This window comes from Berghia stephanieae, chromosome 1 (assembly GCF_034508935.2).
Source record: "Berghia stephanieae isolate SIO BIC M18660-M18661 chromosome 1, UCSD_Bste_1.3, whole genome shotgun sequence".
Classification (NCBI taxonomy): Eukaryota; Metazoa; Mollusca; class Gastropoda; order Nudibranchia; family Aeolidiidae; genus Berghia; species Berghia stephanieae.
The window spans coordinates 74156102-74441101 of NC_088360.1; the positions used below are offsets into that span (position 1 = coordinate 74156102).

At 34.6% G+C, this 285000-nt stretch overlaps 9 protein-coding genes and 2 long non-coding RNA genes across 17 annotated transcripts in view; 6 read left to right on the forward strand and 5 right to left on the reverse strand.

Moving 5' to 3' along the window:
• LOC144956688 (neuroglian-like) overlaps window positions 1-1012 on the forward strand; it is a 70121-nt gene extending 69109 nt beyond the window's left edge. For all 3 annotated transcript variants that reach the window (XM_078887348.1, XM_078887357.1, XM_078887364.1), the window contains one exon: window positions 1-1012. This exon is cut by the window's left edge and continues 137 nt beyond it. In XM_078887348.1, coding sequence (XP_078743474.1) covers window positions 1-76 — 76 coding nt within the window. In that variant the 3' untranslated portion in view covers window positions 77-1012.
• An 8511-nt stretch (window positions 1013-9523) lies between these two features.
• On the forward strand, window positions 9524-81488 carry LOC144956704 (ubiquitin carboxyl-terminal hydrolase 34-like). Of its 2 annotated transcripts, none has more exons than XM_078887386.1 (80): window positions 9524-9718; window positions 12801-12891; window positions 13282-13681; window positions 14461-14511; window positions 15012-15161; window positions 15542-15802; window positions 17589-17647; window positions 18243-18321; window positions 20126-20218; window positions 21659-21784; window positions 22093-22201; window positions 23646-23734; window positions 24424-24703; window positions 24946-25565; window positions 26939-27141; window positions 27873-28090; window positions 28972-29093; window positions 29620-29747; window positions 30013-30102; window positions 30694-30789; window positions 31540-31622; window positions 32343-32497; window positions 32891-33001; window positions 33407-33592; window positions 34065-34268; window positions 38296-38547; window positions 38948-39136; window positions 39598-39726; window positions 40300-40413; window positions 40533-40604; window positions 41287-41373; window positions 41781-41930; window positions 42635-42711; window positions 43402-43445; window positions 44434-44558; window positions 45050-45205; window positions 45558-45656; window positions 46517-46693; window positions 47126-47309; window positions 47977-48140; window positions 48456-48521; window positions 48817-48963; window positions 49394-49450; window positions 49675-49752; window positions 50288-50382; window positions 50999-51168; window positions 51760-51898; window positions 53484-53562; window positions 54172-54225; window positions 54940-55038; window positions 55431-55495; window positions 55943-56072; window positions 56503-56568; window positions 57054-57205; window positions 58183-58261; window positions 58634-58816; window positions 59246-59425; window positions 60367-60471; window positions 60810-60851; window positions 61047-61151; window positions 61429-61576; window positions 62732-62826; window positions 63353-63385; window positions 63703-63751; window positions 64340-64449; window positions 64994-65077; window positions 66246-66352; window positions 66937-67114; window positions 67553-67710; window positions 69060-69138; window positions 69490-69613; window positions 70352-70462; window positions 71533-71637; window positions 72740-72858; window positions 73750-73873; window positions 74233-74315; window positions 74763-74906; window positions 75692-75829; window positions 77229-77583; window positions 77964-81488. In XM_078887386.1, the coding sequence occupies exons 1-80, from the start codon at window positions 9676-9678 to the stop codon at window positions 78689-78691; spliced, it is 11229 nt and encodes a 3742-aa protein (XP_078743512.1). In that variant the 5' UTR covers window positions 9524-9675; the 3' UTR covers window positions 78692-81488. The 2 variants fall into 2 exon arrangements, with proteins under 2 accessions (XP_078743512.1, XP_078743502.1); XM_078887376.1 differs by having other exon boundaries at window positions 9544-9718; window positions 24406-24703.
• Window positions 81489-81638: 150 nt separating this feature from the next.
• On the reverse strand, window positions 81639-95094 carry LOC144956715 (allatostatin-A receptor-like). Its single transcript, XM_078887393.1, has 4 exons — window positions 94913-95094; window positions 94087-94634; window positions 83910-84078; window positions 81639-83043 (listed from the first exon to the last, which is right to left on the reverse strand). The coding sequence occupies exons 2-4, from the start codon at window positions 94422-94424 to the stop codon at window positions 82396-82398; spliced, it is 1155 nt and encodes a 384-aa protein (XP_078743519.1). The 5' UTR covers window positions 94425-94634; window positions 94913-95094; the 3' UTR covers window positions 81639-82395.
• An 11138-nt stretch (window positions 95095-106232) lies between these two features.
• Window positions 106233-137303, reverse strand: LOC144956724 (ATP-binding cassette sub-family C member 10-like). Its single transcript, XM_078887404.1, has 18 exons — window positions 135653-137303; window positions 134654-134812; window positions 133574-133801; window positions 131321-131483; window positions 127865-128073; window positions 126109-126360; window positions 119730-119828; window positions 118990-119179; window positions 118022-118255; window positions 117177-117279; window positions 116063-116249; window positions 114421-114636; window positions 113831-113958; window positions 112931-113100; window positions 111515-111675; window positions 110131-110384; window positions 108725-108968; window positions 106233-108169 (listed from the first exon to the last, which is right to left on the reverse strand). The coding sequence occupies exons 1-18, from the start codon at window positions 137126-137128 to the stop codon at window positions 107924-107926; spliced, it is 4719 nt and encodes a 1572-aa protein (XP_078743530.1). The 5' UTR covers window positions 137129-137303; the 3' UTR covers window positions 106233-107923.
• A 262-nt stretch (window positions 137304-137565) lies between these two features.
• On the forward strand, window positions 137566-163781 carry LOC144956734 (activator of 90 kDa heat shock protein ATPase homolog 1-like). Of its 2 annotated transcripts, none has more exons than XM_078887415.1 (9): window positions 137566-137771; window positions 149039-149118; window positions 151010-151120; window positions 154894-154979; window positions 159050-159170; window positions 160418-160494; window positions 161152-161289; window positions 161717-161818; window positions 163230-163781. In XM_078887415.1, exons 1-9 carry the CDS (start codon window positions 137692-137694, stop codon window positions 163452-163454), a joined length of 1020 nt encoding a protein of 339 aa, XP_078743541.1. In that variant the 5' UTR covers window positions 137566-137691; the 3' UTR covers window positions 163455-163781. The 2 variants fall into 2 exon arrangements, with proteins under 2 accessions (XP_078743541.1, XP_078743548.1); XM_078887422.1 differs by lacking the exon at window positions 137566-137771 and adding an exon at window positions 148172-148310.
• Window positions 163782-181876: 18095 nt separating this feature from the next.
• LOC144956748 (3'(2'),5'-bisphosphate nucleotidase 1-like) lies at window positions 181877-199092 on the reverse strand. Its single transcript, XM_078887434.1, has 9 exons — window positions 198941-199092; window positions 193238-193339; window positions 191488-191598; window positions 191266-191314; window positions 190603-190746; window positions 189741-189886; window positions 188540-188792; window positions 182982-184574; window positions 181877-181961 (listed from the first exon to the last, which is right to left on the reverse strand). Exons 1-8 carry the CDS (start codon window positions 199064-199066, stop codon window positions 184492-184494), a joined length of 1014 nt encoding a protein of 337 aa, XP_078743560.1. The 5' UTR covers window positions 199067-199092; the 3' UTR covers window positions 181877-181961; window positions 182982-184491.
• A 6034-nt stretch (window positions 199093-205126) lies between these two features.
• On the forward strand, window positions 205127-239306 carry LOC144956754 (N-terminal kinase-like protein). The gene is made up of 19 exons (XM_078887445.1): window positions 205127-205391; window positions 207195-207335; window positions 207924-208043; window positions 209973-210196; window positions 211391-211481; window positions 211756-211911; window positions 212263-212421; window positions 218800-218907; window positions 219490-219603; window positions 222365-222457; window positions 224183-224245; window positions 225360-225548; window positions 226836-226911; window positions 228114-228251; window positions 229036-229220; window positions 236067-236180; window positions 236314-236442; window positions 236704-236896; window positions 238492-239306. The coding sequence occupies exons 1-19, from the start codon at window positions 205278-205280 to the stop codon at window positions 238650-238652; spliced, it is 2568 nt and encodes an 855-aa protein (XP_078743571.1). The 5' UTR covers window positions 205127-205277; the 3' UTR covers window positions 238653-239306.
• LOC144956758 (uncharacterized) lies at window positions 213253-215395 on the forward strand. Its single transcript, XM_078887460.1, has 3 exons — window positions 213253-213365; window positions 214079-214227; window positions 214571-215395. Exons 1-3 carry the CDS (start codon window positions 213344-213346, stop codon window positions 215330-215332), a joined length of 933 nt encoding a protein of 310 aa, XP_078743586.1. The 5' UTR covers window positions 213253-213343; the 3' UTR covers window positions 215333-215395.
• Window positions 239307-264988: 25682 nt separating the features above from the next.
• On the reverse strand, window positions 264989-269624 carry LOC144956766 (uncharacterized). The gene is made up of 3 exons (XM_078887473.1): window positions 269314-269624; window positions 268083-268212; window positions 264989-267343 (listed from the first exon to the last, which is right to left on the reverse strand). The coding sequence occupies exons 1-3, from the start codon at window positions 269434-269436 to the stop codon at window positions 267240-267242; spliced, it is 357 nt and encodes a 118-aa protein (XP_078743599.1). The 5' UTR covers window positions 269437-269624; the 3' UTR covers window positions 264989-267239.
• A 51-nt stretch (window positions 269625-269675) lies between these two features.
• LOC144956776 (uncharacterized) lies at window positions 269676-275654 on the forward strand. Of its 3 annotated transcripts, none has more exons than XR_013642015.1 (3): window positions 269676-269970; window positions 272304-272499; window positions 274555-275654. It is a non-coding gene; the product is annotated as an uncharacterized LOC144956776 (long non-coding RNA). The 3 variants fall into 3 exon arrangements; XR_013642016.1 differs by lacking the exon at window positions 269676-269970 and adding an exon at window positions 270088-270169; XR_013642017.1 differs by lacking the exon at window positions 269676-269970 and adding an exon at window positions 270227-270378.
• Window positions 273124-278741, reverse strand: LOC144956782 (uncharacterized). Its single transcript, XR_013642018.1, has 3 exons — window positions 278473-278741; window positions 277519-277623; window positions 273124-274656 (listed from the first exon to the last, which is right to left on the reverse strand). It is a non-coding gene; the product is annotated as an uncharacterized LOC144956782 (long non-coding RNA).
• Window positions 278742-285000: the final 6259 nt, after the last annotated feature.

The following is a 285000-nucleotide window of genomic DNA, read 5'->3' on the forward strand; positions in this document are numbered from 1 at the left end:
GAGTCTCGACGATGGAGGAAGGCAACAAAGACAAGCTGGAATTACTGAACCCCCAGGAAGTTCTACATTTGTTTGAAATGGGAATGTTTTGATTTTTAAATATAAATATAAAGGGAAAGGAAGCAACTCAAAATAACAAACAAGCAAACAAAATTATCAAGTTGAAGCAACCTCTAATGTTATCATCAACGACAACCCGTCCGTTTGTTTACACAATGTTTTTAAAATTCAGTTCAGAATTTGAGAGAAACTGGAATATTTCATAGATTTCAGTTTTATATAGAATTGACCCAGGGTTAGGCATACAGTGAAAAACCTATAGAAAAACAATAATTTTAGGAATGGCTTGGAAATGTTACAACAGTGTGAACATTTCGTTTGCATGAGCAATGGAAATAAACAAACAGATAAGATTAATGAAAGAAAGAGGTCACGCTTCCTTTTATTTTGCTTGGTTGCCATTTTATTTTCCATTGTTTCTTTTTTTATAGCGGTGATGAAAGATTCTGTGCCTGGAACGTTAAATTTCTTTGTATTGTTTCATTTCGAAATCTTTCCAATGTTACAGTTTTTGCTATTTTTACGTGTTCAATGTAAATAATATATTCAGTTCCGTTTTCATAATTATCTAAAAGGAATTATAAAAAGAGCATATGACGGATGAGAGTGGTGCGCTTAATGAAACTCCAATTTACATTTTATATTATATCCATTGATTTATGTAACTCATAACTTGTAAAGACTTAACCCCATGACGTCTATGTGGTGAGTGTGTGATTGATGTAAACTTTTTTTAGGTCAACTTTTGTCACTGTCCTGAGATGCATGAATGTAAGGTTAGTAAGGTGTCTTTCAGTCTTTATGAAATACGTATTACCTGTTTAAAATGATTTATACATTTTTTATTTTCCCAACTCATCTCATTTTCTATGTAAACATCATATTTTTTTTTCTTACTGACAAATGAAAATGATACAATATTATGTTTCATTTATTAAACGATTACCAAGAAGCTCGTCGTCTGTTTATTTGTTTCACGTTCTCGCATTAATCGTTTGGTTCTTTTAAAATCAATTTTATTATTATTTTGTTTGTTTTTTGTTGTTGTTTTTTTATATCAACATAAATGGGCGTGGTTTTCACATTGGTGGAAAGTATATAACATGGTGATTGGAATAGACATACAATAGATGTAATGATAATGTTGTAAGGGATGTCATATTTCAGTGATAAATTAACTATTTAGATATCTCAATTAATTTTTGTTATAGACTTTATTCCACCGACTTCATTCAATGTGTTGGTTAAGGAAAAGCAAATTAAAAGAATTAAAATTAAGAGGATGTTTGTGTTTGAATGTGTGTGTGTGTGTGTGTGTGTGTGTGTGTGTGTGTGTGTGTGTTGGGGGGGGGGGTAAATGGGGTTCCTTTCACTCGAAAAGTAAAGAAGATAAAGACATTTGGAAAGGGGATTATCCTTCCCCCAAGGATTGATTAAAAAGGGGGCAGAGATTTCAAAACACCATCCCCCTGAAAAAAAAAAAGAAAAAATTTATAGGGAGGTTGTTGGTGAAGGTTTTGGAGGTAATACTTAGAATCGAAAGCACATTTTACCGCTAATTATGTCTTGGTATTGTTTAAAGGACTGATCATCTTTTTTTTCCTTTCAAATATTGAAAATAATGTGGTCCTGTTCAAATGGGCTTTCATAATAATTTGGCTTTCTTTATGTTGCTATTATGAAACATCTGACTGACGATTCATCTGTAAACTGGTGGTACTCGGCGTTTCCTTCCGAAAGATCGAGGACACACATGAGACGCATGGTTGATCCGGAAAATAACCAGAACGTGAGTACAGCACAAGTCCCGGGAGCAATGACATTGGTTTGTCCACACTGTGGAGCCTTTCAATGGAAAGTGGAAAACATAGCATTAAGATAATCATGCTCATCTCACGTGTATCAATCTCCATATGTGATCTATCGTCTCAAAACGGTATTATGTCGCGTTGATGTAGATGCTCTAAATTGATTTAAGGGACAAAAATGTGAAACGTTGGTTGTTTATTAACGCTTTAATAAAGATAATAATAATAATAATAATAATAATAATAATAATAATAATAATAATAATAATAATAATAACAATAATATTAATAATAATAATAATAATAATAATACAATAATATTAATAATATAATAATAATAATAATAATAATAATAATAATAATAATAATAATAATAATAATAATAATAATAATAATAATAATGATAATAATAATATAATAACATAACATAACATATTGAATAGGGCGAAATAGGATAAAATCTCTTGAATGCCCTTAATATTAAATTGATTGAACGATTACAATAATGATAAACGTGGTAAATATAGTCTAACAACTTAAATGTACTCATGTATGTGTGATGTACAAACATATATCTTTAACCTGGACATGCAATGCACACATACACAAACACACACACATGCACACACATATACTCATACATCCATACAAATAGAAGATAACCATAATAAGGTAACAACGCATGATATTTACATACACGATTGAAAGGCATGTCAACAGCAGTGCAAACAAGCATCATTCGTCATATATAAATCTCTCATCATATAATTCCCTGTCTACTAACACCTTGAAATAATTCATAGATTTTGCATGCTTTGTTTCAAATTTCAAATTGTTCCATTTCTGGACAATACGAATACCGAACCAGTTTTGTCTTATGTTTGTTTTGCATCTATTGACAAAAATCTTAAACTTGTCCCCTCTAGTAAAAGTAATATTAGAATATGAAAACAAATCAGAAAAGTATATCCCATCCATACCATGTAACCTGGATTAAATCCCCCCGAATTCTTCTACATTTCAAACTTGGTAAGTCAAGAAATTCTAACCTTTCCTTATAAGATAAATACTGTATGGCATAAATCTTTTTGGTAGCTCTCCTCTCTACACTTTCAATACTAATAGATTGTCTTTTATATAATGGGCTCCAGATGCAATTTCCGTATTTTAGAATTGATCGAACGGGCGATTTATACAAATACAAAATTATGGTTTAATCAAGTATTATAAAGGTTCTATATATTATTCCCATCATACTGTTTGCACGGCTTATACAATTATCAATATGTACATCAAAATTCAAAAATGAATAAAAAATAACTCCCACATCTTTTTCATATAAAGTACAACGGAAAGTAGATTTGACATAAAAGTATCCGTAAAATAATTATGACATGGATTACTTTTTCCAATATGTAATACTTTACATTTCGAAACATTAAAATCCAAAAGCCATGTTGTAGACCATTTGAAAAGTGAATATATATAATTTTAATAACAATACTAATAATAATAATAATAATAATAATAATAATAATAATAATAATAATATAATAATAATAATAATAATAATAATAATAATAATAATAATAATAATAATTATTAATAATAATAATAATAATAATAATAATAATAATAATAATAATGATGATGATGATAATAATAATAATAATAATAATAATAATAATAATAATAATAATAATAATAATAATAATAATAATGATAAGGAAGAGGAGAAGAAAGAGAAGGAAGAGGAGGAGGAGGAGGAGGAGGAGGGGGAGGAGAAGGAGGAGGAGGAGGAAGAGGAGGAGGAGATCTGTGTCTGTCTCCCAAGGAAAGAGGAAGCGGGGCTGCTCCAATGAGACATGGAGACATACCATTGAGAGGGAACTAAAGCAGAGAGGAATGCCTCCCAAAGTGACAGCAAGAATGCAACTGACATGACCAGGTGAAGATACCACCAAAGAGAACACACGATACAATTGTCACTTCATTTTGTTTATTTGTTTTCGACACTTTGCAATATATCATATTTTGCTGTCGAAGGGTTTGCACCGAAATGCCAACTGTCTGTACCGTTTCAATCCGAGACCGTTCCATTGCTTTTCTGAAATCTGAAACAGGGAAATGGGTGACCCAAATGTTTCACAAGCGACATTAAACTTTAAAGATTGAACTAATTAAGTATCTCCAACATGCAAACCAAAACCAAAGGTTCACATTTTCACAGACAGTAAAAGCATGAGTCATGTCAACAAGGGAAATAATGCAGTAAATAACTAAAACATTTAATTTAATAGAACATAGTAACATTGCATCTAGCAAGAGACCCATGCATCTAGCCTACTTTAAAAAATAAAAATAAATAAAAATTAAAATTAAAAAAAAAAAAAAAAATTATGATAATACAAGGACACCTATACCTATGGTACAGGTGTCTTTGTAATAATAATAATAATAATAATGATAATAATAATAATAATAATAATAATAATAATAATAATAATAATAATAATAATAATAATAAATAATAATAATAATAATAATATAATAATAATATAATAATAATAATAATAATAATAATAATAATAATAATAATAATAATAATATAATAATATATAATAAATAATAATAATAATATATAATAATAATAATAATATAATAATAATATAATAATAATAATAATAATAATATAATAATAATAATAATAATAATAATAATAATAAATAATAATAATAATAATAATAATAAATAAATAATAATAATAATAATAATAATAATATAATAATAATAATAATAATAATAATAATAATAATAATAATAATAATAATAATAATAATTAATTAATTAATTAATAATAATAGCAAAAAAAAAGGTGAATAGTAGGGGGAAAACAACGACAAATAAAGACAACAACAAAAAAGAATCAAATAAATAAATAAATAAACTAAAACAATAGAGAGTAGCGCTATCAGCTACCCCCCCCCCCCCCCCCCTCTTAGCATATATAAATATCAAGGAGGGCTTTAGAGAATATAGCTGTCCTTGACAAATACATAAACACCCACAATAAAATTAGAAGAAATGATTGAATCAATAAAGAAAATAAAAAATGGTAAGGCTGCAGGAATAGATGGAATATACCCCGATATGATCACCCACTTTGGACCAAAGGCAATTAATTGGCTGGCAAATGCCATGACAGACATCTTGGAAAAGGGAACATGCCCACAAACATGGAAGCATGCAAAAGTAATTGCTATTCTAAAACCAGGCAAACCACCCACTGAACCATCCAGTTACAGACCAATATCCCTCCTATGTTGCTTATACAAACTCTTAGAAAGAATCATACTGGAACGAATCACCCCATACATTGACCTACATATACCGCCCCAACAGGCAGGCCTCCGACACAAAGAGGAACGACAGAACAGGTCCTCGCCTTGACCTCCTGCATTGAGTCAGGCTTTGAACAAAAAAAGAAGACAGGTGCAGTCCTGGTTGACCTATCAGCTGCTTATGACACCGTTTGGACCTGTGGGTTAATGTTAAAGCTGGCAAAAATGATTCCTTGCAGAAAGATTCTGAAGCTGCTATCAACCATGATTGGCACAAGACAATTCCATGTTATGCTGGGGGGAGACAAAAGCAAAACAAGAAAGATAAAAAATGGAGTCCCACAAGGCTCAGTATTAGCACCAACACTTTTTAACGTATATATCAGCGACATGCCAAGCAGTCAATCACTAAAACTTGGCTATGCGGATGACTGGGCGTTGGCCTACCAATCAAACAACTGGAAAGAAATTGCACAACTAAAAAATTTTTTTTGACAAATGGTATCTCAGAATGAATACCTCCAAATCAGTATCTACCACATTTCATCTCAACAACAGAGAAATCAACATCATAACTGGAAATGCCAGACTGCCCTCAGACCACAACCCAAAATACCTAGGTGTCACGTGACAATTAAACTACCGCAAACATCTTGAAGAACTCCGCCATTGCCGGTCCCAAGCCCGGATGAGAAAGGAGGAGGGTTAGGCGTAGGGCCAGCAACTCCACCGTGGAGAACACAAGCCGCTACAGAAACGTCGACGAAAGAAAACCCAATTACTACTGTTCTGGTAGAGGAAGGGTCTTTGCGACACATGACGCTTTGCAGTGAAAGCCGAGAGGAAGCTACAAGGCCGACTTTCCTTCTTTCGACCAGAACCATCAACGTCGGAACATGGAATGTGAGGACCATGTATGAGACGGGAAAAACCAACCAAGTAGCAGCAGAAATGAAAAGCTACAACCTCACACTGCTTGGAATCAGTGAGACCATTTGGACCCAGTCAGGGCAGAAGAAACTGATCACAGGAGAGCTCTTACTGTATTCCGGGCACGAAGAAGAGAACGCTCCACACACAGAAGGTGTGGCACTCATGCTGTCAAAATCTGCACAGCAGGCCCTGTTAGGATGGGAAGCACACGGACCGCGAATTATCGGAGCTTCCTTCAGAACAAAAGTGAAGAAGATCACAATGAATATAATACAGTGTTATGCACCAACAAATGAACATGACGAAGAGATAAAAGACAGGTTTTACAACAGATTGCAGAATGTCCTGGCCAAGTATCCAGAGAAAGATGTGAACATTCTCATGGGTGACATAAACGCAAAGATAGGGACAGATAATACAGGGTTCGAGGAAGTGATGGGAAAACATGGACTGGGAGTAATGAACGAGAATGGGGAGAAATTTGCAGACTTCTGTGCTATGAATAACCTGATCATTGGAGGTAGCACTTTCCCCCACAGAAGAATACATAAGGCTACATGGGTATCACCCGACCTTGTTACCGAAAACCAAATTGACCACATCTGCATAGCTAAGAAATTCAGAAGGTCCCTAATGGATGTACGAGTGAAAAGAGGAGCAGACGTTGCATCGGACCACCACCTGGTTGTAGCAAGGCTGAAATTAAAACTGAGGAGAAATTGGACGGAAGCAACGAAAAGAGAGAAGTACAATGTCAATTTGTTGAAAGATCCAGATACCTGAGGAAAATTCAGCCCGACTCTCACCAATATGTATAAAGTATTAAAGCTGATACAAACCTTGACATCAACTGTAGACACCCGACTAAAGAGGAGATCAGGAACGCTATCAAACTATTGAAGAATGGCAAGGCAGCTGGGCCAGACAACATTCCCGCAGAAGCTTTAAAGACGGACTTAAAAACGACCACAGAAATGCTTTATCCTCTCTTCAAGAAGATCTGGGAGGAGGAAGAAGTACCAAGAGAGTGGAAGGAAGGGTACCTCGTCAAACTGCCTAAGAAAGGCGACCTCAGCCATTGCAACAACTACCGAGGAATAACGCTTCTGTCAGTGCCAGGAAAAGTCTTTAATAGAATAATCTTGGAGAGAATTAAAAGTGCTGTTGACCCCCTCCTTCGCGACCAACAGGCTGGCTTCCGCAGGAATAGATCATGTGTCGACCAAATTGCAACCCTACGCATCATAATTGAGCAATCCTTGGAGTGGAATTCCCCGTTGTACATCAACTTCGTTGATTATGAAAAAGCGTTTGACAGCGTGGACCGAGAAACCTTATGGAAAATACTCCGCCACTATGGGGTTCCAACAAAAATAGTCAGCCTGATCCAAAGTTCCTACGAGGGAGTGACCTGTCGAGTAATCCATGGGGGACAACTGACAGATAGCTTCAATGTGAACACTGGAGTCAGACAGGGATGTCTTCTGTCACCCTTTCTCTTCCTTTTGGCGATTGACTGGACAATGAGGTCAGCAGTGGCAGGTAGGAGAAATGGGATTCAGTGGACATTGTTCGACCAGCTCGACGATTTGGACTTGGCCTTGCTGTCCCACAATCACCAACAAATGCAGGACAAGACAACAGAGATAACAGCAAAGACATCACAAATCGGACTCAGGGCCCATGAGGGTAAAACAAAGGTCCTCAAAATAAACACAAATAGTAAAGAACCAATCAAACTGCATGAGAGCGAACTGGATGAGGTTGACCACTTCACGTATTTAGGCAGCATATTAGATAAACAGGGTGGCACAGATGCAGACGTAAAGGCAAGAATTGGCAAGGCGAGGGTAGCATACTTGCAGCTTAAAAACATCTGGAGCTCCAAGGTGGTGTCAACCCGAACCAAAATAAGACTCTTCAATTCAAATGTCAAGTCAGTCCTTTTGTATGGAGCGGAGACCTGGAGGACCACGAAGACCACCACCGGAAAAGTACAGACCTTCATCAATAGCTGCCTCAGAAGGATCCTCAAGATTCACTGGCCAGACAGGATCAACAACGCAGACCTGTGGCAGAGAACATCTCAAATGCCAGCAGAAGACGAAATCAGACGCCGCCGATGGAGATGGATTGGGCACACCCTGAGGAAGCCAACCAATAACACCGCTAGGCAGGCGCTGAGATGGAACCCCCAGGGAAAACGGAAGAGAGGGCGGCCTAGAAACACCTGGCGGCGAGACCTGGAGGCGGACATGAAGAGGATGGGACACACTTGGGGAGAGTTGGAGAAGATGGCCCAGGACAGAGGAAGATGGAGGACTGTTGTCGACGGCCTATGCTCCACTAGGAGTGACGGGCATAAGTAAGTAAGTAAACATCTTGAAGGAAACGCAAACAAGATCTCAAAAAGAAACTGTATCCTGAGGAAACTGGCAAGTACTAATTGGGGAGCCTCACAACAAGTACTTAGAACATCTGCTTTGGCACTTTGCTATAGCGTGGGAGAATACTGCGCTCCAGTCTGGATGAGGAGCCCACATGCCAAACTGATTGATGTCAAGCTAAGAGAATCAATGAGGATCATAACAGGATGCCTCAAGTCAACCACAACCCAATGGCTGCCAACACTATGTGGCATAGCACCGCCTGATATCAGAAGACAAGAATTAAACCAAAGAATGCCTGCCAAATTTGAGGAGGTCACTGACAGGGTCCCATTGAAGGAGGTCCTAGAAGAAACCCCAACAACGTCAAGACTGAAATCAAGGAAACCTTTTAAAACTTCAAGACAACATTTCAACGTGAAAGAGGAATGGATGTCGATGTGGAATCAAGACAGCCCCAGGGGAGGCGACATCATACCCGACCCAACAGAAAGAACACCTGGCTTTCTCTGCAATAGCAGAAAATGCTGGGTCACCTCCAACCGCATTTTGACAGGACATGACAGAACCGCAGCTAACATGCATAGATGGAATCTGAGAGAATCAAATGCATGCCGTCATTGCCAAGGAGGCCCTGAGACAATGGACCACATCGTCATCCACTGCCCAGTGACAAGCCTATCAGGAGGCTACGAGACAGCCTATAAGGCAGGAAAAGAATTTGAAGAATGGATTAAAAGATTCAAAATAGAGGTGTAGCCATTCGATACTACTACCCACACACACTCGCACACGGGCGCACGCACACACACACACACACGGACCCCCCCCCCCCCCCACACACACACACACGCACGAAGCAAGCACACTTTATCCGTGGCCTTCGTGACTATAACGAAGGTCACGCTTTATCACATTTACGGACCAAAAAGGAATTATCTAATGATACTATTTATTTTGTACAGAAACATTATATCAAGTCGTTGTTTCCTGTGCGCAAGCGCAATGGGCCTTATTTTAGTTGGGGCAAATAAAAAGCGAAGGAAAATAAACCATAAAGGATTTTGTTATGTTTTTGTTTTTGCAAAAATAACAAATAAAAATGTAAATCTATACAGTTAAGGATCATAGCAACAAGAGCTCAATATGTGTGACCAGTGCAGCGAAATACTAATTCTAATTAGTAATCGTAAGTAAATGAGAGCAAAGAACTAAAACAATGTAATGTTTTGAATTGAAATCAAAATCAAACAACGCCATCAACAATGATCAGTGCCGGGTACTTTGGATTGCGATCTTACAGTTTTCTTGATATGTTTTACTTTCTATGAATTTATCATGGGCTCATTTAATTTCTTGTTTTCTCTTTGAATTAGAGTGATGTGTGTTTTATTTCGTGCTACACAATCATAAGCGACAATTTTAGTCAACGATGACTGATTTGAATTACTGTTGCCTTTCACTTTCACGACCGTCGATAAAACAAAAGGGACCGGAATCGTGTATATAAAATAAACACAAATAACACAATATTAGACCGTTAAAAGATTAGATCCTACCTTTAAAAATAATTTAAATTTAGAGATACATTTGCTTCTCCAAAAAGAAAAAAAAATACATTCCACTTCCACTTCCAAGTCCAAATTCCAACTCCAACTTCACATTACATTCACTAGACTGACTAGACATTTTCAATATTTCAATCATTCATAAAAAAATGAATTTCAAAATCAAAAGTCAAAAGTAATGTTTGAAATTATATTTATATTTTTATACAAAAAGACCTCAGCAGAGGAATTTAAATGAAAATTAATGTCTTTTACTTTTAGGACACACTTTCTTTTTGTAATGCATGATGTAATCTGATCTAAGTAACTAATAGATACTAATACTAATACCCTAATTTTGAATGAAAAGGTCATGGCGAGTTCAAGTGTTGATTGCCATTTATATGGTTGGATAGTATTTTGTCATAAAATAATAATCTGTTAAAAACTTAAACATGATTATCTTATGAAATCCTAATGCGATGGCTAAAATTTATCCCGAAAATTGGAAGCAACTGTCGCTGTGACTATCATTTATGTCTCATTTTACTTTTAATCTCTGTCCACCTCAATGTAAAAGTAAAACTAAAACTAAAACTACCTTTTTCAACCAAAACAAACCAAAGTTTGTAAATAATGATAGAACCTGGAGTTTGAAACTGTCGTCTCTTATTAACTGAATTCATGTAAATCATTCACACAACAATCATTCTTCCCGAGAGGATGGATGATTGTCAGTAGTTATCGAAACTTTTAAGCAGATGTCAAAATGTCGAAATGCTTCATTTGACATCATTGAAGTCATTTAGAGTGTTAGAATTGCTCAATTTCAGAATTGAGCACGTAGCATGTCAACAAGACATGGCAGAAGAGAGCTAAATCAACAAGCAAAGAGGCAGTAATATTGCAATAAAGTTGTGAAGAATCAAAAACTTGCAAAGAAAGTTGAAACATATGAGTTTTTTCAAAAAGATTTCTCTGTAAATCTTCCGACAATTGTCAGATTTTCGACTGTACAACTTTGCTCGATAAAGTCTGTCAAGTGTCGACATAAAAAAAATATTAAAAAAGAAGACAGAAAGAAAAAAGTCTGCCTTGTCAAAAGACAAATCAAACATAAGAGAAAAACAAAGGAGTTTTTATTTCTGTGCCTTGAAAAATGGAGTCAAATACAAAGCAGACCAGTCAGTTAGCTATTAATGCTGCTTGTGAAGCTAAATTACGAATAATATCTGCCAGTTGGATATAACATACCAACTATGTATACCCTTGATCGTTAATAGTCTGACTGTTAGAATTTAGTGAGAACTACTTATAAGAATGGCTGGCTAAAAACAATAACAATGAGCTGAGTGACATCAATTTTGTTCCTTCTATAATTTCATATTTTCATTTATCGCCGCTTGCACATCCACAGGACGTGGCCCCTCTCCCAAGTATTCAGTGCCGATGCTGCATGCGTGTAATGTAGATTGCCGATTTCTCGCTGACAGTTTCTTCTTTCTCTTCCTCTTCTTCTTCTTCTTCTTGGAAGAATGAATCGACAAAACAAAAGAATCAGCCTAAAAATTAACACAAACAGGAATGAAGATAAGCAGCTTCTCGTGTCAAGCGCTACACATCCTTAAAACAGTAGGAATTGTTCTCTTCCTTTCATTTTACAACTAACTCAGACCTGGGACCAGCAATGTGTGTACTCTCTCAAATAATTGGGATTTTCTTTTTGTAGCATAAAAGAAGGACTTGCTGTTTTATTATAAATGAGATGGGGAAAAATGACGTGATTTGACTAGTCAGTTGATGTGTCATATCTGTGTTGTGTTTGTTAATCTGTATTTTTGTCCTGTTGGTATATTTTCACGTGTTCAAAAAGTTTTTTCATCAGCCATTTACAGGCCTGTCTTTAAATTGAAGGCACAATCACATCTAAGAGGCCTAAATTAAGAGGTGTCGTTTAAAGATGCATCTGTTTTATCCAAAAATACATTCCAAACTATGCAATTGCTGATGAATTGCAAAATTTATGGTGGAAATTATTTTAGCAGGTGTTAGGTGTCACATTGTTTGCAAAAAATATTCACACTGATTGCACCACCGATGATTAAAATACATTTTCAGACGATTTACAGCCTGACTGCTTTATAGTTTTGAATCTTCATCATCAGCTAGCAGCAGTCATCTCCAGTGGAGAAGGGACCCACTAATTTATTGTATATTTTGTGCGAGAATGATATTAATGTTTATGAGAGTACAAAAATACAAAATAAATAAAATAGAAATAAATAAAAAAAGATTTTAAAATTGTTACAATTTGGTTTCAAACTCCAGTCCACCCAGGCCAGAGTCAAACAGCTTAACCAGGAGTCATATTTAATCATATTTGTTATTACTGACATTTTGGAGTTTGGGGTCTGAAAGAAGGGAAAAGTTGATATTGGTATTTAAGGAAGGAAAGAGAAAATAAATCTGACAAAGAAAAAGTCATAGGAGTGAAAGAGCAGTTGGCTTTAATCACCTCAGCAACTGCTTTAAAAGAAAATTGGCCAAGGAAAAGGAGGTTCAGATTGCCTTAATTTCTAAGCAAATTGAGGAAAAAGAGACTTCTTTGAATATTTTCAAAGAACTGAAAGTAGTTATGTTAGATATTGTGTATAGATGTGCATAGTGTATATATAAGGTTAAATATGTGCTTGTGTAGGTTTTTTTTGTGCTTTTAAATTACAGATCACAATCGCCATGTAACTGGAGGCTCTTCCCAGCTCACCAGACATGAAGTGGAAACTTTTATCAAGTATGCAGGTGCTTCAAATAACAAGTAAGCATACACAGGGTGTGTTGTCAGATAATATTCAGTGCAACAGTTTCTCACCACTAGTATATTAGATAATTTTTCTCTTTTCAATGCTCCCTTTTCATTCTGCCCCAATTGAGGTTTTCTCTAGAATGTTATCGAAGTAAATATTAAGTTACATCCCAAAACATTTGTGTCAAACAATGAGATTAGCCCTAAAAACCTTACAAAAAAGAAAGTAGAGCAGAAAAACAAATGAACTTACCGCAAAAAAGAAAAATAGAAGACAAAAAGTAACGTTTATTAGTATTTTGATAGGCATAGGACATGATCTTTTTAAAAACGTGTCAATGTTAATGATTTGATAACTGTATGCTATCTATAAACAAAATCCAATTTTGTTCCGACTTGTAGGAAGTGCCTGTGTGTATATAAAGACTTCAAGAATTTTGACAAAGTGACCAACCTTGTTCAAGTTATATTGAGCATGGGGATGGAGCTGATGCAGTGTCTCCCTGACATTTTACCAGCAAAGCTCAAAGCAAAAGCAGAGGAGGAAGCTAAATCAGGTAGAAGTTTGTCCATATCGTCCACAGATGAAGATGGACACAGGCGGAATAGTGAGTCAGCAGTAGAGGATAATGAAAAACAGGAGGAGAGTATTGACGACACTATACCCATCGACATCGACAGTATCTGGTATGATTGGAGCATTGAGGACTTGCGGCGACTTATCGATTTTTTACATCAAATATTCCAGTCAAACTTTTTGGTTTACTTTGCTTATAAGATGATGATTGCCCATAACATGGAGGTAAGATGACTTACTAATGTTTAACCGTCATCTTTTATTTCTTCTCCTATTTCGTTTTTCTTTTTCTTCTTCTTTTTTTTTTTTTTCTTCTTCTTCTTCTTCTTCTTCTTCTTCTTCTTCTTCTTCTTCTTCTTCTTCTTCTTCTTCTTCTTCTTCTTCTTCTTCTTCTTCTTCTGTCTTCTTCTCCTTCTCCTTCTTCTTCGTCTTTGTATACTTTCAAACCAGCTGGCTCAGTCTATTAATATCTCTGTATGTCAAAAAAATGTAAATTTTTTATGCTTTTCTGATTGTAAAAGTTTGTTGTGCATTATTATAAAAAGTCTGAACATATCCAAACACCCCAGCCAAGCATATTTGTGAACACTGTTTCAATTATATTCGATTTCATTTTTGTAAAAAGATGATCTCCACATGAATCGGAAAATGTGCTGGTTGGACTGGTCTACCTTATGCTTCAATACACCTCTTTCTCAAAGCTTAGGAAATAAAATAGTATTGGAAAACTGATGAGTCATATCCAGAATGCACAATTGATTAACCCTGCCTCTGAGGTATTTTTAAATTAGCCAAATAAGCTGAGGATTGAGTGTCGCTGCTAACTGTTGATGTCAATCGTATTTGTATTGCGCAGAATTTAGAGCAACACACCAGTACCAGTGTTTTATTACTCTAAGTTGAGGTTGTCACAGTCTAGACATATTCACAATTTTGACAAATAAGAAGTCTGATGTTTAATATTTATTTTTATGTATATTTTCTTTTATTTTTATTTGTGACAGGATCTTTCCTCTGCTGAGACCACAGCTTTACACAGCTATTGTGAAATAAACGTAAGTTATATGTGTTTGAAATATGTTCAATAATAACCGGCTACGACCATGCTTATTTTCAACCATCAAAATTTACTAGAGTACCTGTTATATTTGATAAGTCATTTTTTAGGGTGTTTTTTTTTTGGTAGAAGATCTTGATACTCCAAGCATTGAATCTTAATGAGTTTTGCACTTCTTTTCCAGTTCATATTTTATGCATGTTGTCATGTGATCATGGGTGAAAGTTCGCCGGAAAAATCCGGCATGGCCGGATTTATATTTTTGAAAAAGAGGTCTCGCCGTTTGTTTTTTTTTGTCTGGCCGGAATTCAAAAATGAAAAAAAACGGCATTTATATAATTAACCGCACTTCTGTTTTTTCCTCTTATTGGTAGTTGCAGGATTTTTTTTTCTGAGCACCTGCCTTTGCAGGATTAATATCATTGAGTAACTTTCACCCATGCATGTGATTTATATATCAGCTTTGTGATGTGATATTCTTGTGACTTTTATTTTCAGGATATTGACTCACCAGTGTTGCTGCTTCGCAATATCTGCTTCTTTATTGATAGCAATGGCATTGGGGCTATGAATCAGTGCTTTCAGAAGGCAAACAGTAAAAATCTCCCATTGACGTTTGTACATTCTCTCATCACCATTTTGACACATGTAAGTATTTATTTTCTAAAATTTTAGGGTCTTGTTTTTCACTTGATTTTAAGGCATCCAAGGGACTCTGCTCCTCCACCCTGTCAATGCTTCAGCATCCTCTTTGTTCCATCCTTCAGTGCTGGGAATTCAGACGGCCAAACTTTCAGGGGCAGATATTTTTTGCAGTGCACCCATGCCCAAACAACCCCGTCACTCCTCCCTCTTCCTTCCCCCTTCTCCCCCACTCCTTCCCCTCTCTATGCTTTTCACCCCATTTTAAAAAAAAACGTTTAAAGACTTTACTGTTTGCCCAGCATATTCTGAAATTTGAGGTTTTATCCGTAAAATTTGAAATTGAGGTTATTATCACTATTAATCTATTGTAAAAAAATTAACAGATGAGACGATGGATCAACACACCAACTGTGATGTCCTGCATTTTAAAACTTCGCCTTCCCATTATAAGATACATGTGCACCTTGTCTGAGTCTGATATGAGAATGGCTGCAGCACATAACACAATGGATTTCATGTGGTCAGCTATTAAAGAGCCACTAGACACCCAGATGACTTTCGACAAAGATGCGATGGCTTTGGTATACAAATGTTTCACAAGTACAACCTTGACCATTAGGCTTGGGAGCATACATCAGATCAGTGTAAGTATTTGGAATCAGTGTTTTAATATTTGAATGTCCCCTTATTGGGGATTTAGTTCTTGTATCTGGATATGACTCAAGATTTCCAATTTTATCTCTTAATTTTTAAGACAAATTAGTGGAAATATTTGTCTCTGTAATTTCTACCATTTGCTGATTTTGCCATTGCACATGCATCAAATATCAGGGTGTCCAGGCAAGTTAGATAAGTTGGTTTTAGGTCAGATAATGGATCTTTAAGTCGGATAAATGACAATTTGGTCGGCAGTTGCAAATATCAGGTTCTGTATTAGAGCAAATATCAGGTTCTATATCAGGCCTATAAGCCTGAAGTTTAATTAAGACAATTAATTTGCAACATGTTCTCCTGGTTAGGAGCAATGCACTTAGGAGAGGCTTAAAATTTAGAAGTAAGGAACTGGATGTTCTTGCTTTGGAAAGCAAGGGAAGAAAAGGAACGATAGTAGAAACTTGCTCTGCCATTGTGTATATAAATAGAATCTAAAAACTGATTGTGTAAATAGAATAGAATATTATAGTGTGTTTATGTGTGTAGTGTAGCGAAGGTAGGCCCAATATATTTCTTGATATGAGTAAACAAAATTTTGTCAAATAAATGCTAAGCTACTTGGCATAGTCAGTCTCGAGCCATGATGTCCTGAATTGTCCTTCCTTGAAATTCCTTTAAATGGTAAGATTGATAGCATTATAAATAAATGTCTTGAAATTTACTCTTCGCGTTATTTTTAATGTCTGATTGCAAAAAATTATGGTAGGATTTTTTAATATCCCTGATACCTGGACACCCTGAATATGGTTTTTAATGTATTGATTGTTTTTTTTTTGTTTGTTTTTAGGTGCTTTCGACACTGTTTAAGTCATTTAAGCGCCCGTTTCTGTCTTTTATCAATTTTTATCGGCCTTGAGGGGCCATAGCTGCTCAAAACGTGTACTGTTGTAATAAAATCTTTATAAAATCATAATAGTTACATGTTTGTTATGTAAAAATATGGCGGGTGGTTGGATGGGAGCATCACCCTTGGATCATATACCTATGATGTTCGCATGGGTGTACGATCCGATAGTGATGTCGTTTCTTCTTCTCTTTACTAGCTATCCTGCTTTTTGGTTTGTGATTGTATTTTTGACAGGGGATATTTTTTTTTCTGTAAATCTTCTGCCTGTTTGTTCTTGGTTATTTATAATTTAGCTTATGATATCTTTAGGTTATGATTTTGATTTACATTTGTACTATTTTTGTTAGATTGCTTGTTTTTTTGTTTCAGCGGTCTCTCATATAACCTCAATTGTGTTGGAAGAGACCTAAAGCAACAAACAAACAAAACAAACAAACAAACAAACAAAACATGTAAAAATATCTATTTACAATTTCTGCAGGAGTTCACATTCCTGTAATGTATTGATTGAAAAGCACCTAAAACAATATTCTCATGCTGTTTTGTTTTGTTTTTTTGTTTTTTTTTCATCCTCGGAAAATTTCTTTTTGATTATCCTCGTAAAAATTCAGTTGTAATAGATTTTTATCAAAAGAGGATTTCCCTTTTACCCTACAAGTTCAAGGATAGGGAATTGAGTAGTTCTCTTTTTAAAAAGAAAATTTGTATAATAATAATAATTTTTGATTGTTTCCACAATTTTTTTGTTTTGTTTTGGTTTATACTATGTTTTGCTTTAATAGGCAGACTGCTGTTCTGCTATTTATATAGATATTGCCTCTAAGTTTTAATATCTTTTACTTTCTTTTCTATATCTTTAAACATTACAGTTGATGATCAGTGCATACAATGATAACCTAAACAATGAAGCCATGGAAGATGTCGAAAGGTATGCAGTTGTTGGCTGTTTGCATTGAATATGTTGGATAGATTTATTGTCTCTTTTTACTACCCTTTTAACAATACCAACCAAAACAACAGCATGAGAGAACGTCTGCTTGAATTAAAGATTTAGTGGAAAACAAAAACAAAAAATTAGAAGAGCTCAATGGCAATGACGTAGGATTACAGTACAACAATAAGATACAATTTATCACCACTCTCACTTAGATACTTCAAAGTCATTCTAGAATCCGTCAGATAATTCATGAATTTGTAACACATTTAGTGATATAAATTTTAAATAACTAACAAAAATATAATGAACTTATATATTGCATTATAACAAAAAAAATATATACTTCTGCATTTTCTTATTTTGTAACTACACTTTTTTTATTTTATCTTGTAAACTTTTAAAATTGAGAGTTTCATACTCTCTTTCGAAAAATTTTAAAATAAGAATGAACCAATGATTTTTAGTCACTGCAACCGACTTGTAACTAAGAAAAAACATTCTGGTATTATTTTGTTGAACTTTAAAGTCATATGTTAGTCCTTTAGTTTATATGAAATTTCAAGATTTATGGTTTTATTATTTTCAGATTTGGAGAGCAAATGGCAATGTGGCTTTTGGAGAATAGAATAGTTGAACAGATTTTTGGACCAAATTTACACATAGAGGTAATAATTTACCATTATTATTTTCTTTACACCTTACTGACTTTTCCATTTCTAATATTTTTGCCTTTTTAAAAATCTCATTGGTACTATCCCCATCTTCCTTTACATCCTTTCAAATTCATTTAGATTATTATTGTCATTTCACTACTACTACAACCACCAGCATCACATCATCACTACCACTACTACTACAACCACCACCACCACATCATCACTACCACTAATACTACTACAACCACTACCACATCATCATCATCACTACCATTTGTACTACAACCACCATCACATGATCATCACTAGCACCACTACCACATCATCATCACTACCACCATTTGTACTACAACCACCATCACCACCACAACATCACTACAACCACTACCAAATCATTATCATTACGACCACAACTACTACAGCCACTATACCAGCACCACATCATCATCACTACAACTACTACTTCAACCACCACCACCACCATATCATCACTACCACTACTACTACAACCACCGCCACCACATTATCATCACTACCACTACTACTTCAACCACCACCACCACCACCATATCATCATCACTACTACTACTACTACTACTACTACTACTACTACTACTACTACTACTACTACTACTACTACATCAACAACCACTATCACATCTTCATCATCATTACCACTATTACTACAACCACCAACACCACATCATCCTCACTACCACCAGTACTACAATTTCTACCATAAGGTTTTGGTGCTTTACTTCATTTGAAATGAGGAAACTTTGGGATTATACAGAGCTGCCAACCTACTGCAAAAAATGCGGAATTGTACGCATTTTCAGCGATTGTACGCTTGTACGCATTTCCCCCAAGATTGTACCCATTTTCAGTGTACAGAGTCACTTCAGTTTTCTTTAGTTGTAATTCATATTATTATTAGCCTATTGAGAAACCTTGGTGACAAGGTGGATGTTCATATATTTTTTGACAAATTATGATCTTCATGTTGGGAGTAGAATTCTGAAAGGATTGGATTATAGTCTTGGGAGCATCATTGTTGCTGCAGTTTAGCTTGTGCGGTGTGACTTTATGTTAGTATACCTTCCTCTTACTTTCACAATGGTTAGTTTCCATCGATTTCAGGATTGTACCCATTTTTATGAAATCTCCTCCATTTTGAGGTCCTATTGTACACATTCTCATCAGATGGGGTTGGCAGCTCTGGATTATATTTGGCAATGTCTTTATGTATCATAATATAATTCTAATCAGTTATCTATTTAGAACTATACGATATGTAAAGACAATGCCAAATACCATTCCAATTCCTTTTTCTTTTATGCGGAAATTCCTCTTTCGGCATTGAAATTCCTACGAGTGGTGTCTGAAACTCCTGTGGGTCAAATTTAAAGTTGGCATCTCTGCATTTGCCTCATTCATCCAATAGCAACGTTTCTCAGAAAATAGATGGCATGAAATCAGATACCTAGTTATTCCCTTTTATGTTATGCTTTTCTCCTTACTGCATTTTCAGGCTTCAAATGAAACAAAGTCCAGTTTCAAAAAGAAATAAAAAATTATCACTATTTTGTATGAGTTAAATTTTTTTTGCAAATTGTTTAAAAATTAACAGGTTCTATACAATTTTATCTGACAGCAAAGTATTGGTTCATTGGTCAGATGAAACTTACGCTCTTGGAGCATATTTGGCTTGGTTTTTATTGTTTTCTTTTCAAGTGTAATGTAATTAGGAGCTAGTTAAGCATTATAGGATGATCAAAATTAATTTAACATTTTTTAATTTTTACAAATTCAGATCATCAAACAAAGTCAAATCATTTTGAATTTCCTTGGATCTGAAGGTCGCATTACCAACCAGCATTTAGACTGTATATGGGTTGCCGCACAGGTGAGGTTTTTTAAAAACTATGAGTAGACCTGCCAACTCTCCTGATTTTATCAGGAGATTCCTTATCTCATTCTTAATTTCACTATTTGTCAACTATCCTCCAAATATTAATTGCATTTTATTATTCCGGTTATACCTTCATCGTCATTTTCATCAAACATTGTCATCAGTATCGTTTTTTAAGTTGATTTTTGCCCATAATACTATTATCTTTGGATTGTGAAATTTTCACTGTCATGTCAATATTTAGGCGTGATTTTTACCAAATCCGGAAACATTTGTGTGCTCCTTTTTAATTGTTCTTTATAACAGTGATAATAAACCAACATCTCTAGTTTTGCATGCAAATATTTGCATGTCCACTCTTTGGTGAATCACTATCATTCAAAAACTGATTGTTATCACATATAATTTTTTCAATTTCACTCATTCATCCATTCTCTTTCCTCTCTCTTCATCTCTCTCTCTCTCTCCTCTCTCTTCATCTCTCTCTCTCTCTCTCTCTCTCTCTCTCTCTCCTCTCTCTCTCTCTCTCTCTCTCTCTCTCTCTCCTCTCTCTCTCTCTCTCTCTCTCTCTCTCTCTCTCTCTCTCTCTCTCTCTCTCTCTCTCTCTCTCTCTCTCTCTCTCTCTCTCTCTCTCTCTCTCTCTCTCTCTCTCTCTCTCTCTCTCTCTCTCTCTCTCTCTCTCTCTCTCTCTCTCTCTCTCTCTCTCTCTCTCTCTCTCTCTCTCTCTCTCTCTCTCTCTCTCTCTCTCTCTCTCTCTCTCTCTCTCTCTCTCTCTCTCTCTCTCTCTCTCTCTCTCTCTCTCTCTCTCTCTCTCTCTCTCTCTCTCTCTCTCTCTCTCTCTCTCTCTCTCTCTCCCTCTCTCTCTCTCTCTCTCTCTCTCTCTCTCTCTCTCTCTCCTCTCTCTCTCTCTCTCTCTCCTCTCCTCTCTCTCTCTCTCTCTTCTCTCCCTCTCTTCTCTCTCTCTCTTCCTCTCCTCTCCTCCTCTCCTCTCTCTCTCCTCTCCTCTCTCTCTCTCCTCTCTCTCTCTCTCTCTCTCTCTCTCTCTCTCTCTCTCTCTCTCTCTCTCTCTCTCTCTCTCTCTCTCTCTCTCTCTCTCTCTCTCTCTCTCTCTCTCTCTCTCTCTCTCTCTCTCTCTCTCTCTCTCTCTCTCTCTCTGCACAAGCCCTATTCTCTGGTAAATCATTCCCCTTGTCAATCTGTTTTATTTGTCTTACTCATTTCTCTGAGAAGCAATCACTCATTATTATGATCATGGTTAATCACCTGCTTACTATATTGGTAAGTTAAAAAAAAAAAAATCAGTTCTGTAAGTCAACTTTTATTGTTATTTTTTTAAAATAGGGTGCTTAAATGATTTTAAAGTATCATGAGTGCTGTAAAAGCCCTAAAACCTGAACAAATATGCAATATATTAATATTTATTTTTAATTACAGCTGAAGCATTGTGGAAAACAAGTTTATGAAGTTCTGTTACCTCTGATCAAGTCTGTTGAGCCTGAGCAAAATCGTCATCTCCGCCATCTTATTGAAAAATTAGATCCTGCCAATTACAATGAATCGGTTTGTCAAATTTAATTTTCATTCTCATCATACATTTATGCAAAAGTTTAGATATTTTGATGATTTATATTGGCCGACACTTCCCTCTTGATTTGCATTTACTTGAGTAGTCTTTTGTGTTGCAAGAACCTTTAATTTCTCTAAGTTAAAGAAACAAATCAATGATATTATATTAAGTCATTTGGTCCTGTCTCATAATCAGTGGTACACGTGCTGATTAAAGTTGAGAAATTGAAATTAGTCATTTGTAATATATTTATTATTAGATTTATCTCATGATATTTATTCCTTCTTTTATTGCTTTTCAGGTGCTATATTTGTCATCAATTTTGACTCGAAACCAGTGGCAAGCATTTCAGGCAGAAGAGAATTACCGTAGGAAAATGGCCAGTACAGCAATAGTCACAGGGCCTAGGAGTGAGTACAAAGAAAGAAGTGTTGTTGATGTATTGTATTAAAATATTATACAGTTGAAGCTGATAATTGAATCCCTTTAATTGGAATGAGCTGTCTATCACAGAATTTTTTTCCACGTGATTCTCTCTCTCTCTCTCTCTCTCTCTCTCTCTCTCTCTCTCTCTCTCTCTCTCTCTCTCTCTCTCTCTCTGTGGCATATCACTTGGACGTAGCCTCCCACACAGTCCTTCGGAAGAAGTCTCTGTTTTGTGCCCATCTGCCACATTCCGTCACGCCGTTGTTGAGCCATTCCTGTATATCTTGTTGCCATCTTCTTTGTGGTCTTCCTCTGCCTCTTTTGCCCTCCGCCATGCCCTCCAGTACATATCTCTCTCGTGTGTCGTGTCTTTTCAGGTGGTTAATTTGAATGCATCTTTGTTAATTGGAATAGGTTTCAGAGCTTTTTTTTTTTTAATTTTTTTTTTTTTTTTTGGCCTATTAATAATAATTTACCCAAGATGATAAATGTCTTATTTAAGAGGGAAGTTATTAATGGCAATTAGTACGGGTGATGGATGAGGGAAACTGATACTTATGAGACAAATGTTCAAAGGCTGATTTTAAGTTTACTCTATTTTGTTTTTGTTTTTTAGACTGTTTTGCAATTTATTAAAGATTCATGAGTCTTAATTTATAAGCTGGATAACCCATAGATGACAAAGAAGTGGTGGCCTGATTTATACAGTCGGGACATTAATATATCTGGCCTTTTGGCCAAAGTTTGTAATTAATTGCTGTAGTGGGTATGAAAGGATGGTTCATTGAAATTTACAAAAGGTAAAGGTGTATCTAATGGATGTACACAAGCAGTAGTAATATATTACTAAATATTATGTAACTATGTTATGATGTTATTTTTGCTTTCACTTTGGGTTTGACTGATGGACTGATATATTACCCTGATTTTTATCAAAGTAGCATTATCATCACCGATTACTACATTACTACAATGTTACAAGAGTTACTATATGTGTCTAATCGTGATAGATTGTTCCAATATTGAGGGCCGTAATTGGTTTATTGAAACACTACTTAATTGGAACAATTTCCACATAATGGCACATTCCAAAGAAAAGGTTTTGACTGTATTGTAATTTTACTTCAAGACATCTTATAAAAAGGAAGCTTAAATATTTTAAATTTATTGTGGTTTCAAGACCGGCATCATTTTGGATGTATAGATGTAACATAGGGATCTGGCATATGGATATGAAGCCAGGTTAACCAAGTTCAAATAGAGAGATGTCAGGATCGGTCTTGCAGATATTCAGATATTCTCTATCAAATGGGCATATTTTCCTTTTGAAACATTTGCTGTCAGTTCATAATGAGAAAATACAGTCAACTTTTCAGATTATCATATGCTGTAATCTCATTGCCTCGCCATTTCTCTCTCCTTTTTTAGGAGCCGTAAAAACTACAGTAGACCAGATCAGCACAAGTGACAGTGAATCAGATGACAGCGGTGTTCCTCCACCATCAAAGATGCAAAGGGTAATTTTTTTTATCATCCTTTCTCTTTTTTTTTTTTTTTTTTTTTTAAATTCTTTTTTTTTTGGTCTCTGTATCAATTGACAGACACAGCCAAATTTGGTCTCAGTTTGAGTAAAGTAATTTTTTAGCTATTAATCATTCTTTGAACTAGTGAAGTAAAGAAAGTGAGAGCAGCAGTTCTTCGAGCTGCTTTTCAGACATGTCTGCAAAACTTCTTGTGAACAATATTCATTGTCAGTTAAGTCATTGGAAACAACAAAGGCATATTCTTTAGATCATTGCATTGTTGGAAAAAAAAAATAAAAATTGTTTTCAAAACAGTGTTCTTTATGTGAAATTACATGTAACAGATGATACTTGATGTTGGCATGTTGAGTTGAGCAGCATAACTCTCCGTAGTACCAGAATATAGTTCTTGATTTTGAAAATTTCTGGTTAGTTCATTACTTTCATTTGAATTTAAACAGTCAAAGGGTCATCTCATTTGCTACCTGGTAATCAGTTTTGCTATTTGTTTTCCTGTCAGTCCTTCAACTTGAAGATCAAGAAGGAACTATTTGCATTGTTTGTTCTACCGCTCTTTCATGGATTTTGATGCTTGCTCAACTTTTCATGCTGGTATGAAGATATTTAAATAGGAATGGAAACTTATTCAGTTGATTAATTTGTAGTATTTTGCTATGTTGCAGCACAACTCTGATTTGACAGTAGGTTCCATAGGAGAGGATATATCTGCAACATTGGGAATGGAGGAGGAGCCTTGCTGTGCTGGCACGTCAGAAATGGTTCCTCAACATGGCCCCCACTTAAACCAAAACCATCACCATCACCATCATCTGCATCATCAACATCGTCACCACCATCATCACCATCACCACCTGTCTCACCACCAGCATCATATGCCACATGGACAACAGCCACGTGTCACTGTGCACCACTCAGGAATGGCTTCAGATAGCTCTGCTGAGGGTAAGAGTCTAAATTTTAAATTGAGAGTACTGTGAATATTAAATTTTGCTTTGTTGTTTTTAAAAAATTTTAATATTGATGGTTCTCTATTATTCATATCATTGGCAATTTTTCGAAATTTTGACATATATTTGATATATATTTTTTGTTGGGATTCTTTTTGTAATACATTTGCTTTGTATGACTGTAAAAATCATTTAATTTTGTTGCTGTCATATCTTTTTTCTCTTGAAATCATTTAGGTCATTCAGATTTGAGCTATGAGGATGAAGAAGATGAAGACAATTCCAGATTCCGTGCTTTAGTCCAAAGAGTCATGGGCAAAAATGCTCCTTTACAAAATGCTGAAGGCCATATAGACAATTGTGGGGAGTCGAGTGAAGATGAGGGAGGTGCTGATGTTGTTGTTAATAGTGAAGGTATTCCTGTACCAAGGAGGATGATCAAAAGAGGAAAGAGGACTCCAGAAGGCTTTGACAAAAAGATTGAGGTTGTAAATGCAGTGGAGAAAGCAGTATTGCAGGAACTCCCAACTGATGAGGATGATGATGAAGAAGAGGATGATGATGAGGAAGAAGATGAGGAGGATGAAGATGATGATGAAGAGGAAGTGAGTTCTGATAATGAGGAAAGCGAAGCTGTAAAGCATCATCGCCGAAGCCATTGCAGAAAACAAAAAGAGTTGGAATTACTTGAAGCAGAAAAACTATTGAAAGGAAAAGGTATTGCTGGGTCTGAATTTTTGGTTGAAGATTCAGGAGACCAACATTCCTTGGCTGAGCTCCATGAAGATGATGACGAAGATGAAGAAGAAGATGAAGATGAAGAAGATGACGAGGAAATCAAAGAGGCATTGGAAGATGTAAGTGTAATGCTACCATAAAAGAAAAGATGGAATTTCAAAATTTATTTTTGTTGTTGCCTGATTGATTTTATGAAATAGAATTGAGTGGGTGAAACATTTTTCTTTAAATTTGACCACAATATTAAATTCTTGAGTAGCCATAGGCATGATTACCATTTCTATAATTATTTTAGCAGATCATGCAATATCTATCACAACTTTTTTTTGAATAGCTCTTTTGAGACTTCAATGATTTTTACTTCATACCTTATATGTTCACCCTCCCCAATTTTGTGTACAGGTTGTAAATTAAAATGTTATGTCAATTTTAAGGATATTGATGTAAATTAATGAGTGAATGAATGAATAGATAAGTACTGGTAAGTAATAAAGTAAATAAGTGATCAAATAAAGGCATTATTATTAAAAGCAAGCTAGTGGGGAAGTTAAAATATAATTTTGCGCAATGAAATTATCAATATAAATTAAAAACTTAATTTTAAAGTGCAGTTCAATACATGTCAGTGACAAAGGGTCTGAATTGAATTTTTATCTGTTCCAATGATATTTTGACGTTTCATCCTATCCATTGTTTGACTATACTCCATGAGATTCCCTTATCCACCTTTAAAATGAAAGAACGCAGCAGGTGGTATTGCAAGGCAGGATGATTTATGGATCATGGGGGTATAAATCTTGAGCAATGCGTGCACAATGCATGAATTGGAATTGATGTCCATCTTGTCTGCATTATACAATAATTATTCTTGTTTTTATGTTATTGGAATTTTTAATTTCTGATTTCAATCTTGATGCAATTTTCATAATGAATAAAGGGGTAAAATAAGACAGTGAATTACGACAGACTACATCACTCATTCAATTAAATTCGAAATCAGCTGGGGCATTATGATCAATTCAAACAAAAAGAATGAATATAATGACCTCTCAACTAAAAGAGCCTACTCAATCAATCTGCGCAAATTTGATGAAACTCTGGAGGAGGAGAATTCAAGGAAATTTCCATTAGTTAACATGCTCCGTTTACATCTAGAATTTGACAGCTCCCCTTTTCGATCCTTTATTTGGTCATTAGATTTTATGATTGGAAAATGACTAGAACTGTTAAAAAAAATTTAAAATAGCATTTTCAGTTTTTTAATGTCACTTTTCAGATGTATTGGTCGTTTTTTAAATTCAGCCAAATTAATCCTTTATACCATACAGTCATGTGCCATCAAATATGATATTTTGGGGACTAACTTTTATATATTTTGTTAAAAGCTGAAGAGAAATCAATGAAAACATTTATACAATACAATCTATTGTGTTATATATTGTTTTTTTTTTTATAATTCAAACTTATTTTATTTGATTATGTTCTTCTAAAGGTATCACATGAGGAGGAAAAGGATGCTAAACATGTGGATGGTATGAGTGAAGAAGAGTGGCAGGAGTTACATCAGGGCCATGTGGTTACCCCTGGAGCAATTAGAAGTGGACATGGCCATCACCATCATCTGCTGTTAGGTGAAGAGGAGATTGAGAAGGAACTTTTGCCCACGTTTTTGGCTACAAGGGAATTCAAACCAGGGTAATTTATTTACAAAATATATAAATAGACTTAAAATAATAGAAATTATGAAATAGTGTTGGGATTAAACATTGAATATAAATTTATTTATATAATGATTTGTGATCACATTAAAAAGTTTACTCATATTTGATCAAGGATCAGTTGATGTGATTGATTTATTATTTTTTTTTTTTTGAGGGGGGGGGGGGGGGGTATGGATTCGTAATTTTGCTTCATTTTGACTGCTTCTATAGTTATTTAAATTTAAATGCAACTTATTATACTTATTGATTCATGGGAAATATACTTATTTGGTGTTATTTGTCATCATACCTTGTTATAATGTGTGAAAACTTAAAGAATCTATATTTATAAGATCCTTGTACTATTACATAAAGTATTACTTTTATGTATCACAAGTAAATTGTAAAGCTGAGAAAGGATTTATGAAATTGAATCTATCTTATTAACTCACTCAACCCTAACACCAACCATATCCGTAGGTTACCTGGGTTACTTTTACCCCATGCTTATTTATTATATTTTTCTGAGACAAATTGTAAACATAGTGCCAAAAGTTAATGTTTTTAGTTTTTGCATGTTAATGATAGTTGAATAAAGCTATTTATGTACATGCTCATTTTTAATACATTTTTTCCGATTTTGAAAAGTATCAAAACTCTCTAGGATTGAGTGAGTTAATATACATCTTCATAGACTCATCCCATGATATCTTGGCTCTATTTCAGAACATATGGGCTTAGTATATTGAGTCCAGATGATGATGAGGGAAGCTGTCACAGCTCGCGAATTAGCAACAAATCAGAGAAAAACATGGCTGATTTTGATGGGGAGGAAGGGTTGAGTGAAGAGGAATTGGCACAAATCAATGCCCATGTCAGATTCAACATTCACCAGCCGACTGGTCATGGTCATATGTCTTCTCTTTACCATAACCATGGGAGGGGTAAGATGATTCTATTAAACATTCATAATTTCATTATTTCTTCTTTAACTCTTCTCCCCACCAGAGGAAAAAAAATGCAAAAAAGTCCCAAAATTTATTCAATTGTTAAAAATTATCTCTCACATCTGTTATTTTCTCCTTGAAAGCAGTTTCTCCCTGCACTAGACTTTTTCTTTGCCCCATTTATTTTGTGTTTGGGTATTTAAAAGAAATACAGTACACCTTCATATGTATTTCATATATTTAAATTTCCTCCCTTCGTCCCAATTGTGAAAAATGATCTCTCACATCTGTTATTTTCACCTTGAAAACTGTCTCTTCTTGCTCTAGATTTTTTCTTTTGCCCCATTTAGTTTGTTTTTTTTGTATTTAAAAGAAATACAGTACACCGTCATATGTGTTTCATATATTTAAATGTCCTCCTCTCCTTTCCCCTTTTCTTCCTTGACTTCATCTACTCTCCTAACTCCCTTTTGAAAAATCATCAGATGGATTTCATTCTTATCGTCCATACTCTTTGATAATAACAATTCCTTTCTTTACCTTATTTAGTCATGTATGTTATTTCAAATGAATAGTTTTTATCATACATTGGCTTATGTTAGCTCCGTAGGAGCTTTATTTTCACTTATCATGCACCACTTTGTTTTGATAGCTGATTTTTATTTTTTTATTGGAAATTGGGGGGGGGGGGGGGGTTATATTTTAGTTATATTGATATGTTACAGGGGATTAATTGCAATTGCAATTAGATGCAATTGATTGATGAATACAGAAAATAAAATTATGTTGTGAGAATTAGATTTATTGTAGGCCTGTGCCTATCAGTAGGATTTCAAAGTGGTATGCTCTTTAGTTTCTTCCATTTTTTACATCCTAAGGTACATATAATGATCGTCGTCCAAAACAAGGTCCGAAAAGCCCAGCTTATGATTTTCACTTGGATAATGTTTGCAAACCAGGACACACATTACTCTGGGATCTTGTTCAAGACAATATGGCGGTAAATATAACTTTTGTTTTTGTTAGATTTAAATATATATCATTGATTTATAATGTGCACAATCTAATTACTTAACTTTCTTTCTGCACTTGCAGTAAAGCACCTCTTTTATTCCAGTCTCTTAGTATAGAGTCATTGATTCATTTATTTGTTTTGTTTCCAATCCAGTTATGACAATGGCTCCATCAATAATTGATATTGTTAAAAACGTGTTTATCTTTAATTTAATTCTTTTGGATTGATATTTTTACATCTAAATTATATTTATTTATAAGTAGTTAATTTTTACCGCATTAATCAATTCACTCAATTCTCAATTTTTATAATAGCATTATTGGGAATTCAAAAATTCACTGTTGTTCATATTTGACAAATTGTTGCTTGACATAACTTCTTACATCATTGTTAACATGTTTTCAGTTGAATTTACCCTAAGATTTGAAGTGCAGGGAAAGAGTGAAAGTAAAAAATTTCTTTGAAAAATATTTGATTACAATGACTCATTATTTTGATTTATATTTTCCAGCGACTTCTACCAGAAGGAATTGCAAGTGAGGCCGAAAAAGCTTTGACAACTTTATTATGCTGTTCAAATGACAGACAGATCAGGACCAAGTTTATCGAGGCCATCATTGAAAACCTTGGTGAAAATAGGTAAGGAAAAAATGGCTTAGGAGATTCCCTTCCCCCCTTTATTCATTTTATGTCAAATCTCATAAAAGTTTTTTATTCTTCCTTCTTTCTTCCCTCATTTGTAATGACTTTGCAGATACTGGCTGTTAGGGCTGTGATGAATAAGTGAATGAATCCCCAGTCAACCGAATACTAGCAGCGATATAGTAGGAGTTAGCAACTTGCATCCCGGATCAAAAGTATTCAAGAATTTGTTGCCAATAATATTTATTATTTTTGTTTTCAGATCTGTTGTTGTGTCCCTTAGATTGTTGACAAAGATATTCAGCTCTTTCAATAATATTCGTCCTGTTGGAGGCTCATACAAAGCAGTGCAGTAAGTTATAAAATATACCTGCAGATTCTATTTACAATTGATTTACTAAGGAAGTCCATATTTATCCATTTTTTGAAAGGTGTTTAGTTAGACTGTTACAAATAACTTCAGAAAACAGCATTTATACTCATGCAGTGAGTTATTATTACCTTCCTTTTCATTATCCCATGAGAAACTTTCTGGCAATTCAGATAAAAACACGATCATTTAGGATGGGCTTTGACAAACAACTTGTTGCATTGAGCATAATATAATGAAAGTGAATTTCCGACAAAGAACAATGGGAACTCATCTCCAATGCTATTTGTATGACGGCAGTTGTCAATGAATGAATGTTCTAACAAGTGAACAATCTGTTTTATATGCTTTAACAATCTGAAATGTAAGGTGAATTGCTTTTACACTTTTGGCAACAATATAAAAAATTATTTTTTTAAAATCATCTGTCAAGACGAATACTTAATGGTTGTATTTATATCTTAATAAAATATAATTGACAGGATTATCAAATCACATTCCTTTAATCCAATCTTTAACAATATATTTTTTTTCTTATTGATATTGGATTGTTATTGCTTTGACGTATTTCAGATGGGCAGAAAGAAGTTTAAACATGATGAGTCATTTTTTCAATAATCTTGAGCATTTCACAAGTCATTCCAAAGACAAAAGCAACTGGAGCTCCCAGTAAGTCCTACCACACATGGTGTTAAAGAGTATTGATTCGTTTTTTGATGTTGTTTTTTTTATTAATTTTTTTTTTCTTGCTATCCTTAATTTCAGCTTAATGATTGACTAGTATATTTTCTTTTATCTTTTTAAGTCCATATAATTATGCCTGTTAAAACTTTGGTCTAAGTCATATAATTATGAAATGAACTATGGTGAGATCAGGAGTGAGAAAATAAGTGATGTTAACTTGTTTAATTTCATTATATATAATGCTTTTGACCATACCATTGCCAAAAGATGAAGCAATACAGTTTTCCATCTCAAAATAGCATGTGCATTTTGGTCCAACTTCAGGCAAGGATAGGTTTTTATGCGTTCCACCTCAGATAATCTTTTGTGTCGCCATACGTTACGAATTTTCAAGTCTATTTTTCAACTTTGTTACATGATATATTTTCAAAAAAGAAACGCTTATAACTTGGAATGCGATTGACTTAACTAAACAAAGCAGAAAGCTACCCATTTGTCATATATACATACCTTACCATCTTTCACGGCTCATTTCGTGATATTCCAATTTGTTTGTAATCAATGAGACATGGAAAAAAATCTTAGCCAAGATAATATAATGACTTCAAATCTACTCTATACATGGGTTTCATGAAAATTAAGGCTACTGTCCCTTAAAAGAAAGAAAATATTTTTTGTTAGTATTTGCCATTTACTGTGACTTTTTCCCATATTTTTTTATCATTGAAAATACAGCCATACATACAAGGAGGAAGTCTCAGCCCGCTTGGTTTTCTTGAGTTGTGTGTTTTCATCACAGTATTCTCCAGATTCCTTTTGTAAGTCTTAATTTTGATACATCATTTCTCCAATAAATAACAAAGTGGCCAAGTTGCTAGTTGTTGTCGACAAGGAGTCTTCAAATCCATCAGATACATGGAACTTTGTTCCAGTTTCTGGGGCATTAACTAAGACTAGACACTAACATTTGCTTTCTACCTTTTGGATAGGATGATGTTCTATTGTAAATTACTTTATCTAATGTAAAAGTCTCGGTCATGCAGAGGGGCCAGATATAAAAAAAAACACAAAAACAAACCAACTACACAAATTTGAAACCTTTTCTGTTTATTGAGCTACGGAACTCAGAGTCATTGTCATACCAGACATTTAATTATTGATATGTTTCTTTACTTAATATATAAGAATGATTGATAATTTGATATTTTTTCATTTTAAAATTCAGCTCATGCTCTCGAAAATAAAGACATCATATAGCTTACTTAATCTCTAAGCTCTCTTGGAAAAGATATAAATAGTTCTTCCTCTTTTAGTGTAATAGTATTATTCTCTTTTTTTCTAATATTCTTCACTGGTCCTGAAATGCTAAGAGTCTTTTATAAAAAAGATGAAGGCCACAACATGTGAAGAATTCAAAACGATATTGACCGGTGGCTTTTTAAAAAAATTTAATTTTTGAATTTCTTGCAATTGAACAATCTGTATGAACTAGTATTTTTCTCTGAGTTTCTAATGGTGTCGATCTCATTATTTGGTAGGCTTAACTCAAGCACAGACAGACAAACTGTGGTCGTGCTTGGCAACCAACCCAGAGAGTTGTGAAGACTGCCTTAGCTGGTTCTATGACCAAGCCAGGGGGAAAGAGAACCATGCCTTAGATTTCGATACATTCAGACACATCTTTATCAACAAGGTGGGGCTATACTCTGATTAAAACGTTTTTTGCTGTCAGTTATTTTTTAAATGAAATTTCATTTCTTTTGTGAATAGCTACAAGAAAAAATACCTTTTGTGTCTATATTTACATTAAGATTAGAAAGATATTTTTCTGAATTATTTTTATGTCTTTCTATTTATGTTCTAAAAACCAATGTCATTGTAAAAAAAAAACAACAAATAAATTATAGAAAGCTGATTTTCATTTCTGTTGAAACTAAGTTAAGACAAAAGGTCTGGAACTTTAAAATATATCATATCATGTATTATTTGCCTAAGCAACCAGTTACTTACAAGATCTTGGAATATTTTCTTAACATCAACACAAGTAATATCGGTATACATTTTAAATTTTATGTAATTATTACAGATGCCACTGCTCAAAGCAGAGACAATGCCCATGATTGGATTGAATCTGTACCAGCAGTTGTCTAATATCACAAGTATGGTCAATTGTCAGTCATCTCTTCCAGCGGAGCAGGTAAGAATTTCAACAACAACAACAACAACAAAAACATGTGATGGAGTATTAACAGCCTTAGTTCTTTTTAAAGATATTTTTCAATGCTTCCTCATTGCATTTGAGAAACTTAAAATTTATTAAGTGAGAGACTATATTGAAAGTGTACTTAGCTTGATATTTTTGAAAATCTCTTTTTAAAGATCTGTGTGTGACTGTTGTGGTGATCTTGTAGTCGAATGAATGAACTTGTGTGATACCAAAAAAAAACACGAAACTATTGTGTATTGAGCGCTATTTGTGGATACTGGCGCTATATCAAATAATAATTATAATTATAATAATAATTTAAAAGAGAACGCAAGACTAAAGAAAGACAACTATTAATTTTGATGATGTTTAATTGATCCACATATTATTCTTAAGGAGACTGGGATGGATCAGTTGTGGGAGATAGCATTGAAAGCCAACAACAAGTCTGTGTCTGCTGAGGCCATCCACATTCTCAACAACTACTACATTAACTATGGATCTGGCACATTAGACAAGGAGGAAGAGTTTGTCAAGAGGTGCATGGAGAGTCTGATGAAGACGCTCAATGCTGTTAAAGAGGTTCGTTTTTCCATTATGTTTTTAAAGGGGCGTCAATGTAGCTATTGTTAGTAAGGTAGAAGTAAAGAGTAGAATTTAGTTTGCTCCTGTTCATTAATGGACACTTCATCATTTTGAACAAATCATAGACAAAAGCTCTTACCTTGATTCAGTTATTCAGTTGTGAAGAGAAGGAAATTTTCAAATGTAAAAAAGGTTTCAGATAACTCCAGCAACTCAACTCGAATCCAAACAGATCTAGTTCAATTGTGCTTGAATGCATTGTGCTATATTTTGTTCATTTTAGAGATCATATCTCTCAACTTCAAATACTTAACATTATGAAAGCCATATATTCTGTAGTCTGACAACATTTTGTAGTCTTTCTTGTGTATTGATCTCTCTCTCTCTCCCAATAATTGTAAGAAGTCTCATTCTCTTTTGAAACAAGACATATTCTTTGAACGACTCTCTTTCCAAACTTTTTTTTCAGGATCCAGTCTCCAAGCTCCCAGTCATCCAGAGAGGTCTGGTACTTTGCAAGCATCATTTGGATGCCTTCCGTCAACGCTATGCCTACCACCTTCATTCATGGGACTTGAACCCCACCATTGATGTAGGTATAGCCAGCCATCAACACACACCCTGCCCTCACATCATTACCATATATCTACAAACCACAGATCTTTCAGACAAGGTATTTATGATATTGTTATTAACTAACTATCCTGTCCTACCCTTATATTTTTTGATGAAGCTTGGTTAGCTTTTTTTTCACTTCCTGATGAGAGTGAATAATCGAAACAATATTGTAGAAGTTGATCATAATTATACTTGAAATATTTTATAGATAGCTCCTTTTATCAAAAAGTTGAGCACTATTTTCATAGTTTTTGTTTTTATGATTTATATGTGTATATATGAAGAACAATATGGATTCCAACCTGACAGAGGGACAAGGAACGCAATATACCTCCTCCGTGTTTTAAGTGAAAGAGCTATACAGGTTCAGACCCCACTGTACCTCTGTTTTGTCGACTACAAAAAAGCTTTTGATAGAGTACGCCACGAAGAAATACTAAAACAACTGCACTCCATTGGCGCTGATGAGAAAGACCTCAGACTCATGCAAACATTATACTACACCCAGCAGGCATCTATCAAAATCGGAAACTCTACAGGAAATTCCATTCCTATTAAGAAAGGAGTCCGTCAAGGGTGTGTTGCCTCACCAGATCTGTTTAATCTATACCAAGAAACAATCATGAGGGGCATAACTAATATGGAGGGAATAAAAGTAGGAGGTCACAACATAAATAATATAAGATACGCAGACGATACGGTACTCATTGCAACATCAGAAATCCAACTTCAAAAGATTGTTGACAAAGTGGTAGTAGATAGTGAAGCCAAGGGAATGGAAGTGAATATCACCAAAACGGAATGCATGGTAATACAGAAAAACTCAGAAAACAACAACACCTGCAATATAACGATTCACGTCGAGCAACTTACCAACGTAGAAAGTTTTACACACCCACGAATTATGTGCCTGAGCGAGCCTTTACTCACGGTTTAGGTCAGGTTGACCTCAGGGTCAAGCGGTCAATCCTGCAGGTAAAGCTGCATACAATGCATTACGTTCCAAAAACATATAAATTGAGTAACGGCATTTCCTGTTTTCAGTCTACTGCTACTCCTCTTTTAAATTCACAACATATTTTTCAAAGCTCGGATATAACTGCATTTTTCTCGTTTGATATTTGTGTCTGGGTTTCATTATTCTGCTGTGATTAGTTCTTTAGTTATTTACATCTGAAAAACTCAATGAATAAAATCAATTACAGGAGCTATTTATTTTTTAAAAAAATTAATATAAAACTTTTGACACTACCAATTTTTAAAAAAGTTGTATCGGCGCATCTAACATTCTCTGGGCTTTTTAATGATTAAAACCGTTTAATGGACTTGTCTTTAAATCTTTTATAATATTTTTTTTTCTTGCAATGCACATACAGGAAAACGGATCACACTTTAGAGACCCACATGAAATCTTTAAATGAACTTTGTAGTGTATGTGGCTATACAGCACTCACTCAAAAAGAAAAAAACCGTAACCGCTAAAGATTACTGTGTAATGATTTCAAATGTGAAATACTTTTGTTATTTGATATTGATATTGGAAAAGACTTAGAAACAAACATTCAAAAGTGATATGTTACAAATGTGTAAAAAGAATCAAAAAGATGAAAGTATATAAAGGAGAAGAGTTTTTAATAAACTCCCGGACTATTGTAAAAAACAGTCAGCATTTGTGGACAGATTTTGTCCCCAGTGACATTACAATGTGCAATGTGTACAAAACATTTACAAACATACGAGTCGGCTGCATTAAAGACAGGCAGTCAAGTGACATTCAAACCTTAGACACAACGCAAGACACACATTCATCACACTCCACAGAAATCACAGTAGACAATGTTATAATGACAACCAGTCTTCTTCAAGTTTCCCTTGACTTACAGTCTCATGTACCAGAAAAGAAGATAAGATTAGAAAAGAACGACAGAAAATGACCAACTAAATTATCAGGAAACAATACAGGACAGTTTACAACGTATAAGACAGGTAGAGACACCTAAACAATTTGAAATTATAATGTGACTTTTGACTGAAAGAAAAGTGACATAATAGAGCAGGAGTTTGGATTCCCTCCCTCTCCTGAGAATCATGTTTTTCCCCCATTTTAGTCTCTCTCTCTCTCTCTCTCTCTCTCTCTCTCTCTCTCTCTCTCTCTCTCTCTCTCTCTCTCTCTCTCTTTATTTATATCTCTAATCTCTATCTCTCTCTCTCTCTGTCTATCTATCTATCTATTTTATTTATCTCTATCTCTTTCTCTCTCTCTCCTCTCTCTCTCTCTCTCTCTCTCTCTCTCTTCTCTCTCTCTCTCTCTCTCTCTCTCTCTCCCCCCCCACCCCCACCTCCCTCTCCTACGTCTTGACACACATACGCTCACGCCGACAGACAGTATTGCAATAAATACACATACACACATAAAGTCAGATAGATAATACACATAATTTACGCTTTGTACAAATAAATGTTTAAAACCATCCCGGAATTTGGAATTATCTATGTTTTCTGTTATTCAAACTGTGAGAAAAGATTGTCTTCATTGTGTACTTCGGCGACTTATACGAAACAATTACGGTATCCCAAATATAAACGGCTATTACTATGAATTGATTGACAAGTCCATTTAGAGATGACATAAGTAAATTCTCTTAATGTTTGTCTTTAAGTTGAACCAAGTTTTATTGCATTTGAGTGTGTCGTTTTTTTTTGCAATTTGGGGGTAAAGTTAAAAGTAAGTTAATTATTTCTCAAAATATGAGTAATTTATAATTAACAATAACTTCCTTTCAACTAACATATGAGAATCGAATTTATATCATAATACTCAGTATTTTCTAAATATTTTCTTTCTGTAAATTTCTTTGCGTTCATGATCATATTAAACTTGGGATAGCAGGTTTACAAAGTAAACAAACACGCGTAATGACTGGGAGTAACAATCATTCAACAGGTAATTGTTATCATGACCCCGAGGTCACGCCCCCACGAAGGCGAAGGGGGCTGACTGGGTGGTAAGGCATGCGGTCAGGTTGAGTTCACTGAACAACTAAAGGCACGGCTTTTCGTTTCCGTGTTTAAATACCTAGGTTCAATAGTGACAACAGATGGAAGATGTAACCGAGACATACGAGCAAGAATAACTCAAGCCAAACAGGCCTTCATGGACCTCTGAAACATTTTGAAAAACAAACAGATGTCGTTCGGGATTAGATTCCGAGTCTTGAAGTGCTACGTGTGGCCAATCTTGTTATACGGATGGAAAGCTGGACTACAAATGCAGAAACACAAAAGAACATTGAAGCTTTTGAAATGTGGTGTTTGAGAAGGATGCAGAGAATATCGTATACTGCACACAAAACGAACGAAGAAGTGCTAAAACAAACATACCAACAAAGGAAACTAATGCCCTTTATAGCGGATCGACAACTATCCTTTTTCGGACACATAGTAAGGAAAGATAAGAATGAATACCTGGCAAGTTGTGGAAAAATACCTGGTAAACGCGCCCGGGGGAGACAAAGAAAAACACTCATAGACCAACTGAAGGGCTTCACCAACCTAACAATCCAAGAGCTGTTTGAAAAAGCAAGAGACAGGGAGGAATGGAGAGAGATAATTCATGCAGTATCCGAAGCCTGGACCAGGCATGGAACCTAGAAGAAGAAGATATATATTATATATATATATATATATAATATATAATATATATATATATATATATATTTATTATTCTTTGTTTTTTTGCTTTTCATTATATTCTAAAACTGTTTTGTGTTTTATAAGTACTAGTTTAGTAATAATATTAACTTGTCCATGGTATAGTTATCATGAATTACTGCTAGCTTTCTAGACAGGTCCCAAATGAGAATACTAAGGAAGAGAATTAGGCTAAGTTGAAACCTATGCTTTAAATATGAAATCAACAGAATGAATAAGAAAATAGTAGGTATTAATCAATAGAAGCAAGTGCTAGTTTGATTGATGATAAAAGAATTTTCAGACGTTAAAAGGGTTCTATTTTGAAGCAAAAAGTTTTTAAATTTTCATAGTAACATGTCTTTTGTTTTCTCATTTCTTTCTTCTTTCAGACTCAGATTGAAATGCACCCTTCTAATTTGCTATCTGAACTGCGGGCTGAGGTTGCTCATTGGTGGGAACAGATCCATAGCAAACAACTTGCCAAGCAGGTACCTGCCACTAGCGTCGGCCCTGGTATGATGTCACCTTTGTTGGGCTCCATGCTCGGTGATGGACCCCTCCGAATCATCAGCTCAGGACAGGAATTGTCCATAGATAATGATGAGAGATGTCTTGGAGATCTGCACATGAGTGATGGACAGGTTTGTCAGCTTGAGACGTTTATTGTAATTTATTTCAGTTGATGTCTTTTATCCTGTGATTGTACTTTTCATGATATAAATTTGTAAAAGGCTTTCACACATTATATGTCTAATAATTGACTGAATATCGTTAAAATAGACAATGACATTGTTTTAAACGCTATCCAAGAACACTAGAGTGGATTTTTGTCTGCTCAATAGTTGATTACAGGTAGTTTTAAGATGAAAAATACAACATAAAAAACTCTGAGAAATATATTTGGTGACAGGATTATAGGGGATTTATAAATGATCAAAAGTAGTTTGATAGCCGAACCTCTTGGAGAAAAATAATTCTACTTTAAGTATGTTTTTTTAATAATTAATTTTACTGATTTAAATGAATCTTTCTTCTTTGCAGCACATATTTGTTTCAATGGGAGGCAATCGTCAGCAAAGAAAGAGTGATGGCTCCATTCCTTCCTCATGTCTGCCTGTGCCAGATTGTAAAAAATTGCCTATGAAATTGATGATTGAGGAGCCTCATTTTGATAATCTGTTCAAACTGCTTGAGGAATTGAGTGATCTGGGATTTCATGTCAACAATGTGGTGATTATCTATTCATAATTGCTTCAATTCTTAGATTATTTTTTTTTGGTAAATGCTTCCTGTTGACATTTTTAATCGGTATAACCAAAAATGTTGGTTCAAGAATATTGAGACAGTCTTGTCATAAATGTTCATATTTCATAAAGATGTCATTATTTTTCATATAACTCAATAGAAAGATAATATTCTCAAGAATTTGAAGAGAGAAAAAAGATCAGAATGTTATGGAAATGGCTTTCTTTTCCTAACAATTGATTCCAATTAATGCTTTAATTGTATTGCTTCAGAAACAACAATAACAGCATCACTATTACAATTGAAATTAGATTTTTTAAAAACACTCAAAAAATAAACGGACGTGTGCATAAAAATCAACATCTGCAAAACAAAATTTTAAAATCAACTACGCCAACATTTAAAGTTTTTGAGACAATGTGTTTTGGTGTCCGCTGCTTTTTTAGGAAAAAGATCGAAAAGCCAGTCTACAAGCTGAGGCACGGCGACTGTCCCGTGATGTTTGGGAATTACTTATGATGCTTCCTACAAGTGAAAGCCTTTTGAATGGCCTCTCCAAGATCTCCACTCAACAGGTAAAGAATATTATAATTTATGGAGATCAAACATGACCATCGTAAATAAACAACAGTGGTTGATCACTCTCTTACCTCAAAGTAATTATATCTTGAGTTAAGCTGCTCAATCATTTGAAAAATAGTAAGAGAACAACAAAAAAAAGAAATGAATTGAATGAGTAAGTTAGGATTTTTTCACTACTTAGGTTTTTAAAAGATCCATCTGACAAGTTCCCTATGGACTTACATGAAATTGTTTTGATGAGCAGTTTCCTGCTTACAATTAAGTGATTTATATTCATGAGTGGCTTGGCAAGTTTCTTATGATTTATTAGTATATACCACAGGCAATGAAGACCCATTATTCTCCACCTAAAAAATAAAGAGTAAAAAAAATTCTGTTTGTGGAAGTCTGTTGATTGTTGATGAACTCCTGTTACGTGACTAAGTCAGGGATAGAATGGTGAATGATAAAGGAAGAACAATATGTCTGTAAGAGTAACTTTGTTTCCAAGAATTGAATTAAAATAGATTATTTTGTCATTTTTACCCATTCCTTTTTTTAATGCTTATAATATTTATTTTTCTCAGATTTCATCTGAAGAGTGGAGTCAACTGTTACCACCCAACAGTCCCCATCGCTTGTATTACTCTCTTCAGACTGTGGAATTTTTAGCCAATGGCACTAAACACCTGAAAGAAGTGGTATGTTATGTTGTTTTTATATTAGGAAAGACAATATATTGTTGATAAAAATTTTTTTTACACTGAACTGAAATTGGTGCCTGTTGAAAAAGTATTTTGATTATTTATTATCATTTCAGGTGTGTGTCGGAGGTGGGGATGCCACTCATAGTATGAAATCTGGGTCTGCCAAAACCAATTGGTGTAATCAGGTAAGTCTATAAGCAAAAAATCTGAAAAGATGTTTAAAGCCGGTTGATTTATTAGGATGATTTTTACTTGCATTTTCTTTGGGTTTTTTTCTGGTTCTGCATCACACATATCTCCATTATCTTGCACTTGTAACTGCTTCTCAAATATGTTTTTTAATACTATTTTATGTTTGTGCCAAAGGGATTATTTTCTTTTGTAATCTGCATTTGTTTTTGGACATTGGAATAGCAGTGTCCAAAAATGAAAACAAACATCGAATTTAATCACTTCCTCAATACCCTTCCTTGTAAATCATCTCTCTGTTTTTATTTTCTTATAGTTTTTAGTTTTTGATACATTGTATATAAACATTTGAGTGTATCCTTCATAGCAGGATCCTTTCTTTGTGCCTGGATTGGACTTTTATGTGGTATTAAAATAGCACATTGATGTAATTGTCATCCTCTGTTCCCTTTTTTTAATTGGTCTCCTTTGTCTGACCTTTTCTTTGGTGCTTTTAACTTTTGGTCTACAATTTTCCTCCAATCATCTTCCTTTTTATTAGTGCTGAAATGACCTACAAGTGTCGCTAGTACCATAAAACACCTAACAACACAAACAAATACCTTGCTTTTGATGTGATGCATCGCATTGTAAAAGATTAATTAATGGATGACGGTAATGGAAACATTTTTTTTACAGTTCATTTCAAAAGGAGGCTTGAACCACTTGATGAACATCTTCATGAATGGCTCTCTTCAATCAAAGGAAGAAAACATCTGGAGTCAGGTGATTTATAAGCAGATGATTTCAAAATTAATTCATGATATTTTAAGGCTTGAAAGAGAATATATAAAAAAGCTTTCATATATTTAGCTGCATGGAGTTATGAGAGATAATTTTAAAAATTATTTCCTTTATTTTTTTTCTCTCTTTTTAAAAGAAAAAAAAAAAAGTAATTATTATATTTTTTTAATATGGATTTTTAAAGATATTTATGTGCACCCTATCGATCAATAATCCTTTATTTTTCACAGTAAATTTTTGTCAATTTATAAAATAACAAAGTAGGGGCAAACTTCGACTGCTTGCTGATAATTTAAAAAATGGTGGAATTTTAAATCTGACGTTTTAAAAGTATTATTTATTATGATACAAAGGTACTTAAATTTTACTTTTTTTTTTCATATTTTCAGTGGAATCAGGAGTGCTTGGGATACTTACTTCGTCTGATATCCCAGTTCTCTGTAGATGAGTCAGGGGGTGCAGATGGTGAAGATAGCCCTAAGAAGAAACAGACAAGCAAGAAGTCTGGTGGCAGTTTTACCATCTCCACTATATCTCAGGTAAATTAATGTTCGTGCAAAAATGTCATACAACTGTAACGTAACAGAACAATCCCAATGGATAAATTAGATTTTGATAAGTTCCCTTTATTCATCCCCAAAGGGAAAATTTTCTTTAGAATAATCTTCAAAGAAAGATGAATAACCCAGATGTCACCCCCAGTGATGCAAAGTGAGCTGGGGCAAAGTGACTTGCTCAAGGCCACATAGCGCCACAGGGGATTGGACTTGTTACCTTCTGGGTATCAAGCAAAGACCATACCAATTTGCCTTGCTGTCACTTAACTACATCGATGTCTCTGAAATTTAATTTATTACATTTCTTGACAATTTTCACTGTGTTTTAAGTTAGTGAAATTTCAAACTATGATATTGTTCAAATTAGGGAAATAGATGGGGTGGTACGAACAGGTTGTTCAACAAGATCTGAAAGTTGTAAATAAGTTGTAAATTTGACGCATTAATGGTAGGTAACTTGTAGATTTACATCTATGGTTGACCATATTTAATATCAACATGGACAACCTCAACCATTCCCCCTCCCTCCTCCTTCTTTAGCATCTGCAACCCACTTACATCTGCATATGTCGACTTTACAATTACCATCACCATAAGAACAAATTAAGTGGATATTGCTCTATATAAAAGCTCACGTTTCTTTATATGTTTATTTATCTTATATCATCTTTTTTTTTATTTCTCAGTCCATATTGGAAAATCTGGATGTGCCTTCTATTATAAAAATCCTCATGCAGATCCTGTATGATGCTGCCATGCCCATGTAAGCAATTCATTTCTATTGTTTTACTATTCTACTCTCCATCAATGTTGTGTCTATTTCATAGGTTTATCTCCCATGATATTCAAGAGATTTGTGGCTGATAGATTTACATTTGCTTTTTGCACAAGAACAGTATATTTAACCCCCCCCCCCCCCCCCCCCCCCAAAAAAAAAAAAAAAATCAATGTTTGAGCAAACCTTGAACTCTGTGCTGAAGTAATGATCTTTGAGATATTTTGCATTTAGATATCAGTAAAATTTCATTTACCTTTTATCAAATTGAGCCTATTCAATTGCATTATAATAAGCATACTGTTATATTTAATATTTTCATTTCTGTGACTTCATTTGGCGAATCTCTTAAATTGTTTAAATGGTTCGTAATAAATTACCACTTTGTCAATGGGAAACAGAAATTTCACTATTTTCTCAAAATCTTCTTGTTTATATGTCTGAGATGATGATAATAATTCAAAAGAATTTTGTCAGAATTACCTCTGTCAAATGGTGTAATGAGAATTTACCAATTTGAAATGCTTTTGTTGTAAACATTTATATTATCAAATGATGTTGTGAGTCTCTTTTCTTTCTTTCTTTTTTTTTTTTTTAACTGGGAAAGTAAATTAAGATCTGATAATTAATATTCTTTGCTTTATATAAAAAATTACAATCAAATTGATGTAATTTCAGGGATTCCAATCAGCTATACTGTGGGACTTGGGGTAGGCGAGAAGGTAAGCTCTTTATCCATTTAAGTTTCTTACTTTTTTATTGTTTCCAATAATTCAAAATTGTGGAAAGCAAATTATTTGGGTGACCAATGTAAACAAATAGATTTTTAAAGACTTTTAAAATTACTCTCTGTCTCTCTCTTCTTCTTCTTTATCTCTCTCTCTCTCTCTCTCTCTCTCTCTTTCTCTCTTCTCTCTATCTCTCTCTCTCTCTCTCACTCTCTCTCTCTCTCTCTCTCTCTCTCTCTCTCTCTCTCTCTCTCTCTCTCTCTCTCTCTCTCTCTCTCTCTCTTTCTCTCTCTCTCTCCCTCAAAACAACTATATTGCAAAATATATTTTACATTTGTTTATTACAGATGTAATTTGAGTTGTCTTTGGTTTGATCATTTTTGAAAATGAATTTTGAAAAATGGCAATTTGACCATTGTTTTAAAAATTCACCACTATGGTAAATAAACATGGGAAGTCTTACCCTCACTTAACTAACACAAAATGTCTAATAAATGCTTTGGACACATTCAATATTAGTATTAGAACTCAAATTGATACTGCTTATTGTTTGTCTATAGAAGATCAAAACAAGGCTGTTAGCTGTATGAAATATTCTATATCAAATGATTGAATCTGTAAAAAACTACTATGGTTTCCATGAAATAAAATCACAATGACGAAACTGACGATTCACATCTGATTTTCTTAATTTCTTTTCCCTGATTGAACCCAATAATTTTCTACTAGAGACAGACAGATCAAACAGAAAACTATTTACCAATAAACAAAAATCCCCCAAAAATTCAGGAATCCTTGACTGGAAATCAAACCTCTGACACTCTTGATCACATCTGACGCAGCCCCATCCTGTAAAATTTAAAACCATGCCGCTGGCTATAATGAATTGTTCCTTACTATAATCTAGTACAGTCAGTTCCTATAATTTGTGAGACATTCCGTACAATGAAGTAACTTGTAATATATTCTTTGTTTTCCCCAGTTGTCCAATATGCTATGTCTTTCATGGTTTCCTTAGCTTTCTCCTCTGAGAAAGTATTAGAGTACCTCTGTAATGCTGACAACTTCACTGCCTGGCTCAAACGATTAACACTTGAGGCCCCTGAGGTAATTAAATTCTCAGATTCTCGTATTTTTATTTAAACCATGAGAAGCGTGAATCTCAAAAAGGGGTACTATGTTGTCCTTTTAAAAGAATTATGAAATTTTGGTCATTTTTACAAATTACATTTTTAGAATTTTCTCTGCGTTAATTGGATGAATAGTAACGTCCAGTTTTTCTATTGAATTATTTAAGGTCGAAACTTCTTTAAGGTGAAATTGAAAACTAGTTTAAAAAAAAAAAAATGGTTACTTTTATAATAATGTATATAGAACGTATTTGTAGAATGACTCATATACAATATATATATATTTTAAATTTTTTTTGAGGTATTAATTACACTTATGTCAAAGTGGTGATTTGAGGATATATCTCTTATTTTAATGTCATTTTAATAAATATTTTTGATGGCTCTGTACTTTTTCACAGGTTCTTGTGAAACATAACACATTTTTATTTGTATAATTGATTTTGATTTAATTTTAATTTTTAAAAGGCCCATGTGCGTAAGCAAGCATGCTTAGGACTACATCGGTTGTGTCTGGGGAAATCCAAGCAAAAGAAAGGAACAGCATTTCTTGTTCCTGTCTTAACACAACTTCTGACTTTCTTGTCTGACAAAGAGCTGTTTAAACCAAAAAAGCAGCACGAGGTAAGCAACATCTAGCACTGTCACACATGATAAAGAGTCATAAAGAATATACTCCTAATGAAATCAAAACAAAACAAACTTGTTTATTGGTGAGTCAGCTAAAAACTGTAATTTTCAATATTGAAATTAAAAGGAATACAAAACTCAATGTTAATTGAAAGAGACTGCAATTGTAGAATCCTAGCATTTTACTTTGTAATATCTATCACCATTAATAATTATTATATTATTGTGATACTGTGTTATTTACTTGAAAATGAAAAAAGAAATTCATTTGATCATAAATAATTAGGGAATTCAACACTCAAAATTCTTGAAATGTTGGATATCAACCTTATTTTTCTATTTATAGATGGAAATGAAAAGGGAAGAGAAGGAAATCTATGGTGCCAGTTGTCAGGACTATTTCATGTTCATCAGAATGTGTTTGGATGAACTCAACTCGGATCAGGTAGATATGAATCATTGTTTTTAAGATTGAAAAGATTTTAATTGAAAGAATTGCAAATTGGTTAAGAATAAGGTATGGCTCAGATTTGCCGAATATGCCAATAACAACCTTCAGTTGTCCTTCAGGTAGTCCTTCACAGCCATTAGGCCCATGTAATTGGAGTTTTATCTCATTTTCTACACATGAAACAGACAATATAACAATTAGTTGCTATCCTTTTGATAGGATGCTAGTCTTTCGTAAAGCACTTCCACCAGATCTTAAGAGACCCAACTACCCTAGCTAAATGAACAGGGGGTCAGAAAAAAATATCTACACCCGGGATGATCTCGACTTCCTCTTCGTGTGAAGCAAGTGATCTACCAACTGAGCTATCAGAACCCTCCATCATGTGCATCTGTTCTTGCTGGTGGGATGAGTTTGATGGTCTAATCAATTTGGAAGAAGTGATTGCAAGTTGGTTGTTGTGAATTTTGTGTACAGTTCTGACCTTGTCCGCTTTTTCTGCGTACTCTTAATGATTACAGGCCAAGATTTCTTAATAGGCCATAGACGCTTTTTCCAAGTAATAACTTGTGCAAGAAGGGCTAGAAATCTTGTATGTTAAGTTAATGCAAGTTTTATCTTTAAATTCAGATTTTCTGTCGCCTATGATTGATATCGGAATATTTAGCCACATGGGAATTTTTTTTCACAAATTAATTGACAACTATTTTATTGAGAACATTTGGATTTCTGATTTTGTCCTCCTCCTCTTTTCTTTACTTTATCTTCTTTTCTCTTCATTCTTCCTTTTTATTTAAAAAAAAAAATAGCTTTAGAAAGTCATATATGAATAAATAAAAAAAATCTCCCAACAGGCCAAAAATATCAACATGGATTCACTCCTGCGGCAAGTCACAGAAGACATACAAAATCGTCCTTACTATGAGACATACAAAGGCTTTGAGGAAGATGAAGGTTTACTTGGCTTACTGAATGTGGCGTCATCTATTTACAAACACAGTCCCGATTTTGCAGCAACAGATGCAAATGTGGTGAGTATGATTTGGAGTAAGCGAGATGTATTTGGTGAAAGTGACAAAACAATATTATTTTTTTTCTTATTTATTTTAAATCAGTACAGTTCTTTTGGGATTTAGAGTCTTATTTATCAAAGTGATGGTGTTTTTATTATCAACCTCATCAGATAATTATCTTCATTTTCGGTGTTGTTCTCATCTTCCTCCTATTCATCATCAACATCATCATCATTATCCTATCCTTATCAGTATCAATTTTATTGTCATCTTCATCCCATATATTGGAAATAGTTAACTTTTTAAATTGTTTTTATTAATTAAAAATTTTTTGGTAGTAGATTTGTAATATTTGATATGTCGTTTTAAGCAAAAAGTCAGCTTTTTTAATGTGATATATTTTTCATTGTCGAATTAATGTGATTCTTTTTACATTTCCTCTCTCATCAGATATTCTTAAACAATATGTTTGACTTCCTGTTTCTGGTACCCGACCCTCATTCTCCTCATTATCCGAAATGTAAGAGCTTGAAAACCCGACAGGCTGCCTATGATCTTATTGCTGAGATGTGCAGAGGGAACATGAGGATATACACTATTGCCATAGACACTTTCATGAAGCAGAACACAAGAGGTATAAAGCATATTTATTCATGGTCTTTTTACTGTTTGATAGGGCCCTCCTGTGTGGTCTAGAGGAATGACTTGCTTTTTGATCGGAAGGTCCCAGGTTCGAGCCTCGTTCGGTGCATAGTTGAGTCCTTGGAAACAGCTCTTTACTCATATTCTCTCACCGTACTCAGGTGTAAATGAGTACCTGGTCGTTAACAGCATTGTCTATCCAAAAAAATTATAATATCTCCTAAAAGGCGTCATGTCATGTAAAACATGTTCAGTGTTGCTATTAGGTAGAGACCCCTTGTAAAGCATTTTGTGCGCGTTAAGTGGATATTGCACGATACATAAGCTCAAGTTTATGCTATGGTTGGCATGAATTTATTTGTTGAGGAAAACTATGATGCAAGAACTCTTCAACATTATTTTTAAAATTGTACCTGTAACTTTATTGAAAAAGTAACTTCATATGTGAGTGATTATGTCCGTACTCTGTTTAAAGGGTAAATAACAAAGATAGATAGAGACCTATAATAGTTATTCCACAAAACACTGGGTATCAAGGTGGGAAATATTATTAAACATACTCTAATATTCCATTAATGATAAATTGTGACTTAATATTTCATTACATTCTTGTATTATCATGACTTATACCCTCCATATTATTTTTTTTTTTTACCCAGAGGCCCATTCTCCATACCCATGGGACTATTGGCCCCAAGAAGATGGCAGGGCTAAGTGTGGCTATGTAGGCCTCACCAATCTGGGGGCCACTTGCTACATGGCCACGGCTGTGCAGCATCTCTTCATGATACCAAAGCTGAGGCAATCTATCTTGAGTTTTCAGGTGATGAAGCCATATTTATATCCTATCGCACTACATGAATTCACTATTAATCAAAATCAAGCTTTCTGCAGTTGTTTTAAATTATATTCATTTGTCATGGAAAGGAAAAGCCAAATTTATTTGATATACCTACTTCTTCATAATCAAAACAATCCTAACTTCAATGGTGGGAAACAGTGATAAGTGGGAGGCTCTAATATGCAGATTCTTTCATTGTGTTTACAAATTCTTTTGGTTTCCTGTGCTAAACCATTTTCAGAGAGGGTTGTTGATTTTATTGTTGTTTTCTTTACACATTTTCATTATATTTCACAGGTTGACGAAGGCCGCCCTCATGCTCCAATGATGATGGAATTGCAAAGAATGTTTGCCTATCTACAGGTAATTGGCACATTTTTTAAAATATTTTTTTTTAATGTAATAGAGGAGTAACATCAATGGGATATTTTTTTTTCTGCTATGCAGAATTTTAAAGCTTTCGTCATGGATTTTCGAAAATACCATACATTTCCTAAAAACAAAAACATGGTGGTATTTTCAGTCATAAATTAATTAATTTGTTGAACTATAAAATATTGTTTACCTTATTTTCATCACACTGAAACAAGGCTCTATAATTTTTCAATTGAATTCATCTTTCTTTCTGATAACTTTCCCCTTTATCTCTCAATAACAGGAAAGTGAAAGACGAGCGTACAACCCAAAGAGTTTCTGTAAAACTTACACAATGGACAGGTGTCCCCTCAACACAGGGGAACAAAAAGATATGCAAGAGTTCTTTACAGATATCATTACTAAACTGGAAGAAACATCCTCAGAAATGGTATTCTTGATCTTCTTTTATTTTATTAGCTTTTTAAAATAGTGTATTTCTATTCTTTAGCAGAATTATTAATACATTTAATAATTACAAAATAAACGTTACTATTCATGTTCATTTAATCAGTATCTATACATTCTTTTTGAGATCATTGGACAAATTTTAGGATTTCTTATTCCATATTAGGATATTTTTTGGATTATTTTTCACAGAGATAGATTTAAACATTTAAAAATCACATTTTTACCTTGCAGTTCAGATTTTGGGGAGGAAATATAGAGATTTTTTGTTTATTGTTTGTGGCAGGTCTATGCTTTTATAACCAACTCTTAGAAATTATTGCAGTTTTTATTTTAAATTATTTTGTCATTTCAAAATAGCCTTGAAAGAGAGCAGTATTTTATGCAATTTGCATTTATAATTTTAATTTCAGAAAACTGTTATCAAAGAAATGTTTGGAGGAGAGACAACAAACAATGTGGTTTCCTTGGTCAGTATATTGCCACATCATTTTTATTCCTGAATTTGATTTTTCTATGAACTTATAAAAATTATCTTTCACTCTCGCTTTTCTTGTTTTGAAATTGTTTAAGATATTTGCTTGATTATTTGTAGTTATAGTTGTAACAAGTCACTTTTTTTTATTCTTTATTTCATATATTTAAAATAATTGGAGATGACAATTATTTTTTCTCTCTTTCCTCTCATTCCCAGGACTGTAATCATGTGAGCCGCACATTTGAAGAGTTCTACACGATAAGATGTGGAGTAGCCCACATGAAGGATCTCTATGTTAGTAGATTTGTGAATTAAAAAAAAAACCCAGACATAAATCCCCTTATTAAAAAAAAAAAAAAGAATAAAAATCAAGACCCAAAATGATAATCTATGCATTGTAATTATAGTCTCCTTCCGATCAGAGCTTGGCTCTGAAGTTTGCAATTGTATTTACCCCTAAAAAAAAGTCTACCTTTTAGGTTGAAGTTAACCAAAATAAGATTTTCTTTCTTTTTTTTTTTCTTTCTCTTTCTATCTTTGTGTCTTTCTGCCTTTCTTCTTTCTTTATGTCTTTATTTCTTTCTTTCTTTCTTTCTTTTTCTTTTCTATATTTCTCTCTTTCTTTCTCACTTTCTTGTCTTCTCTTTCTACTTTTTCCCTTCGTTGTACTTATTTTTTAATTAATTTATTTTTGTTTTATTTGTCATAATCCTGAAAATTTACTTGAACATGAATTGACAACCTCTATCTCATTGACTGAGAACTTCAACTTAAAACTCATTAATTTAATTTATGTTTCTAACCCATTTATATCCAATTTGAATATCAGGAATCTCTTGACGAAGTTACAGTAAAGGATATGTTGGAAGGAGACAATATGTATACATGTTCACAGTGTCACAAAAAGGTCCGGGCAGAGAAAAGGTAAGAATGTGAAAAACACAAAGACACCTCTAAGAGTTTTGTCATGTTATATTTTTATTATATTAGCAAGCACACATTTTGAAAAATTAATAAATTAATGTCCTATTTCAATACAGGATGAGAATCAATGTCGTTATGAAATGTGTTTATATTCCGTTATGAAAAGATAATTCTTTAACCCTAAGTTCGTCCATTTCCTGCCATTGTGGATCTAGAATTTTCTGATAAATTTGCTGTTTTAAAAGATTAATAAATGAAAATAAAATTAAAGAATAAGAATATACTGAAGTAAGTTCTAATACCACTTATTTTGGGTAACTGAACTGATTGATGTGCATTATTTGTGATTGATATGCATTATTTAAGGAATGCAAAAACAAAACAAAAACAACATCCAACCAGCAAAATAAGAAAAGTGGGGGGTAGGGGGGAAATAATGAAATAAACAATTTTAGATGAACAGAACAGTTCCCTGAAGTTCTATTGATATACCTTCCGAATGTTAATGGATGATTAAACAGAACAGTGCCCTGAAGTTCTATTGATATACCTTCCTAATGTTGATGGATGATTTTTACTCATAAGGAATTGATAAGATCCTATTGAATTTCCCCAGAACATGTTTTCGCAAACTTCCTCAAATCCTGTGTTTTAATACACTGAGGTACTCTTTCAACATGATCACAATGATGAAAGAGAAGGTCAACACTCATTTCTCTTTTCCGGATTCCCTTGATATGTCTCGATATATGGAGCAGAACCTTATTGGGAAAGATAAGATCAAAGGTTAGTTTACACTTTAATATTATGTTTCTTTTTAAAATGTTTATTTGTTCTTGCTTTGAATCTCTCTCTCTCTCTCTCTCTCTCTCTGTTCTCTGTCTCTCTCCCCCTGTTCTCTGTCTCTCTCTCTCTCTTCTCTGTCTCTCTGTCTCTCTCTCCCTGTTCTCTGTCTCTCTCTCTCTTCTCTGTCTCTCTCTCTCTCTGTGTTCTCTCTCTCTCTGTTCTCTGTCTCTCTCTCTCTCTCTCTCTCTCTCTCTCTCTCTCCCTGTTCTCTGTCTCTCTCTCCCTGTTCTCTGTCTCTCTCTCTCTCTTCTCTGTCTCTCTGTCTCTCTTCTCTGTCTCTGTCTCTCTCTCTCTCTCTCTCTCTCTCTCTCTCTCTCTCTCTCTTTCTCTCTCTCTTTCTCTCTCTATGTGTGTGTGTGTGTGTGTCTACTCTCCACACCGTACTCCTGAAAATCCTGTTGATAATGGAAATAAAATTATTTTTCTTCTCATCTTAGTTCTTTCTTTTTTTTTTTTAAATGAATTTTTACTCTTGATTTATTATTTACTCACAACACTACCTTACAGATCTTATCTCATTTTATCTCATAGATGTAGAAGGTGAGAGTCATGAAGACTCAGAGAATGAACAAGCCTATGAATACAGACTGATTGGAGTGACAGTTCATGTTGGTAGTGCTGAGGGAGGCCATTACTACAATCTCATCAAGGACACATGCACCAATAAGTGGTCAGTTCCGATGGTTTACTTGTTTATTGACACTTGGATATGAAATCTCGTATATGACTAGGAGGTAGTGAGGAAGGATAAAGGCCAGTATGTGTGGTGAAGAATTCATTAAAGACAAGTTTTGTCATATATATTTTGTAAAAGGTGCATGATATTGAGGGACTTAGATGTTCTGCCATCGCCACTGTACTGTTCACATCGTTGTTGCTGGGTGTGGTCTTCTGACTTTTTATGGTAGGCAGGAGATCACTTACTGAGTCTTCTACCCCCCATTGATCTGTTTTAAGAGTTACTTTGAATGAGATTACTTGGTTTGTCTTGGCAGTGTAGTATTAGTTTTGGGAGGTGATATTTTTTTCATCATATTTCATCTTCTCATTAATTCATCTAAGTACTGTTATGTACAGATAGTTATATTTTTGTTTCGAACATATATTGATCTTGTAAACATTTAAGTGTATTCCTCTTAGTGGGATCCCATGCTGGTGTCTGGATGAGACTTTTATGTGATCTCAATCTAGGTACATTGATGGTATGCTCTTGGAATCTACATCTGTTCCCCAATTGAACCAATTCCCCTCTTGTCTAACTTTTACTTGGGTATTTTGATTTTAATTCTAGATTTTTTTGATTATCCCTTTTAACTGGCACTGATATGTCCTAAATGTGCTGCAAGCACCATAAAATACTCTAAAACTAAAACATTGTCGTTGCTTGTTCCCTAGGATACTGAAATCAATTGACCTTTTTTTTTAGTTTAGTGAATGAAAATCTGTTTAGAAGATAGCATAAGAATTGTTGGGTTCTGAATATCCATTACTTTTAAAAAGACTATTGTGGTATCAATCATGGTTTCATTAGTATTTACCTTAAAGTGTAATCCAGCCTAGTTTAATTCATTTTAGTTATGTTTGGTGTCAGTGTGTAGAAGGTGAAGGCAATAGTGTCAAGTTGTGGGTGGTTTGACTTGTGATTACGAGGCTTTCAGATGTATTTTGAATGGTGTCGTGTCATAAAGAAAAGTTAATTTAGCATTGTTTCATGTTTAGGCTATGCCAAACGAATTGTTGTTTTATTTTTTGGTAACATTCGACACAAATAGACATCATTGTTGAATTATTTTAACTAGATGTGTTCATGAGTTTTTCTGGGATGAATATTGAAAGGCAATTTAAAAGCTGATGCTCTAACACCAAAAGAAAAGCAGAATTATCTTCTCAAAGGGTTGAGGAAGTGTGAACAAAGTTTATGCTTTGTTCATAATTTTTGGACTCTATAAATGCTACTACTGCAATTCTTTTGAAGGCAAATCCAGTTTCGGATTATTTTTCATTATTTATCCCATGTAAATTTATGAAAACCCTATATTTTCCACAAATAGCTTATTATAAGACTTTTTGTGTAGACTTACATAAACAACTCCTAGCACAGCCTCATACACCTTATTTTCACATTATGATCATGTCTTTAGTGAGGTAGCAAATACTTAATATATGAAAATTGTGATGCTATCAACAGGCATGATGAATTTTACAGCAAAATAAAAGTGATATTCAACTACTTTTTCTGTCCTCCCTCCTCCCAGGTACCACTTCAATGATGCCGATGTGAAAACATTTGATGCCAGTAATATTCCTCACGAAGCTTTTGGAGGAGAGATGAATGTGAGTCAAATGCCATTCATTCAATCCTTTAACATTTTCTTTGTAACCTAATTGACAGCATGTGTATTATTTGTGCCATGTAGCATTTATTGAATAAAAATTAACATAAGAATTTGAAGTCAAATTCTAGTTATATTAACAGTAGGCCATGCTTAGTAAAAAATAGGAAACCCATTGAATCCTTCTCTTATTGGTCAGTATCACATGCTCATAAATTTTGCAGAATGGCTGTCTGAGATGTAAGGTTGTATTTTGGCAGATTGTCGCAAGAAATTCGAAGACTTGTGAAATTGTAATGACAATTTCATTAGATAATGACAATTTCATTAGAAATGGCACAAATGAATAAATTTATCAATTAGATTTAGTTCGTCAAAGGTGAGGGGATGGTGGTGTTGTGGTTGTGGACATTACTGTGAGCTGGCTTAGGATGATCTCCAGGGAGATTGAGATAGTGATATGTGTAAGAGATAAAACATTTTTAGAAAATAACAATTTTTATGGCAATAAAGGAATGATTTTTGTTTAAAACAACAATGAGATGTCTTTTTAAAAAATATGTTTTCTTTCTTAAACTTGATATGTTTATATACCATATCTATTTCTCAGGGTAAAACCTTTGATACTGTGTCTGAAAAGTATCTGGATTTTCCAATAGAAAAGGTAAGCCTCTAACAATCGATCTTAAGAATTTACTCTGGCTTCTCATCAATTAAAGTGTTAAATATAAAGTAGCAATATATGTGTACATAAACCTGACTTCCCTGCAGACTTGATAAACAAATATACACCCAATAGACAAAAACACACTCATCATCAGTAAACCAAAAATGTAACCATGAAACGTTTAAATATTAAACATTACAAGCCCAGCTTACACAGTATCCAGTTAGATTGTTCAAAGATGTGTCCAAAAATGTATATGTATAATGAAAATTTTATATATTATAATGATCCATCTGTGCCTCCGGCCCGGCATGTGCATATATGTGTTTGTTATAATGTATTTGCTCATTTGTTTATGTAGGTATATGTGTGACGGTGTGGATATATAATGAAAGTTGTTAATCACTTTCTTATCTAAGAATACTCAAGGTAGAGATGAGATTTTATTTAATATATCAGTTTGATAATGAGAGAGATGTTCTCAATTGTTTAGTATGATAAGTAGAATGCCTAATTGAGAATATAAGAAAAAGAAAGGATAAGAAAAGAGGGAAAACTGTACATTGTCAAACTCAAATTGCACTTATTTCCTCTTAATGATGTATTCTCTGTTGTCAGTCAATATCAAAGATTTTTTGTACAGGAGATGATGATGATGATGATATATTATCAGTAAACTAAGAAATCTGAAATGATGCTCTGATCTTACAGACAAATAGTGCCTACATGCTTTTCTACGAACGGGTGTTCCCTAAAGCAGAGAAAGAAAAAGTAGAGTACAACTTTGAATTATCTGCAGACCTTGCTACGGTAAGCTTTAAGAGGAAAAAATTATATATTAGATTCAGCTCTTTGTTGTGTTTTATTTTAGGAATATTTCCAATTACCAATTGATACTTGTTCTCTTCTCCTCTATCTTTCTATCTACCTTTTATCTATCCCTCTCCCCTTCCCCCTCTCTACCTCTTTGATGTCCAAATTTGATCAGAAATGAAAAAGAGAAGAAAAGAAAGGGGAAAAAAACTGAACTAAAACAAATTGTTATATATTATTCTATTAAAACTGATGCTATTTATGAATATATTTGAATGATTGTGTTGAAAAACTAATTATATGTCAGATAATTTTTTTTCATTTTTTAAAAGTAGTTTTTATCAATCTAAAAGGTTTTATATGTACCTAATTTTTATCTATTTTCTCAGTGGATATGGAGTGACAATACACAGTTTCTCAAAGATAGAAGTATCTTTGACAGAATGTATTTTGAGTAAGTTTACACTTTTGACAATTCAGCTTTGATAGCCTCAGAGCTTTTTTCCATTGTTGAACTTCGCAAATTGCCTTTCATCATTACCAGTAAATATTGTATTGTTAACTTCAAGGCCGTCCAGTTATTTCATTTTAGAATTAAAACAAAAAGGTTCACAAAGGTTTAGAATTTAAAATGAAATGAAATCACTTCAGCAATTAAAGTCATATCACACAAGTAAGATGCATTGCTGAAACAATTTTTATTTAAATTATTTTTTTCATAAATGAATACAATACTTTGAAACATTTCAATTTATGGAAAATAATGTTTAAAATTTTCTTTGCTACGTGATAATTGCACAGATTGTAACAATATTATTTAGCAGTTACCCCTTAAATGTTCGACTTTGGTCATTTGCCAGCTATGTACATGAAATAATTTTTTTTTTCATCTTTTCATCAGACACATATGGCAGATGTGTTCTCATCTGCCAGGCACTTTACATGTGGATGATACAGAGGAGGCCAATCATAAGGCTGTCATTCTGTCTTCGTGTTTTTTCCTTGAGTCTTTCATTCATGCCAAAGAAAAAGTAAGGATTGTTTGCATAAATTTTCATCCTTCTTTTATTATTTAAATTTCTTTCATTCGTTTTTTCTTTCTTTCTCTCTCATTTTCTTTCATTCGTTTTTTTATTTCTTTCTTTCTCATTTTTTCTTTCTTTCTTTTCTTTTTTTTCTTTCTTTCTTTATTTCTTAGATTGTTTTAAAAAATATATTCTTTCAAAGTTCCAGTTTAGATTGTTCAACAAAATCTTATAATGAAAATGCTAAAGTTTAATGGATCTAGTGACTATTATCCAATTTATGATGAAATTGAAAAAAAAAGTTAAAATAAGCTAATAATAGCAACAAAAAAACAAAACAAAAAAAATACCCACTAATTTTAAAACATTTTTTATGCTTCACTCTTTGCTTTTCTTTTTTTTAATCGCATCCTTTTCTTTCTTTATTTTCTTTCAGAAAGCAATGCCAAATTGGATAGATTACCTGATGAAGAAGTTCAGCAGTTGTTTGGGGCCTTGTGAGGTAATTTCACCTCATTTCAATTTATGATGCTTAAGGAAGAATTTCAAATAAGTAAAAAACAACATCAACAAAACCAATATTATAAACTTAAAGGAAAGAGAATTAAAAAAAAAAATTATTGAAACCATTTAAAATAAAAAAAAAGAAAGCATATCAATTACCAGCATTTTTTGTTTTTGCCTAGTAATTTAGCACATACTTAGATAATGTTTTATTTAAAGTTATCCCCTTTACTTAGATTTTTAGATAAGATGACTTGAGATAAATCAGTTGCTAATATGACAATGTTTTGTTTACTCGACTTAACATTGCCATCCTCTCGTCTTTCTTTGTAAATTAGATTGAAGCTTCCATTCATTTTATAATTGTTATTTATGTCGACTCTTGCTTGATAGTGGTCATTGAAGTTGACCTTGCAAATGCTATATCACCTAATGCTAAAACCGTTGGTCATTTGTTAAAAAAATTTCTTCCTATTACTCCAGTGGCTGCTAGAACACATGGCAGAGGATGACTGGTGGATCCAGCATATCCTTATCAAATGTCCCAACAGTATGATTCGACAGATGTTTCAACGTCTGCTTATCATGATGATCAAACAGCTAACCAAAGCTCCCAAGGACTATATTCCACTGGGGTTAGTATTCATTTTTATTTCATATTCCATTTAGAGGCTTTTTCAGGATTTTCAGATATTTTTTTTTCCTCTACATTTTCCCATATGTTGGTGAATTTCTTTTTAGATTTAACCACACTAAGTAACAAGACACTCACATGGAGCTAAAGCAGGAAGTCTTCACAGCTGCTTTACATTGTACCTATTTGATTTTCTTAATGTATGGTTTTGTGTATGGGGTCCAAGATAAACTGGAATATTCCAAAGTTGGTAATACTAGTGCAGTCTAAGCCTGAGACTTTCTTTTTTAGGGCACTAGCTCAGGTAACGGCTTAAGTTTCCTAGTGTTCTGTTTGCCTTAGAAACCACCTCATCGACATGGTTGGTCCCTCGAACAAGTGTTTCACTCCTTAACTAGAGTGAGTAGTCCTTCAGAGCCCATGGAGCCAGCAGTTTTTATAGCCTGAAAATAACGAGCAATCACTTGCTACCCTTGGGATAGGACATTAGTCCATTGCATGAGTCCTTAATTTCTTACACTCTAGACCACACCTTATATAGGTCATGACTCTTAGGTGTCTCTCTACTTGTATTTCCTTATGTTGTTGGTGGAGTTTGATTTCATTCTTCTTTATTCATATCCAATGAGAGCTTCTCCCTGCGGTTTCACTGAGGGTTTTAATTGCTTTTGCACTTCATCTGCCAATGATATTGAGCTCATGAAAGAGAGTTCATATATTTATGTCCTCACAAACCCTCTTGCTTTGACTTCATTTGTAAAGAAGTGTGAGGTTAGGGATTAGATACGCCTTTATGCCTTCTACCCATAGACAGATTCAATCATTTTCTTAATATCCCATTGTCATTTCTGTGATAAGATGTTTACAACTCTTCCCTTTGGTGATATTTTTTTCAGATTATTTTTTATCATATTGGTTTATAACAAATGACCTAGTGTAATATTGTTTAAAACGTGAATTATCACATGTATATTGCAGTGAAATAAGATTGGTGGATATGGCAGAGTCATGCAATCACAGTTGTCTCACCAGATTCATTATCAAGCTATTAGCGAATGTAAGTTGCACAATTATTTCTTATTAACCATTTGGGAAAATTAAATACATGGATGAAGAATACAAGGTGTGTGTCTTATCTATTTTAAATGAATTGTAGCATCTATTTATTTTATTTATATATCTAAAGAATACTTCATTGGATATTCTTGTCTTTAACAGTACCATAGGTGAATGAAAAATGCCATGCATCTTTTTGAGATCTGTGGTTTGAAGTTAGGAGATAAATATAGATGATTTTATTCATTTATTTCGCTCCCTTCTGCTCTCTTCTCTTTTCCCCTATTCTTCCATTCTCCCCTCTCTTCCCCATTCCTTCCACCATTCCCTTCCATACTCCCCTCGTCTCCTTCCTCCCCCCTTAATTTTGCAGCTGGAATGTGGAATGAGGCCCAGCAACAAATATCTTGCAGAGTATTTCACCTTCCTGTTTGAATTTGCCAAGCTCCAAGACTCGACACCTGACTTCCCATCTGCTTCTTTCCTGAATGCCGTCAACACCATCAGTATGGTGGTCAAGTTCTACATGGGGACCAAGGCCTCCCAGTCGGATTGTGTGAGTGTCTCTCCAAAATATAGGGAATAAGATAACCTTCTGTACAGATAACATACCGTCGAACCTAGCTATATTTCTTCTACACATCCCCTCCCCACCCCCCAATTCTCCGATAAACTTTCATATCCTCACTAATCTGTAGACTTTATCAAATTAATGATAAAACTTTATTATATTGTTAATTTGTTTTCTTAATATAATTAATATATATACCTTGGTCCATGACATGACGTGACTGTGTAATAAAATTGTACTGTATTTAATAATCTACTTCAATCAGTGCAAACTCTTTTTATTTGATGTTGTGTTTGCTAACATACACTGTGCTCTTAAAGACTGAAGGGCTGAAGCCCAGCAAGTTGTTGGATGGGAAAACATTAATTGATATTATTTTCCTGCTTATTTGTAATCAATGCTCTATACTTTTAGGTTGAGATACTGTCAGATGAGGAGGATGAAGATGACATCATAGTTATGTCCCCTGATGATGCACGTCCAACGGCCTTGAATAAAATGATATCACTCATTTCCTATTTGGTGGAATCTTCAAGAGAAGGACATGTGTTGAAACTAAGTGACTCAGATATGACTTACCTAATCAGAGGAAGAGTAAGAATAATTTATGATTAAGCATATCTTTACTTGTGTTTTGTTTTAAAATCGTTTTACATAAAGCAGCTTTTACTTGTCTTGTGCTATACTAATAACTGGCATAGTTGTTGATGATTTACTCATATATTATTTAAATTTGAAAAAAAATGCAGGTAACTTTGTGTATCTGTCAAGGTAGAATTTAATTTTGCTTCAGTCAAATTTTTTTATACCACAAAATTGTTATAATCTATTTTTGATAAATTCTTCCCTTTTCTATTTGATTCTGAATCTATAAGGTGCAAAAGGCCCATGAATGCAAATCTGTAGTAACAATAGCAAGACAAAATGAAACGATGGGTGTTATGGGGTCATCTTAAGACCATTCATTTGAAGGCTGTTGATGACGTAACCTGACAATGAACTCCATTATCTCATAGTTCTCAGGGAGAAACTAATTTTATATATTTGTCCTAATGTAAGGTTTAATGAATTTGAATGCATGGAAGTTTTTTGTTGTATTTCGGTTTAATCTATATTTAAAGAGTTTTGGAATCATGAGTGGAATGTTATCGCTATTGGTTGTTTTGTAAAGTCTTATTCAGTCATAAGTCAAATTAAGGAATGAACAGTGTTCATGAAAGGAATTCCATATATATATAATATATATATATATATATTATATATATATATATATATATATATATATATATATATATATATATATATATATATAATATATCAGATGGAAACCCACTTGTGAAATTAAAACGCTGTGCACAAAATAGCTAGTAAAACAGAGCAAACAAAAACACAGCCAGTCAGGCGTTTACACATTACATATATGGATGTATTTGTTCAATGGATATTACTCAGGCAAAATCGGCAAATTTATTTGAAGAAACTTCCCTGATCTTTTGTAAATTATGAAATAATTTGACACCGTTTTTCCCCTGCAGGGTCATCCTTTCCTAATGTACCAAGTCAGAGATAACATCAACATTGAGCACACTTGTAATCTCATTGTCAATTTGTGCACTCTGATTGAACCACTAGCTGTCTCTGTGAGTCTGATGAATGAATTTTTATTTTCATTTTTACTCAATGAGATTGTTTTGTTTTTTAAATGTATTTTTAATGGAAAAAAATATGCTGTTTATGTTGATTATTTTACATTAAGTGTATTTTTCAGTTTAAAAAATAAAATGATGCTGTTTAATTAAAAGAATAAGTGTAAGATGAGCTTGAGAGGTATTCATCGTTGAAATGTTTAGTTTATTTGCTCTTTTTGTTTATTTTGTTTTTGTTGGATTATGTGAATTGTTTTACTTATTATTGTTTTAAAATTCTCTTAAAAGTAAATTGAAAGCGTCAAATATTTTGATTTTTTTTTCTCCCATAGATAATAAATGCCATCTTCAACAACATCAAGAAACTCGGAGATGTAAGTGTTTTTCACAGTTTTCATTTTAATGTTGTTAAAATGTTAAGCCACCAATCACGTAGATCCATTTGTTACGATTAGCATAAAAGTGCTAAATCAGTTCATATCATCTAAAATAGTTGTCAATAATTAAAATTGAGTATTGTTACTAGTTGCATAATTTATTTTCCAATTGAAATTTCTTTTCTTTTTCAGCTTGCTAAACCTTTCTTTGACTTGTTGACGTTACTTACTGAATTCTCTGGCAGAATGCCTGGTTATCCCCCCTTCACTCAGCACATCATATCTAGACTTTGGGAGGTAAGATAATAAATTAGAATACTGTAAAGAGTTGAAATTGAAATTAAAAAATTGAATATACTATTGTTTAAAAATTAAATGTTTGGATATGTAAAAAAACCCCAAAAAAAACAAAGGGCAAGAGAGTTGATATTATGGAATTCTTCGGTTCTATGCATGGTTATTTGTATGTTCTCAATAATGTATGAATTGAGTAGGACTCTACTTCGTGTTCATGAATTTCTAAATTATCTTGGAGATATTGAATGGCGACTCATTGCTCTTTTCCTCACAATAGTTGACAAAAGTGACACCTCGTCCTTGCTTAGACTGGCTAACCAACAAAGTCATTCATAACAGACTGGCCAGACAGTGGACCCTGGACTGTTTGGAGTCATGGGTGGAACTCTATATGGTGGCTTACAATAGTAACATTGTTCGAATGGGTAAGTTGTGAGTCAGTAAAATATTCTTATTGCTGTCTTATTCTTTTTTTTTTTTTTACAATGTAAATTTACTTCATTAACAGAACAGTTTATCTTTACATATGTTATTTAATTAACAAATAATTTTAACTTTTTAAAAATAAATATTCTTATTGCTGTCTTATTCTTTTTTTTTTTTTTACAATGTAAATTTACTTCATTAACAGAACAGTTTATCTTTACATATGTTATTTAATTAACAAATAATTTTAACTTTTTAAAAATAACAAATAACCCCCGGCCCGCCCCCCTTCCCATTAAAAAAGGAAACATCAACTAAAAGCCAGGTGGTACTCTTCTTTTGTTGTTATCATTGTTGATTTTCTTTCTTTTTTTTTTTTTTTTTTTTTTTTTTTACTAGGAAAGGGGGGAGGGGTTCAAAGATAAACTGTTCTGTTTACAGAAGTATATGGAAGTAAATTTACATTGACTGTATAGAGTGAAATCTTATTGAAAGATAAACTGTTCTGTTTACAGAAGTATATGGAATTAAATTTACATTGACTGTCTAGAGTGAAATCTTATTGAAAGATAAACTGTTCTGTTTACAGAAGTATATGGAAGAAAATTTACATTGACTCTATAGAGTGAAATCTTATTGAAAGAAACTAAATACTGATACAAGGGTAGAGGGAATAGCAAAGCTAGAGTAAGAGGAAGCAGCAGGCCCACCGGAAATGTTTAGGTTGGACAAAAGTGATAGAGGGTAGATATATAAGATTGATATTACCGTATGGCTCATCAATGAAACATTAGCAAAACAAGTGAAAATGAAAAAGAAATAAGTGTAAGGTAGGTACTTGATTTATGACATAGCAAAAATTGATATAAAGAAAGGATGATGTTTACATCACTCAGCTCTTTGTTATGGTTTTTAGACGACTAGAGAGATGATATGTTCTCTCTAAATTCTCTCTAATAGACTATATACATTAAAAGTTACACATAGTCTTGTGCTTGGTTACAGATGTTTTAGAGGGCAGAACTTGTGAGCATTTCACTTAACTGCATGCCATTCTATATTATTGATTATATGTTGTTTATGTTTTTGATTTGTTTTTAAATGTTTTTATTTTAAAATTTTTTTTAATCCTAAAAAATTTTCTTATTTTACAGCAAGCGCTCAACTCCTTGTATCGTTGGTCCCCAATGATATGTTTAGGGCCAACTACAGGCCAAGGGTGATACCCACCTGTCCCAGTACTATAGTGGTGAGTTAAGTTTATGATTTGATAGAGATTATTTTATTTTTCATCAAATATTTAATTCCAACAGAAATATTGGAATACTTTTCTATGTAATTACTTTTGGGTGCTAACTTTGATAGCATTAAATTTTCATCCTCTCAAGATACTATTTTTCTTTATCATCGTTATTCATCTATTTTCTACTGTCAAAGTATGTTTCCAATGATTAATTAGAAGTTTCAAATCATTATGTTTGTTGTTTTTATTGAATAGCATCTTCAGGCACCACAGTTCATTATATGACAAGTTCAATAATCTTGCATCAACTTGTATTTTTTTTAAATCTAATTTATTTTTAAATCAAACGTCAGGATTCTACATAAAGAAGAAGTAGAAGAGGGAGATCAGTATTTTAAATTGTTTTGTTTTGGTATGTTTTATATTTTTAAAGTTAATATTTGCTGTAATTTCAGAGTGTGATATTAGGACAGAGTAAATTCCCAATTGTAAAATAATAAATCATGTCTTCAATATCTTTTTCTCTCTCCAGTGGGGCAAAGAAGACATTTCAGTCATGCATAGGGTAAGTGTATCGGACATATTTAGTTTTGATCTTGCAGCGGCTTTTTAATTTTAAACCATATTCTATTTAAAATAGAAAAAAATTTGCTGTGTATATTTTTTTTTAATTAGCGTAAAATTGACCTGTATATTTGGTTTGTGCAAAGTAAATGTTGATATTTATACTCTTCTCCCCTGACCCCTCCCCCTCACTACAGAGATTTGAAGAATGATGTATTTAGAACATTTGCTTGAGGCAATGATACACTCTTAGTTAAAATTAAAAGACTTGAATAGTAAACTTGTTTTTCACTCTCATTTTATTTTCAATTTCAACAGATATATCACCATCTTCTTCAGCTCCTTAAAAGAGCTCATGTACATATTGGTGAGTATCCATTCAGTATGAGAAATCCCGGTACCCTTAAATTTGTATATGAAGTTTGATTAATTTGATTTTGAGATTTATACATATAAATATACATTAAACTGTCTCCTTACCAACTCCTGAAATGTCCTAACTACTGAACACAAAACTTGATTTTTTAAAACTCTAATTCAAAAACAATAATTACGTGCTATGCATGATTTTGTTCAGAAAAACAATCTTTACAAACAGCGTTACATTCTTATTATTAAAACAAAGATTTTTCTCCAAATTTTAAGATGTACCAAACAAATTTGAATTGTATCATAACGAATGTGATTTTTCTACAGTTGGTAAGGAGATAGTCAAGGAATGGTTGGTCTGTCGGAAAATGCTTATTTATTTTTTTTGCTGTTGTCATAGCTCTGATTTTAATGTAATTGAAAAGTAAACGTGTAAAAGTTTTTGCCTGAACTTTGACCATAAAAAAAAATTTCTTTTAGATATTATAAATTTTCTCATTATCTGGTGGTAACTAAAAAAACTGGACTAATGATCTGTCACAATGGATGATCACTTTCATCATCATTACTGTCATTCCTTCCACAGCTCCTTATGAAAGTCAACAAGCCAACATGGTTGGACCCTCTCATGCTAAACTGATGTCTCTGTTCTCGGTGCTAAATTATTGTATCTACTCCAGGAGAGAAAAACTCATGGTATGCTTGCTTTTATATCAAGTCAGTTTTATTTCATAATATTCTGAATACAGCCTTTTTTTTCTTAGTTATCAAATGTGAGGAATTGTAGGCAATACAAACTACGCAGAAAAATGCTTAATATTCATAATTTGCACATAGGAATAAGAAATACTTTGTGTCAATTTCCGCTCTTTTAATCTTTGTAAATTACATCTCTTGACTGATACTGCCCGTCCACCCCCACATCTGCTGCACCTCAAGCCTCTTTTGGCAAGAAAAATAAACACCTTTTTGTGATCCGATCTATGAAAGTTGGTTTGTTGTGCTTTAGAAATCAGGTGTTCTTAATTTATTTTATGGCACTCAAGATAACCAACTTGGTTTTTTTTTCATTAATGAAACCTTTATTGATATTTTTTTTCCCCAGTGAATAATAAGTTGGTACATGTTTTTGTGTCAGTCTAAAAATTTCATTAATTTTTAAAGTTTTGAAAATGCCTTTTTCACCTTAGAGACAAAAGATAAAACCGTCATTCAAATTTATCTTATTTAATCCCTCCAGTTCACTCCTTACTTCATGGATTTGTGGCAACTCTTCCATCCATTCATGCTAGAACCCCAGGTTCCTCTCAATCACAACAAGCAGGTATGTCATCATTTATGTATTTAAATTGCATTCAGAGGCTTATTTTGATGGAATATCCTGGATGTTTCTAAATGTCATTCATAATTCTATATTATAATAATTTGTTGGTTGTTGTAGTACTGGTAGTAGAGAGATGATGATGTTGTAGTTGTGGTTGCAGTAGTTGTAGTAATGATAATGATATTTTGGTGGTAGTTGTAGTGATGATTTTTGTGGCATTGGTGGTTGTAGTTGAGGCTGTGGTGAGGTGGTGGTTGTTGTAATAGTGATAGTGGTGATGATGATGTTCCATGAGGCTATGTGGTCTAGTGATACGACACTCAACTTTGGATCGGAAGGTCCTGGGTTCAATTCCAGAGTGATGCACAGTTGAGTCCTTGAAAAAGGCTCTTTTTTTACATTCTCTCACCATACTCAGGTGTAAAATGAGAACATGGCCGTTAACAGCGTGGTTTCTGTTGGAAAAAATTGTAATAGTGCCTTACAGGCCTCATGTCTCATCCTACATATAAAGTGTTGCTGTTGGCTAAGGACTCCTTGTAAAGTGCTTTGAGCATGTTCAGTGGACTGGATGGGGGTTCTGACCTCCCATAGTGGGCAGGGAGGCACTTACTGTGTGTCTGCTATCCCCCAAAATCTGTTTTTCGACATGCTTTCTGTCTTTGTCTTGGAATGAGATTGCTTGGTTTTGTTTTGAGACTGACCTGATGCCCTGGCTGGAAGGAAAACTAGTAAAATTTATAGTTAGTGTTTTGGGGATGATATTTTTTGTCTTGTAAATCATCTCTCTGTTATGCACTGTATTATTTTCTATTTTACAGAAAGATTAGCGTGTTCCTCTTAGCGGGGATCTGTGCTTGTGTCAGACAAGACATTTAGATGATCTCAAACTAAATACACTGATAGTGTGCTCTTGGAATCTTCATCTGTTCCCTATTTGAACCAATTCCCCTTTGTTTTACTTTTCTTGAGTGATTTAATTGTAATTCTAAAACTTTTGACTATCCCATTTTCTTCCTTTTTACTGACTTTAATGTGTTGCAAGCGCCATAAAACCCTTAATCATCTTGTACTTATTTTATCAAGTTTAATAAAGTTATCATAGATAATAAGATGGAATCCATTTCTTTCCCTGATTTGACTAGCCTTTAATATCTTTTTCGTCTAGGCTTTGTTGATATTTTGGTACAATGTCAGTCTGGATTGCCCAGAGAATCTTCAGCAAATGGTCTCCAATCAGCATGTGTGCAAGAACATCGCATTCAACTATATTCTGTGAGTTTGTTTCTATTAATTAATGTTAATGCAATTCAGGCGATTCTATTGCACTTGTTTAAATTAGAATCTTTGAAAGAGCCAATTAGTTTATCAATGTAGAACAAAATAAAGGTGTCTCATCATTGGCTTTTTTAGGAGACAGCAGACATCTACAGAGATGCAACTATATCTCTCTCTATATATATATTAATATTAATGAGTGTTGGTAGGTACTTATAGATTATAAGATAATTTTGGTTAGAGCATATTATAATGTAAATGAAAAGACTCACATTTTTATGGTTGGAACAGCTGTTCCAGTGGGTTGTTTTTTTTTTTAGTTCCTCTGCCAATAGTAACTCAAATGGGTAAATGTCCGTAGCTTGTACTTAAGTTTTACTGGCATCTGTTGTTTGTGTTCTGGTGAGAGCTTTAATCCCTTATGTGATGATGGTAGAATCATTTCATGTTTCTGATTTTTTTTCTTCTTGTTTTTAAACCTTAATGCGCTATGCACCTTGAGCTTTGCTGTGCCTTTCATCATTTTCATGTTTTTTTTACTTTCTATTCTTGAGTCTCATCTTGCTCCTCTATCATTTCAGGGCAGACCATGAAGATGAGCAGAATATCATGTTCAACAGAGGAATGCTGCCAGCATATTATGGCCTTCTTAGGATGGCTTGTGAATACTCAACACAGTTTATGAGACAACTTTCAGTTCACCAAAATCTACAATGGGCTTTCAAAAATATTTTACCGTATCCACATCAGTATGCACAGGTAGGCAACCAAGCTTTACAAGTACTACTCACTTTAGGTCCACTATTTTTGGATTTGAAATTATTGTATAGCCTGACAAGCATCGGATCCAAAACTGCTTTTCATTATATTATTGTGATGCTCAGTTGTTAGGACACTGATCTCATAAGCCAAGTGACTGTTTTGATCACAATTTGGGTAGACTACTATTCGAATGGTAGCATGCTATTATTATTTAAATTTCAATGATTTAGAAACCAGAATATATTTTTTCATGGGCTCTTATGGCTCCCTATATTGTTTATTACTATTTAAGTCACTCCTTAAAAAGTAATTGGAAAGAAAATATAATTTCATATTTATAAGAAACATCCATTATGCATATGAAAGTTTGTGATTTGTCATATTTTAAAACCCTTACATTCTGAAATTCCACCTCACTACCCATTTTTTTAATAGGCAACAGAGGAACTCATGTGTATGATGAAGATGATGGCAGAGAGGAAGAAGGAGCATTCACCAGAGGAAGCTCTTGCTGTTGAAAACTTCCGTAAAGGAACATTGGTCCATGCTACTCAAGGATTAGATCCACGAGTCATGTGGCAAACACTTTGCTCGTAAGTTTGATGTGGGTCTATGATAATCCTGCTATTGCTGATTATGTTGATGATGGATGACAATCATGATTATGATCATGGAATTAATAACAATAATTATTATTATTGTTGTTGTTGTTATTGTTATTATTATTATTATTATTGCCATCATCATTTTTATTATAGAAATATAGAACCAATTCAAGCACATTCTGTGAAAGGAGGTCATTTTTTTCAGCTGCAATTTATGAATTTTAGAAAGAAGGATAAAGATTTTAGCCATTATTGATTTCTGTTTGTCCGAATTGAAGCAAATACCTACTTGGTCCACATCCAGCCATGGGGTGCATAAAGCATTACTAAGGACTTCCATTTCTGTTTGTCACTGATGTTATTCCAAGTTAGGTCAACCTCGTTCTTTATCCATGGATCCTCTCCAGGTTTCTCTCCGTCTTTTTTATCAGACATCCAGCACAGTTCAGTTCATGGCAAAGCAGTTGCTTCAATTCTGGCAACATGCCCAAGCCATCTCCATCTGGGTCTATTTATAATTGTAGCTATGCATCTTGTCTTTTTTTTTTCTCAGAGTTTCATTTCTAATTTTGTATGCCAACATATTCCTGAAAATTCTTTGGAGGCATCATTTGTTTTGAAACAATTCCAATTTATCTGTTCATTTGGTTGTTGTTACTTTCCAACATTCGCCGCCACACAAGTTGACTGAAAGGACATTACTCACAAACACTTTCAATTTGGTTTTATTCTGCAGTTGTTTTTGTTTTTATCTCCAAATTTCTTAAGCATTTCGGCCTTGTATATTCTGAGTTTCCATCATTTGTTACTTTTGACCCTAAATAAATGAATTCTTTTACCGCTTCATTTCTCTCAGTTCCAATGTTGAGTTTCCTTGAGCCTGTTACATTTGTTGTCATGATTTTCGTTATCTTTAAGTTTATTTTCAGGCCAATCTTGGTGCAAGCTCATTTAGTTCTTGCTGGACAGTAATGTAATGCCGTCTGCACATTCCAAGTCATCAGTAAAGGACAATAGTGTCCAACAGATTCCTCTGTTCTTTTCTGTTGTCCTTTTCATTATCCAATTTAGGGCTAAGAGCATACAGCCTTGCATCGGAAGCTACAGTACACAGCTTTAATTATATTGACTATCTTTACTGGAAAGACATAGTGTCTTTAAATTTTCTAGAGAAAATCTCAAATATCAGATCTTTTTGTGAAATCCTTGAAAATGGTTTACAGAGTACAATTCCACTCTATGCTTTGTTCAATGATTTATCTTAAGGTGAATGTTTAGTCACTGCAAATATTTTTATCAATTCCTGAATACAAACTTATGATCTGTTTCCTTCACAGAATTTACAAGATCCTGGTAGTCACACCAGATGATTACATGGCACTTTTATACCAGAACGGCCTCTCAGTTCTCAGTCAGGTATGTCTTTCGCCCAATTAAAAAAAAAACAAACAATTTTTATGCTATTTGAAATTACTCATCCCTCCCCCCCCCCCCCCCCTCTCTCTCTCTCTCTCTCTCTCTCTCTCCTCCTCTCTCTCTCTCTCTCTCTCTTCTCTCTTCTCTCTCCTCTCTCTATTCTCTCCTCTCTATCTCTCTATCTCTCTCTGTGTGTGTGTGTGTGTGTGTGTGTGTGTGTGTGTGTGGATGTGTGTGAGTGTATTGTTGCTTTAGTGAAAGTGAACTTATGAATTTTGAAAATGTATGGGGTAGTCCACCTATCCTCAGTACTGTCCAATTATTTATTGCAACTGTTTATTTATCTTCCAGTCATTCTTCATCATCTACACCATGTTCCATGAAGCTACTGCGTGTCACATGACAGGTGACCTCATTGACGTCCTACAACTCATACATTCTCTCTTGTTAGCGGCCAAAGACAGTGACAGAAAGGGTAAAGCACTTGACAATGATAAAACAATGATTGTATGAAAGTAGCTTTTGTAGCTTGTTGAAAAACATGACTTGAAGCCATAAAAGGAATAGTGAAGAACCTAACAACTTTGCCATTGTTATTATATTTTTATCATTGAAGTGTGATCAGAATTGATATGTTGAAAAATAATTCAGGAAATTTTAGCATAAATGCAGACTTGATTCATCTCATTATATTTGACCAAACCAAAATTAATTATTGCATGACAAATGTTTTTGAAGAGTCATGTCTGCCTGAAACAACAGTAAAGAGAAGAATGATCATTTCAATCCATAATGCTTCATTCTGATGTTTCACTTTATTGCTAATTTTCCCACTCGCAGCAATGTCCCTCAATGTAAGGATTTGAATATGATTTTCATTTGCATATCTATATAAGGTTTTGACCATGTGTTACTAAAAGTATCCTACCTGAAATTGGTCTATAGTAAGGGAGAGATATAAGTTGATTGTGAAGCCTTCAAATTTGACTAATTAATACAAAATATCAATATAATACTTTCATATTTTCTTGTTTTGATTTTTGTGCATTGTTATCTATTAAATCGAGTATGAATTTGCATTTTGACCATTTTTTTCATTTTTTTCATTGTTCATGACAAGGACTTATGTCCTGATTATTAGAATTAAACTTTTTTTGGCAGTGCTCACCGTCATTATATATAATACAATGTCATTCATAAAATCTATTTCCAGCTGACATTCGCAGTATGATCAACCAGTGGAAGGAGAGAAATGAAATTGCCAAGAAACTGCTGACGCTCTTAAATTCTTTTGTACCAAATAACCTCAGAAGTATTGCATTTGGTATGTTTGCTTTTTTTCTGCTTTATTTGGTCCAATCCTTCCTGATATGAGATAGAAATAAGACAGGAGTAAGTTGTTATTCTATGCTACTGATAATAGATTAGTGAATTATTAATTGAAACAAATATTAACATGCTGATTTTATTTTCAAATTATTTTACCGATTAATGTTGCAAAACCAAATAAGAAATCATTAGCACTGTTTTGATCTATATTTACATTTTTTAGGCCATATCTGCCCAAATTTAGATTTTAAAAAACAAAATTATTTGGGGGAAATAGGCAAAGATAAATATAATTTTTTCGATCATGTGTCAAAATAAACTTAATATAATTTTAAAGTTATAATTCGTCAAATAAAAGTGGATATAATTTATTTTGGGTTGATACAGATTTTTCTCATAGATTTTTCTCATCTAGAAATCAGGTTTTATATGGAGTAAAATATAACATATTATATGTTTTGTTTATTGCCTGTGGCATGTCTGCTATAGTCACCAATACTATGTGGGGCTTTTTTTAAATGATTGGCTTTATGAAAGATGATACAGAATAAGATAATTGTGATTTGAAATGCCCTGTCTTCTTGTTTTCAACATAGCAACACAACTTTAGATCAAGCACGCAGCAAAGTTAGTGTATGATGGTAACAGTAGATTGTTTTAATATTGGAAGGTGTAATTTAATAAAGGATGCAGTCATATTAGAGCATAAAGCCCCTGGATCTAGAGTTTAGCTCAGTTTTTGTAGCGTTAAACGGTCAGTGGCTATATCGTGTAACCCATTGGATAGGATGCTGGCCTATCACAAACTTTTTTCCACAAGATCAAACAGACCCAGCTACCAACCTGTACTGAATAGACAGGGGGTTCAGAAAATAAATCTCAACTTCACCAGAGATCCATACCAGTCTCTTTGCATGTACTCTGTCATTGAGCTATTGGGACTCCCTGCTGAAAGACATGGTTTATTATGACATACAGCGCTTTTTGAGCATTAACACAAACATAGTGAATTCAGATAATCAGATAAGATTTTATGCAGTTTCCTAATTTGATTCATCATTACAGATGTTCTCCACAAGATGGTGCTGGTGATTCAGAAAGACATCACACAGTTTCTCACCACAACTCTTTTACATGCCCATAGTTCTTTCCAAAACTCTAATCCTACAAGTGAGTAGTTTAATGTTGATACTGATACAGGAGCTTCATTTAATTAAGAATATATAAAAATGAAGTTATTATTATCCATTGAAAAGGTCACCGCGTAATGTTCAAACTCACTTGGTAATGTTAAAGGTATAGATGGCCAGCTCTATTATTTCATGTACTCCTTCACAAATACCTGCTGTTGTCTCAGCTAAATACAGAAAAGGTTCTGTGCCAGAAGCTGTCACTTATTCGCAACAAATTCTTTTTTATCTATATATCTGGCTCACCTAATGCTTTTATCAATAACCAAGTTTTCAACATTTATCATCTGAGTTCAGATCTGATTATTACGTATTTTGTACTGATGTTTTGTGATAGTAATTTCAATGTTTACCTTAAATAGTAGACTAAATCAATTAAACGCTCTAAATCTTTATTGAAATATAAAATGGTTTAATTACTGAAAAGCAAAATATTATTGGATAACATGTTCAGATGTGCATAGCTATGACAACAAACCTAGTTCTGGCACAGGCCATAAACATTTCTTTCTTCTTTTTCTTAAAAGATATTGTCAGCAGTAATTATGGGTAGAGAAAATTGAAAGAAATAAGTGGTAGAAATAAGCAATGCTTAGAAGGCATTCCTGTGGTACAAAAGGAGAGTTGAAGATAGCTTTACTGTAGTCCATAACAGACTTATTTTTTCTATTTGGTGTTCACATTTTTTTCCTTAGTTTATAAGAGACAGAAAAAAATATTGATGTAGCATTTTAGTTGCATTATTTATGCAGAGAGAATTACGATGGTTATTCGTAGGAATTAACATTTATACTGCTTTTTATAATACCCATCTGGCTAGCAAAAAGAAATTGATAAATTTTGAATATTTGAAACACCGCTTTTGTATATTTTATTTTCCATCTTGTGCAAGACATTGATTTTAAGGTAGGTCTTTGAACCAGGAAGTCTGGATTTGGATCTTAGTGAAGAGGTTTTGAAAAGGGTATTAAACTTAAACTAAAAATCTTTCTTTTCCTTTAAATTTATTTCTCCTTTTTTTTCCTATAAAATTCCTATGACAAACAGTTTTTAAAAATTTCATATCTTTTCTCCAAACACAGTGAACATTGGCCCATTTTTTCCCTCTCGCACGTATCAAGGCTTGAATGCAAAGCCAAACATCAGGGCAAGGGCTCAGTTCCAAATGTTCTTCCATGGATCCCAAATTTATGCTCACAAGGTAATTTTGTTTTTAAAATATATATGCATTCCTGTCTTTTTGCTAATTTATCTGCCAGCTTGTCTGTATTTCTGAATTGGACGGGAGGGTTGGGCATACCCATGTAGATCTGATGTTACATTATCACATGTGTCTAGTTAAAATAGTTTTGCCCATTTAGCTGTAGTAAAGTTTCTAAAATAAAAAGATCTATTCTCTATGCTTAAGTTTCCAAAATTAACAGGTCTACTATCTATTTCCCTTTGCCCACTGATGCCTCTCTCTTCTGTTTGGTTTTCGTCCATTGTCTGGAATGAAACTAATTGTTTTTGTTTAGGCTGGGTCTCTTTCATGTAGTGAGACAGGTTATTTGTATGGCTCTGTATGTTTGATTTTTTTTTCTTTCCCCTTATTCATGTTAATATGTTGGCATCTCTTTTTAGTTGGGATCTATTTAGGTGATTGCAGACGAGACACTTTGCCTCACTTTTGCTTGGGCACTTAATCACAGGAAAACTCTTATCTGTTAATATTAATCCATATCTCATAATTTCCATATGTACATCTGTATGAAGGTATGTTAATGTTGTTGTTTTTTGAGTCTTTAATGTGTGTTAAATATTATGGATTTGTTAAACATGGTTGGTGAAATTTGCTATATATTTAACTATTTTGACAATTCTTTCATATTCCTTTTTGCTGGTGCTGAAATGATCTAAAAAAAAGTATATTAAGTGCTGTACTCCCCCTCCACTCTAACACACCCAAGGAAAAAATCAAAACAAAAAATTTCCCAAACAGACTTGTGAGGTGCATTCTTCTTCTTTTTTCAAATAACATTTTATTTATAATATTTTAAAATAATCATTGTAGATTTTCTTGAATGACAAAATGATTAAACTTCACTTTCAGGGTAAAGATGAGGATTTTGACAAGGCCTTAGCCAATTACTATGAGCCTTATCATCGTCTCATTGACCGGATGTGTCGCATGGCCATCAACCACAAGATTCTCAATGCTGATCTCATCAACTTATGTAAGTATATTGCAAAATTTGATCACTTTAAAATATATTATATACAATTAGTTAATGCATGGTTTTCTTTTATTGGATGAGCAAAATTTAATCGAGAGCGAACACAAAGTATTTGACAAAGTCAAGGACGCTGCTATGTATTTCTGACTCTCAATCTCTTGAGTTACGTTAATCTCAGTTAGGGCATAGGCCCTAGGCATTTAGAAATTTCTGACGACTTAACCTAAAAGTTTTTGTTTTTTTCTTGATAGGATATAAAATGTTGGTTTTCTATTATTTTTATTTCTCAGCAAATACTTCATTTGGTGTGTTTTTCTTTTTTAAAATTTATCAATAAATATTAATTTTGTATTTTGAAGATGCGATGGTGGCCTATGAAGGTGTCCCCCTCCACTTGCCATATTTTGCCAAACTTTGGAATGAAATCCTGGACACTTACCAAGTAAGAAACTTTTTCATGTTTGATAATGTAGAATGTGCCAGTATTACTTCATGAACATGGATTGTAGTTTTAATGGACTATGAGTATGGATTTTTAAATATGCAAACAAGGGGTTTTAACCAAAAATGATCATTGGTATAATTTTTCATTCTACATTATAAATAAAGGCCTTGGGATTTAAGCATTGTACATAGACTTAACTTTTTTAGACTTCAGAAGTATGAAGTCGCACTTTATATGGGAATATTCTATCTAAATTTATTTATAAACATTTACATACTCTTTTTTTCTGGCTTTTTCCCTTTCACCTTACCATTGATTAGTGTTATATGCTCATATACTCATATTCAAACTTGCTCCTTAGACTCTTTTTGAAGGAAAGAAATCAAACCTCTCACTCCCAATTATACTTACTAAATTGTCTATTTGCTTTTCTGTTTCCGACAGACTGCCGACCCCGACCACATTCTGGTCAACACTTTAATCAAATGTAACTCTTTCATTGATTACATTGACACCATCTTGCTGGATGAAAGGACGTCCCTCAATAACGATTACATCTTCCAGTTTTTCAGAAACTTCTTCCCTAAGGTGAATTGATGAATCTATCGTTTCTAGATTCTTCTTTCTATAATCATTCCAAATTTCCTTATCAATATTTATACAACATAAAATTAATTACCTCGACAGTAAATTTCCTGACATCTTTATACAAACTGACATTGAACGGAGGAAGGAATTGACTCAGAAAAGTAGAGGTACATCCAAAGCACATTAATCAGACAATTAGGAGAAAAGAATGTAAGTCAAGTTAAGTCGGTTAAGCAAACTCGTGTTGTTCAAAGGTTCTGATTTGGCAATGGCAATCTCAGGTAGATGTAAAGCTTTTGGCCCACTCCATTTCAATGTGAACATTGGAAGAAGGCAGCTGCCTCTTAAATAATGTAAAGAAAACACAAAGCTATAATTTATGTACTTCTATAACTATAATGTAAGCTTGACTGTTAGGAATGGAATCATATGTTAATAGATGATAATGGTTTTCATGTTTTAAGTAATAAAGGAGAGAAAAAATCCTTAAATTCACATTTTACAATTTGGTCTTTTCATCATGGTGTTGTTTTTGGCATTGTCATCATTGTTGATGCTTTCCCCAAATTTTAAACTTTTTTTTTTTACCATACAGTCCTTTGGTGGTTTCATCATGCTGTTGTTGATATTGTTGTCAACGTCATTGTCAATGTTGTTTCCCTCACATTTTAAACTTCTTTTTATTACCATATAGTCCTGTTTGGGATAAAGGCCTATATTAATTCTTGTTTGCCTAAATTGTAAAGGCATTTAACTGACTGTTAACATCATTAAACATTTTTCAGGTTCATGAGCAAGTGATTACGGACTCTGGCAAAAACATCATGGGTCAGCTGGTGGCCTCTATCGTAGCAGAGGCAGAGACCCTGTGTAAACTGGAGTGTGAGAAGGACATTCTGATCATACTCTCCAGATTGTTTGGGGTAAATATAGATGACATTATGTGCATAGTTTAAAAGTGTTTTTTTTTAGTTCAGCTTTATGGGTTTTTATGATTTATAGCCTCTAGTTAAACTTGAGTACCTCCCATAGTGGGCAGGGAGGTACTTATTGTGTCTTCTATCCCCCTATATCTGTTTTCCAACTTGCATTCTGTCTTTGTCTTGGAATGAGATTGCTTGGTTTTGTCCGGGCCCTGACTTGGAGGGAAACAGTCAAATGCATAGTTATTGTTTTGGGAGATGACATTTTTTTCCTTGTAAATCATCTCTCTGTTATGTATTATTATATTTGTTCTAATTTATAATGTAAGCATTTGAGTGTATTCCTCATAGTTGGGGCAGAGCTTGTGTCCAGATGAGACTTATTGGTGATCTCAAACTAAGAACATTGATGGTATGCTCTTGGAATCTACATCTAATCCCTATTTGTTCCCAGTTCCCCTTTGTCTTACTTTTTCTTGGATGCTTTAATTGTAATTCTAGAACTTTTTACTGTCCCATTTTCTTCATTTTTACTGGCGCTTATATAACCTAAATGTGTTGCAAGCGCCGTAAAACCCTTAAAAACATTTTAAAAACATAAACTTGAGTACAGTCAGTATTAAAAAGAGTTTGATTACCTATCCTTTACAGTGGGAAAGACATAATCGACCTTTTTTTTTTCTTTCGATTTGGCAAAAGATTTGCTTATTTTTCACGAAGCTTGTTAGAATTTTAATTATTTTTTTCTTTTTGTTCTATTGATTTTTTTTTGTTTTGTTCTGATTCTCTTTCTTTCTTTTTTTGGGGGGAGGGGGTTGTTATGTAATAAGTCAATTAAGATTACATCCATTCTGAATTAGAAATGAACATCTGAATATCTGATCCCTATGTGAAGCTGTAGTGTGGTTTTAAGAAGTGCCAATCTCTGTTTTTCCAATATACTCAATTTATATCAAGCATCCTGCTTTATCTGTCATCTTCGTCGTTTTAATTATTATGTCTTTATGAAGAAGATAAGACTGTATACCACAATGCCACTCATACATTGATCATTAACGTCTCAAAGTAATATTTTTTAAATTTAATGCGATTGAGTGAAAGTTGTCACATTGCTGTTAAGTGCTTTGAGCTTGTTGGGATGCGGAGTAAGGCGCTATATAAAAACCATATATTAATATTATTATTATTATTATTGATAGGTTTTGTTTTTAACTTGAAAGTTATGAGAATTTAGAAGTTATCTCTACTTTGACATAGGATGCACTAATTTTTTGCTGCATACAATTCACCATTTACAAATTTAATAAGATGTGATGTCTTATGGTACATATAGAAGTGATGCTGTGTGAAAAGATTTAAACTTTTAAACTCTTATCATCTTTTCTTCTTTACAATTTAGGAGTTAAGAGCGATGCAACTGGTATTGGCTGTAATCCCAGAGCAAAATTTGAGTGGATTTCTCCTGAAAGCCTTAAGGTCTGTTATAAAAACTTGTCGGATGCATCAACAGAAGAGAATAGACATGACAGCAGCAGCAACCGTTCAGAATAAACAGGAGGCTTTGACCAGAAGAGGAAGCGACCAGGAAAGGACACAAACAGAAGTTGTTGAAAAGTGCAACCAAGAAGAAGAACAAAAGCCAGAAAATCAGGACAAAGATGGTGCTGAGAAGAACAATGTTGAATTGAAAGATTATCAGGGAGAACCTTCAAGACGGAGAAAGTCAGACAGCCCTATATCACCAGGAAATCATGGTGAGTAGTAGAGATGTAAATTTTCATTTTGATGGTTCAGAACATAATGGGTGTTTCTCTTTTATAAATTATATGCTTAAAAAAAAAACATTCAGAAATTTTGTTGGTTGGAACAGCTGAAATTATTTTAATTTTTTTCTCATCGTCTGTGAATTTGTTATCAAATTAGATAGGTGATAGGTGGAAGTTGTTTATCACAGAGGCTGTGGCTGATACTCAAAAGAGGTCTTTAAAAATGTATTTTTCTATTCCTCTTTTTTTATTGTAGTGACCAATGTTTCTTATTTCCTTTCTTAATTTAAAATATACAAAATGAGCTTTTGAACTTATAATTGTACAGTTTTCCTCCTTTTTTTTTTCCACTCTCTTCTTTCTGTCAGATAATGATATGCCAGTGAAGAAACTTCGACTTAGTGAAGATGAAAGCAGTCCAAAGAGTCAAGATGCCCATTCAAGTGGAAACTCTTCACCTGGCCAGCAACGTGATAGCACAGAGACAGGGAGCAATGTAGATGGAGTGGACGACAAGTCAGGCAAATTAGATAAGCAGCAGGAGAACCAAACCAAAGAACAGGAGTCTGGATCAGCAGTGGTTTCTCTGCCATTGTCATCATTACATAATACTTCCCCATCTTCACACCATAGCTCAACTTCCAATGGGGATCCAAAAGAACCATCATCATCTTCGTCATCATCTGGAGCTAAAAGAAACAGATCTGAATCCCCACAACCATCAACATCATCTTACAATTTTGAATCATCCTCACCATCCCCTGAATGCCAAGAAATAAAACATGATACCAAATCTAATGAGGAACTGGAATCTAAGGAAGAGGATATTGACTTGGAGAGCTTAGACCATTGTGAACACAATTTATCTTCAGATAATAACAGAAATATGATTGCTTCTTCATCTTCATCATCAAATCCTAGAGTCCATTTATCTGCCTCTTCATCACATGCAAAGATGTCTACCAGCTCTGATCAATCTGCATCCTCTTCTTCCTCCACCAGCCGAGGTCAAGGTTCAGATCTTTATGAAAAGGTCATCAAATCAGCTGAGGTTGTAGTTGGTATATTCTCTCAATACCTTGAAAATAAAATTTGACTGTTATAGTTTGTTATTTCGTAAGATATTTTTTTTAGAGCTTTCTGATAGTAATTTATTTAATCAATTCCAGACCTCTGTTTTTTATGTGCCGGCTTGGTGAAAAAAAATGAGGATGTGTTTAGAATTGATTGATTTATTTTTTTAAACAATCTTTTTTGCGAGTTTTTTTTGGGTTTTTTAGGTTTTTTTGGGGTTTTTTTTTGGGTTTTTTATTGGGGGGGGGGGGGGGGGGGGGTGTTTGAATAATGAATTGTAATGATTAAATGGATCCTCATATCCAACGCCCTAGAAGTCCGTTCTATCATGCAATAAGTCCCACTGTATTTTTTTTTTGTTTGCTTTAAAAAATTTTTTTTAAAAATAGGTTGTACTCTGTTCTCTGAATTCCTAGTTAATAAGACTGCAATAGTTTTTGGGGTTTTTTTTTGTTTAAATGACAAATTGGAATTCATTTTTTTTTAGCTTTCTGATAGTAAATCAATCAATTTCAAACCTATTTTTGGAATTGGTATGATTTTAAAGAAAAAACGCTATTGTTATAGGTTTAAAATTGATTTCTTTTTAGAATTTACATCGTATTCAAAAAAAATTGTTAGGCATTGAAATAGGATTGATGGAAGAATGAAACCATGACAATTAGAAATGCTTTACCTCTATCAACACGTTGTGATGAGGAGTAACTGTTAGAAAATAGTAAGATTGTGCAAGTATTGAAAAATTTAGTTAGCTTAATATAATGAAATTGATTTTTAAAATATGCCGTGAAATTGACTTCCAAGAGTATTGAATAATACAATTGACTTATGTGTAAAAAAATAGATTTTAAAAATTATTTACTGAAATTTACTTCCAAGGGCATTGAAAAATATGATTGACTTATGTATAATGAAATAGATTTTTAATGAAATTGACTTTCAGGATATATCGACTTTCAAAACTTTGAGTAGATTTTAAATTATAAAAAAACTTGGATTAAAAATTAGGTCGCCACAATTAGGAATGCGTCCTTTATGAAATAACCTGAGAGTAGATAACAGGGAAGAATAAAAATAATGGACATTTCTTTTTTTATCCTTCTAGTAATGCATTGCACCATTGTAGATTCTGCAATCATGTTTGTAATTCTAAAGGTTTTGACGACTTGTATATGAATTCATCAGTCTCTCTTTTCATCATTAACCATTATGTAAATGTCCTTATATTTTGTCATTGTTGAGACGATCTAGTCAAGTCTGAAATTATGAATTGTAATGATTAAATGGGTTTTCATCTTCAACACTGTAACTGTAACATACAATTCAAAATATAAACTGTAGATTTGTTTTCATGGTTATAACTTTTTTTTCTTTTTCTTTTTGTATTAAAAAAAAAATTAAAATCAAAATGTCATGGACTTGAAAGACTACTATAACTGCTATTTCTACCACAACCATGTGACAGACACATTTTAAATTTTATGCTGAAAAAAAGTACGAGTATCCATTGGAGGAAAAAGAAAAACGTCTTGTCTTTCAATCATGTGCCATTGATTAATCCACATGTTCTTCATAGGTGCCAACCTGTATCTGCGTCTGTTGGTGGGAGCTACTAATGTTCCCCTTCCCCTAACTTTTTTTTCTTCTCTGAGTCTTTCTGTCCCTGTCTCGGCAAAAGGCGACTTGGTTTTATACAGAGGCGGCTTGTGTTTTTCTAAGCCCTGGCTGGAGATCACTGTGAAGGAAATATTCAGATGTGAGTGTGAGTGATTGTGTAATAGTATTAAGGTTAAAGACCATCCAAGTGTCTTTCTTGTTTCCATGCTTTTGTCTCTGTGAGACTTTGGATAGCCTTTGGCTGAACGTAGGGATGGATTGCTGTTGAGATCTTTTGATTATCCCTTTTGTTCTTCGACATCTGTGATGCAAGGTGTTGCAGGCACTGACCTTTCAATCTACTTAATCGTCCTTAAATATCTACCATCTTCCTTTTCTTAGGTGCCGAAATGACCCAAAATGTTGGCTTGTTTAACTTCTAATACTATACTAAACTATACCAACTGATATGTATGAAACTTAGCATTTTATTTTGATTTTTGATTTTTTTGTGTAAATACCAAAAAAAAATGCAATTATTAGTTGTAAACATTTTTTTTTTTTCGATAGAAAGATGTAATTTTTGCATTCCTTTTTCCTACTGTTTTCAGTTTTATAACTTTCCCTTATGTTCACATTTAACTTTTCAACGTGTAAATAATTTAAAAGTGATACTCCTCAAAAATCGAAATAAAACAAATATATGGTGTTTAAATTTTTAAAATCTATTTTGGATAGTCTTGGAAAAGGACTTTTATTTCTCTATATAATTACATCTCCCCCCCCCCCCCCCCCCCCCTATTTTATTTTCTCCATTTTCTGCCCATCTGTATAAATTGATTTCGTTCCCTATTTTTCTTGTTAAACAATACAGGACAGAAAGTATTTGCTAAAACAAAGATGCAAAGCTCACATCAGCTAAATCTCTGTGATTTTTTTGTCTCTGAATGCATCTTTTGTTTTTAATATCTCATATAAAACATCGGATTCTGAATGCTTTCAATGTAAATTTTGCTGTCAAAAACTGTCATACAGTTTTCTGTTGTAAATTATATTATGAACGGTCATTGTGTAAATATTTTATTATGATATTGCATAGATATCTGAAACAATCTTCAAATTTAAATGAACTTTTATTGAATGTTTGTTGATATAATATTTCATTTCTGTAACAAATATATGTAAAAAGAAAATTAAAATGTTTTTTTTCTAATTGAGAGACTTAATATCAACGTTTTCTTTCAATAATTTCAGTTAATTTACATTTTAATGTGTGAGTTAGGGTTGGTGGTGTCCTTTGACCTCCCATGGTGTGTTGTAGAGATAACACTTGCTGTGTTTTCGATCTCCCTATGCCTGATTTCCCTTTCCACTTTTTTTTTTTGTTTTTTTTTTTTTTTTTGGGGGGTTTTTTTTTTGTTTGTTTTTTTTGGTGGGGGGGGGGGGGGGGGGGTTGTCCAGAAATGTCCTTGCCTTAGCCGGGAGCACGGTCAAATGAGTAGTTTCATTTTTAGGAGATATTTTTCCAAGTAAACAAACTCTCTGTTACTGTTCCGTACCGTTATAGTTTTAGTTTTTTAAAGATATATTTTGAAAGCACTTGATTGCACTATCTCTCTTTGCGTATTGTGTCGAGATGGTGTCATGATGAATGGAAAATTCCTCTTTGGGCAGGGGAACGTTTGACCTTCCTTGGTAGATGGAGCTTCATTGTTTCACAGCCTCGCTATCTCTTCTATCTCTCGAAATCATTTATCCTTATCAAGTGGCTTTATGACATTGTTTTGAATGAGAATGAGACCATATGGTTTTGCCTGGATCCAGTCTATGAGCGGGAAATGTTCAGATAAATTTATCTTTGTTGAGGGGCCGCAAAATGAGCTAGGGCTAGATGATTTGCTCGCAGCGGCGGGTGATTGAACTCGGGTACGAAGCAAAGACCGTACCACTGAGCCACGCTGCCCCTAAAACATGAAATGTAAAACAGAAAGAATGATAAGAACTGGGCACAGTGAAACCAAGACTATTTCATGAGCTTTATCAGGAACTGTCTGAAACTTCACTCCACAAAGTGTTATATCTGGCTTTGTCTGCTCCCAATTTTTTTACTTTCAATTATTGTCATACTATTCACTTTTTGACATTTTGTTTAGACGTGTCTTCTCGATTTAACAGTTCAAGCAGAGTAGATTTGAAGTTGGTACTCATGACGTAATAAATAACGATGTTAAATGAAGAGTTGGTAATTTCTAGTAGGAAAACAAAGCTATATATGCACGTGAACAGGTTATGGTATGCTTTAAACATAGCAAGTTCCGGGTATACAAAACGAATATAAAGAAGAATTACAGAGGGAGAATAGCAAATAACAAACATAGTACAAATTACTACAAGCATTCGAACTACTTTCAGTTCTTTACTCGATATGGCATTGGATTTCGAAGAGTTTGTGTCTACATCGCTAGTTGTTTGTCCAATTTTCTTTGCTTTTTTCCACTCGGCGTTTCGGTGCAATGAACGTGCGGTGACTATGGCACAAATCATGACCGTGAATATGGACAACGTTGGAAAGAAAATATCGTTGATGTAGTAACTCATGACCTGAACTTTGTCTCTGTTGGTGGCGAAGTCGGCCATGATGCGAGTCTCGTTGTGGTTGCTATCGAACTTCCAGGCCAGTTTGTGAACTAGCAACACTGGGATGTAGGCGGATGGAAATAATGTGAAGATGACAATTAAACATAACTTGATTCGCTTTGGTGTAATGATCTCTCTCACCTATATATTGTGAAATAGAGGAGACAAAAATCTATCAACTATCACGGACCCGTCACATGTTAAGAAATTAAGGAGCAGACACCGGTGTAAGATAAAGAATTGAACAAGTCTGTATGAAAGGTGTCAGACAAAGCAAGAAAGAAAAAATACCAACAAAAAAAAAATGCAAAAAAATCAGTCGACCTCGACTGGGGATCGAACCTCAGACCCTTTGATTACCAGTCAGGCGTGCTATCATTAATGGCTTACAATTCAATACTTATCTTTATTTTTTTTCTTCGAGCTTCAAGTAGCAACATTTTCAATATATCTAGTTGATTAAGGCCTGCAAATGTATGTATGAAAGATACCAGACAAAACAAAAAAGAAAAATACAAGAAAAAATAAACATCCCCCAAAAAATCAGTCTTCCTCGACTGGGGATCGAACCTCAGTCGTTCTGATCACCTGTCAGACGTGCTACCATTACACTACAGTGGTTCCCGTCAGTTGGGACAATTTTAATTCCTGTATTCTTTACAAGGGTACGCGTTTAAGGGGAGGGGGGGGGGGAGGGAGGTGTGACAATATCAAATCGAGAAACTATGGAGCAGGCACCTTGTAATTTTCTTTCTTACTTTGTCTGGCACCGTTCATACACACTTGTTCAGATCTTTATCTTATACCGGTGCTTGCTCCCTAGCTTCTCAGTTTGATATTTTCACATCTCCCCCCCCCCCCACAATAAAAAAAATTGTTCATGTTTGGTTAATTGTGCTATTTTTTATCTATTTGTTTTGCTTCTATAATGAATTTGAAAACCAGTCATTTATAGACCTAATGTTTTTATTATTGAAATGGATTTGCAGACTATAAATCATACTCACTTTAAAAGGCGCAATGACACAAAGGCATCTCTCAATGGATACCATAGCTGTGATGTAGCAGGTTACTCGAGAAAAGATGAAATGAGGCCATCCAGCAGTTACATACAAGAAAGTAAGAGGGTCAAAAGGCAGTCCTGGTGGATCCAATAAATACAAGCCCCAACATATGCTATCGAAGGAGAAAGTTATAGTATATAAAAAGATATATCTACATTCATCATTCTTTCTTGTTTATCTATCAATCGCTTTGAAATCTACTGATACTTTTTCTTAACATCAAACACGTTTTTCTCCTTGCCCATAGAGTCACAAAAACTATTGGATCTTTTAATTTGTTTCAAATTATGTCTAAAGCCCCCCATAGACGCTGACATCTGATCGCGGTACGGATTACCTTTGGGTCGCTGTGACCCGATCCCTGCGTTTATCGCAGATGATTTTTGCTCACACACGGGGAGATATTTTTTTGAGGCGATCGGCGATCGGGAGCGTGGCAGTATGAAAAAGTGGACAATTTTTTTCGGATTTTCGCTGTTTTCACGTCGGATTCGTGATCAGCGTCAAATTTACAATAGGTTTGATAATAAGAACTGTGTGTTTACTCCAAAAATTGGTGAAATTAGAAATATATTTTAATTGATAGTGAGGCTATGTGGCCGACAGAACCGATCCTAGTTACTGTCTGTTATTCTATCTTTCGTCTTGCGCGCAATAGTGATTACTTCTCACTAAATTATATCAATTAGACTATTGAAGGAACGAAATTAACATCATTCCACCCTTTGTTATTGTATTAAGGCAGCCATTTTGGTAATTAGTTCTCACTAAATTATATCAATCAGACTTTTAACGTTTAAAGTTACTCGTAGTGTATGTGTGACGGTACGTTATTTCCGACTGGCGGATGTTGTGAGCATTTTGCCTAAACTCATAGCATCAATAACCGTCCAAGATATCATATGTAGCAATAGCTATAATAATCTAACATGTCGAGAGAGAGAGAGAGGAGAGAGAGAGAGAGAGAGAGGAGAGAGAGAGAGAGAGAGAGAGAGAGAGAGAGAGAGAGCGAGAGAGAGAGAGAGAAATTTACTTGCGCTATATATACCGCTATATTCAATAAAGGTGTTCAAATCCCTTTATAAGGGTCCTTGGTCAACATAAAAACATGTTAGACGAGACATGACTGTAAAGCGATATTGCAATTGTTTCCCGACAGAGACGACGCTGTAAACAGCGAGGTACTCATTTCAACAGTGAACAAGGTGAGAGAATGCGAGTAAAGAGCCTTTTCCAAGGATCCAATTATGCGCCACTCAGAGTGGGACTCGAATCCAGTACCGTCCGATCCAAAGGCGAGTGTCATTTCACAAGACCACATGCATAGACGCACAAAAAAGTGATGAGAGAACAGATTCATATGTATTGAAGGAGGAGAGAGCGGATGGAGTGAGTAAAGTTCTTGGATATTTATAGAAGGAACCAAATTGATGTCACTCATCTCATTATTATTGTTTTTATGATTAGTTCTCATTAAAATATATCAGACTATAACGTTCAAGGGTCCATGTAGATTTTTGGGCTAGAGTAATATTTCTGGCTGGCGGACTTTGTGAGTATTTTAATTTAGCACAGAGCATCAATAGAAGGCATTAATTTGACGTTAGTCAACCCGTTGTTATTGCTTTTAGACAGCCATTTTTATAATTAACTTATCACTAAGTTATATCAATCAGACTATGAACAATCGAGTTTGCAGTTTTGCTTGTTAATATGTTATACCCCGATGGAGATGTCGTGAGTATTTTTCCAATACGCACAACATCAATACATTTGCAATCCGATTTAAGTTTAAAAGCAACGAAGACCACGTAAATTTTTCCATTTTGTGGACAATAAAGATTTGTTATTTATTATTATTATTATTATTATCATTATTATTATTATCTATTATTATTATTATTATTATTATTATTATTATTATTATTATTATTATTATTATTATTATTATTATTATTATTATTATTATCATTATTATTATTATTATTATTATTATTATTATTATTATTATTATTATTATTATTATTATTATTTATTATATTATTTGTAAAACAAATCGACAGTGCTCCCGTGGCAGGTTAAACGGGTACTCCTCGGGACTACTCGCATTCGCACCCCCCCCCTCCCCCACCACACCACCACACACACGCACACAGCTCTTTTTATTTTATTTTTTTTTTTTGGGGGGGGGGGGGGGAGGGGGGCGTTGTTTGTAGATTATAATTCAAGGTTACAATGCCCACCCCTGTCATCACGTAGTCAAGGCTTTTTGGCATCTGCCAATCCCAAATGTCTGTGTCAAGGTCGACCGTCATGTCGCGTCAACGGGTGATGGAAAAAAAAAAAAAAGAACTGGCATGTTATTATATCATTACATTGAAAATTATGAAAACTATTTTTTATTTTGTATGAAATCCTTTATAAATGTTACGATGATCAAGAACGAAACTTTTGCCATCTTCCTCTTCCTGGCGCAACATTTATAAAAATATTATTTAAAAAAAAATAATAACACAGCATTTATTTGGCGCAATATCCACGTGCTCAAAGCGCTTTACAAGGGGTCCCAAGGCAACAGCAATATTAAACTTGAAAGACGAGACATGACGCCTGTCAGGCGATGTGACATTTTTTCCCAATAAAGACAACGAACGGCCATGTACTCATTTTACACCCGAGTACGGTGAGAGAATGTGAGTAAAGAGCCTTTTCCAAGGACTCAACTCTGTGCCACTCAGAGCGGGTCTCGAAACCTGAACCTTCCGATCCGAAAGCGAGAGTCATACCACTTGATCCATCACAAAACAGGGAGGGGCACTGTTCTGTCAGCCACATAGCCTCAATATTAATTAAATTTTATTTCTAATTTCATCAATTTTTGGAGTAAAAACATAGTTCTTGGTATCAAACCTATTGTAAATTCGACGCTGATCACGAATCTGACGTCAAAACAGCGAAAATCCGAAAAAAATTGTCCAATTTTTTATACTGCCACGCCCCCGAAAAAATATTAAGCAAGGCGGGCTTTGCGAGCGACGGACCGTCCCTAGGTTTATCGGCTAGGTATTTGGCCACACACATTGCGTTTTCACCCCGGTTTGCCTGATCGGGGTCTGAACCAGGATCAAAACCGGGCGTGTATGGAGCCTTTAAGCTATACCGCACAGAATGGCTTTTCCATACGGGGATCCCGATTCTAACTTCTCTATCATTAGGACGGATGGAAATTGTGATATAAAAGGCTTCCCTAATACAAATCATATGTGCCTATGTGGGGAGATTTCAGAAACATTATTGTAAATCGAGTGTAATCAATACATTACGTTAAAAAAAAATTATACCCTTCCGCTACGACATCATAAGATATCGTAGCCGAGGCATTCCACGAAGGAATATAGATAGTTTATCAAGCAAGATATCTGGTGTCAACAGAAATCACCCATGTTGTCCAAGTTAGCTAATTGGGGGTTAATAATCTTGCCCTGGGAAAAAAACGATGTGCCTGACGTGGTATTAGGATGGACTCCAGGGGCAAGGAAGGCCCAAAACAACATGGCGCATAATGGTGGAAAAGGGGAGAAATGAGATTGGATGGCACTTATCGAAGAAGGCCAGGACTGCAGTCAAAGACCGGATGAAATAGAAAGAAATGTTCAGGCCTTATACGCCTCCTGGCGCTGAGAGTTTTAAGAGGGAGGAGTAGGAGAACACTAAAGGAGTCAGGTAGATCCAATCCTCAATCTTAGAATTGATTGAATGACCCAATAGAGATGGTGTGGTTGTGTTTTTCCCGAAAGACCTGAGGTCGGACTTTGCATCTGGAATCTCTTGAAAATTAGAGGGAAAGGATCTCGACCTCAAAATCACACTAGAAAGTAACCTACACCAAGTCGATTTCCTGGACACAACCCTCTGCCTCAAAACTAACACGTATAGACCATACAAGAAACCCAACAGCGCCCCATTGTACGTCCACAAACACTCCAACCACCCACCTACGATAATAAAACAAATACCCACTATGATAGAACAACGGCTAAACAACCTCTCTTCAAATGAAAACATATTCAACGAAACAAAACAAGACTACGAAATGGCACTCAAACAGAGCGGACACACCTCAACACTGAAATACAAAAATTTAACACACGCCACAACACCAAAACAAAACAGAAAAAGGAATATAATATGGTTCAACCCGCCGTTCAACAACGCAATCACTTCTCATATCGGCAAGCAGTTCCTCGCACTCATCGATAAACACTTCCCGAAGAACCACCGTCTGCACAAAATAATCAACAGAAACAACGTCAAGATAAGCTACAGCTGTGCACAAAACATGAAACAGATCATTACCAACCACACCAGACAAATCATATCCGAACCCAACAACATCAATACAAATAAAGACAACTGCAACTGCAGAAAGAAAGACAATTGCCCTCTTAAAGGAAACTGCCAAAAAAGCGCCATAGTCTACAAAGCCACCATAACCACTGATAACACCGCAGCACAATACATCGGCAGCACAGAACCCCCATTTAAAACACGATACAACAATCACAAAGCCTTCATAACACATGAAAGCAAAGCAAAAAGCACCAAATTAGCAATGCACTATTGGGAACAAATAAACACTAATAAAACACCAACAATAACCTGGGAGGTCGTCAGGCAAAGCAGCCCCTACAGATGCGGTGCTAGAAAATGCAATTTATGCCTGACAGAGAAACTGGAAATATTATTACACAACTACAGAAACAATAGCACCTTAAACAAAAGATCAGAACTAATGACAATGTGCAGACACTCTAACAAATTCAAGCTCAAAACGCAAAAGGCCAAATAACCCTTCCCCCCCCCCCCCCCTCCCGACCCCATTATACCCCTCCTCCCCCTCTTCCCCCCCCCCCCCCCCCCCCCCCCCGCCTCTCCACGCAACCGCATTCCACAACACTATCACACACACATGTACACACCACACACAACACACCTACACGCATACACACACACACACACACACACTCATAATATAAGCAATGAGAGCACATCACAACAATGCCAATACACATCAACACTAATCACATCTACACAACGAAACAACTTTAGTTTGGAGTAAGAACTTTTCTACGGACATTACTATGGATTGCGCCGACTGAAGACGTGTAAGACACAGAAACGAATCGTCTCGGCCACAAAAAATGTGAGTGACAATTTGCATTCTATATTAGCTCAAACCATCATTATCGAGCACTTTCGTACCTACGAGTACCCACCAACACTCATAATATATATATATATATATATATATATATATATATATATATATATATATATATATATATTGAATCGTGTTTGATACAAATATGGTACGAAAAGTGCTCGACGTGTAGTAATGGAGCGAATTATTATTATTTAAAATATTTACCACAATGTTTGAGACAGTCTACATTAATGTTTCAGGCTTAATTTGCCATCATCAGGACTGAGTTGTTTTGTTGACTGTTGTTGTTTCTTGAAGTGGTTCCGGTTTAAAGTTGCTTAACAAGAATTTACGCCGATGTGGACACGTTCCGTACATCTCACTTTTCGTGTTGAGTGTGGCTTCATGAGGGTGTTTGATTATAGTATATTTCTCTTCCAGGCATAAGCTACATTGTTTTGATGTTGGTGTGTATCATGTTGCTTTAGATAAAATTTTCCATGAAATGTTGTGGTCTAGTTTGTTGTCTTTTAATTTCCAAATATGTTCGCTGAGTTTTGTGGATGTTTTTTTGTTAGTGTTTCTCAATGTTGAGGTGTGGAGGTTGTATCTTGTTTTGAAATTATTTTCTGTTAGTCCTACATATTTTTCTTGCTTGTTTGTTTTAGTTTCTGTGACTGTGGCTTGGTAAATTAAACTTGATTCTAAGCACTGTTTGTTTAGCGGGCAATGTTCTTTATTTCTGCAGTTGCATTTTCTGGTGGGTGGGTTTTGCTCTTGTCGGTGGTTTATTAATATTTTTTTGTTGTGGCTTGAAATTATTTGTTCTATGTTGCGCATACACGAGTAGCTTATTTTTATGGTATTCCCGTTGATAATTTTATGTAGCTTGTGGTTTTTTGGAAAGTGTGTATCAATTAATTTCAGGAACTGCTGTCCTATGTTTGTGCTGACGTTTTTGTCGAAAGGTGGGTTGAACCAAGTTATGTGTCGTTTTCTTGTTTTACGTTCTTCACTTGTGTGTTAGGGTTTACATGAGAGGGAGGCGTCTGGAATACTATGGAATTAAAAACATCGACCCAAAGTTACCATTGATGAAGAAAACGACTAAAAACATAAGGAACAAAAGCTACTTTATTGACTTGAAGACTGGCTCTGCGATAGAGCCCAGGAAGTAGTCCTGGTTCGACATAGAAGTGAGAAATGCAACGTTTTATCGGGGATAACTCAAGGAACTGACATTGGACCGCTCTGCTTTCTAACACTTTCTAACAGACTTAGGGAAAAACATAACACCTCTTACCAAACTCAAACTGTTCGCTGATGACAGCCTCTTATTTCGAGTCATTGAAACCTAGAACGACGCAGACATATTACAGAATGATCTTGACTCACTTCTGTCATGGGCAAAAACCTGACTGATGAAATTCCACCCCGGGAAACACTTTGTAATGTCAATAAAAACAATTTTAAAAAAAAACCCAGAAAATTAATTATGACTACCAAAAAAGCGGTCAGTTATTAAATCACGAGGACACAATACCCTACTTGGGAATCCAACTAATCATATTACTGAAATGGAACCAACATACTGATAATATTTTGGCAAAAGCAAATAGTACCCTTGGCTTCCTGAGGCTGAACCTGTAACAGTATCTCCCAAAGGTGAAAGAACAAGCATGCAATGCTTTAGTATTGGAATACGGGTGCATAGTGTGGGATCCTTATCAGCAAGGCCACATCAAGAAAGTCGAACAAATTCAAAGAACAGCTTCGAGGTTTGTCACCAACAATTGCGTGAACCAGGATGCGTTACTGAGGTCCTGAAATTGATGCAGTGGAAAATATTGAGAGTAGGCGGAAAGAAAAACGCCTCCAACTTCTCCACAGAACAGTACATTCCAACAAAACAGCAGTAACTCTACCGCAGTATTTCACAAAAGAACACTGTACATTCACAAGAAATTATCACAGCAGTAAGTTCACAATTCCAACACACAGAACCAACACATATAAAAACAGTTTCTTTCCAAGAACATCGAGGAATGGAAGACTCTCCCACCAGAAACTCTAAATATTACCAACAACAACAAATTTGATCAACTATTCTCTAAACAATTATCTTTCAACTCAATAACACAATAATGGAGAAAGACACCACGAAATTGTATAAAATCTGCAGCGATGGATAATTCGCCTTTTGCAGATAAAGACGTCAAATTTGAAATTCTGACAAGCTGATGCTCTCAAGAATAAGAAGTTATTTTAGGGATTCAACTATACTTTATATTTGAGCCAAATTTGAGACCATTTTCGATCATAACACAATTCTAAATAATGCTTATTCAATTTGAAGATTCGGTAAAAATAAAGTTTCCACATAGAGTATCCACTAAATGCACTCAAAACGCCTGACAATGGCTTCCAAACCAACAGCAACACTTAACATGTAAGACGACACATGACTCATGTGAGGCGCTATTTTTTCTCCGGCAGAGGCAGGCTGTTTTGGTACTGGAGTAAGGAGCTTTTCCAAGGACTCAACTTTGCGCCGCCCAAAGCAGAATTCAAACCATTCACTGGCCCAAAAGCACACCACAAAGCCGCGCAGTGCACGATGTTCCTTTATTAAATCAAATTGAATACTATCTCTCTAAGATAGATGACTAACATTCGATTGTGAATTTTCAACTCTTGGTACAAATTAAATCTGGCATAATTTTTGTTTTATCGTTTATGATTATAATACAAGGTTTTAGTTTTTGCTCAAAGGCATCAATACATAGCGGAGAGTTGTAAATAGAGCCATTTTCTGTTGCATTAGGTAGAGTTATAATGAACCAATGTTCATTCAAAACACAATTTATCGACAGACACAAACTCGGTTTTATATTTATTTTCCCTCTGAAATTAGAATTTAACTGTAAAACTCGGGGATAGTGTCAAGTATGAAACAAAAAAATGCGCCTCCTTTTAAAATATTCAAAGAATTTAACTACATTTTAACACATCACAGGCATTCAAATGTCAGTTGGTCGAAATTGACCTCCGCATGATATGATATGATATATGATATGATATGATATGATATGATATGATATGATATGATATGATATGATATGGCATAATATGACATGATATGGTATGGCATGATATGATATGATATGATGATATGATATGGCATAATATGACATGATATGGTATGGCATGATATGATATGATATGATATGATATGATATGATATGATATGATATGATATGATATGATATGAAATGATATGATATGATATGATATGATGTTATATGATATGATATATGAAATAATGTGATATGATATGATATGATATGATAAGATATAATATGATATGATATGATATGATATGATATGATATGATATATGATATGATGATATTTTATGATATAATATGATAGGATAGGATATACCATCGGTTGTGTTGGTACAAGAATGAACAGAGCCGCCCGCCGACAAAGATAGGTATTTGTAACTCACATCAATAATCTTTGCCAACAGCCGATTCCGTCCTCCCTTGACACAAATATACAATATATTGACACAGCCCCCCCCCCCCCCTTTCCCTCCCTCCATCACACAATAATAACATCACAAATGTCGTTTATTAGCTATTCACATGATCTCTCAAAATGAAGATTACCTAAAGTACTAGTTAAGCTATTGGGTGCAATCACCACATAAAGTTAGAAATGTCAAGGTAACCATTTACCAAAATTTTGTGCCATTGATGGCAGAGCAAAAACGGTGTCAGTCTCTCGTATAAAGTCAAGAATTGTATTTGATCAGTGACCGAATAGGTGAGAATAATCGTGAAACCCTGGTTACTACGTTGTCTTTGGGTAAAACATGTTGCACAAAGTACACTACTTGACTCAAATGCTAATTTTAAGTAAATATAGAGATACATTTTCAAAATCTTCGGTGCCTCCTTGATGGTGGTTGTCTACATCAAATTCGTAGAAACCACAGTATCGTTCCTGTGTGAATTTGATATCAAGGTATGGATAGATGAACATAAACGAATTTCGAAAAAGTTTGTAATGACAGATATAAACTTGCGTCGGTCTATCTTAACTTGAAATATTATTATAGTTTGTTTTACTTGAAAATCTATAAACCAAAAACCAAAAACAGCAAATATAAATAAGCCTATAATTTGGTTCTGCTATTCATAGTTGCAACGATATAAGTGAAAAAAGAGGAATTGGAATATTTTGATTCCGATCTACTTGGTGTTCATGATAAACGCCTTAGCACCTGATTTTTATATTGGAAAACCAATGACGTCCCAAGGACCAACATTCTTGATAGCGATACATACTATTTTTTTATTTTTTTTTATCACAAGTGGAATTTAAAGCCAAAAGAATAGACTTTCAACCAAGTATAAAAGACAAAAGTATCCCAATGGGAAGAGGGATTCGAACGCTGACGTGGACATGTTTGAAGGTCTGAAAGCTGAGTGCAATTATGGTTTGATTTAACTTTGTTGAAATGGACAATATTTTGCGTTGGCTAGAGTTGAGTATTTTCTTTACAATGAGCCAATAACAGTCTGGTATCAGACCCTCAAAAAAGTACACGTCGCCCCACGCACTATATATGACAACGTAATATTAATTGGTTACGTTTTATCAAGCTATTATAGCCAAATAATTCTTAATGGATTGACATCCTGTCGCCTAGTAATAAATTACTCGTTTTTCGATAAAAAGATCGTTGGTTCATATATAGAAAAACTAGGATTTTTCTAATGCTTGGACGTTTTAAATACTCTGTCATATTTGCAAGTTTATCGTAAAACGGGCTTCAGAATGGAGCTGACTGAATAAGGACCTATGACTTTGGAAAATTGGATTACACAATTTTATTATTTTATCTTACCTGCACCAAACTACAAGGAACACACTGATCAAATCAGACACCGCAAGACCCAAAAGACTGACGTTCACAACATCACTAACGCCCATCTTAGCGAAGACGATAATGTTAATGATATTGGACAGTGTGCCGAACAAGCTGACAATTACATTGGCAATGACCAGGATGTATAACTCGAAATAAAACCTGGTCGTATCAGAAACGAGAGCTTTGCTACTGATGACAGAATTATCAATCTCATTGGTGTCCTTTGAAAATTGGGTATGTGAACAGTTTTTGACGAAAAAATCTGAGAAGGATACACAATTGGGGCTCAAGAGCAATGTTGTGTTCCAATGCATCTTTTAAAGTTTTCTCCACTGTAAGACGATAAATGATTTTGTTTGTCTCTTTCTGTCTTGCTGCCTGTTTTTGGGGAAGATCGCCGAATAGCATTAGTTGATTCTAGTGTCACAGCTTAGTTTTGAATATCTCGTACTCTATGCTAATCTTTATAAAAAAATTGTCACTCACAATTAAAATGGTTTGTCAACAGCTCAGTGAAAGTGTTTCTGTGTTAGTAATTAAAAAAAGCAACAATATATATATATATATATATATATATATATATATATATATATATATATATATTATAGAGAGAGAGAGAGAGAGAGGAGCGGAGGCAGTTAAAGAAAGGTTAACAGCGACGGCTTTTCATTGTCTTTTCAGTCTTAAAGGGTTGATTAAGGAGCTACGAATTCGGATTCCATCGCTGTCGATTATTATCATTCAACAACAGAAGAAAATAATATTATGTCAGTGTTGAATACAAATAGATTCTTGTCATTACCATATCGACTTCAGTTCAAGCTCTCTCTGTACTACACTATTTGTGATTGCTCAAATAAATGTATCTTTGTAATAATATCAAATTGTTCTTTTCTTTTTACTGTAATATAGATTTTTTTTAAATAATGAAAACAACAGTTAAGTAAATAAAAGAAAAAAAGTCCAATCTTATACTTATATTCCATTTAACTTTACTTTGCGAAATTCAATTTCAATCTTTTATTTGTACAGGCAGTAGTCTTATGAAAAAAAAATAATTTAATTATACAGAGGAATTTTGTTGTGAAATTACCTACAGTTTAACGGAAGATTCATGAAGAATAATTTTATATTATTTTTTTCTCTATAAATTACAACATCGGGACCACGGCAAATGCTAAATCAATGATCTACTGTTTATTTAACATATTATCATCAATCAGATACAGATCGTTTTAATGTGTCTATTTTGTAGGAGCACGTGTACTTGATTGCGTGTTTCTATGCTTGTGTTTGTGCGCGCATTATAAATTCTATCTAGATATCTCACTATTTGCTTTTTATGTTCATCATTATCTTTTTAAAAAATCTTTTACTCTAAATGGATCATTTTCTCTCCCATCTAAATATTTGTTATCTATTTGAATTTGTCTATTTTAATTGGTAAGATTATGGTGTGGAATAGACCTTGTGCCAACTCGTGAATCATTGATCTAGGGAAGCGTTTTCATTTGGATCAATGGCATGAAATCGGAACAAATTATGATTCTTTGTTATAGCGTTATGATGAATGACGGGAAGATAATAAGTAACAATCTACATGATTTTCCCATTAAGTATATCATAATACAACTTAAGTGACATCGAATGATTGTTAGATGATTGACATAATGTATTCCTTCATGGAACTCGTAAGTAAAGCGCGCCCAAGGGAGAAATGATATATTATGTACCTAATTCATCGCCTCAAATCGGCATGGTGGTCGGAGCAAGGTATATTTATTTGCGGGTCTGATAACGAAACTATTATGGTCTCGTTGTTGTTATGGAAATACTCTCAAACCAACGCAAAATGCTGTCTATTACGTACAACAATGTTAAACAGGCTGATTATTGCGTTAGTTATCAGATCTGCCTATATGTACGCTAAGGGTCTGAGTAAACCAAATGCCCAAGAGTTATTTCAAAGTAAATATGACCAGCTATATGAAATGTTAGTTTTTGTCAGTTTCAAACATTATAATCAAATTTCCTCAATAAAATATAAAAACTTAATTCAAGACTCATATTTTGATTATTTATTCAATTGCTAGCGAGAGTCTAGAAGAGAGATATCAAACACGTAAAACTTGAATTCATAGAAATTTTGAAAACATTCTACAACATAAAATCAACCACCGCATTGTGTGACCATTTATATGAGTTTAACTCCAATTGGCCATTCTTTCCCCGTAGTGATTGGTACTATACCTGAAATTTTACTTTTAAAAATCGTAACTACAAGTTTTTATTGAAAAGCTCTATCGATGTTGCCATAAAGTATGAGAAACACCAGTCGCTTGATTTTCGTTTAATTGACGCCTTTGTATATAAATGCGTTTCTAAAACAGTGCAATGGCAATGTGTATACGAGGATTAGTTGATAATTGTTGCGTCTATGTAGGAGCAGTAGCAAGTAGGGAGAGACATATAGAAGTTATATAGTTTTCCCCAGACACTTATGTTGGTAACAACAAGATATGAAGTGAGTAGAAAAGTGCCAGAAGACAATAGAGAATAAAAATTTTTTTCGCGGCGGTGGTGGGGTTTGAACCTGCGACCTTATTGGTACGACAACTCCGCCTGGCAGGTGAGAGCGTGGCTCTACCGTGTGAGCTATCCACGAACACAAAAATATTCGTTTCAAACCCAAAGTCATTTCTAGATCCCTCTCTCACCCACTTCTTGAGATCGCCGATTCGTTCGCCACCATCGCGAAGTAATTTTGACCAGCAGTTAAGCTTAATAGCCAATATTCTCATCACAAACATATAACATAGAAACGATTGAGACATTGAGTATGCTCCGGTGTATGGGGTGAATTTTTAATTCAGAAAAGTGAGTGGAGCAGGCACTTATGTTGGTAACAACAAGATATGAAGTGAGTAGAAAAGTGCCAGAAGACAATAGAGAATAAAAATTTTTCCTCTTTCCAACCAGCATTGATTGGGTAGCTGAGTCAATTAGAACTGGGGAAAAGTAATTCATGATAAACTAGCGTCATACCAAAAGGGTAACAAAAACAGTTTCACGCTGTAGAAACAAGGGTAAACTCCGACTCCATAGGTCTTTTAGCCCCAATGGGCAACTTTTAGGTTATTTGTTACTGTTTTCTGTAATCACAGTCCATTATCATTCTTGTAAAAGATGAGAAATAGTAACTACGGTTTATTTTGAAAAGAAAAATCTTCTATATGAGAAAATATTTTGATTTATATTGGCTAGCCTACTTTAGTTTTTTATTAACAAGTGTTTGAATACGTACCCTACTGCTACTAAAAACAATTATTTATTTTGTGTTATATTTTTCTACACTTTATTGTCATGTGATACATAATCAGTTGGATTCGAATATTTGTAATTTAGGCCTTTTCTATCCGTGTGTGTGTGTGTGTGTGTGTGTGGGGGGGGGGGGTAGAGGGGAGAGAGCTGTGATGACCTGGGTTATCAGTTCTGCTGTTCATCCTGTTTTTACTTCGCAGGCATAAGCCTGGCGACTCCAATTGGTGCTGGAATTCGTTTGTTTTGTTGTCGTTTTCATGGGTTTTACGGCGCGATAAGATTGTTCCTTTCCTTTACGACCAGGTCCCTTTCATCATAATGTCCCTTTTCTATTTCTAGCTCTCCTTGATAACTCTTTACCTCTGCAGACAAGGGTTCTTACCTGCCGTACATTCCGTCTTGGCTTCTATTTGATCTGTGACTTGGTTTAATTTCAAATCTCCTCTCCAGTAACTTACTCAATTACCCTGAGTCATGACAATGGCGCCCAGTAATTTCAAAACTGATGACACTTATTTTTCCATCGTTTTTTACAGGACAATTGCCTAAGGTAGCAATCTTTACCAGATCGCAAATAATAATTGAAATAAGGTCTAGGATCCAACTTATAAATGAATCGAAAACTCAACTTGTATGGAGGAAGAATTAAAGTTTTAATTGACCAATAAAATGTAATAATGAGAAATAATAAACGAAAAGAAATTGCACCCACAAGTTAAAGAATTTAGATAAAACATTCAAATATTGTACATATGAATATGGACAGAAAATACGTTTGGTTTTGTTCCTAGGGGATTTACAAAATACTTTTAGGTCATTCCAGTGCTAGTAAAAATGAAGATTATGGTGGGATGGTAAAAATATTGAAGATATAGATTGTCTGCTTTTAAAAATAGAAAGTAAGACAAAGAGGACTGGACTAGATTTGTGATTCTTTGACATAGTTAACTAACTTGCTTCACAAAATTTATCAGATATTACACATTTAAAAATCTATCCCAATGAAATTTTATTACACAAGTACAACAGAATTTTTCTATGTCTACATTAAAGTTTCAAAGCAATTAATTCCATTTAAAAGAAGTTAAAATAGGTTAAATTCAAGGTCCACCACCATTATTTTTGGTCCACTCAAGATATAGATTCAATGCAAATACAAATAGACGGTTAGAAAAGAGGACTTTTATGACAGTCAACCAAAATTTCACTCAGACACTGACATAACATTATGGCCAATCGCAATACATTGAAGAAAATAAAAACACAAAAATAATCTACAGGTTTAACACTGGGTATTAGTACCGTGTCAAAACAAGGTTATATGTAATACATTCACGTCTCTCCAATCCAAACACCTCCGTTCCAAGCAATTTTTTCAGGATTACAGAGACATCCGGATAGTGGAATCAGTCCCTATAGTATACAAATAAAGAAGAAAAAATATGTCCCCAGGCAACCTGTCTGGATAATGGAGACATGTGGATTGTGGAGTTCCGGATAAGAGAGACACAAATGTGTATATATACAGCAACAGTTTTGTTTGTTTTTAAGGATTTTACAGTGCTTGCCATTCATTTAGGTCATTTCAGCACAAGTAAAATGGAAGAAAATGTAATAGTCAACAATTCTAGATTTGCAATTGAAAGCATATGAAAAAAAAAAGACAAAAGGGAATGGTTCAAATAGAGAACAGATGTAAATTCCAAGAGCATACTATCAGTGTACTTAGTTTGAGATCACCTAAAAGTCTCATCCAGACACAAGTACAAGGTCCAACAAAGAGGAATACACTCAAATGTTTACAAACCATTATGTATTCAAAACAAACAAAAAAAACACATCAATTATAAATATAACAGAGAGATGATTTACAAGGAAAAAAATCATCTCCCAAAACTAATACTACACATTTGATTGTTTCCCTCTCAGCCAAGGACTCCGAAAAGGGCAGAACAAAACCAAGTGGTCCCATTCTAAAACAAAGACAAAAAGCAACTCAGAAAACAGATGTAGGGGATAGATGAAACAGCAAGTGACCTCCTGCCCACCATGAGATACAGCAACAGTAATCTTCCTGCCCATCATGGGGGTATTTTTTGTTTTGTTTGTTTAGGTCATTTCAGCGCCAGTAAAAAGATAGAAAATATGATAGTAATGATAGACAAAAAATTATAGATATACAATTAAAAGCACACAATTAAACGTGAGACGAAGGGGAATGTTTCAAATAGGGAAAAGATGTAGATTCTAAGAGTATACTTTCAGTATACTTCGTTTGAGATCACCTCAAAGTCTCATCCAGACATAACCACAGGACCCCACCAAGAGGAGTGTACTAAAATGTTTACAAACCATACAACAAAACACTTTCCAATACATAAACGGGAGAGAGATGGTTGTTTGTTTGTTTTTAAGGGTTTTACGGCGCTTGTAGCACATTGGGGTCATATCAGCGCCAGTAAAAGGGGAGAAAATGGGATAGTAAACAGTTCTAGAATTACAATTAAGACACTCAAGAAAAGGTAAGACAAAGGGGAGTTGATTCAAATGGGAAACAGATGTAGATCCCATAGCACACTATCAACGTACTTAGTTTGAGATCACCTAAAAGTCTCATCCAGACACAAGCACAGGTCCTCACTATGAGGAATACACTCAAAATGTTTACAAATCATATATAATATGTAATGTAAACAAAATTTAATACAGATCATAACAGAGAGATGATTTACAAGGAAAGAAATATCATCTCCCAAAACTATACATGTGACTATTTCCCTCTCAGCCAGGGTATCCGGCCAGGGCAGGACAAAATCTCATTCCAAGACACAGACAGAAAGCAAGTTGGAAAACAGATATAAGGGGATAGAAGACACAGTAAGTGCCTCCCTGCCCATTATGAGAGGTCAGGAACCCTACTCAGAGAGAGAGAGAGAGAGAGAGAGAGAGAGAGAGAGAGAGAGAGAGAGAGAGAGAGAGAGAGAGAGAGAGAGAGAGAGAGAGAGATGATTTAAAAGGAAAAAAATAACATCTCGCAAAACTGATACCATACATTTGACTGTTTCCCTCTTAGCCAAGGACTCCAGCAATGGTCAGGACAAAACCAAATGATCCCATTCCAACACAGTAACAGATATTAACTCAGAAAATAGATATAGGGGGATAGAAAAACAACAAGTGACCTCCTGCCCACCCCATGGGAGGTCAAAAGGCCCCACCCAGCATGGGGTGTGAGTGTGTGTGTGTGTATTATCATGATAATAATAATAGTAATAATAATAATAATAATAAAAAAAGACAATAATAATAGTAGTAGTAGCAGTAGTAGTAGAAGTATTTGTATTAGTAGTAGTAGTCGTAGTGGGGGGTGAAGTGGCTGAGTGGTTAAGGGATCCGGATGACCCGGGCTCAAGCCCCGCTTCAGGCACTTTGGTTTTTTTCCTTGAGCAAGATTATTAACCCCCAATTTGTTCACTTGGACAACGTGGGTGATTCCTGTTGACATCAGACATCTTGTTTGATGAGTTATCTATATTCCTTCGTGGAATGCCTAGGCGACGATATCTTATGATATAGTGGCGCAAAAGACATAATTTAATTTAATTTTTTAGTAGTAGTCGTAGAGACGTAGCAGCAGCAGCAGCAGTAGTAGTAGTAGTAGTAGTAGTAGTAGTAGTAGTAGTAGTAGTAGTAGTAGTAGTAATAGTACTAGTAGTAGTAGTAGTAGTAGTAGTAGTAGTAGTAGTAGTAGTAGTAGTAGTAGTAATAGTAGTAGTAGTTGTAGTAGAAGTATTAGTAGTAGTAGTAGTAGTAGTAGTAGTAGTAGTAGAAGTATTAGTAGTAGTAGTAGTAGTAGTAGTAGTAGTAGTAGTAGTAGTAGTAGTAGTAGTAGCAGTAGTAGTGTTAGTGGTGATAGTTGTTGATGATGTTGTTCTTTATGTTGTCTCATTATAATATGCTTCATTTACCTTAAGCAATCAAAAAGCTATAAAATATGTATGCAGAATTGAGAGTATTATTTCAAGGAAAAATGAGAAAAGATAAACATTGATCAGATCACTTTTGCTTGAAAATATATTTATAAAAACAAAGTATGAGGCAAAAAATTAAAACATGTAGCCCTAAAAACCTTATCAAGTTCAAATTTAAACTCTTAATAAAATATTGAAAACTGTTGGCAAATTGGGCGGTAAAAGTATTTCTTTGAATTATGAATTGCAAATATTGCACCATATTTGTGAAAAAAGAATAAAGACGATGGTAGCACTGTTACTGTTCTTATACTTATAGCATTTCAAAATGGCGGCGCTGAATAGCGACGCACAGTTACACCTTGTGATGAATTCTTTTGGTATTTATTTGTTTCATGACAACATTTCACTCATTTACGTATTAAACAGTGTATGATTGTTCGTATTGATAAATGGTATGTACTTTAAACATTAACGTTTAGAATTCTGCTTCAAATCCTCGGAAAAATCGTTCGAATCAATGTATATGACCAAAGGAAATCGAAATGGCGGCGGCTATGTTTACTTCCGTCACAAAATTGCACCGCTATTTTCATCTTTTTACGCGATTTGTTGATTGAAGACCTATTCTTCGCTTAATATTATATTAAGCGTGGTATGATGATTTAGAATTACAAAAATAATATTGCTTATACTTCAGATTGTACACTTCTGCTCAAAATTTTCTTCTATCAATGTCAACTCAAGGAAAACAAAATGGCGACAGTTATATTTATTCCCGAGACGACCTTCTTCGACTTAAGCCATCCTTACTTTCAATACAACCGAGAGCCGTTATTTCCCACAATGAAATAATAAAGAAAATGAATGGGAAAAGGAAAAGGGGCAAAAGAGGAGGCGTGAAAAACCGACTTCATAGACGAGGATCTAAACCACCACTCCCTTCAATAATACTTTCCAATGTTAGATCTCTTCGTAATAAGATAGACACCCTCACTGCTCTCTCCAAGTTTGATTATGATTATAAAAATGCATGCATTATTTGTCTTACGGAAACATGGCTTTCGTCTATGGACACCGATAGTAGTATTGATTTGGCAAATTTTACTTTGTACAGAAAGGATAGAGACACGTCATTAGGGAAAAACAAAGGGGGAGGTCTATGCATATACGTGAATGATAGATGGTGTAAAATTGTAAATATAAAAGATCAAATTGACACGCCTGATATTGAACTACTTTCTTTGTCTCTACGTCCACACTACTTGCCTCGAGAGTTTCGTGTTGTCACCATTGTTAATATTTATATTCCACCTAGCGCAAAAATTGAGAAAGCATACCAATTAATAAATGAGCATGTATCGTCATTACTACTACGTCACCCGGACAGTCCACTTATTATTGTTGGTGATTTTAATCATTGTCAGCTGCCCATAGCTGGATTAGAACAGTTCGTCACCTGCAAAACACGAGGAAACAACACGCTTGATCTGTGCTATAGCAATATAAAGAACGCCTACAAAGCGCTACAAAAACAACCGATAGCCACATCTGATCATAATACCATTCACCTAGTACCGACGTACATCTCTAAATTAAAGAGTGAGAAACCAACTGTAGTATATCGCCATATCTGGACTCAAGAGGCAATCCAACGACTGAACGGCTGTTTTGACTGTACTCAGTGGGAGACATTAATGGTAGAAGGTGACAGTATTGATGAATGGACCGAAACTTTGACATGTTATATTACATTTTGTGTGGATTTATGCGTGGAAAAAAAAGAAATTAAGATATTTCCTAACAATAAGCCATGGGTTACAAAGCGACTTAAATATTTACTCAATGAAAAGAAAATTGCCTATATGAGTGGTGACATTAAACTAGAATTTGAAAAGGGAAAGGAGATCAGAAATACAATAAAAGAAGAGAAGGTTGAATACAAAAATAAAATGGAGCGACAACTGAGATCGGGCTGCGCAAGGAAAGCATGGGAGATGATAAAACAAATGGGAGGAGTAGACCAAAAGAAACGAACATTCCCACAAGGAAAAACGAAAACTGATGTCAACAAATTAAATGATTTTTACTGTCGTTTTGACAGGCTCCCACCTGTTCACAACGGTTTGTCAAATGACAATGAGCCACCTCCAGATATTGAAGAAAAAACCGTAAGCTCCCTCTTCCGGAGATGTAAAGAACATAAAGCACCAGGACCAGACAACATTACCGGAACTATTTTGAAAAACTGTCACCAACAACTGGCTATACCTTATACAAAACTTTTTCAAAGGTCAATCGATGAACAATCAGTGCCAGTACTTTGGAAAACATCGATTGTCGTTCCAGTTCCAAAAAAGCGTTGTCCGACCGTATTGAATGACTTCCGTCCAGTGGCGCTTACATCGCTTGTAATGAAATGTTTAGAAAAAATTTTAAAATCTGAGCTCCTACAAAAATGTTATGACCTGAAATTGCTAGATCCGTACCAATTTGCATACCAGCAACATCTCAGTGTTGAAGACGCACTATTAACCGCCACAAATTTGATCTCGAAACACCTTGACCAAACGCCCTCGAATTACGCCAGAATCCTGTTTGTCGACTTTTCGTCAGCTTTTAATGCCATGAACACAGATATTTTGCTTCAAAAGTTGTGCAGCATGGATATTCCAAACTACCTTATTAAATGGTATAAAGAGTTTCTGACCCATAGACCGCAATGTGTAAAATTGGGTGAACATATCTCCAACAAAAGAACGTTGTCGAACGGATGTCCCCAAGGCTGTGTGAGTTCCCCAATCCTGTACATCTTATACACCAACGACTGCAGACCATCCTTTGAAAATTGTTTTATAGTGAAATATGCAGATGATACTGCTATTCTTGGCTTATTAAAAGATAAAGTTACCGAAAAGAATTATTTCAAACAAATAAATATATTCACCGATTGGTGTAAACAAAATCAGCTTGAATTAAATGTTGAAAAAACGAAAGAACAGGTGTTTGGTGTAAAAAATAAAAACGACTTAAAGTGTGTGGCGATCGGTAAAGATGATGTTGAGATAGTTGACTATTTTAAATATTTAGGAATAACCATTGATAGTTCCCTCAATTTCTCTCAACATATTAATATAATTTCTAAGAAAGTTGCCCAAAGATTATACATCCTAAGGAAATTGAGAACATTTCAAGTAAGGAAGAAAACTATGTTAAGAGTTTATGACTCATTGATTAAAAGTGTAATTGCGTTTGGCTGCACCATATGGTTTGGAGGATGCCGACTTAAAGATAAATCAAAAATTTCAAAATCTATCAAAGAGGCATCAAAAATAATAAACCATCCTCTTGATGGAGTAGAAAGAATTCATGGAAAAGCAATAGAAAGGAAAGCATTCTCAATTACCAACAATAAAAAACATATTTTATACCATGAATTTAGTCTTTTACCATCTGGGAGAAGGTTTTGTCAGATTAAATGTAGAACTAACAAGTATAAATCAACGTTCGTTCCATCAGCAATAAAAATTTTGAATATTTCATATGGTACAGAAAAACCAAGGATTGATTCGTTGACTGATTAACTGATTAATTTATTTAATGTAAGATTAACTGACCAATTGATAATGATGATAATTTTTGGTGTCGAATTGCCACAATCGTAACAAATTGAAAACGAAATGAATATGTTTATGTTGTGTATATAGCACGTGTGAAAGAAAGAAAGAAAAGAGAGAGAGAGAGAGAGAGAGAGAGAGAGAGAGAGAGAGAGAGAGAGAGAGAGAGAGAGAGAGAGAGAGAGAGAGAGAAAATAAGTAGGAGTGAAATATCTGTTCAATCTTAGTTATCGTTTAACATTATAACAAGTGTAACTAAATGACAAATTGCCATATTTATGGACAATAAAGATCTATTATTATTATTATTATTATTTCAATTTAATTTACATATTTAGATTTATGAACATTACAGTTACAGAAAAAAAATATTTCTATTTTAGCCGTGGAGAGAGAGAGAGAGACTTTTGTACCAATTTATCTGCATGAATTTTGAGTCATGTTTGTTTTGTTTTGAAGTATTTTATGTCGCTTAATAGATTTTTAGATCATTTTAGCATCAGTTAAAAGGAACAACGTGGGATGGTTAAAAATTCTAAATTTACAGTTAAAAGATCCAGACAGGTTCAAATGGGTAACATAATTAAATTCCGACAGCTATCTACAAATGTGCCTACTTTGAGACTACCAAAAGGTCCCATAGGATCTTGCTTACAAAATATTATATTCAAATAAGTTATAACCGTACACAACAGAAAGATGATTTTGGAGGTAAAAATAATATATCTCCCAAAATAAAACTATACGTTTGACTGTTTCCTTCTCAGCCAAGGACTCCAGCCAGGGCCAGGACAAAACCAAGTGATTCCATTCCAAAACAAAAAAAAGAAAGCAACTCAGATAACAGATATAGGGGGATAAAAGACTCAGTATGTAACCTCCATGCCCACTATGGGAGAAATTTGACTTTAATTTTACCAGATAAAACATATTGAACAAAAATAAACGTCAATAGGTTTTAACAAGTTAAAGCAGAAAAATGAAAAAAAAGGGAAGAATAAGATATCAGAACCAATGCAAAACCACCAGTAATTTTAGATAAAAACCAATGAAACCAAAAATATGGCGCTGCCGCAAATACTTAAGCAATTAACCCACTTTGTGTATAATTTAGTTTGATATATAATTTGGCATTATTGGGGAATAAACAAACAACATGTATACCAGGGATGTCCTTTGCCAAATACAAATACAAAAAAAAAAAAGCCTGACATTTTTTTTTTTTTTTTGCGTAAAGACCATATGAAAATATTTCGCAAAACTTCTCTTCATCAAATGGTATTACCCTTAAATAATAAAGAAGGATGAATATCCATCTGGCTTGCCCTTGAATGTTGCCTTTAAACAACTAACTTTCATCTTAAACAAACAAAATAAATCATCTCATCAATACTGACCAATTTTAGTCATCACTGCTGAATCTTTTCTCCTAAGTCTCAGGCAAACAAAAAACAAACCTAATGTCATGAAGATTTCAAAAAGCCAGTTTTCTGGCTTTAGCTGTAAAAAGGGTATCCCTAGTGTACGAATATGAGGCAAAGCAAAAAGGTTGTTTTCATTGTCGTTTTCACTTAAAAAGACCCCAAAGAATAGATGGAAAAAGCTCCTCAAAGTAATGAAGAAGTGTGATGATAAAAATGTTGCTCCTTAAAGCTCGAAGAAATAAATAAAAGTCAAATGGAATGGAAGATTCAATTTAATTACACATTATCTGTTTTCATGAATTACTTTAGGCTTCCATTTCATTTGACCATTGTTATTAAAGAAGTGTGAAAACTTTGTATCAATTTTGCCCCAACTAATTCGACATTTTAAAAAGCTATTCCTGATATTCTTTAGGTGGTCAAAGTTCAGGTTTTGGATTATTTTTGTTGTTGTTATTGAATCTGGAGAGTCGATGAAACTAATTCCCTCCACAGTTTTTCAAAATATTTTAGTAATGATCTCTTTCTGTGTCGATTCAATACAAAAACGACCTCTTTGCATATCCTCATATAGTATGTGACCCATTACCTCAATCTGGTATTATGAAGACTGAATCAATTGCAGCTATGAGGTCCAGTGGTATGACACTCACCTTGGATCGTAAGCTCCTGGGTTTGAGTCCCATTTTTAGCAGTGCTTAGTTGAGTCCTTAGAAAAGGCTCTTTACTCACATTCCCTCACTGTACTCGGGTGTAAAATGAGTACCTGGCTGTTAACAGCGTTGTATCTGTCTGAAAAAAAATGGTAATATCGCCTAACAGGTGTCAGGTCTCGTCCTACATGTTAAATGTGGCAGTTGGCTAGAGACCTCTTGTAAAGCCCTTTGACTTTGAGCATATTTAGTGGATATTGCGTTAAATAAAAGCTCAAGTTAGTTTTTTTTTCTTCTTTAATTGACAATGAGGTCGAAATGATGAAAGCTGATTTAAATTAAACCATCACACTGAGAAAAATGATATAGATTCTCAAACTACTTATGTCTCATATTTTATAATTCTAACTCTTTTCAGTTCAAATTCCAGAATCTGGGTTCATCCTGACATAATACCAAACTGAAGTGGGTGATCAGACACAAACCACATACAATCACGTCTCTCTAATCCAAACAGCTCCGTCCCCAGTATTTTGTTCGGATTACAGAGAGATCCAGACAGTGGGATCAGCCTGTAAAGTTTACAAATAAAGAAGAAAAAATATGTGTCCCCAGGACAACCTGTCTGGATAAAAGAAACATCCGGATTGTGGAGTTTTGGATTAGAGTTAGAGAGACACGACTGTAAACTCATTAAATTATACAGACACAAATCAACACATATTATAAATACATTATATAAGAAACTGTGACTATGTTGTCTCTCACCCAGTCAAAAGTGGACCAAGAGAGTTTTACACCAAAAAAGCAAACTTTCCGTAATGAGGTCAACTATTTCCATGCACCATCTGATAGAACAAGGAAGATGGATTCTTCAACAATTCATTTGGGGGAGCAAACTCTGAAATGGCCCCATTAGCCATGACCAGAACTCTATGACTGTCCAAGATGGTGTTGATTCTGTGGGCGATGGTAAGCACTGTTGTAGTCCTGAATTCATTTCTTATAGTTTCTTGAATGACGGAATCTGTCTCAAGATCAACACTCGCAGTTGCTTCATCTATACATAAAACCTAAACATAAAAAAAATTACAAAAATTTTTCAATTACTTTCATAATTATTTCAGCACTACCATGTCAAAATCACAGCTGTATCTGCATAAAACACAAGTATTGAATAGCCTTTTGGTTCAAATATAGATTGGGGCTAGACTTAAAACTCTATGCATATGCTCATCAAGGATTGAGACAGATGCGGATCTTTCAATGTTGCCTACATGCCATCGGCATAATGATTCTTATTTAATACTGTAATCTTTAAATTAGTAAGGAGAAATAATGGTAAAAATATACACAGTGATCCTGAGGGGTAAATAATTAAAACAATTAAATATTGAGAACTGATTATGTTCAGAGGAAAAGCATACAAAACTACAGATATAATATAACGAATACAAATCTGTGGAGAATACGGTAATCCTTTGATGGAAGGGGTTTGATTTTAGTCTTAACCTGTCATTTTTATTATTTATTCATTATTAATTATTTTTAAAAGAATTTCAGATTCGCCTTTAAAGGTTAATTGAAGATGTTGAATTCACTTTCAATTTATCTTTATAAAATGTCACCTTTGCTTTTGTCAACATAGCTCTGGCTAAGCAAATAAGCTGCCTCTGACCAACTGACATCTCAGCACCTCTTTGACTCAATATGGCCCCAAGTCCTCCCATCTCGTTGATGTAGCTGAGTAAGTGGCAGCGGTCAAGGACGGACCACAATTCTTCGTCAGGATATGAGCTGGTTGGATCAAGATTATTCCGTACAGAGCCACTGTATAGAAATGGATCTTGAGGAATGATTGCAAATTGTGACCTGAATGAAGCAACATATTTTCATATTTAGTAAGAATTAAGATTATGGAAACATAAATAGCAGACCACCTAACTAAAGCCCTAATGAATCTAAATAACATGAGATTAAAATTCTATTTTGTCCCTTCTAACACTAATTTATCAAAAAAGCAAAGAAGGAATTACTGGGTCACTTAGATTCATTGGAGATTATCGTACAATTGAACATGGACCTATCCAAAAGGGCAACAACTTATTAATTTGGTTGAAATAATAATAATAATAATAATAATAATAATAATAATAATAATAATAATAATAATAATAATAATAATAATAATGATGATGATAATAATAATAATGTCTAATGCAGTCCTCATGAATCTTAGAATTATTATCTGAATGTAAAAACATGGCTATATTTGTTTATATGTGTGCCTGTGATACACGAGATTACGTTCTTTCAAAATTTACGTGACTGGTGCAATGTATAAGGCAATACGACACCAAAAAAAAAAAAAAAAAAAGAAAAAAAAGGAAAGAAAAATGAAAGCTGGAGAAAGTTAGCTGCCCACAAGGATGTATCCATCCCTTGGCCAACATAGATATAAAAAGCATCAGTTTCTAATTGTTGATGCCATTACAGCCAACTATCTGTGGTTTTAAAAAAATCACATTATATGAATACATTTCATTTGCAAGGTTCTCCAACCTTGATTGATGTAATAATAATAATAATAATAATAATAATAATAATAATAATAATAATAATAATAATAAAAATAACAATATACTTTATTCATCCAAAAATGGAGATTCATTTACATATGTGGTGGCATGCATAAAAATATATAAATATAAAGTTAAGAATTTATGGCGACAATGTATACATATCAATTTTACACAGTGAAATACGTTGTCCCTATGACCCCTAGTTTGAATTTATATGTATATATGCATAAAAAATGTTTAAATATAGAGTTAAGAATTAATGGCAACACTTTATAAATTAATTTTATAAATTGAAATAGATTATTCTTATGGCCTCTAATCCGAATTTGTTAGTGTATATTTTGTTAAAATATAGTATACTATACCTATGTAACTATTAATATAATAAATGAATCATAAAATAAATTCCATAATTTAAAAATAGAAATGTATGTCTACTTTCAGGAACCTACCGTATACATTTTAAATCTAAATAGCTAAGATTGACATCATCCACGAGAATTCTCCCCTCACAAATTTCAACCAGTCGGAATAAGGCCAAAAAAAGACTGGACTTCCCTGCTCCTGTCCTTCCCACAATGCCTATATTTTCCCCTGGCCTCGTTTTGAATGAGACTCCCTCCAAGGCTTTGCAATGGGTGTTTTGGTACTGAAGATTCACATTGTCAAACTCCACCACCCCTTCTGATGGCCAGTTTGAAGGAGGCTTTAAGATTTAAAAAAGAAAAAAAGAAATTATAAAGCATTAATCAAAGGGAGACGCATTGACCAAAAAAAAAGCAAGAAGAAATCTTATTTTTTTAAATAAACATATACATAAACAATACATACCTCTTTTTTTCATCAAAAACCAGCTTTTCCTTTTGTAAAGAATTAGAGCAAATAATCGTCAATGAAAAAAATAAATTGATTTTCAAATGAATCTAACTATTCAGTGAAAGTTTGTTTATACACTTTTTCAAAGCTGACAAAACCTTGGTTACTTTGATTGTGTGTGGTAAATTACCCCCCCCCCCCCCCAAAAAAAAAAAAACAAAAAAAAACAACAAAAACACACAAAACAAAGCAAAATCAAACCAAACAGAAAAAAAAAGAACTGAAAAACAGAAACAACATCAATATTTAAAAAAAAAAAAACAAGAAAAAGAATACGGCTCAAAATAAATTTAACAAAAACAATATTTAGACACAAACCAGTTGTGACTAATGTCTTTATCTAGTTTGTCAAAATAAATTTCAAAATGCTTTATGTTTCCCTTCTGTCTATATTTAAAAATGTACTTCATGGCATCAATGGCTGAGTGGTACACTTTCTCTCTCATAAAAATGTCAAATAATTTTAAGTGTGATCAACGACTAGATGGGTGACAATTATAGCAAAACTCTGACCTGCCTATCTGTTCGGGGTGAGCCACTTAACACACATTGCCTACTCTAAACCTGGCTATAAGCAGTGATGGATATTGTAAAAGTGCTGGAGGGGACCTGACAGGTAGCTTGTACTGTATAAAATGGAAATTTAGCTCAGCATGGCAAGCTAGGGGAGTAAATGAAACACGGTGAGGTGTTTTGAGCATGGTGAAATTGTGGAAATGAATAATAGTTATGTGAATATTGTTAAATTGTTATTACAACAAGTTTAAACATTTTGTGTCTCGTAAAAGTAATGTGAATATTCTTTGATTCATATAATAAATGTTTTAAAATTTAATTTATGCGTCACATTGATTAGAACATGAAAAATTAATTTTATGCTTGATGGGTATATACACTTTATAACAATTCATCAAACTTACAATTGAAACCAAAGATAAAAGAAAGCAAAAAATGCCTTACAAAAAGACTCCCTTCCCATTTCTCGGATGGAGTGTTGGTGATATAATCCAAGCATCGCTCTACACTGACCATCTCTTTTTCTGTTTCAGTAAAGGACATGACTACACCTCCAAGTAAGGCAGTCACAGATAAGGAGTAGGATACAGCCAAGCCAACAAGACCTGAAAAGGCAAGTAATATGGTTGAAGGACATATCAAATATGGTTTTTATTTTCATCTTTAAATTTTCCCACTGCTCAAAGTAATTTGCAATTTAAAATAGTTGCTTGTCTTTTCAGAAAACAACAATTGTGAATAATATATAATCTAAACAAAGAACAACCCCCCTCCCACCCCCAAATAAAAAAAAGAAAAAGAAAAAAAGAACAGTAAGAAAGAAAATGAAAAACAAATGATATTAATAATTTGTAATGTAAAAAAATAAATCAATTTTTTAAAATGTTAATAAATCGTTGTATTAGAGTACTATCTTGATACACTTTGTTATTTCTAGCGGATTCTTGGGAGTTTTGTAGGTTAAGAAAAAAAAAAAAAAAGAATATTTTCCATAAAACAAAATTTGGAGTGGAAGGGTGGTGTGTTCTCTATAAATGAAATCCACAACAGGGGTTGTGTGGGAGTGGGGGAACATGTTAAGAGCAACCCCCCCCCCCCCCCCCCTCAGTGATATTACAACAAGACGTTGGTTCTAAAGCATAGTTTACTGCTAAATATGTCTGCGTTCTTCTCAAGATTTATTGGCAAAAAACACATAGGTAAATTGATCACGCAGCAGGGAGCACTTCTTTCCAAAAAAGACCCATCTGGGACACAAGCTAGACACATGGTATGTAAAACAACCATAACTATTGTGACTGAGACCAAAGTACACAACCTGGATCCATGAACATTGTTTGTCAACACGGGTGCAAAAAACACAACATTAAGATATGCACATTCATTTCATTTCGATTTGATAAAAATATTTGTTAATGTTGGTAACAAGTCTCCATATATATATATATATAGATTTCTTCCTTCAATGTTTCATTCATTGTCATTAATATATTCCGTAGCAATTTACTAGTAGTAATAATAATAATAATAAAAACAATAATAATAATAATAATAATAATAATAATAATAATAATAACAACAATAATAAAAACAATAATAATAATAATAATAATAATAATAATAATAATAATAACAACAATAATAGATCATATTGATAATAATAATAATAAATAGTAATTAATAACAAAAAAATAATCGTTTACAATTCGGTAATATTGTGTCACATATGAGATGTAGAATTGGAATTTAGTACAAGCTGAATAATAAAAATCAATCTTTGTATTTTGTCTTAGTTTCTGTTTTTCAAATAAAAGAAAAGTAGAAAGTGACTTTTTTTTCTTCATAAATTTCGATTGCTACCTGCATCTACACCAGCAAATTGATGCTGCAAGACAGCAATGAAGGACAAAGCTGTGACCATTCCAACACCCAGCATGCGTAAACGGAAGTCAAGCCATCGAGCTGAAAGTTGTGTAGAAAACATGGCCCGTTGATTAATGTCTAGATGTGTAATATTCTCATTACAAAACCTGTCAATAGAAAAATAATATAATCTTTATTGTGTGGATTTTGTAACTGAGGCTATATATATATGCGACTTTTACCAGAACAAAAAGTTGATAAAAATCCCAGTGATAAAAGCTTTAATTAATAAACCTTCTTTGCCGACAAGTCAATGAAAAATTTGAAAAATAATGATTGATTTCTTTTTTTAAAATGTATACAAGGAGCCCTCTCATTTCAAGATCGACTAAAATGTTGCAAAAGTTTTATTTTAACATAAATCAGATTATTTGATTTCAGGTAATTCTTCAGTATTTGTTTTGTTTTTTGTTTTTAGGTGTTTAACGGCGCTTTCGACACTATTTAGGTCATTTAAGCGCCCGTCTTCAGTATTTAAGTCCATTTCAAATAGGACCACACGAGACAGTGGCTTTAAAACTCTAAAGTCAAGATAAAAAAGGGTCTCCACTGAGATTGTTACCTAGATTGTATCAATCTAAAAGTGAGACTCATTAGCAATATGCTATCAACTCATCCAATGCTTGGTTGACAGCATGCTAAAACAATATAACTTATGGCTACAACATAGCAAGATTCCTTTTGGGTGACAAAAATCAGAAATGATTAAGCCTGCATTAACGATGAATATATATATATATATATATATATATATATATATATATATATATATATATATATATATATATATATATATATATATATATATATATGACTAAACTAGTACAAGAGTAATACCTTTGAGTGTGCCTCATGGCTCGGATGACAGGCAGGCCTGTTATCGTCTCAGAGAAATGGGAATAGATGGGGGACAAAGTCACACTAGAGATCCGTTTCAGCTCTCTTGATGTGTGTCTGTAATAGTGCTGTAATTTGAATTGAAGGAATGTTTTAAATAATGCTCTAGATTGAAATGTCGAATTTTAAAAGATTGCATTTGAAATATCAAAAATCTAAATGACAATATGTCCATAATAAAAGTGCTGCAACCTCTAAAACAAATGTATTCCAGTTTCAAATTCCAAGAAAAGGATTACGGCTATCGTGATAATGCTGCAATATGAATGATAGTAAGGAGTGACTATGCCAGTAATAATGTTAAATTATGAAACATTTCAGACATGAATATCTCCGAAGTATCATATACCTCCCTACCTAATTGATTATCAGCCTCCATATAACTTTTCACAAAAGTGAAAATAGTTAAAGCAACTGACGATAAGTAGACGATATAGCTTATGACTATCAACCATTTACTGCAAATAGTAATGATGGAGATGACAAAGTTGATGATGATAAAGAAAATACAAATAACAATTCATACATACCTGAATCTTGTAATAGATGGCAGCTAAGGGAAAAAGACAAAGAGCAAACCAAGGTAATCCATAACATGTGATGACTAGGGTACCCAAAATGCCATAGCTTTGAGCCAAAAAAATATTGAGGATAAATGGCAGTGAATCATCAACTGAATACAAATCAGATGAGAAGCGATTGATTATCCGCCCAATGGGGGTGACATCAAAAAATGAAATAGGTGCCTGCAAAACAAATTTTAAAAGAATTAAATTCATTGACTTTAAAAAAATTATTTTGAAATATTACTATATTTTTCAAAATAAACCTTTGCATGGAATTTGCTCTATTGTGTCTTATAAGCCAAATTTTTTAAAATATGAACAAATATAATAATAATAATAATAATAATAATAATAATAATAATAATATAATAATATAATAATAATAGTAATAATAATAATAATAATAATAATAATAATAATAATAATAATATAATAATAATAATAATTCATCCCCCCCCCCCCTAAAAAAATAGTGTACAGTCATGTGCGTGTGTATGTGTTAAAAATATGGATACAAATAAATTATGTGGTTCAAAAACAAGCCTTCAAATGGCGACATAAAAGTATAAATTTACACAGATAATAGGACATATACGATAAATAAATAAATAAATAAATAAATAAATAAATAAATAAATATATAAATAAATAAATAAATAAAGTAAAAATACAGAACCATTTGGCATGCAAAGTAAAATTAAAATTAAGATAAAGGAATAAAATTAAAACTAATTGTATACACTATAAAATTGCTTAAATTAGTTGTAGATAAGAATAATATAACCAATTTCCACAGCTTCACAGTGCTCAATACATTTGACAAAGCTTCATAAATTCCCATAGTAGGTCAGATGGAGCCAAATCTCTATTCCATACAACACAAGTCATGTGCTGAATGTCCTTTTTGTAGTAGCATTCTTACAATATAAGTCCCTGCTTAGTCAGGCACTCATTCACACCTGAATTATCGAATGAGAAAGGGAGTAGCAATGCTTAAAAACTTAAAAACCACAGTGATCATTTTTACAAGACAAACACTGAGCCACTTGGTCACCGTAAACAAAATAAACATTGTCATAGTTTTTCCTATTGGCGAGAATTATCATAGTTTTAGGAGAAAAAAATTGGAAAGGCTATGAAGTTATCTCAAAATCTGGTCATCATCTCAGCTAAAAACAGGAATCCTATAAGTATCTGGAAATTTGTGGCACATTTCTAATTAAGTCAGTTTGATAATAGGCAGAAAAATCGTGACCTACTCTTCTGGTTCCAAACTCCTTGGATGAGTGTATATAACCAGTCCTTTGGAGAATTAATAATGAATAGGTTACATAAGGTGGCATAACTATTTCAGTAGCAGGAGGTTTAGGCAGATTTTTAAGATTATGGGATGAAAAAGAGGGAAGATTGATTATCTTTATTGATGACCAGCATATATTTAGACTAGAAATAAGATGCCGTCAGTCTGAAACCAGAATATCAACTACACAAGGTATGTATCTAGTTCTCCTGAAGAGTGAATTTACACTTCCAATGAAATTGGAATTAGTTTTTTGACATCACACTATTGTTCCCTATTACAAAAGCTTTATGGTATTTCTATTACCTTGAGTATTGCGGAAAATAATCTTTGGTGAATTATGATGGCAGCACAGATTCCTCCATAGGCAAAAAGGAAAGCTCGCAAGAGGGTGAATATCAAATTCAAGCCAGCAAGACCAGCGTAAATGCCCAAGTAGAATCGTAAATTGTCAGATGCAGCTGTTATATTAGTCATGGCTGGTTGTGGGGTGCTGGGGAAAATATAGGAGTAACATTGAGGATTATAAACAGCTAATAAAGTTATAGAGCAATATTAAGGCTTTTAACTCAAGAAACTTGGGATTCCTATACAACTATGGGTGGAGGCATGGTTGTAACAGTAGACCCAAGGCATCTTGCCAGAAAAAGTGGGCAGTTAATGCATCAGTAATATAAGCTATTCGCTCGAGTGTTTTAAAAAGTAATTTGAAGTACAAACATGAAAGTTGAGTGTTCAATCTATAGATTAAAAATTAAACTCATGGTGTTTGTCAAACATGTCAGTAAAACAGCAAGACCAAAGGGACTTAAGTCAATTATGAAGGATGAAATGCAGTAGGTCTTTGAACTTTTGATACGTATGTGTGTATGTGTAAGCATATAAATACACAGTTTCACAAGATATACTCGTTGAATAAAAGACATTGCATAGCATAGATTCAAAATTCAGTGCAGACATTAATCATCAGGAAGTTCCACATGATCGTTTTGTTTTTGTTCATTTTTTATATATGCCTCTCCATAGTCAAAATCAGTCTGATTGACTCAGTAGTTTATATGGAGAGGAAAAAACCCCGAAAAAGGCACAGTGATCTACGATAAAAACAATTAAATTGTAATTTTTGGATCCTACTTAATGTATCTTGGTTAAAAACATTCTCAACAACTGATATTTGTAAATTGCACTTATTTGAAAAAGTGAAATATGGGATATTTAAAGCAAAAAATCCTAAATATTTATTGCTTTGAATTACACAGACAGTTGTTTTTTTAAAATTGACTTATTAGAGAGGGTGGGGAAAATGAACTATAGTTATGTTTTTACAACAATAAATAATATAATAATAACACAAAAACCTAAAAGCATATCAAATGCAATGAAACAAACCGACCAATAAATTTTACAGAAAGCAACCAACCTTCCCCATGGAGTCAGTAGAGTACTATTGCCATGTTGGTCCAATGAGACTGAACTGTGAGAAATCCAGTAGGATAGCCACCAGTCACTTACATTTCGGGATGCTGTGAGGGATACGATTTTTTAAAAGGTTGTTTGAGAAGAAAGAGAGAGAGAGAGAGAGAGAGAGAGAGAGAGAGAGAGAGAGAGAGAGAGAGAGAGAGAGAGAAAGAGAGAGACAGAGAGAGAGAGAGAGAGAGAGAGAGAAATACAAAAAGAGAGAAAGAGACAACAAGAGAGAGAGAGGGGAAAGAGAGAGAGAGAGTGAGAGTGAGCTATATATATATATATATATATATATAGAGTAGGGAGAGAGAGAGAGAGAGAGAGAGAGAGAGAGAGAGAGAGAGAGAGAGAGAGAGAGAGAGAGAGAGAGAGAGAGAGAGAGAGAGAGAGAGAGAGAGAGAGAGAGAGAGAGAGAGAGAGAGTGTCATGCAAGTAAAATGGACTTCACCTCAAAAGTGCTGAGCCCCCTACCCTTCACTCTCAAACCACCACTCACATATCCACAATTTTTTTTTCAGGTACTATTAACACATAATTTGCTAACGGTAGTCATAGTGACATAATGTAGCTAGAAAAAAATTAGATTACTTATCTGAGCATATGAAAAACAGTTGAATTAATCCATTCAATATAAAGTCTACAAATACTGATTTATTTTATAAAACATTGACACACTTTTAATGTCATACACACACACACATACACACACACACATACACACACACACACACACACACACATTTCAAACACAAGACGCTGGTATAGAATCTTAATTAAAACAAATTGTAAATCTTCTCCTGCCTTGCATAAAGAGTAGAGATGTGAGAATAGCAGGGCATAGACAGACACCAATGGCTTTCCAGTATAACTTGTATACACTAGACTTTACAGCCCCTTTTTTCCTCTCTTCTTCCTCTACCAAGCGACCATCTTCTTCTGCTCCTCTTGTACTCTCTTCTTCTTCATTTTCATCAGATTGTCGCTGATATGAAATATCAGATAGATCAATGCCTTGTAAGACTTCGCCTGGGGGGCCTGAAATAAGGATTTAAACTGAAACTCTCAACACAAACAGAAACAAAAGATATGATCTTCATATCATTTCCTAATATTTTTTCTTGCTTAATGAGACATAATTAGACCACTATTATGCAAATATATAGCACATCATTGAACTTGTAGCAGAACATAAGAAGTTAAAATGTATTAATGCCGCCAAAGGCTTTATGTTTGCTTAATGATTTCACGAATATTATTTACACTCCGATTCTCCACATTGTGTATCTCTATATTATTAATACATATTGTGAAAACTGGATTACCTGAATTGATACATATTGTGAAAACTGGATTACCTGAATTGATAGTTTTAAAAGACTAAATCATATATTCTACATAAACCATTTACATAACTCCACTAAAATTTGATTTAACGAAAAATATTCATTCTAATGTGTTTACCATCAACTGTGTTGAAAACAGTGGGCCAAATGTTCATTGTTTGCTGCAAAGCCCTTCGGCAAAATTAATCATAACTGAACTGCTCTTTAAGAATTATTTATCCATCAATTCAAGTAATGCATTCTGCAGATAATACTTATTCGATATATCATGTCTCATGTGAAAGCAAAGAGAGAAAAAACTACAAAAGCCACAACCTTAGCAGAAATGAAAAATGGGCTGCATCCTTATCACTTTAGCCTGAAGTGGAATATAGTAGATGTTTCAATCAAATAATTTGAGATCACTCTAGGATGCCCAGTCATTACCTGTTTGACTAATTTTTCCCTCAGCCATGACGACAATCCAATCAGCATGAGTGAGATATTTGACATGATGGGTGCACAGAATACGTGTTTTGTTTTTTAGCAGTCCCATGATGCAGTATTTAAAAATGTGTCGAGCTACATGGGAATCCACAGCAGATAGAGGGTCATCTAATAAGTACAAAGATTTGTCCTAAGAACAGAAGAAAAAAATGTGATATAAAGCAAACAAATTTATGATTGAAGCTCCACTGTGTAGAAACTAATTATTGACGTCATTTTGTTTCCATCTACCATGATATTAAAAGAAAAAGTAGTCCTTCAGAGCCACAACGCCCATTAAACTGGGGTTTATTCCAGTTTCTATAGCCAAGAGACAATAGCAATTGCTTGCTACTTTTTAAATAGGAGATCGGTCTACTGTTATGTACTTTCCAACATATCTACCAGACCCAGCAGCCTAATCACTGCGAGAGGAAGAGGAAAACGGACACAAAATATTGCTCCCCCCCCCCCCCACCCCCACCCCCCGGTCAAATATAGTCAGTCTGCTAATGAGACAAATTACAAATTCTCTACCAAGTGAATTACCAAGGTTTTAAAATTGTTAAAAAATAAGATATGGAACAAATAATAATGAGTAATACTTCTGATAGCCAAATGAAGGACTCTTTGCAAATTCTACTAAATTGAGTTTTCCTGTTAAACATTTGATGACAAATCTAACATAAAATAAGTCAAACCTGATAAACAGCCCTTGCCAGTGCCACTCTTGCCCTTTGACCTCCACTCAGAGTGATGCCATTGTCGCCTATTTCTGTGGCATCACCAGCAGGCATGATCTGGAACAATAGTCAACAATTGTCTATTCAAAAATCCTTTACATCATTCAATATGCTTATGACAGAAGCTAAAAGAATATAATCAAAATTTTCATTTGAATCAATTTAAATATTTAATTACCAAGGAGAAATAAAATAAATCAAAAAGAAGAAAACCAAAATGTAATAACAATAATAATAATAATAATAATAATAATAATAATAATAATAATAATAATAATAATAATAATAATAATAATAATAATAACAATAATAACAATAACAATATCAACAAAATAAATGATAATATTAATGATAATTGTAATAATAATAATAATAATAATAATAATAATAATAATAATAATAATAATAATAAAAAATAATAATGATAATTCAAATAATAATCTATTCTTTAAAAAAATAGGGTTAGGGTTTAACATTGTTAAGTACAGCCCGTGTTAAATTTTAATCAACGAGCATAGAATTACTGGCAAATCTAAAAACCATAAAACTGTATTTTACAGATTGATATATGAGTAACTTGCAAACCTTTCAAAGTCAAGGGTAATACTATCACCTATTGACTCAAACAATATTTTAAAAATCTGCTAGGGGATAATGATCGGTCCTTGGCCATGGGAATTACAGACCCCGTGTGGTGTCCAGGGTCCCTCAACTGAGAGGGTCAAGAATAGCCCAACGCCAAGCCAGCGTGTCGTAAAAGGTGACTAATGGTGTGTGATTCCCCCATCTTTGAGTCACCTGGTCCTCCAGGTTGGGGGTTGGCAAAGGGTTAACACCCCTTTCCGTTAAACTCAAACCGTTACAGAAATGCAGACAGACAAACCAAATACTTTTTTTAGCTTGGGCGACCGAAGAGTTTCTGGAATGACAGAATTTATGAAGGACAACAGACAAAGCCGAAAGGACTCTGCTGACCCGATGACGTCTTTGCCAAACAAGCAGCTTCGAATTGCATCGTGGAACGTTCGCACCATGTATGAAGCAGGAAAAAGCTCTCAAGTTGTGACTGAGATGAGAAGATACAGGCTGCATATACTTGGAGTAAGTGAAACCCACTGGATACAATCCGGACAGAAACACCTCAAGTCTGGGGAGAAGATTTTATATTCAGGGAGAGGGGACGGGATTCATACACAGGGAGTAGGAATAATTCTAAGCAAGTTTGCCCAGAAGTCACTGAGAGGATGGGAACAACACGGAGAAAGGATCATCATGGCGTCCTTAACAACACAGAGTAAGAAGATCAGCATGAACATTGTACAGATCTATGCCCCAACAAATGATGCAACAGATGAGGACAAAGATACATTTTATAGTCTGCTACAACAAGTCATTGACAAGCTGCCAAGGTAAGACATCGACATATTGATGGGAGATGCTAATGCTAAAGTGGGGCAGGATAACGTAGGTTATGAAGGTATCATGGGACGTCATGCCATGGGAGAAATGAACGATAATGGTGAGAGATTTGCAAATTTCTGTGCATTCAACAGTTTGGTGATTGGAGGATCAGTGTTCCCCCATAAGAGGATCCACAAAGCAACTTGGGTCTCACCAGATGGTGTGACAGAGAATCAGATTGATCATTTTTGTATCTCTCGAAGATTCAGACGTTCATTGGAAGATGTGACAGTACGGAGAGGGGCAGATGTTGGATCAGACCACCACCTGCTATTGGCAAAGCTTAAGCTCCGACTCAGAAAACATGGGACCAGATCACATACAAGAAGAAAATTCGAGGTGAATGCACTTGATGGGGAAAAGAATGAGGAATTCAAACTACAATTGAGTAATAGATTCCAACCGCTTACTGAGCTCGAGGAGGACATAGATGTAGAGTCACATTGGGCAAAGATCAAGGATGTCTACATAACAACTTGCCACAAGGTATTGGGGGTCAAGAAATCGGAACATAAAGAATGGGTAAGTCCAACCACCTTGGACCTTATTGAAAAGAGGAGAACAAGGAAGGAACAAGTGAACGTAAGCCGAACAAGGGCTTCAAGACTGGATGCACAAGAGCAGTATCGAGCCATAGCTAAGGAAGTCAAAAGATCAGTGAAGAAAGACAAGGAAGCATTCATGAACAGACTTGCAGAGAAAGCAGAAGCAGCAGCGACAGGAGGACACATGAGGATCCTTTATCAAACTACCAAGACACTTGCTGGAAAATATGGGAAACCAGAGGTACCAGTCAAAGACAAAGATGGGATAACTATTTTTGGAAAAGAGGCTCAATCTGAACGATGGAGGGAACATTTCAACTGCCTTCTGAACAGACCACCACCAGACAACCAGCCAGAAATTTTGCCTGCAAGGAATGAGTTACCAATTAGCTGTGATCCACCATCGATAGCAGAGATTGTGGGTGCCATTAACAAGATGAAAAGGGGGAAAGCTGCTGGACCAGACAGATTCCATCGGAGGCTCTAAAAGTTGATGCTGAAAGAAATGCTGAGGCCCTGCACCCACTGTTTGAGAGAATCTGGAATGACGGGATATTCCCAAAGGATTGGAAGGAAGGACATCTTATCAAGCTTCCAAAGAAAGGGGACCTCAGTAATTGTAATAATTATCGAGGTATCACTCTTCTTTCTATCCCAGGAAAGGTTTTCAACCGTATTGTTTTAGAGAGAATTAAGAGTTTAACAGATGCTAAACTGCAGGAAGAACAGGCAGGTTTTCGGAAAAAACATTCAACCACCGACCAGATTGCCTCTCTGCGAGTCATAGTGGAACAGTCTATAGAATGGAACTCTCCTCTTATTGTCAACTTTCTGGATTACGAGAAGGCTTTCAACAGTATTGACAGAGCAACATTGTGGAAAATTCTGGCACATTATGGACTCCCTGAAAAGATAGTAAACCTCATTAAGGACATGTATGAAGGATCAAGTTGCAGGGTTGTACATGAAGACCAGCTTACTGACAGCTTTGAAATCAAGACTGGTGTCAAGCAGGGATGCTTGCTCTCACCATTCCTGTTCATCCTTCCCATTGATTGGCTAATGAAAGAAACCTCCAAAGGGCGAAGAAATGGGATACAGTGGACCCCCTTTGCAGATGATCTGGCTCTTTTGTCCCACACCCAGGACCAGATGCAAGCAAAAACCACAATTATAAACAGCCTCTCGGAATCAATTGGTCTAAGAATTCACCCTGCAAAGTCAAAGGTCTTGAGGATAGGTAAGCGTCAAAGGGAGCAGATCAAAGTAAAAGATCAGGAACTCGAAGATATAGACACTTTCTGCTATCTCGGAAGTAAAATTGACAAGGATGGAGGCCCGGAAGCAGAGGTGAAAGCACGAATAGGAAAGGCACAGGCTGCATTCACATCTTTGAACAGAGTTTGGAGAACTAAAGATATCTCCCTTCGACTAACGCTTAGACTTTTCAACTCAAATGTGAAGTCTGTCCTACTGTATGGATGTGAAACTTGGAACGCATCACAGGCATGTATAAGGAGGGTACAGATTTTCATAAACAGGAGCATGCGTAAGCTACTCAGAATAAAATGGATGGATTGAATAAAAAATGAAGAAGTATGGAAAAGAACACAGCAGAAACCAGTGGGAGAGGAAATAGGAAGAAGACGATGGAGGTGGATTGGACACACGCTTAGAAAGAACGACTCCACTATAACAAAGAAAGTATTGGACTGGAACCCTCAGGGCAGAAGATCAAGGGGAAGGCCACGAGGAACATGGAGAAGAATTAAAGAAGCTGATATACAGAGAAGTGGTAAGACCTGGAATGAGATTAAAAAGATAGCTCAGGATAGAGAAGGATGGAAACTGTTTGTCTGTGGCCTATACCCTGACCCAGGGTGAAAAAGGCAATGATGATGATGATGATCGGAATTACAGAGCTGCCAACCCCATCTGATGAGAATGTGTACAATGGGACCTCAAAATGGGGGAGATTTCATAAAAATGGGTACAATCCTGAAATCGACGGAAACTAACCATTGTTAAAGTAAGAGGAAGGTAAACTTACATAAAGTCACACCGCACAAGCTCAATTGCAGCAACAATGATGTTCCCAAGACTATAATCCAATCCTTTCAGAATTCTACCTCCCAGCATGATCATAATTGGTCAAAAAATATATGAATATCCACTTGGTCACCAAGGTTTCTCAATAGGCTAGTAATAATAAGAGCATAACGAGCATCCAGGCTATTATAACTAAAGAAAACTGAAGTGACTCCGTACACTGAAAATGGGTACAATCTTGGGGGAAATGCGTACAAGCGTACAATCGCCAAAAATGCGTACAATTCCGCATTCTTTGCGGTAGGTTGGCAGCTCTGGAATTACCATTTGGCTGCCTTGTTGCCAGATTCATTTGTGCACACTGACTTTATAAATGGACCAATTTTTGTCGTTGGTATGTCAAAACGTTCGTCTTGATCTATGTTCATTTTCACAATACATTAGTATAATAATTAAAGCAGATGAGTGCCTTTTCGCAATAGCCTTCATTTCTTTGCAATAATACTTCAGGTTCTCCATAAGTAAAACAAAATAAATAACTGATGTCACTAAACACATGAGTTACCTCCCTTTTTTTTGTTTAAAAAAATAATTTGCAAGCCTTGAACTATAAAAAGTACATTTATTTTGCACATCGGTGAACCACACATTCTGCTTATTAGCTACATATTCCCGAAAAAAATGGAATTTTTTCTATATAATCTAATTGCTTAATTGCTATACCTTTATTGGATTGACACCCAACAGCGATATGAAATCAATGATACTGTTACAGTTCTACACAACTTTTCGGCCGAAGCATTCGATCAATTTGTTCCAATGGACAACAATATACCCATCAGCAAAGAGCTTACATCTCTGGAGCTACTGAGCTCCGTTCAGCCGCACAAAAGACAATGCCTGGATAATGAAGATGAGGATGAGTAATCGGAATGTGACAAACCACTCCTGACAAACAATGAAAAACGTGATATGGTGGACAAACTACGCCGCTAAATCCAAGAAGAACACTTGACAGATAATCTACAATGGCGGGATTGGAGACATGGGATTTATAAACCGTTTACACAAAATAGAAAGAATCAATGATTCATGTTATTGTTCTTACAAACAATAATGTCACATTTTGTTGTCAATAAAACATGAAAAAGAAAAGATAAGGAAAAAAAAAAGAAAAAAAGAAAAAGCCAAAAAATATAACAAAAAAAACCAAATGAAAACACCCCAAAAATTTAGTTAAAAACAAACATTTTAATGTGGCCATATCTTGAAAATGATGGTCCCAAGCCCGTAGAAAACCCAGAAGGGAAGGTCCTACATGAATGGCACATGAAAGCTGGGGCTTAGGTGCTATTATTAGCTTCTCTGCTTAATTGTACACTCCGCTTAATCGACACACTAACCTGAACTCCCGAGGGTGTGCGATTAAGAGGAGTCGACTTTACATCTTGACAAATAAAATATAGATTCTAATTTAGATTATATTTTATTTATCAATTCAATTATCCTTTTCAAAATGATTTACTAATATTAATGTTGCCTTACATTGTCAAATATAAATTCACCCGCTGACTCAAATGATTATTTATAAATTTCGCTAAGAGTATGAGGATGGTACCAATGATGACTCTACAGTAGAGTTTTTCTTGGATGGTACTCATAATCATAAGTCATTTGACGTAAGGAATCACCATCTCGCTGCCGTGGTTCCAGATTAATTTATGCACACCTACAGACTTATTACTGGATTGATTTTGATTGCTAAAAAGATTCATCTCGATCTATCATAATTTCCACAATACTATAATAATTAAACTAGACGAATGCCTGTATGTGATAGGCTTTATTTGTCTGCATTCATTGCTATCTGGCTGCATTGTTGGAAAATTCATTTGCATGCACCAACTTTATTACCGGACCGATTTTGATCATTGATGGCTCAAAAGATTTGTCTCGATCGATGTCAATTTCTACAATACAGGAGTATAATAAAAAGAAGATTGCCTGTTTGTAATAGCCTTTATTTCTCAACAAATATTGTGGGTTCTCCACTTGTGAATAAAAGAAAATTTAGAAATTACAGCTTCAATATATTCAAAACAAAAAACTAACAGCAATAATTACACAAACTGAATACATTTGAAGTAAAGATAATCACTGTTGTAAAGGAAAAAAAGTGTCAATCATACAAAACTTATATGAAGAGAAAAAACACTTAAAGATGTAATGCAGTTCCAAAAAAAATTTTTTAAAATGGAAAATGAAATTACTAAATGCCTCACTTTCAAATCATCAACAAGAGCACAAACTTCAACAACCAGGTCATAGCGTTGTCTGTCCATGGGAGAGCCAAATAATATGTTGTCACGAACAGTGCCATGTTGAATCCACGACTCTTGAGGTGCAAATCCAAATCCTTCATCCATGCAATCCACACTCAACTCCCCTCTTATCTTCTTCATTCCACCAATGATTGCAGACAAGAGGGAACTTTTGCCAGAGCCAACCTTGCCAACGACACCAATGAGGTGGCCCTGAATGAAATGTAAAGAGAAAAAAAGAAATAAGGAAAATAAAATAATTAAAAAATAAATTACTGTATTTAGAGAAAAATGTTTAAATTAAATCAGTGAACTAAATAAAAAGAGTGTTTATGATACAGAATTACAGTATTAATAAAATAATGATGAATGAGGGAGGGGGGGGGGGAGGAATCAAAATAATAAAAGATTATAATTACAAAATGTGAAAATTAAACCGGCCACATGCAACAAATAAATAATCTGTTCGTAAACTTTTGGTTAAAAATCCGTAGAATGCATGAGTTCAACTCTTTAAACTATGAATTTTCATTTCAAAATGCTTTACGATTGAATTTGTGTACTTAAATTTGGTAACATATCTATAAGTTTCCAACAATTATAATGCTATTTTATACAACCTTCCTTAAAATTTAGGTTTAAAAAATCCGAATTTGTCAACTTTTGCCTTCAGAATAAATTTTATATCCTGATAAAATCTATATCAGTGCCAGATCTGAAAATATATCTGAGCCAATGCTGTTTTAAAAAAAAAAATTAAATTATTATTTCTTTTAATTAAAAAAAATATTTCTATTATTTTTTTAATACCATATTTTTATTGTTGGTAAAATACATATTCATACGTCTTTTATACAAAACAACAACTAAAACAACAATAACAAAATATAAAAATAATAATTTTAAAATAATAATAATGTATATTTTCTTAATAAAATCGGATTTACAATCAGTAAGTCATTTTAGGCTCTTCACCGAAATAAGAATTAAAAATAAATACTTTGCACATAAATTAATACTTTATATTACATATAAAAAATTGACATGTCTTGCAGTGTCATTAAATATGAATATTAATTACGAGAACAGAAAACAGATCTGAACTAGAGAAGTTGCAACCTTTGTCATAAGAGTCTCTCAAACCTATTCAAATTTGTCTCCGTTCTCATGTGCTCTGGCAGATTATTCCACAAAACTGCAGCAAATAACGAAAGGACTGTTTACCAAAATGGGTTGTTTTGATGTTTAGGACATTAACAATATTGGTGTGCCTAAAATCATATTTTCTTTCTTTGAAAGTTCGTAAATTTTCGAGACATTTTGGGAATACTTTATGAAGAATTTTGAAAGTTTCTGTTGCCGCAATTTGTATTCACTTAATTTAGCCTTTGTTAATATCTCTTCATAGGTGCTGGTATGGTCACTGTAGATAAATCTGAGGGCATGTTCTTGTATTTTTTCCATTTTCTTAGTATTTGCTCAGAAGTGCCAAGTAAGTGAACAAAAGTTAAAATTTGATCAAATAAACGTGTGGAAACTTGTTAGTTTATTTAGTTTGGAGAGGTATCCTATTCTTTTTAACACAATTCGTTCTTGCAAAGTTCTTTTCTTTTTTTAAAATGGAAACTAACAAAAAAAATAATTTCCATTCTGTTAATTGTTCTATCATTCAAAATAATTATGTACCTACATAAAAACATTGAAAAAGTTTTCAGACCTTTTTTAAAGTTAGAGAAATGTCTTCAAGATCTTGAGTTTTGGCCTGAATTTCAAAATTCATTGAAGAAATTCCTAATGACTCATTATCTATTCCTTCTACTTCTCGATCCTTTATATCTTGATCACATGAACATTCTTCCTCTTTGGAGGTCATCCATGTAAAATGAGCTCCCTTTAATTTGATGGCCACATCGTCATCATTCATTTCTTCAAAAGAAAAAAAAAAAGACTCAATGTTAATATCCACCTTCTTTTCTTTCCTCTTTCAAAGCAAACTTATTGATAATGTTTGAAAAGACACTCTGGGCAAGGAGGGGAGTTTTAGAAATAACAAATGTGACTCTTTATCAAGAAACTTGACATTCAAGTACTATTAAACATTTAAAAACTGAATATAAAAGAAAAAAATTACAAACGTTCATGGAAAGAAGTACATTAGAAAAAATGATGATGATGATGATGATGATGATGATGATGATGATGATGATAATAATAATAATAATAATGATGACTTGCTGATTGTAATGGACTGTATGCAATAAAAATTCTTAGTCTGGTTTGGAATTTACCTATCAAATAAACCCATATGGCATTACATAAGGTAACCATCAACATGTGAGCTTTTACTTTTAACCCAAAACACAAGATATGCTGATACCTCAAAGTCTGTAGTGTGTGAATGGATTCAAAGGTATGAGCTACTGTACTTCTTAATATTACGTTTCTCGTTCTCATGTCTTTGTGACATGAGGCTGCCTAGAACATAATGAGTGGAGCTTAAAATATGTGTCATTCTGTATGCAATCTATTTTTAAAAAGTCACTGACTCTTTCAAAATAATATTAAAAAAGGATAAATAAATGACTTTTCCCAGATTCATCCGATCCAAAAATTTAATTATATGGTCTAGGCATATATAATATCAAGAAAAGAATGGACTAACCTAAGCAGAAGACACAGTGAAACACTGTAAAATGAGCAACAGAGGTTAGGTTTCCTGCCCCAGGAAAACGATGCCTAAATTAGTGATTAAATCAAGCACGGCGTCTAATCTGCACTATAAATCTGACCGTTTAGTTTCCCGCTGTTCCGAGCGCCGACGTAACCTCACCCGACAGGTAACCGGGGTCAACAGCGGTCAGCCGATATCAATTCCCAGAACGTAGATTTGACGTGCATTGGGTGATACCAATGGATGATTTCCGTACCAATTAACCTCACGATCTTCGTGACGATGCAATTCCACCCAAATGCAAAGAATTCTCGCAGACCTCCTCTTTCCATCGGTCCAATTTTTATTTCAATATCTCCAGTACTTATTCCACAAGCCGTGATTCAAATTCGCCTATTTTTCTATAACATTTAAATAAAATTACTTGTAATTACCTCAGGATTCTAAAAAAACGTTGCTATAAACTTCAAATTTTTTTTGGTGTGATTCACAAGGCACAAGTTTTACTACGAAATGAGGTAAGTTTCATTTACTCTTCAGTTTTCATTATTTTGTAATGATTATTTTTCCGCGGTAGGTCAGGTAATAATGATATTACCTCTTTAGCCTTGTTCTTGAAACGTAATATTTCGCTGCGGTTTTATTGTTAATTATATTTTTATTTTTATTTTTTTCAATGATGAGTTAATTTGATATTTAAATTGCATAATTTGAATTATCTTGCTAATGTTTAATTTTAAATGACATTGTGTGTTGGGCCTCAACTTAGCTCAACTGCTTGTTAGAATTTTCCTGCCCCCCCCCCTTTCTTTCACCAAATTGGGTGAAGTATTTGGTTTTTCTTTTTCCAAATTTTATGTACGCTGTTATGTATGCATGGATATGAGAAGTAATACAGAGTGTTTTAAAACTCATTTTATTCATTAATTCACTATATCATTGCTTACATCGCTCAGTCAATTTTGAATTTTCTCTTACAGCATGGACCACACAATTGCAAGTCATAACCAAGCAGTGAATTCATTATGTAGGACATGTGGTATGATTTGTTTAACACAGAAATAGAAACGTGCCCGCAAGAAACCATTTAAATGTTCAAATTATTCAAATGACATTCTTTTAGTCTATGGGACTGACACGGCATTGGACAAGCAAGGAGCACACTCATAATTTATGTGTAAAAAGTACACATTATAAAGCACATTGAACACACGACTCATTAGCTTCTTTGTATTTTCTCATTGCCAAGACGCTAATAATAAATAAATCAACCTTGAAACGGGTTGCACTTGCATGTTTGATATCGACAGAGTAGAATATAACAACAAACTCCAAAACGCAGGAGAGACTTTCAAATCTCATGCACGAGCCACTCACCCTCAGGGATGGTCTTATTGCCTCTGAATTGGACAGAATACCGCATTACACAACAGGCTTACCACAGCAGATCATTCATTGGCAACCACTGCCACAAATACTAACAAAAAAAGTCTACACTTACAATTATCCAACAAACAAAGAACTGCACCCACGACCCACTCATCATTGACGACGCTTGCAGTATTGGATTAATTTTCGACAATATAAACAAGGCCTATAGTCATGTGCACAACTTTATTTCACACACAAAATCGATCAAAGCAGACACGATCCAATATATTCAAAGTGCAATAAAACATTACACGGATACATACAGAAATATTTTCCAAACAAAATAATCCCAAAACAACACCTCCTTGAGTACCAGTGCATACCACACATCACTCAATAAAAGTTTGGACTTAGACTTCTTGGAGAACAAGGCACAGAGACCTGTCACCAAACAACAGCAAAATTGGAAAAAAAGAGCATCCGGCATTATCAATGATATGAATAAAATGCGATTTGTCATCAACGCAATGCAGTTAAAGACCAGCCCCAAACTACACTGACGAGTTTGAATGCTCGTAGCGGATATATTTTTGTTGAGGAAAAATACGTTTTTTGTGAGGAGAAGTATTTACATCTTGTCTTTATAATACATAAAATTCAGACAAATCCATAGCAACGTTTTTTTCTCTCTAATTTTTGAAATGTTGCACCCGCTATATTTTTTGTGTAATTTGTTACCGTCCATTGATAACTTATATTGAGAAATCTAGTAATACTATGAAAAAATAAAAAACACACAGTAAAAGTAGAAAATATAAACTTTTATACCAAGTAGTGATATTTCAACTCATTCAATATGGGTGTCTAACAGACAATAAAACAAAACATTGTTAAATTGAGTGAAACGGCAATCTCCGTTAGGTAAATTCCTCTCGGTGATTGACCGCTCACCGTGACCGGGTCAGCAGGTGTCAGGAACGGGATACCGTCTCAACTAAACTGTTGTCGTTGTGTACGCTGTGCAAGGTTTTATGTAATTTAAATTCAATTCATCATCTAAGTCCCAGTGATTAAGGATCACTTTATGGGAGAAGTAAAAAAAAAAAAAAAAAGACACCAAAGAGAACACACCTTCGAATGGACAGTAATACTTGTCATTGTCACTGTCGTTCAAATCCACAAACTGTTGAACGCGTTTCAAAGAAACCCAAGCTTCAACCAAGCCATTCAATACCCATGGGAATGCATTCAGAGGTGCTATCAACATTAGGAACAGAGATAAACTTGTAAAAACCTGTTTTCGGGAAAAGAATAATTAATAGTAAATAAAATGTGAGTGATTAAGAGTAAATCTCAGAGGTAAGGGACATTCCAATAAAAGTGTACATTCATATAACTTATTTCCACTTTCGTAATGCTTAACACACTTCTGATATTTCATTTGACAGCATGTCAAATAGAATCACATTCTGCTTCAAACAGTCAATATATTGAGGCTACCTATTCACACCAGAGTCAACTGGGCTAAGGTGTGTAAAGTGCCTTAACAAAAGATATAACACCAGAACCAGAGGTTTTCAATCATTGTCACTCATTCAATCACTAACCACACACAATATCAGTTAACTTTATTGAATGATAATACATTGCACTGCTCAATTACTTGTTACTCATCGAACACTGATTTCCTACTGTAAATTACAATATGGCCTTCTATGAAGAAAATTTCAAGAAGTTAATAACATTCACGGTGCAGCTCTTCCTCAATTAATTCTGACATAAGAACATTTTGGTTTATTCATCAAAAAAATCGAAGCCAATTAATTAACCAAAATTTTAAAACCATTAGTAAATAATTATTAAAAGTCGGAGTGTCAAAGATACATTTCAGTTACTTCTGAAAAAAAACCCCACAAAACAATAATAACAATAATAATAATAAGGTAACTTTTGACTACAAACGAAATGTCAAATAATAATAACAGTAGGGTCAAAGTTCATATATAAAGCAGGAAATATCAAAAAAGGGGAGATGAGTTAAGATTTTTTTCTGACCCCCCTGTCCACCCAGCAATGATTGGGTAGCTGGATCTGTTAGATCTGGTGGAAAGTACTTTGCAATAGACTAGTGTCCTATCCAAAGGGTAACAATCAATTGCTATTGCCCATTTCACGCTATAGAAACCGGGATAAACTCCGGATCCATGGGCCTAATAGCTCTGAAGGACTCTGTTGTTTGTTTGTTGCTTTAGGTCTCTTCCAACACAATTGAGGTTATATGAGAGACCGCTGAAACAAAAAAACAAGCAATCTAACAAAAATAGTACAAATGTAAATCAAAATCATAACCTAAAGATATCATAAGCTAAATTATAAATAACCAAGAACAAACAGGCAGAAGATTTACAGGAAAAAAAATATCCCCTGTCAAAAATACAATCACAAACCAAAGAAGCAGGATAGGCTAGTAAAGAGAAGAAGAAACGACATCACTATCGGATCGTACACCCATGCGAACATCATAGGTATATGATACAAGGGTGATGCTCCCATCCAACCACCCGCCTGAAGGACTCTAAGAAAGAGGTAAAAAATATGGTAATAATAATGATGATCAGAAAAGGAAGGTTAGAGACGGGTCTGTAGGTTTTGAGCTTATTTTTATCCAAGCTGGGCTTTTTCAAAAGAGGAGTCACAATTGCATGTTTAAATGGATCTGGGACTGTGCCGTCCGAAAGTGACAGATTGATTATATATAAGTTATAGAATCAATAAGGACATCAATGTTTTCCGTCATAAGTCCTGTAGGAATAGGGTCAAGGTCACATGTTTTGGGAGGGGAAGATAAAATCAGATTTTTTATGAATTCTTTGGAAACAGTATTAAAAGAAGTTAAGTTCTGCCCATAAAATGGCGAATAATCAACCATTAAATTTGTTTGGTCAAAATCTTGTCTAACCTATGACACTTTATCATGAAAAAAGTTATAGAACTTATCAGGGAGATCATTTGCATAACATTGTCCGGGATAGGGGTGGACTTACTTTTGCCTTATAGTTCATTAAGCACAGAAAACAACGATTTTGATGAATTACAACTTTCGATTTTGTCATTATAATATATGACATGATCGTTCTTCACGAGCCTCTTTACTCTATTACAATGTTCTATGTAGATCAGGCAGTGAACTGTTAGTCCCGAAGCTGTCTAATAATAATAATAATAATAATAATAATAATAATAATAATAATAATAATAATAATAATAATAATAATAATAATAGAAGAGAAGTAGGAGAACGAGGAGAAGAAGAAGAAATTGTGAAGCAAATGGAACAAAGAGATGATGATATACATGCGCTAAAAATATCCATCTTTTGATCACCTTTGCAGCTGTCAGTTCATTTCCCATGATGACATAGGTAGTAAAGGTGAGAATTGATATCAAGACTGGAGTTGTAGCCCAGAAAAAGACACACATGGCATCCAGATACTTTCTGCCTTTCAGACACTTGAGTTCATTTTTCCGATAATCTGCTACAGTGGTGGAAAAGTGTTGCTCCCATGCAAAGAATTTGATCACTCGGATGCCACTCAGAAGTTCACTCATAGTCTAAGAATAGAAATAATGTGATAATGTGTGTTAACACTTTGTCATAATTACAATCAAAATTGGGATGATGTTTTTCAATAAATAATTGATAAAAAACTACTTCTTCGTTTTGACTTTAATGGGTTTTAAGTCACAACACATTAAGGTCATTTAGTGCCAGTGCCAGTAATAAAGGAAGATACAGATGGGATGGTAAAAAATCTTAGATCTAGATAACAAGCGTCAAGAATAAGGAGTTCAGAGAACAGAAGTCAAGTTTAATACTACTTAAAGTTCAGAAAATACAATAGCTACTTTCCAAAACGCTAAAATATGACAGCAATGCATAAAATTAACACAATTTTGAAAATCTAACATTCATGAAAAAAAATAATAATGAGTGAATTTAATTAATGATATGAACTTTGAAGTCTAGCTTGTAGCAAAAAAATTCAGTTGTGCATTTCCTTAAGGATAAAGACTACTCTTGAAGTACATATAAAATATAAATTCATATACTGAATAACTACACACAAATCACTTTTTGCATTTGGAACTAATGAAAACCATAAGGAGGTGATCTAATCGACGACCCAACAAAACAACCATTGCCAGGCTTTAGAACACGGACAAGGAAACAATGGATAGCCGCAACCGCATATGAGCAAGACATGGCAGAATAGCCAACAAACTCTATAGATGGGGATATATTACCTCCCATGCCTGCCCCAACTGTTATGCCGTCCACCAGGATATGGACCACATGATACTGGATTGCCCTGATACTGATAGCTCCATCCCATGGAGTGAAAACATACTAATATATAATTTTAGGAGCTTTATTCATAAATTTTTGACAAGACAGTTACTAACCTTGACTCTTTCATCTTTGTAATGCATCATCCTTTCACTAAGTTTCCCAATTTTGACAGCAATAATTCTATTAATGGGAATCAACAGAAGGGCAAATCCAAGACCAGTAAGAAACGCCAAACCAATTTGTTGATAGAGTAAATACAGGGAGACAGCAATCTGGAATAAAAAACGAATTGTGTAATGTTCACCATGCACAGGACATTTTAAGTCATTTTTTTCATTAAAAAAAATGTCATTTAATAGATGCTATCCATAAATGGTGACGATAAGTGAAGGTTCTGTTTCTCTTTCCCATTCTAAATAAAATACATTCAAATAGAACAAAACAATAAAATGAGTAAAAACTATTTGTGTCAGGTGCAAACTTTTCAGCTTCTTGACATTCATTTCATATTTTAAATCAAGAATGAGTAATCAGACTAAAATATGCTGTATAAAATAACACTAATGCAATACAATCTCTCTTTTCCTAAACTTGCCTTTACTCCAATTTATCGTGACATGCTGTTAAGATAAATTAACAATGATGTCTGAAGTGAAGCAATTGTGGCTTAACAAATTTGCTCAAAGAAAAATTTGAAACGCTGTTTTTATCCCAGTCCACACATTATTCAGTGCTATGCTTTTTCGACTTGGCAGCTTCATACTCTTCCTAGATCACAGAACTAACAAGGATGTTACTGAATACGTGAAAAGTGAAGTTTTTATTCTATATCGTCTTCTGACACTTTTTCACTCACTTCATTTCTTGTTATTATCAACATAAGTGCCCGCTCCACTCACTTTTTTGAATTATGTTCTACAAGGAATGTAAAGGATTAAATAAAACAACAATTACAGGTGAAAGAAAAAAATTTGACAAATGAGTATCAAACCATATTTGTTTGCATGTAAAGTCATGCAATGTAAACTGGGTTACCAGAACCCACAAAGTATATAAAATAAAGTTGCTTAACAAAACATTATGTCTCAATATTAAATAGATGAATGACCTACCTGAAATGGCAAGCTCCAAAATGCATGAAAGCTGGGACAAAAGTTTAAAATTCTATCCGTATCTGTACTCATGAAGTTGACAATCTCACCAACACTAAAACTTGATTGTTCAATCGGATCCATTTTCAGAGATTTCCTGTAGATTGTGGTAATGAGAGCACATCTCATCTTATAGCCAATAACTTGTACATTATAATCAAACTGTGTGGAACAAATTGTAGCCAAGAGTGTTGATAAAAAAAGACCACCTGCAATCAAGTATCCTTGATGCATTTCAGTAGATCTATTTTCAACAAAACTTACAAGAAGATTCAACAAAACAGGGCCAGCAAATCCTAGACAGTCTGCAAAAAATTTCAAAATTCCAACAGATAGATATTCAATTCCAAATGCAGACTTCAGGACAATAAGAAGATGTCTTTTGCTTTTAGCAGAGGCAGATATTTTTGAACGAATACTTCTCTTCCCCTGATAGTTTCCATCATAAACTGCATTTGTCCTACTGGAATTGACAATAGTCACATCTGCAATATCAGCATAATTTCTCAAGCTCTCTTGATAATCATTTAAATCCATTTCCTCTCTTGTTTTGGGAATAAACGTTTGGAAAAGGTCTGAAAACTTGTGTTCAATCCGCTTAGTGTTAAGTCTTTTTGGCAACTCAAAGAGGTCAGCTGCAGACGTGATTTTCCCCTCAGCACCTTTTGTCATAAGCTTCTGTGCCCAATGAAATGTGAGCCATGAAAAACAGCATACATTATTTTCAGCAATAAAGGAATCGTCATCCGTGACACTTCTAATTGATGTATACGTCCTTTGAGCTTGGGACCCAAACAAAGGCTCAGACTCACCATGAGTTTCATTAACACTCAAAGCATGTTCTATATCAATTAAACATATACCTTTCGGTAATAAAGTTAATAAATATAATATACAAAATACACCATTGGCATACGTTATATACTCCTCAGTGTATGAAAGACTTTTAGATAATGTTGAAAGCTTCCAGGTAATTACAGTATGTAAGTGGATTGCAGTTGAGACAACAACTAAAAGAAAAGACAAGATTACACTGCAAGAGCCACGGGTATTGGCGTTTGTTATATGCGGTAAATTCCACACATATAAGCTATGTAGTATCCATGTTAAAAATGACACTCCTACGAGAATTCCATCTGAATAACTAGGTATCTGATCTTCCACTGTCACGGAAATAATCACCCTCAATAGAACATCTAATAACAATCCGACAACTGAAAGAAATCTTATGACTAAATACCATGGCCATCTTGGGATTAGATTGTATCTACGTAGATCTCTTCTCTGGCCAACGTAGAAAGAGCTGACAACCAAAAGAACGATATGAGATGGAATGAAAATGGCAGTTTGCTCAAAACAATGTTCAAAATGGTCGTTTATCCATATTTCAGATGTTTCCTGGCGTCCACAGAATAGTTCCCAGCTCCTTGGTGTCATTTTGCGAGGCCAAAGAAATTTGGCAATTAAGTGCAATAGTTAAAGCACTTTGAAACGGTCATTCTTTTTCATGTTTTTATCATATATCAACTGTTGAGCAAAGAACAACAACAAAGCAGCTGAAAATGAAAGTAGGCAAAGCTGTTGCTGTCCAAAACTTATTTTGTGGCATGTCGAAATCAATCTTTATGTCGTAAAAAGTTTTGTCTAAATGTTTAAACATGGTAGATACATATTTTCAGTTTGTTATAATCTTTTTTTTTTTTTTTAAAGATGTCAATATAATTATAAAATAATAGTGAATCAGAGATAAATGATACTTAAAAGATGATGGAGGCTTTCAGAGCAACATATACGACGATATAAAGATATTTCATTCAGGTTGAGATTCAGGTTGTCACTTATAAGTTTATACATTTGGACCACCCTACCTCTACCCATTTCCGGCGATCTAATGAATGTTTTGATAGTGTGTTTTCTAGAAAAGTCGTGTTACACCTTTGCAAAAGAAATATAAAATTCCCTTCAGCTTCGATATTCCGTAAATTGATAAGTAAGTGACAATGGCGAAGTGGGGAGAAGGAGATCCAAGGTGGATTGTAGAAGATCGTCCAGATGCTACGAATGTTAATAATTGGCACTGGTGAGTAAGCAGGCAAAGGCTCGCCGAGCATTCTCATTCATTCATTCACTTTAGACTAATCTCCTCACCAACTTTAACTCGTACAAAAAAAAAAAAAAAAAAAAAAAAAAAAAATACAATGAATGACTCTGACGTTAAAGTTAAACAGCATGTTGATGTTTGACACTGAATGACAGAATCAACACTTTGGACTTTGACTTTTCCGCATGCACAGTTAGGTTCAATAACACTGAAATGTAGGCGCCTACTCAATGAAAATTATGTTATTATAGTTCTTTTCATGGTATTTATTACATCTGACAGTCTCATGCAATTCCGACAAGCGGTTTGTTTTTTATGTCCAAAAATGTTAACATTTCGGTCATCGATTTGGGGAAATGCCCATTTCCGCGTGATAATTCATTCATAATTGGGGTTAGACACTCAAAAGTTAAGCTGTTGAATTAATATGAAGAACTTTATTCCATTTCTCAACCTTTTCCATGTCTCCTGTAACAGTTTCGTGCAAATCAATCCACAACTTTTTACAGTACAACCAAAAAATCATCGAATTTTTTTTGAAAATCTTTGAATTTTTATGTTTCCGCGTGTACATTCAGGGTCAATAACGTTGACAATATAGGTGCGTACTAATTAAAATGATATTATTATATTTCTTTCCATAGTATTTGTTACATCTGAAAGTTTCATGCAATTCCGACGAATGGTTTGTTTTTTATGACATAAAATGTTACAATTTCGTCCATTTTCGGTCACGGATTTCGGTACTTAAATACAAGTATAAAGAAGGGGTAATTCACGACACATTTTTGGCCATAACTTTGCTTCTAGTAAAGCTAGAAGGATAATTTTTGCACCTTTGTGTTTGTTGTCTTAAGGGCTTTGCCATAAGATAAAGTTTTGTTCTTATATTCAAACTTTGAATTTTTCATGAAAGTCCCTACTCTATATCGATGCGCAGACACCTTTTAACTCTGCGCCGAAATGCCTTGTTTACATTATCTTCTCATCATGGCTGCCGGTCGATATCGATATTCATATCGATATTTTAAATTTAGTTACCGTATGTATTTTGTTAAATTTAGTCCATAATATTTTCAGTACTATTATTTACTATGTTTTTATTTTGAATACATAATTTCCAACTTTATTTATAGGCATTTTATAGTTTTTGTTTTAAAAGTTCGTATATTTCTTCTCTTTATGAAATCCGATATTAATAATATCGATATTTTAAAAATGCCAATTGCTTTAATTTAATTTTATTTTACTTTGCCATCAAGTCATCAAGTTTCTTTCCCATATGTTTAGATATGTTTCTCATTTGTATCCATATTCTAAGGGCCTTAGCCTTAATAATTATTATGGTAAGAAGTTCTATTAGTTTTGACACCCCCATACATTGAGAGAGAAGGGGGGGGGGGGGGGGGGGGATAAAATTATTTTAATTGTCAGTTCAAATGATGTAATAGCAATAAACCCAAAGTGGTTCAGCAGAATTTTTTAAAGTATTAAAAGCCAGAACTTTCCTTCTAATTATAATAGGGAATCTGTTTCATTTTATTTGAACTTTTTCAATTTACCATTTTATTTATATGCAATTAAATTGCCATAGGTTAAAATAAACTCTATTATGTCATTACTACACAACATGTTTATAAAATATCTTTTCATTTAAATACTCTCAAACCCTTTTTTTATTCTCTCTATGTATTAATTAAAAGAGGGTAATTATTTACAATTGTTTCAGTGAGATATTGGGGATAAATCCAAAGTGATAGAGCAAATTGTTTCTTACGTCTAGCCGAGTCTTTGATTATGTAACATTAGCGACATATTATGTAATAATGTGTTAATTTGAAATGTTTATCTTCCTCTTTATTAATGTAAATGCAATGTCCTCGATAAGACGAACATTTTGGTATACAATATATGATAAGAACTCCATATTGACTGTTTTAATCATTTTTTATTAACATCATGCGATTTCGGTCACAACTTTGCAATGGTAATTTTGGGGTAAAAATCGGTCTGAAATTTCAGACTTTGAACTGCCGTAACTACATTTCTAATCAAGATAGAAACAAAATTCAAACTGTTTTGTAATCTGTGTTGCCAGCTCTTTCATATGACATCGGTTTCAAGTGTGTGAGGTACATTTAGAATTTCTATTAAACTCCCTACTTTTAAACAATTATCCACATTCCAGAATATGGAATGTTTCCAGATGCACATAGAAATAAGGAAAGTTAATAAGATATCCAGGGATGCCACTTTTCCGGTTTTAGCCGGAAATCCGGTTTTTTTACCACCAGCCGGTTTTAATCCGGAACCTCTGGTTTTTGTCCGTCGTCACTATTAAAAAAAAAAAATTTTTTTTTGTAAAGAACAAGAAAAAAATCGCGATCGAGATTTGAGCCGGAACTTTTTTGCCGGGTGAATAATTTGGGCTGTCACCGCCGGTCGAATATTTGGGCACCTAACTGGTAGTTTATCTCCGCCCATCCCCATCACAGTTCCTCCTTAAAAAAAAAAAAAAATGATAAATAAACAGTGATTTTGAGAATTTCTCAGAAATTTTCCGCTGATTTTGCCGTGTCAAACATTTCCCTCAAAACCACAAAATCACTATTATGTCTTATTGACACCTGTGCAATAATCTCGTGAAATTTAGTGACGGTCCCGTTTTTATGACGTCGGGCCAGACTGAATGGCACCAGATGTCACAATTGACACAGACGACCAGCGGTGTTCTTTGATTAGCTAGTTGATGGGTGAAGGGAAAGGGGAGGGACAAATATCTCTCTCTCACTCTCTCTCTCACTCTCTCTCTCTCTCTCTCTCTCTCTCTCGCAATCACATTCATTAAATCATCGGGTTATACAGAGATAATACATTAGCGAATAAAGCAATGGTGATTGGCTTAGTTTATTCTTCTTTCGTTTTACCTTTTGACTATGGCTTTAAATTTGTGAGATTCTTAGGTTGTATTTATAAGCTGAATAACCACTAGGTTTCGGTAAAAAATAAAAATATTGTAGCCTGCTTTATAAAGTAAAAATCAAAACAAAACAACACTTTTTGGCCTTTTATTTGAATAACATTGTAGGCCTTTAACATGTGGAAAGGACAATTCATTAAATGTTTACAAAAAGTAAATTTATGTTTAATGATAAGAATGGATTTATACTAGATAGTAATAGTAATATATTACATAATACCAATACAAAACTATGTTCCTGTTATTTTTACACTTTGCTTGCTTTTGACCGATAGACGGAGACATTTTCCTCCTTTTTGACAAATTGCTATTATTATCACTGAATAAAAAACAGTCACCAAAACCACTACATCATCTCTACCACCACTACTATTACAACCACCACCACATCATCATCTCTACCAACACTACTACTACAAATAACACCACATCATCCCTACCACCAGTGCTACTACAACTACCACCACATCATCATTGCTACCACAACTATTACAACCACCACCACACAATTATCTCTAAAAGACCACCACTACTACAACCACCACCACATCATCATCCCTACCACCACTACTACTACAACCACCATCACATCATCATCTCTAAGATCACTACTACTACTACTACTACTACTACTACTACTACAATCACCACCACATCATCATCCCTTCCACCACCACTACCACATCATCCCTACCATCACTCCTACTACAACCACCACCACACCATCATCCCTAGCACCACTACTACTACAAATAACACCACATCATCCCTACCACCACTACTACTACAACCACCACCACATCATCAACCCTACTACCACTACTACAACCACCACCACACCATCATCCCTTGCACCACTACTACTACAAATAACACCACATCATTCCTACCACCACTACTACTACAACTACCACTACATCATCATTCCTACCACAGCTACTACAACCACCACCACACAATTATCCATACGGCCAGTACTACTATAATCACTGCACATCATCCCTACCACCACTACTACTACAACCACCACCACATCATCATGCCTACGACAACCACCAAATGTAATTACACTTTCAACTTTTGAAATTCTCCAAGTCGTGTCAGAAATTGCTGCGAGACAAATTTTTGATCGCATCTCAGTGAATTTGAGTGAAGTTCAAATTTATAGGTTATGGTTGCATGGGTGGGTCATGATCTTCACAATGAAAAAGTTTCTCCTTTTATGTGACCAGTCCTGATAGCTATTGATATTAATTTGTCTATATTTTGTTTTCAGCACCTTATTTTATCAATTTGAAAACTGTTAACTCTCCTTTCTTTTGTGTGTTATTTGCTCTCAATTGCAATAATAAGTACTGAAACAATATTCCAAATTTGATATTTTTCAAATCCCTACAAAGCCCTTGACATTGATTTGTATCTCGTCCGTGCAAGTTTTCAGGCTTTTTTTAATTTGCCTGGTGGCATCCCTGAATATCTATAAAAACATAAAATTAACCAACATTAAAATCAGTTGTTACTACATATACACAATATGCGTCGACTTCGAAGTGGGTGTCATGGCCGAATGGTTTAGTCGTCTGCCCTGGAAGTTTGACCATAATCGACGTTGTGGGTTCGAATCCTGGTAACGTCACTTTTTTTAAAATTTTTTTTTTTTTAATTCCGTCTTCTTTTTACAGAACGTTGAAAGGGATAAATGTCCCATCCATCCTCCCCCCACCTCTTTTTATTTTATTATTAAACTCTCTCTCTCTCTCTCTCTCTCTCTCTCTCTCTCCTCTCTCTCTCTCTCTCTCTCTCTTGTTTTTTTCTAGTTTCTAGCAAATATATTCGTCCCCACTCCAATCTCAAATAGTGTCTAAAAAGAATAAATAATTAAAAAGCAAACAAACAGAAATATTCAGAGAGCGACCAAATGGTCAGATAGAGGAGAAAAAAAAAACAATAATTGTTTTAAAAATAAAAACAATAATTGTTTTAAAAATAAAAACAATTTAAGAAATTCATGCTCAGAAACGGAACATTTACATAAAGGTTTAGCAAACAAAAGACTCTAAGGTTTGGGTCAAAATATTTAAAAAAAAAAAGAAAAAGAGAGATTTCCCTCGGAGCAGGGAATAGTGTTAACAATAATAATAATAATAATAATAATAATAATAATAATAAAAACATATAATAATAATAACAATTATAAAATAATAATAATAATAATAATAATAATAATAGTAATAGTATGATAATAAGAGTATTAATAATAAAAATAATACTATTATTGATAATAATATAATAATGATTATGATGGTAATAGTAATAATAATAACAAATATTACAATTAATTATTATTATTATTATTATTATTATTATTATTATTATTATTATTATTATTATTATTTTATTATTATTCATTGACCAAAACAAAAAAAAAACAATAATAGATCTAGAGCAAATTAAATAATGAAATAATATTATCGGAGAAATAAAAAATTCAACTGATTAAAAAAAAAACTCTTGCTCGGAACAAAAGTGAAAACAATGAAAATCAATTGGGAAGAAAGAAAGAAAGGTAAAAAAAAAAAAACAATGAGTGGGGGGGGGGGGGGGGGGGTCGCGACTGGGTCGAATCTGTGCAGCTAAAAGAAGTAAAATGAAAGGTGGCCTTACCCACTGAGCTGCCTATCCACACCGCTATCGGAATATTTTAAATTCATATATGAGCTAAACATATTTCCACCATTTTTGCTTCCTTTTTTTGGTAGGTTATTTTCATCTCTGATTCGAATAAAAATATGTTGTTGGATCTAGTTTTGTGGACGTGTGATACTAAATTGTATTGTCTTGTGCGAAGCAGACAGGAAAATAACAGGTGTGGGTTTTGGGCTTTGGGGCGAACAACACCATGGCCTAGGAATTCGTCCGCGACATAAAAATTATTCCCGGTCGTCCCCAAAATTGTGGCCAGAATGAGCAAATTATAGAAACAAGAGATGATCAATAAAGTTAACAGGTAGGTTGGTAATGAAAATTTAAATGGTTGGTGGACTATGAACAGATTTGATGATTAACAACTTTCTTCCTGGTTGAAAATAAAAAGTTGAATTGCCAGTTTGACGTTTTCAGATCAAAGTAACAAAAGAAATTTCATTGATCCATTTGCTTTAAATATTTTTTTTTAAAAGAGCTGGATTTGACATTTGATCACTATTTACTTTCAGCTTGTGTTAAATATCACTTGATATATTAACTGTTTTGGGACACAACCACTAGTATTTTTTCCAGAATATTTGGTATTTTTCACGCCTAGTTTGGCATTTTGCATAAAATCTTTCTGCCCACTTGCTACATGCGTCTGGGGATAACGAATTTTTATTATCCCCAGACAGGCGTCTGGGAATAATGACAGCCCCCATTCACCTGTGTGACCGCTAGTATCGTTTGTGAGATGCAGGCTAAAACCATGACTTGGTTAAATTGAGATATTCTGGTGTTTATTTACAGAATTGGATGAATTAAATACCAAAATAAAGAATCATCATTTGGTACAATTACTACCTCCTTAAATTCATTTTTAGAAGATATTGTAATGGAAAGATAGCTTAATTTTAGTGGGCAAGAAAATCAAGCCGTTTATCATCATTCATGAAAAAAATCCCTTAAAACATAAATAATCATAAAATTCAATAATTTTCCTTTCCAATGATACCATTTTCAACTGTCAAAACTGCTTCCAGGATACCCTTTGAGCATTCCATAAAATCACACTGATTTCAAAATCTACCAAAGTAACGCCATTTCAGCTTGGACTGTGGTCAGCGTCGGTCATTGGCTCCTAGTCTCGTGACGTCACAGTGTTTCAGGGGAATCCCCTTTCGTTTTTTCAGTCAGCTGGTGCCCAATTTCAGGCTGATTCCTATAGTAATTTTTGGGGTGTTTTTAAGGCATAAAAAATTGAATAACTCTGCTTCTATATAACCTAGAGACAAAATTCAAACGGTTTTATCATTGGGACGGTATACTGCATCATAGTAAACCAGATTTTATACTGTCATTTAAAAACTGAATTTTCATTTTAGTTCCTAATTAGAGTTAGAATTTTCAAACTCAAAATTCAAACATCTTTTTAAGACCCAGTTTCAGTTAGTGCAGTGAGTCGGGTAGATGGGACTTGAGTTTGATATCTTAATTGTTTCTATACGATTAGGTTCCAGAGTTATTTATATTATTCTGTTGAAAATGTTAGTCAAATTTACAGATGGAATCTATGATTGATATTGTGATCTCACTGCTGCCTCAAACCCAGCATCTCGCGGCGATCGGGAAGGTTTGGGTATTTGCAGTCAACATGGCCCACTTAATGTTTTCAATAATTCTTTTTCAATTAAAAAATAAATGGTAAGTGTTCGGTATCATTTTAAAGATCAGAAAATAAGCTTTATTTACGTTTAAATCATTTTCATGTATATGGTAAGTATGGAAATCAAAATTAAGGTGAAATGAAACTGGAAAAAAATATGAGGTTTTTGTCCTAAAAAGTGGGGTGATGATGCCGAGTAAAATAAAATAATGATCGAGTGTATCAATTTTGATGAAATTTGGCGGAGATGATTGTCTAAGTATCAGTTGTAATTAAAATGTACCCATAATTTTAAAAGTTCTTATAATTCAAAAATTGATAAATTTTTACTTCATTAGCTTTCTGAAAAATACAATCAGGAATTAAGAATGAAATCTATCGTTAGAAAGCTTGTTTTGTGCCCTTTAAAATGATGGCAGTGTCTACGTACATGGTAACCGGACGCCTAGCCTCAGGAGCTACGTACATGGTAGCTCCGGTAACTGGCTTGCTGCTACAATACAAGCAATGGATAGATCTCACTCTGTATGTGTGGCTATGTGGTCTTGTGGTACAGTACATGCCGGCTTTAAGCACGGTCATCGGGAGAGGGCATAAGCGTGCTTAATGCCAGTTTCTTCCCTTTGTATGGAACTCGTGATCGCAACAGTGTTGCCAGGTGCTCCCGACAAAATTCAGCTAACTTGAAACCAAAAATCCGCCAACTTCATTTCATTGTCTCAGATACACCTATAATTTTTCAGTTAATAACTGTTCGCTGAGAATTACGTGTATTGTTAGAAGTAATTTGGTGGGGGGGGGGGGGGAGAGGAAGAAATAGTGTTTTAAAAATCCAGCATCCATTTTTCACCGTTACTCGATGGCAAAAATACGCCAGGTTGGCAACACTGTCCGTTTATAAACGACGGGAAGTGTGTGTAGCACGCACTAGACTCGGCTATGCTCACCGCTGTGTACGGGTGTCAAAGCTACACACACATTACTCACGCGGCACAGGGCAACTGCAGCACTCGTGCATGACGCGTACTTAGATGTGTAGCTCTATTACTATTACTTACGTTCTTTGTGTTTGTCTTAACACACTCACCGCTGCGCTGTTCGAATTTTAATGGGTCATTGTTGAAACGTAGTATGTCGGCCCCGGTGATTGTATTCACTGTCTTGTAAATGAAGCGTGCCCAAAGCCGGTTACGATGCTTGAAGGCGTGCAATTTATATAGTAAAAATTCGGTAAGAGCAGTTTAGCGTGCTTGAGTCCGGTACGTGCTTTATGCCGGCATGTACTGTATGACACTCGCTTTCAGATCGGAAGGTCCTGTGTTCGAGCCTCGTGCTCGGCGCATAGTTGAGTCCTTGGAAAAGGCTCTTTACTCACTTTCTCTCACCGTACTCAGGTGTAAAATGAGTACCTGGCCGTTAACAGCGTTGTCTTTGTCCGAAAAATTATAATATCGCCTAACAGGCGTCGTGTTCCGTCCTACATGTTAAATGTTGCTGTTGACCAGGGACCCCCTGTAAAGCGCTTTGAGCACATTTAGTGGATATTGCGCTATATAAAGCTCAATTCTATTATGTATGTCTTTTATTTTAAATAATCAAACAATACAATTTAACCCATTAAAGGCGAGATTCAAGGTTACCGTGTATAAATGTTACCGTTTACGTATATCCTGAGGATAGGTGCCCGGTTAGTAATGAAAATAAGGATACCAAAATATCTGCGATATTCCTCTTTATAATGAAGTTATGCATCTTTAATTGAACGCCTCTAAATCTTTTAGTAAAAGCGAACAGCAATTTCCAGTCATAACTTTCTTATGGGCGAGTTGGGTCGCAATTTGACTCCCACTGCTGCTGCTCACTAAACTGCCTAAAGTTACTGTGTACGTAGACTACACATGTGTACGTAAAATGATACCAAAATTAGTCACATTGGTTCACAAATAACACCATGGTGACCAAAACAGTAAAGGGCCAAAAATAAAGTTCCAAAAAACGAGTTTCACCTTACAGTGAGCCTATCGACAGCCACTGGACTGGAGTTATCAAAGTGCCTAATAATAGTATAAATATAATCTTTATGAAGTGTCTACGTACACAGTAGCCAGGCACCTAGCCTCATAATCTACTTGCACGATAACCTTGTATCATGCTTTGGGAGGGAGGGGTGAGGTGGCATTGAGCTTGGTGCACAGTAAATTATGACCTTGATTTCTTTCATCTCCCTCTTTTTTTGCGTGTGTGTTATAGGCAGAATGTAAGCAGTATCTGGGCTGCCATATGACATGTGACTAAATTGGCCTAACAGAGAATCTATTGTCTGGCGTGAGACACCCATTACCCAATGTCTTGGTTTTTAATCCATTAGTCTAGTGAGAGACAAATCCTACATGTATTTGCAAACCGAGCAGAAAGTTTTAATTTTACCATAAGATGGGAAGGGGAAGGAATGACGCTATGACAAGAGAGAAGGTGGGGGGGAGGTATGGGGGAAGATGAAAGAAACAATGGGTCGCCTGATGACATAGTATAGATCAAAGGAATGTTATAGGGGTGCTTTATGGTGCATATTTCACGCAATTTTAATCTCTTAGCAGTGGCACTGATTTTTTTCTCTCCAGATAATAGTTTCCCTTTTGTTAATGCAGAATAAATCGTTTCCGCCAAGAGAGCATTAAGGGTATTTTGACTCTGGCTTCAATTAAGCTATAATCGCATCTGGTATTAAGTTAAAGTAAGATTGAATCTCTCCTTAATGGGTTAAATTGTATTGATTGATTTTTAAAAATACACACACACACACACACACACACACACACACACACACACACACACACACACACACACACACAAGACAGCGAGGTTCCATTGCTTGTATTGTAGTGGCACACCAGTTACCATTTATGTAGATCCTGAGGCTAGGTGCCCGGTTACCATATGCGTAGACACTCCCTAAACTTTAATAAACTGGACGGCCTCTTGATAAGCTGACTACTTGTTGAAAGGGACTTTAATTTAGCATAGAGATAAGAGGGTTGGTTACTGGCAGCCCAAATTAAAGATACTGTGCCCCTTTCAATTTTTATGAAATTTGGGACGAACATAGATAAATGAATTAGGTGACCTTTCTTATATTTGTTTGCTCTCTCAATTATGGACAAAATTACAAAAGTTTTAAAATGAGGTAATTTTTAATCAAACTATAACTTTTGATGGAACATGTCCACATTGATGTCAATCACACCAAAAGAAAGTTTGATATCTGATCTTTAAAATGTTATCAAAACTGTTTAGATCACATGAAAAATAATGCAACAGTGATTACATTGAAATTGTGTTATTCAAATTTTAATTTAAAATAATTAATAGGCTGTGGCTATTCAGACTCAAGTCTGAATAGTCTCCTGTGGCTATTCGGACTCAAAACTCCAATGTGCGTGTGCAATTACTTATGTACCCGATGTGAGGCAGACAGGAAATTTGACCTTGGCCTTTCTCGGTTTCTATGAACTTGCCAAAAAGTTTGGCACATATTAAGAAAAAAAGCAATGGTAATCACAAAAGTGACCAAGTTGCAAAATCTTCAATACTACACAACAAAGGCAAACAGGGAAACGGCAATCTGAGCTCATAACAGTATGGTTGTTTCTAAAACTTAAAAAAAATCTCAATTTATTTTTGTTCCTGGTTAGGTTCTCTCAATAACACCGGGACGTAAGACCCAATCCCTGACATAAATGATTTTTTGGCCTACCATGGTAACTATTTAAATTTAAGTTTCCCTTTTGGTGAATAATAAGAATATTTTATGAGATGTTTTTATTTAACAATTTGCAAATTCATTTCTGTTACCAGTTCATTGTTACATTTTGATTTCAACTCTGCAATTAGCTTTCATTCTATATTTTTCAGGGTTGAGAAAAATGCTACAAACTGGTCCAAAGACAAAATTAAAGAACTACTTAAAGGTTTAAAAATTGAACATGAAAAAGGTTTGTAACATAACTCATAAGTGATGAATGGCCATAGTGTGATCTAGTAATTGATCACTTTTCTCCTATATATGGACGCTTTTAAGGACAAGTAGGCTATCCCAGATTTTACTGTTTTGAGAAAATCAACATTGAAGATTTCAATCCCATAAAATGTCTAATTACTCGAATACTATTCAATTTTTTTTTTTCAAAACTTTCTGTGTGGTATGATAATTGTACTTGACGATGATAGTCATAAAAGAAAGCAACAAATACATTACAGAATTCTCTTCTTTTATTAAAAACAAGTGGTTGGCCGAGTTGTCCATATTTAAACAGCATCACTGAGCAACGAATTTACATTATAAAATAAGGGCTATCCCACCCAATTTGCACATCAGGCCATCCCTAGTTAAATGGGCTATCCCATCTTACACATGGTCATGTATGTTGCAAATTAACGGGCCTCACCTCTCACACATGCAGTCAATTTAATCAATTTTCCTACATTAAACACATGTTTATTGCCTTATATAATATGTTTTATGCGTCTAAACACATTACACCGACAATTGAAATGCAAAACATTACCTGATATCATGGCATTGTTGTTTGGTAGGGAGTTTTCTTCATTCAGTCGTGAATTCGACATGTCTCGTGTTGAAGCCATGTTTGAAGGGTTAGCCCACTTACACTTATGTACACATTGTGTTTTTTAGGTTAAAACACAAGGCAGTTTATACCGATAACGAAGCAAATAAACGAAATTGATGCTCGAAACCTATTCAGGGGGTAGGACAATGCCCACTTTTGACCCCTATGTAATTATTTTAAAAAACGAAAAATCTGGGATAGCCCACTTGTCCTTAAAAGCGTCCATATACATTGTCGCCATAAATTCTTAACTTTATATTTATATATTGTATGTATGCCACGTCTGTAAACCAATTTATATATATATATTTTTTTTTTATGAGTAAAGTATATTATTATTATTACTATTATTATTGTTATTATTATTATTATTATTATTATTAGTATGTCTTGTCTTTTAAAGTGATTTACTCTGTTTATAAATTTTTGACTCTCCTCCTTTCAAATGTGAAAAATTTAGGCCCTAATTAAGATACTTGCAAAATTCAAACTGTATTTTGTCCAGAAATGGAGCCTCTGTTCGAATGTGTGATAATATTTGATTCGAATTTTTCTGACATCCGATGGGTTTAGCCAGATCACCACATTTATATACATGCATCTGGTAACTATTTAATTTGATATCCATACATAAAGGGATAAAAAATGAAACTGAACAGATTTTGATTAACACGGTTCATTTTCCATTGGCGACCTTGAAGTTACTTTAAACACAATTTCCTCAAACTCATTCAAATGTCAAAATATTTTTCATTATTATTATTTGTTATCATTCCATACCTTCCTCAAACTAATTTTTACCTTGAATTCGGTTTCCTCGAACCAATTTCACCCAGCCAACTTTTAAAAAAAAGATTAGCTAAAGATTTTGTTTTTTTAATGCGACCAGTGATTTTACAAATGTGACTTGTAATTTCGACCACTGATGATTTACTGTGACATTGACAGTTACATATGTGTGTATACAATATGATACACATACGCACACAGCCACACAGCCACTCACACACTCTATCACCGTTTCTCATAACCGGCACCTCTCTGCTTATTCTTATCACTTCGCAATTCCTTCTAATTTCAATGCCAATGGCAAGGGACAGTTTCCTCAAACTTTTTTGCATGTCCTTAGGAGCTTGAGGAAACTGTGCTGAAGTGTAGTTAATGAGTAATGAGGGACTCTTTATGATTCTTATAATGTGAAATTGCACCACTTTTTAAAAAACTTTTTTAAATTAAAATTGTTTTTATTGTCTAGGCTCTTGTGAAATTACAGAAATAACCCATATAGAAGGAGAAGCAAGTGCAAACAACAGAAAAGCAAAGCTCATTTTCTTCTATGAATTTGAAATTAAAGGAGAATGGTCAGGTAAGTGTGTAAAATGTTTGCCTTATATATTTTATGTGAAGTTTTTCCACAAGAATGAATTGATCTTTTGAGACATGGTGTTTCATGCAGTGACAATTTCTTGGCAGTTGGAGAAAAAGGGGTTGTGTCAGAGTAGATTGAATGATACTCTCTACTGATATTTTTTAAAGGCAATATGAACCATATAGAAATGTTTAATCTCAATGTACGAGTACTATGTAAGCGGCAGTTCAATTTAAAATTTAATTGAAACAAAGAAGATGATTTTTTTGTTGTTCACAGTGAGTTTTGGAAATTGATTGTGCTGTTTATTGCTATGTACTAGTTTTGCTTTTCGGTACTACTGAAAATGCCTTGGTTGCTAGAAGCTTGATCTCTCTCATGCAAGTTTATTTTATCTGCTGAAACAATTTTACTAGCGTCTGTAACAGTTCTCTAGATAACGACCAACTCTATTCATACCCTTCAGTTTTTTGTCTATATTTTACCTCTATATAACGGAAACCTCTCTGACACAACCATGACCATCTAAAATCTTGATCTTAACTGGCAAATACCTGGCTATAGCGACCACTTGTACTGAAGACCACTTAGTTGAAATCCGCTGTCACTGGTCACAGTCAATACCTTAAAGAGTTAATTACAATTCAGCCCGAGACAATAACCGACAGTGGTCAAATATTCATGGGTGGAGTAGTCAAGACTGGAATCACTGAGTAAATTCCAATTGCAGTGAAGGAAATGACAGGCTTGTCAGTTTTGCTGGTTGTCTTCAGCTTTAATTTTTATCAATTTGCCGACAAAAAAAATTTGTAGAAATTACGATTTGGATCCTATTTAATTTGTAGGTGGAAATCATTGACATTGCACTTTATATGGTAATAATAATGATGATAATGATAATATAATAATAATAATAATAATAATAATAATAATAATAATAAAATAATAATAATAATATATAATAATAATAATATAATAATAATAATAATAATAATAATAATAATAATAATAATAATAATATAATAATAATGATAATAATAATAATAATAATAATAATAATAATAATAATAATAATAATAATAATAATAAAAACAGTAACAACAATAATAATGGATGGCTCTTGATAGGTTCGAATGCTTTGAATAACATGAGGCTAAGATAGTGTATAATTAAGTTATAAATATTTCTAAGAGTAAGCTTCGTTTTGTCTGATGAGCATCTTAAATTCTTATTTAGTACATATATTTCTAACATGCTTTTAATTTTGTCAGGTGAGGTGCTTCATCATTTAGGCTCTTAACACAAAACAGAGCAATTTTTAAAATGATTCTTTCTTGACAGGCAGTCAGTGCAACTCAAACAGAAAAGGCAGGGAGTGTACCATTCTCTTTTGTCTTGTCACTAATTTAGCTGCAATACTCTGCATGACCTCCAGGCGTGAGATTTTATCATGGCTTATGTGAGTTAAGAGACCATTGCAATAGTCTAGACATGAAAAACAAGAGCTATGACGAGTTTCATTGTTGCATCTTTAGTAAGGAAATCTCTAATTTTTTAAAAAAGATTATTTTAAGAATTTTACAGAGGCTTTCTGCTTGCATTTTCGTAGAAAACCCATGTTCCAGGAATATCCCAAGATTTCTAATGCCTGTCGAGGGCTGAATTGGACAGCCATTTATATTCACACTTAAATATTTCATCAAGCCGTTCTCGGTTTTGTTTTTAGTGCATAGCATAACTTCTGTCTTTTCATAATTCAATTTCAACTTATTCGTTTCCATCCACCATTTTACTTCTGCAATGCAATACTTGACAGACGCAGTCAATGAAGAATTATTGCCTGGAACATCAAATTTGTATAGCTGTGTATCGTCAGCTTAAAAGTTGATATAGGCATATTAATCTGGACAATTTTTTTCTACATTCTAAATATAACTTAAACCATTCAATCACTGTTCTTCTGATCCCAAATTGTATATTCAAATGTTTGATCAACTTTGAGTGGTCAATTGTATCAAATGCAGCTGGTAGATCTAATAAAGCCAAAAGAGACACCTTATTCACGTCTAAATTGTTAAGAATGTCAGTACTAAGTTTTACAAGGGCCGTGGGCCGTTTCAGTGCTGTGGTATGATTAATAGGCAGACTGGAAACGCTCACTAAGATTATTACAATTAACATGAAGCATTAGCCTTTTTGAGACAATTTGTTCAAGCACTTTAGATTAAAAGAGAAGGTTTGAAACAGGTCTATAATTTGTGTAATCATTTGTGTTGGCATCTGACTCTTTTTTTCAAGGGTTTAATAATGGCATTTTTAAACACACCAAGGACTATAGTCCAGAGGAGAGAGTGTCTTTTATAAGATTGGTAATTGCTGAAAGCACAACGTCGAGACATTATTTCAGCAGATATTTGGGAAGGGGGTCGAGATCACAGTACTCAGGTGGACTTTTCATAATGGTCTCTTGAACTTCCTTTTTGGTTGCAGGTTCAGAGGAGTCAACAACTTTTCCATTAAAAGGTTTGAAGGTGGATGGTGAATATGTCGATTTATCCAAACTTTGCCTGATTGTTGTAATTTTGCTGTTGAAGAAGGTGGCAAAATCTTCAGCAAGGAGAACATCACTTTTTGAAACTGGGAATTGACAGTTCTTTTGTTTCCCTAGTTGATTGTTAGTTACACTGTAGAGTTCTTTACAAGTTTTGATGTTTCCTATTTTAGTTGTAATAATTTCTTTTGGCCGTCTTTATCAAATTGTAGAACTTATTTTTTAGATTTATAAATTTCTTTGTGTACTTCGGGGCCACTTTTTCGCCAAACTCTTTCTGATTTCCTTTTCCCACTTTTGGCTTGTTTTATCTCTGAGTTAAACCAGATTGTGTTTATAATTATAATAATAAATATGAGTGTGCAGTCTCAATGGACGCTTGCTGTGAATGTATGCGTTACTTTAAGTGTGTCAGTCTGTTTCTAGTATCCAGTTAGTAAGTTGTTTCCATAAATCTCTGTCTAGTGCAAGTGTTCTTAGCTTTAGAATGTCATCATGTGTGTTAAGGTGCTGAGGCAGTTGGATGTTTCCTTGTGTTGTTGAAATCAGTTCTTCCGTTGTTGTTTCTAAATGTATTTGATATTTTTTTGAGATCTTGATTCAATGTTGTTGGAAGCGAAGTTGGTGTACGCCCTCTGTATTTGGCTCCTTGTTTGAAGTAATCATCCATTGAGGTTTGTGCTGGAGTATTTTCATCTCGTCGGAGCACATGTCTGAACAGTTTCTATCTTTGTTTATTTATACACATACTGACTGGTTGTACTCAAGCCATCTGTCATATACATCCTCATTACTGATTGTGTTTGGTCTTTCTGAAATGACACAAGTTTTCAATGGATGGTATTTGTTAAGAGTGTCTAAAGCCATGCTGTTGAGGTCTAGTATACTTTTCACATTTGAAATTTTTGGATTCCAAGAGGGAGGAGAGATTGAAGTCCTTATTTAGCTATCGCAGTCCATAGGAATGATTTACTTTCTTAATTCAAAGCTTGTTGTATTCAAAGTCTTGCAAAGTGTTGTTTATTAGTAAAAATGAAGACAGGCCAGCCTATTTTTTAAAATGAACAATCTGGAGATCTCAAGCATGCTCTTTTATTTTTAGTTCTGACTTGGTTGATTTTACAGTAGCAGTGTATCTGGATTTATAAATCTCCACAATTGTGGGTGGACCGAAGTGGTAAGAAATTGATTAATTTCATCTAATTAATATCTTTTGCAGGTATTCTAACTGATGATGTAAAATCATACAAAGGTAAATTTGAAATTCCGAATCTCAGTGAAGAAAATGATTCAAGTGAAATAGACGTAAGTATTATGCACCTATTCATGATAACTTCTATATGGAATCATATTTGTTTCTTTGTATTCATATAACCTTCTAATTCAATCATAATTGATTTGTTTGATTCTAAAATTTGTGATGGTGGGTGACAGTTCGGTCCTGAAGGTACATCTGGCTGAAAAGCTGCAATATATTTGAAAAGTGACCACAAAAAGTGAAAATGCTTTTTAAATGTTTTTGGTGAGTCTAATTTTCAAAAACCACAATATCTCAATGACAACAAAACATAGGGTTTTGAAGGCCTTTGTATGGTCAGTATTATTATATGGCTGTGAAAGCTTGACAATTACAGAAGACATTTGAAAGAAACTGGAGGCAGCAGAAATGTGGTTTCTTAGAAGGATGTTAAGAATCTCATGGACAGAGAATAAAACTAATGAAGAAGTATTAGAGCAATCTGAAACTAAAATGTTATTAATTCGTACAATAAGAAAAAGACATGCAATTTTTAGGGCACCTAAATCGACATAGGAAAGATAGAAGGTAAAAAGAGTAAGGGTAGACCAAGAAAAACATATTTGAATAGTTTGAACAGCTGGGTGACAAGGAAAGAGAAGAGTAATATTAGTTTTCTGAGATTATCTGATCAGAGAGATGAATGGCATACCATGATCACCAATGTCTGGCACAGACTTGGTACTTGAAGACGAAGAAGAATGTTTTTGACTTTAAGTATAATTTTTTGTATGTGTTAAAATCATACTTTTTTCATTTACATTTTAAATTATATTATACTATATTATTTAAGTATGATATAATATGCAGCAGTGATAATCTTCCGCTGATTTCAGGAATTAGGGGATATTCTCCGAAATTTTCCGCTGATTTTGCCGTGTCAAACATTTTCCTCTGATAAAATCTCAGATTAAGTGGTGGGTCCATGAAAAAAATCACCATCTGCATGAATTTTGCATACATGCCGAATATTACGAATTTTTCGTAATTTTACAAATTTTAGACAAATTTCATGGCCAAATACAAAATTTTATGGAAAATTAGGAATTTTTAATTCTTAGTAATACTTCATAATAATAATAATTATTATAATAACAATGATAATAATAATGATAAGAAGAAGAAGAACAACTACTACTGCTACTACTACTACTTCTACTATAATAATAATAATAATAATAATGAGAAGAAGAAGAAGAACTACTACTACTCGTAGTACTAGAGAGTACAGAATTGTGCGGCTAGGTTAGTCCTGGGAAAATCTCATTACGATGATACAAAGGACATGCTTCGAATCCTCCACTGGCTGCCAGTCCGGGCTAGAATTGAATATAAAATAACCCTTATCTGCTTTGGTGTATTTGAGTCTTCTTTCCCTCTCGACATTCAACACTTACTCCACCATACGTACCTCTGAGAAATCTTAGTTCCCACGATTCAAAATTGTTAGCATCTCCTAAAACTAAACTTAAGTATTTTGGTGATAGGTCTCTTATGAAGTTTGGACCCACGATTTGGAATGATCTCCCTCAATCTGTGAGATTCTTGAGCTCAATAGACATTTTCAAAAAAGCCCTGAAAACATATCTTTTTAGAAAATATTTACTTAATTGAATTTTAAATGTATTGTATGTGGCATTTATATTGATGATGTATTGATGTCCTTTTATGCTCTTAATTATTTTGATACTTTGGTTGAATTGTATTTGACTTTTTTTTTTTTAAAGCGCTTTGAGGTTTCGATGAAAGGCGCTATATAAATATGCTTATTATTATTACTACTATTACTACTACTACTCCTACTACTACTACTACTACTACTACTACTACTACTACTACTACTACTACTACTACTACTGCTACTACTACTACTACTACTACTACTACTACTACTACTACTACTACTACTACTACTACTACTACTATTACTACTACTACTATTACTACTATAAAAATGATAATAATAATAATATTGTGGTTGTTCTTACACAATTTCAGAAATTACGAATTTCCTTGTCAAATTACAAAAAAATGACATAAAAATTACTAAATTTGAAGTTTTCAATTTGGCATGTCTGATTTTGGTGACACTCCCATTTTTATGGCGTCAGTCTTGACAAACTGGTGCCAGATGCTAAAATTGAGACATGGCAATTGGTGGTCGAAATGGAAGGGGTGGGAGAGAGGATAAATGAGTCTAGATTTTATTTGTAAGTAGGTCAAGAGTGGTAGTACAGTTATAGGTCCGTTTAAAAAGATAATTATTATAGCTTTCCCCTGATTAGAAAAAAATAAGCTCCATCAATTAAGCTTCTCTCTCTTTCGTTCTCTCTCTCTCTCTCTCTCTCTCTCTCTCTCTCTCTCTCTCTCTCTCTCTCTCTCTCTCTCTCTCTCTCTCTCTCTTTTCTTCTCTCTCACTCCTCTTTCTCTCTTTCCTCTCTTTTCTTTTCTATCTCTTCTTCATCTTTTCTCTCTCATCATTCTTCTTTCATTTCATTTTTACTATCTTCTATATTCATTCATTCTGTTATTAGAAATCATCTGTTATGTTATGATATGTTCCAATTATAAAGGGTTCTCAACTTAGTTTACTATTTTTATCTTTGTTTTTACAATGTTTAACAATTTTAATTTATTAAAGATACTTGAATCTTATTTGTAAGATCCGTAACCACGGGGCCACAGTAGCAAAGATAAAACAAGCAAAGACAAATACTTTCAGGTCTTTTGACCAAAAGTTATATTTAAATTTATTTTAAAAAATCATTTTAAGGAAAGGATAATTCATTAAAAATGTACATAAAGTATGTTATATGTCTACTATTACGAATAAATGAACACTAGAAGATGTAATATAATATACGAAAGTATGATATTTTATGTTATGATGTCCTAATTGACAATTATATGTAGATCTTTAATTCAATAAACTTCTTGAAACAAAGTCTTATTGCCAGAGCTAGTATATAACGGGGTTTAAAGCATTAATTTAATATATTTAAACACAAGTTGGTAGTTTTTAAAAAAGTGGTTATAATGTCTACTATGTTATTATCCCTGAAAACTACAATTTTTTCCAATTTCAAGTAGGCAGGTCTGCATTCAGTGTGTTGAAGACATATCATCTGCCTAGGCTGAATCTTAGTACAAGCAGTCATATGATGATAAGGATAGAAGAAAGGGAGGCCTGGGAAGGAATGAAAAACTGGGTTGATAGCTAGAGAAAGCAGTTTTGATTAGATCAAAACGGGAAACAAAGACGGTAATTATTAAATGAAAGAATGAATGGGCATTAGTAGAGAGAGAGAGAGAGGGGGGGGGGGGGGGGGGGGGGGGGGGGGTTGGAGAGTGAGAGAGAAAACAAGCAGTTGAGTGAGTACCTTTGTGCTAAGTATGATTCCCTCCCACTTCCACTTGTGAGTCAATTCATGAAAATATTGACTATTGTGCAATTATTTATGGACCAATTTGAAAGTAAATAGGCACAGAATTTACAATATAAAAAGCATATCAAATTTCATTATGATGGGTTTGTTAAGTGGGTAAATACTTGAAAAGCAAATTTCTCTGAATTTTGGTTCTAAGATTTGTGATTCGCAGGAACCTCCCAGTTTTAATCATGTATAGCTCGTCAATTAATTGTTGTAGTTTAATCTCTTTTCAGAGATATAAAATTGTCAAACATATACATTCCTAATCAAACCATTGCACATCGTCACATATAGTGTTTTCCTGAAAGTGAAAGTCTGTCATGCAGTTTTTTATTTTCAATAATTTGATACCAGCTGATAGGTTGTCACATTAGCGGAACACATATGAGGAAAACCTTAAAGATTAGTGTCACCATTTAATTGAAGAATGTTAAAACTGACATACTTAGTTGTTTTCTGAGCCTATTATAACTATAAAATCTCTTATGTGCCATTCATACTTAGTTATTTTCTGAGCATGTTATAACTATAACGTGTCTCAAGTGCCATTCATGAACCTCAATGAGAATTGTTTTGTTTGTTGTTGTTGTTGATTTTTTTTTTTTCAGTTGAAGAGCATTTATTTATTCATTTCTTTATCTCTATAGGTCAATGTCACAGCAACTAAAAGCTGTGATGAATCATATGAGCTAAAAGAAATTTTCAGAATACAGGGTACAGAAAAAATTCGTCAACAATTATCTCACTACATAGATGATTTGAAATCAGGTTAGTTACAGAATCCCTTGACACTGAAACTTGGTACTCTATATTTTGATCATCACATGATGTAGAAAATATCAAGTTTGATGACAGTCGAGAGAAAATGTCATATACAGGTGGTGTTGGAATTATATGATCATTGAATTCATTTTAATAAAGTTTGTAATGATTTAATGTCATTGAAATAACTCTAGGCTCACATATTTTACTAATGTGCTCATCAATTCTAAAAATAGGCTTACCTACCATAAGCACATATGAGGCTGTGCCAAAAGGTTGTTTTCGTATCATTGGGCCCAAAAAGACATCAATATTAAGTTAATTTTAAAGGCTTTGAAAAAAAAAATAGTTTATATCTTTTTCTCAGGGATGAATAAATAAAAATAGTCCAAAAAACTGACAATCAAGCACTATAATGAAAAATGAAATAGTTTTCAAAAGGGTCTATAAAATGTGGACAGAGGTCATACTTTATACTATACCTATGCTGGCAGACACACTTAGTTTTTGGCTTATTTTTAATTGTTCCTTCCAGAAAAACTGAGGGGGTAGTTTTTGGCTTATTTTTAATTGTTCCTTCCAGAAAAACTGGGGGGGGGGGGGTTCTTTTTTTTTCTTTTTGGTTTTCTTTATTTTCTTTTCATGTTTTATCGATAACAAAATGTGACATTATTGTTTGTAAAAATAATAATCGTGAAACGTTGGTTGTTTTCTATTCTGTGCAAACTGTTCATAAACCCCTTGTCTCCAATCTTGCCAATTTTCATAGATCATCTGTCAAGCAATCTTCTTGGATGAAGCGGCGTGGTTTGTTCATCATGTCAAGTTTTTCAGGGTTTGTCAGGGGTACTATTATTTTTTGACAGTTAAAACTTCACTGCCACATACATGCACACACGCAATCTCGCTAAAACATGCGGACACGTCCTTTATTGTTACTCTTATCACATTTAGATATTTTTCTCCAGTCAAGATGGGATGACAGTGTAGCGATTAAGTGGAGAAGGTGTGTGATTAAGCAGAGCGAATATATAGAAAAAAATTCTGTTTTTCATGAATGTGTAGTGTATAACCGGAGTGTGCGATTAAACGAGTCGACTGTATGTCTTTTTGTGTCAAAGGTTACGAAAACTAACTTTTGGCTCAGCCTCATATATATAGTTAATTTAAGTAAGGGAGGATGAATGGTTGATAAGCAAATCATTACGATAATCTCTGAACACATTGTAATATTACTTTTTGTTCTTTTTCAGAGTATGGTCAAAATATAATCCTGCCAACGAAAGGAGGCGAGTCTTCAGCAAAAAAACCTGTAACAAATAATAAAGAGGTACAACCAAAGTTCTTAGAATATTAGTTTATGTTTCATTGACCATAAAACTAATTGAAGTCAAAGATTAGGAAGATCGTGTTAATTTGCTCAAATTTTGAAGAAGCACTTGTTTGCACTTTATTTTCCCCCAATTTATCAGAATCTTTTTTCTGTTTAACAATCCAAACTTTTTTTTTTTAATTGTTTGAAGATTTATATTTTGTTTTGGTTTTCAAAGATAATTAATTAATTTAAAAAATTCTGTTTTTTTTTTAAAATTTGACATATATGGCCTGTCTGGAATAATAAAGGAAATTAACATATTCTTTATTTAGAGCAAAAGCTTGTTAATTCAGTGAATTAAAGTTATCTGACTATGAAATTCCACTCTACATACCAGCTTTGAGAGACTGCTTTTGTCTGAATATCTAAAAGCATTAGTTAATCATACAAATCAATATGTACTTTAACCAATGTCTGTAGCAAATAAAAAGTTCATATGAGGAATGGAATTATAAGACTTTTAATATACCCTGGGGCATACACCGATGCTCCTGTTCTGCCTGCATCCCAATCACTGGTCCATAAACGGAAACTACTTTGTTACAATCTGAACACATTTGTCCAAATGATGTTTTTGTCTAAGGCTAAGTTTCATTCTTTTAACATCCACAGAACAAATCAAAAGAAGAACTCAACAAATTCGTCACATTGGATATCAGCTCAAAGTCCACATGTACCCGAACATTGTCAATGACAGAGACCTTTCAGTGTCAGGTTACAGATTTATACAGAGCATTAACAGAAAGACAAGTAAGAAATTAAGATTGCTGTATTCCTCTTTTTTTTTTTAAATTACATTTTTAAGAACTCTGTCAGTAAAATAAATTTTCATTTAGAGTTTTTCTGATATTAAGTATTCCTATTTACTTTATTCTTGTTTCGCTCAAATTTGTCTTCATTTGATGTGTGAAAGTGTAGAACTGCCATGGAGACCTTAATTAGCAAATGAAACATGACTTTACTCCAATATTTGACCCAGGTGATCAATAGAGAGGCATTTACAGGAATAGTTTAGCATGTATGACAAAAAGATGATAATGGCTTTTAAATAAGACTCTTATTTTTCCAAATGACAGGAGAATGAGCGTACAAGATGATCATAAAGAAATAATTGTTTTGTTTTGCATATAAGCCGAGTGTATGTTCATCTGCAATCATTTCATTATCCCTATTTCAGATGGTTGCGGCATATATGGGTCAAGACATCACATTTGAAGCTACAAAAGGAGAGAGGTTTTCCTTAGCAGGGGGTAACATTGTTGGGGAATTTCTGGAATTGGTAAGTTTTAGTTATTTATTGGTATAGTTTGTTTATTTAATTGTTTTTATTTCCCTTTTTTTTTCCTTCTTAAACTAGTAAAATCAAATCTAACCAATCACATGTTTTAATTAACTCACAGGCTACAGATTCCAATAAATAATTGGAATCAGGCTTCAGCTGTGTGAACTTATTCCGATACTCCCTTGGAACACATTTTCCAAATTTTTAAAGGTGATTTAATTATGAGGTCTCAGAATCCATCTTGAACGCTAGATCTACCTTTATTTTGTTCGCTGTGAAGTTTCATGGCAGTGGGATAAATGTGTTTGTTGTGTATTTTTTTGTCACGCTACTTGAGGTAATCAAAATGTAACAAGGATAGTGGTGCCCAGAAAACATTGTACGGACATTTTCAAAGCTCTTGAGACAAATTACGGCAGTGATTCAGAGTGAACATGATATTACTGGTGCATATGATCCTGAATTTGTACCATCATGTAAGAGAAGTGTATCTAATACACCAGTGATGACCTTACCTGTCACAAATGGACCATGTTAATGCTGTTGTTGATCCATCTTCATCTACTATAAAGAGTACACAGAGCATTGTTTATGATATGTTTCAAACAGAAGATAGACTCTTCTTCTGATAAAAGTAGTGACTCATAAGATTATAATGCTTGGAGGCTTGGCTGTTAACATTTTATAAATCGTATGTATACAGTAGTGTTATGAATTTAATAACTTTGCCTTGTTTGTTTTTTCCTCCTTATTTATTTATGTTTTTTTTTTCTATTGGAAACAAACCTGTTATAATAATAAGCGATTCAGAGATTGGGAATTATGAAAATGTGAACAACCTGATCTGAATACTAAGTTTGAATTAAAATGCATGTTAGTTCATATGAAAACACCTCAACACACACATTTACTCACACACTGACATAGACATTCATAATACATGCAAAGCCAAGAGGTGTGAGAGTGGGGCTATCCATTAACTTTTAAAATTTTTCCAAAAATTTGTCATGAAAAGGGCGAATTTTTCCATAAAATTTGCCAAATCTGATCTTTATCTAAACTAAGTCAAAATACGATAATTTGATTGTTTATTTGAAAATTGGTCATAATGGGAAAACTATAATTGATGCCTGGGGATGGGTTTCCTCAATATAACTGAGCTCTACTGTACTACTTTGGACTAGTTCAACAGGCTTAGTCATGTTGCCATTTCTTTTAGAGTTCTTTGTTTTGTAGTCTCATGGAATCAACAAAGGAGGTTGGAAAGAAAATTCCTGGAATAGAATGCGACTTTATTATTATTATTAAATTATTATTATCACGGTCATCATTGCTATTAATAATTATTACTTATTCTCTTCATTGTCATTGTTTTTTTCTGACTTTTTTTTTCTTTTTTTTCTAACAGATACCCAATGAAAAAATTGTTAAAAAATGGAGGCAAAAGTCCTGGCCTGCTGACCACTATTCTCAAGTTACAATAGAGTTATCAGACAAAGGATCTGAAACGGTGTTAAAACTAACTCAGACTCAAGTACCTGACAATCTTGTGGATTCAACAAAGGAGGGTTGGAAAGAAAACTACTGGAATAGAATGCGACAAATATTTGGATTTGGTTCCAGAATATTTTGATAATGTAGATATATATTGTGATTATTTTAATACAGAAGGTTTGAAAGGAAAATATGAATGAGCAATTTTGTTATTTAGGCATGACCGGTCTAAGTTATGGCTTTTTTTGACTTGTTTTAGAACAAAACTGAAAATCATATTTTATTTGTTGAATTCTATCAAATTTTTTATGAGGTAATTGTCATTGTGCTTACGATCCTCACCTTGTTTTTAGAATTCACAATTGTGATTGGGTGATGAGAATTGTATGAAAATGATGTTTTAGGTGTTTTTGTTTTTTTAAAAATTGTAGTCAGGAATAAATCATGCAAGTGACTTGTTTTTAAACCTAATTTGGTATGCGTTTGTTATTGGGGGTATGCATTTGATTTTGGAATTGATTTTTTAAAAAGTTACCCCATAGTTGGGGCTATAATGTAATGCTAATAAGCCTCACATTCTTCTTCATCATCGTCTTCTTGTGCTCCCCCGTATTAGATAAAAAGCTGAATTCTGATGCTGGTAACAACTTCCACATTACTTTGAAAGTCATCGGCATTGCCATAGAGCTTTATATTGATATATGAGTCTCAAGACCAGCGTGATTCTATCCACAGCATAAAGCAGGCATGCCGGAGCATATAATTGTCATTTTAGCAACAACACATGCCAGTATCTCCACAGTTAAATATTGAGTATGTTTGTTTTTGTTTTTAAGGGTTTTACGGCGCTTGCAACACATTAAGGTCATATCAGCGCCAGTAAAAAGAAAGAAAATGGGATAGTAAAAAGTTATAGAATTACAATAAAGCATCCGAGAAAAGGGAAGGCAAAGGGGAATTGGTTCAAAAAAGAAACAGGTGTAGCACTCTATCAAAGTACTTAGTTTAAGATCACTTAAAGTCTCATCCAGACACAAGCACAGGTCCCAACTAAGAGGAACACACTCAAATGTTTACCAATCATATAATATAATGTGTAAACTAAACATAATACAATGCATAACAGAGAGATGATTTACAAGTAAAAAAATATCATCTCCCAAAACTATAACTATACATTCGACTGTTTCCCCCTCAGCCAAGGACTCTGACCAAGGTCAGGACAAAACCAAACAATCTCATTCCAAGACAAAGACAGAAAGCAATTGGAAAACAGATAAGAGGGGATAAAAGACACAGCAAGTACCTCCCTGCCCGCTATGGGAGGTAGGAACCCCACCCAGAAATATTGAGTATAAATATTGCTCTCACTCTATGTTTTGCTCACATTATTCACATACGAGCATTTCCTTAAATCACAGTAGCAAGATGCTACTACACAGTGTGTAGAATTCTCACTGGTTAAAGGAGAAAAGGTAGAGGGTTGGGAAGATGTGTTATTATGTGTGATTATATTAAGATGGTGAATGGTCCCATTTTATTGCTTTGTGAAAACTTTGGATTTATAACCCACCAATCCCTGAAGAAAAAACAAAACAAAATATTAAAAAAAAAAAAAAAAGATTTGCATTGCTGCAAAATGGTTGGGAGGAAAACAGCCAAATATATCAATGATGCCATTGTCTCACCGTGTAACTGGTTTTAGCTAAATTTTACAGGAGATATAAAAATCATTACACCCGTTCTTGATTCAAAGCAATATCCACTCTTTTGTTGACATGTGCTTTTTTTGTTTTGTTTTTATGTTTTTTAGGGTTTTACAGAGCTTGCAACACATTTGGGTCATGCAACTTTTAATATAAGCGCTAGTAAAAAGGAAGAAGATGGAATAGTAAAAAAAAGATTTACAATAAAAGAATACGAGCAAATGTGAGACAAAGGGGAATGGTTAAGTATTAAACAGCGGTATTGTTTTGTTTGATTTTTTTGAGTTTTATGGCGCTGGCAACACATTTAGTTTTTAGGTAATTAAAAAGGAAGAAAATTGGATAGTAAAGACATTTTTGATGTACAATTAAAAGGACTTAAGGGAAAAGTAAGACAAAGGGGAATAGTTCAAATAGGGAACAGATTTAGATACTAAGAGCATACTATCACTATCAGTGCACTTAGTTTAAGATCACCTAAGTCTCAACCAGACACCAGCACAATCCCACTTAGAGGAATACACTCAATGGTTTACAAATCAAATGTTAAAAATAAAATAATAACAGTACATAACAGAGAGATGATTTACAAGGAAAAGAATATCATCTCCCAAAACTATAACTATACATTCAACTGTTTTCCTCCCAACCAAGAATTCCGGACAAAACCAAGTAATCTCATTCCAAGACAGACAGAAAGCAATTGGAAAACAAGACACACAGAGGGATAGAAGACACAGCAAGTACCTCCATGCCCACTATGGGAGGTCAGGAACCCCACCCAAATACAGAGGTAGATTCCCAGAGCATACTATCAATGTAATTGGTTTGAAGTCAACTAAAAGTCTCATCCAGACACTAGCATAGGTCCCCACTTAGAGGAACATCTTCAAATCTTTACATAAAATGTTCAAATAAAAAAATATAACGACCAGGAACAGAGATGATTTACAAGGAAAACAATATGAACTCCCAAAACTAATACTATACATTTGATTGTTTCCCTCTCAGCCAAGGACTCTGGCAATGGCCATGACAAACTTGAATAATCCAGTTCCAAGACCAAGACGGAAAGTAACTCAGAAAACAGATACCATATAGGGGGAAAGATGGCACAGCAAGTGACATCCTGCCCAACATGGGTGTTCAGCAGACCCCTTCCAAATACAATGTGCTTTTTATATGGCACACAGACATCCCAAATGTGTACAGGAGTATAATGAAGACTTTCTGAGCATTATTAGCTAAAAAATAGTTTCATTTTTTTTCCCAGTTACACGGTTAGAGAATGATGTCAGAGGATATATTAGTGTTGGAAGATGATATTTTTTCCTTGTAAATCTCTCTGTCCTTTACGGATACCGGTAGTGCTTCTTTTAAAAAAAACAACATATTATTGTGTGAACATTTGAGTGCATTCCAGTTTGTGGAATGCTGCGCTTGTGTCTGAATGAAACTTTCAGCTGATCTCAAACTTAGTGCTTTTTCCTATTTGAATTCCCCTTGATTTACTTTTTTTTTAAATGCATTTAATTGTTAATCTAGATTTTTTTTACTGTCCCATTTTTTCCATTTTACTCGTTCTGAATGTCCTAAGAGGTCGCAAGCGGCTTAAAACTCTTAAAAAACATTAAATCACCAGTACTACAACCACCACATCATCATCACTTTAGCATATATCAAATACTAACAGCAACAAATAAAATTTAAAACAAAACAAAAGTTTTAACACTACACAGCAGGGAAGCTATTCATAACCCCTCCCCCCTCCTACCCCCCAATTTTATTTTTTTTTAAATCATCTTCCAAAATAAATAATGTAAATTTGACTGTTTCCCTCTCAGCTAAGGGCTCCGGTCTGGACAAGGACAAATCAAATGATCTCATTCCAAGACAAGGGCAGAAAGCAACCTTGAAATTTGAAAAGAAAAGAAGACACAAGGGGATAATAGATAAAGCAAAAGTGATTTCCAGCTCACCATGGGATGTTTGTATGTTTTTAAGGGTTTTACGGCGCTTGCAACAGGATGAAAATGGGATAGTCGAAAGTTCTAGAATTACAATTAAAGCACCCAAGAGAGAGTAAGACAAAGGGGAATTGGGAACAAATAGAGATCAGATGTTGTTGTTTTTGTTTTTAAGGGTTTTACGGCGCTTGCAACACATTTAGGTTATATCAGCGCCAGTAAAAAGGAAGAAAATGTAGCAATGACTATCCTGCACAAATCTTTGGGCCTCTTTCGCACACGAAGTGCCCAAATTCGCGACAAAATATGGGACGAAGCCGTTCCGTACATGCTATTTTAAAAAATTAATTACGACGCTGTTTATTAATGAATATGACTGAAAGTTGGCACCCAGTTAGAAAAGAGGTCATTTCAGATTATGTCTAGCGACAAAACTCGTACGATTACCAGAAGACCGTTAAAAATAGATTTTTACTCTATGGAGTACAATATTTCTAAAACTACAAAGAGGAGAGATTTTGTCGCTCATAAGGTTATATATGCACATTTCTTCTATTTATATTCAAATTTCATTGGATTATGATAAGTACTTTTCCCGTATTCTCACAAAATATCAACCCAATTTGCATTTCAATGAGTGAAAATATGGAGACGGCCATTTTGCTTCCCTCATTGCGCGACACGAAAATGACACGAGCGTGGCAAGGCTGCCAGATGGCCAGACTTTAACCTGACCAAATTCGACTTCAAAAGTGGCTAAATAGAAAATCATATGGCTTTCACTATTAAGACTGGCCCACTTAAAATGAACTAAATTAAAACAAACAAAAATTGAATAGACTAGGATAATTGTCACTGAGACAAAAATAGATGAATAAAATTTAATAAAAGAACAAAATTATATATTTGGCCACACACGTGGCCATCTGGCAACCTTGTTCGCGATGACTGATGACACAAATCCTCGCGCGCTTTTTAAAAATTAAGGTATTGTTTCATTGTTATGTCATAGAGATAGTAGATTAACATATTCTCTCTCTCTCTCTCTCTCTCTCTCTCTCTCTCTCTCTCTCTCTCACACACACACACATAAATACTAGAAATAACATAAGCCATGGTCTCACAGGACTGAATGATAATAATTTAGCAGGCTTTTTTCGTGTCATTTGTATGGGTTGTAGACACAAAATTACACTTCGGAAAAGTTCCAAATGATCAATATTATGTATATTTTAAAACAAAATCATTGTTGACCCTAGCCATACAGCTCTAAAACTATACAAGATAGAACTCTTCTGATGTCTTCATCATATTTTCTGATAATTTTGCCATAAAATTGCCAAGTTTTAATATCTAATTCCACGTATTAAGCGAGATACAGCCACACACCAAAATAAAACGCAGAAAATGTGTCCCATATTTTCCGTATTTTTTCTCTTTGTGAGTCATCCAAATAAATGACAACTTTGAAACGCCATAACTTTGTTTTATATTAATGGATTTTCAAAATTCAAAAAGATTTTTACTCAGTGGAGATATGGCTTTGATTAAGTGTAGTATTTCCTACAAAAATAGAAACAAAAATTTTCATAGTCATTGCTAGTAAATGGGATACATAGTAGAAAGTTCTAGAATTACAATTAAAGCACCCAAGAGAAAGGAAGACAAAGGGGAACTGGGAACAAATAGGGATCAGATGTAGATTCCAAGAGCATACCATCAATGTACTTAGTCTGGGATCACCTATAAGTCTCACCTAGACACAAGCACAAGATCCAACAAAGAGAAATACACTCAAATGCTTACATTTCATTATACATTAAAAATAACAAATATAATAACAGAGAGATTTACAAGACAGTATGTACCTCCCTGCCCGCTATGGGAGGTCAGGATCCCCACCCAGGGAGATCACACATGACAGGTGGAGGAGAGATAGGCCTTATAAATAAGGACGTGTCACCAAAATTCATGCAACTGAGCAGAGGTGTCAAAAAATTATACAAGGCATATTGTTCTTATCCCCTGAACTACCGCTTAGCGGAAAATGTTTGACATGACAAAAACAACGGAATATTTATGAAAAAATCCTGGAATTCCGCTGAAGATTATCATCACTGGTCCCCACAAAATTTTTTTTTGGGTACAAAATCTAAAAGATTTGCAAAAAAAAATGCAAATTTTGCGGCTGCAATGCAATTCAGCGATTTTTTCCCATTTTTTGCAGCCGCAACGCGGCCACAAGCGATGCTTGTTTTGTTTTTTATTTTTAAGGGTTTTCCGGCGCTTGCAACACATTTAGGTTATATCAGCGCCAGTAAAGAGGAAGAAAATGGGATAGTAAAAAGTTCTAGAATTACAATTAAAAGCACCCAAGAAAAAGTAAGACATAGGGGAACTGAGAACAAATAGGGATCAGATGCAGATTCCAAGAGCATGCCACCAATGTACTTAGTTTGAGATCACCTATGTCTCATCCGGATACAAGCACAAAATCCAACAAAGAGGAATACACTCAAATGCTTACATTATACATTCAAAATACACTGTAACAATATAATAATACATAACAGAGAGATGATTTACAAGGAAAAAAATATCATCTCCCAAAACAATTACTTTGCATTTGACTGTTTCCCTCCCAGCTAGGACTCCGGCCAGGGCCAGGACAAAACCAAGTATTCTCATTCCAAGACAAAGACAGAAAGCATGTTGGAAAGCTGACATAAGGGGATAGAAGACACAGTATGGACCCCCCTGCCCGCTATGGGAGGTCAGGATCCCCACCCAGAACAAGCGATGCAAAAAACTGCCAGAATATGGCAGATGGGGAGCAAAGGAAATGAGGGTGAAATAAAGGAACACGAAACATTTAAGAAGTTCCATTTGTATATATTTCCCCAATATTTAAACATTCAACAGTCTGGATAAACAATTGTCATGAATAACATTCTGATATTGATTTGAAATATTAAACATTTAAACTCTCTTTAATCATACTTTATGCTCGACAAATAGGAAAATCATAACATATACCTAATCTAATTTATCATTCAATGCCATTCATACATTTATATTCATGATAAAAAAGATGCACATTTAAAAACGTCATCCAGTTTTTATTTTGAGGAGTAGCTTAAAGATTAATGGCTCTGTAGTTTTTAATGTTATGTGCCATCGTATTTTTATTTTGAAACGTAACATAAAGCTGTTGGACTTGTTTTTGTGTTATTAACCATCATGATCTTCAAGATTTTTGTTTTCACTACCTCAATAATTACAAAGCTCAACAGCTTTATGCTACGTCTCAAAATAAAAATATGATGACGATTTTAAAATGTGTATATGTATTTATATCACAAGTATATATATATACACACACACACATAAACATATACAAGGTATGTTTCAGAATTAAGTTTTCCTGTTGCACTGTACTCACATAATATTATGAATAACTTTGTATTTGGTATCTAGGGTAGAGTCGGGGAAATTCGCCGTCGGGAAATTCGCCACTTCTCACACCCCTCTCTTTAAATGCAAATAACCCATCTTACCTATTATTGGACGAGTCCAAGTGTCACATCATCACTTTGATGCTCTTTTCATCTATTGTTTTTAATCTACCAATCAGCATTTAGTACATTAATATCATGACACAATCGTGTCATTTAACGTCATAGCGTGTCTGTCGTTCTGTGCGCCTGATTCGTCCGAAATCCAACACCCGCCATTCCAAATTCCTACTTTCACTCGTTGTCATTTTAAGCGTTTTTTCAGCTTAGATCCTTACTCTACAACCTGTTATTTTGATATTGTATGATTTAAACATTAGTTTTGATGTTCCCATCATTTGCAATAGTTAAAAATATTCGTTTATTTTTTAATTGAGGGTCCCAATGATATCACTGCTTTCGGGGAAATTCGCCACTAGTATCGGGGAAATTCGCCGTTCTAATTGGGGACATTTGTCGCTCTGTTTTGTCGAAATATTATTAATTAAATGTTTAAAGGGGGCATTGATGATATTTTGACCGATAATTATTTAATAGATTGGTGATGCAGTGTCTGGGTAGCGTTCATAGTGCATAAAATTTACATAATGAGATAGTAATGATTATTAGTAATTTAACTGGACTTAATGAACTTTTCACTATAATGAAGCAGTTTTTTATATATTTGTAGAATAAATGGTGAGAACTTCAAAGAAAACCCAAAATGGAAGCAAAAGATTAAGAGAAAAATAGGATAGGATGGTTCAGCAAAACACAAGAAAAGATATTTTGTCATGTTTTCGCCTTCTATCATAGTATCATATCGTCATTTATAAAACTTGCCGTTGGTCATTGAATATTTTTAGTTTTTTGTCATTGTAAATAAATAAAATATAGTAATTACACAAATTAAATCAAATATAAACATGAGAAAACAAAATAATATCTAAAAAGTACATAAAATTCACGATAAAAAAGTGTTAAAATCGAGCGGCGAATTTCCCCGACAGTGGTGGCGAATTTCCCCGAACTATGGCGAATTTCCCCGACGAGCATAACAACTTTTAAATGCGAAAATAAAGTATTACGAATTGAAATACTGGAACAAGTTTAATAAAATCTCATCACTGATTGGCTGATTGTCTTGATGACCAGTTTCTATTTTAAGAAAATTGACATCTTGAGACTGAAATAAGCGAAAGAAGTGGAGCGACCGCAGGGTGGCGAAGTTCCCCGACTCTACCCTAATGAAACTTTATTCAATTACCTATTCAACATAAGAACCGTTCAGTTCCACACACTTCTGTATTCAGTGTACCCAACGGTCAAAGATGGTGACCAGTGGCTGTTTGTCCAAGGCCATGATTGCATTCCTCATTGCCTTTCACTTTCGGGAAGAGATGCAAGTCGCATGGGGCAAGATCAGGTGAATAAGGCGGGTGTTCCAACAATTCCTATGAGTAGCCCTTGAGAAGCTCCTTCATAACTTTTGACTTGTGAACAGATACATTGTCATGATGCAGAATGACACCTCGTTCAATCAAAGTGGGTCTTTTTTTTCGTATCACTGGTCTCACTTTGTCTTTAAGAACGAATCTGTTATAGTTTCCATTAACAGTTTGATCAGTTGGGACAGGCCATTTCAGTATAATGCCATGTGTGTCGAAAAACCCGATGTGCATCACATTCTTCTCTCCTTGTTTTCTGCAAGCCTTCTGTGATCAGATCTCCAATCTTCAACTTCCCTGACCCACCATCTAACGGATTGAATGGAAGGAGCAGGAGTGCTCTGAAACTTTACAAAGGTCTCTGTGTGTATTGACAGCAGACTTGCCGAGAAGAGTTGAAAATTTGTTTGTTTGTTTGTTTAAGGGTTTTCCGGAGCTTGCAACACATTTAGGTTATATCAGCGCCAGTAAAAAGGAAGAAAATGGGATAGTAAAAAGTTCTAGAATTACAATTAAAGCACCCAAGAAAAAGTAAGACAAAGGGGAACTGGGAACAAATAGGGATCAGATGTAGATTCCAAGAGTATACCACCAATGTACTTAGTTTGAAATCACCTACAAGTCTCATCCAGACACAAGCACAAAATCCAACAAAGAGGAACACACTCAAATGCTTACATTATACATTCAAAATAAAAATAATAATACATAACAGAGAGATGATTTTACAAGGAAAAAAATATCATCTCCCAAAACAATAACTATACATTTGACTGTTTCCCTCCCAGCCAGGACTCCGACCAGGGCCAGGAAAAAACAAAGTAATCTCATTCCAAGACAAAGGCAGAAAGCATGTTGGAAAACAGATATAAGGGTATAGAAGACACAGTATGTACCTCCCTGCCCGCTATGGGAGGTCAGGATCCCCACCCAGGTTGAAAATTTGATGACAAGCCGAACAACGTAGCATGACAAAGGTTGCATCAATGTTTTTGCTCTGCCATTCTCCTTTGATAACGTTTGGACAAGGAGTAAAAGTACAACAAACTTGCCACGTCACAGCTCTATGACACAACAAGCAATATACTTGAAATTTGGCATCAAAATTATTGAGATATGACGTCATATAGTTCCAAATTTTAGTTGTTCTAGGTTGCTTATTAGAGAAGTTATAGAGGAGGGAAATTTAATTCTGAAACACACCTTGTATATATTCTAGTCCTCTAATATTTGAACAATGAACAATGCAACCTTTGACTAAACTTAATCCCGATGTACATGTCTCTTGTCTAGACATAATCAGATTATTCCATTGTTAAAAAAAGGAATGCAAGCAGCTCTCTCCAGAGATATCACTAATTCATCAAATGATGTCAAAATTTGGCAATATGATTCATCAAGGTACCCTTTAAGTAAATTCATCTACCTATTTTTGTGTTTTGATGTCGCAAAGTTTCAAAATAGCCGCCTCATTGGAAAGCTGGCACAAACAAGTGATAAGTGAATTTGTATAGAAGGTGAAACATCGAATAACATCCATGAAAGTTTTAATTTTAAAAGGAACTTGCCTCAGATTTCAGCATTTTGTACAGAATACCCCGAGTACACAAACAGGACGATAGTTTCTCGAATGCATTCAAGTAAAATAGGATATCTCTGGAAGAAAAAGGCTTACACTCATATTCATATCTGTCAAACTCCTGCTGAGTGATTCTAACATGGGCTTGTGCAAAACCAATTGATCCCATTACAAGATGAGAAATAAAATGGCACTTAAAAATGGAGAAAACTAAAGGAGACCATAGTAACCCAAACTGTTCTCAACTTTGAATATTGCGAATCCTGGGGAAAATAGAAAAAATTACCCGAGAGTGAAGAGATTCATCAGTAGAGAGGAAAGGGTAAATTTTATTAAAGGCAATGAACAGAAAGTACTGTTTATTGTTTTTGTTTGTTTTTAAGGGTTTTACGGCGCTTGCAACACAATTCGGTCATACCAGCGCCAGTAAAAAGGAAGAATATGGGATAGTAAAAAGTTGTAGAATTACAATTAAAGCACCCAAGAAAGGTAAGACAAAGGGGAGTGGTACAAATAGGGAATTGGTGTAGATTCCAAGAGCATACCGTCAATGTACTTAGTTTGAGATACCTAAAAGTCTCATCCTGACACGAGCACAGGTCCCCACTAAGAGGAATACACTCAAATGTTTACAAGTCTTATGTTAAAAATGAAAAGAATAACAGTATATAACAGAGAGATGATTTACAAGGAAAAAAATATCATCTCCCAAAACTATAACTATACATTCGACTGTTTCCCTCCCAGCCAAAGACTCTGGCCAAGGTCAGGACAAAACCAGGCAATCTCACTCCAAGACAAAGACAGACAGCAATTGGAAAACAGATAAAGGGGGATAGAAGACATAGCAAGTACCTCCCTGCCCACTATGGGAGGTAGGAACCCCACCCAGAAAGTACTGTTTAAAAACATCGCCAGTCAAAAGAAATGGTCAACGTGTAACATCATATGGGCATCATTTGAACGAGGCAAATTGCAAATAATGCTGCGCAAGCATGGAATGAAAGATGGGTATTTATAAATTTTAAAAATGCTATGACAATCTTAAAATATATATGTGAATCATTCTAAAACCCTTAGAAATCATATTACTGTATAAACTTTGACATTTTGCATCTTTAACTCATGAGTTGAAATAAGACTGTAGTAAAAAGCATTAGTTTATAAGAGCTGAGACCAATCGTAAGGCTAAAAAAATAATTAAACCCTCGATTTTTCAATAATAACAAGAACAACAACAACAATAATAATATTAAACAAAATAAATAATATAATTTTAAGAGTTATACATATCAAACATCTATCAGGACCTAACAACAATGACAAAATACATAAAATGTATATATGTCATAAAAACCAAATCCATTTGTTCCCCTATCAGCAAAAGACTCTGGACATATAGCCCAGGTAAACCAGATTGCTCTAGTGAAAGAACAAAATGGTCGAAGGGAAAAAACAAACATACAGGCAGATAGAAGAGACAGCAAAACGGTGGAATGGTGAAGAATCATTGGCCCAGAGAAGGCCAATGTACCCCTGACCAAAGGAAAATTACATACACAGACCTGCATACTTGAAATTGAAAAAAAATTGTAGTTTTCAGGGGCAATGACATTGTATACATTATAACCACCTTTAAAGATTACCATTTGTACTCAATACATTAACAATAAGTTAAAATTAAATGATAGTAAAACTGAGATTTTAATGTGTGGAAGACCGAGTATCCTTAAACAGGCAAATAAATCACTAATTACTCTCGGAAATAGCACAATAGAATTTTCAAATAAAGCAAAAAACCTTGGCGTCATCATTGATAAAGATCTTTCCATGACAAGCCACGTGAATAACACCATACAATCTATGTACATAGAAATGAAAAAAATAAGCAAAATTCGTAATTTAATACCGAAGCATATAACAGAACTTTTAATTAATTCCTTGGTTTTATCTAAATTGGACTATTGTAACTCCCTTTGGGCGAATTTAACTAAAGACAAAATTAGCAAACTTCAGGTTGCTCAAAATAACGCAGCCAGGCTCATTGTACGCAATAACAAAAAATACCCGTCAGCAACTCTTCTTCTCCGTGAGTTGCATTGGCTTCCTGTTGAAAAAAGAGTTGCCTATAAGATTTGTACTGTTGTCTACAAATCCCTGAGCACGAACAGTCCCTCCTATATTAAAGACCTTCTAAACATATATGTCCCCAATAGAAACTTGAGGTCAAGCAATGACCAATCAATCCTTGTCAAACCTAAGCCATTGCGTAAAATAGGTGAACAGTCTTTTCAATTTTCGGCCCCCCATTTTTGGAACTCTCTCCCGTCACACGTGAGATGCTCGGATTCGTTGACAACGTTCAAATCTCGCTTAAAGTTTTATCTTTTTACGTCATAATGTTGCAATATTATTTTCATATTTTGTTGTTGTTAAATTGAATTCGTATCACGTTTCCTTCACACTTGTCTCACTGTAATATGTTTTGTTTTATATCACTGTAAAGCGCTTAGAGCCTGTGACAACGGGGTAAAGCGCTATATAAATGCCATTTATTATTATTATTAAAATAATGCTTTAAACTTCATTATTTACCAGCTCTGGCACCAGAACATTGTTTTCAAGACGTTTTATCGAATTAAAGATCTTCATATAGTACACCGGTTAGTACCCAAAATTCGTAATCAATACATCTATTGTTTAGATGATAGAATAGAAATAAACAATAAGGATTTTTTAAAAAGCTGTATGTAACGTTTATATATATTCAGTATTCAGATTCGTACTTATCCCACAGCCTATTTGGAGTAAAAAAAATTGATTTTTGTCTTTTAAAACCTATGTAAAATTCGTGATCTGCCCTTAAAATTGAACTTCAAAAGATTTTACTTAGTTATTCATGATTAAAACAAAACCAAAGAAAGAGTAAGAGAAAGGAGCTTAACTCTAACAGAGGTGTATCCAAAATAAGTCTCAACTGGTTATCTGAAATCATTTAAACATCCTAATAAGTCCTTATTTAAAAAAAGGATACATTAGATGGTAAGAGCATAATTCAACCTGACTCTCAACTCAAACCGACAAAGATGACAAAGAACTTTCCAAACAATCATAACACAGACAAAACACCATATAGAAGGTTTGTTTGTTTTCAGGTGTTAATGCCAAACATTTGGTTATTTCAGCATCAGTTAAAAAAAAAGAAAAAGAAGATGAAGCAATGATCAAACGATTATAAAACTTGATAACTGCTCTTACAAGTGCCCAAAAATAATGACAAAAACAGGAAACAAAGTACACCCCAGGATGTAATGTGTTGCGTATAACATCTTACTGTTAACATGGACTGGTGATCCACTCGAAGGGTGAGGCTACATGTATCTGTAAGAAGACAAAAGACAAATTTGGAAGGATAGACTGGATAATGATACAGGGCGCCCTAGAACAGGGTGTAGGAAGACCTTCGCTTTATTTGAGATCAAACTCCTAACTTTCAAACTCAGAAATATCACAGTACTGACACAATCATATGTATTTTAAAACACTGTACAAATTCTCAGTCATTTTTAAATAAAAATTCTGTGTATAAAAATAATAAATACAAATAACTTATCACACAATGATTGCATGAAAAAAATAGAATCATTAATTATATAACAATATTGAGAGGGACATAATAAAATAATCGTTTATTTTTTTACAATAGCAGTAATAATAATACAGCCGTCTCCGTTTATAAGTCCTCCAGTTTTAAGCATCTATAAGCATGCTCCTGCCACAAAACAGAATTTTAACCACATATAAATGTACCCCTTTAAAATCATGCTCACCCAAGATGGACTTCGTTTATAAGCATGCTCATTTTTCTTACCAAGATTTCTAAAAGGTTGACACACAAAGATCAAATGAATTAGTAAACATGGTTTTGTGAGATAATTACATTGCTCTGCTAACCACACCCAACTATTGTATAAACTCTCTTGCATGAAAGATACTCATTCCATTGGCTAACACCTACTAGAGGTCTGTCATAACATTAACAACGATAACAATAAGGTTTTGGCAGATTCTTTGAAACAGCCTTTTGATATGGGATAAGGACAGGTGGATCAGGTGCAAATTGCTATGGAGGAACTAGGACGTTTCAGTGCCAGTAAAAAGAGAGAAAATGAGAAAGTCAAGAAATTCTAGATTCACAATTTAAAGCAAAAAAGAAATAAAAAAAAAAAATGGGAATCATTCAAATAAGGAACATGTAGATTCAAAGTGCATAATATCAGTGTTCATAGATTCATAGTTTGAGATGAATTAAAAGTCTCATCTAGAACAAAGCACAGGATCCCACTCAGAGGAGCATAATCAAATGCTAACAAATCTTTATATACTGGTGGTCAAAAATTAAAATTTGTGTATACTTGCTTTGGTCTGATTTAAACTGTCAATAATTCAAAAGATGCAAACTTACTTACTTACTTACTTATCCGAACCAGCGACCACCTGAGCTCTAGCCCTTCGGTCTTGTGCCATGACGTAGAAGTTAGACGTCTTTTGTAGTTGTTCCAGGTGACTATAAAGTGTGTTACTGATGCTTGGATTTGGTGGGAGGAATGTGCATCTCAGATCTTCAAGAGGTTGACATTCAAGCAAGTGGTGTGTTACTGTTTCATTGGGGTGTTGACATAGGGGGCAGGAGGGGGATGTGTCTTTTGTAATTTTGCTTAAATGGTTGTTGAGCGGTATGTGTTGTGTTCTTAGTTGAAAGATGATGCTTTGCTGGTGTCTTCTGAGCTTATTTAGGCAATCAGTCTTTACAGGAGTGGTCATATGGGAAAACATACATCTACCCGTGGTGCTCATTGCCCAACTGTTCATCCATTCTTCTCTCTTATTTGTTTTGATTATTTGTTTCGCTGTGTCTAAGGATACTGGAAATGATGGTTGTAAAAGTGTTGATCCGAGTCTGGCTAGTCTGTCTGCATTGTCATTTCCTGGTATATTTGAATGTCCCGGTATCCACTGGAGAGATAAGTCTACTCTGTGTGTTGTAAGGAATTCATCTAGTTGAGATCTTAAACTATTGAACGTTGAGGAGAGTTTATCTAAATCGAGAGCTTGGAGAACCAATTTGGAGTCTGTGAAGATGACAGTGTTTTGAAGTTTTGAAGGGTTTAGCTGGAAAACAGAAGAGAGGTGTCGCAGTGAGGCTTCTATTGCAACTGCCTCTGCCTCGTAGTTTGAGCAGGAGCTTCTGCAAGAATTGTGGATTTTATCACAGGTTTTATCTGGGTATTCTACTACAAACCCATACCCAGCATTTTTAGTTCCTTTGTGGGCAGATCCATCTGTGTAAACATGTATCCAGTTGTCTGGGTATTCTTGTATTGTCTTCATTGCTAATGTTTGTATATCTGATTTGTTTCTATTTCTGTTTGTTTCTTCTACGAGGTTAGTCTTTATTTTTGGAAGTTTTAGTTCGGCGTATGGAGGTTTTTGACTGATTAAAATAGATTTTTCTCTGTTTTCTGGGAGTCTGTGTCTTTCATTCAAGTTGTTAGCAATGTGTAGCAGGGATTTTTGTTTTAATCTTGTTCTTGGTTTCCATTTCTCTGCCAGAATTCTGTTTGGATGGTCTTCCTCTTTTCGTTTGTATCTTTCAACCATTTCAAGCACTGCTGATTCTCTGCGAAGTCCAAGTGGTTCCACATTAGTATGTATTTCACATGCTGTTGTGGGTGTCGATCTCAGGGCACCGGAGATGAAGCGAAGGGCTTAGTTTTGTACTCTGTCCAAGGTTTTGTGTGTGTTTTTACTACCTACATTTTGGAGGGCTAAATTGTAGTCCATGACGGAACGCACATAGCCTAAATAGAGTTGTCGAAGCGAGTTTTTGTCTGCTCCCCAATTAGTACTGGCTAGTCGTTTTAGTAACTGGAGTCTCCTTGTGGCTTTGATTTTTACATTCTGAGTGTGCTTGTTCAGAGATAGTTGTCTGTCTAACTGTATGCCCAAATATGTGGGGTTTTCTTCTTTCGCGAGTCGATGGCCTTGGATGGAGAGTGTTATTTCTTTCTTGGAAACAGGATGGCTCTTAGTAAATATATAGAGTAGACTGTTTTATTGCAATTTACTTTTAATTTCCATTTATCACAGAAGGTGTTTAAGCTTTCTAAATCTTCATTTATTCTATTGGAGGCTATTGGTAGGTGCTTTGTAGTATACCACATAACTAAATCGTCAGCATATAGGGCCTTTTCTGTCTGTAATACTTCTGGTAGATCATTTATAAAAATAAGAAAGAGAGTACAGCTGAGGCAGGATCCTTGTGGGAGACCTTCCTCTAATACTTCTCTGTTTGACAGTCCATTATTAATTTTTGTTTGGATTGTTCTGTTACTGAGAAATTGTTTAATCCAGAAGTAGAGTTTTCCATCAATTCCGTAGTCCATCATTTTTGATAAAAAGATGCAAACAAAACCTAATGGAACTGTTTTTTTACACCCATCATCCTTAATTTGGTGGCGATTTTATAGTCATAAGACAGATTTAGCTGGAGCTAGGACCATTGTTTAAAAGTTAGTGGGAAAAGGGAAGTAACAAAATGAAACTTGAATGGCATTCTAACAACATTTATTTGTTGAAAACTTCACAGAAAGTTATGGCCACTTACGAAATATGTGATAATCAATATTTGGTGTGTCCTCCATTGGCATTAATCACTGCAATCCATTTTTTTCGCAGAGATCCTGCCAATGTCTCTAGTTAAAATTGAGGGATGTTGTCCCTCAGTTCACCATTGTCTTTGGGGTTGTGGATCCATCCCACATAGTTCCCAACTGATAATGCACCAAATACGTTCAATAGGGTTTTAGTGCATGCCATGCTTCAATGACATTAGCTTAAAAAAGTATGGTGATAATATGTCATGTGACAAGGGGCATTGTCATGCTGAAATATGTTTCGATGTTATTAGAGTAAGGGTTGGATGTATGCATGTACAATTTCTCTGGTGCATCTTTCCTCTCTTCAATTTTCTTTTTTGTTGTTGTGACAAGTGGTGTTCAATAGATTCTGCTAATGCTTCCCAAAACCATGTCTTGGCCATATCCTCTGTGTTTGTTGATTCAAGAACACATGACTGCTAATATCATTCATTTCTTCTTCTGCAAAACAGTATTCTACCGTCATATCCACCACTAATAAACCAAGATTCATCAGTGAACAGGACTGTTGACCACTGATTCACTGTCCAGCACTGATAATACTGAGCCCACACAGGCGAGTTCGGTGATGAGAGCGACCTAGCAATCAAACCATTAGACTTTACATTCAACTAAATTGGTGAGTTCAGAGTCTTGTACAGTGCAGAGAAGCTCACATCTCACATAAGGGAGTCTATTCAAAGTTTTCAAGTTTTTTAATGTCGTGTCCCAAGCTTATGGTATACCATTGCATCTCACATCTCCAATGAAAAAAAAAATACTGTGGTTTATGGAATCTTCAAAATTGAAGTTACAGACTTAAAAGGAAGAAGAAAGAAGGTATTAATAATAATAATAATAATAATAATAATAATAATAATAATAATAATAACAATAATAATTATTATTATAATGATGATGATGATAATAATAATAATAACAACCTCAATAATAACAATAATTCTTTGAAGATTGCTGCTCAATGCTCCCCCTAAGCCAGCGTTGATTTTAACAGTTGTAGTTTATATGATTTCAAATGTCTACATGGGAAGGTCAAAGCCCCCAACTTATAAACTTTGAAAATAAATCAATCACTGATCCAGAAGAGACATCTCTGTCTTGAGAAGTTAATGGCACGATAGGTTTATTACAGAAATTACACGATAGAAGAAATGTCCTTCTGTATCTAGTCTGATATAAACAAGATAAAAAGAAAGAATAATTGCCTCAGTTGGATAAAAGATTTCTAATATCAATATCAATCGCTAGTATAGGAAGACCTACAACAGCCAATAAACAAAAAAAATAAAAATAAATAAACTGAATATTTTTCCTCCAAAAAATTAAAATTTCGATGAAAAAAATCTGTGTTTACCTTAAATTGCATGATTTTACCCCTTTTAAATGTTTTAGATTAGGGATATTAAGTTTGGCTCCATTTGGTCACATATCAGTATCTGATTTAAACATCAAAATCCGAATTTGACCAACTTTGGCCCCAAAAATATATATACGTATCTGTACAATTTGCAGATCAATATAGGTATCTAAGAGATTATATATATATAAATGCTTTTATCATGTTTTATTCACATCACAACTATTTTCAACACAAAACCACACTGACTAATAATACTATCATTATCTCTCTTTTTTAAAACATAGAACATTTTTCTTTTTCAAAACACCGTAAACATTTGATAATGCGTAACTTAACTTTTAAAATTATTTAATGTAAATTTAATATTATTTCACTACACATAAAGTAGGTACGGAAAACCCAAATTTAGATTATATAATTGTTGTCTTTAAGTTGCATTCAACAGGTAGAACTTTTTTTCCTGATTAAAATGGTATAAAAATTATTAAAATTGGTTAAATAATTAAAAAAGATATGTTATTTCGAAATTTGTAGAAAATCGCCAAAATTTGTCCTTCTTTGAAAGCAACCTTTTGTCCGTTTTCAAAATGCCGTATTTTCATAAATATTCAAACCAGACCTCTGTAACTTTCTAACAATACACATCTTTTTATAAACAATATGTGTATTTTTTTTCTGAGCTCAACTCTAAGTAAAATAGAAATAATTTGCCCCTAAAGTAGCTGACAAAGCCAAAATTGTCAATTTCAACGCAAAGTTACGAAATATCAGCGATTATGCCCCTTGCCTGAGCCGGCATATGAGTGAAGTGAATACGGCAAATGTTGTAGTTGTAGTTTCGTTTTCAGTTGGCTGGTGAACGCAAAGCTATTAATCTTGCTTTCGTATACATCATTTTAAAGCTGAGATTTTAAACTTTCTTTTGATACCAGAATCGTCCAAATTTTCAAATTTTTCTCAATTTTTTTATCAATTTAAAGTTTTTAACTTGAAACTTCAACCTTTGAAAAAAAAATCATAAAAATGCGAATCTGGTATCGAATGAAAGCTTGTTCAATTTTCTTTCGGATGCAGCCATTGACGTTACTATTAATAGCGCTGACGCGACCAGCCGAGCGGAGAGAAAAGACAACCGTCAGTTACGGTGATCGAGTAGCAGAGCGCCGGTTCCAAAATCGAAGTTTACTCCTCTTCTTCAACTCAAAGCCATGAAATAACGGCAAATCATATGAAAAAAGCATGAACGTTTTTTTTAAAGATGAAGATTTGAGATTTAATTTGATACCAAAAACGTTTTATTTGACGGACTGAAAATGGAAAAAGAGAGAGACGATTTGAGTTAAAATTCTCGTTTGCCAATAAAGCCATGACTCGATAAGAGGGTTTGCCATACCTACATAAAGGAAACTTAAGTAGTCAAAAATCTGTGACATTGGTTAAATAAAGTAATATTCACATTAATCATAGAAAATAAATTTATGACTGAACCAACGTAAATCAATGAAAGAATTAACTTGGGTGGTGCCATGCTTCCTTAAATAGATAAAGATAATACTTTAATTCTTAGTAGTGACAAAAATCTGAGAGAGGCCTATCAAAAACATTTTTTTTTCGAACCCCCCCCCCCCCCCCTCCAAATGAGTAAAGCACAAAAATAATTTTAAAATGTCAACTCTTCTAACATTGTTTCTTTAATCTTTACAGACACTTAATTTGACTCTAACCTGATATTAGATGTCACTGTTTGAGAGAGTAGTAACAGAAGTAATTTGGTCTTCAATGGGAAAAGACTTAGAATTTTTGTTGTGTCAACAGGTCTGTATTTATTTCAAAATTAATTAAATGGTAGAAGAAATTATGATCTCAAAAGAAAAAAAAAAGAAAAAAAATAAAAAAATCAGTCATTAATAATTTAAAGTTACTTCCTTTTGACCTTTTTCTTAAAAAAAAAAAAAAAGAAAAAAAATACGCAGTGGGGGAGGAGGCATACTTGACTTTTTACTATTGTTACATCCTTTATTTTAACATTACTTACTTCCAGTAAGTTTGAAGAGTAATAATCCTTAAACTTGAAAAAGATTTTAAAGTTTTGAGTTAATCATAAATTTTAAAAAATACTAGAATTGGATATCTCGCAATTGATCTTGACATTGACATCAACATAAAAGTAAGGTAAATTTAATGACTGAAATGTGACCAGTGGTGTTTGATAGGGATGGATGACTCTCATACTATTTTTGCTGATTTTTATGGAATTGTTCTGATTTCTTTCAATTCTGCCTTTTATCAAAAATACTCTATTCATTATTTTTTTTAATCTGTAATCGTTTCAACTTTAGGATAGTTATATAAACTTAAAGAACAATACTTATTATTATGTAGATATCCTCAAAAACAAAACAAAAAATCCACACAAAAAAACAAAACACCAGACTATCAAAAATACTTACAATATCACAATAAATGTTTAAAAAAGAATACTTTTTTTAAAGATGACGAAAAAATATTTAAATAAAATTCTTTGTGAAACCATGACTTTGCATGATCACTTAATGCATCAGGTAATGGGATGAAATGAAATGTAAAGGAAGGGTAAAGAATTCTTTTTATGTGACCGTTAGACAATGTTGCAAAATCTGTTCAATTAACTAAATAAACAATGCTGTATCTTACTTGTTTCATAAAATATTCATTCATCTGGTTATATTTTATTAGCCATAGAATTCCATATAAGAACAGTCTATAGAAAATGAATTAAATGTACAGTAGGTTTTACTTCCAAACTGGTAACAAATTGAATTTGAAAAATAAGATAATATGTAAAATCAGCGATCAAAAACAACTCTCAATATGTCTAAGAAATGAGTACATTGATTCAGAATAGTATCATGACTTTTCTGTCATCAGCCATAACTTGGGGGATCAACAGAAGAACCTAGACTGCCAACGTCTCCTCTGTCTTTATTTGAGGCGTCCATGGGTAGATCTGTAAAGATAATGTAATCATCATAAGAGAAATCATTCACTTCCAGTATAGGCATATTGGAAAGTAATTATCAACCAATCCAGTCAGACTGATATTCTTATGCAGACCTGCCACTTCACGAAAAAGGAAATCAGTATGACATTGTAAATAAATCAGTATCTGGGGAAAAAAATCAGTATGAGACGTAAAATTATCCAATGGTTGGGCTACTCATCTAATTCTGACAATTTGACACTTGTCACTCAAACTAACCAAAGCGTCACAACCTCCCCCCCCCCCCCCCCATTTTTCCCCAACACCCAAAATGGCATGCACAACGCCAATCTGGCAATCGGACTACTAACTTATTTAAAGATGGTGGCACTTGGTAACGAGTCAGAAGCCAGGGACCGCGGTGGTTTACCAGTACAGCTCGCTGTCGCTTCACAAAGGAAATGAAAACTAAATAACGCGCCGTGTGTGTTTTCTATCTGTGTGAGGGCATCACAAAGAGGCTCGCTACGTCATGTGATCTATCGAGGTATCGCGGGACGGGTCAAAGTTCACGAGACTTGAAAATCTTAACGTGCAACGTAAAGCACAAAGTAAACGTAAAAGAGAGGGGTGGAGGGCTGCGGGCCCTTGGTCACTTGGTGAAATCGGTACGATCGGCATGCAGATCGGGAAATCGGTACGATCGGCAAGTAAATCAGGAAATCGGTAAATACGAAAAAAAGGTCTTGCAAATCGGTATGATACCGATTAATCGGTATGAACGGCAGGTCTGCTTATGGTGCTATTGCAGGTAGAGTCCACGCCTTCTTTAAGCACGGTCAATGGGAATTGATTTAGGCATGCTTAACCCTCTCCTTACCACCTATTGGAAAATCATCACATTTGTTACGATGCAACTGTCACTTTTCTCATCCAGATTTAATTTCTTTTGCTATAGCTATAAAAACTTGACATTCTGTTATAGAGCTCCTATTGTCGATCAATACTTATGAATAGAATGTGCTTGGTGCTTTCTGTTTGAGTAAGAAATGTCTGTTTTTTTACGATGGGTGGGTGTGAAGTTTTGGGGAAAATTCTGAAAAGTGCTGGTAAGGAGAGGGTTAATGTCGAAGCGTGCTTGAATTCGAAGTAGACATAATCCAAAGATTTCCAGGAATGAAATTTCATGAGTATTTTCCATTTGTTAGTCATGATCTCACAACACCACCGATGTAGTAGCATTATTTATAATTACCTGGCATAGTTGGGTTTGATTTTGGCTTCGTTTTTGTTTATTTGTGTTTTTATTTTAATAACTCATCATGGCAAAAATGGAATAAAAACACTCAATAAGAAAAACATTGAGTAATTTGTCACAGGAAAGAATTCTAGTGTTGGGGAGGGTCCCTCTTTTTTCGTGAAAAGAATTCAGCACTTGAGCCTTGCTTGCCATGTGAAACAATGCTCTGTTGCACGGCTTTACAATTGCCTCGAATTTAGATGTGAGACCAGTCGATTTCATAAAAAAGTTGCAACATTTCTGAGGAAGAAGGCGCGCCACTTCTACTCCATCATCTTCCTGCCCTAACTCCTCCTCTTGGGGCCCCTTCCTCTCCAGCGTATTTTTGTTAATTCACTGGTCCATGAAAGGGAGTGGATACAATAACGATTAACAATCAGAATCAGATGCAGTTTTGTAATGAAGTGTGCCTGAAGCCAAAGTTACCACACTTAATGTCCTGTAGTTTATATTGCAAAAATTTGTAAACGCCATTTAGTGTGCTTGAGTCCAAATCTTGCTTAAAGATGGCATGGTCTGTATAAATAATCAAGGATACAAAATCAAGTTAAATGTAGTATATAAGGAACGTGTAATACTACATCTTGCCAGGAAGTTGATATGCTTGAGTCTGACCACGTGTGAATCAATATTTTTAAAAACGTTTTAAATAATAAGCTTAGAGTTGGTGTCCGAGTTATGCCTATTGTTAGTATTATTAAAGGTTGCATCTTTGAGTCTAAGGCCAGGGCCCAACTAATAAAAGTCTAAGCCTTGCAGAACAAACTTTATGGGAGCCGGTTTGAGCTGGAGATTCCCTTTATCTATTAGTTCAATAAACCAATGACTAAAAAAGTTAGCTTGCCTTTTAAAACAAATCTATAGTGCAATAACCAATAAATTATGTCAACTAGATTTTCTTTCATGACTCAATGCACCTGGAGTAATGAAAAACAGTCTTCATTCCAATTGTACCCAACAGGAGGAGGAACAACTCAGTTATCGATGAGTCTTCTGACTTTGCACAATGATTTTCAAATTATATATATTCAAATATTATGTTTTATATTTTTTTTAAAAAGATCATTAGAATGTCTTGAACAACTTTGTGAATTAACTCAAATTCTATTCTCTCTGAAAATTTACTTGTTTTTATGTCAAACCCTTATAGCAGTCCAAAATCATAAAAGCAACTGAACTAGAGAATTAATTCCAGCAGGGAGACCTGAAAGTAGCTCTCAAACTTTGAATTAATCAAGGCTTTGCATATATTCAAATCTATAGCTGAATAACATTAAAAAAACAAAAAAAAACAACAATAAAACAGAGAGAGAGAGAGAGAGAGAGAGAGAGAGAGAGAGAGAGAGAGAGAGAGAGAGAGAGAGAGAGAGAGAGAGAGAGAGAGAGAGAGAGAGAGAGAGAGAGAGAGAGAGAGAGAGAGAGAGAGATTTCAAAAAAATCCATCTACAGTAGAATTACTTTAAACCGAAATTTTGGGGACCTTCTAAACCATTTCGGTTTAAAGACATTTTGGTTTAAAGCAAGTTCCCGTTTTGCAATGTTTTTCAAGGGTAGTAACTATTTAAGGAATTTGCTCATTTAATCGTATCATGGGTTTCCCGTTATATGGAGTTGTTGAATAAAAGACGCCTTCGTAACCATTAAATTAAAAAAAAATTTTTTTTTGGTGTGTTTAAAAAATATTTTTGGGGGTTTTCGTTTTCAATTCAAAATTGTTGAAAGAGTTGAGTTCGGGATGCCGTGTATTTTACACATCTCCGTCTTGATCAACTTTTTTTTCATCGACTTCACATAGTATTTTGATTTTAAACTCCAACGTGTAAGCACAGTGCTTTATTTTAGACATCATTTAGTAAAATGCAAAGCTAAAATAAGATCGAAAGTTCTTGTGCGATAATTGATAAAGAATGACGCGCAGCTACTCAGAGGTGAAGTGAAATGGAAATGAAAAGGCGTGTCAATGCTAAGCTGTCTACTACACACCCCTCTTTTGTTGAAAAGCCATTAGGTTCAAAGGCCTAATTACATAGAACCCTCTCCCCCCCCCCCCCCCCCCCTCACACGCACATTTAAACAAAGTGGAAATGAAATGGCATGTCAATGGTAAGTTGTCTACCACCCCCCCCCCCTCCCTCCTTATTCTCGTGTTGAAAATTTGTCAGTTCCAAAGCATCAACACACGAGTGATAACATCTCACTTGCGTGATTCTACACCCCAACTCCCCCTCTTTCCTCATTTTTCGCCTGCCAGTCATCCGCTGTCTTCCTTTTCCAGTCTGTGCGATTGTGGTGTTGGCCAAACCCAAGTGCAGTGATTGAAGTGTTTGCCTACACCCCCACCCCCACCCCACCCATCACCACAGACTAGGAGTTACGCACTTTGTTTAATATCGTCGGGCATTATTACGTGTGGCCACCTTCCCGAATTTTTGAAGAAAAATAGAGAGAGAAAAAGGGAAGGTGCTCTCAAGTTGTTTCGGTTTAAAGAAAGTCCTGCTTAGAAGTATTTCGGTTCATCGTAAGAATTAGTACAAAGATAATGAAGAAACTAGTACAATTTATTAAATTCTTTGCAGTTTAAGGTATTTTTCGGTTTAGCTTCTTTCGGTTTAAAGTAATTTTACTGTATTTTGAAGTCAACTCTTCATGATCACACATTTATATATTAGCACTATAATTTACTTCCACATACCAGAGACAAAATTATCCTTGATGGTTTGAGGAATTTTGTTTAGGTACCAATTATGATTCTTTACGGTTGCCAAGACACCACCAGCATTCCTCTGTTGCACTTTCTCGTGATACAATATAGGCTTGCCCAACATGTCAGTCAAGCATCCACCTATTGCATGAAGGACAGCCTCTGGTGCGCATGTGTCCCATTTCTTACAGCCTTTGCTAGCAAATACATAAGCATGAACCTTCCCTTCTATCAAAAGAAGAACCTGAAGATTGAATAAATATTGGAGGTTAATATTTTCGAGAGCACGCGAGAAAGAGAGAGAGAGAGAGAGAGAGAGAGAGAGAGAGAGAGAGAGAGAGAGAGAGAGAGAGAGAGAGAGAGAGAGAGAGAGAGAGAGAGAGAGAGAGAGAGAGAGAGAGAATGATTATCATAGATTTTAAAAATATTAACTTAATGAAATGGAATGAAAACCTTGCAACAATAACAAAAGGGTAGTTTCCTCGTTGCATAACACATCCAAACAAACGTTCTAATGACATAAGTTAGAAACTATATTTGAACCATGGCATTCTTTTTTTCCCCCTTGCAATTTTGCTATATCTGTATTGCTTTGATGGCACAATGATACACGATATAGTAAATATGTTACCAATATACCATCTATTATCAAACCCTCTTTACATTAATTTGCATTATTGCTCGGATGCAGAGTGAGCTTTATATTGCACTCTCAAAGGAGTCTCATTTTTTGAGAGCCAATCAAATGATGGCAGCATCTGTTAGTTCATCCAGATGAATAAAATTGAAATAAAAACTCAGGCAAACTGAATCAATGCTTTTAATGAAATTATTTGAAAACAAGATGTATAACCTCTTTAAAAAATTATCTAAAATACTTAAAGCGCCATCACATATTCGTTTCAAAACCAATCATAAACTTAATGAATAATTGTTGTCTGTAGAATCCTAAATTGAGCACAATAAAAAAAAATATCATAGAAGCACAATGCTGACTTAACACACTACAAATATTTAAATTATAGCTTGCATAAATATGTGCAATAAAATCTATAGACAAATAATTATTCTCAATAATAAAACTTAAAAGGGCTAAACAAACAAAAGGCTAACTAAATATACTAACTTGCATTCATCATGAATAAACCCACTCTCTTAATTGAAAAAGAAAAAAATTTAAAAAGACTTGCACCTTATGGCCAGCTCCTCCTACTCTAACTACTTCTGTGGGTTCACATGCATCAACTGCCCCAGTCACAATGTGGTCGGAATGAGATCGCGTAGTTGTGATCAGATTTTTATCTGATGGAAGACTTTGACTTGTAAAACCGAAAGCACCTAAGAGTAAAAGTAAAGAGGAAATAAAGAAATTCAATTTTGTAGTAGAGAATGTTTAACTGATCCTCTGGCTATTTATCCTGGCTTCTCATTAGGTAGATGTGGCTTTGATAAAAAAAAAAAAAAAAGGGGGGGAGGGGGGTGGGGGGGAGTCAGATGAGAAAAGAATGTTTTGGAGCTATTGTGAATTGAGTACATAATTCTCACAACAACTGTACTTTAGAATATCCAATTTTAATCACAGCTGAGTTGTCTAGCATGGAGCTGTATACCCTAGCTTCATCTAGAATTGGGAATCGGGTGCTTTACTTATCAGATAAAAATATAATAATTTTCTGGGTGGAAAATTGGCCTCCGGAATAACAGAAATAGATGGCAAGTATCAAGCCATTTTCAATCTCATAACCTCAGATGAAATAAACAGCCTAACGGTTCATGATAAATGCTGCGATCATAATCGGTAAAACCTGTTAGCAGAAATTACTCATTCCTCTATTATTAGACTTGGTGGTTTCAATGTTAAAGATAAAAATAAAGGGTCTCAATGTTTGACAGTTGAAAGACTGGAAACTGAGAATCATTAAAAAGTATGAAAACAGCCCCCTGGGCTGAAAATTTACAGATCTAAATAAAATATGAAAGTGGTCATCGTGAATTTGACCTAAACATCTAGAGCTGGCTCTAAATAGTTGTGAGCTCTCATTGTATCTATTTACCTAAGCCAACAAGCCCCCAGATGCATCGTCCCAAAGGAAGATCAGATCCTTTGTCATAGTTGTAGTATGGCTGATAGATAACTCCACCTTTGGAAACACCATTGACAGCAATGCCAATCAACACTGTCACATGATCCAACAAACCTGGAATAGAAGTATTTAAAAGAGAGAAAATATGTAATATAACGAGCAAAACAGATCAAAACGTTTCAAAAGTCAGAAATCTTCTAATTAAATTGGACAATAACTCTATATATGATTGATTTAATACAAACTAGACCCCCCCCCCCCCTATCAAATCAAGAATTGATGATTTGGTTGAAATCGTCATTGGCATTATATTTTTGTCCATCACGACAGCTTAATCAATTTGCATGGGAATTGGTTGGGAAATCAAATCAGAAAGTAAAAAGCCATAATCTCTAAATGTCTTGGCTTGGAAACAAAGTCACTAAAATTGATCAGGGCAGTTCCAGAGTGAACGGAATTCAACCATGCTGAGCAATGCAGGATTTCCAGTTTTATATATCATCATGACAATGTGGAATAATTCCATAGTCGGCAATTTTTAGTGATTTGTTTTAAAAAAAGGATTGAAATAAGTGCTCATATTTTAAAAACTCATGAAAAAATTATTTGTATTTTAAATAAATCAGTATTTACCTTGTGTAAATTCTGCTGTTCCATCAAGGGGGTCCACCCAAATGACGATCTGAAATGGCAGATTCAAATTGTAAATAGGTCTAATGTAAAGCATTTTGATTAAGTATCATTAATGCAAACCCTAAAAGTTTCCAGGATATCGATTTAAGTACACCTGGGATCAGACAGATTTTAAGGTAATTGTAAAATATAAAAATTGTAATGAAATAAAATGATTCCTACCTGTTCATCTGAGACATTTTTATATATTTCTGGACAGGCATATTTCAGGACAGCAGGATCTAAATCTGTTACCAAAGAATTACCCGAAACATTTTCAGATGGGTCAAGAGTCTGGATTGAAAAAAATAATATCAAAATAAAATCAGTAATATATTTGATTCTTATCTTGTATGAAGATGCAAGCACTTGAGTAAACATGTCTTAACTTGAAAAAAAATTAAAATCTTTCAACATAAATTGACAGAGCAGGAAAAACAATCGCAATGACCATTTTTAAAATTTCTAAATAAATCCATAAATATTTTGCACTTTCTTTGATGTCATTATTATGAGTAGATGCTGAGATAAGGTCACAGGGATATTAGGAAATTTACAAATTCAGAAAATCAACAACAGACAGCACATATTATGAAGGCTATCTTAACAGGAAAGGTAAAATGCTAAAATTCTACTATCATGAAAAAAAAATAATTTTAAATTGAAAAATACAATCTCCTTTTAGTACAACTCCACCTAAAAGTCAAAACTCATTAAACTTGAGTCCACAATTTCCTACAAATAACAGTTCTGAATCACGACTGATTTTCCTGTGTATTTCACAATCCTTTGTGAGCAGGATTTTCAATGGGTTATAGAGATGTCAAACGATATTACAAATAAATCAGAATAGAATTCAAAAGAATTTAAGAGAAAAAAAAATATAACGCTCTCAACCATTTTGCCCTTCTGCAATGCTTGCAATTCCTATTAACCTATTCTAAGGTGAGGACAATGCTTTTTTTTTTTTCAGCTAGGTGCAACAATTAACTCATTTATTAACAATAACAAATAACTGAGCTATTCATCATTCAAAGAATGTCTACACAGAGCAAAAATGAGATCCCAGCACAACTTAAGTAAAACAAAAAATAAAATGTACACTAATATACAATAATATTGTATGAAAAGCCCTTAACAAATAATATTATACCCCTTTCGTTTTGGGGAAAACCTGATTTTACTATAGCATAACAGCACAAATATTATAAAGCATCCGTAATATCCTTTGTAAAAAACCCATAGGAGTTCAAGAAATATTTTTCTTCCGCACATGATAACTGGTTTTCTATAAATATATAATAAACACATAATGATATCTTTGCCACAATGGTCATTCTTCAGGTCAAATATTTTAATATTAGTTAAATTTCCACCTTTGGTGTTAAAAAGTTGATGAGAATGTTTGAAGTCATTTGAGGGATATAATAAAAGTATTCTTGAACCCCTCCTTTGAAATTTTGGACTCATTCCCAATTTGCATTCCCAAACGCGGTCGTAATGAGAACTTTTATAAAAGAGCTCAAGAACCTTTTTAAAAATAACATCCACAATACAATCTATAACAACAGTTGTCAAATTTGGCAATATCAATACTTGACTTTAACACTAGACAAAAAAAAACAAACCAGATACAACATTAGGAGCAACTGCCCCAATAAATTTGCAATATGTAGGACATAGGAACACAACAAAAATGCTTTTAAACAAACAGGTAATTGACCAGAATTCCTGGAAAAAATTGTAATCTAAGACTGTGTTGACTTTGTACAGGTATTTAAAGTATACATGTCAAATGCCACCATGTGCAATCAATGAAGTAAAATATAGAATATTCAGGACAGGCATATGACTTATGTATATTTAATTGTACTTGAGCTAAACAACGAAATAGCAATATAGCAGGTCAATCTCTAATGCCCCTTCATCTTACCTCCTCTCCAAAAATTGACACTTTTGGAAACAGACTGCTTAATGATGATATTATACAACGTTGTGCAGCACGGTCAGCCTCTGTTTGTAAATCATTTTTACCCTGTTCAAAAAATGAAAACAATAAGTAAGAAATAGGACATTGTTTTGTTTGTTTTTAAGGGTTTTACGGCGCTTGCAACACGTTTAGGTTATATCGGCGCCAGTAAAAAGGAAGAAAATGGGATAGTAAAAAGTTCTAGAATTACAATTAAAGCACCCAAGAAAAAGTAAGACAAAGGGGAACTGAGAACAAATAGGGATCAGATGTAGATTCCAAGAGCATACCACCAATGTAATTAGTTTGAAATCACCTAGAAGTCTCATCTAGACACAAGCACAAAATCCAACAAAGAGGAATACACTCAAATGCTTACCTTTTACATTCAAAATAAAAATAATAATACATAACAGAGAGATGATTTACAAGGAAAAAAATATCATCTCCCAAAACAATAACTATGCATTTGACTGTTTCCCTCCCGGCTAGGACTCCGGCCAGAGCCAGGACAAAACCAAGTAATCTCATTCCAAGACAAAGACAGAAAGCATGTTGGAAAACAGATATAAGGGATAGAAGACACAGTATGTACCTCCCTGCCCGCTATGGGAGGTCAGGATCCCCACCCAGAGAAATAGGACATTTGCGACCAATCATCTAAAATGGGACTGAACATTGACTTTTAAGTTTTAATCATACAAATACAAATGAGTTTGTTAAACCTCAAAAAACATAAATCTTCAAATTCTAGTCATTTTTAATTTAGACTCAATTTTCTTTATCTTGAACTTGAACATTCCAACATAATAATAAGGAAGCCGCTATTTTCACCGTACGGTGAAAATAATCTGTCATGCTATTTACACCGTACAGTGATAATAGCCTGACCGTGTGTAGGAGGCAATTTTCACCGTACGGTAATATCTTGGTGAACGATGTTCACCATACGATGATGATAGTGTGGGAGACTTTTTTCATCGTCCCGTAATATTATGGTGGACGATTTTCAGTGTACGGACGGTGATAATAGTGATGGAGACTTTAATCACCGTCCCGTAATATTTTGGTGGACGATTTTCACCGTACGGTGATAATAATGTGGGAGACTTTTTTCACCGTACGAGTAATATCTATGTGGACGATTTTCACCGTACGGTGATAATAATGTGGTAGTGGTAGACTTTTCACCGTCCCGTAATATTTTGGTGGACGATTTTCAGCGTATGGTGATAATAGTGTGGGAGACTTTTATCACCGTATGGTAATATTTTGGTGGACGATTTTTACGATACGGTGATAATAGTGCAGGAGATATTTTTCACCGTATGGTAATATCTTGGTGGACGATGGTGTGGAAGGCTATATTCAGTGTACGGTGATAATAGTGCGGGAGACGATTCTCATCTTGCGGTGAAAATAGCCTGACACAATATTTTCACTGTACGGTAATAATGGTGTGGAAGGCTATATTATTCACTGTACGGTGATAACAGTGGGGCCGACTATTTTCACCGTATGGTAATATCTTGGTGATAATAGTGTGGGAGACTATATTCACTATAACGGTTTGGCAGGCTATATTCACTGTACGGTGTTAATAGTGTGGGAGACTATTTTCACCGTCCGGTAATATCATGGTGGACGATTTTCACCGTACGGTGATAATGGTGTGGAAAGCTATATTCAGTGTACGGTGATAATAGTGCGGGAGACTACATATATTCATTATAATGGTGTGGAAAGCTTTATTCTTCGTACGGTGATAATAGTGTGGGAGACGATTTTCATCTTGCGGTGAAAATAGCCTGACACACTATTTTCACCGTATGGTAATAATGGTGTGGAAGGCTATATTATTCGCTGTACGGTGATAATAGTGGGGCCGACATTTTCACCGTACGGTAATATCTTGGTGATAATAATGTGGGAGACTATTTTCACCATACGGTAATATCTTGGTGGACGATTTTCAAGTAAATTTAAATCATCAGACTTTGACTTTATTATTATTACGGATTATCCTACATCCAAAAATATGGTTTCACGATGAATGTTTTTTAAAGGCCAATTTATCTTTCCGCAGTTGTCTGTTGTATTTAAGTTAAAATTAGAGAGGAAATAAATGAGAATGAGTATGAGTATGAGAGGAGAGTATGATTATGACGAGGAGTATGAGTATGAGTGATTATTCTAGCGGAGTGACTATTCTCACCCCCGGGATGAGAATAAAAAATCGATCGAGCTCTCACCCCCGGGATGAGAGTAGAGGTCTTCGCCACTTCTCGCTATTCTCACCCCTGGCCCCTATGACTAGAGAGCTGAGCCGGTGTTACCAATACTTAGCTTCTATAACCAGGACAAATAATTCGTTTGGACAGAAAAATAAATAAAAACTTACCGCTTACCGTCAAAAGCAGTTTAGATTTGAAGATACATTTGTTTTCTATAAAAAAACATTCGGTACTAGACAATCCTTGATGAATTTCAAAAGTTGTGTTTGAAATTATATCCTAAATATTTAATGATTCACTCCTCGCTAAATCGTGTGTTTTTCTCGTCTGACCCATAGGTTGGTGCCCCCTAGTGCCAGCCGCCTGCCGCGCAATAGCCGCGCAAAACAAAGGTTTTTTAAAAAGTTTATTGAGAAAAAGATACGGAAAAAAGTGTCCCTAGATAAGTATGCAATTTGGTGCATAAGTGCAGTAAAAATTGGTGCGCAAAATTAGTTCGTAGAGGATGCGAGACTGTGTGTGTGTGTGGTGTGTGTGTGTGTGTGTGTGAGTATGTGTGTGTGTGTGTCTCGTTCTTTCTTCCTTTTTTTTTTGGGAGTGCCTACGTACACGGTAACGGGGCATCTAGCCTCAGGATCTATGTACACGTAAACCGGTTTACCGTTGCAACATTCTGTCAGTGATGGTCCTCGCTGTCGTTACCGCGCGCGCTCGTGTGTGTGTGTGTGTGTGTGTGTGTGTGTGAGTTGTTTTTTTTAAATCAAAACAATTTTAACCATTAATGGCGAGATTCCATCTTACACTCCCCAAACTCCAGATCTTAGTCTTAATGTTATCATTAAAAGACAAGCTTTGCGATTTATAGTTTAATTGAAGCCCGAGTCGAAATATACTCTTACTACTGCTCTCTTGGTGGAAACGATCTATTCTGCATAAGCAATCTGGAGAAAAAAATCAGTGTCACTGTAAAAGGTTAAAATTTCACGAAGTACGCACCGTGAACACCGCTGTAACAATCCTTTGATCTACGTCATCAGGCAACCCATTGTTTCTTTCATCTTTTCCCATTCCCCCTTACTATCCCCCCCCCCCCCCCCATTCCCCGCCCATCTCTCTCTCTCTCTCTCTCTCTCTCTCTCTCTCTCTCTCTCTCTCTCTTGTCATAGTGTTATCCCTTCCCCTTCCCATCTCATTGTAAAATGAAAACGTTCTGCTGTTTGCAGATACATGTATGATTGTTTTGTTTTTTCTCTCTCACTAGGCATTTGAAAAAAAGCAAAAACCTGAAAAAAAAACAAAACAACTTAACCTTTTAAAGGCGAATATCAATCTTACTTGGACCAAAAATAAAATCTTACCGTTTTCATCAAAAGACAAAAAACAAATTACAATTTAAGAATTTGAGCTTTTATAGAGGGCAATATCCACCCAACGTGCTCAAAGCGGTTTTTATCAATATTCTTACTGCTCTTATGGTGGAAACGTTTTTTTTTTTCTGCGTTAAAAAATAATATAAATGAAGACTATCATTTGAAAACAAAAAAAAATCAGTGTCACTGGCAAAGGGTTAATTGCAGTACTCCTGCATCCTGTGAGACTCCTACGGCACTTGCTAATCATAAAAAAGGAAATAGCAATCAACAATACTAAGGTGAAAAAAAAGAAGAAAAAAAAAAGGTGGGAGGGGGGGGGGGGGAGCAAATCCAGTAGCAATGCAACCTTTTAGCGGCGAAATTCGATCTTTGACCTAACACCAAATCTTCTATCATCAAAAGACAAGTAACGGCAAAACGATTATAGACAATTGAAGTCCGAGTTGCGATAGTCTGACTGCTCTCTTGGTGGAAACGCTGTATTCCCCGTTAACAATAATAAAGATAAAAGCAAACTATTATCTAAAAGCAAAAAATTAGCTTCGCCGTTAAGGGTTAAGAACACCTGCAACTGCTGCCAGCATCCTTGAGATGCTCTACTAGGCACTTTGATAACTCCAGTTCAGTGGCCGCCGATAGGCTCACTGTAAGGTGAAACTCGTTTTTTGGAACTTTATTTTTGGCCCTTTAATGTTTTGGTCACCATGGCGTTATTTGTGAACCTATGTGACTAATGTTGGTATCATTTTAAAGGGCACAAAACAAGCTTTCTAACGGTATATTTTATTCTTAATTCCTGATTGTATTTCTCAGAAAGCTATTGAAATAAAAATTTATCAAATTTTGACTTATAAGAACTTTTTAAATTATGGATACATTTTAATTATACTTCATACATCGATAGACAATCAATTGAAGAACATCTCTGCCAAATTTCATCAAAATTGATACACTCGCTCATTATTTTATTTTTTTCCGCCATCAACCCCACTTTTTTTAACAAAAACCTCATATTTTTTTCCATTTTCATTTATCCTTAATTTTGTCCATACTTTTCATACATGAAAATGATTTATATGAAAATAAAGCTTATTTTCTCACCTTTAAAATGATACCTAACACTTGCCATTTATGTTTTAATTGAAACAAAATTACTGAAAACAATAAGTGGGCCATGTTGACTGCAAAACTCAAAATTTCCCTATAGCGGCGAGATGCTGGTTTTGAGGCAGCAGTGAGATCACAGATTCTCTCTGTAAAATTGACAAAAAATGTCAACAGAAAAATATAAATAACTCTGGAACCGTAAGTCGTAGATAAACAAATAAGGTATCAAATTTTATGTTTTTTCAAGTCCCATCCCCCTGACTGGGTCAAATTAAGATATTTTGAGTTTGAAAATTTTATCAAAGTGCCTAGCTCTACGTCACACAAGGTCACCAAGCGACACGTCTCCCTTTCGTCTTCATGCAACACCCCCCCCCCCCTTCTCTACTCTCACGGTGGTGGTGGCGGCGGATAAAAAAGGCCTTTTTTTCTTTTATTCAATCAACTTGACTGCTGGTGGACCCTAGGCCTCTCTACAAGTCCAAGAAATAATACTCACTTTTTCTCTGCTCCAACGAAAATATCTACCCCCTACCGGTCTAATTATTTGTAGCAGACGACAAATTTCTCAAAACGGTCACGTGACACTGTAAAAACAACACAGGAAGTCCATGAAAGCTTATTTACGGCATTTCCTTTGAACCGTGTAAACAACAAGATTTCGTTTTCATTCGACTCAACGGGTCAGATTGGCCGGTATTTTTTTAACGAACTAAAGTTCTGAAAAATCAAAATGTTTCTTAGAAAGTTGAAAGATGCTAGTTTTTGAAACAGAGGTAGGTTTTTTTAAAAAATCTTTATATTTTACGTGATTGCATGCTCAAGGCGAGTTGGACGTGCAGCGGAGGTTGGTCGGCCAAAGGCGAGGCTCTCTATGACTACTATGATGAGGGCATGGGAGAGCCGGCTATTTTAATCTCAGGAATTGACCGACTAATTACAGCAATAATCACCTTCTCCACAATTCCTAAATTCCCAGTCTTTAATATGTCTCGAATTATATTTCCAGCTCGATGAGAAACCGACACAGAGGCAGCCAAAATTCTCATAATAAGGGGTGAAGTTGTTGAGGTCGCCATTTTGTATCAACCATCAACTGACTGACGACTAGTGTTGGGTTATTTGATCGCTTTTACTCGATCGACGACCGAGCGCCAAGCCACGAGTCAGTGCTCGATCTCAATGCCGGAAGAGCGAGTCAGTAAAACGATCACTCGATCGTAAAACGATCAAGCGGGTTGTGAGCTTGAGACGATCTTGACACGTGAGACGAGCTTGAGACGATCAGGATTCGAGCGAGCGGAGGGGTAACGAGTGTTTCGAATCATTTCAAATTCAAACGATCACAGCTTGCCATCCGATACCAATCGCCAATGTTTGCACACGGTAGTCTGTGGTTCTTCCACAGCCCTCACTCCTTGTCAGATGTTAGTGTGTCTGGGTGGCAGTGGCAGGGAAATTCGTATAGGTGTATCACGCGTGTGTGACAAGACTTCATTAAACCTACTAAAGTTTGACTATCACACACACACACACACACACACACATACACACACACACACAGACACTAAGGCTATTTCTATGACACACACGCATCCCTCTATCAATGAACACTCCTACAGTAGTGCGGCTATGTGGTCTAGTCATGACGTAACTATAGGTAGTACTCTAGTCGACCATGGGTCTCGTGCATTATAATGGTCTAGTGGTATGACACCCGCTTTGGGATCGGAAAGTCCTGGGTTCGAGCCTCGCGCTCGGTGCATAGTTGAGTCTTTGGACAAGGCTCTTTGCTCACATTCTCTCACCGTACTCAGGTGTAAAATGAGTACCTGGCCGTTAACAGCGTTGTCTTTGTCTGAAAAATTGTAATATCGCCTAACAGGCGGCATGTCCCGTCCTACATATTAAATGTTGCTGTTGACCGGGGACCCCTTTACAAAGCGCTTTGATCACATTTAGTGGATATTGTAAAGCTCAATTTTTTAAAGTAAAACATTAGCTTTGAATATGGAATGTTTCAATTTTAGATGCCTGTGTATTCTTTGTTAGTTCCCATCATCATCATCATCATCATCATCATCATCATCATCATCATCATCATCATCATCATCATCATCATCATCATCATCATCATCATCATCATCATCATCATCATCATCAGGGGCAGCGGTACGGTCTTTGGTTGGCACCCGAAAGGTACCGAGTTCGATCACCCGCCGCTGAGTGGTCTTGAGCAAGTCACCTTGCCCTAACTAAATTTGCGGCGCTGCACTGCGGCTATCGCTTGGGTTATTCCAGTCTTCCCTTAGAATAGACCCGAAAGACGAATCTCCCCTATGGGATGAATAAAGGGAATTATGTTTAATTTATTTATCATCACCACCATATCAGCGGGATCATCATCATCACCACCACCACCGCCACCACCCTAATAATAATGGATAAAATAAATATCAACACATTTCAATGTAATAATCAATCTAAAATCAATCAGTGCTCCTAAAAGACCCTTTGATTTCTTTGTCTAATTCGTTCCATACTTTTGGAGTCCCGACAAAGAAAGATTTTCAGCTAACTATAGTTTATATATGGGAATATTAATCAGTCGTTTATATTGGAATCGGAGTTGTCTAGCATGTGTATTAGTTCAAAACGCATTTCCAAGGATTTACCATGCTCAATGAACTTCACAATATTTAATTTAATTTATTCCTCCGGCACGCCATATCGACCATACATCCATTTCGTACAGTAGGTACCGATCGCTGTTTGGAGTCTTTTTGTATTAAAGCTCTTTACAATACCCGTCATTGCTTATAAGATAAGAATACATTCACACCTGAGTCAAGTGCCTGACACACGGACTTAACGTCTGGATCACAATTTTCAACAATCAGTGTCACTCATCCGGCCATTGACAAGGCTTGATTTTGTGACAAGAGACACCGTACCACTGAGCGACCGAACAAATAATCACCATCTGCGCCATCGTCATCATCATCATCATCATCATTATCATCATCCTCATCACAGCCGTAACAGCCAGCAAAACCACAATCATCATCTTCGGGTCCGGTCTATCCGTGTGGGGGGGGGGGGGGGGGGGTGGGGGTGGAACCTGCTAAAGTATTTCATTTTTTAAACAGAAACACGATAATCATCATCATCATCATCATCATCATCATCGTCATCCATTGTCGTCGGCATCGTTATCATCGTGTCCGGGCAATCCGTGTGTGTCTGGGTGTGGAACCTGCTAAATATTATTATTATCTACCTACCTAATAAAAACACACCATTCTTGTACATTTATTTTTCAAATAATGAAATGAAAGGTACGACCTTTCCCGCACTAGGGCTGGGCGGGTACCCGGGTACCCGCGAGTACCCGCGGGTAATAAAGTTAAACCGGGTACTCGGGTAAAAGGGGCGGGTAACGGGTACCCGCTTCAACAAATGGAAACCGAACTGAGAGTGATCATTTTTGGCGGTTTTAATATTTTTGAACAAAAATTGGAAATAATACAATTTTATTTACATATTTACATTTACATGACATTTTTTCAAAAGATTTTCCTACTTATTTTTCAATTACAATGATTTCTTTGTTTTATTTGTTAACACACATTTGATTCAATTTTGGAATCAAAAGGTTAAGACTATAATTTATTAGTTCTTATCTTTTAAAGGAATCTCAGGTACTTTTATTTTATTTATTATTATTTTTTTTTTCATTGTAGTTAATTATCTTTCTTACTTCAGTTTCGCTTCATTTGTTGTAATAAATAATAAATTAATAAAAAAAAATAAAAAATAATAAAAAAGCCCCCCCCCCCCCACCCCCCAACCCCCCCCCCCCCCCCCCCAACAAAAAAAATTTGGGGACAAAAGTCACTCCTGCCACGGGTACCCGCGGGTACCCGGGTAATCAGACCACTACCCGGGTATTACCCGGGTAATGATTTGGGCGGGTAATCCCAGCACTATCCCGCACACACAAGAGGCGATGACGACCAGTGACAAATTATGGGAGGTGGGGGCGGCCGACAACTTTTGGCGCGACATAAATATGAAATGTTAAGGTGACAGCGGGATGATGGTGGTGGGAGGGGGGGGGGGGGGTCTCAACCCTTCACCATCAACAACTGTTTGATGGCGTGTGTGTGTGTGTGTGTGTGTGTGTGTGTGTGTGTGTGTGTGTGTATGTGTGTGTGATGCGACGAACGATCATAATCAAGGCTGCCAGACAGCCAGATTTCTTCTTGCCCAAGTAGTCAAATAGACCCCAAATAGCCAAACACCACAAGCATTCTGACTCCCTTGAAAAACTCATTGGTTTTGATTAACAAAACAATCGACTACAGTTGGATAAACTTATCTTTTCATTTTTTTAAAATAAAAGATTTTTTTTTTTTTAATGAATAATAATAGAAAAGCGTTTCTTAGTAACCAATTTTGAACTTGGCCATCTGGCAGCCCCCATCATAACCAGCTGCAGTCAAGCCAGCCACAGACATAAGAGAGGGAGGGGTATGTGAAGTTTCCTGTGGCAAACGAGTTGCTCGTGTTTTTTTTTCAAACGAATCACTGCTCGATGACGTCACTGACTCGAAACCCCCCGAAACCCGCTCGATTTTAGAGGACTCGATCGAAAACCCGCTCGATTTGATCGTTTCAAACTCGACCCAGCACTGACTGACGACGACTGTCAAAGATTTCAGATCAAAGAAGGATGAAAACCGATGTGAACTGAGTAAGTACACAAAGATGAAAACAAAACCCTTTCTTTACTAATCGCCTGCATATCATGAAATGACTCGAGTCGTACGAAGTAGACTCTAAAATTGTATCATTATGAAATAATTTATCGCTGCTTGCTTTTTATAATAAGAATAATAATGATGATGATGATGGTGATGATGATTATGATGATAATGATGATTATGATGATAATGATGATGATGATGATGATGATAATAATAATAATAATAATAATAATAATAATAATAATAATAATAATAATAATAATAATAATAATAATAATAATAATAATAATAATAATAATAATAATAATAATAATAATAATAATAATGGACTCTATAACAAATTCTATTTTTCATCATGAGGTTCTACTACACGTTTATACCAAACAAATCACATAAGAAATCGCAAAAATAAACAAACAAATAAATAAATAAATAAAAAGGATTTAAAATCCTTGAAATTAGACATTGACACGAATTCTCGAATGCTCCGTGGAATTGTGTTCCAAAGGAGGAACTAAAATACGACTAATTGTCAAAAAGACGTATTATGTCATAAAGTGATATCGCAGTTGATATGAATAGAAATTTTAGGTTTTAAATGTTGGTACTTTAAGAAAACATATTTATTGTTCTCAATAAAACACATAACATTGATCCAGGTTTCATATTTTAAACTGTAAATTCAATTTTAAGCGTCTCATCAAACCTGACATAATACCGTTTTGAAGCGGTGGGTTACAAATGTTTTTCAACTTTAAACAAAAACAAAACAAAACAAAACCCAAAACAAAACTAACAAAAGCGAGGGACATTCCAAATGGAGAGATTATTTGATGAACGTGAACATCGGGTTGTGGAATATTTCTGAAGGAATGTCGACATTTTCAAGGAAACAATAACTGAAATGAATGCTATTAGTTTGACCATTTTCTCCTGCAGAAGTGAGACATAATGAAACCTCCATTTTCTGAATATCTACTTAGCACTACTATTTCGGGCAGCGTTATTCGATTATGTTGAATTTCTGACACGCCAAACAACAAAGCATTGCAGTAGACTAGCTTTGAAAAATTACAAAGATGACTCCTCATTATTATTATTATTATTATTATTATTATTATTATTATTATTATTATTATTATTATTATTATTATTATTATTATTATTATTATTATTATCATCATCTTCATCATCATCATCATCATCATCATCATCATTATCATCATAATCATCATCACCATCATCATCATAATTATTGAAACATACCATGGCACTTTTCTAAATTGTAAATGTCACAAATGTAGTTTAATTTCTGAATAAAAACAACCAACAAAACTAAAGGCATAATAGCAGATAGCAATAGTCTATATAGATAGTATGCAGATGACGTCACTCAGGCCATTGTTATTGTTTTTGCCATCCGCGTTTGTGGGTTGTTCTCACTAAACTGTATTCTTCTTCTTCTTCTTCTTCTAGGTTCCATGCCTGGTCCAGGCTTCGGATACTGCATGAATTATCTCTCTCCATTCCTCCCTGTCTCTTGCCTTTTCAAACAGCTCTTGGATTGTTAGGCTGGTGAAGCCCTTCAGTTGGTCTATGAGTGTTTTTCTTTGTCTCCCCCGGGCGCGTTTACCAGGTATTTTTCCACAACTTGCCAGGTATTCATTCTTATCTTTCCTTACTATGTGTCCGAAAAAGGATAGTTGTCGATCCACTATTAAGGGCATTAGTTTCCTTTGTTGGTATGTTTGTTTTAGCACTTCTTCGTTCGTTTTGTGTGCAGTATACGATATTCTCTGCATCCTTCTCAAGCACCACATTTCAAAAGCTTCAATGTTCTTTTGTGTTTCTGCATTTGTAGTCCAGCTTTCGCATCCGTATAACAAGATTGGCCACACGTAGCACTTCAAGACTCGGAATCTAATCCCGAACGACATCTGTTTGTTTTTCAAAATGTTTCCCAGGTCCATGAAGGCCTGTTTGGCTTGAGTTATTCTTGCTCGTATGTCTCGGTTACATCTTCCATCTGTTGTCACTATTGAACCTAGGTATTTAAAACTTTCTACGTTGGTAAGTTGCTCGCCGTGAATCGTTATATTGCAGGTGTTGTTGTTTTAAACTGTATTAACCAGACTATAAAAGTTCATGGTTACACAGAGTTTGTGTGTTGGTCCGTTATACTTCCGGATGGCAATGTTGTGAACTCCTTGGCCAAGCGCATTCTATCTATAATGTATATCAAAGAATGACCATCCGGCTTGAGTATGAGCTTACCGCATCGAGTTTTGTTTGGAGGTATAAAATGTGTCTTTTAACCTCTCGTATATAAAATCATTGGTACAAAAATTGATAAGGGAAGCTACTCTCTCTCCCTTCCACATCCTAGCAGCAACGTCAACTTTTACGTCTTGGCATTTGGAGTGATATTTTTTATCATTCTTATTTCTCCAAGTTGATATCACATTAAGATTCTTACTAGATAGTGATATGTTTATGAAAGTGTCTCAATAGTCTTTAAATTATGTGGTCTTTTTTCAGCCGTGATCCTGCAAAGGATTTCCCATATGAAATAGGCGAAAAGGTGACGGGTTTAGAAGACAAATCCATTTGGACTCTTCACCAGGGAAAAAAGAAGGTGTCTATTCTATTCATTTATAATTTTCCCATTGATAGTGTATTATCCCTATTGATTAGATAGATTTTATGTAGGTTCAATCTAAAATATACAAATTATTAATGTTTGACTAAGACGTCATTTTATTGTGCTAAGCCTAAGGTTAAGGAAATGAAAGGCCATCCTCCTACCCCTGCACCTTTATAATAACCAAACTCTAGAACTCTAAATCTTAATTTAATCCGCACTTTTGGAAATCAGTGGTCCCTGCTGATCGCCACCTAGGATTTTTGTAGGGGAAAAGAGAAAGAAGAGCAATTCGTGTCTTCTCAAAAAGGGAGAGAGAGAGAAAGGGGGGTGGGGGGGGGGGGGGGGGTTACAAATTCTCAGTCAAATTTTTACTCTGGTTGTCTGAGCTATGACACTTTGGATCTTCCAAAACTTGGGATCATCCAACATAAAAGAAAAGAAACTTATGTTTTATATTTTAAATTCCATGCTTTCCCCATCTATGCTATTTTATTATAACTATGATCACAATGTAGGCAAAAATATTAGCTCCTTTAAAAAAATGATATCCCATTATATCATTTATTTATTTATTTTTTTTTTTTGGAGAGTTATTAAATCGAACACGTTAATTTAGATAATTTTCTTTGGTAACATAAAACATCTGGAAAACACAAATATCAGTAAAATTACTTTGCAAAGCGGGGACCATATCTTTTTGAAAGTGCTGCCTTATCTAATCAATGAAAACTGACTTTTGAATTATAGTCCCAACTATCAAGTAAACTCTGTGGTGTAATGATAACATGTCTGACTGGTAATTAGGAGCTCTGAGGTTTGATCCTTAGTCAAGGCTGGCTGATTTTTTGGGATGATTTTTTTCTTGTATTTTTCTTCCTTTGCCTATCAGTGTTTCTTACTCATTTTCCAGCTTGTTATCTTACACCAGTGCCCGCTTCCTGTTTTTCACTTTGATATTTTCAAAATAAAAATGGAGCATACTCTAATGTTTTTGTCCTCATCCTTTCAATGTCAATGTTTGCTTGTTATGATGCAGGAAAGGATTCACAGAGGAAACGTGTGCTCTTGTGAAGAAAATATTATTAAATCGTCCCAACCATCAGTTAAAACTGTGATGTAATGGTACCAAATCTGACCAGTAATCCTCAGTTGAGACAGGCTGATTTTTTCTCACATTTCTCTTTGTGCGTTGTCTGGTACTATTTCTTACTCATCTTTCCAGAATTTTATCTTACTCCCAAGTATCACTGTTCTCTATTGATATGTGTACTAGGTGGACTTATGAAAATACATCCATTTCTGGTAAAACAGGCATGTTTGTACATTTCAGGGTTTTATTTTTTCTCACTAAATTGTCAAGATCTTTGTTTGAAACTAGATCAGAAGCATTTCAGATCCTACTTTAACATTTTTACATGGTCTTGTAACTACCTATCTCAGTTGCCTCTTAAAGATGTTTTGTCAAAAAGTAAGGAACCAGTATTCTCCACCTATATCCGTGTAAAATTATTTTTCACCGTGACATTCTAAAAGAAGACATTGTTTTGATAAATAAATTCACTCAGAATTGAAGGCAAGTCTTGTGATTTCTTGAAAATTGAATTTTTTTTTTCATACTGACTTAATCTCATGGCATCAAGTCTCTATCAGAATGTATGAGAATAATTTTCTAACAAATTTCCCCTGATTTTTTTTTTTTTCACGCATCATTTCAATGAAAATTGTCAATAACTTTGAAAAAAGTTCTAGTCCTAATTTGAGATAATCATTGCTCTTTATTCGTTTTTTTCCCAGAGTTCAGGAGATCCAGTGACCATCTTTGCTTTTGATGTAAAAAATGCAAGTGACACACAAGTGCAAGTTGCAAAGAATTCATTAAAGAGAATAAAAACTCTTCGACATCCAAATATTTTAACTTTTCTAGATGGAGTAGAAGTAAGTTTAGGATTGTGGGCTTAAAACAATAACATTAATATATGTATACATATTGTCGGAATATTACTTATTTCAGTGTGGTTCGTCAATCATGATTTTTATTTATTTTTTTTTTTTTTTAGGTGAGAGGATAAGACTTGACAATACTAATTTACAATGAGCCTCAAACTCAATGATCTGAAATCCAAAAGAGACATATTCAGCAACTATGGAGTTAAACATTTCCATTCTGAAATAGATAATCAAAATTATTAACAATTTTTGTTACCAAGGAAACTTTATAGATTTTTACTGTAACTGACTGTCTGTCCCATTGTACCAGTGTTTCATTGCATGCATCACCTGTGTTTGATAAATGAGATTGAAATAACATAGATGGGGCGAGCTGGCTGAGTGAATAATGCATAATTCTGCCATCAGGCCAATTAAAAATAAATGCTTACTATATTTTTAAATTCAATTGGTCATCTATCTAAATTTTAGCTATAAAGCCGACATGCTGACAATATTTTTTTTCTTTCCCTTTCATAGATTGTTGATTTGAAGCTTTTCTCTATGCTCCTTGACCATTTCTTAACTTTTTCACAGACAGATAAAGTAATCTACTTTGCAACCGAGCCAGTCATTCCTTTAGAGACCTACTTAAAAGACAATGATAGTGAGGGACACAATGAAGTGGCAATCTCTTGGGGACTTCATCAAATAGTGGTAAGTAATGCAGTGTGATATTTTTATTTTGAGTATTATGTAGCTGTTTTTAAGGAATGAATGTATAAACACTAATCGTCAGCCCTTCCCTCCTATTTTTTTTCTTATTTTCATATTTTTTTCTTCTACATTTCTTATATCTGGAATGTTGTTAAAAGTTTGATTAGGAAAAAGTATCATTTATTCACGGTCATGAAAAGGATTTTGCTAGTGGGTGCTATATAAATGCATCATTTATTTATTATTATATCTAGTTAGTGATAAAGAATTGGATTACATTTATAATAGGTGTTTACCAATGGTGCAGAGTGAATCTGAAACCTAGGCAACTTACGTCTATTCCCTGAACCATGATATTCCTCTTTTCTATAGATTAGTTTGAAACAAAAGGTCTGGAAAATAAATCTGACACAGAGTATGTTGATTAAACCCTTCTTGATTGTGTTAAGATATTGTATCACTTTATTAATCCTGTTTTCAACGAAGTGTATTCTTTAAAAGATATATAAGGCTTCTGAATTATACAACAATTGCCATAAAACTTAATTTTAAAAAAGTTAGTTTAGCTCAATCTCTGATGATAACAGAAAAAAAAACACAACTTACAATTACTGTTTTAATCAGTGTGGGCAGTAAGCCTTTTGTTGCCAATATTGTTCAAAGCAATCAGTCTTGAGCAGGGGAAATCTGACATTGCAAGGATTTAGTTTGATTTCAAAATTAGTTTGTATATCTATTAAAATATAACTATAAATACAATCCAAAGTATCGGCTTAATGAGAATTAATCAACAATTTATGCAAAATACAAAACTTTTCAATCATTCCGACATTCTCAATACAGTCTGAAGAGTGTTTGTCTGTCTCCCTCGTTGTCATTGTAACCATTGCTCTCAGACCCCATAAACACTATTGGTAAAGAGATAAGAAGCAAGCATTCCTTTAAAGTCACTTGTTACGCATTTGCAATGGGTCAAAGTGGAGTGAATAAGCTCACTGTGGTGGCATAAATGATATATAGTCAGACTTGAACAACACATTTGATTTGTGCAGAATTCCTTTAATTGTTAATTTATGATATGATGCACAGATGATAAAAAGAATAAGAAAAAATGACAGTGGCTAACAGTAAGCTTATTTAACAATTGTCAACTCATAATCTCATTAAATCAAGACCCACTCTTCGCCACTGATGTTTCACCTTTTATGGTGAGGCAAACCTTGTCAGGTGAAAAATGTGTTGAACGTGTAAAGCTTTCAAGATTTAACAACGTGGCAGCTACTGAAATTCACATCAATTCTTTAAAATGACAGAAGTGGACAACGACCAAACACGTTTTGGTTGAATCATTGCTATGGATTTGGTAGGTAAAATCGAATTGATGAGTGGGAAATGACACTGTTATCTGTCCCATCAAACTAGTATGTTATTTGCAGATAGTAGTCTCCTATTTAGGACATAAGAAATCATATAGATGCAAATGTTCTGCAATTAGATTCATTTGTACAATGATTAAAATGTACCAAATGAAATTCCATCCTTTAAAGTACTATGTGATGCCAATTCCAGAAAAAACACAGTGGGCTTTGATTACAATATGTTGGTCAATTAATGAAAGATAAAAAGTATAGCATGCCTTGGAGTTCACCTAAATATTACCTGTGGGACCATCATATTCATCATATTGTAACAAATGCCTACAAAACACTTAATTTTATCAAATGAAACTTCACTAATAACCTGAAAAGACAAATGCACAGGTATATAGTCAATTTGTCAAGCCAATATTGGAATGTGCCTCTACTGCATGAGACCAACACAAGATAAAGTACATAAATGCCATTTAAAATAATTAGAGAGGAATGATCATGTGCCTGTGTGCATGTTTTGATGAGATTACTTTAACTTTATATTTTTTCGTCATTGCAGAAAGGATTTTCTTTCTTGGTAAACGACTGCAGCCTAATTCATAACAACATATGCATGGCATCTGTATTTGTGGACCCTGCAGGGGAGTGGAAGCTTGCTGGGGTGGACTACATGTATCCAGCCCAGGGACCTGACAGTGTAGCTCCAATGAAGATTCTCCCCTTACTAGAAAAATATGACCCACCTGAAAAATCAGAAGGAAAAAAGATACGATGTGAAAAATGGTTAGTTATATTTTATAAAACCGATTTAAGATGTCATATCCGGAAATAAAATCAGGCTTTTTTGGTTGAGAGTGTTTTAAAATTAGGAGGATGAAGAATTTTCCTTATAAATCTAGTCACTGGAACACATGATTATTTTAACAATCAAATGTGATTAAAAACTGATGAGAAATACAGCATTCTGAAACTATATATAGAAACTTTGATGACTTTTGAAAAAGAAGAAAAGAAAAATATAAAGATAATAAAATTTACATTACAAAGATAAGGTTCAGGCTGCCTGAATATGTGGACCATAAAAATATTGAACTGAAATGAACTTAACAACTTCAATAAAGAACACTATATACAGACGTAAATCCTCTGACTATATTCGAAAGTTACTACTCACCAATGAAAAGTTATTCCTCCCCCCCCCCCCCTAAGGAAAACAAACAAAACAAACGAAAAAAACAATTACAAAATTTCTTAAAACAGTTGATCTCTGCTCAGACTATGGTATTTTTAGTCATTCCTCTCCTTCAGATCCGCGAAGTGCCATCGATGTGCAAACTTTCATTCGATCACTCGCGAATTGAGTCAGTGAAGTTGAAGTCGAAGAATGTTGGTGCTGTTTTTAGGCCTCTACAACAGACCTGCTACTTGAAAATTTAAAAATTCATAATTTGTAGGAGATAAAAATTGTAGTCGCTATATTTAACTTTAAAAATCAACAATTTACCCTCACAATGATAGAATATCACTTCAAAATCCTTAAAATTATGCAATAGGCATCTACATTCATTTTCAATAAATTTGAATTTTAATAATTTAGAGATGCTCATAAGGTCTGAAATTTGAGCCTAAATTTCGTAATTTTACGAATTTTTTGTAATAGTAGGCAGGTCTGTTCTACAAAAGTTCAACTACATTTATATCAACAATGACATTAGTTGTTATATTTATAGTGTGATCAATGTGAAAGTTACCAGAAAAGTCCTTTTGTTTACATTTATGCATTCGCGTAGCCTATGACTATAATTTCAATCTCGTCTGCTACATTTACAGTTCTTTTCTTTAAGTTATATAAAATTTAGTTAAATATGTTTACAATCAGTGATGATAAATGCTTTACAAATAAAGACTCTTTATTCTTTATGTAATGTCAATTTTTGTTTTAAAAACTTAACCGCCAATTGTTTTTTACATTCTCAGGTCATCAGACATGTGGGGGTTAGGATGCCTTATATGGGAGGTTTTTAATGGAACTCTACCAAGAACATCTTCACTTAAGTCACCTGGAAGTGTAAGGCATTCATGTTGTGAAATTATGAATAAATTGGATCTGATTGAATAGCATTTGAGCATGCATTTTGTCAGTAAGTGAATAACTTGAAAAAATTAAAAGACAAAGATTTCTACTTCTACATATTTGATGGGGGGAGGTAGTATAGGATTATTGCTGCTTTATAAATTGATTGTTGCACAGCTTCCTCTCACTATTATTTTATGTTAAAGCACTGAAAATTATCTCAGTGTTTATGTGCAAAATTGTAACGATTTTTACTAATTCTATTCAGATACCACAAAGTTTGATTCCAAACTATTGTGAGCTGGTTGGTGCAAACCCTCGATCCCGGCCCAATCCAGCCCAGTTTATAGAACACTGCAGGAATAAAGGTGGCTTCATGAACAACACTTTTGTCAATTCCATGATGTTCCTGGAAGAAATTCAGGTATTGGGAGTTTTTAACTACAATTTGGAAACAAAAATATAAAATAGATTGTACACAAATGTCTTTGGTAATATCTTTATTTAGTCATCATAACTTAACATTAAGAATTAAAAGCTATTGTATCTCTGTAATTCAATTATTGTTTCATTTTTGTATATTGTTTCAATTGTTTCATTAAAAGTTTTATTTAGGAATTATTGTCTCATCTTGCAACCTTACACACATTTAAGTAATTTATGTCTTCTCTTGCAACCTAACACATTTGATTAATTATTGTCTCATCTTGCAACCTGCCACATTTCGATTTTATTCAGGAATTATTATCTCATCTCGCTACCTCACATATTTCAGATTAAAGAACAGGTAGAGAAAAATAAGTTCTTTGCCAGCCTGACCCCGTCCTTGGACACTTTCCCCTCCCTTTTCTGTAAGAAGAAAATTCTTCCTCAACTGTTGAATGCTTTTGAATATGGAAATGCTGGCTCTTCTGTCTTAGCTCCCTTGTTCAAGGTTTGTATATTGCTAAAGAGATACATAAATCTTATTGAAGTGTGATTTCCAAAATATTTATTGATGTTCAATTGTATTTTTTAATCGATAAATATGGATTTCAGTCATTCACAGGAATTTTAATTTTAATGCATCAGTGTCTTGCTTTTTCCCCTCATGAAATTCAATTTTACTTTTAGATAGAAAATACAGATTTTATTATTGTTGCATGACAAATGCCTCTTGCTTTATTCATTGCAAATCATGCAATTCATGCGATTTATATTAGCTACTCCAAACCTCCCGATTTTGCCGTTAGCGGGGATTTTTTTCTCAAAATATTAGCATTTTATAATTGCCAACATTTTCTTCACAGTTGAGCTAGAAACGTATCTCTTGCTTAGTATTAAAGCGCTATTCTTCTTCTTTCTGAGCATATCAAATTTAATATGATTGAGTAAATGGAAGTATAGGTAAAATCGATTCACATTCACACACCTTTCATCGTAATTGATCGTATTTTGGTAGCCAAATTATACACCTTTGGCTCTTTTCACGCGATTGCTTCTGCGCCAATTGTCGCACATATTCAAAAGTGTTACCAAATTAACGGCGAAAGAAAGATCTTTCGTTTGGTGAAACTTTCGTTTATGTTTGAGGGGGTTAACCTCTAAAAATATAATTATCAAAAATAAATTTGATGAAAAATGTGAAAAATTTTCAATATTTTGCCTTTAAAGTTGTATCAATCGAAAGATCGTCCAATTTTATATTTTGTGTTAAAATTTGAGTCGTATCCGTCGATTGGCGCGATGCCAGTTTTTGATTAACCGAAGGCTCCAAAATCGAAATCCGCCACACGATCTCAGCCGAAGAGAGACGTCAACCGGCAGCCACAGCGACAACTTTATTTCATGTAAATTCCAACATTTCGAGTTCAAAAATGGACTTGAAGGATATAATTGGTAAGTTTGATGAATAACCTTTACTTTAGATAACCTTTGTGTTGTTATTTGTGTGAAAATAAGTTAGTTTATCATTATTTCATGATTGGGTGCGATCCTCTGAAGGTCGTTGATAGACTGCGAGTGACAAGGCAGTTTTCACGAACTAATCTAATTTTTCCTTAGTCTTCATCTATTCTGGCATTTATGTAAATTATTCAGACAAGTTATGTTTATTGTGTTCATGAATTACAATATAAACTTAAAATTGATTTTTTGTTCATATTTGTTCGTTTTGTGCAATGTTTGGGTTGTTAGGCAAAATGCTAAAATTCAAAATGGCGGCGTGTTTGCATTTTTGTCCCAGCCAGAAATTAGAGCATGGCGTTCGTAGTTACTGTTGATTTGATTACCAAATGCCACCAGGGTTCTAATAACATACAGCTGTGTTATGATTTAGGAATTATAATATCGGTAGGCCTATTCTGTATTTTCATGCCTTCATATCTAGTAGATAAAGCTGATGTGTAGTGTCAAGCTTCCAATAGTCAGTTTACGAGTAGAAGTAGCAGTGGTCTTCTTACTCTTGCACTGTTTCAGTTCATAGCCAAGCTATAATTTAAATCCCTTACACTATACCTTACCTGTTTCCTAATATTTGTATCTGTTGATATAATACACTTTGGATATTCAATTTGAATTTGAAGTCTTCTTTTATCAAATTTGATTTTCAGTGGATGACAACTATGAAGCATTCAGGGCCGTCTTTTTAGCTGTTGGAAAGGGAAGGCGTCCCAATCTCCCTGTCATCACTTTTGTCAGTAGGATGTTGCTTCTACAGATCTATTATCTTATGGAAGAAGGACAACGGCCATGGAGAGAGGTACATTTTATTTTATTTGTCTATTTTTTCTTTTCTTTGAGCTGTGGTGGCTGAAAGTGTCATCTCAACGTTGTGTTCTCGGAAAAGGCATTCATCACACTTTTCCTATCCTACCAGACTAAAATTCAGATGTTCCCTGGTTGTGGTACATTTATCCGTGTCATTAAAAAATGTAAATGCACTTGACTGTCTACGAGTGGGGTCCTAAATGTTATGTGTTTTGCCTGTCAGCTACTCTAAGGTCCTGGGAAAACATGTACTAACAGTACAGAAGCTAATATGTTTGTTATTTTTTGGTGTTTTTATTATTAATTAATATTATTTCTTTCATGCTTGCTTTCAGGTTGAAGAAGTGTTCTTTAAGATCATGCCCCATCTACAGGCAATAAAGCACCTGGTCAGTCATCGCCGTCTTCGCCAGCTTATGGAGGCCACTTACACCCACTGTTCTACACTTGGTTCCTCCGTATCGGATTATCTATCTGAGACGATTGATTTGCTTGAACTCTCCCCTTATTTGACAGAGATCGGCATCGACAGGAGGACATTTTTAAATCCCAACGTCTATGTGAAGAACCAGGACACGTTCACACATCGTTTGCTCATTGAATTGCACAAAGCGATGACTTCCACCAGTACCACCAAACGCATTTTTCAACAGTGGATTGGCGTCTTCTTGTCTACACAACCTTCTGGTCGAATTATGCATCAAGTGGATAAAGTACTTAGTAATTATAAGAAATTATTACGTTTAAATGTCAAAAGCAATATTGATGCTTTTTTAGATAGTCCTTTTATTGTCCCTGTTGTTACAATTGAAAAACGTCCTGACGTTTCTTCAACACCAATCAAAAAAAGTCCTTGTACTAATTGTTCTATTTTAAAAGATAAAGTTAACTCCTTAACTGATTTGATTTCCACACTTCAAATGGACATAAAGCATCTGAAAGATGAAATTTTTAAAACAAATTCAAATAACACTAAATTCACTAAACAATCTTCAGAACTTATAAAATCACGTCAGACTGTACTGCTCTTCGGAATAAAATCAGATCACTTAACCGAAATAAATGTAAAGACCATATTGAAGAAATTGAGAACCTAGAAAATAATTTATTAAAAAGTAAAGCTAAAGAACGACAATTGCAATCATCTCTTGCATCCTCTAAAACTGAAATTTTAGATTTGAAGTCTAAACTTGAGAATAATAAACGTGATTTTGATGTTACTACGAAAGGAAATGTTAATAATGTCTATAGTGATGATGTACGTAAGACTGTGATAGGCCTTGTATGTTAAGTAGGTGTTTCTGCTGCTAATGTTAAGAAAGCCATTGAGATTGTAAGTTGTAATTTGTTCCATTATGTTTTTGTTGATAAATTGCCATGTGCCCAGTCTGTATTGAATATGATTGATGAAGGGTTTGCCATTTCTCAGGTCCAAGTTATGGAAGGAATTTTAAATAGCGATAATATTACATTACATAGTGATGGTACTAGTCGTGATCACAAAAAAATTGTTGGCCATCAGGTATCGTTGAGTAATCGTGACACTTTTTATCTGGGTTATGCACCAGTTGCAACTGAAAATGCGTCTATATTATTAGATCTGTCTTTAAATGTTTTACATCAAATTTCTGATTCTTATTCTAAGTTTGTTGGTATTGATACTAAATCATTGTTGCATAATCTCTTTAGTAAATTGACCAGTTTCATGACTGATAGAGCTAGTTGTATGCAAGCTTATGGGAAATTGTTTTCTGAACATGTTAGTAGTGAATTGGGGAAAAGGGTTCAAATTCATTTTCTACATTGTAATGCTCATTATCTGTTAGGTCTTGTTAGTGGGTTTGAAAAGGCGACTGTCGCCACTGAAAATGATTATGTAAAAGCTAATGGTCCTCTTGGTAGGGATAAGGAAGGGGGGAAATATTCTAACTTTGCAGAAAATAAAGAATCTGCTACTTTTAGAGTTTTAAGGACTTGTGCCACTATTCTTGGTCCCAACGGTGATCAAAAAAATGGTTGTAGAGTACAATGGACCACCTTTTGTGAAAAATCATATTTTCCTTGTTTTAAAAGTAACCGTTTTAATTGTCATTTTGAAACTGCAGCTGCTGTTATCCATCATTATGCACGTATGAAATTGTTTTTTACCTCAGGCATTTTACATGATAATCCTAATTTGAAAATTGAGTCTGTTTCTGCTGATGTCCAAGATATAATGTTAATGAGTTATGTTTGTAGTTTTGCTCTTTTTTATCTGAAAGTTACTGGTCCATATTGGAAATTGGTCAATAGTTCTGTCAAGTATTTTCAGTTTCATGTTTATGTAAAATTGCTACATGATGTTTTTTTGAGATGGTCCACGGATCCATGTGAACTTTTAGAATTATCTTATGTTACTGTTTTTGACAATGAATTTGATATTTCCTCTCCTATGTTTTTTTCTGTACATGAATTTTTATCTACCATTGCCAATAGAGAATATTTGCTTAAAATGTTGAAATCCATTAGTGCAGAAGCCTTTATTGTCACTCGTAGACAGCTTGGAGAATTTTTAGATGGTGGTTGTTTTTTTGATATGGATGATAGTGCTCAAGAAGAAATACGTCATTGTCCGTTAACTAATTTGATTGGGGAAAGTTTTTTTGGGGATTTTGATTTTGATGTTAATAGACGTCGTAATGCTACTCTTCACAATAGGACTGTCATTCTCAGTAGCAGAAGAAATAAAACGTATGATTATCTTAGGAAAAAGACTTTTAATCAGGCAGACAAGTTGTTAAAAATGGCTCGAAAGAGAGGAGTTCAGTTAAGGAAGGAAAATTTAGATTTAGAGAGAAAAATGAGAAACCATCAAAAGGAAATATTTGTCGCCAATCAACAGAAAAAAATTGTAAAGGAGATTAATGTCATTCATCAAAGATCTGTTTATACTGAAAAAGTAAAGCAACACAATGGTCCTTGTAATTCTTCTTTAGAGCTTGACCAGCTTCTTGATAGACTTAAATCTGAATGTAAATCACAAAAGTATATTTTGGAATGTATTAAAAATGAAGTTAGATTTCATAAGTTTGTTCTAGGACGTAAGACTTTGAAAGTTGGAGTAGGTTTTGATCAACTTGTTGCTGATTTAAAACATGTTTTTGATTTGAACATAGTTTAAGATTGCTTTTATTGTCATGTGCCTTCAGCATTTTATTATTTTCATATGTCAGTGTTCATTGATTCTAATCTTAATATATTATGTGAAGTAATTCCAGACTGGTATATTTGTTCCTATTTAAAAATTTATTTTTTACCATACAGCACCTTTTGATGTTCCTATTTTGTTGTACTGATGACAATATTTAAAAAGATTGGTTTCTGGTGTCTGTAGGTGTAATTTTTTTATTTTTTGTGAATTTTTGAAATTCCTTATTTTTTCAAATTTTTTATCACCATCAACTTTTGAATAGATTTTTAAACATGAAGATGTTAAGTTATGATGCTCGTTTTTATTTTATTTGATAGCACTCATTTTGAGCTTTAATTTGATGTATCATTTCTTATGTTTTGTATGTTTTACTTTATTTGAAATTTTTATGAATTTTTGAAAATTGGTAATTTCAGCATTTTTTGGCACTTTTTCGAAAACGCTCAAAATTGATTTTTTTCCATTTTTAATCCAATATTTTGTAAACTTTTAATAAAGTCGCAGTCTTGAAAAAAATTGGGCTTTGTGTCTGTGTTGTGTAGTGCTAGATCAAGCGATTTGACTTGATTTGGGTAATAATCGAAGATGTCAGCGACGACCGAAAATGGGGTTTAGACCAATTTGACATTCGACCAAAATACGACAATATTCAATGTTGCATAACTTTTGAACTAATTGACCTAGCAGGTTGATTTTGGTGTCAAACGTCTTAGAATTGTGGCTACTTTACATAACAAATCACAGATTGTCTGTATCTATGATACGAAAAATTGGTTTGGAGTAGCTATTTATATCATATGGGATCATGACTGTCACAATAAGGTAAGTTTGAGCTTAGTGGTTTTTCCAGCTTTATATCTCGATTTTTCAGCAGAAATTTGCTTTGTACATGACTTTGAAGAGAAATCGCTTTCAATTAGGAATTAGGAGCTCAATCCAATATTTTTTCATGACATTTGGTATCCTAGATTATATAGAATTGAACTTTTTTCTTTTGTTTATTTGTGTTTTTTTTTCAGTTTTCTGTCATTCTTGAGAGTTGATGGTGAAATATAAAATGATAAATAACCGTTTGATTTTAATACAAGACTTTAAAAGACAAGGTATTCTTTTTTTTTTTTCACAGCGGTAGTATTGTACAATTGATTTTATTTTAAGCATTGCTTTTTATTGCAGTTATTTTATCTAGAGTACATTTGTATTAATTAATATTCAAGTTTCATTTTTCTTTTTTTACCTCGTAGATCTAGTTTTGTGAAAAGATGACCCGGAAGGTTTAATAAATATAGTGTATTTATTCTTGTATATCATTTTTTTTTTCTGATGTTAAACATTTTGAAGAAATATTTAGAAATAACAAAAAATTCTTTTCAGATTGGTAAACTCTTAGATACTGAGGAATACCAAAAGAAAATAGTCCCTTGTGTCGTGAAATTGTTTTCATCTCCTGACAGAGCAACAAGAGTAAAACTTTTACAACAGGTAATTTCCCTCAAAAAAGAAAGATAAAGTGAAAAAGAAAATATTCAAAAGAAAGTAATTTGTTGGACAGTGATCACAGATAATGAATGCAATAAAATGCATTATGATCGGTGTTTGAATTCGTTATGCATGGGTGTTTCAATTAAAAATAATTTGATGATCCATGTCTTGGCTCAGCTGTAGTCTTTGCTTCGCACATGAAAGGTACCGAGTTTGACTACTCACCGCGTAGTGTGACCTTGAGCAAGTCATCTCATCCTACTCCACTTTGCGGTGTTGCACTGCGTCTGATGCCTTAGTTTTTTCAAGTTTCTCTTGGAATAGACCTTAGCAACAAATTTCCCTTTGAATGAAGGGATTTTTTTTTGGATTTTATTTTTGGTTTTCCTTATTTATAAACCTTGTTCATGTCATTAGTTATAAACATTTTGATATTAAAAATGAATAGCATATATATAGAGCAAAGCAACATGAACTTTAGAAATATATTGTTTTGTAAAAGGTTGTGTCTATTTATTTTGTTGAACTTATTTTTTCAGTTATGTTGAGTTCAGTGTTTTTGTTTTATCTTTCAAATTTCAGATTGAATTCTTCATTGAGCATTTAAAATCCAACACTGTGAATGACCAGATATTTCCCAATGTAAATAGTGGATTCATGGATACAAATCCTATGGTTAGAGAAAGCACAATAAAAGTAAGTTATAATTGTTTTGAAATAGTTCAATTTAGATTTTGTTATTTACAAAACCTGTTCATTTAGACTCAAGGCAATTATTAGTCCACATAGTTCAGTGTACTTCGCAATAATAATAATAATAATAATAATAATAATAATAATAATAATAATAATAATAATAATAATAATAATAATAATAATAATAATAATAATAATAATAATAATAATTATAATAATAATTATAATAATAATAGTAATAATAATAGTAATAAAAATAATAATAATAATAATAATAATAATATAATAATAATAATAATAATAATAATAATAATAATAATAATAATAATAATAATATAATAATAATAATAATAATAATAACAATAATAATATTAATAATAATAATAATAATAATAATAATAATAATAATAATAATAATAATAATAATAGATCTTTATTGTCCATAAATATGGCAATTTGTCATTTAGTTACACTTGTTATAACGTTAAACGATAACTGTAACATTGAACAGATATTTCACTCCTACTTATTTTCTCTTCTCTCTCTCTCTCTCTCTCTCTCTCTCTCTCTCTCTCTCTCTCTCTTCTCTCTCTTCTCTCTCTCTCTCTCTCTCTCTCTCTCTCTTCCTCTCTTTCTTTCACACGTGCGGTATACACAACATAACATATTCATTTCGTTTTCAATTTGTTACAATTGTGGCAATTCGACACCAAAAATTATCATCATTATCAATTGGTCAGTTAATCTTACATTAAATAAATTAATCAGTTAATCAGTCAACGAATCAATCCTTGGTTTTTCTGTGCCATATGAAATATTCAAAATTTTTATTGCTGATGGAACGAACGTTGATTTATACTTGTTAGTTCTACATTTAATCTGACAAAACCTTCTCCCAGATGGTAAAAGACTAAATTCATGGTATAAAATATGTTTTTTATTGTTGGTAATTGAGAATGCTTTCCTTTCTATTGCTTTTCCATGAATTCTTTCTACTCCATCAAGAGGATGGTTTATTATTTTTGATGCCTCTTTGATAGATTTTGAAATATTTGATTTATCTTTAAGTCGGCATCCTCCAAACCATATGGTGCAGCCAAATGCAATTACACTTTTAATCAATGAGTCATAAACTCTTAACATAGTTTTCTTCCTTACTTGAAATGTTCTCAATTTCCTTAGGATGTATAATCTTTGGGCAACTTTCTTAGATATTATATTAATATGTTGAGAGAAATTGAGGGAACTATCAATGGTTATTCCTAAATATTTAAAATAGTCAACTATCTCAACATCATCTTTACCGATCGCCACACACTTTAAGTCGTTTTTATTTTTTACACCAAACACCTGTTCTTTCGTTTTTTCAACATTTAATTCAAGCTGATTTTGTTTACACCAATCGGTGAATATATTTATTTGTTTGAAATAATTCTTTTCGGTAACTTTATCTTTTACTAATAATGATATTAATAGAACAGAAACATAAGTAGCTGCTCCAGTTACATCAAGGCCAAATGTTATACAGTGCTAATAAGACCAGTCGTTGAATATGCAAGCACTGTCTGAGACCCTATCTTGAAAAGAAATAAAGATAAACTTGAGATGGTACAAAAGAGGCAGCCCATTTTGCATTAGGCAATTTCAAAACCACTGACAGCGTGACACAGATGGTTCAAACATTAAAGTGGACAACTTTGGAACAATGAAGGAAGCAATCCAAACTGACAATGCTCTATAGCATATTCCACAACCTTGTAGTAATACCATCAAACAACCATAGTCCAACAATAAAGAGATCAAGAACAAGGGTACACGATCTAAGATTCACAGTGCTGTGCTCCCGAACACAAAGCTATGAACAATCATATTTTCCCTCTTCTATAGATAGTTTGAAGATGACGTCACTCAGGTCTTTGTTATTGTTTTTTGTCATCCGCGTTTATGAGTAATGCTCACTGAACTGTATTAACCCGACTATAAACGTTCATGGATACACACAGTTTTGTGTGTTGGTCCATTATACTTCCGGATGGCAATGTTATGAGCTTCTTAGCCAAGCGCATACTATCTATACTCTCCATTGTTATTTCAACCACCACATAACAGTTTAGAGATAAGCTCATGCACTACTTTTGCACACAAAAACATCCTGAGACGTAAAATATCAAAACATCTACATTTGCAACAATACACCAGAGGTGGTTTGCAAAGTAAGGAATACTAATGATAATAATAATAATAATAATAATAATAATAATAATAATAATAATAATAATAATAATAATAATAATAATAATAATAATAAAAATCGTAATAATAATAATAATAATAATAATAATAATAATGATAACAATGATAATAATAACAAAAATCATCATAATCATAATAATAACAAAAATCATTATAATCATAATAATGATGATCATTGTCATCATCATGGTCATCGCTGTCATTATCATCATCATGGTCATTGCTGTCATCATCATTAATGTTTTCATCATTGCACATTTTCATTTTGACTCCTGTTCAGTTTTAAGATGTATCCCTTTATGAATGAATGTGTTAAACAAAATATTTTAGTTATGTTCAGTTGACTTCACTCTAGAACAATGCCCAACTGAGCCCAACTGTTCATTGGCAGGAGAGAAACACGGTCATGAAATATTTTACAACCAATTTTGTTTTTAAAATTTATTTTGACCCTACTTGTCACATCTGATTCTGTTACATTTATTCAAGTTTTTGTGCTATGTTTCAGGCAATGTTGCATTTAGCGCCAAAATTAAACTACAAGAACCTGAATGAGGAACTTATGAAACAGTTTGCCAGATTACAAGCTAAAGATGACCAGGTATTCTGAAGTCTTTAAAATTAAAAAAAATAATAGCAAAATAAAAAAAATTTTTTAAAAGAGGGGGGAGGGAGGTAAACATAATTTCAATATGCAAATATATATGCAATCATTTGTCTTTGATTAGGTAATATCATACAGAATACAGAGAATAATTTAGTGCTTAGAACTAGAATGGGAATTTTTTGAAATGATACTATAGCCACTTTGTAAGATGCTTGTAGTGGATTAAAGTCCCTGCCCTCAGACAACCATTTAGCCCAACCACCATGCTGATAAATTCATTCAATGGTTGTTGAGGGTAGCTAATTCTAAACATGCGCATGTGCAACTCGGGTGTCGAATAATCTAGTGACAAGATACACCCAAGCTGTGGGTGTCGAATAACACTCCGAAAAGAAATTAACAAAAATCAATATAACAGCTTTAAAAAAGAACAAAATACCAAACACGGTTCCTTTTTGAGGCTGTTGTATTTTTTTTGTCTATTTCTTTTTACAGTCCACAGCTTCTAGTAGCAAAGTATCACTTTAACTTGGGAAGAAAAGAAAGAGCAAACAGGCTTGTAACAAAGAGACAGAAATAATGAACACATGTCTGTGTCCCGGTGTATTTCATCAAATTATTTCACTATAGTGAATAAGCTATAATGAACTGATGGTTATAATGAACATGGATATGCCCACCAATGTTTTTTCCTTCATTGTTTACTACTAGTATAATGAATTAGCCTGTATGAGACCCTCTCCAGTTGTGTCGGCACCCCCAACAACCCTCAAAATACATAGATTTTGACAAGACATGCCCAAGATGTAACATTTGTGATTCGTGAGGTTTGTCATTGTACAATAGACAGACCCATTCTCACAAGCATTTATTCAATGCTTTGTTGTTTCTGCTTCATCAAAGGAATGTAGCGTCACACACTCTGTCTAGTAGCTGATAAACTATGAAGTATTGTCATATTTTAATGGTTTTACAATTGAAAATGATGTGATTACTCTCTTATTGAATTATGATTGCGAGATTTTTCAAGCAAGCAGAGTAGGGCCATATTTTTTTCTGTTGTGGAAACTGGAGATTCACTTTGAGACTTAGGCTTTGTAGTCTTGTTATATGGCACATAGCTTCTAATGTTTAGGTTCGAGTCCTGGTCCTATTGTGTGTAGAACAAAGTTGATTTGTTGAAAAACACTCTTCACGCACACTCAATGCATTCAGGTGTGAAATAAATGCCCTGGCCAATAACACTCTTGTCACATTTGAAAAAAAAATAATAATAATAGCTCATTGCAGGCAACATGCCTTTTCCTACATGTGTTGCTGTTGGCCTGGGTCCCCTTGTAAAGCACTTTGAACCAATAAGTGGATAGTGCTCAATGGCCCATTGAAAAGTGCTTTGATCAAATAAGTAGATATTGCGCAATAAAAAATATCACTTGTTAGCTAAGAAGTAGTGTGTGTTTGTTTTTGTATGTTAATGAGTATTTGTGTGTGTGAGTGGGTGTCTGTATATTATTTTTATTTTTGTTTTTATAGAAAGCTACTGGGAGAATGTGTGTAAAAAATAATGATATTACAAACATTTTTGTCCTGACCAGACTTCTTCGTTTAAATAATTTTTCATTTTATTTAATCTCATAAGCTGGTTGCTGAACAGCAATCCACATAGGTAATGCATCGTAACATTTTAATTGTGATGATTCTTTTTCCATTTGTCAACAGGGGGGCATCCGTACCAATACGACAATCTGCCTCGGAAAAATAGCATGTTACGTCAGTCCAGCAGTAAGTTCCTGCTTGCAATTATGTATTAAGTTTCAATATCTATCCCCCCCCCCCCCCCCCTTGCCTCGCCTCGCCTAATGGAGGAATCGAAAGTTTGTTTATGACTCTACCCATCTAAGATGATAAAGGCTATGATGATTATATTAATAGTATACTGGGTGTTAAAAGATGATAATCGTCCTGTTTTTAAAGATTTATAAAATGAAGCACAGTCATTTCTCTGTTATGTTTTTTTTTTTTTTTTGTAATCTGGAAACCTCTGTAATTTAGTTAGGATTTGTAATTTGAATTCTTAATCGAGAAATTTAGTTTAACATAGGCCTTTAAAGTTTATGCTTCCATAATCAGAACTCTCTCTCAAAATTACCTTCCTGTGTCAGTTAGCTGTTAATTATGTTATGTCTAGCTGGCCAGTTAAGAAAGGTACGGGATTGAATCAATTTTATGTAACCGTCAACTTGTTTTACAAGGAGCTTACAGTTAAGAGACATGTTTTTAACCAGTGCTGTGTTGTTTGTTTTTGCTTCAATGAGGGCTGTGTCTTATGGCGTTTATATCCCTTTAAAACAGGCACTTAACCATGCATAATGAGCAACTTTAATACATTCTAGTTGTATTAGTAGAAAAAAAGAAAAAGCTGACAATTGCTATGAGAAAACATTCGGTGCAGATTGATGTCATATCTTTTTCTATGAGGGATAAAAATAATTGGGCATAAAAGGGAAAAAATAGAGAGAGAGAAAAGGTAAGAAATTATAATAAAATTTTTAAAATACTGAAATCTTTACAAAAGAATACACAGACTGTCTTTCTTCTATTTATAGCTTGTTATGAATAACTTTGTAGTGCTGTTTACCATGTGAAAAGCAATATTCTTTCATTACTGCATAAAATTCTGTGCAAGCTCAACTAATATCTTAGAATGAAGATGATGTAATTTGATTATGTCTTTGAAAAATACAAACAAACAAAAAAACAACAAAAAGGCAATAAACAAAAGAACACAAATTTCCAGTTTTACAAACTGTTTATTTCAAATATATTGTTATGATAGCTCACAAAATTTATTTTCAAAATTTTGAATAATTTCTCATCTTCATCTTTCACATATCAGATTCGTCAGAAGATCTTGTGCTCAGCCTTTATGCGTGCCATGAAAGATCCATTTCCCCCTGCAAGACAGGCCGGCATACTTGGAATAGCGTCTACCCAAAATCTCTACAGTCTGAACGAAGTTGCCATGCGATTGTTACCACCTTTGTGTGCAGCTACCAGGGACCCAGACAAGGCTGTGCGAGATCAGGTATTAATGTTACTGTCTCAAATTCATGCTCATGCAAATTAATATTGTTTCATCCAGGTAATAATAGGGGATCTGCTTAAAGATATGGATAACTTTTGATTTTATGCAAATTTTCATCAACATCGTTCTTTTTTGCAAATATGTTTATCCAAATTTAATTTTTACTGACTCTTAGTCCTCATCACAGTGGAAAAGATATGTACTCTTTCAAGGCCCATAAGCATCGGAAAGTATCTTAGTTTCTTTAAATTAAAGGAACTAGAATAACTGCTTGTTACTTTTCAGATTGGACACTAGTTTATCCCAAAGTATGTCTCATCTAAGATGACAATTTATACTTTTTAGTTATTTGCCATCTAATTCAGACAATTTTCATGTAGGTTTTAAGAGAAAGACAGTTTGGTTTTGGTTAATTCAAAAGATCATTTCATTGGTTTTATTAGGGAATTTTAGGCACAGAACTGATGTTAACATGTCAAAAGTTTTATCACCAGACTAGGAATTTATTGTTCAGTATTGCAACTCTATTAGTTTTATACTTCTGAATTTATTTTTACTAGCTCTTATGTGATCCCAAAAGTCAGATTGAGCATAGACTAAAGATGTGGTGTTGATGACCTATCCAAAGGCAAACCTGGTGCCCGCAGTGGTACATTGAAACAATATAGCAACCACATGTTATTCCTTTAATTTAAACTGGACAAATTATAATTTTCCACGATAATGCACTTACTCATCATTCAATTGAATTTTGATATTTTACATGATAATAACATTCCATTTACAGATCCTCGGCCGTTTCGCCCGATATGAACCCAACTGAACATTTATAGGCCCAAACAAAACAAAAAGAACTTAGAGCCCGTCCACACACCAGTAACAATGATAAATTTAAAAAAAAACTTTGGTTGAGATTTGGAAGGGAATTTCAATTGAGTGCATTGAAAACCTAACATCTTTCATGGGATGCTGTATTTGCAGTTTAAAAGATGCAGTTGGTTGTCATAAACAATATTAAAACTAAAATTGCTTTTAAGTAAAAACCTGTTTGTATTTTGTGTTTGTTTTCGTTTTTGCTGTAGTTGATTTCTAACATCTTATCGTAAAAGGGGCATAGCTCCTCTGTTCATTAAATGTGTTATTGATCTATTTATCAAAATCTGCAGAAACGATAAAACTTTCAAATGGTATCAACTTGTATCTGTCTGTCAAGGCTGTGAAACTCAACACATTTGTCTGATAGTGTATGTGATCAAACCATCACATTCTTTGATTTTTTTATTTCAGGCTTTTAAGACAATAAATGGGTTCCTTTCAAAGTTGCAGAAAGTCTCAGAGAATCCTGAACTCGAAGAACAGTTTGGTAAGTTTTATGTTTCTGTTTTAATTAAATGAAATAACAATGGGGGAAATTTTATAAAATTGCTATTGTGCACATTTAAATGCAATTTTATTTTATCTGTACAAAGGTTTGTTCTTTTTAGATTCCCTGGATGGGGTCCATTGAACTTCCACAGTGAGCTGTGAGGTCAGTTGCTGTGCCTTCTATCCCCCAACACATGTTTTCCCTTTCCATGCGACATCTTATCTTTATTTTGGATTGAGATTGCTCTATCTTTTTCCTGGTCGTGGCAGGGATCTTCAGCCAGTAGGGAGACAGTCAAATGTATAGTAACTTTTTTTGAGAGATGTATATTATACCATAAAAATTATCTCTCTCTTATGAACTATTATAATAATTAGTTTTGAATATATTGTAATTTGTACACATTTGAGTGTACCCTTCATAGCAGGATCCTTTGCTTGTACCTGGATGGGACTTTTAGGTAATGTCAAAATAGGATCATGGGCGGATTGCTTGTGGAATCTTCTGTTCCCTATTTGAATCAGTCGTAGGTGCTTTTAACTTCAGATCGACAACTTTTCGTCTATCATCTTCATTTTTATTGGTGCTGAAACGACTTAGTAGTGTTGCAAAAGCAATAAAACCCCTAAAAACAAACAAAAACAAACATTTTAGATTCCACAAACTTACCGACCCAAATGCATTTGCATTAGTCAGTAAAGCAATTGGAGTGATTAATTTTGCTTAGAACAATGATCATTTTAGATTGTTTTATTTCAAGGTTAAGCATCTAAAGATTATTTTCTTTTGCCAAGTAACTTAAATCATTCAGAAACTATAGATATATTATTTTTCTCAAAGATTTCAGATTTTCTCGCATATTCTCCTTGTATCAACTACTTTTAGCATGATGTGCTGTTTATGAAGACTTTTTAAAGGAAAAAGAACCAATGCTCTCCCTTTCACAGCCCTGTGCTGACACCCTGGTCCAAAATCCAAGATCCGGAGTCTCTTTCTTTTTATCTCCTTTTAACAAATAAAAATCTTACATTCTTGGCATGTAGTGTATTTTTGTCAAATTTAAGTTTTTCATCGTTTAAACTTTTAAGCATATTAAAATTCACGAATCATATTGATGTGTAAGTCTTTGTTAAGTTGATTAATTTTACCTGTCTTTGATTTGACAGTTGAATTACGGTGATATTATAATTATTTTATAGAAAAAGATGTCAATTCAGGCTCAGCTGGAGAGGTTTCTACCTCAGGTTGGGCTGGATGGGCTGTCACAGGAATGTCTTCCCTCACTTCCAAGATCTACAATAAAGCAACCACCAAGAATGCTGCTGGCGGAAATCAAGGTATAGCTGAAGCCGATTTCATGCTGTATTTTAAAGAATTATTCAATAATTAAAATGTAAAGAAAATAAGTTTATATCATTGATAAAAGACTCAAGGACTGCCCTTTTAAGACTAAAAAAAAAGTGTGATAAAGAAATATGCATAAATGTGTTTGTTTGTTTGTTTCAGACAGTATCCTCGATGGGAGGTACACTGAAACGATCTTTCAAAAAAATTAATAAGTCGCTGTTTTGTGTTTTGTTTGTTTGTTTTCAAATGGGAAATCTTTCACAGCCATTGAAATCCATGATTGATTTTGTCATTTGTTAAACAACACCACCTTTAGTAACGTTATAAAGTTTTTTTCAGTATTTTTTTAGAGTGTTAATTTTTTTTTTAATTTCCGTATTTGACAAACTGCTTGATTCCATACCATATATCGAAATTAATGATATGGTTAGGTTTTAAACTTTTTAGTCACCGATGACTTTATTGCATGTTTGGTCATGCAAATGAAATGCAAAAAGACAAATAGTTGCATGTTTGGTCATGCAAATGAAATGCAAAAAGACAAATAGGATCTTGTAATTTTGGAAATCAAGCATATTTATTCTATGATTTTAATTCACATTATTAGGGATAAACCTTAGGTACAACTCTTACGATAGGGTTTCAACTGAATTCCTTGTTAAGTTTTGATTTAAAAAAATTTTTTTTTTGTGGAATTCCTTTTTTGCTCATAAAGTTTTGACGTTTTTCTTTGGTTTAAAATATTTTTTGGTTTGTTGTTTTTTGTTCCTTCAGCTCCTACACAGGGTACTTTAACAGTAAAGTCGAAAGCACAAGAATCGTCATCTTCAGAAAATGCACCCTTATCCAATCCCTCATCAAGGTTATCCAATGAAGATAAATGGGGTGATTACGAGGAAAATGAGGATGACAAGACAGCTGATGATGGCTGGGGTGAAGATGACTGGGGTGACATGGATGTAGGTGGACTTTTTAAAAATTCATTTGATTAGTGGAAACATGATGGGACGGGGTTCTTTCTCCTCTATTTTTTAATCATCCCTTTTTTATATAAGTCAACTACACCTGCCTTTCACAATGCAATTGCTTCTAGCCTCAATGACTTCAATATTCTATAGCACTGCTTTCTTTTCCTGTTTTTTTTTTTTATCATTTGGTTGTTCATTTAAATGCACTAAAAATAGGTTAAACCGAAATTTAAAGAGCTTTGTTTTATCTTTTGATTCAAGTAAAGTGACTGAACATCAAGAGAAGGTCAAAAGATGTATAGTTGTCCATCATTACCTAAATGTCATAATGTGATTACACACTACTCTTGTTTAGTATCACACATTACTGATAATGCACATTGAAAGGTACAACAGTCCAATCTAAGCAGAATGTGTAATGTAAAGAACATTGAAAATTATTTTCTTATTTAAGAAAATAGTTTAAATAGTAAAGGGGAAGCAATTCTTTTCAGTTAATTGTTATATTGGGGCCAGATTTTCGATCATTTCTTGGAAATGACAAATGGAACGAAAAAATTACTTTTTGAATTATTTTTGGTTCATCTTTTTGATGTTACCAGACTTCACATATTTGCTGATTATTGATGTTGGAAGCCAATACGCCAGCAGAAGCATGTTTCACTTAAAGCAAACATGAATTTAAAAGTTATATTCCTATTTATCATTGGGTTCTGGACATTCAATTTGTGCAGCATCCAAATGAAATCAAATTAAATCATAACATGTCAGAATTTTCTCTTTTTTTGGCCTCCCTCTCCAATTTTTGATTATAAATTTTGTAATAATAATAATAATAATGCATGATTTCTATAGAGCCCTTTTCCACCAAAAGTGCTCGGAAGCGCTTATACATATATGCACATGTGTTCATTTATATCATTCAACAAAATCAATAAAATCACTCACAGAAAACTGAAAGGAAATACTCTGTCTCCAAAGAGGCTTTAAAGGACGACAGAGAATTATGGTGTCTGGTATCCGCTGAAAGAGCACTCCACACAGGAGCAGAATATGCGAAAGCACATCGTGAAAAATTCAACTTACAAACGGTTTAAGTACAGGGAAGTAGATGAGCAGAGAGAGCGATTCGGATTTTAGATAGAAAGAAGAGATGATAAGTAGTTGGGAGCAGTGCCATGGAGCACTTAAAATAGTAACAGGCAAGTTTGTAAGCAATCCGCTTCACGGGAAGCTAATGCAACGACTGCAAGACTGAAGTGATGTGATCTGACTTTTTGATTTGGTAATAATATGAGCAGCTTTATTTTGGAGTAGCTGCAGTCTTGCAATCAAGCTTTTTGGCAACCTGTAGAGGAGGGAGTTGTAATAGTCAAGTCTAGAGGTAATCAGTGAGTGAACTAGCATTTTGCATGCATCTTCATCGATAAGGATACAACAAGTGCAATCCACTTCCTACTACAAAAACTGGAACAAATTTTGATTGTGAAATAGCCCTTGAAATGAGTATTTTTGAATCTTTAAGTTGATATATACAGTCCACTCTGGATAATCGCAACACCTTGGGATCAGCAAAAATGTTGCGGTTAACCGAAGTTGCAATTATCCGAAGTTGAGTTTCCTGCCCACTATTGCAACATTTTACACAAGTATGGTAAATCCAATCAGTTGTTGTAAACATTGTTCTGAGTCCACCACAGACTGAGCAATTTGATTGGAATAGAAAAAAATATACGACAGCCCTGTATAGATTTTGACAAGCAAAATCAGATTTGAGGCAAGCCGACATCTTAAGATTGGATTCACTTTCACATTTTGTTCTCAACATTTGTAAGAGTCCAAGAAATTAGCAGTGATGAGAGACAATGAGGTCTCACCAAACCTTTGGCCACAATGCACAGTTGTTAATCACTAAACGAAGAATATCATCGCTCAGTCTCTCCTCACAACTGTCATCGTCTATCTGTTGTCTAAACCACACCCAGCCCACTCGCCTCATGTCTAATTGGTCACAGATGACCGCACAAACCCGAACTGCTAAGCCCTGCCTCTTTTGTCTCTAATAGTGTGGTGACACACTAATGAAGTATTAAATCCCGCCCACTCTCGATTCTTCAACATGTCATGATTTCACATGATGAAATCTGATCATGAGATTTTGTTTGATTGATTCCATGAATTTGCCTCCTTTTGAGGTCGAAAATTTGTTGCGATTAACCGAAATTGGGAAATGTTGCGATTAACCGAAAGTTGCAATTAACCGAGGTGCGATTATCCGGAGTGAATTTTAATTCAGAAAAGTGAGTGGAGCAGGCACTTATGTTGGTAACAACAAGATATGAAGTGAATAGAAAAGTGCCAGAAGACAATAGAGAATAAAAATTTTTTCGCGGCGGTGGTGGGGTTTGAACCTGCGACCTTATTGGTATGACAACTCCGCCTGGCAGGTGAGAGCGTGGCTCTACCGTGTGAGCTATCCACGAACACAAAAATATTCGTTTCAAACTCAAAGTCATTACTAGATCCCTCTCTCACCCACTTCTTGAGATCGCCGATTCGTTCGTACACCACCATCGCGAATAATTTTGACCAGCAGTTAAGCCTAATAGCCAATATTCTCAACACAAACATATAACATAGAAACGATTGAGACATTGAGTATGCTCCGGTGTATGGGGTGAATTTTAATTCAGAAAAGTGAGTGGAGCAGGCACTTATGTTGGTAACAACAAGATATGAAGTGAATAGAAAAGTGCCAGAAGACAATAGAGAATAAAAAATTTTTCGCGGCGGTGGTGGGGTTTGAACCTGCGACCTTATTGGTACGACAACTCCGCCTGGCAGGTGAGAGCGTGGCTCTACCGTGTGAGCTATCCACGAACACAAAAATATTCGTTTCAAACTCAAAGTCATTACTAGATCCCTCTCTCACCCACTTCTTGAGATCGCCGATTCGTTCGTACACCACCATCGCGAATAATTTTGACCAGCAGTTAAGCCTAATAGCCAATATTCTCAACACAAACATATAACATAGAAACGATTGAGACATTGAGTATGCTCCGGTGTATGGGGTGAATTTTAATTCAGAAAAGTGAGTGGAGCAGGCACTTATGTTGGTAACAACAAGATATGAAGTGAATAGAAAAGTGCCAGAAGACAATAGAGAATAAAAAATTTTTCGCGGCGGTGGTGGGTTTGAACCTGCGACCTTATTGGTACGACAACTCCGCCTGGCAGGTGAGAGCGTGGCTCTACCGTGTGAGCTATCCACGAACACAAAAATATTCGTTTCAAACTCAAAGTCATTACTAGATCCCTCTCTCACCCACTTCTTGAGATCGCCGATTCGTTCGTACACCACCATCGCGAATAATTTTGACCAGCAGTTAAGCCTAATAGCCAGTATTCTCAACACAAACATATAACATAGAAACGATTGAGACATTGAGTATGCTCCGGTGTATGGGGTGAATTTTAATTCAGAAAAGTGAGTGGAGCAGGCACTTATGTTGGTAACAACAAGATATGAAGTGAATAGAAAAGTGCCAGAAGACAATAGAGAATAAAAAATTTTTCGCGGCGGTGGTGGGGTTTGAACCTGCGACCTTATTGGTACGACAACTCCGCCTGGCAGGTGAGAGCGTGGCTCTACCGTGTGAGCTATCCACGAACACAAAAATATTCGTTTCAAACTCAAAGTCATTACTAGATCCCTCTCTCACCCACTTCTTGAGATCGCCGATTCGTTCGTACACCACCATCGCGAATAATTTTGACCAGCAGTTAAGCCTAATAGCCAATATTCTCAACACAAACATATAACATAGAAACGATTGAGACATTGAGTATGCTCCGGTGTATGGGGTGAATTTTAATTCAGAAAAGTGAGTGGAGCAGGCACTTATGTTGGTAACAACAAGATATGAAGTGAATAGAAAAGTGCCAGAAGACAATAGAGAATAAAAATTAAAATTCACCCCATACACCGGAGCATACTCAATGTCTCAATCGTTTCTATGTTATATGTTTGTGTTGAGAATATTGGCTATTAGGCTTAACTGCTGGTCAAAATTATTCGCGATGGTGGTGTACGAACGAATCGGCGATCTCAAGAAGTGGGTGAGAGAGGGATCTAGTAATGACTTTGAGTTTGAAACGAATATTTTTGTGTTCGTGGATAGCTCACACGGTAGAGCCACGCTCTCACCTGCCAGGCGGAGTTGTCGTACCAATAAGGTCGCAGGTTCAAACCCCACCACCGCCGCGAAAAATTTTTTATTCTCTATTGTCTTCTGGCACTTTTCTATTCACTTCATATCTTGTTGTTACCAACATAAGTGCCTGCTCCACTCACTTTTCTGAATTAAAATTCACCCCATACACCGGAGCATACTCAATGTCTCAATCGTTTCTATGTTATATGTTTGTGTTGAGAATATTGGCTATTAGGCTTAACTGCTGGTCAAAATTATTCGCGATGGTGGTGTACGAACGAATCGGCGATCTCAAGAAGTGGGTGAGAGAGGGATCTAGTAATGACTTTGAGTTTGAAACGAATATTTTTGTGTTCGTGGATAGCTCACACGGTAGAGCCACGCTCTCACCTGCCAGGCGGAGTTGTCGTACCAATAAGGTCGCAGGTTCAAACCCCACCACCGCCGCGAAAAAATTTTTTATTCTCTATTGTCTTCTGGCACTTTTCTATTCACTTCATATCTTGTTGTTACCAACATAAGTGCCTGCTCCACTCACTTTTCTGAATTAAAATTCACCCCATACACCGGAGCATACTCAATGTCTCAATCGTTTCTATGTTATATGTTTGTGTTGAGAATATTGGCTATTAGGCTTAACTGCTGGTCAAAATTATTCGCGATGGTGGTGTACGAACGAATCGGCGATCTCAAGAAGTGGGTGAGAGAGGGATCTAGTAATGACTTTGAGTTTGAAACGAATATTTTTGTGTTCGTGGATAGCTCACACGGTAGAGCCACGCTCTCACCTGCCAGGCGGAGTTGTCGTACCAATAAGGTCGCAGGTTCAAACCCCACCACCGCCGCGAAAAATTTTTTATTCTCTATTGTCTTCTGGCACTTTTCTATTCACTTCATATCTTGTTGTTACCAACATAAGTGCCTGCTCCACTCACTTTTCTGAATTAAAATTCACCCCATACACCGGAGCATACTCAATGTCTCAATCGTTTCTATGTTATATGTTTGTGTTGAGAATATTGGCTATTAGGCTTAACTGCTGGTCAAAATTATTCGCGATGGTGGTGTACGAACGAATCGGCGATCTCAAGAAGTGGGTGAGAGAGGGATCTAGTAATGACTTTGAGTTTGAAACGAATATTTTTGTGTTCGTGGATAGCTCACACGGTAGAGCCACGCTCTCACCTGCCAGGCGGAGTTGTCGTACCAATAAGGTCGCAGGTTCAAACCCCACCACCGCCGCGAAAAATTTTTTATTCTCTATTGTCTTCTGGCACTTTTCTATTCACTTCATATCTTGTTGTTACCAACATAAGTGCCTGCTCCACTCACTTTTCTGAATTAAAATTCACCCCATACACCGGAGCATACTCAATGTCTCAATCGTTTCTATGTTATATGTTTGTGTGTGAGAATATTGGCTATTAGGCTTAACTGCTGGTCAAAATTATTCGCGATGGTGGTGTACGAACGAATCGGCGATCTCAAGAAGTGGGTGAGAGAGGGATCTAGTAATGACTTTGAGTTTGAAACGAATATTTTTGTGTTCGTGGATAGCTCACACGGTAGAGCCACGCTCTCACCTGCCAGGCGGAGTTGTCGTACCAATAAGGTCGCAGGTTCAAACCCCACCACCGCCGCGAAAAAAATTTTTTATTCTCTATTGTCTTCTGGCACTTTTCTATTCACTTCATATCTTGTTGTTACCAACATAAGTGCCTGCTCCACTCACTTTTCTGAATTAAAATTCACCCCATACACCGGAGCATACTCAATGTCTCAATCGTTTCTATGTTATATGTTTGTGTTGAGAATATTGGCTATTAGGCTTAACTGCTGGTCAAAATTATTCGCGATGGTGGTGTACGAACGAATCGGCGATCTCAAGAAGTGGGTGAGAGAGGGATCTAGTAATGACTTTGAGTTTGAAACGAATATTTTTGTGTTCGTGGATAGCTCACACGGTAGAGCCACGCTCTCACCTGCCAGGCGGAGTTGTCGTACCAATAAGGTCGCAGGTTCAAACCCCACCACCGCCGCGAAAAATTTTTTATTCTCTATTGTCTTCTGGCACTTTTCTATTCACTTCATATCTTGTGATTATCCGGAGTGAACTGTATTTCTTTTTCAATTGTGTAGTATTGCACTCAATAGTCTGAATTACTTAAGTTGAATGATAGGAAGCTTTAGAACATTGTATTTCCTACATATGACTTGTGTACATCCCTCTTTCTGTAGTCATCAATTGAAAATAACAATTGCTTTATTCCCTTTGGATAAATACAAGATGATTGCAAATATCAAGAAATATAGTGAGTAGAAAAATGTCAGAGGATAATAGAAAATAAAAATTTAGCGGCAATGGGGAGTCAAACCCATGGCCTGATTGCTACGCCACCTCGCCTGGCTATGAGAGGGACGCTCTACAATCATTGATTGCAAAACACATCTCACCAACTCTAATAGGTCCAGCACCACAATGGGAAATCAGAAAAGAACTGAACCCAGTTCAAAACTTATGAATCATTTGCTTATGAATCAAGTGCTACAGCATTTGAACTGTCAGGACCCATCATATTGTTTAATTTATTCCATTTTTTGTCAATGTCATAAATTCCAGTCTTCATCCAAGTCAGCCTTTGATCCCATGACAAAAGAAGATGATGGAAACAACAATGGATGGGATGATGATGACGAGGATTGGGGTAGTATAGAACAGACAACTGCTCCAAAGGTGATTTTGTTTTTTAATATTTTAGCTTTTGGTACCTTAATTAGCTCTAAGTTGTGCTTGAATGATTTGATATCTTATCTTACATCACATCCATAAGAAGGTTGTTTTGTTTGTTTTTTGCACATTATTTTAGATGGATCCAAAAGTAATGGCTAAGCCCAAAGCTGACGAATTTGTGTCAACTAGACATTCGGGCCTCAAAACTACAGCTGCTTATGACTGGAGTGGAGATACTGAGGACCATTTCTTCTCATCATTAGGGGTAAATTCATTTTTTTTTTTCTTTTAAAAATCTTTAATCTTACATTGATGTTAAATGTTGCCACTTCACTTGTCATTGTCAGTTTGGTAGAACATGCATTGATTCAGCTAATTAGTTTCATTGTTGGACAATTTGCTTCATCATTCCTTCATCCTAAAGATATAATTTACAAACGATACAGAGTACTTTGTTTTATATCCAAATGATATATCAGTATACATGAATATGCATAATATATTTTATTTGATATCATTGCACCAGGGTGGTGAGAGACCACGATCCAAATCCAACACACCCATTAGAGAAACACCGCCAAGAAGCTCTCCTGTCAGAACAAGTCCAGGCAGAGACGTCACAAAGACTAAATCTCCAACTGTCTCCCATAAAACAAGCAGTGGCTGGGGGGACAGTGAAGGATGGGGAGATGATGCAGATGCTTGGGGAGATATCAATGGTGAGGAACGGGTAGACTAGTTATTATTTTGCAAAGTTGAATTGGAATGATTGCTTGCACTCTCTTTATAAAGACACATAATTTTTAATTTTCATATCTGGTACTCAGTTATTTAAGCACTTTTAGCTGGGTGAGGGATCGAGGTGGGGTGGCATAGTAACGCATTCAAAGGTTATCAGAGGCTTTGGCCTGTCTGACCACCAACATGATAATGACACCCAGTTGTTGAATCAGAATGTACCAAAAACATACAAAATGTCATAAGTACATGTGAAAAATGTGTACCGGGTGTAAAGGATTGGATGGGAAGGAGCAGGCTAAAGCTGAATGACGACAATACAGAGGTGATGTATGTAGGGAACAGAAGATTGTGGAACAAGACGACATTGAAAGTAGGAGAGGTGTCCATAGATATTGTTGGCAAGGTAAAAAATCTTGGAGCTTTCTTAGATTCAGAACTGTCGATGGACCACCAATTTAACTCAATGCGTATTAATATGTGAGTTGAAAAAAATTAGATCTTTCTGACAGTTCTTTTTTGAGGATGTACCAAAAAACCTGTCATTTCTCTTTTATTTTCAAAGCTGGATTACTGTAATGCTCTGTTGTTTGGTGTTTTGGAAAATAAGTTCAGCCGCTGCAGATGGTCCAAAGTAATGCTGCCAGATTAGTCTTTCGAAAGCAGAGGTTTGATTCTACCACACCTCTGCTTCGAAGGTTACACTGGCTGCCTGTTGAGAAAAGGGTCAAATTCAAAGCATGTGTCATAGTTTATCACTGTCTGGAAAACACTGCCCCTCCCCACCTTACAGAACTCCTTAAGAAATATTCGACAACCAGTTCTTTGCATTCCTTCATTGACACCACCCATTTAGCTATCCCACATATTCGTACAAAGGCGAGAACAAGGTCCTTTTCTCATTTTTGGTCTATCTATATGAAACACCATTTCACAGAGCTTCCGGCAGTCCAAATCATTGTCTGTGTTAAAAAAATCCTTGAAAACATTTCTTTTTAGATGTCATGTATTTTCTTTAATATTATTTTGTGTTGATGTAAACCGCCAAGAGCCCCGTGGTTGAGGATACCATGCGCTCTATAAGAGTGCACTGTTATTATTTATTATTATTATTATTATTATTATTATTATTATTATTATTATTATTATTATTATTATTATTATTATTAATATTATTATTATTATATTAATTGTTTAAGCTTTACTTCAGACACTTTTGTCTTTATATGTTCGCTGGTTTAGATAAGTAAAAAAAGTCTTTACATGTTCACTTGGACAACAGAATGATATCCATAGGATATACATTTAGAGAATTACGTTGCCAGTTGAATGTTAAAACCACAATATAATACCTTTGGAAAATAAGCAACAATGACAGGATAGATCATCACAACAATATCACCATGCCTACATTAGAATTTGAATTCTGACACAAACGTCATCATTTTTTATTATACCTCTTTCAATTAATTGTAAACATTTGTGTGATTTGGTAAATGATTTGTTTTATATCAATAAAAGAATGAAAAATTCGAAATATATGAAGTCAGTTCACAACGTTTCTTTTTCATTTTAGACTCTACAACAGTAGGTGAATCTGAAGCTGAAAGGTTAAAAAGAGAAAAGGCAGAGAAAAGACAACAACGACAAAAAGAGCTGCAGGAGAAACGGGAAGCAAGAAAAACAGGCGGTGGTGCTATGAAATTAGGTGCTAAGAAAGTTGTAGATTTGTCATGACACAAAATCATAGATGATTTGATGTTATTTGGTTATTTTCATGTATTTTTTCGTCTTCCATGTGAAATTCAGCAGCCTAAAAGCTTGTGGAAGACAGTACCTACTCAAATCATGAATAACATTATATTTGGATAAAGAATATTTTAGATCGTCTTTTTTCTTTTGTTTGCCTTCTATTCAATAACAAAATGATTGAAAGTAAATTCTGTAGCTTTCCAAACTTTTAAATTAAATTATAAAATAAAGTCTATATTCTCTCTCTATGTCAATGACCCTTTACCTAACCAAAATCTGTCCATGAGTCTTAACTATATGTTTGAAAAGAAGAGCACTCATTTGTCTTACAACTCACTGGTGTAGGGATAACGCATATATGTGGATGGAGATATGAGAAGGAAGGCCTTAATTTAATAATTATCTGGTGCATTGGAACAAAAACATATGGTTGTAGCAATGACCTTAAAATTAGTTTGTTTTGTTTTGTTTTTTTTTTTGGGTTTTTTTTTTTTGGGGGGGGGGGGGGGGGGGGGGGGGGGGTTAGTTACACAATATCAATGACTTAATTGCCGGGGCAGGTTGATAGAGTTAATTAATAATTGTTTGTGTTTTTTTGTTTAAGAAAGAGAGAGAGAGAGAGAGAGAGAGAGAGAGAGAGAGAGAGAGAGAGAGAGAGAGAGAGAGAGAGAGAGAGAGAGAGAGAGGGAGAGAGAGAGGAGGAGAGGGAGAGAGAGAGAGAGAGGAGGAGGAACAGAAAGAGAGAGAGAGAAAGAGAGAGAGAGAGAGAGAGAGAGAGAGAGAGAGAGAGAGAGAGAGAGAGAGAGAGAGAGAGAGAGAGAGAGAGAGAGAGGAGAGAGAGAGAGAGAGAGAGAGAGAGAGGAGAGAGAGAGAGAGAGAGAGAGAGTGAGAGAGAAGAGAGAGAGAGAGAGAGAGAGAGAGAGAGAGAGAGAGAGAGAGAGAGAGAGAGAGAGAGAGAGAGAGAGAGAGAGAGAGAGAGAGAGAGAGAGAGAGAGAGAGAGAGAGAGAGAGAGAGAGAGAGAGAGAGAGAGAGAGAGAGAGAGAGAGAGAGAGAGAGAGAGAGAGAGAGAGAGAGAGAGAGAGAGAGAGAGGAGAGAGAGAGAGAGAGAGAGAGAGAGAGAGAGAGGAGAGAGAGAGAGAGAGAGAGAGAGAGAGAGGAGAGAGAGAGAGAGAGAGAGGAGAGAGAGAGAGAGAGAGAAGAGAGAGAGAGAGAGAGAGAGAGAGAGAGAGAGAGAGAGAGAGAGAGAGAGAGAGAGTATTGTGATAATGTAAAAAAAAAAGACATGGAATGTGAATAAAATTTAATAATTGTTTGCATTTAAGAGTATGGGATCTATTTATTTTAAGCTTTCTTCCCCTTCTGACTTTAAGCTCTATGCTTAATTTTCTTCGTTACATATTATTTTGCTTCTCAAAAAATGAATTTTTCTTAAGTGATATTAATACATCACTTTATTCATTGAGATGTTAACATGTCGCTTTGTCCGCTGAGCTGTTATTTTAACAAATACTAAGTTCATCAAATCTGTGAAGAAATTACTTTCTTGTTCATCTAAATTGTAAATAAATCTACTTATCACTTGACAGATATTACTCCTACTCCTAGGCTTTTGAAAATAGTAAACCTTACTCATATTTGCTAAATATCATGGTGGTCACTGTTTAACAACCCATTTTGTGATAACCTACATCTCTAATGCAACAGTAATAGAAATGTTTACTATTTAATACACCGCATTTGATAAATTGTCAAGCTTAACATCTAATGCTAAACAGATCAACATGAACTTTGAGAGCAACATGAACTTGGCCTATTTCTAATGCAATAGAGACAACCTGATTCAATACTTGGTCCATGGACATAAATCTTAATCTTGTTTATTGTAATTAATAAATAGTCCAATATGACTGGCGAAATAACCATAGCCTTTGCAGTTCTATATAACTGAAGAATTAATAGGTCGAGGGATTATTATAGGTACCGTAGTGAACTGTTTTTTGCTGAGATAAAATAGTTTTGTCTCGATTTTATTTTTGTTTGATTTTAATTTTTGTTTCTTCTTTGTTGAATTTGAAGAAAGATGTCAGAGATCATCCTCTCTATACAGTGTAGTTTGGGACAGAACTTTCGATGTAATGCGTTTCCTTGATGTAGTGAGTAATGTTGTACACAAAGGCTGATAGAAAATCCTAGGGTTATAACAGCATGTCATTGGGGTATAGAGAGAGAGAGAGAGAGAGAGAGAGAGAGAGAGACTTGTTTCGTTGTAAATCATCTCATGTATCTTATGTTTATGTTCTAACCTATATTTTATGTTTAGATAATATGTAATGTTAGTGATAAAACTAATATATTTTCAATGTTGGTAAAGATCCAGGCTAGGCAATGAATTTTGACTAGAGGTACGACTTTTACTGTCCCTTTCATCTAAATTTATGTCTTTTTTGGCGCTTAAATGGCCCAGGTGTTTTGCAAGTGCTATTAAAACTGTGAAAACAAACAAACAAACCAACAAATAAACAATCCAAAGAATTGTTTTACTACTACTACAGACTAATTCACACTTCATCCAACCTTCTTTTCTCTTAAGGAAAGCGGGTGGTTGGATGGGAGCATCACCCTTGAATCATATACCTATGATGTTCACATGGGTGTACGATCCGATAGTGATGTCGTTTCTTCTTCTCTTTACTAGCCTATCCTGCTTCTTTGGTTTGTGATTGTATTTTTGACAGGGGATATTTTTTTTTTCTGTAAATCTTCTGCCTGTTTGTTCTTGGTTATTTATAATTTAGCTTATGATATCTTTAGGTTATGATTTTGATTTACATTTGTACTATTTTTGTTAGATTGCTTGTTTTTTTGTTTCAGCAGTCTCTCATATAACCTAATTGTGTTGGAAGAGACCTAAAGCAACAAACAAACAAACAAATCTTAAGGAAAGCGGGTGGTTGGATGGGAGCATCACCCTTGAATCATATACCTATGATGTTCACATGGGTGTACGATCCGATAGTGATGTCGTTTCTTCTTCTCTTTACTAGCCTATCCTGCTTCTTTGGTTTGTGATTGTATTTTTGACAGGGGATATTTTTTTTTTCTGTAAATCTTCTGCCTGTTTGTTCTTGGTTATTTATAATTTAGCTTATGATATCTTTAGGTTATGATTTTGATTTACATTTGTACTATTTTTGTTAGATTGCTTGTTTTTTTGTTTCAGCGGTCTCTCATATAACCGCAAGTGTGTTGGAAGAGACCTTAAAGCAACAAACAAACAAACAAACAAAAATCTTAAAGAAAAGTCAGTGAAATGATGAAACTTGATTGAAAGTCCCTTTACCATTTATATCTCACAAAGTATTTATTATGGTTTTTACAGGTAAATATTATGTAAAGAAAACTATTTTAGAAGCATTGGTGAAATGTACGCTCTTTCTTTCAGGATAAAATAGGTAAATGTTTTAAATAAAAACGGAATCCATTTTTTAAAAAATTGGCACAAGCCATTATTAGAATTTCAAATTGTCCACATGTTTAGCTGTGTACATTTGGTGATGGTTTGTGGAATGAAAATCTAATGATTAAAGATGAAAATAAAATGATAATGTTAACAGTGCAGGATTTAAGAGTTTGTCAATAGTTTTAGTATGATGATTTTTAGGTCATAAGACGTTCCATTTAAGTAAGGTCATGAGACATCATCATCACATCATCCATACTTCCACTATTACATTCACTACCACCACATCATTATTATCACTAGCACCACTACTACAGGTGCAGTCCTATTTAAAAACTTTGATAATTGTGAAATCTTTCTAAGTTTGAAATGCAACATTTTACAAAGGTAGTTAATGTTTTATCATGGATAAGTCATTTTGACAGTATATACTTAAGTTTCTAGCTTTTTCTGTGAAATAGGTCATTTCATTTTTAATCACGATTAATTTGTTTTGAATGGATGTTGTGAGCTTCTTTAGATTACCGAAAAGGACCTCAGTTTTTCCTTCATTTGATTTCAATTTATTTACAGACATTTAATTCTTGATAACTTCAATGCAATTTTTCATGGAAGAGACTAGACTATTCGCAAGTGCTGGCTTAGTTGACATATAAAGCTGTGTATCATCAGCATATGTGATAATTAACATTACATTGCCTGATGACACCAGCAAGTGGTTGGGTATAAGGAGTGTGTAAAAGGGGGCGGCCAAGGACTGATGCTTGAGGTTCCCCAAAATTCAGAAGAAAAGTGGGAGAAACGTTTCTGTCAACCAAAATTGATTGCGAACAGTCAATGAAACCAATCTAACACAGTTCCTGTTAATCTGAAAGTTATAGACAGGTATTTTGAAGTATAGAATGGTTGATGGTGTCAAATGATGTGCTTAGGTCAAGTAGGGCGAAAATAGAAACGTTTTTCTCATCAGCAGCACAGAGAAGATTGTTTTGGGTCTTCAACAGAGCCGTCTGCTCTGTATTATTTATGATACTGTGTGATATGTTAAAATTGTTGCCCTTTAAGTCAAGAAGGAAGTCTAATACTAATATCTACAAAGCCATTATTTTACAAACTACTTGGTACTATATCCAACAGTTTAGGGGATGGCGTTAGGCTATTTGTTATTTGGTATTAAAGTGCTAGAAGAGAAGATGAAAAGTGTCCCGATGCATGTTTGTGCTCTGTCGAGATATTTATATTGTATAGAGTGTGTATGGAATTGGGGATGACATCTTCAACTCCTCTACCACTAACACCAATATTGTTGGCATTATCAAACAAGTGATATTAATGTATATTTTCAAGGTACTTTTTGGGGCTGGTTATCTTTCATTTTGTAATAATAATAATAATAATGTTGAAAACTTATATAGCGCTATAACTCCGAGACACCAGACTCTAAGCGCTTAAATTACAAATTACTTTGGCTGAAACATACTCATTCACACACACAAGCACACACACACACACATACACACACACAACACAACACACAACACAAACCAAAACTATCTTGCTTCTACTAAAATCGAAACAAATATGTTTTAAGCGAACGTTTAAAAATAGACAAAGATTCTTTTTCACGAATGCTCTGCGGTAAGGCGTTCCAAATACAGACAATATATTTTATTTTACATTTACCATAAAGTTGATGCATTTTTAAAATCAAGAGATGCATTGAAAAAGTTGGGAATAAAAAACTGAATAAGGCATTATCGCACATTTGTCCCTTATGTTTATTTTAATTTTTTAAAGTTGCCCTAAAATGATGTTACTGGGTGGGGTTCCTACCTCCCATAGCGGGCAGGGAGGTACTTGCTGTGTCTTCTATCCCCTCTTATCTGTTTTCCAATTGCTTTCTGTCTTTGTCTTGGAGTGAGATTGCTTGGTTTAGTCCTGACCTTGGTCGGAGTCCTTGGCTGAGAGGGAAACAGTCGAATGTGTAGTTATAGTTTTGGGAGATGATATTTTTTTCCTTGTAAATCATCTCTGTTATGTACGGTTACTCTTTTTATTTTTAACATATGATTTGTAGACATTTGAGTGTATTCCTCTTAGTGGGGACCTGTGCTTGTGTCTGGATGAGACTTAGGTGATCTCAAACTAAGTACAATGATGGTGTGCTCTTGGAATCTACATCTGTTTCCTATTTGAACCAATTCCCCTTTGTCTGCCTTGTTCTTGGATGCTTTAATTGTAATTCTAGAACTTTTTACTATCCCATTTTCTTCCTTTTTACTGGCGCTGATATGACCTTAATGTGTTGCAAGCGCCGTAAAACCCTAAAAAAAACAAAACAAACAAAACAAAATGATGTTAGATGATTTTTGTTTTGACCCGCCTACTCAAAAAACAGGCTTTTTCTACCATGTTGTCCCCCTGTCCACTTTGTTTTATTGATTCCTGCTGATTATGTTGCCTCAGTTCTTTATTGTGTCAAGCCAGCATAGTTCTGTAGTTGTACTCCAGATCTTCATCCCTTTAAGGTTTAAATTGAAAAGGCAAAGTTTTGATTTTGTTGTAAATTCCATACTTTTTCAGCCTTTTTTTATTCGGGAGGGGGGAAATGCTATGGGTTTTAAAATTCTTTTTTATGTCAGCATCTGAAACCATGTTTATGGCAGATTCTACCAAGACATAAAGTCACCAACTCTCTTTAACTTGGTGTTTCCAATTTTAAGGGCAGAGGGATGAGAAAGTACCGATGTTCAAAGGTTTGCATTTTCGATGCAATAAGATAATGGATATAATTAATATAATATATATATACAGTAGAATTACTTTAAACCGAAATTTTGGGGACCTTCTAAACCATTTCGGCTGAAAGACATTTTGGTTTAAAGCAAGTTCCCGTTCTGCAATGTTTTTCAAGGGTAGTAACTATTTAAGGAATTGCTCATTTAATCGTATCATGGGTTTCCCGTTAAATGGAGTTGTTAAATAAATGGCGTCTTCGTAACCATTAAATTTATTTATTTATTTTTTTTTTTGTGTGTGTGTTTTAAAATATTTTTGAGGGTTTTCGTTTTCAATTCAAAAATGTTGAAAGAGTTGAGTTCGGGATGTCGTGTATTTTACATATCTCCGTCTTGATCAACTTTTTTTTCATAGACTTCACATAGTATTTTGATTTTAAACTCAAACGTGTAAGCACAGTGCTTTCTTTTAGACATCTTTTAGTAAAATGCAAAGCTTAAATAAGATCGAAAGTTCTTGTGCGATAATTGATAATGAATGATGCGCAGCTACTCAGAGATGAAGTGAAATGGAAATGAAAAGGCGTGTCAATGCTAAGCTGTCTACTACACATCTCTTTTGTTGAAAAGCCATAAGGTTCAAGGGCCTAATTACATAGAACCCCCCCCCCCCCCCCTTCACACACCCATTTAAACAAAGTGGAAATGAAATGACATGTCCTGGGTGGGGATCCTGACCTCCCATAGCGGGCAGGGAGGTACACACTGCGTCTTCTATCCCCTTATATCTGTTTTCCAACATGCTTTCTGTCTTTGTCTTGGAATGAGATTACTTTGTTTTTTTTCCTGGCCCTGGTCGGAGTCCTGGCTGGGAGGGAAACAGTCAAATGCATAGTTATTGTTTTGGGAGATGATATTTTTTTCCTTGTAAATCATCTCTCTGTTATATATTAGTATATTTGTTATTTTTTAATGTATAATGTAAGCATTTGAGTGTGTTCCTCTTTGTTGGATTTTGTTCTTGTGTCCGGATGAGACTTATAGGTGATCTCAAACTAAGTACATTGGTGGTATGCTCTTGGAATCTACATCTGATCCCTATTTGTTCCCAGTTCCCCTATGTCTTACTTTCTCTTGGATGCTTCAATTGTAATTCTAGAACTTTTTACTATCCCATTTTCTTCCTTTTTACTGGCGCTGATATAACCTAAATGTGTTGCAAGCGCCGGAAAACCCTTAAAAACAAAACAAACAAATGACATGTCAATGGTAAGTTGTCTACCACCACCCCCCCCCCCTCCCCCTCCTTATCGTCGTGTTGAAAATCCAGTCAGTTCCAAAGCATTAACACACGAGCGAGAACATCTCGCTTGCGTGATTCTACACCCCCCCCCCCCAACTCCCCCTCTTTCCTCATTTTTCGCCTGCCAGTCAACCGCTGTCTTCCTTTTCCAGTCTGTGGGATTGTGGTGTGAATGCCCTGGGTGTTGGCCAAGCCCAAGTGCAGTGATTGAAGTGTTTGCCTCCCCCCACCCCACCCATCACCCTCATCTTATACTTATACTTACGCTCTGTTTAATATCGCCGGGCATAATTACGTGTGGCCACCTTCTGGAATTTTTGAAGACAAATAGAGAGAGAAAAAGGGAAGGTGCTCTCAAGTTGTTTCGGTTTAAAGAAAGTCCTGCTTAGAAGTATTTCGGTTCATCGTAAGAATTAGTACAAAGATAATGAAGAAACTCGTACAATTTATTAAATTCTTTGCGGTTTAAGGTATTTTTCGGTTTAGCTTCTTTCGGTTTAAAGTAATTTTACTGTATATATATATATATATATATATATATATATATATATATATATTATATATATATATATATTTGTGCAAAGTGCTTTCATGAAAATTTTGACATCGTTTTATTTTACAATATAAACTATAACGTTATGCTTATCCCTAAATTGAGAGACATGTCCTCTGTGCAATATTAATTCATCGATCATTTAACCTTGTCTTCTTCTAAAACGGTAAGATAATAAGAATTATTGAATCTTAGTGAATCCATTAGATAATTCTAAAATAAAACTTTGAAAAGTTTGTTTTAAAAAAAATTAAAGCAAAAAGTTCAGACTTATAAGTAGTCTAGCTACCTTGAACATGAACATGTACTCTAATAGTAATAGGAGAGAAAAGCAATCCTCATTATAACAACCTCCCGCTGTTCTGCTAAACGTGCCTTTTTAGACTAGTGATGAGCAAAGATTATTGCAAATTAATGAAATACCTCCGATTTGTTATGTTTTGCCATACCCTGGTTTAAAAGAAATGACAGTATATAAATGAGATTCTACTTTACAAAGAATTAACACATACATAAAATCCTTTATTTTACTCAACATTTTAATTAAATTTACTAAAAAATTATAAAACAGATTAAAAAGAATTCCTACATTATGATAAATTAATTTGGTTTGTATGTCTAGTCTCGCAGAGTTGAAACAGCAAAAATCATACGGGAAATGAGAATTTCATCTGATTTTTTAGGTCCTTGTTTTGCCTTACAATATAATTATTGTCTAATTATAATTGTGATTATCTCTGAATCAATCAATTCTATGATTTATCATTATATGAATTTGAAGATGTTACTAATAAAAATTGATATTGAAATGTGAATTTCCTTATTGTGGTTTCATTTATTTATTTTTATCATTTGGAAAAGGGGAGGGAGGGGTTAAGGTATTCACAAAATGCACGTTAATAATGAATTGCCTCCAGAATATCATGGTAATAACATCCATAATTCATTTTTCTTTATCCGCCGCCTCGCGGGTGGTTGGATGGGAGCATCACCCTTGAATCATATACCTATGATGTTCGCATGGGTGTACGATCTGATAGTGATGTCGTTTCTTCTTCTCTTTACTAGCCTATCCTGCTTCTTTGGTTTGTGATTGTATTTTTGACAGGGGATATTTTTTTTCTGTAAATCTTCTGCCTGTTTGTTCTTGGTTATTTATAATTTAGCTTATGATATCTTTAGGTTATGATTTTGATTTACATTTGTACTATTTTTGTTAGATTGCTTGTTTTTTTGTTTCAGCGGTCTATCATATAACCTCAATTGTGTTGGAAGAGACCTAAAGCAACAAACAAAAAATATCCGCCGCCTCCAGTGGGTTTTGGTAGATTTTTATACACTGCTTGTATTTGTTGTCCCTTACTTTTGCCTTCTAAATTTGGCCTAGAATAAGTCGATTGATTTTGTTTAGATACACGCTGGAATACTTTGCCATGTAAATGTGAGCGTTTTTTTCTACAATAAATGATATTCTCAGTAAATTGGCTTCATGAAAATGTATTAACACTCCAGCACGGTTTATTCGAACTCCTCAGGACATGCAAAAATGTTTGAGGAAACTGTGCCTTGCCATAACGACTTGATCGGGAAGGGAGGGGGAGAGTGAGGCTCAGCAGTATAGGATTTGCTACACACCTACAATATACCTAGTTCGATATCCATAGCATTATGTGGACTTCAGCAAACTACTTCTCCTAAGCTCAAGCTGCAACTGACACTTGGGTTATTCCAGTCTTCCCTTGGAATAGACCTGCTTGAGGATGAAGAAAGGGAACTTTATTATTTATGTCATTGATATGTTGAGGGAGATAAATTTATATTATTACAGGCTGTGTGTGTGTGTGGGGGGGGGGGGGGAATTGCTATGTTACAACATTCATTTACTGTCGTAGCCAATCATGGCACGTGGCATTGAATTTAGAATGAATGCTGAAGAGCTACGGATAAGCAGAGGAGAGGTCTTGGTTATGCCAAACAGCGATGGGATATGTGAGTGGCTTTATGTGTCTGCATGTGTATATTGTATAGATAGAACGAAGATAACATCGCTTAGGCATTTGTTATTGTTTTTTGCCATCCATATTGGTGAGTAATTCTCACTAAACTGTATTAACCAGAATATAAACGTTTAAGGTTACACATTGTGTGTTGGTCCATTACACTTCCAGATGGCAATATTGTAAGTTTCATAGTCAAGTGCACACTATCTATACACACGTGCATTGCAGATAGATACACACTATAATCATATACCCTGCTGTCAATGCCACAGTAAATCATCAGTAGTCGAAATCACCTGGCGCATTAAAAAAAACCCAACCCTTTAATTCATTTTTTACGTTGGCTGGGTGAAATTAGTTCAAGGAAACCGTGTTCGAGGTAAAAATTTGTTCAAAGAAAGAATGGAATGATGACAAAGAATAATAAGGAAAAAAATCAGGCCATTCGAATGAGTTCGAGAAACGGAGTGTTCCAGGAACCCGTGCTGGAGTGTATCGCAATCCAATACAACCTGTGCTTTTAAATGATAACCCATAAAAGAGCATAGCTAATGATGCAGTGAGTCTGTTTACTTTTGAAGAGGTATTATATCACTTTGTTTTATGAGTTATGAATGTCAAAGAATAAAAACACGGGAATGATACGGAGCTCCCAAAACTAATACTATACTTTTGGCCATCTCGCTCTCAGCCAAAGTCTCCAGCCAGGGCCAGGAGAAAACCAATGACAAAAAGGAACTTGGAAAAGGAAAACATATGTAAGGGGGTAGGAGTAGGAGACATATCAAGCGTGACCCATCCCCACCCTAGAATAGAGGTTGTGAGATCTCATTCCAGAAAATATATAAAAAAAAAAAAAAGCAACACATTTGATCGCGTCCATCCCTGTAAATTGTAAAGGAGCTGACCCAAAGCCAGGGCAACAAGTAGTCTCATTCCAGGACATGGACAAAAAAACTGATAAAAAAAGAGAGCAAAAGTGACCTTCCCGACCTATATGAGGGGAAGAGAGCCCCACCCAGGACAAAGGGTGTAATATGAGGTGTACTGAAGCGGATATGTAACATTTTTGAGTCATATCGTGCACTTCCGGATAGAAGCATGAAAATTTGCACCTATGGGTTTTTGAGTATGCTGAATTCAAAAATCGCGGGAACCAACTTGTATCTCCGGTATTTCCCGCCAAAAATTAAATATTCAAAATGGCCGCCATCAAACTCGGATTTGCCTGTATTTTAATTATAAATGCACCGATTTTAGAGATTTTGGTGTCTATATATATGTTTATAAGGGCGGGGAATACGATAAAACACATTTTAATTCCATTATATTAATAGTTTCCTCCCAAAATGAAAAACAACATATTATAATGTTTAAAAATCCAAATTGACCTCATATTTACGAATTGTGCCATCATAGTAATCGTTCTCAGCTAATAACTGACAATAACTTCAGTTTTGTTCATGTGAAAATCACACATTTTTATCAGGAAGAGAGCGCTACAACTATTGTCTTTTCTTCTTTTTCACCAGAAACTACGGACCTAAGCAGTAAACATCATATATAGCTAATTATGTCTTGCAAGAAACTTCGATTGGCTACTCACCCATGTGCGGCATCAGTACAGCCAATTAATTGGAGCATTTGTATTCTGTGCCAAGAACATGGTGGAACACTTATATGTCCAACGGGAGTAGGATACACATCACTTGCCAACAGTCTATCTGCTCTTCATGAACTTAACAGTTTGCCACTAAATATTAACATATCCAGACTCAATGATGGTAATGATTTGGCGGAAGCTCTTACTTCACATTCTGCTAAATGGCATAAAGCGTACTACGTTCTATGTAATGCTGGAAAAGTAGAACGAGCCAGGAAGCGAAAAGACAAAGTTTCCCAAGAACTTCCTTCTTCACCAGTGAAACAGCATCTACGTAGTACAAGCACTCCCTCAAGTTCCACGACAACAGACTCTAGTGATGTGCCGACTTGTTTTTTCTGTGACAGCACCACCGGAAATCTTAACAAGGTTGAGACTATGTCCCTTGATACTCGTGTCAGACGGATTGCCACAGAATTCAGAGATACCAAACTACTGGCCAAGTTATCAGCTGGGGATATGGTCGCTATTGATGCCCAATATCATTTGAAGTGTTTGGCAGCATACTACAACAGATGTAGATCTCGGAAAAGACGCTCAATTGAAACACCTCATCACATAAACGCAGAGTCATTTGCATTTGCTGAGGTGGTGTCCTACATAGAAGAGTATGGCCAGCTAGGTGGAGACCTAAATCAGGTTTTCAAACTCTCTGATATTAAGAAAGTGTATTGTGACTCCCGGCAAAAATTTGATGGAGACCCAACTGGCCATATTCATTCCACAAGACTTGTACAGAAACTCCAAGAACACATTCCAGCACTTGAATCTCATAACAGCAAATCTGGTACTGTGCTTTCATTCAAGAAAGATGTTGGTGATGCTTTACTTAATGCATGTAATTTTGACTCTGACGACGTGGCGATCATGTTAATGAGAGTAGCAAAATTAATCCGTAAAGAGATTTTTGAGACAAACTATCACTTCAATGGCTCTTTGTGTGATGAACAATATAACTGTCTACCATCATCTTTATCTGCATTAGTGAGCATGATTTTGAATGACTCAAACACAAAACATAACATTCATGATAAAGAAATAAGCACAGCTGCCTCATCCATCACACAGCTGCTTGTCTTCAATGCTATCAAACGGGGTAGGGCAGATTCTGTAGCAGCAAGACACAATTTAGATAGTGAAACTGCTCTTCCATTGTATCTAGGCCTACTCATCCACAACAAAACACGCAAACGGGATCTCGTTGACAATTTATTTGATAAAGGCCTGTCGGTGTCATATGACAGAGTGTTGCAGCTCTCCACAGAAGAAGCCAATAGAGTAATTGACAGATATGAGAATGAAGGCTATGTCTGTCCATCAACCCTAAAAGACAAACTGTTCACCACCGGAAACCTTGACAATATAGATCACAATCCCTCATCTACCTTGAGTCAAGATTCTTTCCATGGCACTGCAATATCCATCACACAACATGTCACAAATGATAATCCTGGTGTTGCTAGAGTTCTCCCAGAGATTAGAGGAGATAACAATGCAAATCAACCATTGAAATCAATCAGGCCATTACCAAAATCTTACACTGACGTGCCACCAGTGTCACTCTCAAATAACGTAGCTCCAACAATAGCTGATCACCAACTACATGCACTTCCTACTAAGAAAAATGATGATCAAAGGCACAAGCTGTGGCTGGAACATGTCTGGACAGAACTGGCTAAAGATCAGACAGTGGATCAGATGAATTATGGTCTGCCTTTTTTGCTACATCCCAGTTATCTGCACCTAAACCACCTGCAATTATTTCTCTACTACCCTTGTTTCGGGATTCTGCACATACACCTGCCATGGTCAAGCATGGGATGAATGTCATCAAAGAAATAACTCACCATGTCAATCCAGGACAGATTCCAGTGCTCACTGTTGACCAACCACTGTATGCCATTGCTAAAAGGATTCAATGGAAATGGCCAGATGAGTATGGGGAGCGACAATATGTCATACTGATGGGTGGTCTCCATATAGAAATGGCTATGTTGAAAGCGATTGGTGACTGGCTGGATGGAAGCGGTTGGACACATGTGATGATTTCAGGCAATGTAACAACTGAGGGGCGTGCAGCTAGTGTACAAAAGGGATCACACATATCAAGAGGGCAGTGGGCACATCAAGTAACAGCAGCAGTTTTGTACATTCTTCTCCACAGGGCATATGTTGAGTACCAAATCAACACATCAGAGAGTGAGCAGCAACACTTTGATGCCTGGTGTGAAAAGATGTGTTCTGACTATCCTCAGTTCTATTACTGGTACCAAGTTTGGCAACTGGAGGTCCTTTTGCTACAATTTCTAAGATCACAACGTGAACAGAATTATTATGCATATGTAGAGTCACTAAGAAAGATAATTCCATGGTTCTTTGCTCTTGACCATTACCACTATGCTTGCTGGATGACAGTTCATGTCAGTGATTTACTTGCCCTGCAGACGAAGTGCCCCACAATACATGCTGAATTCCTCCAAGGCAACTTTGTGACACAAAAATCCAAGCACAAATTTTCAGCATTAGCCCATGATCAAGTTCATGAACAACTAAATGCAATGGTGAAGGGAGATGGTGGTATAATAGGAATAACGGAAAATGATACAGCCTTGAGAAGGTGGATGATAGCAGGACCAGAAATGGCTAGACTATTAATGGAGTACAATGACAACCAGTCCAATGACACTGAGCGCCACCATGAACAAATACCAAGTGTGCAAAAGATTTTCCTGTCTCATGTTAAGAATGTCACTGACGTAATGGAGGAACTTGGTAACCCATTTGCTGATACAAGTACAGATCTATACTCACTTGAAACAAAACAAATAATGTCTGAAAGGGTAATAGAAGCTGTGAGGTGTGCAGAAGACATGGGGAAAATGCAGTATCAGCAATTTCTTGAGGACCGCATCAGTAGCAGTGCAACTGCTTTCAATGACACAATACATAAGAACAATCTTCCTCTTCTAAACTCTGTTGCTACAAAGAAATCAAATGCAACCTCTAAGATTTACAATCTTCAGAATGATGTCCAGCTCTTCTCCCGTATGTATATATCATGCCAATCTCGGGACAGTGATATGGATGCCTTCTTTGCTCACAAAAATCATGCCTGGCCTCCATCATTGGCATCCAATGGCATAATGCACCATACAAGCAAATCAGATTTATTGGAATGTTTGGAGTCACTTGTTCCGCAACCAGAATCCATCCCAAAAGTTGATGTCAGGATAATTGACGGTGCTGCCCTTGTGCATATGCTTGATCCACATAGATCCAGTATTCCGATTAGGACATTCAGGGACTATTCACAGTTGTTGTTTTTGCCCGATATAAAGCATTTACTGCAAGACGTGGTTCGCGTTGATGTTGTTTGGGACGTTTACAAGGAGAATAGCTTGAAGACATAAACACGACAGGACCGTGGCAGCGGTAATCATATCCGGGTTGATAACACCATTAAGATTCCTTCAAACTGGAAAAACTTTTTTCGCTGCGATGCAAACAAAGAAAACTTCTTCAAACTCTTAGCTAGTGCCTTACAAGAATTTGAAACTCCAGCACAGAATCAAGTGATCAGTACACATGGCCGAATGCTGTATCATCTCCTATAGCTGATGTGTCAGGCTTGTTTTGCACACAAGAAGAGGCAGATACCAGACTCTTGTTCCATGCTTCTCATTCCTTCTGTCATGGTCTCAGCAAGGTGATGATACATGCAACAGATACTGATATGGTGGTCATTGCAGTAGCAGTATCAAGTGTTTCCCATAACTGTGAAATTTGGATAGCATTCGGACATGGTAATAAACTACGTTACATCCCTTGCCATCTAATTGCAAGTGAACTAGGTAAAGATGCATCTTATGGACTTCTTTTTTTCCATGCTGTATCAGGCTGTGATACTGTTTCAGCATTTCGTGGAATTGGAAAGAAAACGGCTTGGGCTATTTGGCGCAGTATGTCTCACCTAGATCAGGTCTTTGCCCGCTTATCCCATACTCCAAACCAATTATTCTCAGAGGATTTACAGCAGATGGAAAGATTCGTTGTTCTCTTGTATCAGCGCACATCCCCCATCAGCAGGGTAAATGATGCCACAAAGCAGATGTTTACTCAAAATAGGAGAATAGACAACATTCCACCAACATCCCATGCATTGGAACAGCATGTCAAAAGGGCTGTGTACCAAGCCGGGCACATCTGGGGACAATCACTTGTAGGAAACCCTGAACTTCCATCACCACAAACGTGGGGCTGGCACAGAGAAGCAGATGATTCTACATGGACTCCGTACTGGACCACTCTTCCAGAGGCAGCCAATGTATGTCAGGAACTACTTAAATGTGGATGCAAAAAGTCTTGTACTAAGAGATGCAAGTGTGTTAAAGCAAACCTCCAGTGCACATTGTTGTGCACATGTTCAGGACAGTGTAATAGACAAATTTGAACCCAGACGCAACATGTATTGTTTAATGCTCTTAGTTTTACAGCTATTCTTCCTGATAAAACTGCTTATTTTTACATGCACAGAACTGTTTTAACATTCTTTATGGAAGACATAAAATATTTGTATGCTTGCTTAAGTCATAATCATGATAATCAGCTGTGAACGATACCTGTAAGACTCTGATAAATAATGGTCAGTTTAGATTTTTAAGCATGTTAATATATTGATTTTTTCATTTTCATTGTAAACTATTACTTTAGAACATTTGAAAATATTTTATTGCATTCCCTGACCTCAAAAACATATGAATAGACACCAAAATCATTGAAATCATTTAATTATTAATTAAATTACAAATAAATCCAGTTTTTGAAAGCGGCCATTTTGAATGTAATTTTTGGCGGGAAAATTTTGAAAGCTATACATTTGAAATAGGTTTTATTGTATTCTCTGACCTCTTAAACATATGAAAAGACACCAAAATCATTGAAATTGGTGAATTATTAACTATTTACAGACACATCCAATTTTTAATGGCGGGCATTTTGAATATTTAATTTTTGGAGGGAATTTCCAGAGCTACAAGTTGGTTCCCGCCATTTTTGAATTCAGCATACTCAAAAACCCCTAGGTGCAAAGTTTCATGCTTCTATCCGGAAGTGCACGCCAAAATCACATATCTGCCCCAGTAGTGGAAAAGAGAAAAAAAAGAATGCATTGATAAAATTCAAATTTTTTATTAATCTCCAAATTTTTAACGCACAATTGACGGGATCGGTTCTATATCGTGTCTAAGTCCATTTTGGCCCCTTCAAGAGGCAACTGACAATAATGATGATGCAAGTAAAGTCAATTGATGAATCAGTTGATATTTCTACTGTATCAGTATCAGTCAAAGATGCAGAAGTTGCAATTTTTGAGCTACAGGAAAAAGCAAAAGATCAATGACATTTCATGCTGTCTCGAGATATGAGGCCAACCTAGACGTGGACACTGTATACAACTAACCTCTTCAATTTCCACATTATAGAAAATAAATTTCTCAAAAGGAGTGCTATTCATTTAATGATTCTTCAACATAATATAGCACAGGGTGTTTTTTTTTTATTACTACCTGATAAAGAATTGAAATAATATAGCTAAAAAACTAAAGTTAAGAGACATTTGATTTTTATGTGTGCATAATGTTAAGAAATTATCAGTTTTGTGTCATATCAATTTTAACTGCACACACAATTTGGTTACTTGAATTAGTTGAATAATAAAATTTTGAATTATAACATTTAAGGTAAAACCAGGCAAAATGCAGTGCATGATTGATATTGAACGAATAATTTACAAACCAAAAATGGCAGATGATCTAGAAAAAGTGAAAGTTTGTTTGTGGCTACATGATTTCAAATCACCTACAAAAGTAAGAAGAATATAGTAAAAAAACACCGAACGTTAAGTCAATAAGAGACAGGTAACGTGAATGGTACTTTGACTTTGACGAGGGGAAGAAAGCCCAAAGCAAATGACATCTCAGATCAGGTGAGGGCTTCTTTGAAAAAAAAAACCCCAAAACAATCCCTTCGACTAGCCTCTGGAGAACTACCCATCAGCCTGTCACCAGTTCATAAAGTTGTTAGAAAGAAATTACACCTCTATCCGTACAAGTTGAAAACTGTTCAAAAGCTCAAATCTACAGATTACACAGATCGACTGCAGTTTGTCAATATCGTTCTCAATAGATGTAACAGAGATCAGCATTTCTTAGAATGAATCCTGTTTTCTGATAAGGTAACCTTTTTCGTAGGTGGAACTGTGAATAGTCACAATAATCGTGTGTGGGGAAAACAAGGGCCAGATGAACTGATTGAATACAGTCGCAACTTTCTGAAAGTCAATGTTTGGTGTGCTTTAATGTTTGATCGTGTGACTGGATCATTTTTCTTCAACAAAAATACTGTAACCGGCGTATCATACTTAGAAATGCTTGAATCTTTTTGCATACCCCATACAATTGCTATTTACAAAGTCGTTTTCCAGCAAGATGGAGTACCTCCTCATTGGAATGAGATTGGTTACTTTAAAGACAGACTTTATGCCACCCAAATAAGATATTGCAACCATCTCCAAAATTAAGATGAGGGAAGTTGTGGCAACAGTTACCTCTCAAATGCTACAAAACACATAGAGAGAGTTGAGGAAACAGTTAGTTAGATATGTTGAGAGAGAATAGAGGATCCTATATAGATGTTTAGCTTTAAACTTTATGCGAGTTTAATAAATTTTGCGTACAACTGAATCCAATGCATTTTTATTTTTCTTCCAGTTTTTGCGATAAAAAATCGCTTGAGCCACATTTCTCCCTTTAAACAAAAAGCACGACTGTATTGTAATGGCTTAGAGCATATTCCTGAAATTTTCACCACAACAAATTTGAATAGTGATGGAAAACTATGCCAAAAACTAGATATTTCTATCATTTCTAGTTTTAAGCAATTTCAATTCTTTATCAGATAATTTTTTTTAAACCCCAAAAAAACCTTTATATTGCTCAGTTATTGCATCTCAGCAACAAAAGTAAAATTAAGTTGTATCGGACACGGCTCATGTTGTTACATGCTATCCTTCACACTCAATGAGTTACCAATAATAATAATAATAATAATAATAATAATAATAATAATAATAATAATAATAATAATAATAATGATAATAATAATAATCCATGTGATGTGAAGAACACAAGGTGTGAAACAAGCAGAAATATATGGCATTAACCTTACAAAAACTTATGGGCACAAATGGTACATTCTAATTCATTACTATGTCATGTTTAAAAATTATTTTTGACTACTTTAACACAAAAATTGATTATTTTGTAAGATTAAAAATGTTAAAATAAAACACTGACATCGCTTGCTCACTGAAACTTGGCTTGGATATTTTCAAAAAAAGTGAGAGAAAGTTTTAAAATATGGAATAGTCCACTTGTTTTCTCAGAGCACGAAACATTTTAATGGATTAACATAGTAGTTTTTCAGTGTCATAAGGCCCATGGAGCCAGAATTTATGCCAGTTACTGTAGCGCCAAAAAGAGAGTGAAACTAGGAATAAATAAGAGTAGATTTATATTTCACTGCAAATCAAATGGTTGATGAAAGCAGAAAGAAGGCACTAGTAGGTGCAAGTAACAACAGATTAATAAGAAATTTAGCTGCATCAAGAGAAATGAAAATGTTTTCCTTTACTTATTTGGGAAAAAGAAGAAAAACTTGGACAAAAAGCCTCAGACATCTGTGCAATGCACAGCAAGAACAGAATGTCGACAGAGTTAATCTATGACTACATTGCTTTGCTATGTCGATTGAGTGAGTTTGCAACCATTGACTTGAGCCATGCTTACACTCACCTGCTATTGGACTATGAAAGTCAAAAAGTCACCATTTTTAATACACATTATGGACTTTTATCATTACAAAACACTTCCCTGTGGCATATCACCCTGTTCTAACAAGTTCATTTGACAATTGTATCTCACTACATTGGATCAATCAATAAGGAACACCAGAAAACATGAGAAGCTGTGCTGAAACAAATTCGTCAAAAAAGAGGATTTAAAATTATAAGATCCAAATATGAATATGAATTCATGAAGCACAAAACGGACTTCTTAGGCTATCATCAACTCAACAAGAAAGGAACCTTACCAAGCCAAAGAATGTTAAAACTGTGCTCAAAACACTAGAACCAACGTCTCTTCAAGAGTTAAGAGCTTAACTTGGAATGCTGAACTACTCAAGAGTTCTTACCAAACATCTTGCATCACCTCACTCCATTGTATGACCTACTGAAAAAGAGTAATGACTAGAAATGACATCAGAACGCCAAACGGCATTTCAAGATTCAAAACATTGTCTCTCACAAAAGAGTCATTTGTTCAATTTTATCCCAACTTGAGGCGAGAAGCAGGAGGAACAACTTGGTGTTTCACGGTGTCGAGGAGAGGGAGGGAGAGAATTGTTTTGAACTGGTGGCGGAGTTGGTGCGGAAGTGCAAAGTGGAAGGAAGGGTGGTGATAGAAAGAGCGCACAGGATGGGTAGAAGAACGAGTGACAAAAGAAGGCCTGTCATTGCCAAATTCCTTGACTTCAATGACAGGCAACGAGTCAAGCTGGGGAGGAAGCATCTGCCTCCTAGACTTGGAGTAAGTGAAGACTTTCCGTCTGAAATCCGGGAGGCAAGACGCCAATTGATGGCGGATTTGAAGGCAGCCAAGAATGCCGGAAGAGACGCCTGGATAGCATACCCAGCCAGGCTTGTGGACGGCAGGGAAGTGCGGACAGTGAGACCGACAACGACAACAGATCGACAATAGGAAGATGCGCCGCGGAGCCACCTTTCAAATGTATCCTTTTGTGTTTTTAATATCAATGGTAGTTTGGAAATGAAGAAAGAATGTCCTGAATTTGTTGAAAGTATTTATAAATTTGATGTAATTTTGTTAAGTGAGACGTGGACGAATGAGAGAAGTAATTTAATGTTAGATGGCTACTGTGACCCGTTCTGCAAACACCGCAAAAGAAAATCAAGGGCCAAACGGGATTCGGGTGGGTTAGTGTGTTATTTCAGGAAGCGTTTGGACAAGGGTGTGTCAGTTGTAGATTGGGAGTATGAAGACGGTATGTGTTTTAAATTAGATAAGGAACATTTTGGATGGAATGAAAGTGTATATTTATTATTTGTCTACATGAGGCCGTATGGATCAACGCGTAGCGATTTTGACGATAATGTAAGTTGTTTTGATGAACTGTTAAATCAATTGACAAAAGTGACCGATCAGGGAGGGATTATAGTAGCAGGAGACATGAATGCAAAGACGGCGGAGAGAGAGGATTGTTTGACTGTTGACATTAGAGAGAACCAGACAGAAGAGCTTTCGGTAGAGAATGTTTTATGTGAAAGAGATTTCTTATGTAATGACATGACAGTTAGACGTTTTAATAAGGACAAAAAAGTAAATGACTATGGACTGAAATTACTCCAATTATGTTACACATGTGACCTTGCAATATTAAATGGGAGAACAGGGGAGGATAAAATGAAGGGATGCACAACGTTTGGCAATAAAAAAGGGGAGAGTACAATCAACTATGTTATTTGCAATAAGCGGGTTATAGGAAATGTGTGTGGTTTTAACGTCCATGAAACAAATGAAATGTCAGATCATAAGATAATATCGTTTACTTTGAAATTAAATAATAGTGAGCATAGACGGGAGGTAAGTGACGGTTTAGATGGGGTTATGTTGACAAAGTGGAAAGAGGATAAGAAGGAGAATTACGTTACATTATTAAATACAGAAGTGTGTCATAATAAGGTGAGAAATCTAATTTATTTGGTACAAACTAACACAGATCCAGAGGTATTAGAGGGTAATATAGTCGAGTTAACAGATATTTTAACAGAAGCAGGGATAGATCATGTAGTTAAGATAGAGGGGAGAGGGGATAAACAAATGAAAGGGAGAAGAAAGAAAGCACCATGGTATAACGAAGCTTGTCAGATCCAACGCAAAGTATTCACTGAGCGAGCACATAAGTTTATAGAGACGGGGACAGGGGAAAACAGGACATTGATGTGTAAGGAAAGGAATAAATACAGGAAGGTATGTAGGATTAACAAAAGAAATTACAGTCGCAAAAAAGCGCAGCATTTATTGGATTTAAGTAAGCATGAACCCAGAACTTTTGGAAGGAAATAAAAAGAAATTCAGTATCACGAAGAGAGCTGCCAGATATAAACTTCTACGACCATTTTAAAACTTTAGCTAATAAAGAATCAGGGGTTGGGGAGATGGGTAGGGCGGAGATTGCAGAGGTAGAAAAGGATGTGGGAAGGAATATTATAGATATAGACATTTTAGATAAGCCAATCGAGATGGGGGAACTACACAAAGCAATTAAGGCTCTTAAACGCGGCAAAGCTACTGGAGTGGATAATATGTTAAATGAATTTATTATTAATGCAACTTCAGAAATCAAATTACTGATTTTATCGATTTTCAATAAGATCCTGGAATTGGAATATTTCCCCTTGATATGGAGTCAGGGTAGAATTGTGCCGATTTTTAAAAAGGGAGATGAAAGAGATGTGAACAATTATAGAGGGATAACAATAATGAGTTGTATAGGAAAACTGTTTACAAGAGTGATGAATGAAAGACTAAATGTATGGGTGGAGGGAGAGAATGTGTTAAACGAGGTTCAATATGGATTTAGAAAGGGAAGGAGCACAGCAGATTGCCATTTTATTCTACATGGAATTATCGAGATATTGCTATCTAAAGGGAAGAAGCTACATTGTGCGTTTATCGACTATGAAAAAGCATATGACCTTATTGACAGATCCGCATTATTTACAAAATTGATCAAATCCGGTGTGAGCTCAAAATTTGTCAAGCTATTTAGAAATATGTATTCAAAGGTTGAGTTGGCCACAGGAGGTAAAGGTCAACAACAATTTTTTTAATCAAACAGCGGATTATTACAGGGTGAAAGCACTTCGCCGCTTTTGTTTTCGCTGTTTGTTAATGATCTTGAAAGTAAATTAAGTGACGATTCCATAGGATTACAAATACAGGATATTACAATTAAATTGCTCATGTTTGCAGACGATATGGCAATAATCAGTGAAACAAAAGAGGGTTTGCAGAACGGTTTAGACTCTTTACAAGAATATTGCATGCAATGGGGAATAAAGGTAAATATCAGTAAAACAAAAATCGTAGTATTTAAAAAGGGAGGGAAAACGGGGCAACAAGACAAATGGTCATATCAGGGTAAAAGTATTGAAGTAATCTCGTCATTCAAGTATCTAGGCTGTCATTTTAGCGCATCGGGATCTCTTACAAAATGTACACAAGAAGTAACAAACTCAGCCAGAAGAGCACTATTTTCACTTAGAAAGTATTTTAACACTAACACAGAAATTTTACCACAGATGCAAATGAAACTGTTCAATAGTACTATCTTACCAATACTGAATTATGGGGCAGAAATATGGGGTTTAAGAAGAGCTGATCCAATTGAAAGATTTCACCTCGGTTTTCTTAAATCCATTCTATGTGTTAAGCACAGCACACCAAACTGTTTTGTTTATGGCGAATTGGGGGTGTATCCTTTGCATATTGAAAGAAAAATGAAAGTTATTAAGTATTGGTTGAAACTTATTCGCCCAGGCATTCACTCATGCAGTATACAAAGAACTTGTGCAATTGAATATTAATGAACCAAACACAACAACTTGGGTAAGCCTGGTGAAGCAGTTGCTGGATAGGAGTGGAATGGGCCATTATTGGGTTAAACAAAATGTGAAAAATGAAAATTACTTTCTGGCGGTTTTAAAACAACGCTTGGATGACATGTTTCTACAAGAGTGGCACGCTGAGATGTCGATGACGACGTCTGGACGGCTGTACAAACACATTGAAGACACCTTTGAGTTAGAACCATATATGAAACTGTGTAATAAATCTTACAGAGTTGCCATCTCAAAAATCAGATTGAGTTCTCATTTGTTTTATATAGAAAGGGGTAGATGGGGCACAAGAAAAGTAGATAGAAATGATCATAAATGTCCTACTTGTGACGTAATAGAAGAGGAATACCATTGTCTAATTGAATGTTCGAGGTATAAGCATGAGAGAAGAAATTGCCTGCCGGAAAAACTAAAAAATAGACCAAGTATGTTTGAATTTATCAAATTTTTGAAATGCAAAGACAGTAGACAGCAAGGTGATTTAGGTAGACTTTGCTTTAAGGTACAGATCGAACACAAGAAATATTTACAAGTATAATTGTGGTTTCCACGGCAAGGAAAACTTATTAAAATTGATGATAGAGGGAATAATGCGATTGTTTGTTTGTTTTCATTTGTTTTTGTCTGTTTAGTAACTGCAGTTCTGATACTAAGATGTGGTATATTATACAAAATATGACATGTTATATATATATATATATATATATATATATATATAATATATATATATATATATATATATATATATATATATATATATATATATATATATATATATGTGTGTGTTCGTGTGTATTTGTGTGAGAAAGTGTGGGGGGGGGAATTGGGCATTGATATTAAAATATTGTATTATAGTTTACCATGATAAAGATTAGTTGCGATTGCACAATTGGCTTATTGTTATTATTATTATTATTATTATTATTATTATTATTATTATTATTATTAATATTATTATTATTATTATTGCTGTTGTTGTTGTTGTTGTTGTTATTACCAGCATTGATATCATAACCAGTGTATATAACCATATATATATATATATATATATATATATATATATATATATATATATATATATATATATATATATATATATATATATATATATATATATATATATATATATATATTTTTTTTTTTTTTTCCCTTTCTTGGTTCTTCTGTTTTGATGTGATTTGTAAAAGAAGTGTTGTATTTCACTTGTTAGGACCCTTTGCTTGTATCTTTGACTTCTAAGCGATTTCAATCTAAGTACACCGAGGGGTGCTCTTGGTGCCCTATCCGCACCATTTACCTTTGCCTTATTTAGCCTCAGGTGCCTTTGAGAAAAGTATACTTTTAGACTACCTTATACATTTTCTGTTCTTTCAATGCGTCACAAACGCCGTAAAATTCTTAAAAACACAGAAACCAACCCTTGACATGGAATAATTGAAGTACGCAAGCTTGTTTCGCTCTAGGCTACTATATCAGTACGGAAAATTACTTAAATGTTTGTGATATTCTAAAATAGTCAATTATTTGTCTTTGGGAATTAATTCTGTAATTCTACCAAACAATACGTTAAACTAATATGTCTGTAACTTCTAGGCAATGTTCGCAAAATCCCATTCTTCTACAACTTTAATCAACGATAGAAATGTGTTAAATAAGTGGTGGGCTATTTATTATGTTGGAATTTCCCCGAAGATAAAGATCACCCAGACCAAAGCATTTTGGAGCACCTAGTATTACTAAAAGTCAATAACTTTATTATCCAAAACAGAATTACCATGATATAATCCCTATCTTCTTAATTGTCAACGAATGGGATATAAGCGTGGTCCCCATTTACAAATACAATACTAGATATTATTGCTGCGGCGCTTCTGTTATTTTTACAATTATTATTATTATTATTATTATTATTATTATTATTATTATTATTATTATTATTATTATTATTATTATTATTATCATTATTATTATTACTATTATTACTATTATTGTAAGTATTGGTGGTATTACAATTTATGGTTATTTATGGTATCATTTTATGCTTTGGTTTCATGTACCTTTTTTTCTCACTTTCATGTCTGTTGTCATCAAATTGTATGGATTATTGATTAAAATAAAAGTTATTTTTGTTTGTCTTATTTTGACTATGGAACTGATACTTATCATAGCAGACCTGCCTACTTGAAATAGGAAAATGTAATAAGTAGTTTTCAGGGTAAATAACATCGTAGACATTTTAACTACCCTTAAAAACCACCAGTTTGTCCTTATAATGCGTGGGGAAAAATATTAACTCTATGTGATAGCTCTGGCACCAGAACTTCGTTTTCAAGAAATGACATTTAATTAAAAACCTTTATTATATCCAGCCCGGGATTTAGCCGTAGTACTACGGGAATTTTCGTGGTAGTGAGGAGGTCTGTTGTGATGGGTATCAATTTTTTTTTTTTTTTTAATGAGAAAAACTGATTGGAAATGTAAAAGTGATGGTGATAGTGGTAGTGATAATGGTAATGGTGGTGGTAACTGTGATGATTGGGGTGTAGGGATGATGGTAATATTATTATTATTATTATTATTATTGATATTCTTGTTGTTGTTGTTGTTGTTGTTGTTGTTGTTGTTGTTCTTCTTCTTCTTATTATTATTATTATTATCATTATTATTATTATTATCATTACTATTATTATTATTATTATCATTATTATTATTATTCTTATTATTATTCTTATTATTATTATCATTATTATTATTATTATTATTATTATTATTATTATTATTATTATTATTATTATTGAACGTATTGATGTTATTACGATTGTTGTATTTTTGTGTGGTGTATCAGTTTATTTTTTTGGATCCATTTACCTTTTTTTTTTTTTTCTTTTTTTCCACTTTCATGTATGTTGGCATCAAATTGTTGATTTATTGGCGAAAGCCTAAGATTGAATAAACTTCTCTCTCTCTCTCTCTTTCATTCTCAATTGTGATGCCCAGAGGAGTCTCTGCAACATTTTCGCACAGTTTCAACAATTGATTGGAAAAGCCAATTGCATACGCTTCCAGGTCACTTGGTAAAGCAGAACAAAATTACTCACAACTTGTGAAAAACGCTTTGTCAATCATTTTTGGATTTTGCAAATTCCACAAGTACTTTATTTGGTCTGGTCAAAACAGATCACAAACCTCTTCTTGGTCTGTACAAACCAATACCAGACCATGCATCGTATTGAGTTCAAAGCTGTGCCATCATATTGAGTGCCTATGATTATAAATTGGAACACCTGGTCATCATAAAATTGCAGATGAGTTGAGCTGATTACTCCTGCATGAAACTGCAGCACCAACAGTTTTTTGAAGATCTTCATCTGGTATTCCGAGTTCTTGATGACCTATCTATTACCAGTATCCACATCACATCAGAAATATACACAGATCCAGTACTTCAGAAGATCTGTGAAATTATTGCTCATGGCTATCCATAGCCTAACATCAACAAAAATGCTCATCCTTACTTTACAGAAAAAGCGGAGATAAGCATTGACAATGGATGTTTACTGTGAGGTATTCAAGTTATTATCACCATAGTGCTTCAACAGAAGATTCTTGCTCAAAATCATGAGGATCATTAATGACAATGTAAGAGTGAAGATGCTAGTAAGGAGTTATTTGTGGTGACCTTACATTGATCATAATTTAATGATTTAGAATTTTGTGCCAAATCTTGTGTTAATGTCAAAGTTTTCAGAAAACACCACCAGCACTTTCACTTCTGAATTTGTGGAACCAGCCAACCAAACCATGGAGTAGAACTCAAATTTATTTTGCCAGTCCCTTCTTATATGACATGGTCTTAATTATGGTTGATTCTCATTTAAACTGGATTGAATTTGATAATATAAAAATTGGATTACTTCATCCGACACAATTTCCCAGCTCTCAGTTGTCTTCACAACATCAGGACTGCCTGACAAAATCCTGTCAGACATGGCCAATCATTCGTCAGCCAAGAATTTTAAGATTTTCTATATTTCAGAGGCATCGAGCACAAATAGCCAACCCCTTGTCATCCATCAACAGACAGATTAGCTGAGAGAGTTGTAGTCTTCCAATCAGCAATGAAAAAGATAAAAGTAACAGTGTTAGAGTACCAGAGCGTGTGAACAGGTTTCTACTAAAATGTTCCAACAACAACTGAATAAACACCAGCTGGACTTTTACTTGACTGAAGAATATAGACTCGTTTAGATTTGTTACACAAATAAGTTCATAAATTTGTTAAAAGGAAAACTGAGAAACAAAAAAGTTTTCATGATAAACATTCTCAGATTAGAGATTTAATGATTAAATACAATGTGTATTTGTCGATAACCATGCTAATATTGATCATTCTGGCCCTAAACTTTTGCATGCAACATTTGTTGGAAGAAATTGTCCTCTTTCTCATAGAGCAAAGCTTCATGAAACTGATGCAGACAACATCGTTCCCACTCATGTTGGTTTTAAAACTTCTCTTTCAGAGAAGGGGGAAAGGAAATTGGACAAACAAGGTTCCATTGAAACAGTCTACTAAAGAATAGTAGTTATGAGTGGAGTGTTGTTCTGGAATCAAGTACCAATATATCAACACGTTGGTAAATGATGTAATATAATAATTAATTTATACAGCATGCAGAATCCATAAAGTGCTCTAAGGTACTACATATACAGACAATGGGTAACACAAAACGCATATACTATTACTCCTACTCAAAAGCCTGTCTGAATAGAAATGTTTTCAGAAGTTTACTAAAATTACTAAGTCTTTGATTTCTTTTTCTAACTTGTTCCATATTTTTGGAGCCTGGGCAGAGAGAAATCATTCAGCTAGAGATAGTTTACATTTGGCAACATTAATCGGTGTATACATTCCAAGATTGAGCTAAACATTTCGAAATTTAAACACCACTATGACAATTTTGAACTCAACTCTCTGTCTTTAAGAGGAAGCCAATGGAGAGACCTAAGGATGGGCCTGATACAATCCGGGCAACACAAATTGTAAAAATGACTAATGGAATGGCATCAAAATCAAATGACTTAAGAATCGGAGGTGACTATTTAACCTCTTCTTTTATGGTTAGAGCATCACACATTTCTTTCATCTTTTTGACATTGATCTGTAAGTCTAGCTTCTTCATTCTCAAGGCCTTTACAACATCTGAAAATAGAAAATAAAAAAAATTACGCTTTTTATTTTTCCCCAGCAACATCAATACTACAATTTAAAGTTAAAGAGTATACTTGTCAGCAGACTTCACCAGGTAAATTAATCAGATATATCTGATATTCTGACAAGTTATGGTTGTACAGTCCACTCCAAATAATCACAACTCAGTTAATCGCAACTTTCAGTTTATGTCAACATTTCCCAAGAAATGGAATTACAGTGCAATATGCATTTGTCGAACGAAAATTTAACAAAACTAACAGAATTCCTAAATTATGTCCTTCATTGTCTTAGTATATTTTTCATGGCATTCACAAATAGTTTCACATTTTGACGAACTAAACTGAGACTTAGAGCCAACACACTGGCCACTAATACAGAGAGAGAGCAGAGCAAGTAATTTCACCTGATTTCAGAGGATTTGATTCTATCAGCAACCCAGAAATGATCTTATGACTATTGACCTCAGAGTAATTTATAGAATCAAAAGATAAAAGATAGCCTCTTCTACGAGCATGCTGATTATTGAAATATATGTAAAACAGAGCAGCGGTCGTTTGACTATTTTTTCCCCTGGTCACTACATAAAATTGATATGACTGTTGTAATTATTAGTAACTACGTTTACAGCAAAAATTCTACTGGATCTAAGATTCATCAGTATTTAAGGTATTTGAAATTAAAGTCATTGATAACCAATATGCTAAAAGATCAAATTGTAAAACTATACCTTTTATCATATCATCATCGTTCATTATTTGTTCACATATTTTAGTGGCTTGATCTTCTGGGGTTGGTATTATTCTCTCACCATTGATATCAAAACACCATTTTTTTTCCAAACGCAGCTTTCCAAGGTCCTGGAAGTTGAAAATAATAAAAATAAAATAAAATAATAATAATGCATAATTTCTATAGTGCCCTTTTCTACCAAAAGTGCTCGGAAGCGATTATACTAAGACAGATATATTTATATATATATAATTATATGCACATGCGATCATATCTATCAATCAATAAAATCGATAAAATCACTCACAGAAAATTGAAAGGAAGTACTCTCTCTTCAAAGAGGCTTTAAAGGAGGACAGGGGGGAGACCTTCCATAAGCTACTACATCCCAAGTATTCTTGTTCTAGTAGGGGGTTTGGGAGGGGGGGGGGGGGCCTTTTTTTTTTTAAAGTCTCCCCCCTCCCAAACCCCCTACACTAGAACTTCTAGAAGGGGGTTTGGGAGGGGGAAGACTTTTAAAAAAAAGTTCCCCCCCCCCCCTCCCAAACCCCCTCTATAAAATCGGAAGAAGACTTGGGATGTAGTAGCTTATGGAAGGTCTCCTGGACAGGGAATTACATGTTTTCAAAATAAACGTATATATCTTTTTCTCCTAATGATTTCCGTTCTCAAGATTTTTTGGGGTTATTTGCTAGAGTGTCTGTGTGAATGATGAATGTGTATGCATTTTTTTTTTTTTTGGGGGGGGGGGGGGGTTCTTTTGCCAGTGCTTGGGCGCTCTGTTAGCCTTCTATCTTGAGTTTGTGCTCCTGTCTTTCAACCTCTGTTCCCGTCTTGAGACTTTGGCTTTGTTATTTAGGTTTATTTCTGTTCTCTCTTTGATAGTGCAGCGCGAAGTGCAAAAGTGAACGCGCCATGGAGTATTCGCAAAAGCAAAATTTTTTGATAAAATCTGTCTTTGTCAACAATGTGCCTAAAAAAAAACCCCGTTAACTTGATGATTCGTGAGAATTCCGTGTCCACTCTGGGTCGGAGCATTTACTTTTGCATCGACATCGCGTCCGTAACCCATCAGCTACTGGAGGCTCGCCGATCATTCGGAGAAATAGAGTTCACGTTTATTTTCCAGAGCGCTCGGAAAATAGAGCCGGCCTTCAAATTTATCAGCCATGCATCTTTATTAATTTCTGGCTGCCCAATAGCCAATAACAATGAACTCCTAATCATACCTGTTCTAGATTCGATATTTCTTGTGCAGCAGCTTTTAAGTATAACTCTTTCCCTCTGCATGTGTGTATCAAAGACACTTGCTTGTTAAAATCTGGATTTTTTTTGGTCAAAGCCAAGTCCATCTTCGGGTTCTGGGGTGTGGGTGTGAGTGAGGGAGGCAAGATTGAGGATTGAGGACCGAGATTCTCAGAAGCGGCTCAGAGTATATTTAAGTTATTCTTTTGCAATTTGCTTTCATGCTCGAATAGTAAGCCATGATTGTTGTTGAAAATATAGATGAATGAAGAATTTATTGTATTACTTCCCTTTGTTTACGACATTATAGATAGAATGCTGATGACGTCACGCAATGACCTACTTTAGTTCCGGATGGCAAAAGAACTTGGCTGGCTTGTAAACATTGATGTGAAACAAGCTCTAGTCCAATTTTTAAAACGTGAAACGTGCCAAATAACTGCATAATCATCGGATGCACTAGAAGACAGGGTCGAGATGGAGTCAAAATGTTCAGGTTACCATCCATTAGGAAGACGAAGGACCCAAAAATAATAAATTTAACCCAGCGGAGACAGTTGCAGCGATCAGAAGAAAGGGATTTGGCGATGGCTCAAATCTAACTTGCAGCCACCGAGTTTGCAATGATCGTTTTGTTAAAGGTAAGAATTGATGGATAAATTAAAATCTTAAATATTATATATACGATATGAATTAATTTTAATTATTGTGAACAAAGCAAGTTTACTTCGCTCCAACATCATCATGTCGCCATTGTGGGCCGCCATAGCATGTCACGGAGTTGGCGGCAACCGACCAAGGTCCTTGCCTTAATTTCTGACGTTGCAAGTTTATGATTTAGTAAATATGTGTTTTATTCTTTTTCATGGAAGGGAAATCAAATCAAAAATTTCAAACTCGGTGGTCTAACAAAATCTACGGAGAGATTTTTCACCGATGTGACTTTTCTATGCGAAACTCCGAAGTTGGAGAAATCATCTGACTCATCTCAGACTCAGATGTAATCTGTAGTCTGTAGGCGGTCTAGAAGGAATCATTTTAATTTTATGGTCCATACACGGTCCGGATGGATGATCTTTTATTTGTTGTGTTTAGTTATCAGATAGGACCATGAATATTTCATGCATTTCTCGTGCAACATACTCTAAATCAAAACCAAATGCCTCATTACCGATAGTGATAGGGCTACTTTCGTTTTCAAGATTTGGCTTTTATGAGATTAGGAAGTCTTTCACTGTTGTTCTGATCATTCATTTTAGAATTATAATGTTCCAGTTTATAACTTATGCTTTGTCAAGATTAATATATTGTGCATTTTAAAAACATGTTCTCCATTTGAAGAAATATTAAAAGTAAGGTTGCGTTTTTCTTAAGTTTTTTTTTTCTGTTCCTCCGTTGGTGGTGTATTGTAAAGTAACACGAACAAACTGCTTTTCTACACCGCTGTTGGACATGTAAATGCTAGTTTTTGACAGAAGTTTAACACGCTGCTTAGTGATTGCCAGTGTCAGTTTATAATGATAGTAATGGTTATTTTTTTACTGACAAAATTAATATTATAATTATTATTATTTTAAATTTTAATCCAAAGAAAGAAACAATCGACCTCTATCAATCCACTAAAATGACTTTTCATAATTTTCATAGTTAGAAACAAATTTTAACTCAAGGTGAGGATTAGTTATAATGTTTCGTATAGTCATTGAATTAGGGCCTTCATATGGAATTTTTCCCAAATATGACAATAATAATAAAAAAATTTCAATTTAAAAAAATTGTCCTTTGGGATCCCGATACTTTAATTGCAGCTATGTGGTATAGTTATCACCGTCATTTTGGAAGGATTAGGGTTCCAGACCCGTTCTGAGCAGTTGAGTCATTGGGAAAGGAACTTTATTCACATTCTCTCACCATACTCAGGCATAAATTGGGTAACTGGCTTTTAACATAGGCCTGTAAATTTGCCGGCATTTCTGGCAATTTCGATCTGCCGGAACAAAAAATTAATTAAAATACTTTTTCATTTTGTTTAACAGCCTATTGAATTGGTAAAATTCTAAGAAAATATTCTGGGAAATGGGGATGTTTGCTCATGTTATTGAAAAAGCTTCAGCTCGAGGATTTTCAGGCAAGTTTTTCAGGGGGCAGATGCAGAGCTGTTAAACAGCATTGTCTCTTTCCCGAAAAAATGTAATATCGCCTAACAAGCGTCATGTCTCGACCTGCATGTAAAGTCTTGCTGTTAATAATAATAATAATGGTATAGATTTATAGTGCGCCAAACATCCCTTCATCAGGAGGGCTCTGGGCGCAAAACATAGATTAACTTAATCATGAAGCCCTAACACAGTACACGAACAACGCTAATTATACACATAATCAAAAGAAAGCCTGTCGGAATAAGAATGTCTTCAATCGACGCTTGAATTCCTCTAGTGAAGAAGTGTTGGCTATAAACCCCTTGCAAAGCGCTTTGAACAACTTTTCATTTCATGGAAATTGCACTATATAATTGTTCTACCCTTGTTCTAATTTGACAAAGCTTGATGTAAATTTAACGGAAAGCTTAAGGATTGTAAAAAAAAAAATTTAAAAATTGAGCTTTATATTATAGCGCAATATCCACTAAATGTGCTCAAAGCGCTGTACAAGGGGTCCCTGGTCAACAGCAACATTTAACATGTAGAACGGGACATGACGCCTTTTAGGCGACACTACAATTTTTCGGACAAAGAAAATGCTGTAAACGGCCAGGTATTCATTTTACACCTGAGTACGGTGAGAGAATGTGAATAAAGAGCCTTTTCCAAGGACTCAACTATGCGTCGAGCGCGAGGCTCGAACCCATGACCTTCCGATCCAAAATCGAGTGTCATACCACTAGACCACATAGCCACACAAGGACCAGGACCAGATTGTAATAGGCAAGAAATGACGTAATATATTTCAACAATCAATTTTTTTGCCTTTACAGGAAGGCCAGCATCACTGCTTGATGAAACTGATCCTGATTCGGTTCCAACGTTAAAGCTTTGACATGGTGCAGAGAAAAAAACAGACCATTACTCATGTCTTAAAGATAGGAACAAACGCAATGACTGCAGGCAGCAACGGCTCTAGTTGAACAATCAACAATTGGAGAAACTAGCTCAATCATTGACCATGTAAATGTAAGTGTATTGATTGTATCTGCTTAAAACAATATTTATGTAGGCATGATATCTCTTCCTACATGTTAATGTTAATGTTTCTGTTGGCTTGGGACATCTTGTAGAGTGCTTTGGGTGGATATTGCATGCGCTATATAAAAATAAAAGCAGATCTCACTCTCAGGAAATTTAATAGGTCCAAATCAAGCAATTTTTTGGGGGTAAAAAGTGAGATTAGCAACGTTTGTGCCGTTCATTACACTTTAAGGTCATTGCATTGCCAGTTGAAAGGAAGTTGAATAGAGAGTGAAAAGATTGTAGATCTATGCACATAACAATAGACAAAGGGCACAAAATCATATTTCATATTGTAAAGTTAAGACACAAATCTATGACTATGAGGAATGTAATAAGACAAAGGGGAATAGAGCACATATCAAGTGACTTCATTTGCTCATAAGGTATGTAAGGAATGCCTGTCTGGTGAGCCAGTAATGAAGTCAAAAGTTTGTCCAAATTGTTGGTGCAAGAACTGACATCAAGAGAAGTTTTTTTTCAAATAACCAGACTGTACAAAAGCTTATATGGTTGAGTTTTAAGACTTTTAACTTCAGAGATAATAAATAACTGAACAAAAACCATCACTTCATTTGAATCAAAAGCTTTGTCTTTATTATGTTGATTAATTTTGTTTTATTGAATGAATGGGCAATGACAATTAATAAAAGAGGAAGATCCATTAAATTTGAGGGAAATGAAATGAATACTATTGTGAGCATGTCCTTCTATGCTATGGATAGGTTGCCTTTTAGGATAGTTCATACAAAATTAGAAAATCCTGAAGGTTTTTGTCTTTGACTATAGCGTTACAAATTTTAAAAATATAGATTCTCTTTATTCACCTCTAGGGAAATTTTGTCTTTGGAGTCTATTCTAAAGGGAGACTGAAATAACCCAGCCATTGCCGCAACACAGCGCCACAAACTGAGCTAGGGCTGAGGTGACTTGCTCAAGGCCACACAACGTAGTGACAAAGTGTTCTTATGATGAGATAGATAGAATTAAATGAGTTCACCCATATTGATTTATTCCTCAATTATTAAGATCTGGGAGGAAATGTTTTATTAACCTTAGCTAAATGAATATATTAATATTATAGTCTACATGTTATTTTTAATTGTCATTTCATTGTGGTAAAAGGCAATCTGCACAAATCAGCAGAATGACCAATCAAACGTTTTTTTACAGAAGCATGTACCTATTCCCTATGTACGTATGTACAAAATACACACGCTGGCAACAAATTAAATAAAAGATATTAATAAATTATATGGCATAAAAGAAAAAACAAACATTCCCAGAAATGTAAAATATTATGGGCTAAGTTTGTCCATTTTTATTGGTTATAGCTAGCGGTATCTACAAGAAGTTGATGGTTAGGTGCAGCGCTTGTAACACTCAATGGAATTTCCCGTGTAGAGAAAACATATATGTGTGTTTTTTGTATACTGGTGTAGGAAATACAGTTCTTATTTTTTTTCTTTTTTTGGCGAAGGCCAATAATTGCCCGAACATTACAGTACAGCAGATTTTCTGAGCATACATAGTTTGATTCCACAGGTGATAGAATTACATTTAGTTTTTAAAATATTTGCGTGTTACTTGTAGAGTTTGTAAATAAATAGTTTTAGAATTTTTAGGTTTGCCAGTAATTTTGTGCTCAATGATAAATATTTAACATTTGCTGTACGGAGCAATGGTGATCCACAACTCTATTTTTTTAAAAGAATAGATTTCCACATAAATATGCCAAACCATTTTGGAATTCATCATAAGGTTCAGGCACTATTGGCATTTGAAGTTGAAGTCAAAGAAAAACTTTTAAAAAAAATTATTTTGACCTGTAAAATGAATGACTTGCGTATTTGAGGAAATGGGGCTTAAGTTTTCTTTGTTTTCAAACATATTAAATATTAAAATTAAAATTCCCAGTGACACGATAGACGCCAGAGGTGGTAGGTCAATAATGTACTATTTGCTCTATGTATTAACTTAATCTTGGTATTTCTTTTACAGGATTGTGAAGACAGACATTTCAGGTTCCCATCTTGATGCTGAGCAGAAAGCACTTGTCGACACACGGAGTCCACTATAACCCAATTTTTGGGAATGGCGAACCTGAAACGAAAAGAAAGCAGTCAGACTTTTTATTCATTCTTTTCCAATAATGCTTGATTTTATATACCTTTGTAATCCTTTTCATTCTTTTCATTAGACTAATACATGTGTTAAACATTTTTACTTTTGCCCGAAATGTTTGTGAAAAAATTGTACTAGTTGTAGTATTACTTCTGTTACCATTATTATATAGCAATGACTATGAAAAATGTTTTTTTTTCTCTTTTTGAAGAAAATTTTTGTCTAAAATCCAAGCCCTATCTCCACTGAGTAAAAATGTTTTTGAATTTTGAAAATCCATTCATAAATAAACAAGTTATACAGTTTTAAAGGTGTCATTTATTTGGATGACCCGCAAAGAGGAAAAAAAACGCGAAAATATGGGACGCTTTTTCGGCATTTTTTTTTTTTTCGACCTTTGGTTGTATCTTGCGTAATAAGTGGATTAAAAGATTGAAACTTGAAGAGCAAATTAGGATGGTGTTTTGTAAAATATGGGAAAAGTACTCGTCATATTCATATGAAATTTTACAACCAAAAAGAAGAAATGTTCATGTATTACCTTGTCAGCGACAAAACCTCCACGCCCGGTAGTTTTAGAAATATTTTACTCCAAAGAGTAAAAATCTATTTTTAACGGTCTTCTGGTAATCGCACAAGTTTTGTCGCTTGACATAATCTAAAATGACCTTTTTTCATAGTGTGCCAACTTTCAGTTATATTCATAGATAAACAGCGTCGAAATTAATTTTTTTAAATAGCATATACGAAACGGCTTCGTCCCATATTTTGACGCGAATTCGGGCACTTCGTGAGCGAAAAAGAGGCCCAAAGATTTGTGCGGGATAGTCATTGCTATATTAGGGTATGTTCTGCAATAATATTCAAAACCTAATAATATTTTTGAATTGGCCAATAAATAGAAATCCATTGTATATTTAAACATGAAGTTGGAGCACAATACAGAAAATAAAGTACTGTAATGACTTTTTTAAAAATTTGTTTTATCCGTTGCTTTTGTAATTTGATGGTGAATGCTTGACTGAGTTCTCATTTTTCTACCCTGGGTGTGGGGTCATTGACCTTCCATTGTGGGCAAGGTCATTATTGCTTTCTTCACCCCCCTATGTCTGTATTCCTTTTTCAGGTAGCTTTCTATCTTTGTTTTGGAATAAGATTACATGCTTTTTTTCCCTGTCCTTAGATGAGAGAGTGACAAATGGATGTAAATTTATTTTGTAAATTTATAATCAACATTTTATAAACAATAGACTGGGTGGGGTCTTTGACTTCCCATGGTGGCAAGAGGGCATGCTGTGTCCTCTATCCCTTATATTGTTTTCCAAGTTTCTTTATGTCCTTGTCTTGGAATGAGATTACTTGGATTTGTCCTTTCCCTTGCCGGAGTCATTGGCTGAGAGAGAAACAGTCAAATGAATATTGTTGGTTTTGGGAAAAAAAAAAATTTTGTCTTGTAAATCAGTTCGCGTAAAATTTTTTTATTATATTATATATATATGTGTATATATAATATGGGGGGCGAAGTGGCCGAGTGATTAAGGCAGTGCACTGTGATCCGGATGTCCCAGGTTCGAGCCCCGCTTCAGGCACTTTCGTTTTTTTTCCTTGAGCAAGATTATTAACCCCCATGTTCTCCAAGTGAGCAAATTGGGGGTTAATAATCTTGCTCAAGGATTACCCAATTTGCTCACTTGGACAACATGGGTGATTCCTGTTGACATCAGACATCTTGTTTGATGAGTTATCTATATTCCTTCATGGAATGCCTAGGCGACGATATCTTATGATATCGCTGCGCAAAAGGCATAACGTAACTTAATATAATATAATAAAAAAATAATACGTGAACGTTTGAGTGTATTCCTCTTAGGGGGGACCTGTGCTTGTGTCAGGATGAGACTTTTGGGTGTTATCAGACTTAGTACACTGATAGCATTCTCTTGGAATCTACATTTGTTCCTCTTTGTCTTACTTTTCTTGTGTGCTTTTAATTGTAAATCTGGAAATTTTTACAATCCCATTTTATTCCTTTTTACTGGTGCTGAAATGTGTCGCAAGTGCAGTAAAACCCTGAAATCAAACATAAACATTTGAGTGTATTCTGTCTCTGGATGGAACTGTTAGGCGATCTCAAAACTAAGCACATTAATAACTTTGATCTACTTCTGCTCTGTATTTGATCCAAGCCCATTTTTCTTACAATTATTTCGCAACAGCTTTTAATTGTGCTGAAAATGACCTAATAGTGTCGCAAGCACCAAAAGTAGTCCATCAGAACCATTAGGTCTATAGAGCCAGATTTCATCCCAGTTTCTATAGTGTGAAAATAATAACTTGTTACCTTCAAATAGGGCGCTTTTCTATTGCCAAATTACTGCTGGGTGTACAAAAATAAAAGAAAGGGGAGGGGGTGGGGTCTTAATTTCATCTAGGATATATCTCGGTCTCTTTGATTGTGAAATGGGTGCTCTACCAACTGAGTTAACGGGACTGCCATGAGTCGCAAAACCATTTAAACGTTTATGTCCGAACACACTGACTGAGCAAATGTGAGTAAAGAGGCTTTTCCAAGGACTCGACTGAGTCTCCCATAGTAGAACTTGAACCTATTAAAGAAGTTTCTTATTTCTTTTTTTTTTTATAAAGTTATTCATATTCTAGTTCAAGAAAATTCATTGTAATGAATATAGCCATGTGTTAAAAACCTCTATATCGTATTATCAATCCTGCATGGAGTAATATAAATAAATGTAGAAATCAAAATAATAATATGTAATAACAGTAATAATAATCATAGAAGTGAGATGAAAACGGGGGGGGGGGGGGGGGGGGGGGGGTTACCTTAGCAGCTAGTACCAATTTCCCACAGCTAGGAGGCTTAAACCATTTTACATCCGTCACCCATCCATTGTAGGCCTGATTATAAGTAGTCAGTCCCCTGTAAGCCTGAAAAAAAAATTGTGGCAATGGTGGTAATATTATTCACACTTAGTTAACAACAGTGAATTAAATTTGCTGTGAAATGTGGAGTACTCATCTGAAAGGTTATTAGAATTATTCAGAGAGACACAATTCTATAACTCAACATCAGCCGTGGGGCTAAAAATTATATAGTTGGGGGATTGAGTAAAATATCGAATAAAAAAGTAGTCATTCAATGGAGCCGAAGTTTAACCTGGTTTGAAAAGCGCGAAACGGACCATAGCAATTGCTACCCTTTAGATAGGACTCTAGTCTATGTCAAAGTACTTTCCGCTAGATCTAACAGACTCAGCTACCCAATCACTGCTGGATTGACAAGGGGAGTGGGATTAGAAAAAAAAATATTCACTCGGGATCAAGCTCAGTCCCTTGGAATGGGGTGGGGCTTTTAAAACAGTCTTATGTGCATGATGTTTTGTTACTGTATTAATCAGTTTGATTTGGACGCGGGACCACATTGATTTCATAGTCATTGCCTGCCCTGGTGTTTTTAATTTAAATTATTATTTATAATCTTTTGTGAATTCGGAGGAATTCATCACCTTAAAGGCAAAATAGTTGAAATTTGAATGTAACCACAAAGACTCATTGATCCACTACTTAGACTGACTTAACTTAGACTAAACTTACTAAGACTAAGACTAAGATGATCACGACTCGTGAAGCAGGTCATTATCATATTAATATTCCCGTGTCAGGTTCGACATATCTGTCTTCTGTGATTTTTTTGAGAATAAATCTTACAATTAGCCGTGAATGGTGTAACATAGTATAGGTATAGCATAGGGAAACGATTAAATAATACAGACTTACCGTGAAATGTGTAGACCGTGTAGACAGAAACTTGTGGTCGTGACGAGGTAGTTCGCTACATCAAACGATGAGACTGGCTGTAGTTCCTAAAGATTATGGCACCAGTCGTGTTCACAAATGGCATAGGGGTCTACATCATTAACGGGAATTAAAAAAATATATATATATTTATGTCTAGAACCAGAAAAATATGGAAGATTATCGACAGAAACTAATATTTTACTATTCTACGCCATCGTCTTCCATTGCTTTCTGCCAGCCGGAAGTAAACTTCCACTCCGATCAGCTGTTTAACCGCCTTTATTCTGAACTGTTTGGACTGCAATGTTGTTGACTTTTGGCTTTTGATTTTTTATAAAAAAGAAGTGAAGACGAACGAACACATGAGGCATTTCGGTGTTATTTTATCTTATCTTATTGACTTTTGACTTGATTATTAGACAAATATTATAATTGTTATGTATTCAAGGTTCAATCCAGCGGACGCGGACGACAAACAAATCATTTGAATCATTCCGGACGATGCACCACATTACAGTCGATACAAAACGCTTAGTTTGAGTGAGAAAATTGTTCTGCTGTTTTGTTAGGATTTTTTAAAAAATATTCTCCGACCTTCAAGCGTATTCGAGGCAGCAAGAGTTATTGTGTGTGTATGCCTGTTCTAAATTCAAAGTAAAAGTTATTTTTTAAAAATAAATAAATAAAGCCAACATATTCATCTATCTATGTGTGAAGTAAGGATAATATTATAGAGAGGTGATTAAATAATTATATTTATTTATAGAACATTTTACTTCTTAGAAATAATATATATAACTCCTTTTCAATCTCTTATCTACAATCTTTTACTTTAAAGCAAATGATAAATATTTCTATGAATTAAGGTGCTAACCGCAAAATAATTCATTTATACCTCGGATGAAATATTTATGCAATCGAAATAACACGATTTTTATGTTATATTACTCTCTACTTTTTAGTATAATATCATTTAAACTTTACCAGTTTATAAAGTATCTTGATAATCATTTGATTATTTATATTTTTATTGGACAATAATGTTATTATAAGTATAATCATAGTCACCATAATATATCCGCTTGTTGTTCCACAGTACATTATTACGACTTTTAATATTCTTTGCCAAGTTTTATTTAATTTATTAACATTTGATATTTCTTTTATATATTACCGAATTGTGTTGTGATACAAAATTATAATTTCCATACAAGGACCAATAAAGTATATATCTTATCTCATCTTATCTTATGGTGCCGTTGCAAAAGGGCATCCTTTCTTTTAAAAATATAGCATTATGGAGAACATTGTGCCATTTGAGTCAATAAAAAAAATATACGGCGCACAACTCTACTGAAATATTTGAAAAGTAGAAATGTATTTTTTACAGATAGATAAACAGATAACTTGATTTCCTTTTATAATTTAAAAGTCAGTGTGAAAGTTCGTTGAGTCAAACAGATATCATAAAACTGTACCGACGACACTAACACTCTCCAAAACAACCAATCTCGACACTGTAAAAAGTTGTCAGTTTGGCGTTTTTATGCAAATCGTTGCATTCGAAATAATGTATTCACTTAATCACTTTAAGGAATTCAGATCTACACTAAGTTTTCAACAGTTTTCATCTATTTATGACATCAAGTATTTTTATTATTGCCCCTTTGATGCTTTCAATGTGATAGTTTCGGGGGGATAATACCCAGGTTTAACTTATGGCCACACCCTCAACTCTATATCTGTCCAGTATAAACATCAAGTACAGAAATTACTGAGCGAGGAGAGGGGGGGGGGGTGGGGGGGGGGGAGGTTGTGTGTTTGCTAGGAACTGTCCGATTGGCATTTTTCAGCAAATTGTGGCATTCATAATGATATTATTCACTTGATCACATTAAGGTATTCGGATTTACAGAAATTTTAAACAAGTTTCACCGATTAACAACATCAACTAATATTACTGTCGTTTTTATCGATGTGATAATTATTGCCCTGGGAAATATTCAATTAAACTTTATCGGCAAACTGCCAATTGTATCTGTCGAGCTTCTAGCCCGAACAATGATGGAATACTTGATACCGTTCGCGTCTGCTTCAGATTTTCATTTGACCTTAGGATTAAAGTAGTCAAAACAACAATTTTCTTTCATGTAAGTATAGATCAGTGTATATTACTCAGTTTTGAATTATGGGCAAACTCTCAACTTTACCAATCCACAATCAAATCATGATCACCAGAGTACTGTACTGCAAGGTAAGTTCTCGATCCCAGGATCGTCTTTCAACTCTGCTCACGTCTGCTACTTAAGGTTTATTTTCACAGTTGATTTTCTTACCACAACCTGTTTTCACACACGGACAACTGTATGTTGCTGTGTCACGGGTCAGAGGCTATATTGGCTTACACTTTATGTTGGGCCACACAGAAAAATCAACAGAGGATGCAGCACGTTACACAGACTTATTAAATGATGATGAGTACAATATCGAATGAAATTGCGGGATTCTTACAAGTACTTAATTTTTTTAAAACACACACACACACACACACACACACACACACATATATATATATATATATATATGTGTGTGTGTGTGTGTGTGTGTGTGTGTGCGTGTGTGTGAGTCTGTGCGTGTGTAAGTATGTGCGTGTATGTTTGTATGTATGTATGTATGTATGGAGAGAGAGAAGTGAGTGAGTGAGAGAGAGAGAGAGAGAGAGAGAGAAATAGATAGGGATAGAGAGAGAGAGGGGTGGGGAGACAGGATAGGATAGAATATGATAGATAAATAAGAATATAATATGATAGATAGATATATAGATAGATAGATAAACTGATATAATCCTTAAATTCTTATTGCGCGTTACTACAAGCGCAGGTAAAATAATGGGGCACTAGGCTTCTTTTCACTCTTCACCGCCGCCATGACTGGTACCAGACGACAGCCTCTTTTGCCGAGCTCTTAACTATACATACTTCCGATTTCTATGATCATCTGTGTCGAACGAGACAGTTGTTTTTTTTTTTTTTTTGTTTTTTTTTGGTTTGTTTGTTTTTGGTTGTTCTTTTTTTTTTCAAATAAATCACGGCTGTACGACGGCACCCGCTAGTTTATCCCGTTCGTTTATACAGGTTTTGACGAGCACCCGCTCGAGCAGTTCGTTGCCCGTCCGGATACGAATCGTCTCAGCAAGTGCTGGCAGTTACAGCAGGTTAATATTGACACTCGTGGACTTCGTACTTAACTCATTCTTCTTCTTCTTCTAGGTTCCATGCCTGGTCCAGGCTTCGGATACTGCATGAATTATCTCTCTCCATTCCTCCCTGTCTCTTGCTTTTTCAAACAGCTCTTGGATTGTTAGGTTGGTGAAGCCCTTTAGTTGGTCTATGAGTGTTTTTCTTTGTCTCCCCGGGCGCGTTTACCAGGTATTTTTCCACAACTTGCCAGGTATTCATTCTTATCTTTCCTTACTATGTGTCCGAAAAAGGATGGTTGTCGATCCACTATTAAGGGCATTAGTTTCCTTTGTTGGTATGTTTGTTTTAGCACTTCTTCGTTCGTTTTGTGTGCGGTATACGATATTCTCTGCATCCTTCTCAAGCACCACATTTCAAAAGCTTCAATGTTCTTTTGTGTTTCTGCATTTGTAGTCCAGCTTTCGCATCCGTAGAACAAGATTGGCCACACGTAGCACTTCAAGACTCGGAATCTAATCCCGAACGACATCTGTTTGTTTTTCAAAATGTTTCCCAGGTCCATGAAGGCCTGTTTGGCTTGAGTTATTCTTGCTCGTATGTCTCGGATACATCTTCCATCTGTTGTCACTATTGAACCTAGGTATTTAAAACTTTCTACGTTGGTAAGCTGCTCGCCGTGAATCGTTATATTGCAGGTGTTGTTGTTTTCGGGATTTTTCTGTATTACCATGCATTCTGTTTTGGTGATATTCACTTCTATTCCCTTGGCTTCACTATCTACTACCACTTTGTCAACAATCTTTTGAAGTTGGATTTCTGATGTTCATTCAGTGGGGGGTTAATCCACTGCTCGCTGATATCTCTCTCACCCTGTTTGTTGGATATCTAAAAGTACAGATTTCAAATTTTAAAATAAATATTTATATTATTTGACATTAATTTTGGTTTTCATCAATATTTAATATCAATTATTTATTCATCCTGGTTTTCTATCCTTGTTGGTGACTCGTGTTTAGAGTCGGACAATCGGATAGCTTTTTCAACTCTTCCATTAAAAAAAAAATATCTCACTTTATCTTCCTTTAATTTTTCATTTAAAGCATTGGTTTATGAAACCAGCCAGTGACTCAGGAAGAAGGTCTGACAATTCACTGTCTTCATCAAAATCAAGGCAAGCCGTCTTGAATATATCTTCGTCCCTACCATCTGATTTTCTTTCCTCTTCATATCCCGACTCCCTAGAAAACAAATGATCAATAACGTCTTGTTTATCGGTGTTTACTCACCCCTCTCTTTCAGTTTCATCTGCTGTGCCACTGTATGAGTGATTTTGCGGCTGACGTAGCTGGCACCGTTATTGTTTTCATTTTCTTTACCTATATTATCGGAATTATTTTACTACTCTTTTTCTTCCTCTTATTTTTCTCACTACCAGAGTCCAACCCAGAGGATGGAGACGAGGAGGAGGAGGAGGAGGAGAGGAGGAGGAGGAGGAGGAGGAGGACGATGTTGTTCTTTTCTTCTTTTTATTTTCCAATTTTTCAACCCTCTCCACAATATCTGTCAATACGTTGTTTTCTTTTCCATTCACTACCGCCGAACGGGATATCACCCTTTTCATGTTCTTTCTCCCAATGAACGTTCACTTTCTTTCTTATTCCTCTTATCTCCCACAGAACGGGACACCTCCTCCTGTTTTTCTTCAGCTGAATGGTTACTTTCTTTTTTTATTCTCTTCCGCCGAACGTGATATCTCCAGTTTTTCTTCCGCTGAACGAAATGTAATTGTTTCTTCTTCTAAAAATTACTTATTTCACTGTGCAGCGACAATTTGTCCCATGAACAGATCGACATTCTTGATATCACTAAAGAATGGTGAACAAGCATTCCTTAATCGTTTTTTTTAAAAAATCATTATAAAATGAATTAAAATAACAAGAAATCCAAACTGAAACAAAAATTAAATCAATTGTCTTTCCAAAAGAAATCTAATATTAATACAAGTCTCACCATATTATTCTGACACGCTATAAATTTTAAAGTCTCGTGAAATGTTCAATGGTCGAGTGTCTCGTGTGAAGTGACAGGTTAGTGAGCCGTGTGTATCTCATCTTAATACGCTTCAACAGTCATAACGTTTCTTCCCTCGTAATGACCCATGGTAACTTAGTAATTGGCTCTAAACTATCGGAACAATGGCGGACGCCCTTATGAAATATTTCTCCGACGAGCATAAAAGCGTATCCAGAGGAAAAAATCCATTATAAATCTGATCATGCTTTGACTTTTACACATTCTGATCACAAGACATATGAAAAGTTCAAGGCAGCATGAAGAATAAAAAGTACCGATTTTCTTTGTTTAGTACCACGATGGCCGCCGTTGCTGGGCGACGTGACATCAGACTATTGAATCCAATTGCAAGTGAGTATTGCCAGATTGAGGCAAAATTTTGGATTGTTTCAAATAGTATCGTTTAAATAGTACTCCGATGGCTACACCTCCTAATGCTTTTCGTCAACCCAGCTCCGGAAGTCTTTCTCCGGCGTAAGAACCGTTTCATAGCCACCTGGGCTCTTTTTTATGAACGCGGACTAGCGCTTTGTCCCTGGCTTTAGTCAAGGACTTGAAATAATCGCTTTTAATGTGAGATGCCCAAGCAAGTCCCAGACTACAATCACGGCATCTTCGGACTAAGTTTGGCCACGTTTTAGTCATTTGCTGAGGCCTTACTTCAAGTGTAGTCTGTGACTAGTTACTATGATCCTAGAAAGAGGAGCTACGACTAGAAGGGACAACTCGCCGTTCGCGTGGCACACACCACACTTGCATAGTGATTTGTTAGCGCGTGTTAGCAACACGCTCCTTGGCTGGCCGCCGGTTTCGCCTGGCTAGACTAGAGCGGGAGGGAGGGGAGGGGAGGTCTAATTAAACTGGGCACGTGTGTGTGTACCCTTTGTTTAGTTATTATTTTTATTGGGCCATGTGTTGTAGACACCCATCAGTGACTCTTTGTTGAAATTTAGTCTTTTTCATTTTAGTATTGAGTGGAGATCTGTTCCCACATGTTATAGACAACCATCAGTGACACTTGAGATTTCTAGATCTATAGTAGGCTTAGTACTAATAAGATCTGAGATATTTTAGAGATTGAGTTGAACATGGAAGACGCTGAGTTGTACATTTTGTTAATTTTATGTCCCCCCCCCCCCCTTGTTTCTCTCTCTCTCTCTCTCTCTCTCTCTCTCTCTCTCTCTCTCTCTCTCTCTCTCTCTCTTTCTTTCTTTCTTTCTTTCTCTCTCTCTCT

What these genes read in the sequence shown, in the direction of transcription:
- LOC144956704 (XM_078887376.1), top strand. Translation starts at nt 9,676, where the DNA reads ATGTGTGACCAGTGCAGCGAAATACTAATTCTAATTAGTAATC. An exon ending in AACCAAAAAAGCAGCACGAG is followed by an intron (nt 45,206 to 45,557) that starts GTAAGCAACATC and finishes TTCTATTTATAG; the next exon opens with ATGGAAATGAAAAGGGAAGA. An exon ending in AAATCCTGGACACTTACCAA is followed by an intron (nt 74,316 to 74,762) that starts GTAAGAAACTTT and finishes TGTTTCCGACAG; the next exon opens with ACTGCCGACCCCGACCACAT.
- LOC144956715 (XM_078887393.1), bottom strand. Translation starts at nt 94,424, where the DNA reads ATGCATTGGAACACAACATTGCTCTTGAGCCCCAATTGTGTATCCTTC. An exon ending in TTCCTTGTAGTTTGGTGCAG is followed by an intron (nt 84,079 to 94,086) that starts GTAAGATAAAAT and finishes CTCCTTCGATAG; the next exon opens with CATATGTTGGGGCTTGTATT. An exon ending in GTGTCATTGCGCCTTTTAAA is followed by an intron (nt 83,044 to 83,909) that starts GTGAGTATGATT and finishes CACAATATATAG; the next exon opens with GTGAGAGAGATCATTACACC.
- LOC144956724 (XM_078887404.1), bottom strand. Translation starts at nt 137,128, where the DNA reads ATGACACCAAGGAGCTGGGAACTATTCTGTGGACGCCAGGAAACATCT. An exon ending in TTAGATTTAAAATGTATACG is followed by an intron (nt 108,969 to 110,130) that starts GTAGGTTCCTGA and finishes TGCTTCATTCAG; the next exon opens with GTCACAATTTGCAATCATTC. An exon ending in CTATGTTGACAAAAGCAAAG is followed by an intron (nt 108,170 to 108,724) that starts GTGACATTTTAT and finishes TTTTATGTTTAG; the next exon opens with GTTTTATGTATAGATGAAGC.
- LOC144956734 (XM_078887415.1), top strand. Translation starts at nt 137,692, where the DNA reads ATGGCGAAGTGGGGAGAAGGAGATCCAAGGTGGATTGTAGAAGATCGT. An exon ending in GAGCATTAACAGAAAGACAA is followed by an intron (nt 161,290 to 161,716) that starts GTAAGAAATTAA and finishes TCCCTATTTCAG; the next exon opens with ATGGTTGCGGCATATATGGG. An exon ending in TTGGGGAATTTCTGGAATTG is followed by an intron (nt 161,819 to 163,229) that starts GTAAGTTTTAGT and finishes TTTTTCTAACAG; the next exon opens with ATACCCAATGAAAAAATTGT.
- LOC144956748 (XM_078887434.1), bottom strand. Translation starts at nt 199,066, where the DNA reads ATGGCGACCTCAACAACTTCACCCCTTATTATGAGAATTTTGGCTGCC. An exon ending in CTGGGGGCTTGTTGGCTTAG is followed by an intron (nt 189,887 to 190,602) that starts GTAAATAGATAC and finishes TTTTACTCTTAG; the next exon opens with GTGCTTTCGGTTTTACAAGT. An exon ending in TAGGAGGAGCTGGCCATAAG is followed by an intron (nt 188,793 to 189,740) that starts GTGCAAGTCTTT and finishes TTCAATCTTCAG; the next exon opens with GTTCTTCTTTTGATAGAAGG.
- LOC144956754 (XM_078887445.1), top strand. Translation starts at nt 205,278, where the DNA reads ATGTGGTCTTTTTTCAGCCGTGATCCTGCAAAGGATTTCCCATATGAA. An exon ending in TCTTAGCTCCCTTGTTCAAG is followed by an intron (nt 212,422 to 218,799) that starts GTTTGTATATTG and finishes AATTCTTTTCAG; the next exon opens with ATTGGTAAACTCTTAGATAC. An exon ending in TGAACTCGAAGAACAGTTTG is followed by an intron (nt 226,912 to 228,113) that starts GTAAGTTTTATG and finishes ATTATTTTATAG; the next exon opens with AAAAAGATGTCAATTCAGGC.
- LOC144956758 (XM_078887460.1), top strand. Translation starts at nt 213,344, where the DNA reads ATGGACTTGAAGGATATAATTG. An exon ending in GGACTTGAAGGATATAATTG is followed by an intron (nt 213,366 to 214,078) that starts GTAAGTTTGATG and finishes TTTGATTTTCAG; the next exon opens with TGGATGACAACTATGAAGCA. An exon ending in GACAACGGCCATGGAGAGAG is followed by an intron (nt 214,228 to 214,570) that starts GTACATTTTATT and finishes GCTTGCTTTCAG; the next exon opens with GTTGAAGAAGTGTTCTTTAA.
- LOC144956766 (XM_078887473.1), bottom strand. Translation starts at nt 269,436, where the DNA reads ATGGACTTGGCTTTGACCAAAAAAAATCCAGATTTTAACAAGCAAGTG. An exon ending in AAATATCGAATCTAGAACAG is followed by an intron (nt 268,213 to 269,313) that starts GTATGATTAGGA and finishes TTCAACTTCCAG; the next exon opens with GACCTTGGAAAGCTGCGTTT. An exon ending in CGATGATGATATGATAAAAG is followed by an intron (nt 267,344 to 268,082) that starts GTATAGTTTTAC and finishes TTCTATTTTCAG; the next exon opens with ATGTTGTAAAGGCCTTGAGA.